Source organism: Hetaerina americana, unplaced genomic scaffold (genome assembly GCF_022747635.1).
Source record: "Hetaerina americana unplaced genomic scaffold, ioHetAmer1.1.p SCAF_82, whole genome shotgun sequence".
NCBI classification, from domain to species: Eukaryota; Metazoa; Arthropoda; class Insecta; order Odonata; family Calopterygidae; genus Hetaerina; species Hetaerina americana.
In genome coordinates this window covers 422112-650885 of record NW_027287450.1, presented here as the reverse complement: position 1 = coordinate 650885, position 228774 = coordinate 422112, and the positions used below count along the sequence as shown (strand labels likewise).

Sequence of the window (228774 nt, the reverse complement as noted above, 5' to 3'; positions counted from 1 at the left end):
TCGCGGAAAGTATTCTTTCATTTATGAGAGTAGAAGTTAATCTACTCAGATCTTCTTTTTCAAATGTTTAAAGTTAAATTATTCCTGCTGATCAAATCTTAATTTAATTATGATACTATGTCATGTGCCGTCCATTCGGGATGAATCGTAGTCCAAATGGTCAAGGGATTGGCTACGTTCAGCAGAGAGTATTCAGGGTTCAACCACCTTGAAACCAACGTATCCATTTTCTGGGCACCAAATATTCCAGGAAAATCGCAGGTGGCTCAGGAATAGTGAAGGAACATGTTCCCCTGCCCTGGTGAGTGAACTTTAAACGCCGCGTGCATTAAGATGAGGTAGGCTCCACATAACCAAAAACCTTTGGATCAATTACTATTTTTATCGTCGACTGAGCACTTCGTCCATTGTAGGCGCTTATTTACTGGATAGATAGGTATCCCATGGTATCTTGGTGTTTTGGTAAAAGATGACACATCCTTTGTCGGTTAAATTTGAAGAGAAGGATGGGAATAATAAAAGGCAAGTGGAAATCCGAGTGGACATTTGCCTTGCATTTTTTTAAATTTAAAGCGTTAAATTTTTCTTGTTGACCAAGAGAATTGGTAATTTTTATCGGTTCGTATCCAAGCTCAGTAGGATTGTTTCATTCATTTCATTTTTCTTTGGGGGCGATTTGTGGTTGATTGGCTGTTGAATGGAATAGTAGTGTCTACTTCTTTTCATAAAAATTTGCGGAAAGTGGATAATAAAATCATATTTATCATTGCATGTCATTTGGGAACCTTGATATTTCCATTTGGTCAAACAAGAGCCTTCGGTCCTTTTCAAGGTTTACAGGGTCATATTAGACCTTCCAATGGGCGAATGGTTCGACTACTAGCGGCAGGGTCTTAAAATCGGATCCCTAGATGCATCTGGATACCGCCAGATGAAATAGTGGAGATGCGCACGGAACGATAACTGAATTCGTTATAAAAGGTGATGATGGGTGAAAGGGGGTGATGGGTAAGGAACTTCTTGCCCAACCCCACCCCTGACGTGTACTTGTGCTTGTGAATTTCAGGGGTGCGCAACTTTAACCTCGTTTTCGAAAATGACTTTCAAGTTAGGACCCGCGACTGTGATGTCTAAAAAGGTTTACTTAGCAGCTAAAATGGGTCAGGGTACTGATCCACATTTATACGCACAAAGGACTATTTTGAAATCTTAAAATAAAAAAATGTATTACCTTCTACTCTTTGCTGGTAGGTAAATGACCTGACGACACTGCCAACTTTTGCTGCTGGTTTTCATGCGGAGAATCAATTATCATTACTGCAATTATAAAATAGTTAGAATATTAAATTCCTGAATTCCAATTTGCCTTTGGCTCTTTTATCACTCTTTTCATATTTTGTAGGCAACTCATGGACGCTTTAATCTTCTCCCACACATCCGATGTAAACTCTTACGAGGACTTTCCCCGAGATCATTGCCGAAGCGGAATGATTCCACATCGACCCGGCGCATGAAAAATAAGCTCGGGACCCTGCCCTCGATGCGAGCAGGCACTGATTGTTTTCGCGGATCATCTGCTTGCCACCCAGGGGCTTTGTAGCCAAGAAAACATGACATTTACTGCAGTGATACTAGTGGCGTTGGTGACTGGATTATTTGTATCCTCTTGTCAAGGACTTCAGTGAATCTTTAACTCGTTCTAGAGCTTTGTTCTCCTTTTCGCTGGGGAATGGTTGTCTTTTTAACACTTTCACAGTAATAATGCCTGCAGTGCATGAGTGACGAGTAGTATTTTACTATTTACCGGGAAATAGATAACAATGTGACGCTTTATGGGAGTGTCGTATGTGAAGACATGTTTTCGTCAATAATTTTCGTGGTTAATGATAACCGAAATGGATAGAAATATTCAATTCACGCGAAGTGGTCGATAGTATTGTTTGTATTGAGATACTGGGTCATCTTACTCTATTAAATCACAGGAACATGTGTCACATGCAGGTCGGATGTCGAATTTATAACATTTTGCGAGAATTCGTCTCGTTTTAAATAAAATCGACGATTTTGAGTGAAGCACGCGCGCGAGATAATTTTAGCCAGCACCCACACACTATTCACACCTTATTTTATAATGAAAAGTGGCGTTCGCATTATTAAAATAACTTTAAACGGCACATTGAGTTGAAAAATATAAGAATGCAACAATAAAATCAAATAAAATTCATTTCAGATGATGGAATTGAAAAATATTAATTTTTAAGCAAAAAAAAGTTACTAAATGCAATTGTGCAGCTCCTTCGGTTGGGTGAGCCTACTGCTTATATTATTTTACCCACATGGCCTGATTTGGCGATGCTTGCGGGGAGAAGGGGGAGGTTGGGGAATCCACAGAGCTTCCATTACTCTGATGCAGACAGATTGACAACCACGGACAAGTCCCTGGGCGAGAGGATTCAATCATTTGCGGTCCTCTAACATGCAAAACCTCTCTGGTTTCGACAAACATAGCCACACCTAACCTCGAAATCACTAAGTCGGAGCGGCGGGTTGGGGGCGGTAATCAAAGGCAGTAATCGAATTAAAAAGCACCCTTTTCACAGCGGAGGCGGGTGTCGTAGAGGCGCATACAGGCGATGCTGATTCAAGGTCCGATCCCAACCGCGCTTACCACAGAAAATGGGACTCCTGCTCCTCGCAATGCCTCGACGTGACATTCTAATGTCAGGATGCTCCCTGAATGCCTTTTCATTGTAAATTGCGAATGGATTTCCTCTCTGAAGGGGAAATGTGTCCACACGAACGCGAGTGCACCGCTCCCGGCAAGCGCACGCAGATTTTGAGTTCTTCGATAGGATTCAGCTACTACGCAGCACCGAAAATTCTCCAGGATTGATTTAAAAGGGCTCTGATTAAAAGTGCTCTTTCATGTACTGCTGTCCCATGGCTACCAAAGCCTCGCTTTATCATATGAAACATCTTTCTTTTGAGATAGCGAGGATAAATGAAAAGCTTTGATGCTTTGGAAACACGATGGTTATCGCATTTGGCCAAACGGTGAGGCACGTGAACGCGCTACGTAGAACAATGTACCAGCATAACTGTCACGATGAATGGAATGGAAGTTCAATGGATGGATGTGGCTGAATTGAGAACGAAGTGGAAACTCCCCTCTTATGGACAAACGTGAATTCACGGGCAGCGGTATCGGATCGGTTGGAGCCAGGGCTATTCAAAGGGTGCTCCCGAAGCACACATGCCGTTTTCCCGCGAACGAGCATTGAGACTGTAGCACTCACTGCCTTGGACTGTGAAGGGAGCCCTAACTCGGGGAGTAGATTGGAATGGGCGATGGAATTTCGACGTGGACGACCGCTATCTATACACATTTCCATCGATTTAATAGATCCGCCCGGATCGGCTGATGTGCACACTTCCTTCCGAATGGTAAAGAGTGAAATGGCATCCATCGACGTAGTATTTCCATCGCAAATACCAATAGAACCGAAATACCGATACCTCGAAGACCGATTGCCCGAGATCGGCCGAGGAGTGCGAAATTTATCTACGAAGGACGCAATTTCACGCGAAACGCGGCGATTGGAAACTCCTGTAGAGGATGGCATGGGATCCTTCGGGCCGGCGAGGGGCATAGAATCCTATCCATCTCCCCGGCAGCATCGATACTCAGCTTACCGTCGCCTGCTTAGGATTTGGTGTCCACATCTCGGAGGACCCGAGAGTCTGGATTTCTAGACTCAGGCGCGGCTGTGTTCACGGCGGAACAAGGAGGTAAATGGGCGCTTCTCGTCCGCTCCGGGACGAGGTTCTTGGCCGGCCCACTCCACACGGTGGACGGGCGACCGAACATTCCGGGATTTCGCGTCCTCAGCACGGCCTTACGTTTGGGACAATTGAATCCGCTCTTCCCTTTCACTCCCTCCGCCACGGCAGCATCTTGCCTTCTTTCCCGCCTGACGGACTGTGCTTCCTTCTCCTTCGTGAAGAGGGTGCCATATGACTCGGGGGGAGATGACGCAAGTGGGGCTCCCTATTTCCCGCTGCGAGCGGCGGCCACTACTCCTCCCGCGGTGGCGGACCAGCCCCTCTCCCTCTGGGCTCCCGGCTGGACTCCTGGTGATGCCCGGGCCGTTTAGGGCGCCTCGAATTTGTTTCGTGCCACGAAGGGCACCCTTTGTGTCCACCCCAACCACCACAGCCGACGAAATATGTTTTGGGGGCATATTGATTCCACTCCAGTTTTCCCATCGAGTTTTCGCAAGAACGAAACAATGGCCGCGGCGATGCGAATAATGAGTTAGATTAAAGTCAAAAAGGCATTCGTTGCTCTAATTTCACTTTGGCATGGAATTCTGACTTAAATATCAATATTCCAGATAGCAAGTTTATCATGATATTATGTATCACCTAAATTATTTAATATTAATCATTTAGCAACATATCTGAGAAACAATACTTTTTACATGTGCACCGAGTCTTATGCAAGGTGATTTCTAGTGTTTGCTTACCCGTAATTGTTGTTAATTTCAGTTTTTCAATTTAGAACGAAATTTAAAAAAGTGTGATTAACAACAACTATAGAGTAATCGTTAATTCTATTTTTGTCGTTGATTGTCAGAGCATGACTCCTGCGCGTAAGGCCCAATTCCATTGATTTTCCCCACACTGTGCGAATTATTCCAACAGAAGGATATATGAATATTACATATTTGGAAATGATTACTCTTACTTGTATCTACAGAACTGTATTTTAATCCTTATTTTACAGTATTCAAGTGCAACCACGCAGTGTGCGTGAACTGGAGCAGGAGAAAGATTTTATTTGTTTTCAAGGTTAATTTTATTGTGGCACGACAAACTTTTTATGGATATAATTCACACAGGTATAGCCCCGCGAAACAGTTTTTTGAACTCCTGAGGATTCGCAAACCTGTCATTGCCATGAGACCACCCGAAGTAGTGGCACAGTAACGAAATCTATGTCGTGTCATCAAGATTTTAACGTGGAATTACTAAGTGTTTTGAGTTATTTAAACATTGAGTATTTCCACGAAGTTACACTAAACAACCATTTTCTACATTCTGAAGAATTACACATGTAATCATTGGAGTGAAACTTAATAGAATATTGCGGTAACGAAATGTTTCCCGATTGGTAAATGGGATTACGTTATTTAGAAATGAGAGTAATTTTTTCGTCTCTCCTATCAACTCCATCCAAAATAAGAACCAATGAAACCCACGAAAATACCCAAAATTACCCCGTGGTGAACCACTGACACGTGGAAACCCTACAGCGTCCCAGAGCCTGTAACGCAAATGGAGTGTTTGGGGTCGAGCGCGGTTTTCTGCTGCGCAATCCATTCATCCAGGATTTCAGCCGTCGCAACTCTCGAATCACCTGGGATAACTTGCCGGTCATTTTGACTAATATAAGAAGGGTTAAAAGCAATGAAATGTAAATGTCGCTGCCTGACGCAAGAGGGACCTGGCTGGACTGCGCGAAGAGAAGGGCCAGGTGATCGACAGTTGTTGGATGTTAATGCAGCTGGGCCGTCATCTTAATTGAACACGACTTTTGCGTGCTTCACAGGTTCCCATGATGCCCTGTGGAAAGCACAAATGCGTATTCGTCCAAACGCGAGAACATTGTACATAGTTCTGCTTTTAAGTATACGTATCCTCAGGGTTTACATCTATCTGGAGGACAGGGAAAATCTTAAATACTAAGGGTTTTATTTTTCTTTGGATGTGAAATACGTAGAAAAGTCAGACTATCAATGAAAAATCATGGGGTTAAAATACTCTGGGTTGTCTTTAATGCCTGCAGTGTCTTTCTCCTTTTCGACAGGGTATAACTCAAATCGTAACCGGAGTTTATAAAGCAAGGCCGATTCGATTATTTTTCAGGAAGAGAAATTTGTTACTTTTTTCCAAAAGCTCTTAGATTTTTGCCGGAATTATTTGATAAAATTTCATAAAATTGACAGTTTGATTTTTTTACAATATTCTACAAAAATATTCTATGCGTGCATGTATGTTTTGCTTGGAAGCAGCAAAATTCATGTTATTAAAATTAAACTTTAATTAAAGTCACGGAAAGGCGTATCTGCTCTGGAAACTGGGGGAGTCAGGGCGTAATGGCATCAGAAATGAGTTGCAACTCTGGTTCACTTCATCTCCCTCATCACGGAAGTACGGGCGTACCCGGATGCATCTAGTATCTGAGATAATCACGCTTGAGTATTGTCATCCTTTTGTTCATTAGTAATCATAAACGTTTATTATTCTCGTTTTTCAAAGTCCATGTGTTTGTGCACTTTTAATGCTTCATTCGTTGCCTTCGTGTCTTACTGAGTATTTACTTACGACCAGTAGTTATAGATATTAAGGAGGAAACCAGCGGCTGAGATGACATGTACCACTAGGGACGAATGTGGGTAATTTGTTGGAAATGAGATAAACAGGGAAAGGAATAGGGTGGAGGAAAAACATGCGTCGACGTTCTCTCAAAGAAAAGCACCTAAGGGTTCACTATTAAACGCCCCGTCCTAAGGGCGGCACTCGAAGGGCCCCCCACATAGCAACCAGATAGGGACCGGTGTAAACCTGTACAATTCTACGACCGCCGTTACTCGAGCCCCCAGGTGGGTCGGGATGCACTCCCACCAAACCGATCCCCCAGTCAAACAAGGGCAGAAAGAAGCCTTCGGACCTCAGGCCCAACTCGTGAATCTGCATAGCCCTCTTAATTTATACCTTATATTCAGATCATATCAAAGTTCAAAACGTTGCCACCCTATGACGATTCCAAATTGACAGAAATTGCATGCATATCTGCTGTCTGCTGAGAAGATTGTGCTTCATTTAAAGGCGATTTTCTCTGAAACTGTGGATCTTTTACTTAAAAATGGGGACATTTTTAAAGAGAGGGAGACAAGGGTAGCATGACTACCAGGTTTCATTGAAATCCGGCATCCGGCGCGCATTGGTCCTCGGCTTCTAAGCTAAGCACTCCTGGGACCCCCTGCCTTCTAAAGTGAGTGTGGCTCTGTGACTCTTCCCTCCTCCCATTTCTCCTCCTCCGTCGCAAGAAACGGACTTTCTTGAAGAAAAAAGGAATCTCCCGTTCGGAACTCACTGCAGGCGGTGATTGCTTTCGAAAAAGCATTAATATTTATCTCGCTGGAGAGCATGACCGAGAGAGCGACGCAGGTCGAAGGAGGAAAGGCAAAAAACGGAGGAAGGTCTGCGAAATGGCATTTTGAGGGTGAGAAGTCGAGTCGGCGGCGGAGCGGAATGTCCCCTGGGATGGCATCCGCCACGGTTGTGGGATTGGAAGGGGTCGAGACGGAAACCGCGAAGCCCCGGGGTCTCCACGAGAGGTGCGGCATTGCTAGAATGCGGGCAGTCCTGGCAGAAATCAGGAGAATAAAATATTAGTGTTTTAATTACGAGAGTTATCGAAGAATCCGTTTCTTATCAAACCTAAGATTAAATTTTAAATTTCTGGCAGAGTTTTTATACAGAATCTTTTGATAGCCACAAATTTGTTCCATTTTTCGTTCATGGTCTTTTGAAAGAGATATAAAATAAGGTCTCTTCCATTTCTCTATCGGAGAAACTGTGTGCGTTGGGGCTCATAAAAATTATGCATTTTCCTCGTAATTTAATCCTCAAAAATCAATTATTTATGTTAATTGACGTTAAATAAAATAGATTTTACAAAATTTATTCAGCATGTGCCCGTACATTTTGCAACATATAATCTTAATTTCCTCAGTATGATCCTAGGGTAAAGATAAAAACTTAATTTACCCCGAAATGAATGATAAAAAGTCCGCAAAGTTTTTATTTAATTCGAAGAGGGGATTTTCTAAAGTTGAGCCGACAACCACTGGACTGGGCTTAATTTACATTTTAAAACCGTACCTAAAATACCAATTGATATGTTGATCTTACTACAAATTCTAGCCTCTAAAATGTAAATTTATTTTGAAAGACTTGTAACAAAACTTAAATACTCTAGTGTACCTATTGTGGATTTGAGTGTAAAATAAGCGAACGTAAAGAAAACAAAATCTCTGAAAGTTGCCCGTGAAATCATTCTAATAAGTTTCACGCTTGCAAAAATCAAATGAAATAAAGTCAGCCAGGCATCATCACGGAATAGATAAAACCCATCACTGATGATTTCCTTGATAGGCGAAGAAAATGAACTGCCGCTCAAATTAAGAAATGGCCGAGGAAAACCGGACACAGAATAGTTCATGGGCGTTTTTATAGCCTAGATTGAGCTGTTCCTCTGATCAAGAAAACCGTTTGGATTGTCATTCGGAAAAGCCGATCGAAGATGAACTTTTTACATTTGTGAGGGTAGAAAATGCAACATTTTCACGGAAAAATTGATTGCAGATGACAGCTAATTACAGGGATGAGGCGGTGAGCTATATTTACAGCCTTTTTCCTCATGAAATCGTTTAATTGGCTAGGAATATACTGAATATTTTACTCGAGAGATATTTCTTTGTCGTTTCATTCATTTAAGCCAAGATAGGCCACATCGCTTTCCGGATTGATTGCAGTTAAGAAATGGTGAGAAACCATCTACATCTACATCTACTCAATACCCCGCAAGCCGCCGCAAGGGCGTGTGGCGGGGGGTGCTAGGACACCACCCGTAATTTAGAAAAGAAAAAGAAAAAAAACCGCATGCAATAACGACAAAATCATATATAAAAAAAAAACATGGCATACATTCATGCATGAACACTTACACCCGTCACACATGCAAACACTCAAACTACCAACTAACATACACATGCACCTGAAAGTATACCTAACATCTCTATAGTGTTTAATTTTGTTCCGACTTGTAAATTCAACGTTTTCAATATTTCTAAAGTGACTTTGGTTTCTTACTATTATGATTTCTGATTGTTCGGGGAAAGAATGAGTATTTGTACCTATCTGTCCTGGAATCTATCTCCCTTAGTTTATCTTTGTGGTCTGATCTACCTAAGTAGTGTGGGGCCGTTATAATTCCTTCAGTGTCATAGTTAAACTCGTTTGTTCTGAACCTTTCTAAAAGTCTAAGCCTCGCTTGTTCTCTCCGCAATTCAAGTGGTTCCCAGCCTAAATCCCCTAGGAGACCTGTCATACTTGTGTTTTTATCATAACAACTTTATCATAACCATTCGCGAACACCTGGATCTTCGCAGCTTTGGCCCATCACTCACCATGGACGAGCGGGGACGAACGAGTGAGACCATGCATCTGTAACCTTGATGAATGTCACACGACCCTGATGACTAATTTGATTGGAAAAACCACGTTGTTCTCTGGTGTCAGAGGGAGAATAATTTAATTTCAGCTATCGTAAGCAAAGGAAGCTTAAAGTCAAGGACAAGATGCATCTCCTGAGGGATGCATCTTTTTAGGCCTGGGATTTTATAAGGAATGACGAGCCGAGAGAGAGGCAGCTCAAATAGCGGTGCTGACAGAGAGCTGCGGGGAGAGCGAGAAATTCCATTAATCCGGGCCCTGAAAGCGAAATAATTGCATCTATAGAATCGGATGACGTGGTAACATCGGGAAGAATTTTGTCTGAATGCCATACCCAGATAATCAAGTCCCAAACTGCATTTATCAATCCGAAAGATGATTGAATCTAGGGTATGTATTTCTTAGGGGGTGAATAAAAAGGACATTTTTGTTGGTGAAACCAATTTTGGGTTAATTTGAAAGCCATCAGGCACACTTGAGACTCGAGAGAAAATTCCGCGCAATAGAGAAATCCCCGTCCTACCCAGGGAAATTATCAATACCAAAATCATTTGCCGAACGGGTGGGAAATAAGTTCATTAATATTAACACTAAATGGTCACCAATTGCGGAGCCGAATCGGCCGGGCAATCTGCGGGATCGGGTCAGCTGGAAAATCCCCTGATCCTGGAAGGCTCCGCTGAAGAGGCGCCGTTGACAGGATCGCGCTCGGGGTGTCAGCGGAAATTGCCACGCCGGCCAACGGCGGCCCGCCGGTGGGTGACTCACCTCGTGAGGGCTCCGAACGGCTCACAATCATCGTGAGGATCGAGCCGATTAATTTTCGATGGACAGGCTCCCGCCTTCTGGTTGGGGAAGGTCCCGCTTCTTATAGCCTCGTCCCGCAGATACGTATGCAGTTCGTCGACAGGGCCTGACCTTCGCCCGCTGACGCACCCACCCCTCCTCGCACGGCCACGGGAGACCCATGGGGCATTGCTCAAGTCCCGCTTTTTTTGTGGCGAGCTTTCATGGGAGGAGGGACGCGGTTGGGAAGGGACACGATGACCGGGAGTGTGTCCCTCGCCGAGTGCTGGGGATGCTCCAGCCAGGCTCTCCCTTCTTGATCGACGGCGAGTTATCAGCGGGTTGAAGGGTGCGTGGCGGGGGGGAGGGGCAAAGCTGCGTTTCTACTTAGGCCGGCGGGTGGATCCAACCGTGGTGGGGGTCCCGCAGTTCCGCCCCCCCCCAATTCCCTCTCTTCCTCCCCCTCCCCCGCGTACCTACCCACCATAGGTTATCCATCGCTCTCGGAAGGGATAGAGTCCACAAAGCGAAGGCAATGTAGCCGAGACTTGATTGGTTCCTGTAATAACTCCCTCCCTCCCGCTCGCCCAAGCCTCTGCTCGTGCTACTTCCCTCATCCGTTGGTCGAGGGAAGCCCAAGGCGGGCGGAGTCGGGGAATGATCGCGGGGACCCGCTCTTCGCTTTACCCCTCGAATTATGATGAAGCACCAAGTGTGTGTGTGTGGGTGGGTCCGCTTTCGCCGGGGCGTAGAGAATGAAGCCGTGCGATTTGACGTGTTCAATGGTCACCGCGCGTTCGATTTTGCAGAGTTTGGCCCCGAGTGCGCGCTTGGGTTTCACTGATGATCGATTGATTTCTATCGAATCAAGTGTGAAATCGACGCTGACTGGAAGGGAAACTACGGGGGCTTTCCTTAGATATGTTCGACGTACAATTACGACGATTCGGACACGACCAAAATTTATTGACGCTTGGCTTTCTAAAAATGAAGGGCCTCGAGGTATTCGACCATATTTTTCCAGAGTGGCTTGAATTATTCATGAAAAATTATGGCGACAGTCGCTGTAAATTAAATAGCCAATGGTGAGCTTGGACTCAAAATAGTTTTATAAGCTGTGATAGCGTCAGAAGAAGCTCGAGACATGTAGATACGATTCTTATTTATTTTATATAGATACACCCGAAACGTTTCATATCTTTATAAGCTACTTAGTGTAGTAAATAAATGTATTTTGAAAGGTAAATACAACAAAATCTCTTGGTAAGCAACAGCAATAAGCTGGTGCCAGAGGGCGTTAAGATATTAACGAATTGATGCACATTTATTGTGACAATTAATTTCGCAATATTCTAAAAGTTAACATGTAGCATAGTCTTCTTATGGCATTGAATCAACACGGAATACCGTTAATGAACACTAAGGAGGCCCCAGTGTTGATTGGCGAGGACATTCCTCGAGTCCTGTGATAGAAATACTAGAATGTGTTAATTTTGCTATCAAAGACATTTCTCAAGCATGACGATGTCTGATTTTGTGAGTTATTTATGATGCTTCCTTGGCAGTGGTGGCTTTTCCCTGAATGTTATTTTTGTCATTCAAAAACGTATGAATCTAGTAGCCGTGATAACTCTCTAAAAATTAATGTGGTCCATTCAAGAGATGTACAATCAATACCGTGAAAGTTTGGCATATTTAGTTTAAGTCCCAGTGAGCATAATCATGATATGGCCATTTCATTATTATGCTAACGCCATGTATTCATGGACATGGCGTATAAAATGCAAGGCGCTTTTTTGTGACGACGATATTTATCGGCTGATGTTGAAATAAATACATGGGATTCATGTTAAATAAGGTGGCTTCTCTTACTTTCCTCTCCACGAGCATCCTTAATCCAAGTAGAGCCATTCCAATAATAAATTTTCACTGCAATATAATCAGAGTTACGGTTTTAAAATGTATTTGCTTTGCCGTATTTGATGCAATTAATGTGTATATATATATACACATATATATATATACATATATATATATATACATATATATATATATACATATATATATATATATACATATATATATATATATATATATATATATATATATATATATATATATAATACACAGTAACACATAATATAGAAACACAAAAAAAGAGAACACTCACACGTATTTTCTTGATATTTCGACGGAAACAATCCGTCTTCCTATGAAGATATAGAAGTAATGCTTCTATATCTTCAGAGGAAGACGGATTGTTTCCGTCGAAATATCAAGAAAATACGTTGAGTTTTCTCTTTTTTTGTGTCTATATTATGTGTTACTGTGTATTGTACTATTCGGCACTTCCGTGTTACGTCTATGAAAGTATATATATATATATATATATATATATATATATATATATATATATATATATATGTGTGTGTGTGTGTGTGAGTGTGTGTGTGTGTGTGTGTGTGTGTGTGTGTGTATGTAAACAGGGTTCGGCACCATAACTTCCTTTTTTTCAAACGCAAAACGCTTTCAAAAAAGGAAGTTATATTTCCGCACCCTGTTGATGGTTTTATGCGTGTATATATATATATATATATATATATATATATATATATATATATATATATATATATATAATTATACATTAATAATTATATATATACATTAATATGATATACATTTATTAAATTGAATTCAAAAGGAAAATATATGATAATTACAAGGTGTGCATTTTGTTTGTGTGCCGTATTGCCAACGAGTGCAGGAAACACCAAAACTAATCGTAACCGAAAGGACGGTGAGAAAAATATCAATAAAAAGTAATGGACTGAGTGCAAAAAAGAAAAAAAAGTATGGAAAGAGCCTTGACAAAATCAGAATTTGTGGCAAAATATTTGCCCACAAATTATTTCACGGTCCGTCAAGATGGGCGAAATATTAGTCTAATTTTTTTGCCAAAGATTGTCGACAAAAGACATCTGGGAAAGGAAGCGTTGACAGCTCGCTGGGTCATCTTTGAAACGACAATATTTCCCCGGCAACCGTCGACGTAAATCTCAGGATTGCATTGCTCCCCCCTCCCCCATTCCGCCAAGTTCGAAACTATCTTCAAATTAGATACAACGGTAGAAACACTCTCTCAACAATTTGATATAGCTCTCAAATTTTAAAAGGATATTCTCGTATATGTGAATGAATAAATTTCACTTTTCAGCATTGCTCGTACCAAGCAATAAATGAAAAGTGCACTGTTTACGTTTTCTAGTTGGGCCGGGACACTATTGACGAGGCAATCGAACTAGTTCCGTTGGCGACTAGTGCGGCAGTCGAGCGTTGAACTCGGCCGTGATCGATAATGAACCACTATCCCAAAGATATTAATGGCCGGAGCTGGTATGGTAAGCCTGACATTCCATATTGAATCGCGCTAGAGTCAAACTCTAAGAATGACACAGTTTCAAGGCTAACAAGATGGAAATCCTTCGTGATGAAAGAAGATACTTCGTTCTTCCTCATAGATGTTCCCCTCGAAGATCTTACCTTGTAACAAAACCTAGGTCGTCTTAAAAAATGCTCTGTGGGAAAGCAAAAAGTCTTCTTTCATCGAACTCAAGTGTTTAATCGCCGCTTTTGAATGAAGAAAGAAGTGAGGATCTACTATTATTTCCCCTAGTCTGTAGTGTCACCGGCCCGCCGGTGACGCCGGTTGACGGCCGACTTAGGGAAATAATAGCACATCGTCTAGGGGCAAAGGGGGGCGATCATTCCTTCGGGCGAGTCAGAGAACCACGCACATGTGGTAGCCGAACCTCTCTGGTTTGTATTTGTCTGACCAACCGGGAATTGTTTCTCACTTAGAGACCACAGTCAACGCCTCGACGATCTCGACTGCTAGCAACTCCATCGTTACTCAAAGATATTCCCGGCATGAATTCATCATCGAAATTGCTCGAAATACGTACTAATTATCACCGGCCGGTGTGACCTCAAAAATTCTATATCCTGTTCTTTATATATGTAAGAAATAGGAGATCGGGATGGTGGGGTAGCAAACGTACACCGAGAGCTTCCCACCGAGAGGGACCGGGTTCAAATCCCAGAGACAAAAAATATTTTTCAGTGGTATCCCGATCCCTACTTGAGGTGCTTTGTGGAGAGAGCTTTGAGTGAGTACGACGTCCGTCGGATGGGCTGTTAAACTGCGGACCCCTTGGCGCCTTTCGACAAGAGAAGGCTAATACCGACGCTGGGTTTCTCTCCACCCTTCCTTTCCCATCCATCCCTAATGGCGCAAATGACCTTAGCTGTCGGTCGCCTCCCATAAAAATTGCTACTACTATCAAAAAATAACGACATTGGGTATTAAATGAACAGCCGGGTTCGGCGCTCAGTCGATGTAAAGGCCAAATACAATGTCTGAATCGTTCGCCCCGCCGTGAGTGCTAATGGCGTACTTTTATTGTTTATCTCGGTGAAGAAATCCCAAATTTTGGACAGGAAGCCGCCTTATGCAGCAGGAGGCTCCGTGGTGCACACACAAAGCAAAAGGCCGGAGGGGGGCTTCGAACCCCGTGTGGTATTGAGGCTCCGTGTAGAGGAATACAAATAAATGGAATGGTAAAACAATGAAACGCAAGTATCGCTGTTTTTGTGCACGGCCCTCCGCCCTCCACAGAACGTCATCCACAAGAAAAACCACGCCACGAAAAATCTTCGCTCACGCGGTCCTCGGAAGACGTGGTATGTCCGGCCATATTAGGCAAATGCCCACGGAGGGAGCTATCCGCCCGTATTTCTTTCTTCCACTATGAAAAGGGAGTGTGAACTCCTCACCCCGTCCACGCTGGGGTCTCGATTCCACGACGGGAGACGACAGTCGGCTGACATCGATGGACCATGCGGGAATGAAGAGCGAGGAGGGTGCGCCTCGGGTGGGGACGTCCCCCTGCCCCCAACACCGCCCTTTCCCGCCCCTCCCCCGTCCTCATTAAACTCGCCCAGGACCACTTATTCCTTCCCCTATCCCTCGCCACTCGCGCCGCCATGCCCACTTAGTCATTCACTTTTTCCTCCCCACCTCGGCCACCCCAGCCTCCCTCGCCCCTCTCTCCCTCGCCCCCGCCGTTCCCCACCCACGCCCCCTCCTCCTCGCGGGCCGCCTCGCTCCAGCGCCTCTCATCGCCCCCTTCCTCCTCCCACGCCCCTCACCTCGCCTCCGCCCTCCTCGGCACGTATCACCTGCCCCCCTCCCCCTCCCTCCTTCCCCGCCCTCCCCGCGGCCGCTTCTCTCCCCCGCCCTCCCCCCCACTTCCGCCCCGGAGATAAGCGTGGCTGCTGCCCCAGAGATCCTTAGTCGCGTGCGGAGTGGCAGACGGGCAAGACCGAAGCGGCGAGAAGGCGCGGCAGATAGAGAGAGCGAGTGTGCGAGAGAGAGAGAGGCAGAGAGGGGTAGAGAGAGAGGCAGAGAGGGGTAGAGAGAGAGGAGGGTATTGGGCCCGTACTCGCCACCTCGGCGTCTCCCGCGACCAAGGGAGGAGAGAGGCGCTCAGGGTGAGGATCGACGCTCCGCCCGCAGCAACAGCAGCCATGGTGGCCGTGGCCATCGGGTGCATCCTCATCCTCCTGGCCGTCTTCATCCTGCTCATCATCTTCGTGGGGCAGTCGATGGGGGACCCTTGAGCTCCGAGAGGGTGAGTACCCCCCCTCCCAACCTTCCGACTCGCTCTCGACCCGCCCCCGCGGGGGTGGCGGGTGAGAGCGAGTCGTCCTCTCTCTCGCAGTCCACTGAGGATGCCTCTTGTCCTTGTGCAACGATTGCGGGGGGATCTCCCGCGGCCGCCTTCACACTTTCTCTATCCCTCTCACACGCGCACATACGCGCGCTTCCTACGGTTGAATGGCTCCGATTTTGGGGTCCTCTTCGACACTTCGATGCATTCCAAAGTTGTCCCTTTAAAATGTCCCCCTTTCATCGATTTTTATATCTTCCACGCCTCGTGGAATTTATCTTCTCTCCTCCCAACTGCACACACATGCGCGAAAGCCCCCTCAGTCCGAAGTTTACATTCGGGAATTCTCTTGAGTGGATTCCATTAATTACTCGAATCTAATTGATTCGGCATTCCACCCACTCCCAAGCGGTCGTTACCATTTTCCAGCATTCAAAATTTTCGTCAGTCCCTCGAGATTCAGGGTTTCGGCCCGTCGAGCTTTTTTTAATGCTTCTTGTTTGCAGCGTTTATATTTCCCACAAATTCCGTCCCTCTCTCCCTCCCTCGCAACCTGTGGGGACGCGGCCCGCGATGCTGCTGCCTTTTCTTTTTTCTGGAAAGCCTAATGGTCGTTTTTAATTCTCCTCGCTCGTATGAAAAGGAGCATCTCGTTTGCCGACGGTGAAGACGTCTCTGTTTTTTTTATTTCCGCGCACAGTTTTCTCTCTTTTCATCCTGGTCATAATTCTTCGATCCCTCCATCCTTTCGTGAATTTCAGTGGACGTCGTAATTGTCGTCCAACGGATGCAACTTGCCTCCCACGTCTGTAACGGGGCTCGGGCAGTTAGCGCGACGGTGCTTGCTCCCGGTGATCTATGCGATTGTTTTATTTTTGAACATAAACAACTTGTTACACATACTCTGCGTTCCCTCCGGTCTCCTTCAACCTCCAACTTAAAACGGATTAGATTTTTATCTTGACTCGAGATCTCCACCAACTCGAGCTCAAATGGTTTATCTCACGTGGTTAATATGGGGCTTGGGTAAAAGCGATCGCGGGGTGGTTCCGGAATTCTCCTCCGCAGCGAAATGATATACTATAATTTCATACTCGGACCGCCAAATGGCGCTCGTCATCTGTCCTTTTTCTCTAAGTTCGCCATTGCTTGTGGATGTGATTTAACGGACGTGAGCCGGGGGTCCGAAAGCCTCCCGTTGCCGCTCGCCTCAGCCCTTAGTCCACCCTGGAAGCAACGCGTGTGTGCTTCCCTGGTCTTTTCGCTTTTCAATGTTCTGCGCGCGGCGAACGCCTGCCTAACCGTCGACGGCTTCGCGGGTGTTTCGAACGGGTTGGAAGCGAGTGTTGTGCTCGGGGGTAAATCACTGCTCCTGTCGGCCAACGGGACAGGGCGTCGAGATGACCGTATGCGTCACCTCATCCGCCTGGTGTCGAGAAAACGCGAAGGCGAAGTACACGCCACCAAACAGGTGGGCAGGAAGACGAGGACTGCTTCGAGTGTTGTGGGGTGGGGCATGGGCTCCGCGGGCGGGGTTGACGGCCGATCGTCCCGTCCACCAGCGGGGAATCAATCCGGGATTTCGGGCCTGTAGCCCGTCGAAGCGCCCCAGACTAGTCCGAGGTCAAATGGGGGTTCGCGATGCCACCTCTCTCGTGAGCTGTGGGCCGAAAAGGACATTGTTGAGGTAAATCAACCCGAAGTTCAGTTGAAATAAATACTATCTGGTGGAGTTAACCTCGAACTGAGCCCTTAGGCGAGTGAAGTTCAAACATTCGGCGTTCAGACATGTGGACAGGAGTTGAGGACAGAATAGCGCCAACTCTCTACCATTCAATTCACTACGAAGGCTCGCTGACCAGTAAATTTAACTGCGTAGACTTAAGATGGGATTGCCTCAAAGGATCAGTCGGGATTTGGACCTGGAGACCTCCTTGTCAATAGGCGAACGCTCTACCCGCTGAGCATGTCAGAATGGAGTAAAATTCTGTTTGAAATGAACATAACCTACTAAAAGAATCCCGGGAGGTTTCATCTGAAAAACCTAGTCTTGTGCTCTTCTCGGAGCGGGCAAGAGTGTATTTAGGATGGGTAATAAATATATGCCTGAGTGCAGCAGTAAATATCGGCATAGAGTACTGCTACCGAAACACCTCAAGAGATCCTCAGTTTATTTCAAATCCCAATAAAAGTTCCGCGCTCGCACTACCGCGGCTGTATTAGTAGTATTTTAGCAGTTAATTGTGGCATAGATTCCAAAGTGAGAATCAAAACAACCAGGGCTAAGTTCACTGCTCTGGGGATTCGAACCCGAGATCTCTGTGCTGGAAAGGCAATGTTTAGGTATCTTACCAACTCCGAATCGGCAAGAGTGTGATGTGGCGGAGTACGGCCGCGTCGGCCGCCCGTTGGTATCGAATGGTCGAGTTCACGAGCGGGAGGTGTGGACGAGAATGGCGGAAAATTGCACGGCGCGGCGTAAAATATTTATAAGAGCTTGGGGCCATTGGAGGTGGGATGGAAGTGGGGGGAGGGTGGTGGTGGGAGGGTGGAAAGTGCTGTGTCTTCGTTTGTATATTTTCGTGTTTCAGCTTCCGATGGGAATCATCAAAATAAACAAGGATCTCCGGACCAGCGCCAGGCGCGGTGCGCAAGATGAAACTCTTAATTGAATGATCGGTTTCTGTGTGTACTTCGTTTCCTCATGACTAAATGCGTCCGACAGCCGATGAATAAATGGTGATAAACCGTTGGCGAGAGAGAGGGCACACATGCGAACGCTTGCGGCGTAGTTTTGAAATTTATGGGGAAAAGTGGCGGCGTTGAAAGGAAACCTCCGAGAGCGAAGGCGTCTGGGGAGGCGGACACACAGATGCACAGAAGCACACAAGTGTGTATGTTTCCAAATATATAGTCATATATTTGGAAACATGCACACCAAATATATATAAAAACCATATAGCCAAATATATATAAATAAACCATAAACACAGTAATCAACCCGAAGGTCGGTTTGGTAGGGGATGGCAGAGTTCACCCAGGACTAAGCCCAACGGCGTGTGAAAGTCACACATCAGGGTAGGGAGGCCAGTTCCTTTCCCTGCGCCGGTTATGGTTTCCCAGGAAGACCTGCTACCCGAAAAATCACATAGCATGGGTGGAGTTGCAGGTGCCCAGAGTGCCCTGCCCGAGAATCGAACCCTGGCCCCTCCGGTCAGTAGTCCAACGCTCTACCCCATGGACTACCGTGACCCGCATATATATATATATATATATATATATATATATATATATATAAATATATATGCGGGTCAGGGTAAATTACGTTTCCTCGATAGCTCAAGTGGTTAAGAGCATCCGCCCGGCAAGTGGAAAGATCCGGTGTTCCAGTCCCGGTCTAGGAAATTTTTTTACTCTTGTGATCCGTTCGATTCCGCCTTCCCCACCTTTATTGTGTTCGTCTTTTATGTGTGTTCGTCTTAATGAGTATTTATTCGCCGTTTGGTGGGATTTCGTGTTTGAATGTATATATATATATATATATATATATATATATATATATATATATATATATACATTCAATATATATATATATATATTTATATATATTGTGATGTGACTTTCACACATTATTTTATGTGAAAGTCCCACGAATGTAAATGATAATGTACAAGTATATCAAGAGAGCACAAGCGAACAAAAACGAAAACACAGAAAAGAAAAGAAACTCACACGTTTCCGAAGTTTAGGTGGTCAAACCACGTTTCTCAAGAGAAAGAAGGAACTCTCACTCTCTCTCATATATACATATATATACATATATATACATATACATACATATACATACATATACATACATATATACATACATATGTATACATACATATAGATATATATATATACATACGAGGGTCATCCGGAAAGTAGTACCCGTTCGTGCCGCATGAAGTGCTGACGACGCGAGTAGCCGCTGGACGAGGTCAGATAGCTTCAGTGGCTTGTCTGCCTTCTCTGAGCCAAGTTGCGTGACGCTAGCATTGCCTGTGTTGTTTCTGTGATTGTTTACAATGTTTAAAAAAATTGAGAACGCCGCCAGTTGTGAAGTGAGGGCAGTGATTAAATTCCTCAATGCAAGAAACGTTCGCCCATGTGATATTCATCGCCAATTAAAGGAGGTGTATGGAGACAATGTAATGGACGAGTCGTCTGTTCGGCGGTGGTGTCGCAACTTCAACATGGGGAGGGGGAACACACACGACGATGAGCGTTCGGAGAGACCGTCTGTCATTACAGACCAACTGGTGAGCTCAGTTGACGAATTCGTGAGGAACGATCGGCGCGTCACAATTGATGACATCTGTGAGCATTTTCCCAATGTTTCTCGAACAATTGTTCATGAAATTGTTAAACACCATCTGCATTATGCAAAAATTTGTGCAAGATGGGTCCCTCGCGTATCTCAATGAGCTGGCGGCGAAGGACTATGCAGCAGGAATACAGAAACTTGTCACACGTTATGACAAATGCCTTAATTTGCTTGGAGATTATGTTGAGAAGTAGTTTAAAGTATCCTCTTTCAAATAAAATTTTTTATGTTTGTTAATATTTACTTTTGTCTTTTTATTTCACGAACGGGTACTACTTTCCGGATGACCCTCGTATATACCTACATATATATTTTATACATGTACATACTTGCGTGTATCTTCTTCCATACCCATAGGCCGTCGGCGCTCTCAAACCCACGCGAGGACACTGCACTCATAGAAACGAGGATAAACAATCTCAGAGTGATTGAAACGACCGTGCGAGTGTGTGAGTTTTTTTGGAGGAACGGTGATTCTTGATACGAATGGAGGGAGTGGTGGGTAATTCACTAATTTAAAAATAGGGAGAAAAGTTTCAAAAAAGACGGGATAAGCGTCAGCGGTCAATTTGGTTTGCTTAGAAGAATAAACTGTGGAGCGGGCAGCATTTGTCCGAGGCGTTTGCAGGGCAAGGAACACGAATGCTGGGGGTGGGTGTGAAGCGGAACGAGGTGAGATTTTAGTATGTCGCGCACGTTAACGGGACGTTTGAAAGTGCTGTGGGGCGTATTGGAAGGAGGAGGGGCGTGAATTCACTCGTTTCTAGCGTGTGGTAATGCTCCCATCGAATGTGACGGATTTGGTGAGTGGCGGGGAAATAGGCGGTGACAAGGTCGAGGCCATCAGGGCTGCGCGTTTCGGTCCGAGGAATGTGTGTCTGGCAGGGAGTGGTGGGATATTTCTTTTGGATAGCCCGGTGTATACTTGGCACATTAATAATCAATAGCGGCCATTCCCTCTCTCGTAACCCTCTCAGTCCCCAACCGACTCCCTCCGTCTCGCCTTCGCCCCGAGAACGTCGCTCCTCCTCCGTCGACGAGGGAGGAATGACCGCCGAAGTGCGAAAGGACCCGAGTGTCTGTTTTATTTATTTCCATGCTTCAATAATGGCTTTAATATATGCCGTGTATTGCCGAATAGCCAAATTAATTGATGAATAAATCTCTGCTAAATCTGTGTCGCCGAAGGATTCCTCAGAGAATGGAATCGTTACGGGTTTCCTCGCTCTCATTTTGCCGTTTCAGCCACGCTACGCAGTATTTTTCTCCACGGACTGGACGGGAAATCAAATTTTATGACCCCGGGACTAGTACCGCGGGGCACAAATCCGCAGTAGGGCCGTGAGCGTTTCGCGGGATCCCTTTCGTAAGTCCCCCTCGAGCAGTGAGCGAGTGGAAACACGGTCCGCGTGATTCACCGGCGTGAGTCTCCTCGCGGGAATTCTTGATCGTGTTTATCAATCGATCTAATCCGTAACTATTTCCAGCGATCGGTATAAAATAAAATAATGTATTCGAACAAATAGTCTTGAATTCAACTCTTCTGGGAAACAGCAGAAGAGTTAATTTTGGTATCGTCGTCATATCTCTCTCGTCATATCTCTCTCGAAACGAGCGGTTAGCCGAGGGATGAAATGGAATCGAGCCCTGGCAGTGGCGTGAGGTGCAAAGGGTGGCGATGCACGACGCGTCGAATGATGTCTTCGGCGAGTATTCGCACACGGGCCTGGTGCGGCTTTCAGGCCGCGAGAGGGGGCTTTCCCGTCGCCGCTCCTCCCCTCCCCGGCCATCTCCGTGCGAGAGGTGCGGGCGGGCGTTCTCGCTCCCTGGCCCCCCCACCCCCCTCCATGCCACCACTCTCAAAACTCGTGCATCCCTCGGGAACTCCCTCACCCCCTCCACTAATACCCTCTTACCTCCTCCACCCCCCGCCCCCCTTCGCGGTCGCCCGTCGATATAAGTAATGGCCTCGGTGGTGGCGCGTCGCAATTGCCGTTCCCGGCGCATGCATAATGTAAGAGGCCGATAATGATGCGTGGAATAATTGTCGGGGGACGGGCGACGGCGGAGGGTGCCCCCTAATGCACGATGCACTCGGGGGAGGCTCGGCGGGAGAAGGGGGGCGTGGGGGAGCGGGCGAGAGTGGTTGTGCCCGGGGGGGGGTAGCCCGCAGTGTCGAGAGGGGCGCAGCGGGGGGAGTGAGTGCGGCGGGGGCGAGGGGGAAGCGCGGGGAGGGCTCGGCTCGGGGTGCGCCTGCTTTGGGTGTTCTACCGTCGACGATCGGGCTACGGCTTCTATTGCTATCGACGATAGGGACGCGAGTGACATCCTCAAGGAAGTGCTCCTTATCAAGGAACCCGAATGAAACGAATCCAAATCGTTGGGTGATGCCAGCAGGAATTCTCGGCTAGTTTTTGTTTGAAAAATTACTCGAATGTTATTATTTTTGCTAACATATTTACCATTGTCGGCGAGGAAATTTTAGGCTGTGGCGGAAAAAAGCGGTATCTCCGGAAAGAGGGAACATGTAGCCGCGGACAAGAATTAGTCAAGTCAGCCGACAAATCTCGGTATAGTATTCATAATAGTAAGTGTCACGGGTGAAAATACACTGGAGTACTACTACTTATTTACCTGAGCATATATTGGCTAAGCATTAACTTCAATTAAAACCAAATAATCTGATTTCTTAGATTCATTTATCGGAGAAATTAATTGTAAACAACAATGGGAAATGACAAACAATTTAATACACAAGTACAATATCTAGTTACTCGAATAATTCACCTCTTGCACTTTTTTTTTTAATTTTTCTGCGATAAGGACGCCTCGGGAGAATCGTACCCTACGGTGGGTTATGATTACCTTTCATCGGTCAGAACACGTTTCCCAGGGTCCGAAACTAACACAACACACATTCCTCAAGTTGAGCTCGGACTAACGATCACGGATTCGCGTGATTGAGTCGTCACCGAACTGACAAAAATCCATCCGTCGGTCATGGGAAACGCACACACACACGCACTCATTATTGTCCCGCGGCTTTTCAATCCTCATCCCGTGAACGTTCCTCTCGCAGCGAACCCATCCTGAGGAATCCAAGATGTGAAGACCAAGCAACCGACTCGGGGGTGGATCTCATACCTTTGTTTCCACCCGGACGTGACCGACTTTTCGCATCGCATTCGGGTGCGTTTAATCTGCCGTGTCCAACGAAGTGATTCAATAAATAAATGAATATCCGTTTTGGAGCGGAGAAAAACCTTTAATGCTTCAGGCACTGTGTGTATACAGCAATTGTAAATATTCCTCGATCTATGTGTATGTATTGGACCTCCTCAAAGACATTGCACCAGTAAGGAATCGAGATAAATAGGTGTACGAAAAGACAAGTTATTTTATTTCCACCGAGTTCATTGAATATACGTAGAAAGTTGTGTTGCTATAAATAAATGTATTTAACTCACGGAAAACAATTCATTTAGAAAATTCTCATCAAACGTATGGGTTGATAGGTGTAATTCTTTGTGGTTTTTGTGCGTCAGGCATTAGCTGAATCAAGTGAAATACCTTCTAAGAATGTTGCTATTTTAGGCATGACAATTGATACGATTTTTCCATAGGATATTTCACCAAATACAAATTGAAGTCTTCTCTCGTGGGTACGGTTTTGTGATTCATAATACTGACTGCCTATTTCGGTCTAAGGTTATCCAATTATTAGTCATTTTGAGGTTGTTTCCTTCTCGATGCATGGGGATTTCCTACTCCAATGTATTTATTTTAGAACATGCTAACCGCTGGGCTACTGAGTATATAATGCTCATAAGAATAATTCTTGTTAAATTTAAGATTACATAAATTATAAAATGATGACAGGTGCCATCGATGATACAGAAATATTGCCATATTACAATGGACATAGGCGTAATTATATAATTTTCAATTTGAATATTCTAATCATTGAACGGATATTTATTGTACAGCAAATCTTGGCACACCTCAAAACCCATACATAACACCTCACTACTAAATATAATTTATTTTTCTTCTGCTTGTACAAAAAATGTTTAGATGCCAACTAAACTTGAATATTTTTACGGTCTTCCAAATGAATCAATGATCGTGAATGCTGGAGTACTAAACGTAACAGGGAAATATTACCAATAAATGTTCTCCACAACCTTCCATGATTTCATGGAAGCATAGAGAGATGATAACAAATATGCTTTTTACAGGGGCCTTAACATACATAGAAAGTTAAAGTATGAATCGTTACACCTATATTTATTCAAAAGTAAGATTAGAAGATACAAGTCATTGTAATGAAGCTCCGTGTGTACTGTACATGTGTGTACCATATATGGCAATGTCAGAACATTACAATGACTTCAAATTCTCGATGAACTTCACGCTTATGATGTCACAGCATTTTATGTGCGCGCCACTATGAAGTTTCACACTGGATGACGCCTCGTGTCCCCACACACTGATATTACCTGATTGGATTTATTGAATTCTCATGAAATGTGCTCCCATCACACAATTACCGAACATAAACCTTCATCCGGCCGTAATTGTCCGTATTTCTCCCTTCTAATCATCATCGAAGGACCACCACAAGGGTTAAGAAGTCGAACGTTGCAAGTTGTCGGCTCGCCCCAGGAGCCTTTGTCGAAGTTCTTCCAGCATGGCTAAATCAGGTGCTAACGACCAAAGTTTTAGCAGGCCCGAGCCTCTCTTCAGCCCGAGAGGGCCGCCGCATCGCGGTCCTTACCCGGGGCCACCGGGCCCGGCCGCCGACCCCTCCCACGGAGCGCGGCCTCACGGGGCGAGCGAGCGGCGGGGAGGAGGCGGAGGCAAGGGGGGGTGGGGGGGCGGGGAGAACAACAGCCGCGGCGGCGCCCCGAACATCCTCGGTGCGTGAGGGGCGGGCAGCACCATCCGATGATGACGTGCGACGGAGAGCGCGTCCCCTCCCCCTGCACACCTTGCCACGTACCCTCCGCCAGGAACCAACCAAACTCCGCCGCCCCCTCCCCCCGCCCGATGAAAGGATCCCTGAGCACTCCCCCCCCCGTCCCCCTCTTGCGCACAATGGGGAGGGGGGTGCGGAGCGGATCAGGAGCAGAGCGGCGGCAGGGGGAAGGGGGGCTCGAGGGAGAGGAAAAGAAGAGTGGCGAAAAGATTCCCGAAAATTGATCCGGTCCCAAATCGCCACTCGCCGCATCGAGCGGAGGCATGAATGGGGAATAAAGTCGTGGAATGCTCTTGGAGAGGTACTCTTGGGTGGGTGGGATGGGGGGGGGAGTAGGGTTTGATGCTCGAAGGGTGGCACAGGAAGGGCAGGAAGCCCCCCCCCCGTCACCTCTCCGCGCTCCCCCGCCGAGCGGCTCGAGTGCGGGTTATGCCTCCGGGGGAAGGTGTGGTGTCGGGGGAGTGGTCTCTGGGAGCGAGGTTGGGGGTTCCGGAGCACGAGGGATTGTACCGTACCTTCGCGATGAATCCCTTCTGCTGCTCTTTGATAGCGTGTCGTGCCTCCATGTTTACTCTGAAGTAAGTTCGTATTTGCTCAACAATGTAGGAAGTAATTACTACGGCATTTAATTTATTTACTCACCTCCCAGGTTGCTGTATAAATGCGTCATCTTTAGATCTGACTATTACCCACTCGGTGTAGGTTGGAGGCTTTTGAAATGTGGTGTGGAGAGGGATGCAAAAGGTGACATGGACCGAAAGGCAAGCAAATTAGGAATTGCTAGGTATGGTGGGCGACGAGAGGGGGTTGTAGGGAGAAATCATAAGGAGGCAGGAAATGTGGATGAAAAGCATATTGATTGACAGTGGGATGTTGAAGACTGTGACAGAGGGGAGAATGTTAGGCGAACGAGGAACGGACAGGAATAGGATAGGGGTGTTGGACGAGATGAAGGGAGGAAGGAAGTACACAGAGATGAAGAGGGACTTGTTTTAGAGTGGGATGTTGGGTTGTGTTTTGTAAGGAGAGACAAGAGAATTATTTGGTAGTAGTGTTCTTCTAAAGCCTACCATAACCGGTAGATTACATAGTAATCATATACATATATATCGATATAAATAAATATGAATATATATATATATAAATATAATTATATATATATTTAAATATTTTCCGGCGTATTTAAATATTCATATATATATATATATATATATATAATTAAGTAATCTACCGGTTAAGGTAGGCTTTTGGATGGAAACGGCTACTAAATAAATATTTTGTGACTCCTAGCAAAACAAAATCCAGCATCCTACTATATCAGGTCCCTCTTCATCTCTGAGTACTTTCTTCCTCCCTTCACATATGGGCTAAAAGGATCCTAAAAGACTTGGCACATTCCCTTAAGTGCGTTGACCCGAGAGCAAGAAAGACTTATTAGGAAATGTTATTTTACTTGAAAAACGGAAAGTAACCACAATAGTAATTATGGAAATATAATTGGTGGGAATACAATAGAGCTTTTTCTTGCTATTATGGGACATTGGTACACGTCACACCTGATACCTGATAACATGACCTATTGTTCGTTCAGACTTAGAGAATTCATCTGTTTCAAAATTTCTCGACCGTCGGTCCGTTTCCAGTTGATCTAGGCGGTGGTTTTTCATATCCATGCCGCGGCATCAGGACATTAATAAACAATTCCTTTTGTCCCACATTGAAAGTCCCCTGATACTTATTTTTCCTTGCTGCAGATCGAAAGTGAAACAAATAATGACTCGACGCTAGTGCTGTTAAAATACCACTTGCAGAGCCGATCAGGTATGACGGAAAAAAGCGCTCTCCGGCCGGCTGGGGTTCTCGGATTTGAATACAACCTCGGGCTTTAACGCCCTCTAGTTAGTTGGATCTTCTCGCATCGAATTCATCAGGTATTTCCAATGGAGGAAGAGGTTTCAGTGGGTAAAATAGTTTTCGGGACCTTCTCACCTTCGTGTTTCCCCACTTTTCCTGGCATTTTTCGTCGGCTATCGTTGCCGCAAGCTTTACTCTTCCAAAGTTTTCCTCTCCCTTGAAGAAGGAAACCGTTCCTCACCATCATATTCTTTCCAGAGAATAAAACTTGTGCCTTGATGCCGATTGGCGGAGTTACTTTCAAAGTTGGAAGTGAATAAACGCGAGCGGTTTAAGACGGAGCGTTACTCCATCTCGACCAGACGATTTGTGATGTCAAGTGTCACCATACTTACTCGTTACAGAAGAAATGGGTTCCATTCTGTAGTTTACTGGCTAGGAAAATTTAGTCTTTCGCTGCGACACTTCGTTGTTCTGATTTGTGTGTGTGATCTGTTCAATTATCGAAATTATAATACGGTGAAAGCATTGAAAATAGAAGTATATTCCCTCAAAGATCTCCAAAGATTTTGAAAAATGAAAAAAAGACATACCTCGATATTTAGTTTATTATCATGTCAAGTAATGCAATATATGTTGAACTAGCTCCCTTCGTATTTTTTGAGGTGAAGGATGTTGCTCAGCCCTTTCTCGTATACTTTTGGTTGGCCTCGTTGTTCCAGCGTCATGAGTACAGGGCAACGCTCTATTTTCGCCGTAAACGGAGAGATATTAGAACTTTACTGTAACTTACCCTCATCGATACATGAACAGTGATAAAAACACTTAGGTCACCGAGTGAATCTTAGGTCAATAGGAGAGGACTGAGCCTGAAATGTGCCCGCGCCTTAATGCCTTATAAGTGAGCCTTGGGAAGCCAATGAGAAATTGACCCATCGCTTCCCTAAAGAGGGATGATTTATTATGGATCGCCCTTTTCCGTGGGCCACTGCGGGATATTTCGGGAGACCTTGCATACGGTAAATGCTTTCAGATGGAATTGAGTGAGAGTCGGTCATTGATTAACAGAAATTAAGAGAACATTGAAGAAGCAAAGCTCTTGGTGCGTAAAGGAACGACATCCTATGAAGCAAAACCTTTGAGAGATAACTGAAGAACAGAATTTCATTTTATTTGGTTTTTACTTTATACTTTTTAGGGTGGAATTTGAATGAGGAATGAAAAGCGGTGAAGATATGTTTGGCCTTTACATAATTACAAGAATGTAATTGCGACTGCATAGGTGCTAATGTAATGCATTTAGTGTTTTCCTGTGTAATGCCACTGGATTATTTTAGATGGTGAATTTTTATACTAATTCAATATTTTGGTTTTATTCATGGAATTTTTAAAACATTTTTCCCTAAACAAATAATTGTGGCGTGTTGTAAGAGCTTCATCATTTTAGTGGTTGCATTTCTCTCTCTCTACATATATATATATATATATATATATATATATATATATATATATATATGTAGAGTGTATATATATATATATATGTCCACAGTTTTGAAACATTTTCGGTTATCCCCGTTATATATATATATATATATATATATATATATATATATATATATATATATATATATATATATATATATATATATAACGGGGATAATCGAAAATATGTTTCAAAACTGTGGACATTTTCAACAAGCTCTGATAGGATTTTTTTATTTTGCATTAACAAATAGAAATTAAGTCCAGAAAGTAAACCTTCCCGCATGAATGTTTAGGATCCGTCTTCAACTTTCTTTTGCGCTGTGCTTCTTCTGGCCTCTGACCTGGTATGGGCTAGATTTCTATGAGAGGTCTCGCACTGTTTCCTTTGTGAAACTCTACTGACCCTTAAATATCGGTGCTGACGGCAAGGGATCCGATCCACCCCTGATTTATATTAACATTTTTCTGTTCAATTTGATGCATTTTACCCTCTCCTTATCCCTCCTGTATTTACCTCCTCGGCAGGCTAAACGTTTGAATCTCATCCATAGCTTCAATGAAAATTGTCACGTGACCACTAAAAGTTTTAACTTAGTCAGACCGTGCACGTGTAATAAATTCAGGAAAAATTGATTGTACTTAACTTCTGCTGTGCAATTTAAATATCGATTCTGTTTTTTGCATCTAAACAAATGGCTCGTGACATAATATGATGTTATCTCAGCTGTTTGTATGAGGGCAGGGAAAAAAGGGATGTCGTGTTTATATTTGTATTATTTACAATTTCATAGCTCAAGGGAATCAAAGTAGTAGAAGATTTATATGAACATGTTTGCCGTGGGAATACAAGCTGAGGTTAATTGCAGATCATTGCAATTGGCTATTAGAGTAAGTCTTTTATAATCACATCTACGCTTGGTTATAGTGGGATTGCGGTGTGGAAACGGTGGCAGTTGCAGAGAAGAGATCACCGAGGTAGTTTGTATACATGCATGTTACCATGCCGATGATGGATACATTAGAAAATGTAAAGCGCGAGAAAGAGAGAGGAAATATAGATCCTGGAGATGCGACGGAGAGATAGCGGGGATTATTCGAGCGATAGTTAGAGAGTAATATAAAATGAAAGGGTAGAAGGCCAGCGATTATTGGCAGTGGCATCGAGCAAAGTTGATAAAGTGTAGCACGCATCGTTCAGGTGAGTTATTGACCCACGAATTAGGTTATTTTCCAAGTCTACATGCCCCCAGGCAATCATAGGGAGGAAGAAGTGGACGGGATGCACAATCAACAAAAGGAAATAGTCGAGGAAGAAAGGGAAGAGAAATTCAATAGCCATGGAAGATTGGAATGCGATGGTGGGCGGATGGAGAGGTGAGAGTGAGGCAGAGAATCACGGTTTCGGTGCAAGAAATGACTGTGAGGAGATAGCAATCGAGTTCTGCACGAGGAATGACTTAGTGGTTTGAACATAACGAAACTTTGGCTTAAACGCTACAATGGACGTGGAAAATCAACTGGAATTGAGAAATATATTACGGTTAGGCACAGATATAATTCAGGCGTGATTAATTCGTTTAATTTCCATGTAGGAGATGAGGATTCATTTCATAATTTAGGACTAATTAAGCGTGATGTCAGTTTCAAGAGGATAGCACAGAGAAGAGTGGGTAGGAAATATTAACTTAATTAATATTAAATGAATAGTGGGCAAATTCATATCAGCATCAACTGGGACGAAAATGAAGGAGTATCAGGAAGCAGTAGGAAAATATTCTGAGTGAGGACAAGGAGGCTGGTAGTGGAAATTAAAATGAAATCTTACCAACAAAGATATATCAAATCCCGCAGTGTAAAGTATGGGAATTGTAAATAGGAAAAGAACAAGCAAACCATAACATATAATTGAGATGATTAACACGATTAGGATAGGAAATGGAAGAATACAAACACAGAATTAGGTAGACGGAAGTAAAATGAGATAAATAATAAGGGGATGCCGGATGCCAGTAGGACGAAGAGAGAATGGTGGAAGACGCGGTGCGAGGAAATGGAGAAAATAGGTTGGCTGTACGGAGAGGTGAGCGATCAATCAGGAGATAAATCCGAACATATTATGAAAGCTGTGGCAGGTAAATTAATAATGGAAATGGGAAACATCTGGGAGGAATGGAGCCAATACGTAGAGGATCTATACGATAAAGATAACGAGACGGTAAATTTAGACCTATAAAGTGAATATGACGTAGTTAGAGATAACATAGGACCAGGTATGCATAATTGCGAGATAGAAAGAGCATTAAGGGAATTGAACTCAAATAATAGCGTAGGGATAAATAGTATTCCCGTGAAATTACCGAAGGGTTCCACAGATTAGGAAAGCGTGGGAGGAAGAGTTTTTATTGGTTTAATTGTAGTGGGTCTCGAGGACAGACACCGGCCGAAAGATTTCATTATATCCGCATTATTTCTCATTACAAAAAAGGGAAGACATTCATATGGGAGAACTATAGAACAATTTTAAGTTTCACTCGCAGCAATAGTAGTTCGTGGAATCATCAATAAGATTATATAGAAGAGGAAACTGATAGGGGATGATCAGTTTGCGTTCAGGAAGGGGAGAGGCATATGTGATGCCGCAACGGTTATGAGACCACCAATAGAGAGGAGCACAGAACACATTCAGGATATATTTTTAATGTTTTTTTATTCCGAGAGGGTGTTTAATACATTGGGCAGACTTAATGAGCGTAGGGAGAAAATAAGAGTAGATTAGAGGGATAGGAGACTAATCCGCAGCCTGTACTTGTCACAGAGTGCTGAGGTGCGAGTGGGGGACGGATGAGCAGGGCTGGGAAGAGGAATAACACACTACCCATTATCATCCACGGGCTTTAGTTCGCGTGGGGCGGGAATGGTGGAAGAGGCACGGGAAGAGTTGGAGATAGGAATTGAGACGGCGGAGAATTCATGAAGTCAATTAGGTTTGAGGATGATGAGCATAAGTGAGCCAGTGGACCAAGGAGTTGCAACGCTATAGAAAATCAGTCTAATAGGTATGAGATAAATACACATCTTAAAAATAACAAAGGTAGCGAGGCTTTCAAAAATAAGGAAAATTTATTAATAATTTTATATAGGAGGGTATATCCTAGAGCAGGTGTAGCTAGGTTTTCTGTCTAGGTCGTGTTTTGGGCTAAAATGTTCAAAGTAGGAGGGACACAAGAAGAATCACGTCAGAGAAAGAACCTTTCACCAGGAGGAGGGAGTTCATTGCAAGGACGTCAAGTTAGGATGTTAAGAAAAGTCTAATGAAAAATTCGACGAAGAGCCCAGGGTTGTATGACACGAGAAAGAGTCTTTGTTTTTAGGCGTAAGATTATACAGGTAGAATTTGCAATGTCAGTGGAGAGAAGGATGGAAAATTAAAATAGACGGCAGGAAAACAGATGAAGAAGTATTAGAAAAGTTGGGAGAGGAAGGAGGATTTTTAGGAGAAATCCAATGGTGACATGAAAAAATGAACCCAGTGCATTTTCGTTGGCTATGAAAGACGATTTAGGATCCAAGGTTTTAGTTCATGGGGTGGTGTCGTGAAGGCAAGATGATTATTTCGAAGAAACTACAGGAATGGAAATTAATGCAATACATCATACCGTAATTAAAATTAAGATAAATATGATTCTTGAGTACCTGTCGAGCGTAGTTATTTACTTGTAATACATGAATCCAATCTTGTTCGTTGGAGCTTCGGTTGAGATTTCAGTTTGAAAATCAATGAATCGAAAAAAAACCCCTCCACACACACACACACACTAGTCCGAAGCTCGATTTGAATTCGGTTTCATCAGAAAATAAGTCATCCATGTCACCTGGATGACACATCTGATGAAACGTGACATCATTTCGACTAAATATGCCGTATTCGATAGGAGGCGTGGCCAACCCCCGCTGACGCCCCTCCCCTTCCCGCCCGCCGTTTGGGGAGAAATGGCGTGGCGCGAAGGTCCGCGGGAGCAAAGGTCGGTGCATTCACGATATCGTCTTTCTCCCTCCCCGGCCGCCCCCTTGTACAAGCGGAGAAGGGGGGCCACCGGTGGGGTCAGGGGGGGGAGGGAGCGAGGAGGGGGGCCGGAGGACGGAGAGAGGACACGGAAGGACTCCTTTAACTATTCAATCGAGGACATACAAGCTTCGCTCTCGCGCCAAACCTCATGGCACGCGAATAAAACCGTGTGTTAAAGAAAGAGCAAATGGAGGTCGTCACGTGATTTATGGGTCCGCCGGGAATGGAGCTCTTTAAACGTGTTTCCCTGGGTCTGATTTTTGACCTCGGCAGTTTCCGCTGTGAATATCAATTTGTCAACGGCAGGAATACATCGCGGGTAATTATTCCATTTTTCGGAGTGTGCCGCCGCAAATTAAAGTAATATTGGCATGGGCAGGAAGGATAGAAGAATTAAAAAAGGACGTACTTACGGTGCGTACAAAACAGGCAGTGTTGGTCAGAGCAGGAAAATATGAGGCAGGTGGGATAGGTATTGCAGGGGGCGTTAGGCAAGGATCCTGCCTGACGCCAAATCTCTTCATTTTTTACGCTGAACAGCTTACTAATAAGGACACAGTAAAGGCAAAAGGAGTTTCGTCAGAGGAGAAAGGATAAGGGCCATCAAATATGCAGATGATAAAGCAGTACCGATGGAATCAAAAGGGTAAATACAGTATATGAGAGGGAGTATTTTAAGAGTGAGGTGAGAATTCGGAATGAACATAAATATAGGGAAGACAGTAGTGTATTGAGTGGGAATGAAGAAATCACTGAAATATCCATGGAAGTAGAAACTGTCGAGCAAGCTAAATAAATTCAGTATTAGGGAAGCTTAGTAACTTGGAATGGCAGCTGTGCCGAGGAGATGAGACAGAGAATATTTTTGGGCAAGAAAGCTCTTGGAAAAGCGAAAAGACTTCTGACAGTAAGTTGATCTCCAAAAGAGCTTGAAAAGAGATTTACTGTCATGTTTGGATTTGATGTGTCATGCAGCAGTAAAACATGGGCGGGTAAATAAAAAGATGAGAAGAACTTAAAAAGTTTTGAAGTATGTTAATGAGAAGATTACTTTTGGTAAAAAGAACTGATAGATTAAGAAATGATGAGGTGCTGCTGATCAGAATATGAAAGAGAACAAAACTGCCGAGAGAAAGAAAAAAGAGAAACCATCGTGGTTGGAGTTTGTAGGCATAGATTATGCCGAAATTGCTTGCTGAGAAGGGTCGTAGTGGGTAAATTGAAAGGAGGACGGGAAAGATTGAGGGAACTTGAAATGGCACGAGTTACAGGCAAATGAAGGAAGGTGCTGAGGAGAGAGTGAGTGGGATGGAGGACATGGAGTTGAAATGTGTCGGTGGGCAGCTCCTCCGGAGGGAGAAGACGCGATTCTGAGGGGAGACTTAAGAAGGGGTGGAGGTGGAAATGCGAAGGAAGAGACCATCGCCAGGCCAACTGAGATAAGTTATATCAGTTCCTGCCGAGTAATTGCTTTGTGTTAAACTGAATTTCTGGGGCAAGATATCCGATAATAAGTTGTGATGCGTGTACTGCATTAATCTGTGCTTTGAAATGAGAGAAGTTGTGGAAAGGAGAAAGGAATTAGGTTGGGGATTGATCTTCACGATCCATCCTCACCCATACGTTTTGGAAATGATAAATCGGGATCTACATAGTGACCTTCAAGCAACCGACAAGGGTTCAGCGTACTGATTCAACTCCAGCCATATGCAATCCATTTTGTTTTTTGCTAAAATTTTAGAAGGAAACTGAAAGCCTTTAATGCATATGAAAAAAGTAACTAGAAATAAAGATAGAATATTCAGTAACGCAATATCGAAAATGAAAAAATATTTTGCCCCAGGTGTGAAATTTTCCATAAGGTAAAACTTTTTATGAGATCAATATTTCGATGTATTACGACAGCATCTAGTCTGGCAATGAGCCCGAAATGGAAAGTTAAATAAGTCATCTTTCAGCGAATTACTCAACTTGGTAAATTGCATCTAATAAAACTAAATCTGAACAATTAACTGAAGGAAACAGTTGAGGGAAATATGTAAAAGTTAAAAAGCACAGAGATTCCTACGATGCCGAGGATGAACTCCGAGGAGCAGAAAATGGAAAATGTCAGTGCCATGAGCCAAGAGGGATTGAAGTGATTGGCAGGGAGCGTGATGGTTTCAGGGGCTGCTACAGTATGATCCTAGAATGATGATAATCATCCACACTGAACTTTGAGAAGAAGTTATTTGGCCAAAAGGAATTAAAAGATCCCATAATTAACGATATCACTGACCTACGCTACTCTGAAAAAGATTTTCTCTTCTCAGCTGTCTTATCCAGTGTCTCAAGCGTGTTCGTAATGACCGCTTCATCGCGAAATTTCAGGTGCTTATCAAACATTCATCCCAATCAATTTATCGGTTTTGACGTACACGACCACTTGGGTAATTCATCGTTTTCCGTGACTTATTTTTCATGGGCCGTATCGTTTCACGTGCTGAAATAGTAAATTCTCGGATTTAGTCATTATAACTCCTCTTCGTCGAGTGCATCTTGTTTGGTTGAACGGATTACGGGTGATCTTAGCGCCGTCATAAAATATTAAAACGCAATCCCATTATTGGGGGCCACTTTTTTCCGCCGCCGCGGATCACTTATCGTCACGTTTTGAGGATCGTACTCCCAACATGACGTGACATCGGCTTCAATCAGTCGCCGCCAAGCCTTCCCGACCACTCGTAAATTACCACTCACTGCCTCTCCACACCCGTGGATCTGGCGTGCAGCTGATTTCCCGATAGAAATGTACACGTGGAGCAAACATCCCTTCCTCCCTCCCCCGCGAACCCCTCCACCCCCGCACCGGACTCTATATCCCCGTCGCTGAGGGCATCCTTCCACGAAGGGGAAATGTCAGAGAGGCCTCCTCCCTTGCTCGGCTGCACACTCGGGCCGTTGACAAATCGGTGTTGATTTCTAGGGCGGTGGGGCGTGTCGAGGGCGAGGCGGGGGCGGGGCGAGAGGCGACCGAGGAGGGCGCGGCGCGGTGGGAGGGGTGGCGCTGCTGACGGCGATAGTGCTAGAGAGGTTGTAATTAACGAAACCGAAAATAATTGCCAAAGGTATCGACATTGGCGGCTCTGAGGCTCCCGGTTTAGGCGAGCGGGGGTCGGGGGTGGGGCGCGGTGCGGTCGTGCGCGGTGCGGTCGTGCGGGGCGCGGTGCGGTGCGGCGGACGCGTTCGACGAAAGGCCTCGACCGGCGAGCGCCGTGCCGGGAGGGCTGAATGGGCTCTGACGCTCGCGTGGGCTGCCTGGAGACGCGGGGCAGGTCGCTGAGATGACCTTTAACGCCCGGCTGGCCTAGTAGCTCTCTCGCGGTCGAGGATTTCCTTGAATTCTCCCAATCGCATAATGATGACTGACTGACGGAGGTGGGGTCACACCCCCGGCTGCTAACCCAGAAGTTATGGCTTCGAGCCATCATTTTTTAGTTCGACCGTGGGCTTGGGTGCTAGCGAATGCCCCTGTTACTCCTTTATGATTTTTTCCCACTCAAACTGCCAAAAACTTGATTGTATTCTGATTAACATTAAGTAGGAAATTAAACAAAAAAAGGGATGCCTGACATACGACCCACCGTGAAATCTACCCAACTGTCTTTAATAGACAGTAATTAATATTACATGCAAATAGAAATTTCAATTACAGCAAATAGAAATTACATGAATTGTGCCAAGCGTAATGCGGTGGGAATTGAGGTAAAATAAATGACCGGCACATATGGTGCTGCCCAACCCCTTTTTCTTCACGATGGCGGCTCCTCAAGATTTAGCTTTCAGTTTTTGGGGGACCTAATGACGTCGCCTTGGAATTGAAACGTGTGGTAATATCCTAATAATAAGTAGGTGAACGGCACTACTCAGGTCTGCCATTAATGTTCAATATAAATGAAAGGCGGAAAGCGCAGTTGTTTCTCAAATTCAGCGTTGAGTATTTTGAGGAGAAGAGAGGTTGGAGACAGCATTAGAAACAAGGATCCCATGGGCCAAAATTTCAGTTTTGGCTCTTTTGTGAAAACTCGGAATCTTTGGAAAAGGGAAGAACAATGACAAACTTTCCCCCTTTCCAATATTACATATGGCGGCAAATTATTAGCATCGGTATAAAATTTAGAGGAATACATTTGTAGAACGAGTATGATTGTTAAAAAAAAGTTCGGAGCAGGAAGGGATGATCGGTCAAAACTGTTAAGCAATATCTATATTCATCAATAGAGGGTGTTTCAAATTCGCCAGAAGGTCCTAAAATAGAGATATTTAGTTGCAAATCTGATATCGGGGGCGTGGATTAGCACGTAGAATATGATATTACCCAAAGTTAAAAAATTATGCCTCAGATTTGAATTGTAAGTGGGACTTGCAGTCTGTTCTGATATAGCCCTGACAAATCCTGCAGGTTGGCCCGCTTTTAGGACTCCGAAATTGTCTGAATGCAAAAGTTTAACGAAAAACTATTACATCCTTCAATGATTGAAACTGCAAGGTAATTTTGGCGTGAAAGTACAGTCATCGGCATGTGTGATGCTTTGCAATTTAATATTCAAATACAATTTATTTCCGTACCCTTCGTTGTGTTGTTAATGTGGCGAAATCGAAAGACACTACGCTCCTAATGACAGACATTTTGAGCTGCCTATGTCTCAGCTACGGGTATTACGACTCAACCTCACGGTATTCCCAATTGCAAGTATTGGTAATCAATGTTGATTAAAACCTAAATAAGAGGCAGTTCCAAACTGTGCTCCACTTATTCCGAACCCGTTCTATAATTTCTCGTTAGAAACCCTCGAACCACTGTTGTTAATGGCGCGTAGTGTATGACTCGCGGGAAGTATTGATAAGCGATATTGGGGTGCGGGGTCATCAAGCGCCGAGCCACGCGAGAGGAAGCGATCCCGACTCCTTATGAGTCGGCTCCATGCCCGAGTTCGAAGTTAGTCCGAGGGGAACCCACTGGGGGGCGCTCGTTTGGCCGGAGGGATGGGGGAGGGGGCCGGAGAGGGGCGGGCAACGAGGCGATGGATCTCGAGTGCCGATAATTTCGTTAATTTCGTGGCCAGACTGACGGAAGTGGGGAAAGGAATGGATTTTAGCTGAAATAGATGAGATGGAATGGCTGCGGTCGACTTGTTATCCTCCCGGGGGAAAGAGGGTGGGATGACATGAGAAAATTGTGCAGTCACGGATGGAGTGAAGTGGCGAGTCAAATGGTGTCAACATTCTATCGTTACTTAGAAACATTACGGAAGAAGAAAAGATCCGCGCATCATTTCGATATGGTGTCATACATAGGGAGACCTTCACTGGACCCTCCTCATGGAACCCAACCCTCTCGTGGTGGAAGGGCATGTGCGTCCTAATGATCCAGAGAGCCTTTGCTGTCAGTAGCAGGACAATTGCTCCTTGCGCATACTGTCTCCCTTGCAATATATGTCAACGGAGAGGAACCAGATGATAATCCTGGCAGCGAAAATTCCTCGGTGCGGCGGTTGCAAAGGCGTCTGACCCCAGTGGAGTGATGGTGCCACGTTTAAAGGCATCATTGAGGAATACAACGAGAAATCATGCCGGTTATTTAGCCCAAGAACTCATGATTGGGCCCGGAAATTATGAACCCTGGAAATCACGTGTCCTGGAAACTAATGGACTGTGCCCAGCTCTTGTCATCCCAAGAAATCCTTCTAGGGAGAAGGGCAGTGAGCGTGGAACAGGTGAATGGCAGGATAGAATCAGGAGAAATGAGAGTAGGCCCAGTCGTTCTATTGGTAATGCAATACATGGTGGCGAGCAGTTATGGGAAGGAAGAAGTAGATAGGTTGTGTTTACGATCGGTTGGACGAAATAGTCAGGTAAGTGCATGAAATGAAACACACAAGGGATGAGGGAATGCGATGGTAGGTAAAATGAGGGACGGCGGTGAGGTAGGGTCGTCAGATTTAGGTGAAAGGAATGACCACCGGGAGAAAATAATAGGATGTTGTTGGAGAAATAGGTTGATTATAACTAATATCTGGTCAAACACAGCATCAGATCGAAGTGAACGTAAAAATGCCGGGAGGTAGAGGAAGAGATCAGGCGGAGGTTATTTATCATGGCTAGCCATATGTTTTTTATTAGTATGACTAATTCACATGGTTTACCGGGAGCACATGCGGCTATGAATCATAATTTACTGCTAATGGCCTTTAGCGTTGAACTGAAGAGAATGAGGACTGGGAGAAATGCAAGAATATGAAGAGATTTTACTAAGATGAAAATAAAAAAGTTGCCAGGCCGCCGTGGATAAAATTTTGAAGGATCAATGACGGGTACGGATACAGTCGAAGAGAGAAGCAAGAGATGCATCACAGAAGAGTTATTAGGTAGAGGGATGGAAGACGGGACTGAAAGAGCGTGAACACGGAGTAAGGGAGCTTTAAGTTCAAAGAGAGATGCTATACTAAACTAAATGTATAGAAAACTATGGAAGAGAAATTAATTGGGCAAAGAACAGGTGGTTTGACGAACAGTGCGGGGATATGGAGAACTTGCAGACGAGGGACGAAATAGGTGTGCCACACATGAAAATTATCCAAAACTGTCATAATGTAAGAAAGGTAATTCAGTGTACACTATTAGAGAAGCAAAGGGTACAATGTTTTTTGAAGGAGAAGAGATTCTGTAAAGATAGAAAAAAATTAATGGAGAACTATATGACAAAGATTAAAGACCAGTGAATATTTCATAGAAAGGGAAAAAATGTTAAGAAAGATAGCCTAGAACTCGAAACAATCGAAGTCCAGATAGAGAACGCATTAAAGGGAATTAAACCAAAAAGAATTCCTTGGGAGTAAAGAATACGTGGTTTGTATGAAAATTGTCGAGAAAGGTTTTGGAAAATAGATTTATTTCAATGATTGCTACAGTGCTTCAAACTTCTTCGAAGTACATCCCTTGAGCGTGGACACACTTTTTCGAGAGGGTTTTCCACGACTCGAAGTCTCCCTGGTTGGCGGATTCCGGAAGGTTCTCAAGGGTGCATGCACCAGCTTCTTTGACGGCACTTAGGACGGAGGTGTCCTTTGAGGGGGATTTAACTTTTGGATATAGGAATAGTCTTCTGGTGCCAAGTCGGGACTGCAAGGGGGTTGGGAAATCGTCGCAATATCGTTTTTTGTCGGGTGGTTGGTTACCCGGGAGCAGGTGTGGCTGGGTGCTTTCGGGACAAGTTTAGTGTAGTTCTTTCGCATCACCCAATTTTCATTGATAAATTGGGAACTAGAGATGGAGTTTCAAAGAGTAAACGAAGCAAATAAATAATTAATATTCTCAGGAGGAGTTTCATGGTAAGATTGATGACTTAGCTCGGATCGCGTGCATGCCTTAAACCACACAGGACGCCGTGGATAAAATCTTGGAGAGTCTTGACGGGTGTTCATTATCAACTGTGCTAAGAAAATATGGGCGGAAGAAATGGAAATGCTGTTTGGAGAAATTGAAATAAGGTAGGAGAGGCGAATGCAGAAAATACCGAGAGGAAATGGGATACTGAGAATGGTCAACGAGGGGAGAGTGCTAGAAAAGTGTTAAAGGCATTTTGGATAGAATTAAGGGAGAGAGAAAGAGTGCAGGGTTAATAAGTGTGCCATTGTAATATACACGTAATATGTGTCTTATTGGGTTTAAAGATATTTCATACCATGAAGATTAGGGCTTAGGAGTGGAGTAGTTAGTAGTTCAAGGGTTCTTGAAAAACTCGACCCAAGGCCGATAGATTTCTTTTAATATGCAGAAGCCATCACTGCCGGCCACTGTTGAGGGTTTGAACCAATTTTCACGATGCGGGAGATAAAGTCTTTGATGTCGCGTCTGAATTTATCGGGAACTATAAATGTGAAATTATGATGCAATGAGCGTCGGTAGGCCGACCGACATTTTATAACGATTTGGGACCTCAAGGTGCTGGAAATTAGGGAAAAAGTACCGATTTCTCAACCTGGCTTGATGATAGAGTAATAGTTCCCCGGTTGGTACTTCCAATGATTCTCGGCGTTGTCAACAGCGGCCGCGCTGAAGTTTGCAAACCATCTTCCTGAATTGCTGAACTTAGTCTCACCCTGACGTTACCGCAGGACTATTTGACATCGTTATCGAGTTAATAGTTTCGGTTCCATTTTAGGTAGTTTAGGAGTACTTATCGGATAGTATTTTAATATAGGAATTACTGATACACGTGTAATTTTATATGCGTTGAGCTCTCGCACTGATAAGAAAATAAGGCACTCGCTTTGAGGAAATTAACTTTTCTATTTCGCTTGTATACATGTTCAAAGTTAGCACGATGCCGTCGAGGGGAGACCGAGAAGGGCGCAGATCCACCAACGAAGTGTCACGGCGCTAAACCCGGCCTAAACCAGGTCGAATTATTGAAGAAGAGACTGACTCTGTCAAGTCCTTAAAAACCCCAGAATGATTTTGATCCAAAGAAGTTCGGTATTTACCATTACAGCTCTGTACCTGAAATCAATCGGAGTGTTAGTAAGGTGTCAATCCTATGGCCAATATTGATTTTTAAGAACCCGACGCCGATATTTCGGTCAGTTAGGTGATGCCATCAACGGGAGTGAGAATTTAACGACGGGGAAGACAACAATAGCGAAGTGCTGCCCGTGGTCAAGTGGAAGGAGGTGGGGGAGGTAGCGGGGAACTGATTTCTTCGGGGGGAGGGGAGGGAGGAAGTGGGGGAGATGCGTTTTATATTCTACTGTGTAGCCTGTGCACTTTTGAACTCGGACATTGGAAGAGTTCAACAGTGAATATTACACTTTTTCTCCGAGTAACATCCAAAACGCTTGAATACATATTACCATCTCGGGTTGGATGGGCTGAACAAAACTCCATCATAGCAGGAAATATGCATAATGGTTTTTATGTAGAAAATATTTTTAATATGATTAGCTTTGATAATTTTACGTCATTAGCAAATGAAAAAATTAGAGGACATTTAAGAAAGGAAAACAATGAATAACATCGAGACTAATTACATTGTAAACAATTAAATGAAAAAATAACTGGTTAAATGTCATGGCATGCTCTTGAATGGGTCATATTGGACCCCGAGGCCCCCGAGGAAATGGGTAATCGATGAAGAAAATTGATTGATACGCCGTACATACACTTGACTCGCTTTCCTTTGCTCTCTCACGCCCTATGGTCGATCGAAATCCGCGGAATAATTGGTGTCGAGACTCTCTCTCTTTCTCTCATCGGAACGGAATTATGGGGTGGTCGTCAAAGGCTTCCCTCTCATTTGGGAGGAGTGTCTAGTTTGTGTTCGCCGTAAAGGATGGAGGTCCTCAGCCCATTGCACTCTTCATCTGGTTCCACTCGGCCGCTGGCGTTACTGTGCGTTTCTAGTACTATGAGTTGGTACCAATGTCGTTAGAAAGATGTTGTTATTAATCAATTAATTATTCCCAGATCCGGAATGGGGACATGGTCCCGAGGCAGGAATGATATCGGCGAATGATGCCGGTGAGCCCCATTTTCGTCCTAGTGTCATAGAGGTACATACACCCTGTAGATTTATTATTAGGGGCTTCTTGGTTCTCTTATAGGAGATTTGGAAATCAGAAAGTTAATATTTTAAAATCTTAAGGACTGGCTGAAGCTTATTATCCTATTTTTACGTCTGCTCCCCTGACAAACCCTGCAGTAAGTCTTATCGTCTTCGTGTCCGCAGTGGCGTTGGGCGCAGCGGTGTTGGGCAGAAGGAGCAGCAGTCAAGGCGCTGCCTCTCCCTTAGTTATTGCAATGGCCTTGACTTTTTCCATTGTTTACATCTAATGTGAGTTGCAAGTTGACGCCAATAATGCCAAGTGTTTCCATGGGAGCGTTACGGTGCCGCTCTAATGAGGGGATGCTAGACAGGCTCCACGGTCCCATGGTCCCTTCTCCCACCTAATCCCTGTACATTACATCGAAGACGATCATAAGTACCCAAGCCCTAGGTGGAGGAGCACTCACCTAGGTGGGAATCGAACCCGCGACCTCTGGGTTGGCAGGCGAGGTCGTTACCCCACGGCCACCGGGGCCGGCAATAGAAATGGATGGGAGTCAAGCGTGATAGGTCGGCTTGGTAAGGGCGTCACATTTTTTGTGACCTGGTAGCGCACACTTTAAAATTCCAGTTCCGCCAAAGGAAGAATGAAAAGCCGATATAGCTGTCTCGGGGAATTGGGAACAAGAGTATTTTGGAACGGCTTTTCGAGAGTGTAAGGTATAATTATAAGGCCAAGGACACCAAAACTAAGAATGATCGGGTGACCACGCCACGGAGAGGAGAGAGTACCATCGAGAATCAAAGGAAACGGCATTAGCGTAAATCACTCCATCCTTGATTTCAAATCAATTCCAATCCATGGATTTGAGATAGTTTATTCTCTAAAATTTAATGCCTACTTTTTATATTTCTGAGAAATCAGGGTCTTGGAAATTAAATTAAATATTTAAGTATTATTCGTGAAACAATTAGGCAAATAATTTTGCGTTTTTCCAAATATCACCGTTGTTTAGGTTTTTTTCCCCGTACTCTTTCAAAGCTGATCCAGTAGTCTAGTCTAAACAGCCATTTCTGGGTATCCTTATTTGGATTACAAACTTAGTCTGCTTCTACATCTTAACAATAATCCGCAAGCCTCCACGAGAGCATGGAGCTGGTCGGGGGTTGTTAGATCACCAAACATACGTATGCTCATGCATAATATATATTCATATACACACACGCACGTACTGTCACTTGCAAAGGTCTTGTGGGAAACGGTGTGGTATCATTTTCACCCTTCATGGATGCATGAATTGAACCAAAAACAACTTTCAAAGTTATGTTCCAGTACAGAGTTTAGGAGGTACGGTTTGGGGTAAATATACTTTCACTCTTTGAAATCCACGACCGACACTATCGTGGCTATATTCAGCTTGGGTCTCATTAAACCGCGCTAGAGAGACTGCTGCGAATTTGTAGACCGTGCATATATGTTATTGATTTGCTGTAACACTTAAATCGACGAATAAAATTTACACTTTGGGGTGTCAAATTCTGGGGAAATATATATGATTAGCGTTCAACAGAATGCCCGTGAGCAAAGTGTCCAACTATATTTTCAATGCAATCAGAATTCAGGTTGATTAAGGTAGCGGTAGAGAGACGAAGATACTGAAAGGAGGCTAGCTCTGTGGCAAAATCCATGGGAACATAGATGGTGGAATCGTCTCCATCGAAATTTTAATTTAAATTGCAAATGCTACACCGGAAGGCACCGAATGCTCGAGGTAGGATTTCTTCATTATCATCCGGCAAAGTCGCTTCACCGCCCGGAGACGAGTTCGCATGAATTTTGCGGAATCTTGCATATAGACATTCAAAACGCAGTCAGGGACTTCTTCATTTTATCCTACAAAAATTATTTAGAAGTATACTACGGAACTTGGAGTTTTGAAGATAAGAAAAGTTGAAATATAGAATTTAATTATTAGTTGGTTTAGTGTTCCATCAGTCAAAATATAATCTAGTATAAGTTATATTTTGCATATTCTTTAAAGCACGAATAGCGCAACATAAAAATAACTCTGGAAATAATAGCATGAGCTTTTAAGAAGTGAAGTCGGCTGCAGTTTCAGAATCTTTTGCAAGGACACCATATACAGGAAATATATATATATATATATATATATATATATATATATATATATATACATACGAGTGTATATATATATATATATAGTATATACACCTGTAGAATGGCTGAAGATTGCATTGGGATTCAAACGGAGAAATGACACGTTTTCTGGGAGAAGAGTGAAGGAAATGGAAGGAAGAGACACAGAAAATGCAAAAAAGTACAGAAAGTGAAGTGATCAACTGAGGTGAGTAACTATTTGTGCAGAAGTATGGCGGAAGGCGCAGGGTGAGGATACGGAGAGTTTACAGAGGTAGAGAGGAATGGCTGCGCCGTATAGAAAGTTGCAAGAACTATTAGGAAGTAAGAAGAGGAAAATCGTACCCACTATTAGAGACACGGCAGGAAGATGATTAATCCAACAAAGATGGGTTCAAAAGAAATGGACAAAATACATAGAGGATCTACATATATAATGATGATATAAAACGAGCAAGTTTAGACACAGAAAGAGAAAACGATGTGAAAGTTGATAGTTTAGTTAATTGCGATATGGGTAATCGAAACGAAATAAGGCAGTGGGGATAAATTACATTCACTAGGAAATGCGTAAGGGTTTAGGAAAACCTGAAAGAAAGAGTTTTTATGGATTAACTTGTAGGATTCATGAGGGTGGAGTATGACTGGAATATTTCGTCAAATTATTGTTACCTCCCTTCTTTAGAAAAAGGAAAAGTGGCCATATTTGAAAACTATATGATAATAATAGACGCAGATAGAATGGTGGTTAGAAGCATCAATAAGAGAATGGAGATGAAAGTATATTATCACTTTGGAGGTGATCAGTATGGGTTCACGGAGGTTGCTAATAACCGCATCACTGCAATGGCGCGCGTGGTGCCATAGCAGGGATGAAGTCACTTTTAGAGAAGAACATGGTAGGAAATCAGAATGTACGGCTCGGAAACATGGTCTTTGAATCAAATTGATCGGTATGAATAAGTTTATCTAGAAATGCGGGATTGGGGAAGAGTAAAACAAGTAAAACAAACGGAAAGGAAAACAAGCGAAGAGTACGCGGTGGGGTGGAGTGAGGAAATATGGTTGAAATTCATAGGAGACGTGAAGGATTGAAGGAGAGACGTTTTATTGACGATGGCATGCTGGAGGCTATAATAGAGGGGATGAAGTTGGCAAAGAGAGACGGGGGAAGAAAGGAAGAGTCATGTTGGATGGGATGAAGGGAGGAGGTACGCGGAATTGAAGGAGCCCTTGTTATTGCGTCTTCTATCAGGTTAAGTTTTCGTAGGAGAGGCAAAGGTCTAGCTTTTCAGTCTGTGCTCAACCAAAACCTAGCATAAACGGTAGATTGCTTGTTGATAATTGGAAACTATGTAATTCAAATTTGAACCATTACATTTCTAGCGTTTAAAAAAATAGGCTCTTTTGCTAACTGCGGCGCTCAACTTTTGGTATTTACGATTTTAAATAGTTTTTGGACGAATTCTAAGGTACTTGGCTCTAATTTATGGAATATGATGATGGGATTGGAAATTAAAACGTCGTAGGTTCCGCTGAATGTTATAAACAAGCGATCGGTTTGATCGGATAGTCGACACCATCAGGTCGGTTTTTAGACTAATACGACGGAGGATTCACGTTTCACATTGCCGGACGGATTAGAATCTCCTACACGCTGACGTTATATATAAAACATTTTAATAATTGTTTGGGGGAGGAGAGATATACGTATAACTCCTCTAGGGAGATCTGTCTCCATTTGAGTTTCAGCATTCGTTCCCCTTTGCTAGTGCTTAGCCATTCCAAGCGAAAGACAGAGTTTACAAGCACTCAGAAATTCGATAAAGAGAAAAAAGCATTGACTCAAAAAGGGGAGAAATACACATTTTTCCCGAGCGCATGCACACGTCAATTAATGTATACATAGCCATACTTACGCCCTCATTGATGACACAAGCAGGGACGAATGAAAAATAAAAGATAAAAAAACAATTTACGAACGATTCAGAGGCTGAATAATTTTGTATTTTGAAAATCAGACGCTGAAAGATTTTGTATTTAGTAATACAAACTGATATTTGCAGATCAGAAGAAAGGAGTTTATTTAGCATTGCGTTTCCTGGAAGGTTCCAGAGTACGCCAGCTGAATCTTCCAGAAAACTTTGCTGGACCTCGACCCCATTACATTACCCGATTCACCTCAAACAATACGAAAGTATTTGCGTATATGTGTTTGGAATAGGGTAAGCGGCGCATGCGATCGGCCAGGGATACGCGCGACGTGAGCAAAGCATGACGGGCCGGGCAAATGGACAGATGGTGGCGGTTTTTGAAAATTGCGACCCACGCGATTCAATAAATCTTTTACAAGGACTAAGTAAAGGGAACACACAAAAAATGTAATGTTAACCTCTTATGTAGGTGGGTATTAATTCAATGCCGGCGATCCCTGAACCAATCCTTCATATCTCTCCTTGCCTATTTCTCTAATTGGCGCCATTTGTCACTTATCGTCCTGGATGGAAATCGGTCTTCAAAACCCAGATTTGAAGGGTTCATAGTGTTTTAGAATTGGATAACCTGCCCTCATCTATCAAACCAACAATCATAATCAACTACTCATAAATCATGAACGTACAGTTTTTTCCAAAATATCTTCATTCAGTTTTTTATGCTCTTTTGGGATTTAGCATAAGATTTATTGCAATTTTCCAATCATTTATACCCTCTCTCCATCAGCTAAAAGTTATTTTAATTGCATTTTATTTCTTCAATATTTGTCTCTACTTTTCGTATATTCCCTTTTCTAGACTGGCATTATCGTCGTATGGAATATCATATATTATGGTACATAGACATAATTTGGTATTGTAATTTTTCCTTAAAATTTAAATATTTTATTTAAAATACTACATTTTTTATTTATTACTTTCCCCTTATTCTGTGACTGTAATAAACTTATCAATAATATATTTACCCATAGTCAGTACATATGTTGTGGTATTTTTAAGAATTGATTATTTTTCTCTGAAATATTCTTTTTAATGCTTCATTATATTTCGTTCTGTGTGTGAAGGAACGTAATCTGTCCTATGCTAGCAACCATCAAATTTCTTTCCAAAAGCCATTGTCAAAAGAAATGTTCGAACTAGGTATTGAATGCAATATTGGCAAAAGTAACATTTTCCATGATTTCTCCAGTTTTTGCTTAACCTTTTCATAAAAAGGAAAACTCTTAATCATGATATAGATGCAATGTATGCCAAGATCAATATAATTTTGAGAAATTATAAAATGTAAGAGGAAGAAATAAACTCGGGGCGTATTAATATTTACCTTTGCCCTGAATCTGCGCATGGAATTACCTTGAGTCCTTTATAGTCATAGATAATAGGGCTTCGATCACCCGCATAGAGGGCCAGCATCTCCAGCTATCGATCGAGGGATACATATCCATTCATGAATCCAAGCTTTTTCCCTGGCATCTTTTTCCTGCCATTATTAATAATCTATGGAATTACTTGAATTTCCAACAGCTATTAAGTATTATTATTGTCATGCCTACACAATAAAATCATTCCCCTTTGAAAGTATGCATTCCTTCCTTTCAGGAATATATCTTTGCGTTCGTAAGGAGCGCCCGATTAAACAAAGTCGATATCCATATTATTTTTTTAAATGTCACGTGACCTACGTTTCCTATGTTTGTCTCAAAACAATAGCGTCATGCTCCGCCTGTTTATATTAAAGCTCACTCTCTGTTCTCACCCGAGGTGACGTATCTAATCGCATGAATAGTCATTTTCAAAAAGAGTGAGTCTGCGAGTATCAAAAAAACTAAGAGGGTGAGGTCGTGGATACTCAGCGCCGTCTCTCGTCTCCCTCCCCCCCAGGGGGAGGGAGACGAGAGACGGCGCCATGTGGGTTCTTTCGTGAAACCGTTCGATCGCAGATACGTTACTAGCCTACTCTTACATTTGCGGAGAAAAATTTAATAGATGATAGGGCTTCGATTGCCCGCCTAAAGGGCCAGTATCTAAAGCTATCGAACCAGAGATACATATCCATTCATGAATCCAAGATTTTTCCCTGAAATCTTTTTCCTCCCGTTACCAATCGATCTTGCTGAGGGAAGTGGAGCGTTGGACGCCGCCAAAGTTTCCGTGTTTGTTTCTAACTTATCGGCAATTTTTTTGAGTCTATGCGCAACACGCAAGGAGTTTGGTATTGTACTCAATTGTATGTTGTGATCCATGCGGCAAATTCTCCTGGTTATATCGGTAAAAACGTATATTAGTGATGTGTTTCAGTGATTGTTACTCTAAGGTTCATTAATAAGAGGTGAGTTATTGATAAATGGAAATCTTAATTATTTATAAAAATCCACATTTGCTACGGGCACAGATAATGTCTTCCATCACCAATCAACTGCAAGGGATTAATTAAGGGATTAATTAGTTTCGCTAATAAACTACGATTGTGTGAAACAATCTTTTGCTGTTTTATGCTGACTGTGCCTTCATATGATAACTGTACAATATTGTTATAGTTGGGCACCCGTATTGCAGGAGAAAAAATATTAAGATGCCCAAGAGATACATATTCTGACAATAAAAAGTGCAACGGTAATGAACTCCATTTGAGTTCTTCAAACTTCACTTTGAAAAGGAGTAACAATGCATTCAGCAACAATCCTTTATGGAGAATGGAAAAGCGTACTTATGAAGACGGTTTGCCCACACGAGTTGCTGCTAGCCTTATGGACTTATGGGAATCCCATTGGATTGCTAGAGATACTTGTAACTGCCGCTAAGCAATTTAATTGAGGGAATACTTTGAAGAAATGTCGTAAAATTTGATTGTAGCGATGAAAACTGGAGTGTCAAAGTTAGTCTTTCCAAAATCGAATGCTCTTTACGGTGAGTGAAAATCCTTCCCCATAGGTGACGATGAATTTTATCCCTCGATCTATGCATTGATTAATTAAAATACCTGAAATATTTATGACAAATAGTACTTGGTTTTAAGATGATTGAAATCCTTGAGCAGACACGCACTTTGGCGCTGAAAACGATTGTCATCGCCTCTCAGTTGTTTATTGAAGCCATTTCCGTAGTGCTACGGTGGATAGCGATGAGTATCCCTTTATTGAGGCGACGGTTCAATCGACGATCGGTTTTACAAAATAGTCCCGAAGGGGCAGGTTGGTTGGGAGGGGGGCTGAGGAGAGTGGCGGAAGGCGGGAGAGGTTAGCAGAGGAGGAGCGAGGAGATTGGGGGCGACCGGGCGGAAGAGCGCTCGTTAATAGAGTTCGACGTATCCTGCAAGCGGCTGCCGAACTCGGAAAACACGGGGAAACATATTTCTCCAATGCGCCGTAAACACGGCGCTCCCTCGGCGCTAATGAAAGGGGTGGTTCGGCTCATTCGATCATCGGTTTCATTTCACCCGGCTGAAGAGCGCTACTTCAAACCGACCCTTCCAACCCTTTAATATGCTCGGAGAATCAAAACGACATAGTTTTTGTTGACATTATAAATTTGAGAAATAAAATGGAGTCGGGGGAGTAATATTTTGAGTGAGCAAAAGGCAGAATATGAGGTCATCAAATGTCGAATTGCCGCCTTGCTGCCGGCAAAGGTGTTTGATGATGATATACTTTTGTAGGTGTTGGTAGACCGCACAAAAAAGTTATAACCACCGCATAGTAAGGTGATAAAACATAGTAACCTACCCGAAGGTCGGTTTGGTAGGTGATGGTGGAGTTCACCCAGTATTAAGCCCGACGGCGTGTGAAATTCACACATCAGGGTATGGCGGGCAGTACCTCCCCGTGCCGTTTATGTTTTCCCAGAAAGATCTGGTACCCGAAAAATTACATAGCTTGGGTGCAGCTGAGAGTGCCCAGAGAGGCTTGACCGAGAATCGAAGCCTGGACTACCGCGACCCTACTTAAGGAGTTTAAGTGTTCAATGTAAACGCACTAACATTGTTTAAAAATTGTTTGAGTAAAAAGGAGAGAGTGCCAGGCCGGAGTAGGAATAGGTGTGAGTAAGGATAAAAAGATAGAGGAACAATAGATGAAAGATGAGAGCGTATCAAAAAAGGGATATCGAAAGGTACAAACGAAATTTCAGGAAGAGTTGATGGAAAAAGGACATGGAAACCATTGATTAGATCGAAGAAAATGGAGAATTGTGGGCGAAGAATTAAGAAAGATATTCCAAGGGGTTAATAATAAAAGAAAGAGAGGAAGGAAAAGGTCGAAAGAGGTGTGGCGGAGGAAGTAGTGCGAGGATCTGGAGAGTTTACAATGGAAGGGTGAAGTGGGTGAGGCGCTTTGAAAAATGAAATACACGTAACTAAAGTAGAAGAAAAAAAACGCAAACACTGTTGAGCATACGGTATGAAAATTAATGACTCAATTAAGAGAGATTCAATAGGGACGAAAAGAATACAAAGAGGATCTATATGGTAAGGATCGAGATCAGCAACTGTAGACTTAGAATAGAAAGAGAATACGAATCAACATCTACTTAATACCCCGCAAGCCGCCGCAAGGGCGTGTGGCGGGGGGTGTTAGGTCACCACCTGTAGATGGGAACAAAACCACATGCAAAATCAACACATTCATGCAAATCTATACCCACAGTGGCGTATACATTCATGAAAAATCCTTTCAACTCACACGCATGCAAATACATATACCATCAACTGACAAACCATTGCACCTTAGGAGACAGTAGGAATGTATCCAATAACGTGCAAGCTAGAATTTGAAAAGTAAGAAGCGGAGTTCCATTACCACATGGACATGCAACATACGAAGGTCTCCTCCCCAAAGGCAAAGGTAGGGAATGTGAGCCAACGCTGTAGGTAGCGGGGGGGGGGGTCCCCACACAGAGAGAAACGAAGGGTGGAAGGGGAAACTTAACAACAGACAAGGTAGAGCAAGCAATCCTGTTAAGAGCACTACATTATTTGATGGCATTCTAATGCGGTTATGCGGGAAGGGTTTTGACAACTAAACACGCGAGGTCAGTGAAAGTGCATGCAATTGAGTAGAAGTAATTATTCCCTTAGACGCTGAGAGTTGCAAGTGAAATTTTTGCTATCTATAACCCCACAGTTGCAATCCCGTATTTTCTGTCGGAAGGAGTCCTTGAGTCTGCTAGTTCTGGCATATTTTTTCCGATTTTTATATGCATGATCCAAGTGAACAATGTATGTTGGAGTGCGAATAATTTGTGAGACCTCGGTGCTGAAACATGCGAATCTGAATTTATTAAGTCAGTTCAACCTAGCATTGAATCGTCTTTCTTCTAGTGATCCCCACCCCAACTCTTACACTCACAAAGTATTTTAATGACGCTTTCCGTTTTATCGTAAGAGTTTTAAACGAAATGTGATCAATTAACAGGATCTCTTTCTTATCCCAAAACACACAGGCCTTTCCGGCAGATGCGATCGACTTCGCTTTCTTTGGCGCTGAACCGCCGGCTTCCACCCACTGCTTCGACTGCTGTTTCGCTTCTGGCATGCAGTGGTGGACTCATGTCTCATCCATGGGGACAAATCGTTCCACAATATCGGTCGGTTCCTTTTTGCATCGGTCCAAATATTGCTGCGAAAATCGATTGCGCATTTGCTTATGATTGGCATTCAGCAAATGCAAATGCGGCGCCCACCTTACGCAGATATTTCGCATCCCTCATTCTTCGTGTAAGATCAGTGTAAGTCTCCATCGCAAAACAGGGAAAGGCAACCGTATGCCTGGACTGTAGATTTATAAGTTTAACTTTTCACGCAGATAAGTTGGTACTTAGGATTATTAATAACAGATGGAGAGGAGGGAAAATGTTTACTCAGGCGATGATCAATCTACAATTAGCAAGGGGAGATGTGGTTGCATAGCAGTAATGAGGGTACTTGAATACTACCGCCACTATGTACAGTATTAGAGAGGAAATCGAGTATAATCAGGATGTATTTGTTTGCTCCATATATTTCGAGCGGTCATTTAATGGAGTAAATTACGCAGAATTAATGAACACATAGTGAAAATATGAGTACATTAGAGAGATAGGCAAATCACCCGAAATCTGTGCACATCGCAGACCACATAGGAGCTTGCGGTGGATGGAATGACGATAGATGTAGGGATAGGAAGGCGAGTAATAGTGTGGGGCCCATTATCACTCGTTCTTTTCAACGTACACATGAAGGAAATGGAATAAAAGAGGCACCGGAAGGAGTGGAGATAGTGATGAAAGCTGGTGGGGATTTCATAAAACCAGTTAGGTTTGCTGATGGCCAAGATAAAGCTAGATAAAGCTTGATAAACATAACAGTTTCAGGTTTAACTCTGTGGAATTCCTTCATTATGAGGGTAAAGAGACACTTAACATTTCCACCATAAAGATTTAATATTTCACGACCATGGTTTCATTGTCACGGTTTTATATTTATTAAAACTTTCACAAATTTGAGCCGGTAACCTTCCAATACAAACCCTCCAGCTCCCCAAGACCACTAATAGGTTGCTGCACCTAAACTGAACTTACTCCCTCTCCCTTACCCCCTCTCCTCTCCCTTACTCCCCTCTTGGAGCCAGACTAATTGAGTTGAAAAAATGTTGATGAATGTTACCTGATGATGATGCACAGCATCGAAACCATGGTCGTGAAATATTAAATCTTTATTGTGGACATGTTATGTTTCACTTTACCCTCATAAGATAAAGCTTGTCAGTCTTCCAAGGGGTTGCAAGCATTTCTGAGTGTATTGATAAGTCAGAGCGATCGGTATGGGATGAGAAAAAATATAAGCGAAACAAATATTTTGTAGTTTACAAGTCGATGGGACCAGGCTAAACATTAAAATAGGAGGGAAAGTTGAAGCAGGTGGAGGAGTTTACCTGTATTGAAAGTGTTTTGAACCAAGGCGGTGAAATTATCAGAGGCATCGGCAGAGACATTACGCAAACAAAGAAGCTATTAAAAATAGGAAAGAGTTAATAACAGGATCGTTGAGTAAGACTGTAATGAAAAGATTAGTGAAAATCAGGATATGGAGCGTGATTTTATATGGTGTGGGAACATAGTCGTTGAAGCAAGACAATAGGCGCAGAATGGAGTCGGTGAGTGTGCGAAAGAATTGGTAGGGCAACATGGACGGATTGGGAAATCAAACGAAGAAGTACTAGGCATGATTGGGGTGGAGAATTGAGTTTTTGGAAGAAATCCGAGGTAGGCACGAAGGATGGATGCAAAGCATTCTGATTGGCGATGGAATGCTGAAGACTTTGATAGAGAAGAGAAAGTGACGTATGGAGAAGATAAGGATAGATATGTTGGACGTTATTATTTCGTTAATTATTCCTAGTACTCCAATTGTCTTCTTTTTCTACTTTCCCGCGTAATAATGTATGAAGTTTTCCCATATGCTATGGGAATGATAACGTAAATCTTTTGGATGCCAGAATAATCGAAATAAATATTGATAGAGAATTGGATCGCCACCACCAGCTGAGTTGAAGTAGTATTGTAATTGCCCCTACCAGTACGAGCAGAGTTCAGAGTAATGATAATGCTGCAGTAATTACTGTACATTCATCAAGATTGTTCAAGTGGAACTCATGAATTTATATTTAAATGGGGTTTCTTTTTCTCAGGTATAAAATGGATGGGTCCATCGCTCATGTGGGGCAAATGCTTCCCTTTACACCTTCACCAATTACTTCTTCCACGCCGGAAAAATGGCCACGAAGCACTTCGATCCGCTGTATCTTCGTACATAGTATAGCCATTGTTTAATAGTTGAAAGGAGACTCCTCGCATCAGGATGGTATTAAATAAGTTTATGCCAGAAGTATTTTGTACAAGTGAAGTATTTTTAAATTTCTCATATCGAACGAGAGTCGCCGTATAATGAAAGGGTTTTCGGAGCTTGCGTGAGACCCGGGGCGATCCCCGCCAGCCGCCGGAGTGCCCAACAGCTCAATTGCCTTCGTGGCCACCGCTGGCATTCGGTCCGCTCTCCTCCCAGCCATTGATCGCCACCACGGTGACCGTGTGCTCGACTTGAGAGCGTTCTCTAATCCACACGTTGGAGGTGTGAGACCGTTGACAGGCCACCTGCGCGTGTCTCTCAGAACACCGAGCTTAACGGCTTAGCGTCGCTGCTGCCCTTGCACCGTAAACACTGATCCACTCCTCGAGTCGAAGTTCGCGAGGGCCCGTGTTTGACACGAGCGACATGTGTGACTACAAAATTGCCCCTTACCTCAAAACCTACGTCTCAAAAGTTACCACTGCGGAAGTTCGGAAAGGTGAGGTGGGCGAGGCTCAGAGGGCATCGTTTCGTTAGGATCGCCGTCAATCTTCTGCCCGGCTTGTCTCTCCGGGTTCGTGTTGTTGTCCGCCTGGCGGGCGAGTGGGGAGACGCAACCGGGCAAAATTTCCTGGAGGACGTCGGCAGACTGGAAGAGCCCGGTGGCGTGTTGCTCGGTCGTTAGCGAGCGACAGGCGCGAAAATAATTAATCGGAGACATTCGCTCGCGGCAGCGATCGTGCTTCGAATACGAGGGCGTGGGAGGAGGATGTATTTCCTCGCGTCAAACATCGGCGATGAGCCAACGGAGCGTGGGCGGTCTTTGTTTTCTCTCCCTCTCGGGCCGAACGTGCGTTCCTTTTGGGCTGGGAACTCCGCTCACGGAGCCCTTTTCACGGGGAATGATTTATGCACCCCGTCCGTGAGGCGCAATCCAGGCGTCCACATTTCCCCGGGGCGATAGGGGTCGGGGTGTGTCCTTGGGGTGGAAGGTCGCGGCGCGGCTGGGGAAGGAAAGAAAGGGTAGGGCGAGGCTTTGGGGGAGAGGGTACTCCGGTAGTTCGAGTGGTGAGACCTTTGTAGGCGTTGGGCTAACGTGGAGGAATTACAAATGTAAACCGCCGGCACGACACAAATGATGTCCGCCGGGATTCGTTTCACGGAAGGCAGCCGGTCATCTGGCAGTCGAATGTCGAGTGTACGAGGTGGAGGAGGGCAGACAACACACCGTGAAAAGGTTCAATGTTAATCTTTTAAATAATTTAATGATTATTGTACAGTTTTGTAAAATTGATAAGCGTGTTTCATTTTGATCATTTTAAGGCGAACGTATCACAAGTACTATTTTTCCCGCTGAGCTATGGGCAACCCCCCACGATTGCTTCATGAGAGCTTTTCATGAGAAAGTCTATTATGTCATCGTATCCAGTGGTTAGTGATGTGATGTTGGTGCTCAGACATAAATGTGTATTGAAATATGTGAAAGAGCGGAAGAATGAGAGGAGCGTTTGGTGCATGGAATGGTGGGGTAAGATTTTAATGGTTCCTATCCTTCGTTCTGCACTATTATACCAATCCTGTGTTCTGTTCAATTGCACCAATCGGCCTCGCAGATTTCGTTGGCTTGGCCGCAACACGCCTGCATAACTCCCTACTCACTCCATCGCAGGACCCCGGGATATCCCGTGGGCCGGGAACTTTCATTCCGTTTGCAAAGTCGTCTTTCGTTCCCGGGGCGACTCCCTCTCATTTATTGCGCTTTTGATTCGTTTTCTATCCTCCCAAAAACCCTCTCATCCCCACGTCGGTAAACATCCCCCAGTTCGGCATCGCGGGGGTTGACTGTGGGGGGTGTGCGGGGTGCTCGCAGGGGAGGCGACGGGTGGGCGCCCCCGGGGACCGGGAGGTGACGCGTCTCTGCTGTCACCCTCGACTTTTCTCTCTTATTTATTCATGGCCCGGATCCTTCCGCGACTTCTTCCTCGACTCCGGCACCCCGCCCCACTCGGAGTCTCGCCCTCTGGCCGTCCGCGGGGCGGCGATAGTGCCATGGGAGCGGTGAAGGGGCGGGCGAGGTCGTTAGGCGCGCCTCCGGGGTCGGGTGAGGGAATCGGAGCATAATGTGGCGGGTTACGGGTTCGAGGGCGCATTCGGCATGAGACTAGTCTCCAAGCCGAAGCCGGGGTCCGCGGTTTTCACGTCCCACCTGGAGAAGGGCATCCATTTGCTTGCCGTGCTGTCCGCGTGGCTACAGCTGGACCGCCCGGATTCGAATCCTTGTCACGGACGTAGGCGTCCAGTAGGTACGTCGGAGATGACCCTCTTTGGTTCATCAACGCTGAACAAATATTTGCGAGCTTGCCGGCCGTTTAATGAAGATTTGAGTAAATACGGATTGATTCCATATATTTGAATGGTTTTGTTCACAGTATTGGGTACTCTCGTTTCCAGAATGCGTGAAATTCCATTTATTTGGTGTCTAATAGCTGGAGGCCCCCTCAGCCGCGATATTTTAAAGTCATGCTCACACGCCTGTCAGTGATAGCAAGCTAATGGGTGCCAATACAACGAACGTTTTCATTTTTCTTTAGTTATTGGCGCGCTGGTGACTGATTTTATGCGCCAATCTACCCGAGGACCCACGAGACCCCGCAAGGGTGTGTGCCGGGGTTGGTAGCGCACCAACCATGCATGCAGAAACATGAGAACATTCACGAGTGTATATTTGCCCATGCGTAAAAACGCACGTGCACATACCGCCCTATTAACACGATACAATAATTGGTACGTTTCTCTAAATCATTTACTTTTGGTTTCTAAAAATATTCCGGCGCTTTAGTTCTATCTTATTATTAGATAATGTATCGCACCAGGGAAGAACAAATATTTGGGTGACGGTGTCTATCTCACTTATTTTGATCCATATGGGTGTCTCTGCGAATAAAATCAGCGGCATTAATAAGTTAAGCAACCTAGAAGATCCTTTGCCTTTCTGAAATTCGTAATCTTTAATTGCCCTTAAAGTGGATCGAGCCTAATATTACTTAATCATTTCAAAATGATTATTAATGATTTCTATACACTGCAGACTTCATGCATTTCGATGGTCTACTGCGGATGACTCAAATAAATTAATTATTGCGGCATCTCCAGTAATTGGTTGACTTTGTCACAAGGGAAATTCCTCTTTGCTTCCAACGAATGGACTCTGAATAAACGTTCGCACTATAACCATCGCTAATGAAATTGTGTGTTCGGTAGTTTGTTAAAATATCTTGATTATTTTAAGCCCCTGTAAATTCATGGCGTAATAGCAGCCTTTGTTAGCTTAACTTGCCAAACCACTCGGATGACAATGGAAGAATATGGGTCTCGGTCAAAGGGAATGATCATTACAGTACCATATTCCTGCATATCCATGTTAGGATTGTTTCAGTAAGAAGGCTATATGCACATGAGCGAGCTACAATTTCTCGGACTTAACGTTTACCTATAAGGAATTCCTGGAGATGGGAGAAAGATTTAGCATATTCTGGGGGCTTTCAGACCACGTCTGGCGTGTGGCTCACTTCAAACAATTTTGGATCAACGTTAAATTTTCCGTTCTCATCGGATAAAAACAACAATTGTGTACTGAAATAACTATTGAGACCGAGGTCTTACCTCACCATGCAGTTGACGTAGAATGACTATCACTGCATATTACAGCATGCTTGTAAACTTTGACCGGAATGAACACTAAGTTACGTACTACGGATGGGCCTTAGGGCATTGGATGGGCTAAATCTCATTTATAGCCAAGTTATTGGTGATTTCCCGTTGAAATTAATTTTAGCCAAATCAAATCAAACTTAAATTTTGAGATGGGTTTACACAAAAGTAGAAATATTCACGTTCAATCATCACGTGGATTAAATTCAAATTTGAATTTAATCCACGAGCTGATTCAGCAAAAATATTTCTACTCCCGCGAAAACTCATGCCAAACCCCTTGCTCATTTCTCAGAGAGAAGACGACTGGCGTGGAACCGGGTGAAAGTTGAAATTCTCTGTTTAGGGTAGAAGTACATAATTGAAGCTGAAGTCTTCTCGCTCTGTTTCTCCTTTCGCCTCGCAATGATGTCGACTTAAAATAATTCTCAGGCGACCTCCCTTTCGTCAGTTGGACTTGTCATGGTTAAGCTCAGTTTACACGTCCATTTAACGTTAATACTTTAGTTTAGACGTTTAACACGTTCAGGCACCCAAATCTTCTCATCGACCGAAATAGGACACGAAAAGCTACTTGAAAGGTCAATGAAAACACTGACACCATAAAAATGTATTAATCGATTCGTCCCTACTATTGGACGCATTTAGATATATCAGTTCTCATCGGGGTGGAGTCATGAAAAAATTGCCATGCACACTATTTATTCAATGGCTACTTTTCCTTTGGTTTTCTGAAATTTCCGATGTGGCCACGAGTGTAGAATATTGCGGCGTTGATGTTAAGTAATTGCGCCCAGAGGGGGGCCGCGTGGGTAGCAATTTATTGGTTCCGTAGTGTCCGTTGAAGGCCCTCTCTTGATTATCTCATGAATGATTCATATTCCCAAGGAGACTTGTAATGCACGCGATAGAGCGAAAGTAAATGTACCCGGCGTAGTCGACCCTGTAAGCAATCAATTGAAATTCGAACTCATAATGCCGAAAGCGTTAGGGCCATGCGCTCGATGAGGCATGAACCACACAAGCCGGAAGCGTGCACGTGTGGTTCGTGACGCATTGACGGTCTCAAGAATAAACTGCTCCGGTTAAATTCGATGATATTCTCGCGACAGAAATAGATACATGATGAATTAGCTGGTTACCTGACACCACCTATCACGGGCGTAGGAGTCGAACTGTTTGCTAAATACCAAAATCGCCACGTGAGACAAATTTTGACGACACTACTTGTCCAGGATGACGCCATTTTCTCCAAGCACATCTAATGCCACGTCGCTAACATTCGTAAATCATGGGAGGGGGAATTGTGTAGACACTACAAATGGGGAGTTAATTAAAGTGGTGAATGATTCTTGCGAAAAATGATAGGATAGGAAAAGAGATGCGTATGAACACCTGCAAATATTTGCTGTGATATTAGGTGTAGGTGTGTCCAAAATTTTGATATCTAAGGACGCAAAATTGTGGTATATCATTATGGAATCTTAATAAAAAATCGAAGTGAATCTAGTTTACGAGGATTAGCTAGAAGGTTTAAATGCGCTGAGTATAAAATATAACTCCTTATGTGTGTTGTTGGAATAGTAGAGCTGGAGTAAGGAATAAGTGGCTCATGAAACAATGTTAATTGGAGATACCTGCAATTATAAAGTATGGAAAACGTATACTTCGCTTTTTTGTCAAGTAGAGAATGGATCAGATAACCAGAGAGATATGTGAGAAGAAACCGAGGACGTCACGAATGGTGAACGGGGTCGAAGGGATTCTCAAGACGAGTAATATTGGATGTCTCAGGGGCAGAAGAGCACGTATGTAGCAGTTTGTGTGAGAGAGAGAGAGGCGGAAGAAATGTGCAAGATAAGGGCATTGTGAAAAAAAATAGGTAAAAGAAAAGAATTCCCTCAAATAAATTGAAGCGAGATTTTTATAGCTTTGTCTCCTACCCGAGACATGAAAGGACTTCTCATTGAAAATCCTAAGAGCTGATGGTTTGCACTATATTTGGAATTTGAACATCGGAAATATTTGTTTTAAGTATGATTGGAAGGATCGCAAGAGTATTCTAGCACTCGGCCATCCCATACTACCAAATCACATTCGCCAACCAGAAGGTGGGTTCGATGGTTTAGGGTAGAGCTCATCTATTACGTGTGCTAAGCCCGACGGCGTGTAAAATTCACACATCAGTGTAGGGGCTCCAGTTCCTCTCCCCGTGCCGCCTATGGCTTCCCGGGAAGTCCTGGTATCCGAAAAATCACAGATCTCGGGTGAATCGGAGAATGTCCGAGGGAGTTCCCGTGAATCCAACCCGGGCTCAATCAATAGCCCAACGATCTGCCCACTGGATTTCCACATCCTCTCCATCCTATAGATTAAGTGACTTTAGGTGGTACAATATTTTTGGAAATTAAATGTATTCATTTGCATGACACGTCTATTCTATTAATCCATAATAAAGTATATTAATTTAATTCTCTTCCACCAAAAATTGAAAATTTTCGGCAAATTTGATTTTCTCGTTCGCATTTTTTAAAAGGTTATGCAAACTATTATGTGAAAACAACTGTATTATCTCGGTCAGGTTGGAGAAAGATGATCTTTTACCAAACAGCAATACAATTTCTGGTCAGTTTATTCCTTTTTTGTTACATTTTGTGCTATTCTCAAAACATAATGTATTATGTAAATATGCATGCATATAAATATAAGTCTGACCTGAATAAGGCCGCAGAGAAGGCGGGAAGCTGAAAGAATCTAAAATGTGAGTGTCCTTTTACGTGTTTTCTATTTTATGTTGTTCTATTGTGCCGTCCAAATGTTATATGTACATAATTATTTTTACAAATGCTTGAATGAAATGAAATTTATTTACCTAGCATTTGTAAGGTTAGTGTGATTCCTTAGTTAATAATTGAAAAAATAGTTTTTTGAGTATTGTGGGCAATAAAATCCTTGGAACCCACTTGCTCAACAATAATGTTATTTCTCACTGTGTGAAAATAATATTTTATCTTATTTTCTAAGTAGATGTGATCGATATTTCACTTGTAATTTTTCATTTCAAGTTGCATTATTTCAAATATCGTTAAATCTCTCTTTAAGAATGGTATTCTGGAAATAAATATGATATTGCTATTTTACCATACCATGCCAGATATTGGTACTTATCTCGGGCGTTTACAAAGCTTTAGTGTACAGAACTGAAATGCATTTCAGTCCAAAATAAATGTGTTGTAGTGCTGGGCGCAGAGCTATTATAACGTGTTTCTATGTAGCACTGTGTGCAGCGTTTTCATCCCTAATAACCAAAGTGAAAATGAGCACTTTCCGATGCCGAAAGCAAATGAATAATTATTTCCCGTGACTGTTTAGTAATTGGTGTCTGGAACGCGGCAAAAATTATGCATCATTGTATGACTGAAATTTCCTGACGAGATTTTGACGTTTAGGATACGGCTGAAATTGACTCATTTAGGGCAGCCGATTTTGATTCAAACTCTTGAGGGCTAATGATTATGATAATGTATTTTTCTTACTATTAAAGTATTAAATGTGTTTTGTCCATTTAGCATAGAAAATGTGATGAGAAATTGATTCTTCGAAAACAGAAAAATGTGGCTCAGTTAGAACGTCACACTTTCACCCCACGTTTGAAAGTCCCTCTCTCTCAGAATTCCTTTCTTTTGCACCTCTACGGTATTCATTGGAAGACAATAGACCTATCAGCGAACCAAATCAGTCGTGGACTTCAACTACACAATCTTTGTTCCCAGAAAATGCCTCTTCCTTCTTGCCTGCCCTTGAATTGCGGGAGGGAATCGAGGGGGGTCGGTATCAGAGGTCATCCCGAGGGTTCCCCTCTGTCTCTTGAATTAAGGCTTCCCTGAAGCCTTGTTATGTTTCAGATGCCAGGGGTCGGGACCCTAATTAGAAAATTAACCTATAAATTGGCCATTATTAATTGGTCATAATCAGAGCAAATGATTCGAACATATTTTGACTTGGGGTTGATAAGCGAGGTTGGGGCGCGCTCAGAAAGAGTGGAACTCGCAAATATTAGAAACGCGGACCAGTTCATTCCTCTGGGCCGGCACTTTTCGGTTTTCGCGAAGTTCATGCCTCCTGAAACTCCAGAGAGGTTGGATTTTAGATGAAGCTGTTCAAAATTGTCACATCTGATTGGATCCACCATTGAGGATGTGACATTTTCTATTTACGTGACGCACCGTGTGATGATTTAATTTCCTTCACCGTTATTATGAGTCATAGAAATGAGACTAGAGTTAGGTTTGATTGGTGCCAATAGAAGTGATATATTGTTGACTCATTTTAGTGTCTGAAATTTAAACATTCAGGGTGGTATGACCCCAGAAGATCACGTACCCGAAAAATTGTATCGCTTGGATGTAGTTGGGGGCGACCAAAATTATCCTCTCAATTTAAACCTGGGACCATGCTGCCAGGGTCATGGCCCTCTGACCACTCTTTAACTCAAGCATCTTTCACCATAGTTACATTTCCATAAAATATAAGAGGGTGTGGAAAAATCTCCTGGGGAAAGAGGGAAGCAGCAAAGCTATTGCTTGTTTGCTATGACCCAAAGGCCAGCACCGAATATATATTTTCCTCCGTGTTCGCACACGCCTGACTTCAGGGTGATCGGCTGGTAAGCGTTCCCACCTTTTACTTGAGTTTGAATCCAACATATCCTTTATTTAACTAAAACATGACGAGAATTTTTTGTCGCACAGAAAATTTCACTACTTGAAGAACGTACACCTGGAATAAAGGTACCTTGAGCGATTTGAACGCGAGACACTTGATCAGGAGCCCGGTTCTTTGAACACTACAATTTACTTCCAGGCACGAGGCCAAATTTTCGTACAGCAAGAAAAATGATTGCATCATTTCAAATGCAACAAAGAAGATATTGTTAAGAATTTCACACAATTAACAAATGTTTGAAATAGCCTTACCCTCATTTGTCTCCCGCAATTAGTCTGAATAATAAGGTCGCAACCAGTAATTTGTCTAGGGTGATTCTAGGTAAAAAGAAATATTTACAGGTGTTTGGTGCAAAAGACATGTTGGCTAGTGATCTGCAGGCTTGCTGCCGATGAGTGTAAAATAGAAAATCCTGGAATACTCGAAAGGATGGAGAATATATCGCAATGGGAAAATTCCTTGGCGTTTTGGGTCACTAATATTACGTTACAGATGATTCCGTCCCATTTCATTCCCAAACTTTACCCCTACCAAAGACTGCGGTCAGAATTAAGTTTTGCTTCTCCTCTGCATTTATTCCTTTGGACTAAAATTCGAGCTTTCGAGGAACGATTACTTTGGTGTCGTCCGACACATCCCATGTCCGAGGGCCGCCAACCTCGCTTCCCTTAACCCGGGGGCGGCCGGGCTGGGAGCTCATCACGTCCGTGATCCCCCGCCCCCTTCCCCCTCCTCGTCCGCTGAAATGGATCGCCTCTCCCACACGGGGAACATTCCTCCCCGCCCTTCGACCCTCCACCCCCACCATCGTTGGCCACCGCTCCGTGCGCGTGGGCCGTCTCCGGTGGACGTTGGTGCGCGTGACTGTGCAAGGAAGTGGACGGAGCGCCATTGGCGACACGGGTGGTGTGTACGGCTCTCCGATCCCCGGGCTTCCACCTCATCGGGGTTGATTGAGACCTGAGAAATGCCTTCTGTCTCGTGTCTCTGTCGAATTAGCAAGCACACCTGGAGTACAGCTTGGATCGGCGGAAGTAATTTCATTCTTTCTTCCAGGCTGCCTGGAAGGTCGTGACCGGATAATTCCGATTCTTTTTCAGGTCTGGTAATTGCCTGGAGGTAATGGTGGGCATGATTCGAAAGCTTTGTGACTCCAGAATGAATTCATTACCTAAATTTTGTATTGGACTCTCGTTTTTAATTTTAAATTCGAATGTGCCATCCCGAGGAACTGAGTTTCCCTTGATTCTCACAAAATTTAAATTTTAGAGTGTTTTGTACATTGATGACGTGGTATTTCAACCAACTCAAATTTTGCGTTTCTACCTTTAGGTGGCATTAGTTTAAGCATTAGTCAAATGATATCGAAGAATATAAATCTAAACTTTTGGTGTAAATGTGAATAAATTCGTAATACATTATATGTGAATGTCATTAATTTTGCAATAGTGTTTCATAATAATCCCCCTGTCCATCCCGAACCATCCTGAGGGGCTGTTACAAGTTTACTTTTTGAAAGCGTAATGCTCACTGTAGGCGTACACTGGTATCATGGTTTTACACAGCTTACCACGGTAACAACGTTTTACTCAAGGAGCCTGAAAATACTCGATACGGTGAATAATTTTATTTTTCCAGTGTCAAGTGACCGGATTGAAGTTGGCCACTTAAATAGCAGCATCATAGACCATTTATTTTTATTAGTATATTCATGCTATAAGAGGTCGATCCTCGAGGTTTAAATTTTGTCCTTTTACTTCGCTTTTTGCTGTCTTTGTCTTGACTTGAAGACTGGTGACTAGAAAAATAGTAGACAAAAGTGCTTTATGCCAATTCTAAGAAATACGGTTATCGTGTGTTGCAAAGGCCTGGTTTTTTTGAATGTTTGCCAAAAAAGCAGTAAACATAGCAGCCGTTGGGACATTTATCACCTGTTGGTAGTAGTTAAGAAAACTGGCAGGCATGCCAGTCAGGATACTGTTGCAATGTTATCAAAGTGGCATACGTAATTTGTAAATGCTGTGTCAAATGCTGTGAATTGAGGAAGTGTTCAATAATAATGAGAAATTTTAGGGAAATATATTGGAGTGTTTAAAACTGTCCTTTTACGCGACTAGGCCTCCCTCCTCCATTCCTGCGTGGGGAAGGTAAGGTCGAAAAGCCAAGATCAACCGCGCTCTGTTGGTGGACACGGGCGGAGCCTGTTTAACTTTCCAACAGCATAAGGGAACCAGCACTACCCAGGTGGGAATTGTCAATACTTAACTTTGCTTGCAGGCAAACAATCTGTAAAAATCCTAATAGCATCTTTGAGTGACAATAATGCCTCCAACGGCGAATTCACTCTCTGAGTGAATCACATGATGCGCGTAATTTATTATTCATCAACATCGTATTATGAGTTCCCTGTTTTCAATTAATCAGCACATGTGGAGTAAAATAAAAGCGGGCTTTGAAAGAGATACAAGATGTTAATAGAGTGTTAATGAGCATGCAGATTTCTCATCATGATTGGATGTTTCATGGAATATCAGTCATATAAGTTTTATTTATTCCAATCCACCTTACTTCCCAATCACATTGGACTTTGTACTGTGTCATAAGTTACATTATTGCAAATTAAGATAATCTCCATGAAATCTTGGTTTTCATTAACAGGGAACACATAATACGATGTTGCCTGGGATTCTCCCGGCAAAATACAGTCCAGCAACCCACTCTACATCAAGTTCCTCTTCATCATTGTGTACTTCCTTCATCCCGTCCAACATATCCATCCTGTTCCTGTCCTTATTTCTAACATTCCTCGTTCCCTAACATTCCTTCCTCTATTACACTCTTCGATATTCCACTGTCGATCAATACCCCCTTCATCCACTTTTCCTGCTTCCATAGGATTTCTCCCAACAAACCCCTCTCTTCGCCCACCATACCAAGTACTTCCTCATTTGTTTTCTTCTCTGGCCATTTCACGTTCTCCATTCTTCTCCACACCCACATTTCAAAAGCCTCCAGTGTACGTCTATCCTCCTGCTTCAACGACCACGTTTCCGCGCCTACGCTCCATATCAAAGTTTTGACGAGTCTTTTCATAACATCCTTACTCAACGTCCCTCTCATCAACTCCCTCCTCCTTGTGAAAGCCTCTTTGCCTAGCGCAATTCTTCTCCTAACGTCCCAACTACTTTGGCCCTGTTGGTCCAAAACACTTCCGAGATACGTAAACTGTTCCACCTGCTCTAGATTTTGCCCTCCTATTTTAATTTTAAGCTTAGCACTTTTATTTCTGGAAAACTACATTACCATTGTTTTATTAGTATTTATTCTTATCCCATATCTATCGCGCTGCATTTCCAATTCACACAGCAATGCTTGCAACCCCTCGGCTGGCCGACAAACTAGAGCTTGGTCATCAGCAAACCTAACTGATTTTACCTTTCCTCGCCAACTTACATTCGTAAGTCAAGTTCTTTCCATGCCTTTTTTAATATTTCCTCTACATACTGGTCGAACAGCACTGGTGAAAATGAAAAATCCTGCTTTACACCTCTTCCTAATACTGCCCATCCGGACTCTCCGTTCCCCCTCGCACCTGAGCAGTCGGAGATATGTACAGGTTGCGGATGAGCCTCCTGTCCCTCCAATCTATTCCTATTTTCCGCAATATACTCATTAGTTTTTCCCAATTTAATCTGTCAAACACCTTTTCAAAATCTACGGCACATGCAATGGGCGTAAGCTATCTTCCTCTACACTATGCTCCTTTTCTATGTCTAACCTTGTTGGCCTAAGTTCTTTACCATACAGTGCTTCTATATATTCCTTCCATCTCCCAAGGATCTTTTCTGTTTCAACTATTATCTTACCCGACTTATCTCTAACTGTTAGCACGAATCTTCCCTTCTTCCTTCCCGATAGTGATTTAACTATGCTGTACAGCTACCAATTTCACCTTCCTCTGCAAATTTCCCATATCCTCGTACTGCGTTTTCCCTCATGCTTCTTTTGCTTTATTTGCTGCTCGTCCAAATTTAAAATTTAACTCTTTGTACTTCATTTGCCCTAAATCTGTGTTTACATTCTTCCATTTTTTCTCTCGTCCATCTTTATAATCATCTCATCCATGATCCGTAGTTTCCTTGTCCTTTTCCCGTTAACGGTTCCTATAGTATCTTTGCGGCTTTCGACATCTCTTTCTTGATATAATCCCATTTTTCTTCAATAGTGCTCAGCTCTTTACCGTCCTCCATGATATTCTTTACAGCTGGCTAGTATCCCTTCCTTGTCAATCCATTTAATGCTTCTACATTCCATTTGCTAACCCACCGTCCCAGCCATATCTTTTTGAAACGGTCGCTATATTTCATAACATCTAAATTGTGTTCAGATTCCGCGTCCGTTCCCAGGAAGCTGTGCGCATTTATCACACTCTCCATAAACCTGTGTCTAACTATAATATAATCTAAATCATACCTTTATGAGTCACCTGTGATTTTCCATGCATACCTGCGCCTTTTGTAGTGTCCAAACCAAGTGTTGGTGATGACTAACCCCTTGTCTACTGCAGAACTCAATTGCTTTCTCCCCGCGGCCATTCCTCCTGCCCAAACCGAAGTCCCCCACCTCATCACCATCTCTTCCTTCGCCTACCGTCGCATATCAATCCCCAATTACTATCAAATGCTTTCCTGCAGGAACACACCCGATTATATCCTCTAACTGATCGTATATCCTATCGACCTCTTCTCGTCGAGGTCGAGTTGATTGCTCGGTGGCATATACGAGTATACCTGAACCAAGTTCGTAGGTTCTGCTTTTATCTCTGCTTGTATTATTCTATCCGTTGCTTGCTTAAGTTGTCCACGCTTCTTGCTACCTTTTCATTCAATATTATGGCCACTCCTCGTTGGCTCTCGTTCCCTTCGATTTATCTTACTCCGTAACTATAACTCCAGTAATCCCCGCGATCCTTTCATCTCAGCTCGAATAAACCTAAAATATCTATCATTCCCCTTTACATCTCTCTCTTAATATTCTCTAATTTTCCTGTCCTTAACATTGTCCAAACACTCCAAGTTTCTTTACTAACTAAATTGGTCTTCTTCTTCTGCGTCTTCTGTCCTGATGCTGTAGGTTTTCCCTTGCAAGGGCTTCCTGTGATGACGACCGCGGAAGCCTTGCCTCCCCCGTTGCCGGGCACGACAAACAGCCGATTAGTCCGAGTTCCGTAGTTGCCAGGACTCATATTCTCTCTATTGTCCATCATTTTAATCATTGGAATGATAATTGAGGTGGTCTCTCGTTGCCTTCCTCAGTAGTGTTTTTAACGTGACACCATCACTTATTGGCCGCCCCACTGGGATCAGACGCCTTTGCAGCCGCCTCACTGAGGAGCAGACGCTGCGTGGACTACCTTTCCTCTGGCTCCTAACCTTTGACCTATCTGGCATGGGTGACCCTAACAGGAGCAGTTATCATTGCCCCCGCTAGCACAGCTCTAAGGGTAATCGGAAAGCACAAGCCCTTTCACCACGACAAGGTTGTAGTCCATGGGAGAGATATACAGTAGTAGTTTTGAGGGGAGGCGACCGACAGCTAAGGTCATTTGCGCCATAGGGGATGGATAGGAAAGGATGAAGGGTGGAGAGAAACCCGGCGTCGGCATTAGCCTACTCTTTACGAAAGGCGCCAAGGGGTCCGCAGTTTAACGTCCCATCCGACGGACGGCGTACTCACTCAAAGTGCCCTCCACAAAGCACCTCAAGTAGGGATCGAGATACCTCTGAAAAATATTCAACACCGCCGGGATTTGAACCCGCGCCCTCATGGTGGGAGGCCAGTACGTTAGCCCCCGCACCATCTCGATCCCCGGGAGAGATATACGTATATATATATATATATATATATATATATATATATATATATATATATATATATATAATTTATATGACGTTAGCTCTAGCGAACAAAGACAAAAGAAAAAAAAAAAAAAATGGTGGACGCTTTAAAGGTGTTAGTTTTGCCGGAAAATGGAGAAAACAAGTTAGAAAAAGATGAAGATATGAAACTCGTGAAGGGGGTTTTTTCAATGGGTTGGTAAACAAATGAAGTTACTGTTGGGGAATCCGAGGAAAGCAGAGGAAGAGGATGGAGGAAATATTGAAAGTTATTGCTGTTGAATGTCATGGTGAGTAGGGAGAATTTTGAGTACTTTGAGTAGAGGATGAGGGAAAATAGGCTTTCTAGATAGTATGACGTCAGAAATGTATGTATGGTGGTCAGAAATTATTAAGAAAATAAATTATTTAGGTCAAAGAAGAAATTGAGACGTAGAAATAAATAAACGTCAGGATCAGTAAAAAAAAAAAAAAAAAAAAAAACCTGCCTTTAAAATCAGCCACTTTAGTGATTCCTTTCAAACTTGCTAATTTTATATTCAGTCATTTATATTCAGACTCGTACATTGCCGTTGAATAGTTTACGATATTTACTTAAACGGCTGCCCGAAGCCTGCATAATATTTCCCCCCCCCCTGGTTAATTTTTATTATTTTCTATGGCTTATTTTATCTTGCTGCACGTACGCTGGGATTAAGTCTATTCAGGAAATTTAACAGTTGCTAGATCTTTGGAAGGAAGTGAGTTACTAGCGTCGCCTTCTGCGTCACTTAAGATGGGAGAGCCTCAATTCACTTTCCGTTAATGGAAACTACATGTGATTGTGATTCGGAAATTCATTGTAATTTTGAAAATATTCTACCTTCCCAAGGAATTTCTTGAAAGGAAATGTCTCTGAAATAAGGAGTAGCTAAAAAGGAGATAGTTGAACAAAAAAGAGAAATCCACTTCTGAAGGTCGCTCACCCCTGTACTATATAGTCTTGAGTGCTCCAATTGGGATTTTAATTGCATTGTTGTTATTTTATTGCGTTTAGAGTGGTTTTATAATGGAAAATAACTGGATAGTGGAAGAGAATGAAGTATGAAATGGAATATGACGTCGCCTGTGCTGGCATAACATTGCAATGAGGCAACATAATGGCGTTTGCAGAGGAGAAGGGAGCACTGAGCTGTTTTGCTCTCCGCACTAGTCCGGGATGGAGCTTGGGTGAAATGTCTAATTCGAACTGCAATCGAACTGTAAGCATCAGTGCCAGAGACTGGAGAGTAGATACCGCGCCAGTTGTAGGGGTCTCCTGCAGCTGTGATTTAATGTAAATATATTCAGTTGCATTTGAACACAACACACTAAACTGAATATTTAATCGAGAGATTAAATAATTGAATTTGTTAACTCACAGAAATTCGATTGACCTGGTAAAAAACATTTTTCAGACACGCTCACTTTAAATATTTTATTGGAGATAAAAACACCAAGGACGCAATTTTTTTTAATTTACGGTAAAATGAAAGGCCTTCAGTTACTTTGGAATTTGTTCATTTTGAATGATTACTACGTAATAAAATACTGATGTGGTAGATTTAAACCCTGCTGTGACATAATAAATAGATGATATTTCCCATTTTTTATTTACGCATATTTGAGATGATTGTTTGAATCAAAATAATGGAAATAAATAACTTGATCCAACCACAATTTTAATTTGGAGATCACTCGCTTCGGCACTTTAAAGTATTTTTTCGAAAAATTGGTTGCACTAATATCGAATGCAGTTGTTGAACTTGACGATGACATAGTAGCACGAAAAATATTAACTCTTAAACAATGGCGGATAATTTTAGTTTCAATTATTATAATAATTAAAATTAAGCCTAAATCGTGCCAAATTTATGCCATTCCTACCATTTTTGACGCACGAAGGATTTTCGTAGCTTGAGGATACTGTTGAGAATTATAGTTGATACATTTCGCATCCCGTTATCGGGCTCCTTGCGGTGGAATGCATAAGGAGCCGACCTTTCAAAAGTCCTCGCGCAAATATTTTGCAAATCCACAAATATAAAATTTAATTTTTCGCTTGGTATTTTACATTTTTATTTTACATTTTTTCATGTAAATTTAATGAAAGAGTAAGTGAAAGCCTTTTTTTTTACTAGCTCTAAATTGACACATTGTTATTGTAAGAAATCCACGTAAAACTTGTTGTGGCAGCATTGTAATAGTTTAATTTTTTTGTTGAGGTATGCATTCAAATTATGAATAAATTGGATTCTCTGGAGTTAAGTTTGAGTCACAAAATGTATTCCACCAAATATCGACTTTGCTTCAGTGTATATTATTCAATAGTCAATCAATGAAATATTACTTTGAAATTAAATAAAGTTGGCTTCAATTGGAAGGATTGCATACTTTACTTTGAAGACACACATATATTTCACTGACTGAACTAAGACTTTAGATTTTGAATTTGAAAAAATAAACTTTCTGTTGGTATTAGTTTACACTCCATTATAAAGGCGTCCCACACATTAATGGACTAGAAAAAACATTTAGCTGCTACTTTAGGCATTCATTTGATAAATACTCTCTACAATTAAGAACGGGGTTTATTTTTAGAAGAAAAGAAATAATTTTCCATATGAAAATTTGTCCCATAGATTGGCCTAAAACTATATAATTGCGATATTGGGGTGCACGGAGGGAGTGCACGGAGGTGAGGCGTAATATTCCGATATTTTGTGATGACCGGTAAAATTAAAATCCGTGGGAGCGACCTCGAGGTCTCAGACTCTTCGTGTTTATCGCTCCTCAAAAATGGTCGCAAGTTCTTCCCATTTTACTGTTTGAAGCTGTGAGCAGCCACGCGTGAAACAGCATGTCCCTTTCAACCGGATGCGCGCACTCCTTGCCTACCCGCCGTCGCCGGGAACCACCTCACGGGACAGCAAAACGCCACGCACCCTTCTCCGGCCGGAAAGGAATCCAGCGGCAACGATACCTTCAAGCTAGTTAAATAAAACCTGTCACACACTTTCTTGCTTATCACCATGGCGTTAATCTGATATATTCACGCCGTTGGCCGCTTCATGTAGATGGAATAATCAGATTCATGGTGAAGAATCTTTCATCGGTGAAAAAAATTGCCAGTTTGGTTGCTTGCTTTTACTCCGATGAGCAAAATTTCAAAGAGAGAAAACCCATACCACTTCTTTTATCATTTTATTAATCTCCAAAAAATGTACTCTTCTGTTCACTGCATCGCTCTTTGTCGGTTATCTCTGTTTTTGTCCAAATATTTGATCGCCTAGACGATTTTTTTCATAATTTGAGCATGTATCCTACTCGTCTTTACATGAAATGAGAATAATTCGTATTGAATTAGTCACATTTCACCAAAAGGTCGATCCAAGTTAATGCTGAGTAGGGTTATTTTACGATTTTTCGTATGTTCAGTAATTTTCTATCTCCACAAATTGTTTTGTCTTACGTTTACTTAATTCATTGTTGCAGTCACTATGCTATTTCATTTACTTAAATTAAACAAAGAAAAATTTTGTGAACACCCTAAACATATTACGCTTTTACGGTTACATCACAAATGGGATGAAAGAAATACCTAGGCGCGTCAATCGCTTTTGTACACATTTTGTTGCAGCAGATCAAGAATTTGGACCACTGAGCATGGATGTGATTTATGAGCACCGCAGGTGGCACGGAAACAAAATGGATCTCCTATATGGATGTATCATTTCTCTGGGCCTTAGGGCTCGGTAGGAGTTTCACTCTATCATTATCCCAATAAACTAATATTGGAGTTGGAAACTGTCGTCTTTCTTCTTAAATTAACATTTGTACTGAATAAGAGATGGATCGGTAATGTGTTTGTCAAGAAATAGAAGCTAATAGTATCATATAGTCCCTCTAAAAAAGGAGACGCAAACGTTTCGCGCATGATAGTGTGATCTCATCTCGAACAATCGGAGGAGGACTGTCTTGCAGTTGAAGGCATGCCCCTTCCTCCCCCTTCCCTCTTTCCCATCCCCTCCTCGGCTATCCACCTCCAGAAATAGGTGTGTCTGGTATATTTCTCGGCCGTGCTGTGATATTATTTCCCTGATGATATTGCCTATGCGTCGAGACCGGTAGTACTGCAATAAATTAATTGTGCAAATACACACAGATATGCAAATCCAGTGTTTTATTAAGAGATAGGAGGAATGGGCAGAGAGAAACGGGATCCGACCAAGTCTCTACCATTGGCCATGCCAGACTGGTCTTATGCCATTATCACCATAACTAATCAATAAGGCCATGAGCGCGTTGCACCCTTCCACGACCCTTCCCTCGCCCGCCGCCTCCTGAGAAGAAAAATCTCTTCCGTGGCCTCTCGCACGCCAACAACCCACCACTTTCCTTCGGAGCTCCGACACTAATGAATGTTTTCATTAAGTCACCACGCCTTGGGAGAGTCTCCAGAGAATGCCACCTTGCATACCCCCGATCGTACTTCCAAACAGTTCTATTGCTGAGCCTTTATTATTTTCCAAAAATCCAATGTCATTTACGGTTCCTGCTTCAACCGTCATGCGCCATGTGATTTGCAGTCCACGATTGCACAGCGACGATTTCCACTAAGAGTTCAACAGGAAAAATAATTCATTTTTTTCGGAAATTCCTTTCATCAGGAAACATTTTTTCCCTGATAAAAATGATGCCAAAAAAATTAATCTCGTTAGCGGTCGCAATATTTCAATGTGAATAAAGAATTGAAATTTTCAATAGATAAACGACTGATGAATGATGATAACTCCAAAGTCGTTTACTGTTTTCATATTGGATACAAAAGTCTGGAAACAGTTTTCTCGCATTAATTTTCTCCACCGTTATCGTGAATGTAAATCGGGCATGGGGAATGGAAAGGGATTTGTGGTTTGGACGGCATGTCAGCACAGCACGGAAGGAATCAAAAGAAGCTCCAACCCCATGGCTAGGCCATCGATTGCTCTGAAATGCGAGATTCCTCGAGGCGAGTTTTGTCGGAACAATGTATACGCATCTCTCCAGAAATGCATATAATCATAAAATCTGACGCTTGATCATTGTATTTAATTCAAAATAAATCACAATAAGGCCATAAGATTCGAGCATCGTAGTGCTCCTAAAGATCACACCGGGCCCAGTCCTCAGTTCCAAACTCATTGGGACGGCAGCGAAAGAGAAATAGATTGCAGTTTTAAAATTTTCCCGAAAAGTTCGTAACGTAATCTCAACTTAAAAATTAATCCGATGATGATGTACCTAACATTCATTTGATATGTAGTTGTAATGCATTTGCAAGTCCTTGTAAGTAACTCATATTGGTAGCAATTTAATACGGCGCTTACATTTTTCTCCGCTCTATCCCAGTAGCTGGGCTTCTTCATCGTAAATAGAAATCTAGTACTAGTGTGTATATATATATATATATATATATATACGTATATATATATATATATATATATATATATATATATATATATATATGTATATATAAGGAATATGAACTAGGAACACATATGAAAGATGGACACAGGAATGGTGGGGAAATGCGAATGTGTTCCTATCCCTTTTCCTTATATCTATTTCCATGTGAATGAATATGTGTTCCCCATTCGGCGGGTTTCCATTTACTATATATCATCACACTACTGCATATATATTTGGATCGACTTTAGCAAAATAATTCCCAACGGATTATCATTTCATAGACTCACGTGTAGCATGCATTCTAATGTTAAAAATAAACATTTAGCAACTAAATAGTTATCATTAATACCGTACGTTTATCCGTAAATCCGTAATAGTTAACAAAAGCATATGTCTAACTACCGACGTCTCCTCTCGTTGCATGAAAGCGCTCGGATCACTCAACTCCTTTTCCACCTTTTATGGCTGGCCAATGGGAGCCAAGGCTTTGGGAGCCCCTACCCTCTCGAGATATTGTTTTTGGTCCCTTCCCCGCAGTTCCCTTCGTTGATGAGACTCCCTTCCACACCGATGTATCACACTCTCTTTGATCACCCTTCCCTCTCCCGCTCTCGGCCTTTTCGGTCCCAAAATTACTTTGAATGAGAAATAATCTATCCATTGACATTGTCCTTCGTCAAGGGGGAGTGATGAGGGGAGGAATATTTTTTGAAGCCATTCGATTTCCCCTGCTTTGAATGCCTACCATGAAATACGATTTTGTCGTATTATTTATGTATATTTTTTTAATTTCCATTTTCCTTCGTCCGATGGTGGTGCTTCCTTTAATTTATTTCGTTCATGGGAGATTGAATTCGTTTGCCTCGTTTGATTCATCGTCTGACGTCACAAACGCGTTTTCCATGCTCTGTGACGTATGTGCGCCCACGAGTCGAACGGCTTTAGTGCGCCTCGTGCGAACGCAAAGGAAGATTTAATTTTATGAAACTTTCGGCGGCATTCAATAGTTGCAATGCATTTTGGAAAATCACTAAGCTATTTTATTAAATCAAGTTAAGTAAAATTCCGTGATTTTCAATGCCTCAATTTGATTTCAATCTTTAATGAGTGTTTCTACTTTTTCTTAACTTAACTCGACAACGTCATTTGTCCAAATAACGTTTTTCCTTGATTTATTATTTTAATAATAACTTCAGAGTTCAAGAGAACGGTTCCTCACATGGAGAAGGCGGGTTTGATTTCAATCATGTATGGAAGAATGCGTCCCCTTAAATGTTCATGTAGCTGAGGTTCAAATTAGAATGTCAACCTGGTTTTCGCAATACCTTGCGTGAGGCCTGGGTAATCTTAAAGATACGGGCGGTCGAACTCATCATCCCTGCTTTGCCCTGCTCTCCCGGATCCGAGTCACTTAAAGGATCTCCAGCGCTAATATTTGCTCTTACGAACTACTCATGCGAGAATAAATTTCCTTTTCCCTATTCCTTGCGGCATGGCTCGAAGCCGTAATTGTTTCACGTCGATGGTGATGAAACAGGATGGAATTATCGATATGGAGGCGAATTTTGTGGTCCCGCGTTTGATCGGCTTAGTGAGTACAGCCGAGCAAGTGGTTTCAATCCTCTCGTGAAAATAACCTAATGACTTTTGTTTTCTGTAAAATTTAAGCTGTGCTTTTCAATTGTATAAATGTTCTCAGCATTTTCGCCTCCGGCTGGGAGATTCGTGAGGGGAAGTGTAAGAGTGAACGGGACGCACCCCGCCCTTCCGGTCCATGAAGCATTGGTGGACGTCGTTGCACTGCCATTTCCTACACACTAATACCATTGATTATTTTGGATGCGTGTTTCTCGCTTTTACTCCTCTAAACTAGCTGTAATTCAAATCATTGAAGCGTCTAGCAGAGGAAAAAAATAGTTATTTGCAACCAAACTGGAAAGCAATGATTGCAATCGATAGGGTACTGACTTGTCTGTACCCTATCTATCTATCTTGTACTAAACGTACCACGTTTCCATTAAGATTTAATTATTAGCATCCGGACCCTATAAAACTATTGACTGCTAATGAGAAACGTCACGAAAAGCTTATATAGCGCCGGTAGAAACTGAAAATTGTTACGCGTCTACCGTCTTCCTTGAAGGGGAATGGCTTGAAGGGAAGTGGTTTTAGGTTTCCATTATTCTGGTACGATTTCTATTCTCGTATATACCATGCTGGAATTCCACAAAATCATCAATACCATGGGAACTATGCGTTTGAATAATATCGTGTCATTTTCAAGGGATCCCGGAGACAATTGATGTAGATTTATTTTGTGTACATAAGGAGTTTTCCCACGAAATGGATCTCACATTCCGTCTCAGCATATCATACCTCCAAATTCTCAGGGAGTACAACAGCCGAGCCGTGACAGTTCGCTTGCTTATGGGGAAATCACAAAGCTTACCGAAGATTTCCGCGGGGATCGATTTGATTACACCATAAGAATGCGGGTAAAAAACGAGGGTTACCGTCACATTGAAAATGCCCTGCCATGAAAAATATTGCGATTACAAAGCATTCATGTTTTTCAGATATGTCGCTGCCAGCGGACTTTCCAGTGGCTGAGGCCTGGCCGCCCTGTTTGACCTCAAATTACCCTGATACAGCGAGTGCATTACTCATTCCGTGATTTGGCAGATCGGGGAAAAATATCGGCTTCTGACCACTGCGTGCTCTCTCGTCCAAAAATCAGCGCTCGTTCGCATGTGCGTGCGTGTTCTTTTGCACCATAAAACGTCTTGAGAAACCCTTGGGTATGCAATATTAGTGCCAATATCTGCATAAACTTTCCTCTCGTGCGGTCCATGCTTTCGAGCTCAAAACATTCGGCCCGCTTTCCGCACCTTTGGACGCTTCCTTTTCCGCCGCTGCTCAAATCCACCAACCCCTTCAACGAACGCTGTGCTGTTTGCTCTCAGTTAGAATCACGCCGCGTGCGTTCTCTATCCGCCATTCCACTGCTCCGAGTGGGTCCAAATGAATCCTTTTATTTTTATCGAATCTAGGTGCTGGCCTATTATTTTTATTGAATCATGGTACCGATTTGGATTCGTCCGCGACCACGCCTACATATAACGATTTTTCACGGAACGGGCAACTTTCCTTTAAAACTTTATCGCTAAATAAATTCTTTCCTTTTGCTTAGTTCCCAAATGCTTGACGCGTATTCAAGGCGAGGTCTTGCCAGCGTCAAACAGCACCGCTTCCTAATGTTTTCATTTGAATATCTCCTCAATATTCATTAAACGAAGTCAAGATTCTTTACTACAGATTCATAGGTGTTCCTCACCACCTTTCTCCATTCAACTCCGAATTCATATGGCTTCAAGATATTTTACTTGATCTACGTGTACTTAGATTAAACCAATCCCTCGGAGTTTATCGATGTTAAGGTGGGCTTATTTTCCTGAAATTGCGACTGCATATATTTTCCGATTCACATGCAAAGCCAACTCTTGGAGTCGAATATTAGTGAGTTCTTTCGGAAGGGATTCAGCCGTTTTGTTTATTATGTCTCAATATTTGATCGCAATATCGACGAATAAAATGATGTTTCCCGATGACAAAGTCATATCTGGATATTCCCTTTTAGAAAGTTTATGGTGCTGCCAAGGCCATTATTTGAAAAAAAATATTCTGTTTGTTAACAACGCATACTTGGCATTTTATGGGGAAAATTATTTGTTTCCATTTTTGCCCTTCGTCTTAGTCAAGGTGGTTATGACTGTATAACAATAACAAATGCGATGGTGAGATTATAATAAACTTAATTGGGATATTAGTGCTAAGTGCCAGATCGTCTTGTCCCTCGTAGTCATAAGTATTTGCGTTTCAAATGAAAATATATGCCTGTAGTACTTCATCGACTGGAGAAAAGTTACTTTAACCTTCGATGGTACATTTCTCTGAGGTACATTTATTACCTTATCTAATTTTTTATTGCCAATCATCATTTCGTCTGGCGTAGACAGATGACACATTTCCTAAGTCCAACATTTACATGCTATCGTGGATATTCCCTGTCTAAAGAACCCCCTTTCAATCTTAATGGACCGTTCTTTTATTGCACAATACACCCTCATCCCAAGAAGTTTCAATATCAACATGTTGTTCGTACATGTAAGATACTACTTCAGAGCCTTCACAGCTAAGGTGATCATATTTTACGGGGAAGATGTCTCGATGAACAACTAGGTATAATAAATCTCAGTTGATCTGCGTTAGACTAGAAAAATTATCAAAATATAGCTTTTCCCTAAAAATTATCACACAAATTATCTTCAGCCAATTGCCAATGAAAATGAATGGTGAAATCTTCGGAGTGATTGGTGATTCAATATTTGGTCATTCCTCAAATTTGTGAGTCTTTTCGTTGAGAGATTGATATTTTATCAATGGCATCTATACTCCTAGGCCCAACTAATTGGCAAGTAGCGGTGAATTTTTCCTTTTGAGCCCACTTGACTTAATTTACAAAAACGATTGTGATTTCTCCCGTGAGAGAAACGAGCACGATAACAGAGTTTACGCGGTCAATAAAAATTGGCATCTTAAAATACGTGAGCTATACATTCAGAGAAAATATACAGTCACTTGCAACGGTCTCGCATAAAACAGAGTGCCATTACTTTCGCCTTTTTCGATATCATGATTCCACTCTACCTTTGGCCGCAACCAACTCGATTCTTGTGGCAGAGAGAGCTACAGCAGATGCATACAAAAATTCCGCCAGTCTGCAGAAAACTCGAACTATATCCGTACAATGAAGTTCAGGTTTTGCTGCTCAAAGACAAGAAAAAAAGCTATTATTGGTTTTTAGCGTCTGCATCTACACCGTACGCATACCCCAAGCTGAGGCAATGGCGTGTGGCGGGGGGTGCTAGGACACCGAGGAAATAACGGCGTCGACTCTCTGAATAACAGGTATATAAAAAGCGCGAAGCAGCCTCAACAACTGCTATCTCTAAACATTTGCATATTCATCTTTACCTGAAAATAATGTGCAGACTTCACTCGAAACTTTACCTACACTTATGTGTATTATCTGTAGTACCGTAGTACAATTAACATGAAGAATAAGATAAGGATAATGAAATGAGGAATTCTTTATAGAAATCGATTGCGGTGAAATCTACATATACTCAACTATTCGAACGAATTGATGCCCCGAGATCTCTAGCCAGTGCATGTAAATAATAATAATGGATACAAACATGTACTTCCACGGAGTGAAATGACTTCTTTATTTTTTCCTACTCCTAGGCTCTAACACTTACCTTCAGGTCGGGATTTCGAAAATAGCTTTTTAAGACTCAGGTCGACGCGCCCGCGCGCCATTGCCTCCAGTGAAGCGAGTGAGTTCACGCCTGCAGAAACTTGTCACCTCGCGACGAATCTGGGAAACTGAGGGAGGCGTCACCCTTCTCCCGGACCCTCCCCCCGGTCCGTCCGAGTGCACGGTCGCGCGCGCCAAGATCATCGTTTTATTGGGCAAGCGAAAGAGAGGCGACATTCTCAACATTCTCCGAACTAACAGCTCTTCCGACTCCAATGTTCATTGAATCGCTTTCGAAGGCCTTTTTACTAGCGTCATCTTCATATTTGGCGCGTCGGTAATACTCCGCGGTTCCTTTGCCGCCTTCCCGTTCCTCCCCGCCCACAGAGGAGGGAACCCGTCGGCCCGTCACGCTTGTCGAGGGCCGCCGCGACCCCACCGCAGTCACCGAATAGCCTTCGCGCCGCTGCCCTTTCGCTCCTCGTGCATTTCGCTCCACTCCCAAACACGAGCGGCGTCTGGAAAGCGGCGTAAACATTCTTACCGTTTGCGTTCCCATAGATTGAGTGTCCGTGTGCAACTTTGTTGGTGTGCTGGGGCTCAGCTTTCTGTTACTCAATACCAATTCAGTTTGTGACTTCAAAAAGACACGCCTGCATCACATATCGTACTGCAAAATCCAAATTCCTTGGCCACTCTAATGGAGTTCACTTACTCTTCTGAAAATGTATTGGATCGTTACTCTTTAAGCAGCTGATGATAGAACATCGCTCTTGCCCACCTGATGATGTGAAAAGGGAGCGAAATCGAACAAAATTTGGGGCACCATAGCTTGTAATTTGAAACTATTAAACGGAGTTAACGCGCTAATTTTATGCGGAGTTGATAGCTGAGTATTGAGGTGGTAACGAGAAAATGAACCGAATGTGATTAAACGCTTCCGCTCACGTGCGCTGCTCTGTTGGGACGGCTATTGAATGTTCTCATGCTCAATCGTACATGTAACCACGAGGAATTATCGGCTACGTTCAAAGATCGTCCTGCTCACTAACCCGTAATTACGACCTACGAGTTAGGAAGCGAACTTTTGCAGTTGCAGAACTCAATGCTGAACTCACCATCTGGATATTTACACAGTGTTGGTCAAAAGCTTCATTAGCCAAGTACACGCACTATATAGCATCAGTGAGCGGTCAGGTTTTCTAAGAGCAAATTTCTCAGCGACGTCGGTCAGTCAGCGATATTTCCGTGGGCTTGGCTCCACTGTTGCGCATTGCGTTCACCTTTAAGTTACGTGGTTGAGATTATATATAATGCGGTGGTTGGCGTGGAGTTAAAGAGCGGTTGAAAAAGCACGCGCGCCTCCCAGAGATCCCCCCTTGGTGGATGGGAGGGTGCGGGCCCGCATGAGAGCTCTTCCTGGATGAGGTTCGGGGCGGGTTGGGAGGGAAGAGGGGTTGAAGGTGGGTGTCCTATGCTGAGACGTGCAAAACAGCCGCCATTGCATTAAAGCAGAAGGTGGAAACATTTTGAGGAGCTCTCGACTCGAGTCAAGACGGTCGCCTTAGAATTTCATTTTAGTCTCGCATCCCCAATCGCCGCACGGGAGTGGGCTTTGACGAGGACTTCGTTCGCGAGACTGTCTAATCGGCACGGTGGGCATTTCACGTAGGTGCCTCTCTCCCTTGTGCTATATTTAAGGTTCTCTTTACTGATTGGCGAACCTAGGGACAGGTAACGTTAATTTGTTAGGGTTTCAGAAAATATGACCGTCTCGACCGGACGTAATTGCTCAGTGATATTTCTAAAGCTTTTGATCCGAAGGTTTTCTCCGCATACACATGCCTAAATATCAGCATTTCGGAATTTAAATTTTTCAGAAAACAAGAATTAACAATTTTCTTGGCATTAGAAGACAGCGGAGCGTTACTGGGAACTTTAGACAGCATTCCTCTTCATTCGAAGAATATTGAAACAATGTCTACTCCATTGAAGTCGCTTAAGGCATGACTATTCAAATTGGTCAATTAATTAGCTGTAAAATTGAGTAATTTCAGGAATAGGATACAACGCTTATGTGTTTGTTGATAAACTCATATGAAAACGAGGTATCTGAGTTTGTATAACTGTGATACAAATACTTCTTCGTTATCATAGTGAAGACAAAGCGTTTGAGGGTGGACAGGCTTTCCAAGGTAGTGGTTCGGACCCCGTCGGTGGGGAGACTATTCACCCTAGTTTTGTTTCCTATTATAGCCACGGTATTACTACACTAATTGGCACATTAAAAGAATCATCAATGAATATTGTATTTATTTTAAAAATTTACTGCGTGTTATATACTTTTATGAATCAAGATATTGTATTCTGTTGAGTTTAAAAGGGTTTCCTACTGAGAAGACTGTTGTGCTTAGCAAAACTTTGACGTGTGGACAAAAAAATCAATATCTATGATTGAGTTAACTATTTAGGTTGGATATTACGTAAAGTTCAAAATTGTAAGTTGCACATTAATTCATTGGTTATTATTAAAGAAATAATACTGTATTTTATTCACTGGTTCGAGTGATTTCGGATACACCTGGCACTTGATACCGGGGACTTTGAATAAACATGAATATAATGACACAGTTTCAGGCTTAACATGATGGAAATCTTTCATGATGAAGAAAGACGCTTGGGGTTTTCACATAACATTCGCCCTATAGCCGTCGGTTTGTCCTCTCCTCCTCTCCTTTTCTTACCGGTATAGTACATATATGTATGCGTTGTCCAAGGATTGTAATTTACGTGAAGATGCTACGCCGTAACGAAACCTAATTCGTAATGAAACTATTTTATGTGGGTAAGCCAAGCCATGTCTTCTTTCATCATGAATATAATAAAAATATATGGACGAATGAGTCATTCATCCCCCGCTCAATCTCATCCTCTAACCTCCGTGACACAAAATATGTATAAATTCTACACTGCATACTAAAATAACTCATTTTTTTTAACTCTGCAGAGTCAATAATATCTCCTTAATTCCGCCCAAAATGCCAATTCTTTTCCTCCTCTTACCTCGTTTATTAATTCTGCCCTCCTTAGCATTATTCAGCTTCCCACTATCCCTTAGTATCACGTGCATCCACTTGTCCCAACTTCTTCCCCAGCACACCACTCTCCGCTCCACTCCCACACCGCTTCCCTCCCAGCAACCCACCAAGCCGAAGAAACATCCCTCTACTCCGCCCCACACACTACTCTTTCGTACCCATCATTCCTCCCAAGTTATTTGCACTCCGAAAAGCACACTTTATCAAATAACATGTAACCACTAAAACTCCACCATTGTCGAATCAACAACCACTCTTCTCGTCCTATGAACAAATACCGTCACTACTACGAATTCCTCTCGTCTATCAACTAACGTATCCAGTGACACAACAACTCCTTTATTTTCAATACCCGACATTTGATTTCATTTTAAATTACTTGAAATCCTCCCCGAATCCACCAGCAACATCTAGATGTGAATTCGAGAGTTGGCTTACACATGGCTAAAGAAATATTCCGGTACTTTAGAGATTAATGTGATTGATTAGGCAAATTCCTCACCTCCAAAACTTCCGATCATACCATTCCACTTCAAACCTTACTCCTCCCCTATCCTAGGGCCTCCTCACTCCCCTTTCACTCCCTCTGTACTTCGCCTCATATCTCGTCGTCAAAGTCCCTTCCGCTCTCTCTCATCCCCCCCCCAACCCTTGATAAGCATCCGGAGGACAGCCCCTTGCGGCCATCTTTCCTCCCTCCGACTGATGCAGGTGACATGATTGCCTAAACGTTGCGTGAGCTCCCGTATGAGTGTCCTTTTTGTACGATATCCGTAAAAGGTTTCTATAGGCATATTACAACATATGTATGTGTAGATATGTTTACATATATATGTAGATATAAATATATATATATGTGTGTGTGTGTATAAATATCCCATACATGTATATATACATACATATGTATATATATATTTATATATCTATATATGTGCAGGGAAAGGAACTGGCCCCCCTACCCTGATTTGTGAATTTCATACGCCGTCGGGATTAGTACTGAGTGATTTCTATTCAACACGTGTGGTGTCCGTTTCAAAAAGATAAGGCAGGGGCGGGCGGTGGGTTAGGTAATGGATTTTCTACATTAAGTAGTATAAGAATTTTTACAGCAATAGTAGAAGCATTATCTGGAATGACAAGGAGGGAGTATCAGCAGGTTTTAGAAGAAATCATGGAGAACAATAGGGAGCTGAGTACTAACGAAGAAAAATGGGAATGTATGATAAATGGTGTATCGAAAAACCACAAAAGAAACTATAGGAACCAGTGATACTGGTTAGAGAAAACTGGAGTAAGATAATAGTGGAACCAGAAAAGATCCAAGAGAGATGGAAGGAATTTATAGAACTGCATGGCAAAGAACAAGAAAAAAGAGGAAGAGGCGAAAAAGGTTAGACAATAAAAGAGAACATGACGAAGAGGAAGATGGCTTAGGTCCAGGTATACTCGATGAAGAGATAGAAAGGGCATTTACGGAGATTAAATCAATTAAGGAGATAAGGGTAGACAAAGCTCCTTCGGAAATACTGAACTATTTAGAAACATTTGAGATGAAGAGTCCATATGGATTGATTGGTAGAATCTATGAGGAAGGAACCTGGCCGGAAGGCTTGGTGAGATCATTTCCTACTCCGAAAAAGGTAAAGGCTACATCATGTGAGGACTACATAACAATAAGTTTGATTTCCCACGCAGCTAAAGTTGTTCTTTGGGTAGTCAACAAAAGGATAGAGCATAGGGTGAATGATTATTAGGGGATGATCAGTTTGGGTTCAGGATAGGGAGAGGTACGCGTGATGCTATTGCAGTAATGCGATCACTAATTGAGAGGAATATAGAATACAATGAGGACGTATTTGACTGTTTCGTAGATTTCAAAAAGGCTTTTGATAGAGTGAATTGGAAAAAACTATGGAGTATATTTCGGAAAATAGATTGGAGGGACAGGAGGTTGATCCGCAACCTGAACATGTCTCTGACTGCTCAGGTGCGAGTGGGGAATGGGAAGCCCGGATGGGCATATGAGGCACAGGTTTAAGGCAGGGTTGGCCATTAACACCGGTGCTGTTAAAGGTATATGTGGATGAAATAATTAAAGAGGAATGGGAAGAACTGGAGATGGGATTGAAATTCGGTAGGGAATTCGTAACATTAGGTTAGTTGATCGCCATGCTCTATTTGGTCAACCAGCCAAGGCATTGCAAGCATTGCTGAGTGAAAAAAAATTAGTATGATAGATGTGGGATAAGAATAAATATAAACGCAGTTTATATTTGTAGTGTAATGCAGTTTTCCAGAAATAAAAGTGCCAAGGTTAACATTAAAATAGGAGGGCAAAAACTAGATCAGATGGAACAGTTTACGTATCTCGGAAGTGTTTTGGACCAACACGTTCGAAGTATTAGGGACGTAAGGAGAAGAATTGCGCTAGGCAAAGAGTCTTTCACTAAGATGAGGGAATTGATGATAGGGACGTTGAGTAACGGTGTTAAGAAAAGGCTCGTCAAAACTTGGAAATGGGGCGTAGTTATGTACGGTGCGGACACATGATCACTGAAGCAGGATGATAACAGTAAATTGGAGGTTTTTAAAATGTGGGTTGGAGAAGACACGTCTATTTGTCATCTTCTCGTTCTTTTCTTCTCGTCTCCCTGGCTTCACTGCCTAGCACTGCCTGCCCCACTAATCCTCCACCAAAAGCGTTGCCATAAGTGACAACAGTGGCCAATGTTCATTGTTGTCCATTTTTCTTTTATCACGATTCACACCCTGTTGTTAATGCTACGCGCTTCTCCCTTGAAAGTATGGGCAGATTTTTGTCTTATATTTGAAATATGCTTTTATGCTTTTTATAGACGAAAGTGGTTCCGTGACGTTCGGTTTCGGTTCGGTGAGTTGGGGTACGGGCCCAAGGGGCCGGTTTTGATTCCAGGGTTACCCTCTTCCCCTATGCTCTGTGATTTTTTGGGTTCTAGATATTTCTGAGAAACCATAGTTGGCACATGGAAAAGAACTACCGCCCCTGCCTTACCCTGATGCGTGTATTTCATATGCAGCTGCGTTTGGTAATAGAATATTTCTGCCGTGATCAATCAACCTTTGAGTCGATGCTGTGGTTTTTACGTAGTGCACGACACCTGCAGGGAAATGTGAGAGACAGAGGGAGTAAACATCCCCCACGGTTGAATAATATTGGCAGATGTGGCGAATGATTCTAGTGAAACTTGATTGAGGGCGGGACGGAATTCCAGTTCACTTACCCACTGCTCTCGGAGGAGTAAGTAGTAAGTGTTGACGATGGACGCTGGGTTATTTTCGCACCGCTCTCGGGGTAATACTTCGCTGTGCGGGGAAGAGGGACGGAGCGTTCAAGGGCTCATTTAACAACGACTACGGATGTAGGCCTACGATGGGAACGTGCCTTAGCTTCAGTATTTACGGGCAACTCGTTGATGCTTCGCGCCTGTGTTTGGTTTCGCGAAAGCTCAGCTGGCTGCTAATGCTCCAGTCATTTGCCACTCCGCGCACTCATTCGTTGAGTTGTACTGTGATTTTTCAAAGTTGGAGTGACGTCATCCTGGATTATCTCTCTCAGCTCCCTCTCTTCCTTATTCTCTCTTTCCATTGCCTTCTACGAAAAACAGATGACTAATTATTGCGAAGCTCCGACTTGCTCTCTTTCGAAGAGCTGTAAATGCAATTTTGTCATCAAATGGTGTATGGGTTACCTCGTTGCTAGCTGAATATTATTTCGTAAATGGAGACATTTCTTCGTTAACTTTTTCATGGCCATATAAATGCATTCATTAGAAATTGTTGAGGAAATTGAGCCGTAAATGGATCCAACTGATCGCTTCGAAAGTTATATTTTAGTAATAGTTTAGGTGTTATTATCCAGTGCTAGTGATTGTTGATACGAAGGCGTGCTCTCGGTTGATCAACCCGAGACTGCAGCCATGAAATTACTCTTGCGTTATTTACCAGTTTCGTTAGTTTCTTCAAATCTGGGATTAGCATTTGACGAGTGATTTAATAAAATTCCAAAAATAAATCTACTTAATGTATCCATGGAGAAATAATATCATTCGTCTGAATTTATCACCTATTAAATCCTGGAAATGTGAAGTATAGGAAGTGTATACTTTTATCATGATTCATTCATGTGAACGGACAAGCAATTCATGTAATCTTGAAGTTGAGACAATATATGTGTACTGTATGTGTTGTGATGTAATGAATGTAATTTAACGTGTGATGTATGCGTACTATACGTGCTGTAATAAACATATGCTTACTATTGCAAGGCAATTTCAAAGTGCTTTTTAAAGTGAAAAACGGTTACATGTATGCGATATGTAAGTCCTTCATGAAGAATCGAAAAAGTAACAATTCGTTCTTCCAGAAAACGCATTGAGAGATAGACGCGAGAAGTAAAACCAACGTATCACAATTATAATTAATGAGTTAGCAGTGGCAAAGTTTTCAATTGTGATTTCTTAATTAAACGTTGGGAGGGTTTAAGGCGTGGGGAGGTGCGGTGGCTATGGTGGGCGGAGTGGGGCTTCGGTAACACACTGAGGGGTATGGCACCACGCCACCCGTATACGCCCACCATCAAGAAGCGCGGAGTGATGTGACGCCACCAACCATTTTCCCCCCAAGTTGCGGATGCTTGACCACTCGAGGGAGGCCGGCCGCGATAAATCCGACTTGTTGCGAAGAGATTCTAAATTTATCCCGGGGCATAAGAGGTGTTTGAGAGGAATGAAAATAGAAGGTGGATACGAATGTAATATGGGCAAGGTTCGCCCTGGAATTGTGTCGGGGAAGGGAGGAAAGTGTAGCGTTTTCACTCAAACGCGTCCTCCCTCACTTCTATTTGCCAAACCTTTTCGCGCTGCAAGTATGCGACGCAGTTGTAAAGGAAATAATGAAAACATTTACAGTTAATTACGCACGGTTGTTGGTTTGCACACCGGTTGCCAATGATTAGCGCTACTCAGTGCAGTGGTTCGTTGCTCAAAGGCTAACTCGGCCATCGGTCTTCACGGCATAGTCGAGGGCTTCAAGTCTGACACTGGGGTGCGCTACCTGAGAACCAAAGACGTATTTGGGGAATTACCCAAATGATTACATTTTAAACCAGACTTGAAACGTGCGTTGTGCAGTACATTTAATACCGTGCCGCTCATGTATTATGCATAAAGTTAAGGATTTTTATTCTGCTTTCATTTTCCCAGTTGAACCTGTTGATGCGAGTATAATAGTTACCCAATAGTTAGAGTATAATAGTTACTTTGATCGAATGAATTCATGAATTAGCCAGGCGAATTTATTCAATGTTCTATCAATTTTTTAGCATGGAAATATATAACAACCATCTAATAATCAATTATATTAGTTTTTACGGAAAAGCATTAATAAATACTGACATAATCCGTACAACTTATGTATATGTTTCCTTAAGCTTCTTCCACGGTGCTCATAGTTATCATTTCCCGATGGCCATGCAAAGCTAAAATATTCCTATTTTTTGCCAGTTTATATGATTTTTAATATCATTATTACCATAGCCAATCAAAATATTAGATCCAGATTCCTTAGGTTACATCTAATTACTCACTATCTCATTTAAGAATTCATTATTGGAGTAATTTTGGGATTATTAATGGTTATAAACTTCAGCTGTATAATAATAGTTACATCGTTTCATGATATATATTCAAATTAATTAGTATTTTTATTTCAATGAGATAAATATTCCTCCTTCAAGTCTCCAGCATGAATCAAGGTTCGCAGCCGTGATGGTCGAGTACTCGAGAGAGGTTTGTGAGTACCCTGTGAACGAAATCCTGCGTATATATCTCCGTAGGATGGGTCGCGGTCACCCTTATTTCATTCTTGCAGGGCAGGTGAATGTTTCTAGAATGCCTAATAGCCTTATGTGCGCATGTCTCTCGCTCAGAGTACGTCCACTGGCACCCTGCTGCCTCCGTCTCACCATTTGATGTCCTTCCTGGCTGAGATTTTGTATTCCAACTAACACTGCTGGAAAAAGGAACTTCGGCTCCACAGGATAGCCGCTTCAGTTCACAGAGGATGTTTTGGCTTTTCGCCCGTTTTTCAATCTTCTCCGCGCCCCTTTTCGTTTCAGGCGAAGCTTTAAACTCGACCGCGAACGTGCACGAAATGGTCGAGGAGGACGACGTCAGGCTTAACTGCTGCCCACTGCCTCGTCGAAAAGAACCAACTGACCATTAAACCTGGCCTTAAACGTATCGTTGCTCACCAAAATCTTCATATTAAGCATAGCGGAGTCCTGGTGCCACGTTGGCGCAGTTATTAGCGGGGGAGGCGACGGTCAGTTATGGTCATTTGTGCCATTAGGTATGCATGTGGGTGATTGGGTTGTCGTAATATTTTCAGGGGATGGGGAAGAATGAAGAGAAGCGTAGCGTCGGCATTAGAATGATTTTAATCGTAAACGACAAAGATCTGCAATTTAGCGTCCCGATAGATAATCATTTTTATTTACTCCGAGTACAATGTTACACGTCGTACTCTATTTAAGGGTATTACCCGAGATTATCCTCTAGGATAATCTCGCGTAATACCCTTAAATAGACCCTTAAATATTCGGTTCCACACTACCTACTGATATTGCAGTATTTTTAGATGGATAGATAGATAGATAGAGGTCTTTATTTGGGCGAAATTGAGACCAAATGGTCCCTTTTTTTTAAGTGCAGATTTGGCAGATATAAAGGTGGAAAAGTAAATATGCAAACTGGCCTTGCTTCATTATTCCAACATGATTAATTTTATACTCCAGGATGTCTCAGAAAAGTCTCAAACCAAAAAACGTGCGAAATACGAGGAGTAGTCGGCCAAATCTAAAATCTACTCTAAATGAAAGCAAAGCAGCGTGCAATTATAAAATATGTGAGGGTTCTCTCCGATAACATGGCGGCTTGATGAAATTTGCGAATTTTGGATTCACGTCTGGTTTCTCGATGCCCCACGATGCATTTTAATCTGAATCTCGGGATTTCCTAGCAAATCGTTTGCTGTCGGTAACCTTCCCTAATAACGACCAGTACAAACAAACCGCCAACCATATGTAGAGAGACTTTAGGTTTAGGCGCTACTTCCGTCCATATCGCATGCGATATTACTTCACGATCTCATTAATTAAGCAAAATAAAATTGCTGGATTCATAATTTTGCTGCCTTTGCGCATATAGTCACGGGGACAACAGTTCCGCACCGTACCTCTCTCGGAAGAGGCTTCAAGTGGGAGCGAAGTCATTGCTCCTCAACCATAAACCCGGAGAAGGAACCTGCTTGTGGAGAACTCGACGCATTTCACCGGCACCATCCATCTAAAAGAGGAAGACTTTAGTGCGAGGTTTGTCGTCGTCCCTCCGTTCATAAAGTCTCAGTTCCCATCGACGACTCTTCCACCTCATCAAAAGACTCGATGGCAAAGCAAGAACTTCCCTTACCAAGCAGAATTCTATCCAAGAATTTTCTCTTCGTTTGGAATATAAAGTTATTCCAAAAGAAAGAAGGCACTGCCATGGGATCACCGTCGTCCCAACTTATTCATGGAGTAGATAAAACAAAAGGCCACGCGGACATACCCAAATAAACCATCCATGCGATTACCTTACACCTTGTATGTATGACACTTTTCTCAAAAGGCAGCAAGGGGAAGATGAGCTTGGAAGACTCCTAAAACATGTCAATCCAGCAATACTGGGCCAACTAACTCCCTTTTGAAATGGAAGCGGCAGACCGATTGCCATTAATGGATCTTCTGGGAAGCAGAGGAGCAGATGAATCTCGTCCACGCTATTCACCGCAGGGGTATGCATCCGGGCCGATATTTGGACACAGGACTCCAACGCCATCCGGCCCAATAGGCCTCATTAATAAACACAGTGACTCATAGACGTCCAGAATTTCAGACATTAAATCAATCCATTCGGAGAAACAGCACCTCGTGTCAACCCTGCAGAAAAAAAACGATATCCGAATTACTTGTCCCTTAAAATAGCCGCAATAAAAGAAATTCGATGGAGGCCTACTCCGACGGGGACGGGCACTGCCACACCAATACCGCTCCCGGTGAAAACACGCTCCGTCACCGCTGCCAACATTGTCGCTTCCATATGTTCACTTACATTTCCCCGAACAGGAATTATTTCCATAAACGAAGATTATGGATTTCTTCGTATTTTATATTCTTAATGCAACCTCCTTCCACTGGTATATTAAACCTGCGGAATAGAAACCTTCAACACTGAAACGGAACAATCCTTCGAGTCACTACGACCGGAAGACGCTTCCAAGACAGAGGGAGGGAGTACGCGGTATTGTTTTCCGCCGGAGCACAACGTACGAGGCGTTATTCCCGGAAGAGGTGTGGATTCAAAAATGAGGCATCTGGGAAACCTAGATCAGCCAAATTAAAATCATTGGTGCATGGGGTGATTGAATTTTTATTTCGAAAAATGGTTGGAAAAAGATGCAATACATCCTTTATACTGCATCCAGGAAACTCAGCATAACGCAAATAATTAAAGACGTTAAAATTCTGTAGGAAAAAATTTAAAATACACGACATCTTTGCGAGTCACGGGACAAGATCATGCCTCCGAAACCCAGTGTATGCTTTTTTCGTTTTACCCACGCGGGTAAAACGAAAAAAGAACGCGTAAGGGATCTCCTCCCACCGGGATGCGGGTGGGAGGAGATCCCTTACGCGAGATCGCATGAACTGCCGGGAGGAGAGATCGAGCGCCGACAGGGGAAGGGAGAAGGCCGTCGGGGGAGGACGCAGGGGGCGGGAGAGGATAGAGATCGGTGCTGAAGAAGACTCGTGGAAGGGTGGAAATTAGTCGGGCGAGGCAGATGGAGGGACACGAGGGGAGTTTGGAAGGAGTTCGGGGGAGGTGGGAAATATGTGGATGGAGAGATTGACTCACTCGGCGTGGAGAATGCGGTGTTTTTCACGCTCCGGGATGTAAATGTCCCTCAGAAGGCCGCGACGTTTCGAGAATGTTTTCGGGGTCAGTATGAATCCACCCCAGGCCGATGGAGTTGAGTGAACAATGAAGCGCGTGTGCGCCGGGGGTGGAGGAGGCAGCCAGCAGGGGGCGGTGTGCCATTGGACAGCGAGGAGGGGAGGATGAGAGCGAGGCCCTTCCGAGGCGGCCATCCGCGGCCACCCTGGAGGGGGAGGTGAGGTGCTCTCCAGCTCCAACAACCGCACGCCTCACGTGAGCAGTGGCGGAGAGGGGGTGTTAGGTCGGGGAGGGGGGTGGAGTTGTAGGGGGGATGCCCTGGGTTCGTGGGGCGGGGGATGAGAGCGGGAGGAGGGCTCTCCGCGCTTGTTTGGACCGCCCGGTGGCCAGATGTTAGACTCGCGGACTGCCGCTCCTCACCCGCCGGAGCCGACGAAAGAGCTCGCTCCTGGCCTCGCCACCAAAGCTCGACCCACGCGGCCTCGGGACTTAAGTCTGAGCTGGGCAGGGTCTGTGAGGGCTGGTGCTGGTGCTCATCCGGGGAGGCCTCGAGGAGAAACTTTGATGGCTCTCCTCTCGGTCGATTTTGTGTGGATATCAAGTGACACTTTGATGAACGCTACTTTTCTGCGGAGGTGATGTTCATCCCGCGCCAAAGGCGTTCAATCCACTCCCCAGAAACGGGAAATTCAAAGGAGTGGGAGAAGTGTTCCACCGAGATGAAAAAACTGCATTGAAATAAACGAAATAAATACATACTCGTATACATTACGGTGGTGGAACTCATCCGGAATAACAGGAAACACTCTGGCAGCTTTCCTCGAACAAGGTTTTTTTACCCGCTTTTCCGATGTATTGTATATCATTTTTAAATGAAAAATTCACTTGGCTACAAACTTGCTGCAATGAAACATCATTAATTGAAAATTAGCGGTCAGCGTTTGGCATCGTTACGCGCATGTGTATATAGGAATTTGCTTGAACATTCGGAACTATGTTTATTTAGATAAAAACGTACCCAGGAGCACGCAAGTCCCTTTGATGACCTTTTATCTATCAAGGGGTCACACAAAATATGTTTCCCGGGTCACACAAGGAATATTGTGGTAAATATAGAAACATTGCGCTCGCCACTCAAATATTTTTGTAGTGCTCGTACTTTCTATTCATTGAGGGATTGACCATATCGTACGATAAAGATCAAGCCGAAAAAGGGGATCAAAATATACCGTTAATAATCTAATGCACAGTGTGATGGTGTAAACATTCATTTTATTGAAATTGGCCTTTTTAGTTATTTATCAAATTGTGTTTAAATAATATCATAGGGATGTTTCAAAAACTTCAGTAGCGTAAGCCTCTAGGCGGCAAAAAATTGTAGTAGGCTACAAGATTCGCAGCATTCTTGTACAATCTTTTTCGACGGCGATTTAGAAGCGGGAGGGGGCTATTATTATATATTATATATATTTCCTGTATTATCCCCATGCCGAAAGATATTTGGCATAGAGCTTCCGAGAGAGCGACATTACATAATTGGTCAGGAGAAATACAGGTAACAAAACCTGTAAATTGGCATCACTCTTTTGGGTCGAATTTGGGCTGCATTGGCGCAATCCTTAACTGTTTCATAACGCGATTCGAGGGTGAATCCAACGCCAACTCCGAAATTGAGTTGGCAGCATCGTCGGAAAACGTTAAAGAGAGCTGTGAGACTCCAGTTACCGTGAGCTGAAATGGCTGAAATAAAACTGTTTAAGTTTCCAATGGAAGTAAGAAAGGATGTTGTGTGCCAGCAGTGACGTCAATCTCTTTATACGTTAAATTTCACGTTTAGTCATTTACCATTTGCTTCTAGCCGGGGTTGGACAAGATCCAAATTGTAATTTATCCATGAAGTACCATCGATGGAAATCAAATTTAAGTTAGGAATGATCTAACATATTCATTAAGTTGGTTATTAATGCTATGTGTATGCATCCACTCACACTATGCAATTAATATAAGTAAAACACGGAGGTGGAAGTCCTCGAAAGTCTGTGATGGTAAAATTGAAAGATATCGAGAATGATAAATTGAAATTTGCAACAAAAGCATTTTCATATGAAAGGGAATTATTTCCTCAGCACGTATTCAAAAGAGTGGTTTGGAATATTGATTTTGGAGAAAGCATATTCAAGGTGGCCCATGGAGGGAATGGAATAAGAAGGGGCCGCACGGGTACTCACTATGGCGTGCTTTCCCTGGGAGAAAAACTTAGAGTTGAAGCCATGTGTTGTTTCATACACACTCGGCCAGACGGATGAGAAAGTCGTTAGAGGGAGCGTGGGTTGTGAGGCGTCGAGGGCGGTGGTGAGATTCTGGGCCTTCTCCGAGGGGAATGGACGTTCTGCGGGAAGTGACATCGATGACGGCCAGAAGTTAATTTGTATTTTAAGATATTCGGACGGAGTTCAATAGGCTGATGACGTTGTCGGAATCTTAGGTGGAGAAGGGGAGCGACGTAATTGCAGTTGCAGGTGGTGATCATTTAATGCGGAGATGCGTTCGGTTGGAGACTTGATGCTAGAGACAACAAGGGGTCCGGGGTTGTTACACTTGCATAGCATATTTTTGGGAGCATGGGGATCTTAGGCTGGGCGTATATTGTCCTCGACTATATCACCTCACTGTGGTTTTTTCCAATCTCGTTTATATATATATATATATATATATATATATATATATATATATATATATATATATATATATATAATGGGCTGACACAATACAACACAAATAGAATAGAATAGCAACATTTAAAAGGACACTCACACGGTAAATTGTTCGAGCTTTCGGCCCTCTCAGAGGCCTTCTTCAAGAGAGACTGAGTGAGTGAGTGAGTCTCTCTTGAAGAAGGCCTCTGAGAGGGCCGAAAGCTCGAACAATTTACCGTGTGAGTGTCCTTTTAAATGTTGCTATTCTATTCTATTTGTGTTGTATTGTGTCAGCCCATTATTGTGCCGCTCTTGTGAGTTTTTCCGTACAATCGTTATATATATATATATATATATATATATATATATATATATATATATATATATATATATATATATATGCACACACATATACAAGGTGTGATCAACAAAAGAGAGGACTGATTTTATAACTTGTTTATTTCAACGGATACAGCTTAATCGAACTTGTCGCCCTCAAAGTGTATGCCTTGGCTGGCGACACACCTTTGTCAACGTTTCTTCCAGCTCTCGAACCCTGCCTTGAAAGCCGGCTTAGGGATCCTCTTCAGGTCCGCCGTAAAATTAGTTTGAATATTCGCAATAGAGTTCATTCAATCAAAAAAAATATACAGGTGTCCTTTTTAATGTGTCTATGTTTGATAGCCTTAAATTAAAATCTATGATACTGTGCCAAAAATAACTCCTAGTGTAATTTAACCGTAAATTTCAGTTTGTATTTAAAATCTAGTACCGGATTTGCCACTAGCGTGGCGTTGAACATTTTAGTTATCTATGTGGAAGTATATTACCAAATCCTGATTTTGGCCGAAATTTATACAAGTCTATACATTTTATGTGTATATCTTCTTATGGTTCACAAAACATCACCGTTATAGGCACGCTCGTGAAGATGACATAAGGTATGTTTTATGGTAGTTGGCGTTTGGCAAAGCATTTCTTCATTTCGATGCAGATGTGAGACCGTGCCGAGAGGCAGTGCTAGCGAGCGGTAAGCGCCCCCTCCTCTCCCGATGGCCGCTCGTCTCTCTCTTGAAATCTTCCTTCCACTCTTCGTTTGAACTCCCAATACCGTCGTTAAAACTCGAGAAAAAATGCTTCGATTGACGCGAACGTGAGTCGCTTTTTGGGAGCAATCACGTGATGGTGTCCGCAGTGAAAGGTATTCATCACGCCTCGAGAAAGATTTGAAGAACTTCCACCCAGCCATCCAATGCTCAAGTCAGCGCAAATACGCCTCTTCCTCACTCTCCCGCCCACGACAACGCCCCTGCAACCCCCCCCCCCCCACACTCTCCGCCTATTCCCCCCCTGGGGGGCACTCTTCCTCCCCCTCGCTCTCCTCAACACACTTCAAGTGCGCCTCAACGCCTTGCGCTCCCTCGCCATCCTCACCCCTCACCCCTACCGCTCCCCCCGACTCTCTCCAACCCCCCCCTCCCGGTCGGGGACCACTCAATGGCTCGAGGAGACGCCGGGTAATCTGATCGAGAGCACGGAGGCGGCGGCGCCCACGAGAGCCCAAAAAACTCTATCAAGCCAAGTCATCCAATTCCAAACTCCAGGCCGCCTCGCCCGCACCCTCCCTCTCCTTGCCAGCTCTACCCCCCCCCACCCCCCCCATGGTGCCACCCCACCCTCCCTTCCCGTTCGCCCCTCCTCTCCCGGAGCCCTCGCGGAATTTTTCCGCCCCACGACCGCCCATCCTTCTCCGGTGTGCCTGCCACTCACCCCTCCCGATCCCTGCTTCGCCCTCTTTTCACACACCCCCTCCCCCCCACCATCCCCACCAACACCACCACCATCACCACCACCACCCATGCCCACACTGAGCCTCGTGGTGTTCAGCCGTTGCTTCTTCCCGCGGGGGCACGCTCAGCCACGCCACTCCACCCGCTTCCGTCCCCCGCCCCCGCACGCCGCCCCGTCCTTCCCCAGAAATGCGTCGGCCTCCTCCTCCGATCCCCGCCCTCGCCCTACCCCTGGGAACCTTACGCTGGAGTCGGAATGCTACTGAGCATATCTATGTTAGCAAAGTAATTACATTTCTCGAGAGTAGGATCATGTTCTGCCGTAATCGACACTGTTTCAGGGAAAGCAGATCATGCAAAACAATTGGTTCTTTTTGGTCATGCTATTTCGAAACCGGGGCAAGGGAATAAACAAGTTTATAGAGATTTCAATAAGTTTTTAGCGAGGTCCCTCAAGACTAGTTGATGCATAAACGAAGATGTCGTGGTATCAACGAGAAAGTGAAAAACTGGAAGCGGGACTTCTAATACAACTGTATTAAACAAAATGTCGTCATCGATGGGGTGAAGTCATTAGAGGCGGACGTGACTACAGGAATGCCACAGGGAAGTGCCCCAGGACCCCTATTCTAATTCATATTCATTTATAAAAACTAAGTTCCCTCATTAGGAGCAAGTTTATTTTATTTGCAAACGATAAGGTCATTTACAGATAAATTATCATTTCTGCAGTTTGCGTGATACTCTGTAGCAATTTGGATCAGGTTCAAGAATGGTGTATTAAAAGGGGGTTGTAATAATGTTCCGTAATTGTTAAATGGAATTAAAGAATAAAAATGTATAAATTATTAAATAGATTGGGATTAAGCAACAAGAAAGAGGAGAAACACTTGAGAGTTACTCTGAAATCAAACATGTTTCATGGGGCGCACGCATTAAAAGCGTATGCGGAATATACATCAAGAAGCTATGCTTTATTTGACGAGTTTTCGGAAACTATTTTGAAAGTTAAAGCGGATGAGTTACTTTGCTTTGGTCAGGTCATATTTAAAAAAACATGGCAAGTATTGGATACCTTGAGAGATCACTTAATTTAAGTAATTCGAGGAGGCTCCGAAACAATGTCTACGTTTGTAGAATATTGTTACGCGAAGGGTATAAAATAATGCGTATATGTTGAAGGAACTAGTTTAGCAGCATCTTGATTTGCAAACAACAGAAAAGACTTAGACTTTTGGACTGGTACGAGACACCTGAGTTTACTTGCGATTTTTTGACTTAAAAACATCTTATATCTTTACTGTAGGCAAGAACAGACTGCGTACGTCTCCCTTAATATTAAGTCGGAATAAGCGAAAAATATTTCAGGTGAATGTAAATTTTCAATGCAGCTTGTTAGTCGCCGCGCGATAACTCCTTCGTTGCCGTTGGAAAGCGGAACATGTTTCGATTAGTAATGGCTGCCGATGAGGAATATTGGGGTAAAATAATTGAAACTTGAATTAAATTCGTGTTACAAATTAATATACCAATAAAAGAATATCTAAACTTTCCACATCATATTTTACGAAAAAAATATAAAGCATCTTTATTTTACTGCCCTTGTGACTAACGGTCGTGGCATATACTATATTAATCAATGGCATTATATAAATTGCTTTTTCATTGTTCGGTACCAATATTACATTTTTTTGAGTAATTAGAGGAAAACGCAATGACGTTGGTGGTGGAGTAAGATCCTCGCCTGCTAATCCAGAGGTGGCCGTGTTTGTGTTGTTGATTGTCTTTGCTGTTTATATCCAATGTCTTTGAGAGCGATCAATTTTAAGACAGAACCCCTGAGTTTAATTTCGTCGTTTAAATTAACAAATGTTTTATATTTGTAGTGAATAATTATTAATATTATACTTAAATGTAACGAATTTACGGCCTCAGCAGTAATTCCCTCTGCTTGGTCGGCACTTCTACCTAGCAATTCAGTTATTTTCTTTTTTCATTACTCGTTCTAGCGCTCTCTATTGCCAATTGCAATTAATGTCAGAAAGGCACATTTACGTCCATAAAAAATGGCGGATTCCAATCACCCAAAATTGTGTACTTCACCCACTTGCAATAAGTATTACGCTTTAATGGACATACCACCGCATGAGGTGTCCCGCGACTCAGTAGCGTAGTCGATCTGTGTCACAGGGGTGAAATCGTGGGCGTAATATAACTGCGAATTGAGGGCCGCTGTCACTTCGGTCCGACATTGCCTACTTTGACTAGAAAGCAAGCACTTCGCGATCCGAGCTTAATATTCCCACTCCCCCAAGGTGCCCCCCCTTGCCGTCGCCCATTCTCCCGTGTCCCCAATCACAGCGCCCCTTACTCTGCCCCCCGCTTTCGCCCGGCCCCGCCGCCTCCCACCCCCCTCCTGTCTCTCGTCTTCGCCTCGAGTACGGAGGGGGCTGGCCGGAGCACCGGCTCCCAATTTGCACTCCACTCCACCCCGCTGCACCCCGCTCCCGGTGCCCGAACTCGAGGCCAGGATTTACTTTCCGAAGAGGCCACCAACGACGCGACCGATCAAATGTGTGGTTTGTGTGCACGTGAAACGGAGTAACTTCACGTGAACTAGTATACTTTCCCACCAATGATTGCTATTATTATTGCACCGGAGGTGGAGGAGCAACGCTCTCGCCTGCCAACACAGAGGTTGCGGGTTCGATTCCCGCCTAGTTAGTTTTTCCTACACCAAGGACTTTGGTAGTATGTCATTGCCTTTAGTGCATGTGTGATGTTTATTGTTTAGATGGAAGAAGGGACTGTGAAGTCTCAATTTTGCCATAGTGAAGTTGTTAAATATAATAAAATAAATTATGTCATGAGAGACTATTGGAGGGGTGGAAGCGATGTTTTTCCGAATCCGACAGTATTCTATTCAGTTTGAGTCCAAAGCAAAAGGTTCCAGTCAAAAATGCGCTCTCGCGTATTTCATCCAGTCTTTTGTTCCTAAGCTCGTCTACTGTTGCTGCTACTGCATATCTTCCTCTCTTTTGCGAGGCTCTTCATATGTGCAGATCAACATGCAGGATGCATATCATCTCACTAGTAATAGGCAGACTCACTTCAGGCAGACCATTTGTAGTCGTCTCCCTCCGTTCCGGACATTTCCCTCTCGGGTGGAACTCTTTTGAAGAAAACTGTCGAGTCTTGAAACGAGGACTACATTTTCCTTTTCACTCACGCCTTGGATAGTTCAGTATTCTCTTCATTTACTTCTTGATTTCTCTTGCCAATCGAACGAGTCCGTGTCATATTTTTTGAATAAATATGTCTGTGATTTCTTTTATTTGTTTTGTGTTCAAAATATCCAAGGCTCGCGCCCATTAGTTAGGGTACTCAAAGTCAAGGTCTCTACATAGTTTTTCCTTGTTTCAATACTGATATGATAATTTAACAATAGGCCAATCATATTATGTAAAGCTTGCTTTGCCAACATTGCTATTTAACTTGATTTTTAAGAACATCTATGTCTTTTGCATTAATAACACTATGGAAATAGCGGATATCTTTGACTTTTCCGACACTAATTGAACACAGTTATATTTCATTCGGTTGTATTTGCATTAATAAAAAACACCAAGGCAAAAAAACAATGCGCTGTAGATACACAGTGAGCTGAAATTTTGCGAGCAGTACTTTAAGGTCCAATGTATATCGTTCACGAAGAACAGGGATTTGATGACAGGAACCCTTATTGGTGTGAAAAATATGCGTATATTTGCTAATATACGCCTTTATAGGCTTACATACGCTTGAGTAGCATGTAGCTTTTGGGTTCAGTTATGGTCCATTCACATGCGTTGAAAATTTTTTTCAAAGTAGACTCCATATTTACCTGACTCTTGATAAAATTAATCCATATAAATGTGGATATTAGTAGTATATATGAATTGCAAAAATAAAAAACCAACTGGTTTTTTCAGTTTTTTAATTGTAATTATGAAGAATTCCCTTTGTGAAAGATGATTTTCCCCTGAATCCATTCCTGTACACATCAGCACGTGAGAACTCTGAAGTTTCTTTCACGCTATTTCCCTTAATTTAATTAATAGAACTGATTAATTTTCTTGCATCTGCAATATAACACATTTTCCTTGCTACATATGATCGATTGAATTTTTCTGTCGTATTTTTCAACTGCCCATTTTTCCTTTCGTGCGTGAATGTAGCCAAAAGTGACCCCAAGTACATATTTCATCAAACTTTGATCGAATGAATAAAAGGGAAAGGGACAGAAGAAAAGAGGAATCGTGACCAGCATGAAACCTCAAAGGAGAGTTGATAGTACAATAGATAATACATTTTTGTACGTATAACAAGGTACACTCATATGGTGTTTTTTATGACACATAAAAAGTTGATTATTTTGCTATCTTCAGTATGTACACGGATCAACCCAACAAGAGTGGACGAAATGAATATAAAAATGAGTACAAATATATGATAAATTACCCCAGAGCCATCTATAAAGTCTCGCTTTTTTATGCTAAAAATGTTTTTGTGGTTTGCTTGACTTCACAAGTCCTCACCACGGTGATCGTGGGGATCTTGTTTTTGCACACTTTCACAAGTCTCGAAAAGGTGAGTTGGAAATAAATGAATGTGGAATGCCTGGAAATGGCGAGTCCTCGAAGGCGTACGACAGAAGGAACTCGTACAGTTGAGCAAACGAGGCCGTACCACAGAGGGAACTCGACCAGTTGAGCTAACGAGGCCGCTGAAAAAGTGAGGATATTTCCGAGCGATTGTCGTTCAAAACCAAAAAAACAAAAGAAATTAATTTCTTATGTAATTATAATCAACTGATGAGTATGTGGAACTATTTTCAGAAATCCAGTCACATAACGGTTATTTAATGGAATTATTGAAGTACCTGGTTAGAAATTTGTTGATGCCCTGGGTATACGATTCCACACACGAGTAACTAATGTACTTTGATGACTCTATAAAACCTTTAGGGCGTTGAATGAAATGGCGTCCACTGTTGATGTGATGCGATAATGTGTTTGTCCCTCGATCCACGGGCTAAGAGGAGCTGAGAGCTTGCAAAGGGCCGTTTTCCGCGCGAGAAATAATAGTTTCGCAATGAACTTGGCACTCACCGCGTCCCTTTGAATGTCGCCTCCCACCCTGACACCCGGTCGCATTGGCTAGGGGGGGGGGCACCGTCACCCTGCGAATTCCATCTCCTGCTTTCCCTCACGATCATCGTGACTAGAGTTGAACTTGGTCACCGCATTCGTTCAGATCTTGAAGTACTTGGAAACGCATCTTTGAGGAGTTCTTTTTTACTATTTTTCTTGCAATGTTTCGAAATTAATGTTCAACTCTCCGCTGGTATTTATCAAATGATCGCCTAGGAATATTTCATGCATTTTTGCACCACGAGGAGCAAGCCCACAGCCGCCCAACACACTACACTCCATTTTTCTTTCCGATACCAATATATATTCCGATGAACATATTGCCAATGCTCCCGCACTCCTCGGGCGAATGCTAGAATGTGCTAAGCCTCCTCAAATGACGTTTGGGTAGTATTTTTCATTTTACGCAAAGCAGATTGCATTTTTTCTTAAATTTGAAGTAAAATTTACTCAGCCCGATTGAGCTAAGGACTGTAATGGGTGTTCCTTGTTGAAAATTTAATCCATGCACGAAAGCATTTGAAAAAGAGACCGTTTGCTAGTCAACCCAAGCCACTGAAATGAAATGAAAATATGTGAATTATTTTTTAGAAATAGAATTATGAAAAGCGCTTAGGCAAGATCCTATCGACTCCTGAACAAATTAACGCTCGCTTGATCATTGAAATATGAAGATACTCTTCGAGGGGGACGTGGGAGTCCAACGTAAGGCTCTCTGGGCACCATAACCCGCACAGGGAAAGGAACTGGCCCCCTGCTGGCTCCCTGGCTACCCTGAAGTGTCAATTTCACACGCCGTATAGGGATTAGTACTGGGTGAACTCTACCATCACCTACTAAACCGACATTAGGGGTGTTTACTGTATTTATGGTCCTTAACAGTCTTCGAGGGGGATTAAAATACAGTTGCTCAAAAAAAGGAATTTATTTTGCTTCGACCTCCATAGCAAATATTATAATTTATTGTTTAAATCATTGGCAAATTGTGTGAATAATAATTCTGAACTCATTTTTGCGTGAGACAACTTTGTTGGCAGGGCCTAGGTTAGGTGCATGTACATATTTTATGATAACGCTCCAATATAATTTTTTAAAGCCTGTTTCGCTTTTTTTAATGTAAGAAAATGATTTCCCTTCGGGTCAAACGTTTCCTTCGGTCGATGAAGAGTCTCTTAAGAGGAACAACTTTGTATTCACATTTCCTCGCACTTAAATGCCGGAGTCAAAAAACATTAAACGAGATTTGACATTGAGTCATTTAACCGTCCCAGCAGTCAACCTATTGGCATGGGCTTCTTTTCGGCACTATTCGCGATAAGTTGTGGATATTGGAGTGGTCGAAGGAACGCGTCTGGGTGTGACGCTCCGCCAGTTTTCCACTCCTGCGAGTGCGTTATTCTGCTTCCCTCTCCCCCCGCGCACCCCTCCACATCCCCTCCGGTCGAACCCCGCACCCCCCTCCCCCTTTGGGCCCTAACGCCGCCCAACGCGCAGCGTTATTCTTCGAGCGGATGTGTGAAACTCGTTGCACGCGTAATATTTCACCTCAATCTGAACACCAGTCAGCGGTGACGACTGTAAAATTTTCCACGCTGGTCGGGCGCGCTCATGTCTAATTTAGATCAGTAAATCTCGTAAATGCAAGCACAAGAATGAGTAAACAGTCGAGGTAAAGGTTCAGTGGGTTCTTGTTTTTATTACTCACTTCCGGTGGCTAAGAAACGGTTGGACGTCAGCGCACTGACGAGTTGGGGGATCTTATTCGCATCCTGATTGCGCTTTTTCACTGGGGAGGAAATACTATTCGGTCCGTGATTACCAGGGGGATACCATGCGGGGTTGACCTTTTCCCGAGCTATACTTACTACAAGTACTGTGGCGTCTGCCTCCACACCCTCGGGCCCATCGCTAAGGTGTATGATGATGTATATTGGTACACGAATATTTATTGCTTAATATTGCACACACATGCCTAATTTTTCCATGAGCAGTGTCTTATTCTGCTTCCGTACGACTCTGATAATCGAAAACAAGAAGCGTATTTAGCATTGTGCTTGGCTAAATTGCAATAAAATGGCAATATATTTTCTGGAAAGGGAATTGCGGTCACAAGCATGAAGAATTATGCGTCTGAGATAGAAAAAAAAGTTTCTTATCAAAAATACATGTATTATTTCGAAGCTTGAACGTGATTCCATATTTTGTATAGTTATTGTTTTGATTGATACAGTTTTTTCGTCAATGGAGCCGAAAGAACTGTATCAATCAAAGCAATACAGCTCGCCAACAAATATTTTCTCATCCTAGCAACTTGCGCCGCCATGTCGTTGAGAAATCCTTCCTCAACGATATGGCGGCGCAAGCTTCTGGAATGAGAAGATATTTGGTATTTTAGCCTCCTTGAAATGAGAATCATGTGTTCAGAACTGTGATCGCTGGTGTAAGCACATTTAATCTTGCCAATGCTCCAATTGAGAACCATGTGAGAGAAATGAAAAACTTAAGCCTAAAAATATTCCATAAATAGTCACTAAGCTTTTATTATGCTGCCGGATGTCCCAATGTGCTGATAGAGCATGATGATTTGATAGTTGGCTTCATGAGTAAGTTTATATTTTTTGTGTGCATAATATTTTGCTCGAGGATGCAAAGACCTCCGTAGTAGTTTTCTTAAAAAAAATTCGGAAACACTGACATTTAAGTCATGTGATAAACTGATTTGAAATGATATACTACCTCTTTCAAGCTTAATCACGTGAAAAAAACAATTAAAGTCGGAATAAAATGAGAAGGGATTCGGAGGATATTTGAGTGGATTTTCTTCGCCAACAGACATCATCGGCATTTTTAAAAGCAGGAGGCAAAACAGGACATGAAGAAAATAAGAAAAGCAGAAGGGACGGTGATGCCAATTTTTTCTCTGTAATGCGCGTGATTAGAGCAGTTTTGAATGTCATGTGTCTGTATCGTTCATATGTTCCATAAAGGGCATCGTAAGCTTCTATTTCCCGGACCGCTTTGAGAGCGGAATCAAATACAACCGCTTTTGCCCTAGTTGGCACAAATATAGCCGGCATAGAGCATGCAGTGCAATAACAGTAGTCCCTCTTTTGACAAGAAACGTCCATTTCATATTTAAAGACGCATAGACTATGCACAGTGGTAATCAGCTGTGAAAATGAAATGAAAAGATTAACTTTTCGCATGGATGGTCTCGAACCGAATTAGCTGCAGATGGGTGGTTAAATAGGACGGAATCGGAGGGAAAAATGAGATAAGTTAATTAAATTAATATGTTTACAAGGTTTTAAGTAGATTTTCAAGTAAATTTCCATTGACTTGGGTACGTATCTATACGCAAAATGTATATAAATAAACTTAATTATAATAATGTGTATACTTTAACCGCCATAAATTGTGATCGAACAAGAGAAAAAGGACACGATACAAATAAATCTCAGTTCTCATAAAATTTTCTGTTACCCCAACCACATTAATTGGTGAATAAATGCATCGCGTGAATTATAATTGCGTACTCATACATACAGTTGTACACATTTGCATAGAAAGAAATACGTAATATAGAAAAACCTGTTCACTTGACAGCAGGTGCCGTCCAAAAAAGAATTAAATATATCAGAGGATTTTGCAAGTTGTATAATTACCTTTTATGTCAAATAAATATTATTTACCATATTTATTCTTCCCATCTCTTACTCATCACACTTTTACTTTTCCTTTTGACTTCGCTATAAAACTTACTTCCCTTAATTCTTTTAATTAATCATTAACTTGTTGAGGCATCGTCACGTCCAACTTCCTTTTGTAGTTATTTCTGTAGTATTATTAATTTTAAACTTTATATTTTACCTAAGTTCTAATTGTGTATCTTCCATTTTAAATTTATCGTTGAAAGTTTATCCTACTATCATAATTTAGTTGCATAATTTGTCAAATGGCAACATTCCCATCTGTTGAAAATTATCTCTCCCAACTGAAATGTACAAAGCTTTTAATTTTGTATCTAACCTTCCCTGCGGGATATTTCTGTTTGTTCTGTTAAGTTATTTTTTGTTGAGTGGGGGATCGGGATGTTGCGGCTGTTAACGTAATGGCTTCCCACCGAGAAGGCCCAGGTTGGAATTCTGGAGACGGAAGGCATTTTTCCGTGGTATCTTAATCCCTACTTGACGTGCTTGGTGGAGAGCACTTTGAGTGAGTACGCCGTCCGTCGGATGGGACGTTGAACTGCGGACCCCTTGGCGCCTTTCGTTTAGAGTAGGCTAATGCCGGTTTCTCTCCACCCTTCCTTTCCCATCCATCCCTCATGGCGCAAATGATCTTCGCTCTCGGTCGCCTCCCATATAAACTACTAGTACTACTTTTTTGTTGGGTTAGTGGATTCCCATGCTGTCATTTCATTGAATAAAACACTTAGAAAACAATTTATTGATCACATTCAAAATTGCATACTAGTAATATAGCTTAATACGCAAAAGGTAGTCTTAGTTTTATTTTAATGATATGATCCCCGAAATAATTACTTTGATCAGTGATTACCCTCAGGTAATTCTATACAATACCTTGTTACAGTATATGGCAGGGAAATGGTAGGGAAAACCAGTGCGGAACACTTTTGGGTAATGTACTCTATTATGACAATATATCTTAAATTTGATGATTTCAATATCAGAGGTTTAAGAAGTATTTCCTTTTTTTGTTTTTATACCTAGATTATTGTCTCAAGTCCACTCGCTACATGTGTGCTCCATTTATGTATTATTATACATGGTTTGTATAAAAAGTATCGGAAAATTTTTCGGAAAAATAGATTTATTTCAGGTATTGCTACAATGTCTCAAAATCCTTCAAAGTACATCCCTTGAGCGTCGACAGACTTTAACCAGCGATTTTTATACAGACTCGAAGACTCCCTGGTGAGATGATTCCGGACAGTCCTTAAAGGTACACGTTCAATCTTCTTTGACGGAATTTAGAGTCCCATGGTAGTGTCCTTTGATGGAGGATTTCCACTTCGAATAGGTAACAGTCAGCTGGTGCCAAGTCGGGACTGTAAGGGGGTTGGCGAATCGTCGCGATGCCGCTTTTCGTCAGGTATCCGGCTACCTCGGAGCAAGTGTGGCTGGGTGCCTTCGGAACGAGTTTAGCGCAGATCTTTCGCATAGCCAACCTTTCAGTGATAGTGGTATGAACTGTTATCTTATAAATGCCAATACTATCTACGATCATGCGCACACTTAAACGACGGTCTGAATTAAGCACTTGAGGCACGCGTTATACAGGGTTCGTCCGGAAAATAAGTGTACTGACTCCTGGGCTGGGCGCGCCGCTCCAGGCGCGCCCAGCACCGCTCTGACGGGCTGCGATTGGAGGGGGGTATGTTGGCAAGCGACGCTGAAAAAGGCAGTCGGCTCTGAGCTGTGGTGTAGTGAGGAGCTCTGTTAACGCGAACCTCCACGCTCGACCAACGTCACGGAACGCGATGCCGAAGCAGCGTTATTCCATCAAATTTGCGGTAAAGCTTGGGAAATCGTCTACCGAAACTGTCGGTATGATTAACCAGGCTTACGGGGAGTCAGCCATGTCCAGAAACATGATCTTTCGGTGGCACAAGATGTTCGTGGAGGGCAGAGAAGAGGTCGACGACGAGTCTTCGAGAGGTTCCCGATGATGCCTTCGCGGGAGCGTTCCAGGGATGGGAACGCCGCTGGAACAAGTGTATCGACTCACAAGGGTCCTATTTTGAGGAATATTAGCTTAAGATATGTAAAAGTGTAATAAATTTTTTTTCCTGAGCTCAGTACACTTATTTTTCCGGACGAACCCTGTACATTGTCGTCAGTTTTTGACATCGACGGCTCTCGAGCGCGGGGCTCGTCCTCCACACTCTCTCGGCCATCTATGTTGAACTTGTTTCACTTAAAAACTACAGTTTGTGATCTTGTTTTATCCTTATACACTTGGCGAATAGTGCCAAAATTCTCTGAAACCGATTTCTTCACTCTGATACAAAATTCGATGGCGTACGCTGTTCATTCGTTCGCTGCATTATGCGCTTGCCGAGTCACTCGACAGTGGTCCACTGAAACACGTTCATACATATTCCCTAGGAAACCCAAATAAAAACTAAAGAAAGTATGTGTGTATAAATAAATAAAAAAAATATATATATATATATCTATATAGGGTACAGGGAATGGAACTGGCCCCCCTACCCTGATGTGCGACTTTCATGGGCCGTCGGGATTAGTACTGGGTGAACTCAATCATCACCTACCAAACCGACCTTCGGGTTGATTACTGTTTTTATGGTTTATATATAAATATATATATAAATATATATATATATATATATATATATATATATATATATATATATATATATATATATATATATATATACACACAAACAAACACCAACACCCGGCAAGTCGGGGATGGTAGACAAGATAATACAATCAAATAAGGCTATATGGGTGGACAAAATTTCGGCGAAAGTACTTGAAGATTTGGGAAAATATGGGATGAAGAGTCTATATGAACTAATTAGTAGCATCTATGATCGGGCCGGAAGTCATTGTGAGATCGGTTTTAGTTTCTATTTTTTAAAAAAATGTAAAGGCCACATCATGTGAGCACTGCAGAGCAATAATTTGAATATCCCAGACAGCTAAATTTGTTCTCAGGATCATAAACAAAAGTATAGAGATTAAGGCATATGATTACTTAGGGGATGATCAGTTTGGTTTCAGGAAGGGGAGAGGTACGCGGGATGCCATTGCAAAAACTAGAGCAGGTAGAACTGTTTACGTATCTCAGAAGTGTTTTGGACCAACAAGGCCAAAGTAGTATGGATGTGAGGAGAAGAACCATAGGTGAGGAAAATGACCATAGTGGTGACTTCAAGTTTGAAATTTTGCATGTGGAAGGGAAGGAACCTAGACGGGATGCTTTGGAGCAGCTCGAAATTTTAAAAAGTGTACGCTCAAAAGAGAACATTGTTAACGACCTTTTGTACACCTCCCACTCGCCTCTCTTAAACCTACGTCTGCTCGATACCTGGGCTAATGAGGGTAAAAAACCCCTTCATTTCCCCCCAACACTCTCCCTTGACCTCAAAGATATGTAAAAGGCGTTGCATTTTGTTATGAACCGTTTAAAACTCACCCACATTCCTCCGCCATTAAGAGGAGTGCTCCCCATAGGGGGTCTCCTCCCGCTTCCTAACCTTCCCTCCACCATCATTCCCCACTTCCCTCCCCCACCTTTTCACCTCCCCGCCCCCCACCGAAATGTTGTATATATAGATGGATGTTTGTAGAGTTGTTACCTGAAGATGACGTTGGACGTCGAAACCCGGGTCGTATCACAATAAAAATTCTGTGGAATCACAAAGTTATTATTTTTCATTTCCAAGATGAATCGATTCCATTAAGTCACGCCGGAAACCATTAACTATGTGAGGAGAAGAATTATCTAAGGCATAGAGACTTTCAAAACGAGGGGGGAGTTGATGAAATAGACGTTTAGTAAGGATGCTATGAAAAGGCTCGCCAAAACTTTGATATGGAGCTTATTTATGTGTGGCGCGGATATATGGTAACTAAAGCAGGAGGATAGACGTAGATTGGAGTCTTTTAAAATGTGGGTTTGGAGAAGGATGGAGAAGGTGAAATGAACCGAAAGGAAACCAAACGAGGCAGTGCTAGGTATGGAGGGCGAGGAGAGGAGATTACTTGGAGAAATCATAAAGGAGTTAGGAAAAATGGATGTAATGCATATTGATCGGCAGTGGGATATTGAAGACTGTAATAGAGCGGAGAATGTTAAACAAACGAGGAAGGAGCAGGAATAGCGTAGGGATTATAGGTATTTTGCACGGGATATATATATATATATATATATATATATATATATATATATATATATATATATATATATATATATGTATGTATATATATGCATATATATATAAACTATGTGAAAGTCTTACGGATATGAATAAGAAAGTATACCAAGATAGCACTAGCAAACAAAAACACAGGAACACGCGCAAAAGAGACTCACACCTAAATATATTATTTAATAATATTTATATTTATGTACTTAATATGCATATATATATATATATATTAATATATATATATATATATATATATATATATATATATATATATATTAATATATATATATATATTAATAATCACAAGGTACTCATTCGAGTAATTTCTTCATCCACCTGTCGATATAAGAGAATTGCTATGAATATCTACTAACTTCAATCGCTGCGAGGGGAGTTGACTTCAAACTAGCTAAGTCACATTTAGGTGACAGACATTTAAGAATTCACTCGTTTTATTTAAAAAAAAACATAAAAAGGAGAAAATATACATTTGACATTTTTGGCATGAGCCGCGACTTTACAAATACATTATGTTTTGCTCTTCATACTTTTATGATCGCGAGAATTTTATTAAAAATTCCGCAGCTTATCCCAAAAATTTTGTTAATCACATAAAGCTTCGGAGGCCTTCATTATTAAGATTAAATATAAAGAACTTTGACCAAGTTTGCCACACGTTCCTGCAGGGAGAATTATATTGTTGGAGGTTGTTAGAGAAACCAGGATTGGATCCTTTCAGTCGGGAAGAGAGCACATTTGCCTTTTTAATAATGTATACGGGGCACAGAGACGAGACGGGTTGACGTCATACTTGAAAAAGGAGATTGATTTTCAAGCTTACCATTTGAACCACCCGGACAAAGTGTTTAAAATGCAGTCACTGATGGTGATCCTCTTGTTTCAATCGTTATCATGCTCAACTAATATTGAAAATCTCAACGCTTGTGATCAGGAGGGCCTTGAATTCGTCTATCAGTTCTCTTGCGGAAAATTTCCTCAACGTTCCTTATTCCCTGGCGCGTAAATTTTAAGGCCTGTCATCCCAGTACCACCTGCCGTATGCCAGCATACCAGTGCGCTGAGAATGATTTAGATTTGAATTCGGCGCGTCATGTATGCGAATTAATAGTCCAAAGCAATTTAGTTTTCCGCAGTGGTAAATTGTCCATTCATAAATATTACAGTCTACTTCATATTTTGTCAGCAGCAATGTGTCATGCTGATTCTTTTGAAACACAAAAGCTCGCCCGTATTTAATTTCCCTTCATTTGGCCTACCTATCTGTCTCTTGGCTTTCCCCTTGGACCTTTGCTTCTCTCGTTACCACACATGCTCCTAAACAAATCCTTTTGTCTCAAGGCGTTACTCAACCATGACTGAGTACTCACCTTTGGTCATGACTGAGTACACCATTAGTACTGAGTACTCATGAGTTTCATGATCATGGCCCGGTCATTCTGGTTTTTCGCTAATATCCTGTTCCATATATCCTATTCCTCGCTTATTCCGTTGAGTATCCTTTGCTATTCATATTATTCCTCCATTTAATTATTAGAATCCATTTCCAGCCATATATTTCGAAATTTCGGGGTTATGATATCCAAATTTGAAATGTGCCCCGCGAGCCCTAAGCGAACGTGTGGCAGGGGGTGTTCGGATCCAGGCTTTCATTACTACGCTAATTGTGATGACCAGTTTTAGAAAGGAGGAATTATGTATTTAAATCCGTCCATATTGGAGTATAATCCTCATATTTCATACAGTTGATCTGATCAGTCGATGTAGCATGGGTATCTAATAACTGACCCTCGATGAGGTAGGTACTCCATTAACTGAGTGTAAAACCTCAGAGTCATTTGTTTCGTGCGATCTCTTTGAGCTCCAAATGTGGACTCACCAGTGAAAGATAACATCTTTATATCCTCATAAAAATTACCCCACCACTTGTCTAATTAAACTAATTTTATTTAAGATAAACCTGCATATTCTGTTATACGTTCAAATACATGCATTCACGCATATATAATCACTTGACGATAAATTTAAGGTAAGAGGGGCAACCAAGAACGCGACTACGCGACGAATAACGTATTTTTATCCAACTATTTTATGCATACTTTCGCTTTTACTTCTCATCTTTTAATTCCTCAAAACTACGTCACCCTAAATTAGTTCTTATTTTGCTATAATCCCAATCGATTATCATGTGTTTCTGCTAAACTTGCCACGATGTGTGTATTAGAACGAGGCGAGGTCTACATCTACATAATACCCCGCAAGCCGCCGCAAGGGCGTGTGGCGGGGGGTGTTTGGTCACCAACCGTAAAAAGGAAAAATACCACATGCAAAAAAACAACACGGAAAATTACACCCACAGCAGCGCACACACTCATGCAAAAATCCCTTCATCCAATACTCATGCAAACACATATAAATAAAATGTCTACCCTCCTTAACCTATTATAACCAACCCATGCGTTGTTCACTTTGGTGTGGTTGTGGTTAACTCGACGATGTGAATTATCGTCGAAATCACGAGAGGGAAACCAATCAGCCTGCCTTAATATCTCCCAACCCCCCTCCCTCGATCTGCATTGCCAGTTGGTACGTCCTGCATAACTATGTATGTAGGTGTGCCATTTAATGCTCTTTGCACGAACACCGAAGTGAGGTCTCGAGAAATAAATGGTGGGTGCATCCATCCCGCGGCGTATCCCTGCCACCAAGCGTTTTTTGTTCCATTTCGAGGCGAGTTCCTTTTGAGTGCCGTCCAGTTCTGTCTATTTTTGATTTGATATCCGATTTTAAGGCATACTTAAACATGCGCGCCACTTAAAACTGTCGAGAGTGTTCGGCAGACCACAAATATTCTCAGTATAACGATGCTCGTAGAGGTAAAACAGTAAATGTTTTACGAGGCTGGTAATAACAATTCTTAAACAACTCCTTTGATAGGAAGGAATTGATGGGTGCGAGGCAAGAAGCATTTTTCCCGTTCCAGTGCGGTGGAGATTAAAACTAAGTTACTAATGTTTCCAAGGATTAATCCTTGGCAGTGCCCTTAGCGTCACTGCTTGGCTTTTGGCAAAGCTCTAGAAGTAAAAAGTGCGATTGAATTTCGCCGGAGTACCCAGTTGCCTAACATAGAAAAACCCTGACCAAAATCTCAAGTTCAACACTTATCGTAGTTGTAAAGCATTATACACATAAATCGTACCAGAATTGACAAACGTAATAAAAAACATCTTTCCGATCTTTCTAAAAATACTCAAATTCAAACCATTGTTGATCCTGTTGGAAGAACTTATTGGGATAAAACCTATTATAATCTAATAAAATAATTTGGTCATTTCACTCGCGCATTTTCCAATACTTATTTTCAATTGTTATATTAAAAAACGCATCATCATTTGAAAATAAAATCTTGGAAAAAACGCAAATTGAATGATAGGGAAAAAAATAACGTGGGAAACTGGTTTGGCGTCGAAACGGCTTTATACAAAATTAATCTTATCGCATAATTTGCTGAGTCTTTCAGGAAATGATTCTGAAGAGAACAATGTCGACTTTTCGGAAGCCGTAAACACAATGACTCTTCGACCTCGCGGCGGAGTCTCGCGCCGGCAACAGTGCATGGCGGGGCGCGGGAAGGAAGGGTAGGGATGTGCTATGGACCCGAAGACTCCGCAGTGGCAATGTTAGATATTAGATATTTTAGTACCCTGCGGGTCACCACACCGTGTGTGGCACGGGGTGAATGCAATAGAAAACCAAAATAATTTTGACCCGAGTATGACCCCCACCGCGGACAGTCATTGTTATTCTGATCCTTTGCCGTTCGTGGAAAAAATGACATCTTAAATCTATCTGTACTATCCTTAATCTCTCTAATTTTAACAAATTCCAAAGAAACTGCGGGAGATGCCGCAACAGTAACTTTTAACGGAGTCATCCGCTAATGTGCATTTCAATGCAACAATTTCAGAGTGTAAAAATCATTCGCCTTGACTGGGATCCCAGTCAAGGCGAATGATTTTTACACTCTGAAATTGTTGCATCTCTAATTTTATTGACATGATCTCTCCTACCGTAGTGTGATAGGGTAATGATAAATGTTCGACATCACAACTAAAGAGACTCTCTTCCACTTAATACAAGAGAATTAGTCTGTAATTTAACCTTCACTCTGTAAATGATTCCCAGCCCAGCTCCTCTAATAATATGGATACCCTACTAAGTTTATTATAGCTACGCTTTGTATATCTAGCTCCGATGCACTGCACGCGATCCAATTCGGCAATCAATCCAACCTCGTGAGGATCCCATATACATGCAGCATCTAATTGAGGCCTAACCAGCGATAGATAACTTTTCTCTTTGACTTTTCCATCACATTTACTCAGTAGTCTTCTAATAAAATTCCAATTTTTTGTTAGCTTGTTCACATATTCCTCGTGCGTGTTTCGCTCAGGAGAGGTCGTGAGATGGATTTACGCCAGAGGGATCGAGTTTAGACTTTGCATTTCGGTGTTCCCGATGTAGTCTTTCCAGATATTTGTTCAAGGTGAAATGACCTCCACAGGCATTATAAGGCAGACAGTATGGGCACTTTGAGAAGCTAGGAAGTTAATCGGCTAGCAGTAAACGCAGGTTGAAATGAAAGAGAGTCGTTTTTATTGCATGCACCAACAGTTATACTTCATGCCTTGCTTTTGCTCTTGGAATGCGAGTCGCAGCTTTCGTATACATTTGATTACAAAGCACACGTGGATCGTCAGAGAAAAGTGCCTTGCCGCAGACACACCATGTCTAAGGAAGGATGCTAAAAGCGACGTTATTATGAGCCCGTAGGGTCCTTCGACCGGCGTTTGATGATTATTTCTGAAATCTTTTTACATTCTGGTTTTTTAATCTTCATGTTATGAAAAACGGAATTATCTCGCTTAAACAAATTGACAGAGAATGATCTTTGATGAATTATAGAAAATACACATTTGTGAGAAATTTTAATTTGTTAAAGTGAAAAGCTCAGATGCTCAATTTCGTGCGAATTTTAGTCAAAGCAAACGTTGCAATATACTGAGAATTTAGTATTAAATACTACCGCACAATTTTTTAATCATGTAAATAAACCTCATATATAAAAATGGAGTTATCTTTCATCATGAAATAATATTATCATACTTGGCATAGATGTCCAAATCAGCGAATTTGGGTAAAATATTTGCATATGTATTTGCAATAATATGCTTTTTTAAAGTTTGGTCAATTTTGTGATGTTTTTATTTTTGATGATACGTTTAACTAGGATCAATGATATGCATTATCAAATGTGGTGGCATTGATTGGTGAGTGATCATGCGTATGTTTGACTTTCAGGTCAAAGGAGCCCTAATGATATTTTGGTCAGTTGTTTTCGATGTCAGCCAACGGAGGAGAGTCGGACACAAAACGCTCCTTTGCCGGCATCTCCTTTCTCCTCGCCAACTGGAGCTTTCTGGGCTCATTTCATACCGGGAATATGCAAATTACTGTTGTGTATGAGTGCATGTATTGTTATGATAATTTAAAGGGGCATAATTTGATTCATGTTTTTTCTTCTCTCCCCTTGCATTGTGCGTGTCTCGAGCAGCCGAGGTGGTTGAGAGCGTAGAAGCGGCAGCCGCAGGTGGTGTTTCGAGGCCCCCCCACCAGAGGACAACCCCAACAAAAGCCCCAAGTATGTGCATATCGACTCTGATGTCTCTTGGTTTCTGTTTCGCAAGAGCGGCTCTCTTGAGGTTCCGCGAGAGATGGGCATTTTGTGTGTGACTTATGACCAGTTAAATATACATGAAGGAGGTTCTTCCATTTCAGTCATCTACCATCAGCTACCGTTATTTGCTAATATATTATTTTAATCTCTTCTCTGAGTGAAGATCCAAAATTTAAATGATTCAGCCGGTCAATTCAGAATCGGCGTTTAGAGTGAGGAGGAATGATATCTTTTTTTCACAAATTTATTTTCTCATAGAATTCGCGAGGCCCGAATAATGGTTAGAAAATACGTATTTAAAATTTAAAGAAATTTAAAACACTTTAGAATTATCATAAAATGAATGATCATGCCTTGATTACAGAAAGACGATTCATTTCGAAGAGGAGGAACGTTTGAAGAGCCAATACTGTGGGCTATATTTATTCACTATTGTATGGAAATATTTTCAACTTTAAAATGCAAATAAAATCTGGAGGAAAGTATTTTATTGGCACAATGGTGAATGTGGACATAAATTTGGTGTAGAACACGCAAGAACATGAAATATTGTCAAGAATTTTGAATGATTCTTGATTGAAATGAAATTGTAAAACATGACGGGGTTCGCTATGCGTCTAATTTCATGTAACGGTGTCGTAAAATTAGTTGCATAAGTAATATGTAAGTTTGACTTTTAATTTGTATCTTTCGGAGTGACACTGTCCTACAATAGGTAACAGCTGGGCATCGGTCTCGACTACTCCCTGCCCCATGCATCCATCACCATATGGTGGTCCTTCTACCCCTTGCCAAATTCCTCAATATTTCATTTTTCTCATTATAATAAAGGATAACTAGTCGGTTTTTACCCGTACTCTAATGCGCCAAAGATCATTCAACTCAGCGCATCTTTGAGTGAGCCATTGTCCAAAGCAATAAATTACGTTGAAACTATGGTCATTGTATTAAAATTACCGTGAACAATGATGTTTCGCTGCCTCCAGCTCTAACCTTGGGCTAAAGCATTGACATATTGGAAGGGTGAATTCTAATGAGTCCTAGTGTTGTACTAGCGAGAGCAATGATAATTACTCCTTGCCCCATGAAAGAGCATCCGTTCCTCGGTGAGGTGGCTGCAAAAGCGACTGACTCTACGGGGGCGTCCACTTCAGTAATTGCGTCAAGTTGAAAATAATATTCACCATCACCACATGATGAGACCACCACAATTATTTGTCGCAAGAGAGTTAAATAATGCCAATGAACTCTGGCAACTTTGGGACTCAGACAAATCGGCCGCGTGTCGTGCCTGACAGCGAAAGAGACAAGGCTTCCGCGGTCTTCATCACATGAAATCCTTGCAAAGCAAAATCGAAAGCAGTAGCACAGAAGACAAAGAATAGGACACAACCTGATATTATAGGGACTTGGAATGTTAGGATGATACCAAAGACTGGAAAATTACAAAATATGAAGTGGGAATGATAGATATAGGATATTAGATATTTTTCGGCATTGCAAGGGGAAATTAAACTATAGCTGGGATTATTGGTGCAATATTTATGCATTAATATGCAGCGAAAGGGAATAGAGCGAGCGAGAGGTAGCTTTATTATTGAACAAAAACGTAGGAAGAAATATAGCAAACATAGAGCGCGCCATGACTAATGGGATGTCGTTAGTAGGAATAAAAACCAAACCTGGTCGTTGTTCCCGTCCACATACAAATAAGTAATCATTGGGAGGATGAAGTCGACAGATTGTATAATTAACTATAGGAAATAATTGCGGGCACTCCTGGAAGGAAACACATGAAATGATGAGGACTGGAATGCGGCGATTGGCGAAGGGATTGGTGATAGTGGGTAGGGTACTACAGTTTGGGAACAAAGAATGACTGCGGGGAGAAATCAGGGCATTTCTGCAGGAAACAGAGTTTAATTATAACAAACATTTGGTTTAAGCACCTCAAAAGGCATTGGTGTCGATTAAAAATGACTAGAAAGTCATTAAGATTTATGTTTGTAAGACTATATTAGGGTTAGACCAAGCTTAAGTAGCAAAGTGAATGCTTCTCACAGGCACCCGAAAGCGAATGGAAATTTGAATGACAATTTTGTACTAACAAGACTAGATGAAACATCACATCAAAGGGATAATACAGGGAAGTCGGTTGAGGGCATCCAATTTGGAAGCTCTAACTAGGATAAAATAAGGATTCCCAGGAGGTAGCTGAGGAAATAATAAGTGAGGGAACAGGGAAATGTAAAAGGAAAAAATGGAACTATACAGGAAAATGGAAAGACACCGAGAAAACTATAGGGACAGCAAATAAAAAAATCAAGCTAACCATGGCATATAATGAGATGATTAGGAAGAGAGATGGAAATGGAAGAATTGAGACCCCCTAATTAAATAAAAGAAAGTACGAGAAGATCAATAATAAACTGAGCCTGGAAACTATTCAGGCTAAAGAAGCGTGGTGAAATACTCGAGGACAGGAAAATTTACAAAGGGAGGGTGTAATTGGAACACTTTGCAGAAAAATGAAAGTATTATGAAGAAATAAAAAGCAGTTATAGTTATCTAAGAAAATGATGAAGTTAGGTCATAAAAACTATTAATTGAGCCAGGAAAGACAAAAGAGATCATAGGAATGCATAGAGGATCTATATGGAGCGGCATTAAGCCAGCAAGCTTAAACATAGAAAGAGAACATGGCGTTGATGGAGATATCTTAGGTACACCCATACGTGATTGCCAAATAGAAAGGGGAAAAACGAATCGGCAATCGGCACTATATATATGTATATATATATATATATATATATATATATATATATATATATATATAATTTATTTATTATTGACGATCCTCCACACCCACCCGGGGAACACATGAGCGATCTTACACTGACCAAGCAGGGAATAGTACATCTGCTCCGTAGTATCAAAGCACACAAGGCACCTGGTCCGGAAGAAATACCTGCTAGAATATTAAAGGAATTAGCTGACGACATTGCCCCATTTTTACATATTGTTTTTCTAAAATCGATAGAAGAAGGCTCAGTGCCTCGCGACTGGAAGCTAGCCCATATAACTCCCATCTATAAAGGCGGCGATAGGGATAAACCAACCAATTACCGACCCATTTCTTTAACATCGATCTCTTGTAAAATATTGGAACACGTTATTGTCACTAACATTATGAAATTTCTTGATAGTAGGAAAATACTAATCCACAACCAGCACGGATTTAGGAAAAGCAGATCTTGCGAAACACAACTTGGTCTCTTCATTCACGATATACTTAGATCGGGAGAAAACAACACCCAAGTTGATGCAGTATTCCTGGATTTCAAAAAAGCCTTCGACAAAGTCCCACACAATAAATTGTTACACAAACTTAAATACTATGGGATCAATGAGAAAATAATTAATTGGATTAGGGACTTCTTGTCAAACCGCAAACAAATAGTAGTCATAGATGGGTTGTGCTCAACGGAGAGAGATGTTACTTCGGGCGTCCCCCAGGGAAGTGTAATAGGGCCTCTTCTGTTCTTAATATACATAAATGACTTAAGCACACACGTTAGTAGCAATCTAAGGTTATTTGCTGACGACACGGTGATATACAGGGAAATAAGGAGCCAACTAGATCGCGAGCTACTCTCTAGAGACTTAGACAATATCTCGGGATGGTGCAATAAATGGGGATTAACACTTAATATAGATAAATGTGCAGTTTTGAAATTTTGGAATAAAGGAAGCGAGGAACAGGATATAAACTACAAAATAGAGGGTTCAGTATTGACTACGGCAAATCAAGTTAAATATTTGGGGGTTGTTCTAACACCACGCCTTTCATGGGGAGCACATATCAGGACAATATGCGGATCAGCTTTAAAGAAACTTGGCTCCATAAAACGGGTGGTGGGGAAATGTAATGAAAAAGTTAAAGAGAGGTGTTATTTTGCTCTAGTTAGACCTCATTTGGAATATGCCGCAAGTATTTGGGATCCGTGGGAGAAAATTTGGCAAAAAGAATTAGATAAAGTCCAGAGAAAATCCGCTAGATTTGTTAAAAATTGTTATGATAAAAACACAAGTGTGACAGGTCTCTTAGGGGATTTAGGCTGGGAACCACTTGAAGTGCGGAGAGAACAAGCGAGGCTTAGACTTTTAGAAAGGTTCAGAACAAACGAGTTTAAATATGACACTGAAGGAATTATAATGGCCCCACACTACTTAGGTAGATCAGACCACAAAGATAAACTAAGGGAGATAGATTCCAAGACAGATAGGTACAAATACTCATTCTTTCCCCGAACAATCAGTAATCATAATAGCAAGAAACCGAAGTCACTTTAGAAATATTAAAAACTTTGAATTTACAAGTCGGAACAAAATTAAACACTATAGAGATGTTAGGTATACTTTCAGGTGCATGTGTATGTTAGTTGGTAGTTTGAGTGTTTGCATGTGTGTGGGGTGTAAGTGTTCATGCATGAATGTATGCCATGTTTTTTTTTTATATATGATTTTGTCGTTATTGCATGCGATTTTTTTTTTTTATTATTTTTCTTTTCTAAATTATGGGTGGTGTCCTAGCACCCCCCGCCACACGCCCTTGCGGCGGCTTGCGGGGTATTGAGTAGATGTAGATGTAGATAATATCTTCGAAATGGAACGCTCTTCGGCGACACACAAATATATAAAAACACAGATGTAGATTTATATATATATATATATATATATATATATATATATATATATATATATATATAATGTATATATATCCTCTGTAGCGTATATATACTACCTTGATCAAAAATTTCCCGGAATAACCACCGTGTGGCGCTCCCATCGTTCCGATTTGAGTTCTGTTGTTTTTGTTAAATTGGTACATCTGTTGTTGATATTCCCTTTAAATCTTAGTGTCATAACTTGACATTTGCAAAAGTTACGTAGCCAAGAGTACATCTATCTCTGTGTGTGTTGGCGATTTTTTACAATTTCAGAAATGGATTTAAATTTGCAACAACGAACTTGTATTAAATTTTGCGTAAAAAACGGATTTAGTGGCGCACGGACGTTGGAAATGTTGGAAAAGTGTTTCGGCAACGATTCTCTAAAAAAAACGGTCGTTTACCAGTGGCACGAGCGGTTCAGAAGTGGTCGTGAGTCAATCGAAGATGATGAACGCAGTGGCAGACCATCGACATCGAAAGTCGGTGAAAAAATTGATAAAGTAAAAGAAATGTTGGTCAATAACCGCAAATTAACCATCAGAGAAATAGCGGAGGACTTGAACATTGCCTATGGATCCGCCCAAGACATTGTGGTTAATGATTTGGGTTTCCGTCGTGTAGCAGCAAAGTTGGTTCCAAAAGACCTCAATTTCATGCAAAAAAGAGACCGTGTTGACCTCGCAAAAGACATGATTTGCGAGGCTGAATCCGATCCCACATTCATCAAAAGGATCATTACTGGAGACGAGACGTGGGTTTATGAGTGCGACACGCAATCCAGACATCAGGCAAGTGAATGGCGTTCACCAAATGAGCCGAGACCAAAAAAACCACGTCGTTTTCAGTCAAAAAAGAAGGCAATGCTGACGGTTTTCATGGATTACAACGGTGTAGTGCATCATGAATTTTTGCCAGAAGGCCAGACAGTAAACAAAGAGTATTATTTGGGCGTTATGAGACGTTTGCGTGAAGCAATTCGCCGAAAGAGACCAGAAATGTGGGCAGAAAACTCGTGGATTTTGCACCATGATAACGCACCGTCGCACAGTGCTATCATTATTCGTAATTTTTCCTTATATCTGTTTCTGTATATATGAGTATTTATTCGCCGTTTGGTGGGATTTCGTGTTTGAATGTATATATATATATATATATATATATATATATATATATATATATATATATATATATAATGTGTGTATATATATATATATATATATATATATAATGTGTATATATATATATATATATATATATATATATATATGTAATATGTGGACAGCGCAATAGAACACAAATAAAATAGTAACACTTAAAAGGACATTCATATTGTAGATTGTTTGAGTTTTCGGCCTTCTACGAGGCCTTCTTCAAGTAAGACTGAAAATTGGAGAGCGGTTAGGGGGCTTGGGGGGTGGAGGGGAGGTGCCGGGAATGCTGGGAGGGAAATTAAAGATGGCGGTTTAGGGTGGGAATTTTAAAAGATCGGAAAGCTAGTATATACGCGGATTCACGAGTTCTCACCTCTATATTGGTGGCTGAATAGGGTAGGGATCCTAAGATGGTTAGAGCAAAACGCTGGTCGAATGAAAGGTTGTGGGAGTTTGCGTGTGAAGGGATAGGAAGAGAAGAGAGTGAGGCAGAATGGCAGGAGTACCGGTGATTGTTCATTCGAATGGATAAGGGGGTAATGCATTCGCCTATGTAAAAGGAAGCGCAATGTTAGCATGACAAAAGATAAATAGTGTTTTTTGAGAGGCAATGAGGGGATGTGGGGAGAGGGGAGCAGATATAATAAGTAGACATGTTTTAAATCGGGGGCGGTTGCAAGCAGGGGAAATATGAGATAATTTGTCGGGGGGGGGGGGCGCCAAAAGGTTGGTGGATCTCAGAAGGTTTTTGAGATTGGCGGGTCGTCTGTATGTGAGAGACGGGCATTGGAGTAGTACTAGGCTCAAATAATCTACAATGTGAGTGTCCTTTTAAGTATTACTATTTTATTTGTGTTCTATTGTGCCGTCCAAATATTATACTGCTCGTGTCGTGTAAGTGTTTCTATATCATCGACATATATATATATATATATATATATATATATATATATATATATATGTGTGTGTGTGTGTGTATTTATGTATTTATGAACATATATATGAATGTGTGTGTTCACGGGATTAATGTGGTCACATAGACGCCTGCATTGACGCTGAATTTTAATTTGCGTGTGTGGTGTTGTCCAGACAAATTTTCTTGCCATCCCCCCGACCTTAGCCTAATACTCTTTCTGTATTGGAACCATCACTTTGCCTAGATATTTCACATATTGTGAACACATCTCGTAGGTTCTCATTTACCAAATGGACAGTATAGTTGTGGAGGTAGAGTGATAAGAATTTGTAGAGAAAGCGCATGGAGGGTTCTCTCGTGTTCCAGAAAAAATCTTCATCTTCTTCGGGAAAGTTCTTTTTCTCATTACCCTAGCTCGTGCCTGTATTATGTATCTTCGTACGTTTGATGGTTTTACCACGCTAGAATCCAATTGGAAAATTTATCGCTTTTTCAAGAGTATGTCGCGCGCTTTTCTATTTGTCCGTGCTGACTTTGCCTGAAATGGGAGGAGAGGTGACACCCCCCGAACACAATGTCACGCCCCCCTCCGGTACGACGACCCCTTCCGGTCGTCCGTCGACGGCGACTTGTATTTCTATGGGGCGCCCGAGGGCCTCTCACTCTCATTCCCCACCACTCCGCTTTGCTTGCCCCCTGCCGGCGCTAAATGTGAGTCTGTCCGTCCACATGTCGTGGCTCAGGTGCATCCGCCGCAGTCGCCGATTAATGTGAACTCCACGCGCGAACGGAGTCTGCGGGAGATTTCTTTTATTCGGCGCCAGGTCTAATTTAGCACGGCTGCGCCACTGAAGTGGAACACGTGAACTCGGGATGAGAAACCTATTCCGTCCTTTTGGTCACATACAGGAGAAGAAGCACGCGAGCCATACCAGAAGCGGTGTGTTTTCACGCGACCTTCACCTCCGTCAATTTCCAGAAATAATGGGATCGTCGAATTGCTTAAGGGTTTTCCCGTGCTCAGACTAAGCATCTAGCGGTATGGATGATAGAGAGATTAAAAGTCGACTAAAAATGCGGTATATGCCGAATTGTATCATTATGCTTTCCATGAATTGGCAATTTAATAAAAATGTCTTTACTTAGAGATTTTTAGCCCGACCTTGGTCTAATAACTTAGTACGTATCAGTGAGCACTGGAGTACTTAAAACGATCCATGGCCGCCAGAGGTCCTCCCTGTTCCGCTCCTCATTAGGTAAGGTGGACATCAGAGTCGTACAGTGACTGATGATTCACGTGGACGCTGTTAGCAGAAACGAGCGGATCCTTTATAACATTCCAATATTATAAATTAACTACCACTATCCAGCGTGGACCTTTCAATAATTAACTTTGCTTTCAGTCAAGCAAGCTGACGAATCCTTCCACTTTCTTTCACTAACATAATATTTACTAATACCCCTTACTTTCACTAACATATGACTACTAATGATACTCCCTCAAACTGCGGAATAATTGCTTGAGATCCAGCTCATTTATTCAGAGTCCTGGCCCGCATCGTATTATGAGTTCCCTGTTTTATATTAAATAACAAATCTGAAGAAAATAACAGGGGTTTTAAAAGAGGTAATAGATATGAGCATAGCGTTCAAATGCAAGCAGATTACTCATCATGATTGGATGTATCATGTGTTTCATAGAGTTCCATCTGTCGTATGTTATCATCATGATTGCTACGGATTGGTAGTTAAATGTGGTTTTTACGTTTAGTCGTTTTTATGAGACCTTAACAGTTGATATTTTAGTTGGTATGTGTAAACGCGTAGGCGCTTATACGTAGTTTTCCATGTCTACTAGCAGTCCTCCCACTCCAAAACGATGGAAAACACACTTCCGGTGGACAAAATCAGAACTCGTTAATTTCCCACGAGATACCTTTATAACGAATTACCAAGTTTGTTTAAAATAGTATCCATAGTAAAACGGCGTTTGTTCATCTTTGGTGTACGAAACTTTCTGATATATATATATATGGCCACAAGTAGTCTTCCCTATTCCAAGTAGATCTCAAATTCCTAGGTGGAGCTCTTTTAAACTTACTTTTGCTAACTGCCAAACAAGCCGAGCAAGTCCTAAGAGAGCACCTGGAAAACAATACATACGAGTATACCTTCATCTCGCGAAGTCACTGTATAAAAACTTGACGCTTCATGCAAATAATGTATTTAAAATATATTCCGAAACATGTAAACAGCTCTTAATCTACTATTAATTAAAAATTGTGCCACATTTTTTCCTCTAAGTTTTTTTCAAGATCTGGCTACGTATTTAGAAGTTTGTGTAATATAGGAAACACATCAGACTATGAAAGCGGATTCTGTGGAAATATATTATGATTGTAAACACGGACTTTCAGTTTTAAATTTATGATTTTACTTGGTTTATTGAAAAAACCTAATAGGATCTTAGCTATCTATAACTCAGTGGATATATGTGAAGAGTGCTTAAAATGTTCTTTGGCCGCGAGTAGTCCTCCCTTTTCTATTCCTGGTTAGGGAGGGTGGACTCCAAAGGCCTAAAGTAACTTGGAAGTCAGATGAGGCTCGGTTAGCAGAGGGGAACTGAGCTTGTATAACTTTCCAACAAGATAAATCAACTCCCAATGCCCTGGGGGGAATCTTTAATACTTACCTTTGGTAAGTAGGTAATATTATGGACTCTGAAAGCGGCATCTGTCTCATTTTACTACTTCACGAAGCATAGATTGGTAGTTGCACGTATATCTTTTCACTTGGAACTTGGTTGTCATTAACTTAAAAGTATTGATGAGTGAACTATTAAATGCTTAAATGTTTCTATGACAACAGAAAGTAGTCCTCCCTAGTCCATTAATGATTAGGAAAGGTAGAATACAGATGCCAAAGAATTTGGGAAATCAGGTGGCCTCTGTTATCAGACACGAGCGGAGCCTGTATCACTTTCCGACAACCCAAGTACACCAACTCCATCCAGTAACTAGTCAACAAGCCGACCAAATCATAAAAGTCTCCTTCAGGAAATTAATATTTGTTCGCTCTGGTAGATCACAGCATTAGCACTAATCATTTTTTATCGGTCCTGCATATACGAGTATATATATTTATGTATGTAAAACCGGTCAACATCATATTAAGAATGCTTCGCTTTCTATTTAATTTATCATGTGGAGCAAAGTCATGCCGCATTTAAAGAGTTTCTAGAAATAAATATTTAAATTTGATATAAGCAATTTTCTCATCATACTCGTATATGCTGTATGATCCATATATTAGTTTAGATCCATACATCAGTCGTCTGATTTAATTCAGAACTACGGTGCTTAGGTTAAAATGTCATGGGACGACGATACAGAGTCATATAAATAGTTAATAATAACCGGAACACACTGGAAAAAAATAAAAGGAATTAAGTCCTTTCCTGTCGGGTAATTACTTTTTGAAAAAAATTAAATTAACCATTTTTTCAGATTGAAAACTCTTGATTTTGATTTTGCTCTCTGTATCGGCAAAACAGCGTTACTTCTACTTGCGAGTATTATTTTCTAGTATAATGTTTCAATTATGGACCGAGAATGATATGTTGTAATGTATTATTGCGATGTTTACAATGATTAGTGTAGGTAGAGTTTGAGTAATACAATAAGCGTAATTCATACATTTGACTATGAAATCAGCCTCTACCACATTAAACTGCGATTTGAACAGCATTTGGCACCTGAATGTAAATATCCTCACATGGTGTTTGACAACGAAAACTTAACTATCAATAACAGAGGATGGATCAATAGACACTGGAGTGTTTAACGCTTTCCTTCGTCGCGAGTATTCCTCCCTACTCCATCCCCGCGTGGGGAAGGTGAGCTAGAAAGACCTAGAGTACTGGGAAGTGAGCGGGTCTCTATTAGCAGACACGAGCCGAGCCTGCATAGCTTTCCAACAACACAAGCTAACCACAAATACCCAGGTGGAAATTTTCAATACTTACCTTCGGTAAGCAGATAATTATTATCGGCTGTGAAAGTGGCATGTCTTTTGATGTGATGAGGTACTACGATCTGAACCAAAGAATACTAGTTACGTGTTTACGTCTTTACTATTCGACTTTATATTGTTCCATGGCTATTAATAACGTATTCAGTGCCTGTGAAGCATCAAGTGCTTAAAATGTGTTATGGCCGCGAGTATTCTGCGTATTATATTCCCACTTAAGGAAGGAACCGAATCTGATGAGCCAAATTAGGCGTATAAGGCGGGTGTGGCAACAATTTGTATCTTGGTTCACGTATTTTCTCCTTGGCAACAACGGTTGTGAGTGGGCGTGCATTTTCTTGATGAAAGATAACTTTCTTACTTACCAAAATTGAGCTTTTTCGTATATATTATGCTGTAGTGGGTCCAGGAGGTTAGCGTAGTATTCTCCAGTAATTTTTTGACCTGTGGGAATATTATCTATCCGCAGAATCCCTTTCGCATCCCAGAAAACTGGAGACATCGCTTTTCCGGCCGACCGTATTTTGCCTTTGCTTTCTTTGGTGGTGGTGAATCAACATATTTCTTCTGCTTTGTCTCTGGGGTGTAGTAATGGACCCAACTTTCATCTGTGGTCACAAATTGGCGCAGAAATTCTTGTTGGTTGCTCTTAAAACGGATCGAAAATTGTTTGGAAATATCCATTCTGATTCAAGTGTGATCCTGCGTCAAGGGTCGCGGCATCCATCTAGCAGATAATTTTCTCATATACAACCCCAATGTTAAAATGTGATATGCCCATTCAGATGGCATCATTACAGCTTTTGGCAATTTCTCGCCTTTTCAGTCGGCGATCCTCCGTGACCATTTTATGCGCTTTTGCAATAATTTCTGGTGTAATGACACATTTTGGACGGCCTCTGCATGGATCATTATATAAGCTGTCTCCACCAAACTTCAACTCGTTTGTCTACTGGGCAACCGTTGAATATTAAGGAGCGGAGTTGCCCAGAGTGCTCTGAAAGTCGGAATGGACTTAATCAGCTTCCATGTGTTTCTTTACGAAGTATTTATCCACTGCTCGAACCTCTATTTTTTCCATAACACTCCTCCACACTGTAAAATTGCAGATTGAGAGCTAATTGAATTATGCGCATCATTTATTCAGAATCTTGGCCAACATCATGTTGGCCATGTCTTCTGTTTTTCATCAATTGATATATGCGGTGCAAAATATACGCGATTTTTTAAAGAGCAATTTAAAATTAATAAAGTGTTATAATTTATGTAGTTTTCTTATCAAAATCGGATGTCTCAGTATAGTAGATCATTTGGCTGTCACTAAAATATATATAAAATACTATCGTGGAACTCATATCCGTTAGTTTCTGTGAATTTATGTTTTCTCTCCATAACTTCACTAGTAATTAAAAAATGGAAAAACATTGAAACCAGGATACCTGTTAAATTTATTGCTATTCTCCTAAAATCTGTGAATTTATTGACACATGTAAATTTGGGGATTCACGGAATTGTACATGCACACGGGGTTTGCTAGATGGTGACGATTGAGGCTCTTAAAACTCTACTTCAACATTGGACAAAACGAATTACCTTGTGAATACAGATTTTTGTTTGGTGAATGCAGATTTTTCGCTCCAAGGTAGTGGCAGTAGTTTTAGGGGAGGCGACAGACAGCTGAGGTCATTTGCGCCAATCGGGATGGACAGGATAGGATGAAGGGTGGAGAGAAACCCGGCGTCGGCATTAGCCTACTCTTTACGAAAGGCGCCAAGGGGTCAACAGATGAACGTCTCATCCGACGGACGGCGTACTCACTCAAATTGTCCTCCACAAAGCACCTCAAGTAGGGATCGAGATACCTCTGAAAAATATTCAACACCGCCGGGATTCGAACCCGGGCCCTATGGGTGGGAACGATAGCCACCGCATCATCTCGATCCCCTTTTCTGACGATTTTTTCATAACCAAACTGCTGAGATTGGACAATTTTACATCCGTGTAGAATAGGTAGTTGTTCATTTTACGCATACACTAGGTTATTTGTCTCTGCCAACAAATGATGAGCGCCTTAATTATACTCATTATGTTATGACTAACGTCCCTTGTAAATATTTTTATAGTTTTGCCCTTAATCACAATAAATGAAGATTACTCCTAATGAGATGGTTTCTAAACCAACACATAATGAACGGAGATAACAAAACGAACACAATTAGTGAATTTGCATGATCATGCAAATGAATAGTGGTACATACGATTACCTTATGATATATATTTCAAATAATAGCTCTCAAGTTTTGGAAATGTTCCTAAAAACGTTCACGTACGAATAAAGTATGCTTACAACGTATGTATTTAAATGGTACCAAAGTCAAATATTTACGGCATAGCTCGTGAAACTCATTCGAATGAGATGCTTTTTCAATGAACAGTGCTCATTTTCTAGTTAACCACCTGCTCTTACCATCTTAAATTCAAGCACTGGATATTTTGCATGTCATTTCCATTTGAGTTGTGTTTTCATGTGTTATTACTGAATCTATAATTGTCTACCATTATCTGACGTGAAGCAAGAGGCACAGGATTTGTAGTGCCTGGCGACAAAAATTCAATTTTAAACGAAATTTCATCTGACGACCAGTCGTACCATCTTCTTATTGATGGATTTTCCAAATGCCGCTTAAATAAGTAGTTTCAGATAACCTCCTGCTAATGCACTCCACAAGATATCGGGTGGTATCGTTTTACGCAACTCCGTTGGATGTATGTGGGATGTATGCATGATGGTGTGTGTAGAGAGCCACAGCAAGGACAAGCAAATGTTGAAGCAACCCCCCCTCTGAATTGCATGCAAAATAATAAGAATCACTAATTATTGGAAGTATTCTATTGTTACGACGTCGCCGCCATTGATGATGCTCGTTCGATCACGATTCGACATGGTCTATCTTCGAAGTCGAGAGCGCATATGAGCCGTTTGCATCACTCTTGGCACTATCTCACGTCGTTTATTTTCCATACCTCGTCGATCTGATTCATCTTCACGCATGCGGTTAGTTTTTTCTTTCGAAACTAACATTTTTCAACCGATCTACAGGAAATATTTTCATCGCCCACTTAGTGCTTGAGTCTTGATGGTAACTTCCATGAAACTGCGGGAGATGCCGCAACAGTAACATTTAACGGAGTCATCCGCTAATATGCATTTTAATGCAACAATTTCAGAGTGTAAAAATCATTCGCCTTGACCGGGATCCCAGTCAAGGCGAATGATTTTTACACTCTGAAATTGTTGACTTGATGGCATTAAATTTACTTGATCGTAATCGACGTAAAAGCTATATAAAAATAGATGACATTAATTTTTGCGTAGCTTTCATCATGACAGATTCTTTCTCTCGTTAATATTTCCCCCAATTAAAATATTCCTCGGTCCACGACTTGAAGGAAATCAGTATTTTCTCTGAAACAAAGGTAGAAAGGATTTTAAAATTTAATGGATTAATATTCTCTAGAAAGTTTTGAAAAATTTATATTAGTTCAACCATGTATACTGGTCGTCCATTGACGTATCTCTGAATTTGTGGGAAGTTAGAAGTTGTATTTATTTAGGGGAGGGGAACGACAGCTGAGGTCAATTGCGTCGTGGGAAGGTTTTCACCTCATTCGTTATCCTTATCCAAGTGTGTGAACTTACCACATTGTAACTGAATAAATAAACTTGGTAGTTTTTCACAAAAAAAACTCGATTGCACTACTACCGGTTTCGACGCATTGGTGACATCATCAGGTATACAACCTCATCCATGGCCAGGAAATATATGTATGTCCTCGTGTACGAGGGCTATGGCGGCGGAAAAGGGAGGAAGTATCGGGAAGGCCGCGAGGGGGAGGGGTTGGTACGATGAGGTGTCTGACGGGGGAAGGGGAGAGGCAATGTGTAGGGAGGAGAGGATTATGGACGGGGGTGAGACAAGCAGTTAAAGAGTGCACTATGTTGATATACAATGAAACTTCCAAAAGATTTGGGTATCTTGCAAAGATATTTGCGTTCACCAAATGTCCAATAATACACTCTCTTTTTATTCTAACCGTTTTAGCGTGTCCATTTTTTGTCCCGTTTCCTCGAGGTGAAGGATGCACGGAACAAAATCTCTGCTATGGTCCATCTCCTGTGAGTCCTTGGCGGAATGGGATTTGGTGACATTCCCAATCCAGAGATTCCGCTTGTGTTCCTCTGCGCGTAGATTGAATGATCCACCCGTTTGCCCCATATGGACTGAGCTGCAATCTTTGCACTTAAGTTTGTAAATGCCACTTTTTCCCATATTTTTTCACTTTGTCCTCGGTCCTATTCACTAAGGTTCGCTGGTTGCTTCCGCTGCTGTATGCCATCCTAAATTTGTCTTTCGGGAATAGATTGGCTATGATTCCAGAGATGCTTCCGTAATATGGAAGTGTACACCATCGACGTTTGTCTTCCTCATTATATTGAGATGAATATATTAGATTTCTTGCTGAGGGGCAATATGGTCACGATGAGGAACGAAGTGGGCGACCTTCCGTCATTACTAATGATTTGGAGCAGAAAGTTGGCGAAAAAGTGAAAGTCAGCCGACACTACGATTTCGTCGTTATCTGATGAGTTTCTTCAAGGGCCAAGAAATTTTCTCTATAATATTGCAACCGATCGATTCAATTATCGAAAGTTGTGCTTACGTGGGTACAGAAAACGGTGACCGATGTGCACAAAAGCAAACGTTTAGCCTGTGCGTTGAGGTTCCTTGCGCGAAGCAGTAGGGAAGGTGATGATTTTCTTAGCCAAATTGTAACAGGTGGCAAAACATGGGTGACAAACGTGACACCGGAATCTAATGAGCAATCCACGGAATGGTGACATTCAACATCACCCAAGAAAGTGAAGTTCAAGAAAATAATTTCTTCACGGTAAATCATGTGTGCTGTGTTTTGGGACGAGAAGCGGGTGTTACTAGTGGTTTTCTTGCCTCGTGCTGTCACAAAAAATCCTACAAGACATTAAAAAAAACACTTACATGCAGTCCAAAAGAAAAGGCGTGTCCTGCTGAGCAAAGGTATTGCTTTGCTGTGTGACAACGTTCGTCCACACATGGCTAATCAAACTCAAGATCTCATCGGATGATTTGGCTGGGTGTAACTTGATCACCCTCCGCACAGTCCCGATCTAGTAATTACAATTTGTTTTTGCATTTGAAGATGCATCTGGGTGGTCAATGCCCAGACGACGATGATGTGGTCCAAATGGCTATGCTTCAGTGGTTGTCAAATCAGGCGGTAGGCTTCTATGAGGATGGGATTCAAAAGTTGGTTCTACGGTGCGATAAGTGCCTTAATATTTAGGTTACGTTGAAAAGTAGATTAAGGTACAGAGTTTCATGTAAAAATAATTGTTGAGACTTGTTCATTTAAAAGCGATAGTTACTGAAATAACACGCCTTGTGAGGAAAATGTGACACTTACTTTATTAGGTTGTCTCCTAACTTTTTCAATTAGTATCTTAGCCTTCCTATCTCTGAAGAAACTCAAAATTTGTATAAAGTGCTGAAAAGTAGTTTAATTCCAACACTGTGAATAAATTTGAGCTTTTGGATTCAGTTGCTTTTTGTTTTGCGGAATTTTAGTTTCACTTCTACCATGCCATTCTAACACGTCTTTCTTAATCTTCTTGTTTCAAGGTTTCTTGGAAAAGTGCTATAATTTGTTCATTATTAGGGACTTAGTCTGTTTATGTATTTAATTTTGGATACTCCAAGGGACTTTGCACTACGGACTATGAGCACGCCTTACCAGCAACCACACCCAAACGACGCCAAAACTTTGCATATGACGACATGTCCACCATCCATGAAGCTCACATGGATGACTAGCCACGAAGCATTTACTCCAGTGACCAAGGCGGCATTAAGGTAATACTTTCCGTGGTGCATAATGCAGTAATGAAGTTAAAGGATGAGGAGAGCATTTCATTAAGAACACTTAGGGTGAAGACTCAAGAGGGAATGTTCTTAAATGGATCCAATAATTTGTCTCTCTCGCTTCTCAATAAAACTTCATGAAGGCTAGGAGGCAATTATTGTAGGCTTAACCCGCCGTTTCCGACCGGAGAATTTTCCTATGCAAGCATAAAAAGACAAGAGAATTTAGGGCACTACCCAGGCCCGAACCTCATTGCTTTTCGGAGGGTTTTAATAACTTATCTAACGCACCTTGTCACGACACGGCTGACAAGATCTTCCTTTCTGCCTACGAAACGATGTCTCCACGTCCCCAAGCCTTGAAAAATTTGCACATCAATTTGTACCAATTGGAATGATTAGGATATAAAATCGAGAGATAATTTCCGCGGTGGGGCTCTTTTGCACAACTACAATTCATGATTGAGGCAGCTTAATTACTCTCATAGAACATAGCAGAGCATCAAGAGTCATTTAAGTGCAACATATATGGACTTGTAATTAAATTTTTAAAAGTGCAAATTAGCCAATTAACTTTACAGAGCTGGGCATAAGCCCACTAAAATGCCAAAATTTTAAATAAGGCAGCGAATTAAGCGATGGCCACTTTTCGAGAGGACATTTACGAATAAATTTAGGTGTATAATATTTTGAGGGTCTTTACAAACATTAATAATTTTTTGTAACATATTGCGAATTTTATATTAATATATTTTCATCTGAGAAATAATGAAATGACTGATTTTCCGCACCATTGGGCGATTTCTCAATTACAGTCGATGTAACCAACATGGGTTTCTGTGGGGTTGCCAAATTTAAGTGTCAAAGAAGGTACTGTAATTGAGAAGCTAAATTTGAATATATGTAATGGTATTGTAATTGAGTATCTAAATTTCATCATGTTTTTTTAAGCTTTTATATTATGCTAAATTAATTCATGGCTATTTATACAGTCAATATTCGTACTCTAGACAAATTCTTCCAAAGTTTTCAACGATCAGTTTCATTTTCTCAGAGCCCTGTGGCATGACAAGTTTCGTATGTTGTTGATTGTTTGAGAATAACATTCTGGGGCTAGTTAGATTTGAAAGTTACGAGTTTGCACTGGAAAACAGAAAAGGGGGCAATCCGTAAAAGAAGGGAAGATTAGCAACCCAAAGTAAATACAAGATGGCAGTTCATGATACAAATAATATGAATAATTCAAATGTCATCTACGTTTTGGAAAGAGAGCTTGGAGGATATGTTGATTGCATATATTTACATTGTTTTCCACTCTATCCTTTTGTTCATGCATTCAAAGGTAATGTTGCACGAAATATTTTTGAATCCTACAGAAGCTACGGACAAATTAGTGTGGGGTAGGACGGGTTGAATTGAAAATAAAATTCACTTTAGAACGCCTCGCGCACGCCTTGGAGAGCACAATCCAACGCACACGCTTAGCGGAGAGCCACTGTTTCAGTGCAATAAGCCGTTTTCGCGATGCATTTCGCTCACATAAAATAAATTGAACCTAATTTAAGAGAAACATAAAAAAGGGCCTCCGTTCCAACCCAACAGCGTCGTCCTTCATCAGCGTCAGTCAATCAGCGTCGTCATTCACGTTAACATGCGCTGCCAATTACAAAAAACGCAGTGCCTGTGATGGTTTCATGTAATGATTGGCCGCTTCAGTGGAAATCCGTAATAAACCCATCCTTGGATTAGTAAGCTTTGATGACGATGATGAATCCACGCAATTTTTTTTAAATCGAAGCTATGTAAAGTTAATTGGCAAAGTTTATTTGATTGCGAATTTACGGGAATATTTTTCATTTATTTTATTTCGGATCAACTGACCACCGTGCAGCCGTGCGGGAAAAAGTAAAAGAACAGGGAGCCATGGAGAGTGGGTATTAGAAAAGGGCAGGGCTCAGCTGGGGCTCTGGCCGAGTCACCGTTTAGAGGGTTTAGAGTCGCCGTTCTCCCCCCCCCCCCGCACCCCTCCGCCCTTTCGGATATTGTCGCCGTTGGATACGGATCCGGGTGACGAGGACAGGGGCTGCGAAGCGGGGATGATTGACTCCTCATTGGCACCTACTCCGAATGGGAAATGATTTATTACCCCGCCGTCAGAGTAGAGCAAGGACTGCCGGCTTTCACCACCCGTTATGCTTGGACTGAACATCGATCCCCCGGCGTGTGGGAGGGCGGGGCACCCGGCTCGCGAGGTCGCGGCTTGGGGTGCAACACGCCCCGCACTCGTGCCTTCTCTTGCCCGGCAGTGAATTCACCACCGCTGCGGCACGCCTTGAACCACTGGAGGCATCCTATCAGCTATGACGTCTTCTTTTTTGCCGCGGCGGAATTAGGACCCTTAGGATTTTTAAGTGAGGCAAACATGCTATTACACCAAATGTTTTCTATTTTCTTTAAACGCCCAGCAGGCGCAAATACTAAAACCCTTAAAATCAAATAGGGAGCACTTTTCTATTCAAGCGGACTAAACATCATATTAAAAAAACTGTAGCACAACATCCGAATATTTGATTAATTACTGGGATCGAGATGGTGCGGGTGCTAACGTACTGGCTTCCCACCCTGAGGGCGCGGGTTCGAATCCCGGCGGTGTTGGATATTTTTCAGAGGTATATCGATCCCTACTTGAGGTGCTTTGTGGAGGGCACTTTGAATGAGTACGCCGTCCGTCGGATGGGACGTTAAACTGCGGACCCCTTGGCGCCTTTCGTAAAGAGTAGGCTAATGCCGACGCCGGGTTTCTCTCCACCCTTCATCCTTTCCCGTCCATCCCCTATGGCGCAAATGACCTTAGCTGTCAGTCGCCTCCCCTAAAAACTACTACTATTAATTATTTATGGCTTGTGGTCTATAATAAGTAAGTTTTTATAACGTTTATGATGCGATATGGCCCAAAGTACACCAAATACCAATAAGCACCAGACCATCACTCCCTGAGCGATGCGTCTGTCATTTTTGCAGGATGCCTTTGTGGTCCATGGCAAGAGCATCGAGCGACTCCCTCCTCTTGTCGCACCCGGTTGTTCGTCACTTTTTTGGCCTTTTTTTTGCGGGGTGTGAAAAACCAAAAACTACCCCGAAATAAAATAGTTCGAGCACAGTCTTGCACCTGCTGATTGAATAATTTAAAAAAATGTTCTTAAAAATATGAATATATTGGTTTTCCCTTTGAGAAGAGTGACAAGAACAAATATACCGAGAGTTGTGGCATAGATGTTGCGACCGCATCCATATCTCTTGAATCAATCGATATTAATTCATCATTGATGAAAGGATAGTAACTCTCTAGTGTCATACTTGAATGTTTACAGTGAAATTTTTGTGGTCCGGAATAGAACAGTTTTGCATTTTTGTCCACCAAAATTTGACCGAATGTGGATTCGGCCTTGTTTTTCGACTCCCTGCAACCGTAAGACATGCCCTCTCGCCCGCTCCTTCCCACCCTCACATGTCCATCACTTCCTCGTGCTACCTGTTCGCTCTCTTCCCACACTGACTGTCCCTCATAGAAGGGGGTCCCCATTTACGGCGTTTTTCCCTTTGCTATATTGCAGAATATACACTAAACCTTTGCTTCCTATATTCTGTAGAATGGGCAGTTAAACGGAGAGAAGGTGGGTGGGAGTGGTGCTCTCACATCTCAGTTGCCGGATACACTAGGGGAGGAGTTACTAGTCAGGCGAAAGCTGAGATCATTTGCACCAGGAGGTTATAGGTCGGTAACTCAGTAGGGGTTAGACTTTGAGACACTCTAAGGGATACATTCTTCAACAATGGCATCAGTTTCTAAAGGGAACGTTTATCAAATAACGCTAGATTTCAGAAAATTTTATAATATTTTGTTTGATTTCTCCCAATGCAGAGTGAAAATCAAAATTCGATGAAACAATAAGAACTTAATTTCAATTTTCTTTCTTCTATCACTTCTATCGAGTTCCTGTGACCATTATTATTTTATCATGTTCATTTAAACATAAAGCCTACAAGCAATAAAAATGACCTCTACATGTATTTCTGAAGGAAGTAGATGTGAATGATCTGAATTCAAATTTGTGAACATAATTGTGCAAATAGTAGCCTATTGCCTGCGGATCGACGACATTTAACAATGTGCAAAATTTGAATGTTGCCAAATGCCTGGTTCTTAAGGAAGAATGAGAGTTGCAGAAAAAAACTTAACAGGTTTAGGCTTAACTACCTTCCCCCTAGCCTTGTTGTGGTCATTTGCAAGGTATTTGCATGTACGTATATGAGATTCTATCATTTTACTCTCCACATATCCGTATGAGAGAGAGTGAGCATCGTTCGCCGTGAAGTAATTTATAATTAGGTATCCAAATCCGACGCAGGGAAGTGTAAAATGCTTCCAACTTGTCGTAAGGGAAAAAAGGAATGGGAAACGTAAGGGGAAAAGTTTCAACTTTCGCATTGAAACAAGGTAAGCGTGGGGTTCTGCGGTGTGGGCCGAGGGGATACGGCGAAGGAGTTAACAGTCTGTGCAGCCTCAAGAGAGAATTCTATCGGGGAGCCGTCCTCGTCCGTGTCGGGCGGTTTCCTCACTGGATAGAGTGGTTTTTCTCAAACTCTGTTTTCAATGGGAACACTTCCGGTGAAATAGCCTAAACCAGTAGAAACTGTCCATGTGCGCAACTGAGGCAAGGAACGATAAGAGAGAGAGAAAGAATCTCTCGTTCAAAGGTGAATACTGGCAGATAGTTGGGCTTTGGTAGTGATTCGAGAGTTCAAGAGTAATCGTCCCAAACGCGGATTCCCACGCGGTGAATTTTTCGGTGAGCTAGCAGCACCACAGCAATCTATTGGGAACTGTGCTTCACTCCTTTCTTCCAACTTGAAAACCACTGAAATGAGGACCCTCCCTCTACTCGGGGACTTAGAGTCGCACTCCGCGCAGGCCGACGACTCCACCGCGCATCGTTACCAAAGCGGTCTGCAGGGGCTCATTAGCGTCGCCCCGCATCGATTTCCTATCGTCTCTTGCTTATTTTACTCCTCGAAAAGCGCAATAATGGTATCGGGTGGAGTGCCCGCGAAGTTAATCCTTCGGATGATGACGCGGTCGCGGCAAGGCCCTGCCGTCGAGTGTCGCCCTTGGTCGTTCACTGCGGTGTCGCGCCCAAGACCAGGAGTCGTCGCCCTGCGCCCCTCTTTGCTCCCCCTGAAAGCGACGCGAGAGATCCCCCCTCTGGTGCCCTGACCATTCTTTGACTGTAACTACATTCATGCCATGTATACACTACATCAGTTGTTTAATGAACCTAAGCCTTAAATGAGGAAACCAAACTGATGAGTATACAGTTAAACATCCCGCCAATGCTTTAATGGGCAGTCAGATGGATAATATTCAAGTAAATTAATGATGAGTGAGAGGGTAATATGAACAGTAAATATCACAATTTCAAGGATAACTCAATGTCATTAGCACATTTCACAAATACATGTCTATGAAATGCAGCAAAAAGTTAATCAAGTGGGGGCAGTCCATTCATTATCGCTGTCTTATATTCTGAAATGCCATACAGCATAAAAACATTAAACCCAGTGATCAACCCGAAGGTCAGTTTGGTAGGTGATGGTTAGAGTTCACCCGGTACTAAGCCCGACGGCGTGTGAAGTTCACACATCATGGAAGAGGGCAGTTCCTTTCCCTAAGATACCATATATGATGCCAATATTAACAATATTCAATTAAATAAATTTCTACGAGATTCCTTTCCTCATAAAAGACTGGATCACGCTGCTAATGCACAAATATTTCCATTTCTGTGCGGAACGAAAGCTCAGCACGACAGCGAAGTTGAATCTCTACAGGGGATAAACAACTTACTCAAACCGTCCGTCAGCAATGATCCAAATAACATTCACCTAGACTCGCTAATAATCAGGAGAGCAAAGCACGTACGTCACTATTTCAGATTCAGTGGACAGAACCTCAATGAATTTCATTGCGCAGCATTTAGCAGGACAATTATACAAACCACCATGATCGTTAAACAAATGCTTATCGTTCTATTTAAAAATTCTAATTAGCAAAAAAAGTCCATCATAAAAGATGTGAAGTGCGTCTAAGTAGATAGTTAGGAATAATCTTAATGATACAGGGTTCGTCCGGAAAATAAGTGTACTGATTTTTTGATTTTTTTTTGACAAAAAGGGAGTCGTCCACTACGAATTTGTACCTGAACGACAAACTGTAAATGCTGCATTTTACGTCCAAGTGCTCGACAGGCTTCGAAAACGAGTCGCCCGCGTCCGGCCAGCGATCAAAAACATCTGGCGGCTGCATCACGACAATGCGCCGTCTCACACCGCGCTTGTCGTGTCGGACTTCTTGGCCAAGCACGGCGTGGCAACGCTGCTGCACCCGCCCTACAGCCCGGACTTGGCACCACCGGACTTCTTTCTGTTCCCGAAGATAAAGAGGAGTTTGAAAGGAACGCGATACGGGACTTTGGACGCCGTCAAAGAGGCCGTGACGACGTGTCTTCGAGAGGTTCCCGATGATGCCTTCGCGGGAGCGTTCCAGGAATGGGAACGCCGCTGGAACAAGTGTATCGACTCACAAGGGTCCTATTTTGAGGAATATTAGCTTAAGATATGTAAAAGTGTAATAATTTTTTTTTCCTGAGCTCAGTACACTTATTTTCCGGACGAACCCTGTATGTGCATTTGCACTCTCCTAGGGAACTTGATTTGCTTATAAAGTAGTAAACTCCTTTCCTATTTTAATTACGGGTGGGTTTTGAAAATGAGTTTTCCATGATTAAATGCATCTTTGTGGGTGTGAATAGGTATTTACGCGTATTTGCTAGTTTAATATGTGGTTTTATTCTGCTCTGCGGGGGGGCGGGTGTGACCTAACACCCCCCGCCATACGCCCTTGCGGGGCTGCGGGGAATCGTGTCCATGCAGATGCATAATCACGTTTGAATTAAATCTAAACATTCTGTTTATGTTTAATATCGAATAACATTACATGGTTGCTATTAAGAATTCTGTTCTATTTTAATGTGCCGAATATTTGAAAAACCCATTCCACACATCATAGCAGTTTCCGTGTAAGTATAGATGTAGTCATTATTATCATCACGGGTTATCAATACGAAGACTGGTTTGAAGCAGCTCTCCTAACGATCCTATCCGCTAAATTTTCATGCCCTCATAGCTGTTTGAACGTACTATTTCCATTACCTACTTCTCATAATTCATTTATGGGTTAAATGGAAGAAGGGACCATTTGGTCTCAATTTCGCCCAAATAAATACCACTATCTATCTATCTATCTATCTATCTATCTATCTAGGCCTCCACCTCCAATTCTTCCCGCCCACGTTTCCTTCAGCTATGGTCTCTATTAAGCTATCGTGCCTCGGCATATATCCAATTAATTTTCCTCTTCTTCTTGTGCCTTTCATGCACTTTTCTCTTCGTCCACTCTTCGTAGGAGTTCTTCATTTGCTTCTCTGTGTATCCATTTTATTTTAACCATTCTTCCGCTGCGCTTCCTTCCCAACGCCTCCAATCTCATTTTCCACCATTAGATGGACACTCTATAGAACGGTCCGGCGATGCAGTTTCTAGTCTCTCCAACAAAATACAACCTGGCATCAGACACTGCAGTAAAACCTCCTTCGATTCGTCATACTCCCTTCTTCCCTTCGTAACGTCCAGCGTGCCGATTCTTTGCCTACCCCTTCCCCGATTGCCTATCGCTCTCCCCTCTTCATCCAGTCTCCAACATAACTGTCATCAATCAAATCGCTCTGCAGCCATCTTTCCATCTTCCTTCCGGATATCTTCCAAAAATCCCCTTCCCGCCCCTATCGTAACTAGTTCTTCCTTGTCTATTTTCCTGTCTGCCCATTTCATTTTATCTATTCTTCGCCGCATCCATATTTCAAAATCGTCTTGCTTAAACGACCATGTTTCCTCGCCGTCCAAAACCTCGCTCCGTACCAAAATGTTAACAAGTCCTTCCCTAACACATCCATTTCTCTTCTCATGAAAGCTTCTTTGCCTGACGCTATTATCTTTCTTATATCCGTACCACTTTCACTCTTTTGGTCCAAATCACAGCCGAGATGAGCCAAAAGTTCAGCCTGTTCCAATGTATGAGGTTCCATTTTAGCGTTTGAAATAGCTGTTCTCTTCCTGGAACATCGCATAACCTTTTTTTATTTTTATTTATACTCATCCATATCTATCGCACTGACTATCTAATGCAGTCAAAAATGCTTGCACCCCTTGGCTGCTTGACAAACCAAAGCTTAGTCAACAGCAAACCTAACCGATTTAATGAATTTTCCACTGGCTATCATTCCTATCTCCTGTTCTTCTCATGCATTTTTATTCATTTCTTCCGCATGTATGTTGGGTCAGTGGACAACCCTGCTTTACCCCTCTTCCTAACACTGCCCATCCGAACTCACCAACCGCCAATCGTATCTGAGCAATCTGAGACATGCTTACAGATTGCGGATATGTCTCATATCCCTCCAATTTACTCCTATTTTCTTTAATACAATCATTAATTCAACCCAAGTCATTCTACCGAAAGACTTCTCGGAGTCTACGAAGCAAGCAAGTAAATCCTGACTGCATTCTCTGTACCTCCCTGTTAGTGACCTCATTAATGATGTGGCATCGCACGTGCCTCTCCCCATTCTCGCCCGAAACTGATCATCCCCTTAATAATCAGTCGCCCCCCTCTTCATCCTCTCATTAATAATCCTAAGTACCCATTCAGCTATGTGAGAAATCAAATTTATTGCTCTATAGCCCACATACATGTTTGTCTTTCCCTTTTGTTGCAATGGGAACTAACGCTGGCCTTTCAAAATCTCCCTGCCTATATCCTCCTTCGTAATTTCCACGAATAAGTCCATAAAAACTCTCCTCTCTTAATTTTCCCAAACCCTTACTTAGTTCCGTAGGAATATTATCAACCCCTACGGTCATATTTTATTTCGATTGCCTTGATGCCCTTTGTGTCTCACCAACAAGTACGTATGTCTGGACGCACGCTATTTTCATCCACGTCATATTCTCTTTCTATGTCTTAACTTGCTGGCCTAATGTCATTACCATACAGTTCCTCTATATATCCCTATCCTATATATCCCGCATATATATAGACCTTCGGCGTAGATGGTGTGCCTCGGGTCGTCAAGCAGTTACTCCCGCCGTTTACCATATGTGGGTCGCGGTGGTCGAGGAGCAGAGCCTTGGACTGCTGACTGGAGGGCCCAGGTTCAATTCTCGGGCAAGCCTCTGGGCTCCGGTAGCTCCACAAGATATGTGATTTTTCGGATACCAGATCTTCCTGGGCAACCATAGTCGGCACAGGGATCTGGCCCCCTTACTCTCTTGAGTGAATTTCACTCCCCGTTGAGGTTAGTACCCCCCTCCCCCCTCAACGCGCATGCGCAGGTTTGAGGTCGTCTCATTCATCCAGTGTATTTTGAGAAGCGGAACTACGGAGACGTGTTCTAGTGTTATATCAACGCAAGTTAAACAGAGTACTGTTGTCGAATTTTTAACTACTGAAAAAGTGACTCCTACTGAGATTCATCGTCGTTTAAAGGCGATGGTGAAGACGCTGTTGAAAGGTCTACTGTAAATCGATGGGTAGTATGATTTCCCGGTTGCGAGCCTGGAAAAGCCAAAATTGTTGATGAAACACGCAGTGGACGTCCGATCACTGCCACAGACGATTAACAACGCAAACTGGTCGACGATTTGATGCAAAATGACCGGTGAATAACTAAAAAGCGTATCGCTAACCATAATGGTAGAGTTTGTCGTGTTAAAGGCAGCCTGGCGCAATAATCTTGCAACATAACCACGCTCGTCCACACACCTCGCACGCAACTGGAGAGCCTCTGCGAAACCTGAAATTTGAACCAATGCCACACCCTCCTTATTCCCTCGATTTTTTCCTCAACTCAAGAGACACCTCAAGGGCAATCATTACACCTCGGACGATGAGGTGAAGGCAGCTGTCAAGTCCTGGATTCGAGAAAAGTCGGAATAGTTTTTCAGTGACGGAATGAAAAAACTCGTTATATGTTGGGAGAAATATGTTAGCCTTAACGTTGACTATGTTGAAAAATAAATAAATGATTTTGAAACTTAAGAATTGTACTTAAATGTACTTGTTGCCCGATCTTGCTATTTGATTATGTTTTAGTCGACATGGTCATTTCAGCCTGGAGGTTATAGACGGCACTCACGACTTTCAAACTTTCTATCCCCAACTGTTCGCCAAATGTTGACTGGTATTTGTTTTGAAAAGAGTAGTTAATAAAAATTTCAAAATTTTCAACTTGTTTGAAAATATTTGGATTTCCGTCAAAGTCTTTATTCATTTTAATCGCATAATTAGGTTTTATATTAATAATAAGTTATCGGTTTTATTTCCATTGCATGGCCGAAGACAATTTCATGAAAACTACGCCGTATTTTCTTAAAGGCGGGAACTGTGAAACCTGATGAAGTAATAGATATTATTGGGAGCGCTTGCTTTTCATGAAAACTATAATAATATGAAAACTAAGATTCCATCTGTGCTTATCAACCCAGGTAACTCACTCCATGCTCTCTACATCTGAAGATATTTAATTTAGTATATTATTATAACTTAATAATTAGGCTAAATAAATTGTTTGAGTTCTGGATTCTTCACTCACTGTCGGTACACCAAATATAAAATTTTTGGTTACTCTGAAACATTTTTATTTAATCCCCTTTAAATTTATTTTGAAGCTGCATCTACCTCGTTTGCCTAACCAGTGAGCACATCCTGAAGCGAAGGCCTTGGATGTGGTAAATGAAGTTATTGGTAGAAATCTTATCCATGTTTCTCATCTTCAGCCAAAAAACTGCGGCGTCATTAGACGTTTGCCTTATGCCCTAATATTTCATAATGCCATGCCTTTTGGGGCGATAAGTTATCCAAATATTAATTTTAAATTGACCCAGAAAATAATCGTACTCCAGTCAGGTTCCTCCCGAGAAGAGGAAAATGGTTCAAAGGAAAGGGGAAGTGGAATCATCGAAGCTAAGTCACTCTCGTGTACGTCATATGACTTTGTTGACACCGAAGGGCAATCCTTATTATCTCCTTATGCTTGAAAAGGTTGGACGGGTATGATGATCTAGCATTACTTTCGAACAAATGTGAGCCAGTCCATAGTAAAAATAACTCAGTCCTCCAATTTCACGTATAATTTTTTGGAAAGAAACCCATACCTGATGTCCGTTCACCATTCCAAACTTATGGGATTGTTGAATGCCTTAAGGTTCGAAGATGACCTGAAATGTTTGGGTTCACATACGGCATTATATGTACCTCACCATATACCTATTATCCCATTGGCTATGTACTGTAAAGCGTTTTAATTAATTATAAGCCAAATGCAGCCTCTTAAAAGCCATTGCCCAGATATTTGAGACACAAAGCGTAATACCCATCAAGCTAGAGCAATAGCGTGTGGAATGGAGTTTTAAGATATCCTCATTGAATTTTGTAATCCTGGGATGTTGTAGAGTTTTTGAACAGGTAATGGCATGGTACGGCATCTTTCCGTTAGTATATTCAACATACTCGGCGTTGTTTTTGAGAGGTGGAGGAACGAGGATTTAACTCTCTCAACCCTAGAGCCTTTTTCTCATATTTTACCCAGATGGTTTATTAATTCGACGTTTCCAGGGTTTACCAATGCTCTAGAAGTTTATCTCAAGTAGTGGACTTGAGATTGTTGAACCTTGGAATCCACCTAGTCTCACCTGCTTCCTCCGCGCGTTTCGACTTCGGACTCCCATCGCAGTTCTTCTAATCACTACAACACAATTTCTACTCCGCATTTTTGGACTCTTTATTTGATTAACAATTTTTCCGAAGGATCCCAACCACATGTTAGATGTTTTTTTAAGCGTGGTCTAATCTAGACAAAGTAATCCTTCTCGTTAGTTCTCTCCTGCCAACCGTCTCATGGAAGGAAGTTTCATCAGGGAGGGCCCGCGTACTCTTCCAATGTGTGGTATTTTTCATTTATGCTCTTCAAAAAGTTCACTCCTCTATATTGTTACTATTTAATTCCAATATCTGTTCTATTAGCTATTCTGAAACTACTGCCATGTTTTTGAATGCCAGATCTCTCTCAGGAACCACGGTAGACACGGGAGAAGGAACCCCTTTACGCCGATTTTTCTCTCTCCGGACAGAGACCAAAGAAAAATACCATAGAGGTAAATGTGGGAGTGTATAGCTAAGTTTGATATACTAACCTCGTTTAACCTCACCTATTAAACCAACCTTCGGGATGATTACTGCGTTTTTTAATGGAAAGATGGACTCTGAAAATAATGAGTTCTCCGTTCGGTAGGAGTAGTAATAGTATTGAGGGGAGGCGACTGACAGCTGAGGTCATTTGCGCCATTAGGGATGGACAGGATAGGATGAAGGGTGGAGAGGAACCCGGCGTTGGCTTAAGCCTACTCTTAACGAAAGGCGCCAAGGTGTCCGCAGCTCAACGTCCCATCCGACGGACGGTGTACTCACATATATTGCTCTTCATAAAGCACTTCAAGTAGGGATCGGGATACCACTGAAAAATATCTGCCACCGCAAGGATTCGAACCTGGGTCCTTTGGGTGGGAAGCCAGTACATAAGCTACCGCGTCATATTCCAATCCCCTCCGTTCGCTAATAGCTAATATAGTAGCCCAAGATATTCCGCCAATTGTTGCTTGACGAATTTGGATACTTTCTTGCGTGTTCTCCCTTCAAATGAGATACAAGCTTGCTGAATCATTCCAAATGTCTCCGTAGTACTTTTGTCAAGTTTGGGACAAAATTTCACGCACACACGCTGTTCCTCTAGCTTATTCATTACTGTCGTTGCACGCGGCGACGAACAGGTTGAGGCACGTACCGCTGCTACTGCGTAACGACTCGACGTAAGCAAACGGAACACCTGTCGTTTTAGTCGCCAGGTGTGGTGCTAGATGGCGCACTGTGTTTCGTTGTGATCCGTTGAACGGTTTGCGCAGAATAAAATCAGTCCGGTCTTTTTGATCACACCTTGTGTGTGTGCAGGGAATTTGATCCGCGCCTGTCTAACATTTACCCGGCTGCAAGGGCTGGGGTTGACGCGAGCAAAGACATCCGTTGATTTAGACCATATTTTGTTCGTGCTGCTCTCTCTTACCAATGTTGGATAACGGTTTCGGTTTGAAACGAGGGCAGTTTCTACAATTTTTTGGAATGCTGCTTCCGTGGTGACGTGGCGGTATCATCATCCACACGCAGCAAATGGAAACGCTGGTGAATGCAGAAAAATATAAAGAAGGCGACCATCCTGCCTGTTTCATTGGTTCCTCGTTTACCCTGGGCGACGCCCTCCTCACTCCCTCTCCCCGCATAGACTGGTGGTCTGCGTCAAGTACCTTCTGTGAAGGGATCATCCATGCATTTATCAGCGGATTAGGAACAAAGCAAAAAATAAAACACCCTCTCTTCCCTAACGCGGTTTTAGGTTCCCGTGAGAGCTGAAGCGTCTTCTATTTGCTCACTAATCTAACCTCATTCGTATTTCTCTTCCATGGTACGGCAGAGTGTGACCAGACCTTTCTGAGTCGAGAGATCGGGCCTCCGAACGGGACGTTCTCCGCGCCCGTGTTCTTCAACCCCGAGGGGCACTCCCGTCAGTGCATCTACCTGTTCGTCGCCGGCCCCAAACAGCGGGTCGAACTTGTGTTCACTTCGTTCGCTCTCCGTGGAACGCCGCCCGAGTGAGTACACTTGATCGATAATCCATTTGCAGTGCATTGATCCTCGTTGGGTGATCGGGATGTGTGACTCGATTGGCCACGAGTTTAAAAGATCAATGGGAAGCCTGCCCCACCCTCGTTGTCTCGGCCCTGGTGCACTTATCAGGGGGTGGTTCATGGTGTCGGCGTTCCTCGGGGGATCCTTTGGCGTTCGCGTGAGGACCGGGGTGGGATGTCGGCAGGAAAGTTTTGAAACGCTCCGTTTATGCTAGGGATGCGATCGGCGGGTGCGTAGTCGGGGGCGAAGTGTCGAATGCTGAGGGAGAAGGCGAGGTTCTCTAAGTCTCCGATTCATCAAATGAAATATTGAAAATGAGTGGTTTCGGACTGTGTTCTCCTCGTTGGAGGAATCAGGTGCATTATTTTTTCAGCATTTTGATTTTGCGACCTCAAGGGGAATGTGCTCTGGAGTTCACGACTATTTGCCCCCAGGAAGTTTGGCGCATTTGCGAACCGGTTTTCCCCCTTTAGAAGCATCATAGCTCCGCATTCATTTTGGCGAGCAGAATCAGGGGAATGTGAGGCATTTTGTGAGCCTTGGTTTAATTCATACTCTCTAATACCAGCGAATGAAGCTGAGTATCTTCGGGTGATAACAATTTCCCCGCAATTAGACGTTTTGCAGGAGCACACAAATAGTTTCTTTTAGTTGTGGCCTTTTCCGAGTTTTGACTCGCGTATACCCTTGCTATTTTCTGCTGACATTTTAGATTTGTGAATCCTAAGAACCGGAATTAGTGGAACTAAGCTCCTTTCATTTAGGAGCAAGGTGTATTTTCTTTGCCATTGGGACAAAATTTTGCAACCGTAGTCGAAAAATGAGGATAGCACGAATTTATTAGTAATTTCGCTTTTACAGAAACTGCTTTCCAATGGTTTACTTAGTTTACCCACTCCATGAAAGCAAAATCGCGCCAATCACGCAAACGCCAACGTTTCTTAATATGATGATCTTATTACGTTTAACAATGAACTTCGGTGATTTTATAAATAAGGTTATCATGTATTTCAAAAGCAAAGTGTTGAAAGCAGAAAAATAGTGACGTTCTTGTTCAAAATTAAATGTCCCTATGCCGTGACGGTTTAGTTTCAAAATAAAATATGGCTACAATGACTATCGTTTCTCTTCCATCAATATTGTTCTATTTACTGTGCTGCACGTGTCAATCGAGCTTATTTAATGTCACAGATAACTTATCGCATCATTGAACCGTCCAGTTTGGAAGCAAACTATTCTTTTAATATCTATCCGGAAAGGTGTTCAATCAAATTGTTTCCCGACTGCTGGGAGTTATTGCTTCAAAACTTTCCTTCGCTCCTAATTTTCAACTGATATTTTGAATTCATTCTTTCGCCCTCTTTTCTTTACTTAATGAAGCTGTTTTCTAGAATCATATTACCTTAACGCAAGAGATGAAAAAAGAGCAATATTTATTATATTTAAGATTTTTTCATTTACTTTATAGTATTCTCAACGTTTGAACGGATGTAATTGTTTGAGAAGATTTTCTACCGAACGTTGTAGAGGTGTATATAAGTGACAACGTATTATATTTGTAATCTACAGTATTTTTGCTGAATTTATCAGCGAACAAGAGTGTTTCATTTATGTTTATGTGCTATTGGCAATATTACATAAAACCACATAAGGAAACTAATTATAGCATTAATTAATCACGGAACTAAATCAATAATAATTATATTAATATTTAAATCTAAAACATAATATATGAGGGGATTAAAATACGACTATATTTTACCTTGAATTACATTACTTAGGTGAACGTACAATCAATAAATTTAACTATTTCGTAAAATTTTGATAAATTAAGTCGTTCAGGAAGCTAATAACTCTCTCTCATACATCGATCTAAACTATAACAACTGCCAAGACAGAAACAAAACATGTTTTTTATCTATGAGACGCTGGCAAAAGAAAAGATGAATAATTAATTTCAATTTTTCCTTCAGCAATAAAATTTTATGTGCATAAGTGTTAACCATTTTGTGAGCCTATTTATATTGTACTATGTTTAAATGTTTTTAGTTTGGAATATAATTTTTGTGCATCATTCGCGACACAAACTTTAATCGTCCTGAAAACCATTTGTCATCATTTAATTGCATTCTTCCTCAGACAGTGGAACTCATTACATTTGCATCTGATCCCCATATTAATTAAAATGAAACCAATACAGACTTACACACACCAATTCAAGGTCTTATTTTCATTGAAATTATCATACCACTCCACGAACATACCCCACTCAGCCGAATTCGGATGAATGTCTAATCAAAACCTGCTCATCTGGGTGTATGATGCCAGTGTTGACATGTTCTATTTAAGTTATCGCTTATACGTAGCATCCATCGCATTAAATTTACTTATCAATAAGTTAAATTTAGGGAAGGATCGTGACTTTCGGCCACGAAAGATGTCTCAAGCTCATTTATATGCTTATGTTTCTCCACCAATGGTCATGAGACTGAAATTTTCCTTTGTAATATGAAGAAAGGCCATCTTCCCTTATGGCATTGTGAGCTGTCCATGTAAGTATCCGTTACCATGCCTCAAATATTAATGTCTATCTTGGGTGGAATTGCTTGCTTGCTTTCTTGGTTTGCTTTTATCCTTTGTAACAAAAACAATCTTAAACTATATGTTTAATTTTAACCTACGAATTAGCAAAAGAGAAAGGTGCTCACAGCAGGGAGAAATCGCCGATGCATCTCTGGATTCAAAAATGATGTATATGCATCGAGATGTTAAGCTGGTGCTATTATATTTCATTGAAATATGCATGATTTGATTTTAGGGGCCCCAAACATCTTTAAGGTTCAAGTCCTGCTTCGAGCAGGGTTGGAAAATTCCCAGGTTTTCATTGCACGGTTGTGTTTGTCGAGGTTACGACGAGCGTTTTAGAAGTAGTCCCCCCGTCACGTGAAAGAATGGTCTCACTTAGTGCTGCAAATAAAATTTAAACAACACCATCAATCACGACACCGGATGCTGTAATTTTTGTTAGTTGTAGTAGTTATTAGGGGAGGCGACCTACAGCAGATATCATTTGCGCCAAAATATTTTTTTAGGTTGCTTGAAGCGACACGATCATGGTTATTATGGTCCCACACCTCGTCCGGCAGGATTGGCAGATGCATGCGAATAGCGTATTTTTGCCACACTCGTCATCGACATGCGTGAAGAGGGTGATATATGGTATTGGGATCGAGGAATGAATACTTTCCCTTGTGTGAGGATTCGAAAAGGGCAAAACACATCACGGACGGGTTTGCATTCATTTCTCAATGAAAAACGCATCCCAAATTAAAGAATGGCTGTGGTCGTAATGATGAGTTTCTTCGGGCCGTTGACTCTCGGGGCCGAGGAGGGTGTAAACACCAAGTCCGGGTTGTTACAAGACGGCGAAACTCGGATAAGTCTGCGCTAATGAATTTGTAGAGAGGGGAAAGTTTATTCCTGTTACAATGAAGCTCTAACTAACTAACTAAGAAGGTTTAAATCATCAAAAAAAACAGAGGATGGTAGAGTGAAAATTAGCCTACAAAAGAGCAGAGAATCATGTATGTGGTAGTTGCTTCGCTCGAAGCGTTCAGTGTGCTTGGTAGGTAACCGTGGCCATAACAAACGCTGTTGCATATGTGGATTCGTGTGAGGGTGAAGGAGTAATTTTCTTCCTACTTATAATTTTTAAGCACTTCCAAAATATGTCATTACATTAATTCCTGTCAGGATTTATATTTTTTAATATAAAATATGTAGTGAATCGAGTACACGATATACTTACTAAGGGGAATGATTACTTAGGGAGATAAGAACCTTCAAATTTAAAACAGGAATGGCACGTGTGAAGCCAAAGAAATCATTAGTTCACCCACAGAAAGGAATATTTAATGTAAGCAAAACACCTTTGTTCGTTTCTTGGATTTGGGAAAGGAATTTGACCGAGTTAATAAGGTAAAAGAAATTAACATATTGCAGAAAATAGGAGTAGCTTACATATGCCTCAAACTCGATAGGTGCCGGTAGAGAATGATGAAACAGGATGGTTTAGGAGGTTCTGGCAGGAATGTCCACTATCACTCGTGATCTTCAACGTATGCGCGGAGAAATTGGCAGATTTATGAGAGGCATTTGATTGAAACAGAACTGAAATGTGGGCCTCAACAAGTCAGTTAAATGTTCGGATAATCAAGCTTTTGTTAGCCAGCTAGTCAAGGAATTACAGTAGTTGTAGATCGTAACGAATAAACAGTGCGATAGGAATGGAATGAGAATAAGGAGAAAAGTTCGAATGTAAAGAAGTTCACACAAAACAGGAAGGCTTAGATAAAGATTGAAGTTGGATGGAAAGTGGAACCAGAGATTAAACTAGAGCATGTAAATCAAGTCATTGAATTAGGTAATGTTGTTAAAGGAAGGGTGCAGGAGACAGTAAAAGAAGAAGTGCGTGAGGTGAAGGATTTTCATCAAGATCAGGAAGTTGATGTCAGGGGCCAGTAAAAAATTAAACAACGGGCTGGTGAAAAATTTAATGTGAATCGTGTCAGTATTGTTCCCAATGTCAGTATTGTATGGCGCGGAAACTTAATCGTTGAGGCAAAAGGATAAGCGTAGTCTAGAGACTTTTGCGTGTCCCCGGATGGAGGATGGAAAAAGGAAATGACCGGAAATCGAAACAAACGAGGTAGTGCTAGCCGTGATGGTGGATGAAGGAGGGTCGATTGCTGCGGGACGTTCAAAGAAGGTAGGAAAACCGGATGCAGGTTACATTTCGCGGCAATAGAATGCCAAAAACCTGAACGTTGGGGAGGAAGGGGTTGGTAAGCCAAGGTAGAGGGGGAAAAAGATAGGCTTGCTGGACAGAATGAAGGGAGGCTGGAAATACTACCTTGATCAAAAAGTTCCCGGAATAACCACCGTGTGGCGCTCCCATCGTTCCGATTTGAGTTCTGTTTTTTTTTGTTAAATTGGTACATCTGTTGTTGATATTCCCTTTAAATCTTAGTGTCATAACTTGACATTTGCAAAAGTTACGTAGCCAAGAGTACATCTATCTCTGTGTGTGTTGGCGATTTTTTACAATTTCAGAAATGGATTTAAATTTGCAACAACGAACTTGTATTAAATTTTGCGTAAAAAACGGATTTAGTGGCGCACGGACGTTGGAAATGTTGGAAAAGTGTTTCGGCAACGATTCTCTAAAAAAAACGGTCGTTTACCAGTGGCACGAGCGGTTCAGAAGTGGTCGTGAGTCAATCGAAGATGATGAACGCAGTGGCAGACCATCGACATCGAAAGTCGGTGAAAAAATTAATAAAGTAAAAGAAATGTTGGTCAATAACCGCAAATTAACCATCAGAGAAATAGCGGAGGACTTGAACATTGCCTATGGATCCGCCCAAGACATTGTGGTTAATGATTTGGGTTTCCGTCGTGTAGCAGCAAAGTTGGTGCCAAAAGACCTCAATTTCATGCAAAAAAGAGACCGTGTTGACGTCGGAAAAGACATGATTTGCGAGGCTGAATCCGATCCCACATTCATCAAAAGGATCATTACTGGAGACGAGACGTGGGTTTATGAGTACGACACGCAATCCAGGCATCAGGCAAGTGAATGGCGTTCACCAAATGAGCCGAGACCAAAAAAACCACGTCGTTTTCAGTCAAAAATGCAATGCTGACGGTTTTCATGGATTACAACGGTGTAGTGCATCATGAATTTTTGCCAGAAGGCCAGACAGTAAACAAAGAGTATTATTTGGGCGTTATGAGACGTTTGCGTGAAGCAATTCGCCGAAAGAGACCAGAAATGTGGGCAGAAAACTCGTGGATTTTGCACCATGATAACGCACCGTCGCACAGTGCTATCATTATTCGTAATTTTTTGACGAAAAATGCAACAAATACCATCCAACAGCCACCGAATTCACCTGATTTGGCTCCCTGTGACTTCTTTCTGTTCAATCGAGTTAAAAAACCATTACGGGGAACGCGTTTTAGCAGCCGAGAGGAAGTAATGGAAAAATCGCAGGAAGCACTGATGGACATACCGAAAACCGACCGTAACTTTTGCAAATGTCAAGTTATGACACTAAGATTTAAAGGGAATATCAACAACAGATGTACCAATTTAACAAAAAAAACAGAACTCAAATCGGAACGATGGGAGCGCCACACGGTGGTTATTCCGGGAACTTTTTGATCAAGGGTATGTGAATTAGAAGAATGGCTAATGTAATACAGGTTGTAGAGAATTTATTTAGTGCTCTGATAAGTGAGGCTTAGAAATGTTGCAGAGTTCAGATGTTGGATTTATCAACAATCTGCCTTGACCGAGTTTTTCTGTAAATAATAATGTACACACATTAATATGCAGTTTTTGCAAATATAACCGCTTTTGCCAATTTTGGATGACTGCTTGGTTAAAAATCTTTCTAGGCTGCCAGTTTGTCCTTTGAAATCCATTGCATAGCCATTCTCGCCACTTGGTGTCATCATACCCCTTAGCAATTTAGCGAGCCATTCTATATATGTCATTGAAAAATGCAGTAAATGGCATAGTATTTTGAAATGTTACTAGCTGATGAGGTTGTTTGCTCCTCTTAGTTCGTGTTATATACCATGCTCAAAAAGGAAATCCAACACCAACACCCATAAGTTTCCAATTCTCAGTGGTATAAAGGGTGTGTGTATGTGCGTGTATATATATATATATATATATATATATATATATATATATATATATATCACTTCTCAGATTGGAAGCTAGAAGATAATAAATGACATTTATGCCATTAACTCATAACAAACAATGATTTGTGAAAACTTAGCATCCTCTTAAACCTGACCTGAAAACTGGCAAGATCCCTCTTTTGTAGGTCTGCCAAAGACTGAAACACACCAAACAGATAGAGATGCAAACTCGGCCCTGACACCAATCAGTAGCATGAAGGGGACAAACTCTTAATGACACTAAAGCATATAATGTTGGTAAGTAGCTGGAGGGAAGAGGTAGAGGCCTATGTTCCTTAGACTTCCAAAATTTTCACAGATTTGCATGGAACTTAGCTGCCAATTCCAGTGACTTGAGTCTGCGTCCCCATTTGTCCTATCAACCCCTGATATTTATAGTTAACCACATATCTGGTATTTTAGACGCATTAATAAACACTATATGACACCCTGATGCACTCTGTATTTAACATTTGGTAACTTGCCATTAGGGCTGGTATTAGGGGCAATGTGTCTGAAGCTCTGAACTCTTTGAGTATCTAACCAATTGCAAAGAAATATTTTAAACCTCTGCTGAAGTAGTTGTAGCGATTCAATTTTTTTGCATGATTATCCAACATATCTTATACACTACATAAGCCTCAATTAAGAATCAAATAAGGTATCACAACAGCAGGACTTGAACCTTATATTATTTGCGGAGCATAGGACTTGATGAATGCATTTCTTAATTGAACTTATACCTACTCTCCAACCTTTAGCTGCTCAAAAGCTTCATAGGGATTAGTGAAGATGTATTACAATGCTTTTCAAAAAGGATGGAGGGGATGTTGTGGAAAATATGATTTACATAGTACCCCATATTGGGAACTTAATGATAATTGTGAAAGTTCAGTTCTTGAAATTATGAGGGTAGATAAATATCTCAGTAATCCAGTTAAAATGTTTGCTAATTATTTAGACCAATTTCTTAATTGTAATGGGTTCATTAAAGGCTATTCTCTTAAGTGCACATGAGTTATCTGTAAAAGGAAGCCTGTAGTTATCATTGGGTTAATAATTGTCCACTGGTAACTCTGTATGATCAGGATACCTTGGTTATGAAAACTGAGTATCTTAAGTTATTGGAGAGGAAATCGTTGAGTCATCATGGTTCACGGTCATCTATGCCATCATGGCTCAAGACTAGATGCCAAATTAATTCATTTTTCCATTTGACTCATACCATTCCACTGAACTCTTCATATTTCAAATATATACTTGAATTCAAGGTAGTGACATGAATATGATTTTAGAACATTAATATTTGGTTCTTAATAATTAACATTTACACTATCTTTCATTCCTTCCATCAAATTCTGTTTTGCCATGTCCACAAATCATTCAAATATTCCAGGAGGTAGTTCATCGAATTCCGGCATATTTCATGAACAATTTATGTGATAGTATGAGGTTTGTGTGTCATGCATATAATTTGAAAATATTGTATAATTTAATCTATAGTTGTATTCAAATAATGCATATATTCATTCCTCCTTTCATTGCTACATGGATTTCATGAACTCTACAGCAGTAAGGTTAAGATATCAGTCAGAATAATTATGACTATTTTATCCATAGAAAAAAATATTTATTATGATACATGTTATCTAATATTTAAGTAATTTTATTTAACAATAGTTTTGTGAGGGTGTGTGTAACTTTAATTTATATAATAATAATAAGTCCTCTTATACCCACTTTTGAATATTTTTGTTTTTTGATATTGTAGAATTTTATAAATATGTAGGTTGTCCTTATATTCTCCACCTTCATTGCATTCAAATTTTAAAGCTGATTTCTCCATTTTAAATATGTATAGTATGTTGCAAGGATTTTTTAATATACAAATTTGGGCCGAGAGGACCTATTGTAGTAATTAGAACTTTTATGCATAATTTTACCATATTTTACTATCATATTGAATGGATTTGGAAACAATTAGCCCAAACCTTTTAAGTTGCATGGTAACAAAATAATCATACATTACTGAATAGAAATTACACTTTAGATGAATCCCCTCCATAAGTAGCTGTTAATGAAAAAAATGTGATTTCTTGAAAATTCAATGATGTTCTAGGATAAATAGATGGTATTGCTTGTTTTCCCAATGAGTTCACAATTTGCCTGATTTCCATGGAAAGCTTATTAATGTATATATTCTCTTGGGTAGATGTACAGGTCTTCATCCCGCCTTAGGCCCTCAACCAAAGTGGATATTATCCCCCGTAAATCCTTTGCAAGTGATAATGAGTGCACCCCACTGGCACTCAATTGGGAGTCTATCTTGGATTATTCCATTGCCATAGCACATCATGGATGAATATTCACAACACATAACTAGCCTTATTTCGTTTTTAAGCCAAAAAATACAAACAAAATTTCAACCCTTACTTTCAAGGTTGATTCCAGGTGGAAATGAGCTCTAATGCCTTTTCTTTAACATTTTTCAATGTTAAGATTTGTAATATATTACTGTGTATATATATATATATATATATATATATAAATATATATATATATATATATATATATATATATATATATATATATATATATATATATATATATATATATATATATATATATATATAAGAGTGCTCCTGTCTATTTTTGGAGGAGAATGAATTTTCTTTTTGCATTTTGATATGCTCCATAAAGATAGCTAACTCTCAGGTACCATTTTCACGAGGAAATATTTTTTTTAAATATATATTTTTTTGCATAGCTATTTTTATTTTCTTCCTTGAATGGATTTTGAACTAAGCCAATTTTGTTGAGCTTTAATGTGGATTTAGGTACAGGACTGAAGTTCCCAGTTTCCATAGTTTTGTGTTGTGGATGAGAGATCCTCCCTCCCCCTTCCATCAATACCTCCCTTCTGTAATCTAGAACATCAGCCCCACCCCTTTAAATGTATTGTGTATTTTAGCAAACATTGCCCATGTTACCACTATTCATGTCTAACTATTGTGTAACCTTCGTATTGCACGCCAAATAATTCCATTCCCTAATTCATTGCTTGTTTCAGTGGAGCATCTATTGGACATTTACCCGCGTGAGTATGACGTCTCAGTTGTATTTTTCTTACCACCCAATCTCCTATTGTTTCATTTCTTTGATCGGCCCATATCCCATCATCCTTGACCCAATTTCCAACCTACCCGCAAGATCCCACTTTGTCAGCGCCCTTGTCCATGTGCATGAACAACAGCTGCATAAGGAAAATACATTTCTTGGTTGGGTACTTAGGCTTTCACTTATTTTCCTCGTGTCTGAGACTGGTAGCTCATTTGCCTCTGCACGGCTACCGAATCTTGCATACTCCTCCCTTGTTTGGAGAGTTTTTGTGGGTAGGCAGTAACCTATGATCTTCCCACAACCAATGCATGTTCTTCCAATAAACTAGGATAATGGCAATGGTGGGTGTCAAAAGGGTGTTTTAATTGTGACTCCCGTAGTTTTATTTGTCCTTTGTAATTGTTGCATAATATAGATTGTAATGCGTACAACCTTGAATCAATCTTGTTCTTCTGTTCTATCGGAATCATTTCTACTTACTTAGCACTACACTCTTATGTCTTGACTCAATACTAAGGATTACCAGAGGAATGAACCTTAGTACTTTCATTAAATGAATAACATAAGTCCTAACATCATTTTAATATACATTCTAGTCATGGGATAGGTAATGAGCAAGTACATTCCATTCCAGTTTGGGCTGTTCACTCCAAGGTAAAAAAGGTCCTAAGCATCTAAGTCGCATAACAAGGATTGTGAGATGTTAGAATTCTATGAATAAGGTATTACTTACACACCAGGGCAACATATGTGTCGGTTTTTACCCTGTTCCCGCTGATGTGGATAATGTTTTATTCTAGAGATATGAGCATTGATGGAATTAGTTTTTATTTTTCCAAATGATATTACAAATGTATCTGGAACATATTTTTTCTCAACTTGAGTCAAATTAAGTTTCCTGAATCTGCACCTGATGATTGTTTTTAGTATTTCTAAGATGAGTAAAACAAAGGAAAAACTAGGAGTAACCCTTAAATTCTTCAGTTAATTTAATCTGTTGAAATCAAGATCTGAAAATAAGGCGGCATTTCCTGAACTTCACTGAGTTACCACTGAGCGTTTCAATATCTCACACATAATAGCTATCATATGAAGCAATTGAACCCTTTCCTCTTCATATTTTTCGCAAAATAATGCTTGTATTAGAAAGTTTTAACCACATTTTCAAATTTAAGAAATCTATATAATCAACTATGATGAATATCCATATGGACATTAATTCCTCTTTGGTTATTTCAAGTAATATTCTTAGTTTACTAATTATGTATAGATCTGAAATGATAATATTATGGGAATGAATATTGGGATACAAATTATAATTAACATTATCTTTCTCTTCAGAGTAATGAATAGGTAGCATCCTACTCATATTAAAAAAAGAAAAATTATCTTTAAGGTCATCAAGAAGGCTCTGTAGTTTTCTTATTATTGTTACTTCCAAATTACATGAATATGTACCACTATTTTAAGTCGTTTCCTTTGAATATTTATCCATAGAATTTTCCCATGTTCCATGATAGTGTACAATATGGTTGCATGATGGAAATTAGTGAGTTATATGAATTATCATGTGGTTTGTGGGGAAAGAATTGGCTCCATAAATTTACCCTTCAAAGTATATAACTTATTTTTAAGGTGATCCCATATACCTTCTTGTTAATATTTAACTATTTAGAAACAGCAAAAACATTATATGAATAACATGTTATAAGCAATTTAACAAGAGAAACCTGGATATATGTTTCTATTTAAAAATTTCAAAATATGGTGTCAACTATTACAAAGAAATATGCTCATGTAAGATGAGAAGGTTTCATGTAATAGATACTAAGGCAAAGAAAACCAGAGCAATGATACTTATATACCCACATATGTAAGTATGGATACCTATGCAGCTGCGTGATTGATAGTTTGTTCCTATTTTGCTACATTTAAGTGAACTTCTGAAACATGAAACTTTAGAATTTAATACAGTAGAGGAATATAATAAATAAGAGGAATAAATCTAGTATGTCTCTTTTAAGGAACTTGGCAGAAACTTAATTGCCTACATATTTCTTCCTTCCTCTCTTTCTTCCCCATTCTTTGATATACTATTCTCTCATGTTACATGAATCAGTGATTTCTAATTAGTTCTTCTAAATGCACCACTTTATCTACAGATTCTGGAAAACTATGAAAATGTTCAATCATCACCATCTTAGCCTTGAGTTAGATACATTGCAATTTTCTTTGTCGTAATGTTCTAGCATATTATTTAATTTCTGAATTATTGGTTTGAATAGGTTGCTAAAGTATATGCATGTTATTGTTAGCAATAGAATCACTAATCAGCTCTAGTCTATGATGAAACTATCATTATTCTGAATACAGTGCCTTTAATTTTTTCATCATTCTGCATTAACCCTTCTATTCAATTTTGAATGAAAGTTATCAAATCTTTTTTAATGTGCACAGCATAGGTATGAAATAGTTTCAAGTTCCTCTGCATATTTGGAGTACCATTGGAGTGGTCCCATTCAACTATAGCACGACTTTATTTATTTATTTATCAACTTAATTGGGCAAGGTTGAGACCAATAGTCCCTTTTTCCACCTAACCCTTATTTATAAGAGACTTGTGCATGTATCAAGCAGGGCATAGCACCGCGGAAGGGAATGAAATGACCAAGTATCATTTGTTAGTCTCTTTTATTGCCACAATTCATAAATGAATGAGTGGCACCCATTTGTAATGATATTCTGTGAAAGGTTTTTCAATTGAAATGTATATGTTTTCCTACCTTAGTTAGTCAAAATATGAGTCATAGTTAGTACATGATCTATTTTGCTCAAAGTTAAGGAAGGGCATTTATCTTTGGATTCATTGTTCTGTACATACATATGCAGGTTTATTTTTTAGATAAGAGTAATACACCAGGAGATTTTTTGTCTGTTAGTTAATTCCGAGTTTTCAAAATGATTACTTTGTGCAAGCACATGAGTGTAAGCAACTGGAATATCTACGCTAATCTAGAATGAGTGTACATTCCCTACTACATTCAGACCATATGGCTGAATAGGCTGAACCTCTCAGCATCGACAACTATATTAAGGCTATTTGCAATTTATATTCAAGGTACGCCTCTGTTCTAGAGACTCAAGTGAGGAGATCAATTGATCATGAAAATATTGTCCTGGTATAATGTTGGAAAATGCACAAATCCCCTAATACCACAAAATCAGCTAGTGTACTAGCTGATTTTGTGGTATTAGGGGATTAGAGTGTGTACCAACAGTATACCATGTTTCATGGTTTTTTTACCTGTATTTTGTCTGTTATTAACCTCTGGCAAGAGTATCCTAAAATAATATGCAAATTAAAGTAAGGCATTGTGTAAGTACGGGCCATATTTAGTTAGGTCATCAAAGGCTCTTTTTTAAGAGTAAAATATTATTATATTGTTTGGAAAATATTTAATAGACCAAAAAAATTAAAACCCATTGGGGAATATTCAACAAGTCATTCACTGTTGCAATGGATCTTTTATCTACAATATTATTTGTATCTTGATACAACTTTCATGCCTATCTGAAGTTTTTCCCTTGTGATTGAATTCTATGCTGAATCAATTTTCTGGCTTTTGAAGCTGATAATAATGGTAGCAAAATTTTGTAATTTTGTAGATGGTGAATTTTCAGTTACTACTCTTTCTAAGTAATTTCTCCCAATTATAAAATATTTGTCTTTCATGTCATACCTACCTGCTAGTTATTTTCATCATTGCCTTGCATTCAATACTTTTCTGTCAATTATCTTGTATGCCCCTCAAATACAAAGAATTACATACCTACATGCTGCTTAGTATTCTAATTCTCCTCCTTTACTGGGATTTTTTAATGAATGCTTACTGCAGGAATTTTCTGTTTGCGCTTAAATATGGTTTACAGCCTCATAAATCCTTGGAATAGCAACTTGGGATGTCATTGTCGAGAAATCATGTCTGTAATTTTCTAAAGTGAATGACTTTGAAAATGTATCCTCTCATATATCCCATTATTTAATAAAACTGACACATCACTATATGAATCTATATTTCCCAAGATAATAACTAATTTTTGAGCTAAAATTAGCAGAAAATATTAAATTAAAATCTTATGTGCCTAATTGAACTCAAACAAAGATTGAAATTGTGGTGGCCTTCATTTCAAGAAATTATGAAAGCTTGATCCTCTCTTGCAATATGCTCATTTTTGTGGAAACCTTTCATTTAGTGGTTGAAAGTTATAAATTAATACATTATAGAAAATGCAATACTATCAGAGGTACCTTATGTACAATCATAACTACATCAGGAATTTTATATATGAATGGTTTATAGAATTTTCAACTTTAACTATAATGGTTCCATGAGTCATAGAACTTAACTTAATTGGGGTGGGGGAGAAGGTGGGATGAGTGAGCAGGATTACTGATTTCTTAAAATGTATTTCTTAATATTGAAGAAATTTCAGTCCCTTGGGGCATTGAATTTAGGAAATTCCATTCCTCATCCTCTAACAGCCTCAGTAGGTAGAGACTTCAATAGCTCCCTAGATGGGGGATCATTAGCACTAGAATCTCACTAGAAAGTAAAGTCTTTAGTTATTGTAATAAAATATGCAATTGTGTTACCTGATTTTAAATTGATCTTCTAGAAATGTGTTCCCATATGCTTATGCACTTTAGGCTAAACAGTAGAATCATTGCATCTAATTGGTTTAAATATGAATTGGAGAAATCAATAAATGAAACATTCAGAATAATGTGGCTGTCTGTGAATTGGAATGGCAAGCAAAGTGGTCTCTGTTTGATTTATTATTCAGATGCACTGTTTTAGATCACATTAATTCTTGGAAGACCATTTTACAATGATTCCCTAGGACCCATTTTTATGCCAGTTGCAAAAAGCCTGCCACACAGCCATAAAAACATACTGCTGTTTTCAAAAATTAATAATGGAGGCACAATAATTCAAACATTAATCTTGAACCTAGTATTCATTTAAAATTTTTAATATTTAAGGACTTTCACCGTCAATCCCTGTCTTGGTCATGTGACCAATCCTGTAACTCCTGGAATAACCTTGTTACTCCATATTTGTGCTTTCTTTGGTGTTCAACATAAGATGACCAGAAAAATATTTGAACCAGCAAAATAAGTATTACAGGAGTGAGAGACTATGTTCTATTTTATGTCAGGTTTCCTATATTACTACTATCCCACCCTCTTATCAAATCATATTTCATTTCTTTTCTTATGAATATAATGTTATTCTTGTCCAAATGATTCGATTTAGAAAGTAGGTGAATACATTGTTCGTATACTAAATAATTTCAAGAGATTGTTAATCTTTTCTTTATAATTTTTATGTAACATGACTGGTTCTCATTTCACTGAAAATTGTACTGTCATCTTAATTTTCTTATATGCTAATAAAATATCTACCTATGTATTATTTTAGGCTTACTTTCCAAGTACTCTCTACATTAAGTTCTCATTTTTATTACTTCAATCAAAAGAGTCCAAACAAGAATGATTGCACAATATACCTACTATTTAGACATGATTACCACACCAGATTTATGTAATGATGTTACTAATTTGGTTTTTCATCATATTTCACTATTATATTATATATGTATATTCATAATAACCTTTTCTTTTGCATAATGATATGTTTAATGTTTTATGATCAGCTATCTCATGGAAAAATATTCAAGAAATAATATGAAACTGAGGCAAAGAACAATTTTTGTAACTATTTAATTTTTTCCAATAACAGATTCAATTGATTACTGGCCAGAAATGGAAAGGCAACTGTAAATGGCCATACGTTATTAAAATATTAAATAATAATCTTTAAAAATGACAAAAAATAAATATATCAGGTTGGTTCTTCATCACATAATGTTCAAATATATCATGATAACATTAATATATTAATTAAATACTCTTAGTGCATTTTACAGATTTCAGAGATATAAATCATCATTTGTCATTAAAAATTAAACTAATATCATACACTCTCTAAAGGAAATATGCATTCCTTTGAATTTGAGGAATAGTCATAGGTTGAGAAAATGGAAGTCAGTTCTCTTGTACAGAAATACAATGACAAGTCATCATGATGATGGCAGTCATCCTTACCAAAAATCTGTGCACAAAGGCTTTTTGGTATCTAATATGTAATTGTTTAATGCGTACATAAAAATCACATTTTAAATATACAGGGTACAGAATTTACAACATTAATATATTTTGCATGATATTTAAAATCTATAGCTTTTTAAACCCAGTGATACCTTTTTCTTTCTTAAAATTACACGAATCCCTGCCTTCCATGTATGTTATGCATGGCTGCTAATTATTGACTATCTAATATTGTAATCATAAGTTAATAATGGAATTTTCGGATTAAATTTAACAAGCTAATGTCAACATTATTTACTAGCCTGGAATTGCCATGACGTTTTAGTTAAATAAAGAATGAAATCACAAAGCACATTTAATAGTTTTAAGATTGTCTCTGTGCTCTAATTGCAAATTAGCTAAAAAGTGCTTCTAGTGCTGGATTAGGTGTGATATTTCTGGAGGGATATTTCTTTATGCTGACCATTCAATTAAAATACATGACCAAAGAGTGCCCATGGTTGCTGTGCCATTTCAGGAAAAATCGAGAATGATACATGTGATATCGATTCATCAGTAAATTCAATAATAATGAATATTCTTTAAGAAAATCTGTACAGGTACTTTGTTTGGTAGCAATACAAGTAAAATCGATTATTCAAGGCCTGTTATCAATTGGGGAACAATTATCAATTTGAAATTTCTTCATTCTAAATTTATAAAAATATAAGAATTAATTAAAACTTCTATGCCATATTGATTTTCAAGCATTGTGAAAAGAGTAGCAAGTGATGCCAAATTCCTGTCACATTCTTGTTCAGTCTTACCTACAGTTTTCACATAATAAACTACAGTTTAGCTGTAGTTTATTATGTGAAAGTGTTAGTTAATAATAACATAATTTTATTACTCCATTAATGTTATAATGCAAAAATTTTTGCAATAATAGAGCTTTCCTATGTGGTATGGCCTAATAAATTTCAAGTTATAATCAGTAATAGTGCATGCATTTTTTCTTTCTCAATAAAAACTCATATTAATGATTGGTTAAGGGAATGCCGAATGTTTTTCAATAGATGGCAGAGATTGATAAAAAGTGAATGTTACTTGACAAGACATGCATTCATATCTCTTCAATTTACACCAAATTCACATTATAATAATATAGAGATTTAATGATTGCATTTAGTAAACTACTGTAAGGTAAATTGTAAATGAAGCAACAATTGCGAAGACATTGGCATTCGGTAATGAGTGATCTCATGAGTAACATATTCCATTTTACAAAAATTGGATTGAACCAGCAACAGTTAAATGTTAACAATATAATCGAAAAAATAAATTTGCAATAATCTGGCATTTATTATCGGTCCCATTGACATTAGGTACTTATGGCATAGATGTGAGGGATAAAGTGATTGGATGAAAAGTTATTATTCAAACTGACTATGAATAACGGTTTCTTTATATTTGACTTTGATTTTTCATGATCAAAATGTTTTACTTTTCCCTTTCAATGAGATTTTGTTCCAATTATGAGGAATTGTAAAAGTAGGTAGAGTTTTTTTTATTACCAGAGCTGTGTTCTTTTGTCTCAGGATTTTGCTGAAAAAAAAATTAAAATGGCAGTAAAATGTATCTGAATCTCATAGTTCCTGAAATGGTGGGGCTATCATTTCCATAAAGTCTTGAAAATTTGGAGAGATCCTGTTTTTCAATGTCAACAAATATATTATTTCATATTTTGACATATGTTTGTTTACCAAAGGAATCCTTTTCACCAGTATTTTAGTTTTGATTGTGAATTATTCATGAAGCACCCAGTAACAAATTCATTTACTTATTTCAATAATATTTCTATTAAATTGAATATTTTAACTTATCAATGTCATATTATTTTAAAATAAATTGAATACTCCATAGAATAAATGAAAGGCATTTTTGCAATTTCAATTACATCAAATACAAATGCCATCAATCTCATTTTTAGCATTTTTGCAATTCTTAATGGAAATTTATCATAATTTGATTTCACATGGGGTGTTTGTGAATAACCACCATAATAGAACCTAAATGAAAATCTAATGGCAATTTTATTTGACTAAAGGTGCATTCACGAATACTTGGATGTGTATGCTGAAGTGGAGGATACAGAAGCGACCGAGCTGATTAATTCCCCTTTCGGTGGCCGGTACTGTGGTCCCATCCCTCCTCGTCGTAGAATCTCTTTACATAGAACACTTGCTCTTGGGTTCTATACTGATAAAAATTACACCACTGCTGATCTCTTTCGAGGACGCTACCTCTTCATCAATGACTGTGAGTAGTAAATGACTAGGTAGCCTAATAGGTAAAACTAGCATTAAATATAGCTGGTCCTCTGCCCTGAATTCGAATAACAGAAGGTACAAGGTAACTCTATCTTTGCCCATTAAAAATAAGTTTGGCTTGAGTACTGCGATGGGACTCCATTATATTAGCTGTCAGCCTGAGTTTACTCCAGGATTTGCAGATATTTCAAGCCCCTACTGCAAAAAATTAGCTAAATAAAAATCATATACTCTCAAACCTGAAAAATCAAGAGAATATAAGAAAAGCTGTAGCAACACAAATAGAAATGAACACAGTAATCCTCATCGCTATTAGATATAATCTTCAAGGTATTTTTTTATGATTTTGATCTATAAATTGATTTAATCTATTCTTAATTCTTTCAAAAACTTTGTTTTACTCTCATTTCACCCAAAACATGGAAATTTTTGCTTTTTCTTTGAATGAAAGATTACCCATTACACACAGTTCACTTAAATTTAAAAACACATTCATTTTATGAAAAATGCTGATGTTATAAGTTAAAATTTGGAAAGAATTCATAAATGTAATATAAATTACTTTATTTGTAATCACTCCTCAGGTCAATTGTCAAAATTTTTTCCCAACCAAATTTGCCTTGATTTAACCACCAAGATTAGATGTTTTCAGATACCCTGAAAGTAGCAATTTTAACAATAAAAATATTCCAAAATAATATAAATTGACAGCTATTGGAAACATAAATTTGATGGTTTCAGGTTTTTCCTTGCAAAAATGTATGATCACTGAAAAGTAAACTTTGTGTTTTTTCGCAAAAAGCTTTATTAAGCTATTATCAGTTTCATAGGTGACATTGTGATGATGGTGACATCATCTATGAATTGAAACCTTTAGTAGGGTAATAAAGTTTTTTTGTAAAAAATACAAAGTTTACTTATTCAGTGAAATTGGAAATACCTATGAAAGATAAAGATTCATATGATTATATCATGAATTCAGGGTCTAAATACTAGAATCACCTGATTTTACAGAGATCCCATCCCATACTGGCTTTCTCTGTTTTTTCTAATGCCCAAAGATTTCTCTTTATTTAGAAATGGTGAATATTTTTGCATTGATAAAGTCATTACGTCCATTGAATAGCTTAGATTTCATTTATGCTGAATCACATTAAGAATAATATCTTGGAGTAAAAAAACTTTTGAATTCAGAAGGCCACTTTTGATTTTGATTGCAATATTGATACATATATTATAGTGATAATAAATAAGTAGATTAATATATTTTAGGTGAAAAAAGTAGAACTGAATAAGATGATCATGACTATGACATTTTTCTAACTGTTGAGAAATATCTCATAAGTAGCAGCTCATAAGACCTTAAAATGTTTTTGAATTGGCCTTATTTTGTTATTTCATCAGATGGAGGCATTCTGCATACTCTCAATCCTGATGGAAAAACCTAGATTGGAATGCATTTTACAATTTTTCCATTATATTGGCTCTTCAGCAGGAATAGAGAATGGATATGGCACAGAATTCAGTAGTAAAATGGTGAAGGTTGAACATCACAATGAGGAGTCATTATTTATTCAGTGGATAAGGATTAAAATGAAGCCAGAAATAGACTCATCTTTTGAATTTTATGAATGCTTTCAGTCTGAATACTAGTTCTCATATGATTGCAAATGTTTTTATAAACTATTCTCTATTTTTTTATGCATTGTACTCATTAACATATTGCATTTAAAAAGTTGCATCTCCTACTATTCAATGATGTAATAAGAACTTCTGTAATTTCAATTCCAGTTTTATAAAGGAGTTTGCCATGGGAATATTTTTATACTCTTTTATGTGACATGTATATGCTTCATGGATACATAAACATAGATATTGGAGATATATGTGTACGAGTAGCTCATAGAAGGCATATAGAGCAAAATAATGCAAGGGCAAAAGAATTTTTAAATTGAAGGGCAGAAAAGAGAATGAGAACAAAGGAATAGCACAGAAAATGGACAATATAAATAAAACCATAAAACATAAAAACATACCCAGGTGATTGCCATGAGGACCTTCCCTATTCATACAGGTTCAATGGGTAAAGAGAGATATTGGAGTAGTCACTAGTAATTTAATTCTCCACCTTAACATGGAAAGAAGTAAATAGAAAAGAGGTAAGGCTCTTTTTTTTTGTTTGTCAAGGAATTTTTCATTCATTTCCTTCCAAATCAGAAAAGCTATGAGTATATGTTTTGCACCTCCCCAAGTATTACTGAAAACTGGTGACTACTATCTCTATCAATCAACAATACACCCTTAAATAATTATTATCATAGTGACTATTTAGTGAAGTGTTTAAAAAAATCTGTTTGAGAATAGTATATTGTAGAAACAATTGACTTCTGTTGATATTTCACTCTCAGCTCAGTTTGAAGTGGGTACACCAGCACCAAGTACTGTCTGCTCCTTCACTGTGGATGTCCGAAATAAGCGCCAAGGTGTGATTCTCTCCCCAACATATCCAGGTGTCTATCCTAAGGACCTGTCCTGTTCATACAGGTTCAATGGGCTCCCAGGACAACGTGTCCGGCTTGAGTTCAGAGATTTCGACTTGTTTTTTGGTGGACCTCAGTAAGTAATAATTATGTATGTAATAAATAGTTTCCAAGAGATAGAGTGTGTGGGGATCAGTTTTAAAAGTTTCTGATTGCTTCCTACCTTCTTCTAAAGGCTTCTCTAAGGATCCAAACATTTTCAGGAGTGATGATATGATTGCATATTTGGTTTTAAAGAAGCTATTGTTCAATGATGAAAAATATGAATTAAAAATGTTCCACTGAGGTACCATATCAGTTATTATCTCTAATTATACATATTAATGAATTATTTTATTCTTACAGCTGCCCCTTTGACTATGTTAAAGTACACGATGGTCCTGACAATACCTCTGCAGTAATTGGCACATACTGTGGTCAACAGCGGAATCTTGTCCTGTATTCCAGTGAATCGGCATTGTTGGTAACTTTTGTAACTCTTCAGAGAACAGCCAACACCCAGAATAGAGGTTTCAAAGGCATCTTTGAGTTCAGTGAGAGTTTTGTCAAATTGGGTAAGTGGCTATCTGTTTTCACAAATCCTTATTTACTGTAGTTCCTAATCTCAAAAGAAATAACTGTTTTATAAAAAGAGGGCATGTTGTCACAGACATGTGTGAGAAGTATTTTCATTAGAGCCAATCTAAAGACTCATCTTCAGCAATATGGAACTACATATTGCATTCTTATGTGTGGTAATCCACATAATGTATGTCCTCATATTTGTTAAAGTTTTAAGAAGCCTCTTCAAATATATCATTTAAACTATACATTTGATTATTCCATCAACTATACACAACTAGGGGAGTCACTAGATCAGCAAGTAAGGTCATGACTTATAATTTCTTTGCAAATGTTCAGGATGTATTTTCAATAGTCAGCAGGGTTATTCTAAAATCTGAGGCCATATATGACATCTGCCAAATTTAAGGCTTGTCTTACAGCAATGTTATGTCATAATGCACTTCTAGGTAGAAAATATATATATATACATATATAATATATTTATATATATATATATGTATATATATATATATATATATATATATATATATATATATATATATATATATATATATATTTATTTATTATTCACTCGAAAGAAAGCCTCTTGCTAGAGGCTTTCTCTCCCAGGCTCATATACCATATTTGGTTTTGCAAAGATATTGATACTATTGATATACTAACTCACTAGCATAACTAGGGGGTCAGGGATTTTTGTTGGAAACAAATGTTAAATAAAGTCAGAGCAGAAGCAGAGTTAGGTGCTATGAATGAAATACACCACTTTTTCTAGAAAAAAGGTTTGTTATTAATTAAGTTGTAATAGTAATTGATTCTTCAAAAAATAGTCAGGAATTTTTTAACTTAAATAGGACTGGGCATAGCCCATTACTTGTGTAATGGAATGGATTTTTTGTTCCAAGATTTGAAGAATTTTTATGACTCTCAATAAATTTTTATAGAAAGCACAACTTTTCTTTTTTACTTGGAACTATCAAACCCGGTTGGAATATAAATAATTGTTCTTTTAGCTACTTAATTCAGAAAGCAGTATCTAAATCAAGATGGTCAATGTCCATACCACGTTGAATAGAAAGAGTAACTGAATACCTCAAGGCTAAACCTCTTACCACTGGTGAAAACTTGTCTCAACAAACAACCCTCCATTCTAAACTATCCTACCACCACCCAGACTTGTATCAGGCCGCATCAAATTTGCAGCTTTTTCAACTTTAAACCCCACTTGCATGGAATTATTGTTGAATGATTTGGAGGATCAACAGGAACCCTTGTATTTTTATTGATAAGAGAAAGATACCTATTCTTGCTGGCTGCTGAGCCAACCCACAGCGCCTTCATCCAATCGCCTCAAAATCAGATGAATCTGAGTCAACCAGTTTCTTCCTGAAGTGAGCCAGTCCATCCCTTGTTTTTATGCGTTCCTGCAGAAGCTTATCAAATAAAGTTCTGAGCTGTTGATCACTAAGAGTTGATTAATTTTTGTAAAAAATCTCTTCTAAGAATGCAAAATCTACAGCAAAAATAAAATTAACTTCTTTGTCTCAATTGAGTCTCTTTTATTTGTGCCCTTTGAAAGTTTCTGAGTATCCCACAAAAATTCATTTTTGTCTTCTTAAACCAAACGTCTTTCTGTTTTGGTGTGCAAAGTGTCAATATCCATATCATGTTGAACAGAAAGAGCAATTAAAGACCTCAAGACTAAACTTCTTACCACTGGTGAAAACTTGTCTCAGTGATTGCCATCGATAAACCTTCAAGTGACTCAAGTTAAGCTAATTACGTGATTATATCTCTTCTGGGGTGATATCTTCTTCTTTTCTGACCTATGTGGAGACCTTGTTTTGAATAAACTGCTCCCCTGAATTCATCCATCCAACAAGCCTTTGATAAACCATAATGTTACAGTGTACACACTATACTGTTTCTCTGAGGGACAATGCATCATTCAATGGACTAAAAATGTTATACTTTAAATTAATTTCCTCTCAGTCTTCTTGTTCTGGGTTGGCAGTTTTGCTAAGGGAGTGCTTGTTTTTCAGAAGGGAGCAAGCAGTTTAAGCTGCCATGAGTGAGTTAAATTATTCAATTAAAAAACTCAATGTTATGTTAACAATTTCATCAATTTATATATTTGAATATAGTACAAATGTGCATAACAGTAATGTTTTCATCAAATATGGGGACATGATTACATACCAATTTAAAGAATGTGGCCAGGCTGAGGATGAAAGAGTATGTAAAAAATTTGTATGGAAAAACCCTGAGCATATAGTCATAGGTATTTAATTAACTTACTGATGTACTGAAACATGTGATATCAGAAATCTTATTCATGAATGAACTGAGTTTATTATTTAACACTCTTACAAAATATTATGATGATAATTTAGTGCTGTTTTGTATGTCCTCTCCATATATTCATTGCATTTAAGTATGTCAGAGTAATATGTAAATATAGTCACATAATGATAAGTTCCCTAAAAATAAAACCTCATGTGAATGAGGCCCTCATGGCCATCTCACTAACTTTACCTTCACTAACATTAAGGCATAAATTGTTGTCATGAATGCAAAAGTAGGATCATCAAGTATCCAGAACAAGTGGTGTGCTTCTATTACTAACGAACATTTTTATTGTAATAATCAATTGATATATTTTCCAATTTAAATAAGTCTGGCAGCTATTTGCTGGTTCTATAACTTCTAGTACTGTAAATAATGGTGATTTAATATGATTAATTAACATCTAATTAGGGGTGCATTTAAGTAAGAATGGAACTACAAAGTACTTGCTACAAAACATTTCAATAATGGTTTATTCAAATGGTGATGGCTATTTTTGATAGCTCAAGATTTTCATATGCTAGATATGTGAGCTCATTTTCTTGTTCCAAAGGAAATACTTGAGTACTAATGGATTTGATTGCCATTTTTAATGCTTCTTTTGCTTTGGTAGACTTCATCGGGAAAAATGATGGAGAGCATATTCGGGGTTCAGAGTGTGATCAGAAGATACTCAGCAAGAAAGAATCTCGTGGCACTGTTTACTCACCCAACTATCCTTTTCCTTATATCCCAAAAATTGTTTGCCGATATTTTATTTATGGAATGCAAGACATGCAGCACTTGGAGCGTGTGCGTTTGGAGTTCGAAAAGTTTGCCATTCCTAAAGGGGACAGTGGAGAGTAAGTTTTGGGAATGAACCTAATGATTAAATAGTAATTTAATGGTTTCCCATCCATAAAAATCCATTCTGAGAGTAGCCACAGTGGTTTTCTGTATTGTTTGATATGCCATAGTAAATGACAAGAAATAAATAGTTGAAAGTAATTTGCATGATTCCCACCTCAAATTTGGAGCTTAAGATAAAATTCTTCATGTATTTAATTGAGAAGTGTAAGCACTCTGGGTGCAGACAAGTACCAGTCCTTCATTTGAGTATTTACATAAACAAATGATTTGACATCAAATTCTTTCTAAGCTAATTGCTGCAGATTGCAAGGTTCAACATATGAATCCATTTGGTTCTTATTTGTCAGAATAAAAATCTCTTTTGCAGAAAATGTATTGATTGATGTACATGTAAAAATAAATATCATTGCTTCAGCATGATTATATGGGGTTAACATGAAATATTCTTCAATAGACATAAATACAGATGGAAAACTCAATTTTAGTAGTGTTAAATTGCAAAGTAGTGACCTATTACCTTTTTCGTGTTACCTAATATGATTCCTCACAAAATACTCAATTAATTAATTTGGAAGGGAAAGTGTATGTAATCACATTGCATTACCTTCACAGCAAATGTTAGACTGTGCAGTTTTATCATAGTAGAGGTAGAGTAGTATAATAGGGAGTAGAGCTATCAGCTGCTGATTTTAAGGTTCATCATATTAATCCATTTGGTTCCTGTAAACACCTTGACTGAACATGTCTCATGGGTCATTAAATGGGGTCCTTTTCCCTTCTTTTGGAGTCACATTGGGTGGCACTATGGAGGTGCCTGCTTTATTTGGAATCCACATGTGACACAAGGAAGCTCTCCTATCCTTGATCTGTAGGGCATTGGATATACTTAACATTTCAAGTAAAATACTTTAGTTTTGAACTGTTTTTGACTGATTTATTTCATTATTTTTTTTAAATATCCAATGGATCCAATTTAATTGCTTAATGACTCAACTTTGAATTTGAGCAAGTATTTTGAGCTATTTATCTTATTTTAGCACCAAAAAGAATGAAATCATTGAAAGTACCTTGGTAAATGAAACTATTGCTAATGGTGATGAACATTGTCAGAGTAGTACTTTTTCTGGGATCACTGTCTTGGACATTGTTTCAAGTGACAACAATTTCACTCCCTCTCCCCTTGGATTGCCACTTCAACTGCAAGTTGCTTCCAGGAGAGGGAGCAAGACTGTTGTAATCTGGACACAGCCTACAAGACAGCAATACCAAAAGAAATATGAACCCAATGAGAGACATCTTGGAAGCCTGTAGATAAAATATTTCCTTAATTAATTTCTTGTTTCCTGTCTTAATTTTACCAAGCAAACAATTATGTATTATTTAGAGAAGCATAACTATTTTTCACACCTTACCTTAAATTTTTGTTGAAGAAACAGATGAAAATATTTTGACTTTATTTTAATGAAATCAATAATATTTTCTAAAGCAATTTAAAGCCAAGTTCAAAGGTAAATTTTGCTTAAACTTGACTTAAGTCAATGTTAAGTTGGTGCAGTTCAAACTTTATTCAACTTACCAATTTAACTATTACAATTATCATTTTCAAGGCCGACATTACCCTCAACTTTCATTCCAACTTTGTAGAGTGAAATTGTTTTAGGCTAATGTAGTGAAAACCATGCAATGTCTTACCATCAGTATCAGATTCAGCTGACATTACTTACCCTAAATCTTATAAGTGTGGCAAAAATTGAAAGGTTTATTTGGTTTAGCTGAGGTAGGTGACAGGCATGAATAGCCATTTATGGCTACTGTTTAACACATTTGCACTAAGGGCCTTCAGGAATGAAGATACTCTCTGTAAGAAGAAAGAAATTTTTAAGTAAAAAAGGCTTTATATGCAGCAAATATTAATGCAGTGCCAGCAATGCTAGTCTAAGTGAGCTACCAAGAATGTGTATATCAATGAATTTGGTTTTGATTAATAGCAAAATAGTACATTCAGATTGTATGCAATAATGAATGAATGCCACAACTTGAATGCCCTAATCTTGACTCCAACTATGCATTTAACTTTTGGATCATTTGTCTATAAGAAAATTTTGAGGGAATTTGTATAATTAATAGCCATGGTTGAAAATATTTCACATCTGCATATTAAACCTACTTATTTCATGGTTGAATTAATTTTAAAATAGTGTTTGATACCTTGAGTGTTTATTTGCACTATAGTATTTACCTGGTGCTTTAATTCTTATTATTTGTTGTTACACTCTGTTTTCTTTCCAGGTGCACTGATGGATACCTCAAGTTATACCTCAAGGGACAAGAGGCAACTGATTCATATGATAAATTTGATCATGAACTTTGTGGAGAGACACTGCCAGCGGAAGTGGTTTCTGATGGACCACGTCTTGTAATGGTTTTTAGTAGTGGGGAGCTTCAGGGGGGAGGATTTAAAGCTAGATATACATTTGAAACAGGTATGATATGACTTCTAGCTTGATAATTTCTTCAAAACTAATTATTTTAACTATGTTTGGCATTGTGCATTTCATAGAATCATGTAATTATGAATTTTACTAAATTATTGACACTTATAAAATTTCATAGGAATAAATTTTTGCTCCATAAAAAAATCTTGTTTAGCCATTATTTGGCTAATGCAAAAATGTACGGATATGTTTCTGTATGACTTCTATTGTGTTAAGCTGGATTAAAAATATTCCTTAAGGACAAAGCAAACAACTCGTTTGTTGCTGTGATATATGAGGGTAGAGCTCATCTAATCCTAAGCATAATATCATTTAAAATTCACACATCATAGTAAGTGAGCAAATTTATTTCTCTCTACCACCTGTGGAATAAAAAATACATGCAAATACATAATAATGAGCCTGGGATCATGGGGGGTTATTTCTTAACAATGGCATTCGATGCTATTTACTTAAGGCTGCTGGTATGACATCGGCTATGTGAAAGGGCATCTGAAGTTATTTCCTAGAAGGTGCCAAAGCTATTTCTTGATGCTATTTCATTGTTGGACTACCAAGTCCGAGGCATAATGGCATCGCTGAAATAATATTGACAGATGCATTGCTTTTTGGTGGTCATTTGTTAAAATTGTCATGCAAAACACAATGTAAAAATAAGAATTGAATAGAATTCAGTGAGTTAATGCAGTGATTTTTATTCACTTGCTAGACTGTGAAAATATGAGTTTTGATAATTCTAAAGATAAGCCTATGGGATCAATCAAACCATTTTGTAGTGTGAGATAAAGATTTTGTCCATTGTTTTTGAGTTCTGTACAAATAATAAAGACTGTGATGCGGGGAAAAAGTTATGTGAGCGAGGAAAGGGAAAGAGAAGGATTGAGATATTGAACAAAATGAAAGAAGTATAAACTATAGAATAGGGGCATCTTGTAGTGTTTTATTTCAGGTTGTTTTATTAGAAGAGACAAGAAAATGCAATATTTTACTGTTATCAATGCTGTAGCCATCAAAATCCCTACCTTTACCATTGAATTATCATTAACAATAACAATCTTAACACTGTATGACTATAAACCTATGTCAGCAATGTGAGGCATACCTTAGATTTCACCAATCCGCAACTTTAAACTCGTAAATGGACCTTATGAAGAAATTCCATAGGATATGCCAAATTGCAACATTATTGCTATATAAGATTATTTGACAAACCCTAATTGAACAAAATTAGTAGAATTATTGGACAAAATAAAGCTACATAAGGTAATCTTTAGATATTTTGCGGAATCAATTTTGAATTCAATTATTGTTTGATAAATTTAACAAAATGGCATTTTGTTCAAAAGCTACGGTTGCTTGAACTATGATTTATGGCTGAGGATAGGGTACCTTCGTGTTGTGGGACATAAATTCCATGCCAGGAAGCTAATCATTAACTTTTAAAAGGGTACTAATAATTTTTTTATTCTTCACTGATTATGCATATCATGTAGGTGCGGTAGTGGTCAAATACTAATTACAGGTACATTTCAACACAATGAACATGCTTTAAAAAGAACATATACCTAGAGTATTTTATGAAAACGCAATGTGCTAAAACTGTTTGTCATATAAAAATCAATTTCACAAGTAAGAAAACTTCATGGAAAGTTTCTTGAGTTTCAACTTGAGAGAAAATCTTTACTTTTTAACGCAATAATGTAATCAAATCTTATTTATTTAATCACTTGTAACATGAGAGATGTTTACAGAGGCAAATGGATATGCTAGGTCAATGATGATGCTTTACAAAATAGCACCAAAGATTCCTTGGGTCACAATTTCATATCAGACTGTAACCTACCACAAGCAATCTATGACATGAGAATTACAATGATAAAATACGATGTAAATATGAGTTATACGGTTTAAAAAATTTAATTGATGCATATATAAATAAAACTATCCAGGGAGCATAAATAATCCACGCCTGCTGTTTTTCAATTGCTGGAACTATCATTTCAACTAATGGTATTGATTGAAATGGCATTGAAAGAATATGGTTTTCTTTTGCCAATCTCCCATCAACTTCATGCAAAAGGCATTAACAGGCCTTCCCTAATTTTTCCGTGGCATCAGAATGACATAGGTTATAACCAATGTATTTTTGTCCTGTTACTCTCCCATAATATATGTCATAGGTTGCAACATCTGTAAGTTTGTATCGTTGGAGGTGGTCACTGAAAATTGGTGCTAAAAATGTGTTTTACTTGATATAGTTTCATCTACTTCATGATATGCCTTGCAAATTTACTTAACTCAAATCTTTAGGTGTATGTGGGACATTATGTACGCTCTTAATAGGGATTAAGAGTCGATTTCCGATTTGAAAAGAGCCAAAGGTTAATTTCTGTAAACCACAATTTCAAACACTAGCATATTAATTATTAGTTATAGCAAGACTTAGTATCCTGCAGTGTATGCAATTTCAAGTTAGTAATGCAATGCGTAACGCATATGTTTCGCGGGTGGAGAGTGAAGTAGCGCTGGAATTATCGCTAGCCAGGATGATTATTTCCCTTTCATCCTGTTAATCGAGTCAATCGTACCTTTGTCTCATTGTATCATAATATATAATGTCATGGAAATACGTGGACCACAACTCTTCATGCTTAATCAGAGCCAAGAGAGTTCAAGTTTTATTATATTTTTAAATAGATGATTGAAATAGGGGATCGAGATGGTGCGTTGGCTATCGTTCCCACCCAGAGATCCCGGGTTCAAATCCCGGCGGTGTTGAAGATTTTTCAGCGGTATCTCGATCCCTACTTGAGGTGCTTTGTGGAGGGCACTTTGAGTGAGTAAGCCGTTCGTCAGATGGGACGTTAAGCTGGACCCCTTGGCGCCTTTCGTAAGGAGTAAGCTAATGCCGACGCCGGGTTTCTCTCCACCCTTCCTTTCCCATCCATCCCTAATGGCGCAAATAACCTCAGCTGTCCATCGCCTCCCCTAAATACTTCTACATAAGTGAAATAATACTACTTGCTTATGGTGTATTTATGTAAGTTGCTTCTCATGAATTGAAGAATAGTCATGGAAAAGCTATTGGCTACATTTGAATGGGTATGGTGCTTGTAATGGCAGGTAAATCCATAAGTTTTGAACTTACTTTATATTCAAATATGATATTGAATGGTATCCGCATTCAGTCAAATACCTTCAATTCTATTGTCAAAGTTGAAACACTGACAAACAGGGTTTCTAAGGTAAAAAGGACATATTGGAAATTACTTTTCCTCCATTAACTTGTCTTCACAAGCACAATTAAAACATAGGAAACTAACCACTTCATAACACTAGTCATAGAAGATGTATCAAAAAATATTTTTTGCAGCAATCAATTTTGTGCAATCATATTTCGGTTTTGAAACTTAAAAAGTGTTAAATTCTCTCTGATATTTTGCAATCAAATGATACTTTTATTAACCAAGCATATGGCTTCTAAGATAATGATTTCTTCGAAAGCAAGTCAGCTTTTGTTTACTAATGCAACTGTGAATATCTTCACACCTATCCATTGATCAGAACTAGCAAAACTGACAATTGAAACTGAGAACTAAAACCAAGAACCAAAGCTTTGAAGTGAAATGTCAATGGAGCCAATCCATCAATTGTTTCTAAGAATATACTTTTTACAGTGAGGTGGGTGGAGTGCCTCAGTCAAATCTGTGTAAAAAGATTTAATCATGCTAAATTAGTGAGCATTTATGTAATGCAATGTGGGGGGTGAAAAAGTATTCAATACTCGAGATAGCCTCACTACACTCATATTGATATTATACATGTATATCTGTTCTTTCTATGTGTATATATATATATTTTTTGTTCTTTTCTTTTGTTTGCAGAATACCGAATCCCAGGGACTGCTGCCCCTGATGGTAGTTGTGCTTTCACTTACCGTAGTACAAGTCGTAAACGTGGTGAATTTAATTCTCCTCGCTATCCTTCCAATTACCCTTCTACAACAAATTGTACATACCTATTCTTAGCAACGCCAAATGAGCAAGTCAACATTGTTTTTGATCACTTCAAAGTTAGGGCAGATGGTGCAAATGCTACTTTTGGATCTTATGGGTATGTACCAAATAAATTGTTGCATTGTTTAAGGTTAGTTGGGCTGTATACCAATTGATTGGTAGTTTCATGGTTAGGTGTTTGTTCTTATGTTTAAATCTTTGTAAGAAATTCCTTATATGTTTGTGTGTGTGTATGTATATTTATAACTGAGTCTACAATCTACTACACAAATGTCAGTTTGGTAGGTGATGGTAGAGTTCACCCAGTACTAAGCCAGACAGCATGTGAAATTCACACTTCAGGGTAGGGGGGCCAGTACCCTGTGCCAGTTATGGTTTCCCAGAAAAATCTGGCACCCATCAAAATACATGTTTAAAAACTTTAATATAAACACTTATGCACAGAAACACAGAGAAAGGACACTCAAAGTATCTAGTTGCAGTTTTGGTGGCACTGCCTCATCTACAGAATGTCATTTTTGGGGGAAGAGTGTAGGGGGGCGAGGGGGAAGAGGTAAGACAAATAGGAAATGGAGAAGGGGTAAGAGGGGACATGTAGGAGGCTATTGAATACTTTCAATGGGCTCAGTTCAGCCAAGGAGGTTCAAACGACTGAAGTACTGAGATATAGGACTGTGGGTAGGGATGGGATAATCAAGGAAGGTGAGAGATTTAGTGGATTAGCAATGGCTATTCATGCGGGGGGAAAGGGCTTTTTCTGATTCAAATATTGATTCCCTCGATTATGAGGGTAAAAAGAAACTTAGCATTTTCACAATAAAGATTTAATATTTCAGGACCATGGTTTCATTGCTGTGCATCATCATCAGGTGACCTACATCATTTTTTCAACTTATATGGTCTGGCTCCAAGAGCGTCTACACAAGTTAAACTCTACTAAAAAATTTATGAAAAATCCTATCCAGAGTATCTTAAATTATAAATGTTTTCTGGGATTTACTGAAACCTTTCCAGGACTTTCCTCTGAAATTATTCCTACTGTTATTCTTGTTTGGTTTTCCCTTATTGTTTGGTGCTGAATCTGTAGGATTGAGATTCTATGGAGACACTCCAATTTCATTTTTAACATTGGCCAGTTCTTCACTCTCCACATGATGATGATGACTCCTTTGCAGCCTAAGATAGATCCTTTATATTACAGGGCCAAATATTTCCACCTCTTTCGTTGGGACAGTTTTGCCCAGGGTGTTCAACTGCTCTCTTTTGAGTTTCCTCTCTTTCCACTCGGTTTAACCTAATTCAGCTTAGAGTTGAGGTTTTTCAACATGCATTATTTCAAGTATTTCTTAGTTTTTGTCTCGATCATGAATGATTGTCTCCACCATGACAGAAGGGTGTAGAGCTAAAACTGAAAAAGTAGCTTAATGGTCTTATTGAAGATGTTGCTTCAACAAAAGCACTGAAGAACCCAAGTAAATAATTATAAGGGATATCTTTGGACTGGACAATGGATGGTTGGAGCAATGATACCACTGTAAAAAAACCCAATATGTAGTTTGTTTGAAAAGTGATGGAAGAGCTCTTCCAATACTAATCCCAAAAAAATGTGAAATTCACACATCAGGATAGGGGGGCAGTACCTTTCCCTGTGCCACCTGTGGTTTCCCATGAAGATCTGTTACCTGAAAAATCACACAGCATAGTGAAGCAGAGGGTGTCCAAAGACATCAACCAGAATTGAACCCCTACCCTCTGGTCAGTAGTCCATCACTCTACCAGCTGGATTGCCATGTCTCATTTGGAGCAATGTTACTGTCTTCCAAAATACTTTGGCATCATCACTGCCACTCCAAGTACCTTGGCAATCTTATATAAATCTTCTATGAGCACTTGCAGCACTGATTTTTTCTCCCTCTCTACGATGGGTTGTTGATATGAATATTGAAGTTGGCCAGGGCTTTTTGATCATAACATTTATCAAAGACACACATAAGGCAGCATGTAGATGGAATATCTGGTTCCAACTGTTGCTGACATCATGCTTGTAATAATCTATCCAACCATCAAATGTTGCACAGAGATCACCTTTTAAAAAATGCAATAAATTTGTGATTTTCATTATACCCCACAGAGGAGGGAATTCTTAGGACATCCAAGGTAGTTTGATTAGGTTGGAGCCATGACACCAATTTGTCACCCAAGTAGGTTGAACCATGCCATTGACTGAGACCTGAAGGGTATTCTAAAATATAAATGTGGAACATCCAATAATTTCTAGAAAACCCTGCAGGTGCATGGTCAAAGAAAAACATTATGAACACAATGAGAGGCTTCCCATCCTGGGAGAGCATAAATGAGATTGGTCAGTTTGTAGGAGCAATGGTTATCATTTAGTTTTTATACTAGAATGTGCCACTGTATCCATTCACATGACTTTGCGGAGCATTTCAATCAAAAATACTATGACTAACAGGCCAGAATTCATTGTAAGTGACTGACTTGGCACAATTATACCATCTAGCTCCTCCAATAATTTAAAGTAACTTATATTCATTATTAATTCAAATGATTTAAAAAGACCTAGGGATTGTTTCACATTATAAATAAACCTTATTTTTTTATTTTGATTTTTTACACACTTAAATAATGCATTGAACATTCTGATTGAGTTTAATGGTTGATAAACTAAGGATTAAGAGATAAGTGTAATAATGGCCAACTAATATGGTATTCACTGCCATATTTAAGGTGTTCCAAAACCAGTAATAGCAAAATATAACTTCCCTATATAGCCTTTCATTTCTACTTTTAGTTGAGTATTTTTATTTGTTGCTTTGAAGGGTTTCACTGGCTTGTGATTGTAAATTTTCCAATTAATGGGATTTCTAACATGTTTTCCTATTTTGTGGGCCAGAGTTTTACACAATTGGACTCAATGAAACCAACAAGATGACTGGCGAAATTTTTCTCAACATGGAATTGAATGGAAAATTCCCTTAATTTTTATTTGTTTACTTCATTTAGAGGGGTCAACTCTGACCTCCTGGCTACTCTCATGTTAAGTAGCCATCATAATTCAGTAAAGACTTTTTATGCATTTTCATCATTAGTTCCTATCAAATTAAATTCATAGATATTTCTAATTAATTATCTATTATAATAGCCAAGGAAGCCTTGGTATTGAGTTACTTTAAAATGTACTCTTATTGCGTGCATTCATTTTAAATTTGAACTATTTTTTATCAAGGCTATAATTTAGACTGTGGGCATGAATTGTATCTACTTTACCATTCAGAGCATTGAAAATGCACTACTCAAATTGCTATCCATTGCAACCAATTGGATATCTTGCCACTAAACATTATTCATTCCTTTCAAAAATGGGCCATTTTAAGTCAATGATTTTCAGATAAGGGATAAGTTACTCTACTTCATTGATTTTTGTGATATTTATTAACTGTCTCATGTGCTTTGTCCATTCATAGATGTAGTAGCTTCTAGGTGCACAAAAGTTGTTCAGGGTAGGCATGTGGAACAGCATTTTAATATTAACCATTTAATAGGAAAATATCATGACAATCCTTTCATATTTTTTATGGAATCTTTTTTTTTAATCTAAAGAAAGAAATGCATTTGGTTGAGTAGTGATTAATTTATAAATAAATGAGAAAATCTATTAAAGCTAATTAGCTATAATTTACAATACAATTTTTAAATGGGATACATAAAACTCTAGCATTGCTAATTAAAATATTATAAATAAAGCTATGTATTTATTATTGAAAATTAATGAATATAAATACTGGTTATAGTTTTCTTAGTCAAAGTTCTACACATATTAAATACAATGAAAGATTTACTATAATTGCAGATTGATTTTGGTGGGGTCAACATTTTCCATGTAAACTCATTAATAATCTTTTGACTGTGGTATAACTATTTCATAGACTTATATTTAATAACTATTTTCATAGACTTGAAAGAAGTCAATATTTTCTATGGATATTTTCTCCAATTAAAGCAATGCATGCTCTGTGTGAAGGAGTCCCTTGGTATGACATAATGTAATGTCTTCCCATTTCTGAGAGTTATGCCAACTGAAGTGAACATGATGAAGAAAATAATGATCCAGAAAGCTTGAAATATGATTAGCTACTGTCATGGGCACACTTAAACCTACATTGTTGGCGTGATACTTTATAGCAAAATTTAAAATTCACATTTGAGGAATGTACTAAACTTGGTGGGTTCTCATATTTAATTGAAATGTAATGGTGTAATTGAAGGTCGTACTGTCAGGAAGATTGGCTGGAAGTATATAACGTTTATAAAGATGGAACAGAAAGACAAGTGGGACGTTATTGTGGAGTTACTGCACCAGGTCCAGTAGAATCCAATCGTGGAGCCATTGGGTTGAAAGTTCTCCTTCATTCAGATGGTGAAGGTGTGTTTAGTGGATTTAAAGCTCGCTACACTTTTGAAGTGGCCAAATCCATTTTTGGAGGTAAGTGTATTAAAAATGAAAGGTTTAAAACAAAAAGAATCTATTCTGTGTAAATGGCAATGTCACTACATGCTTGTTAGTTTCCTGGATATGTGCATTTAAAAACCTACATCATTTCTAAAAAAGCTGAACATTTCTGGTTTAAGTTACATCAGCATGTCATGCTAATGAAACAATACATTTTATTTTCTGCTTGATTCCAGTGATAAGATTTGTAAAACAAACAGTAACAGTCTTACATTTACTTATGCTAATATGCTATATAAAATTCGTATAAAATATTTAGATGTTTAAGTCAGTTAATATAAGTATCAATTACATCTAGCAGTATGTTATTGATACTCCATATGGGCACCATACTAATTTCATATATACCCTATGCATAAACTTTTTATATTTCAAGCATATTGAATGAATACATATATTTTTTGGATTAAGTTAAAAAATATTTAAATTTGTACCTACGTGTATTTGTTATTATTATTGTATTAATGGATTTGCTGCAATATATGATAAATTATCATGTATGTACTACTAGTATTTATTTTCAAAGTCTACTATTTTTTCTCTCACGTATTTTTCATGTTAATAAAGCTGCCATTCAATTAAATTGCCATAAATTCAAAGAAACTGTGGGATATGCCATGTCAGTAACTTTTCATGGAGTCATCCACTAATATAAATTGTGATGAAACAATTCTAATGAGCAAAAATCATAGGTATTGACTGAGATTGCCTTAAATTTTATGGATTGCTATTATTTTTACAAATATTCCATTCAAAATTTAAAGATATTATTCAGTACCCAAACTTTTTTTCTCTTGTGTATTTCTTTGTTCACTCTATGCATTTCAGATTGTGGGAGTAATTTAAGTAGCCAAGAGTCAGGGGTGATAAGCAGTCCCAACTGGCCTGGTAATTATGATGGTCCTCAAAGGGGTCTTGCAAGCAAAACCTGCAACTGGTTTGTTGGAGTTCGCCCTCGTCATAAAATTTTGTTAAATTTTGAATACTTTGCTGTGGAGGGTGAACCATTAGGTAAGGAGATTCACCTTTTAAATAATTTTATAAATGATCAGATTTGACTTTTTTGGTACATTCATATCGCTTATAACTACCATATTTCCTGATCTGTTAGATGAATGGGTGCATAAGAAGATACACCATGTTTTTCAAGATAAAATTTACAAAATATGCATTGAACTTGGTTCAGACGGAAAATATCTAAGTTTTTGATCATGGCACTAGTTACAAAGAAAATTGAACTGATGCATTAAAAATTAGCAGATACTGATATATGTCAACATATATTCATAGTAAAATCCGAGAAATTCATCATAATTGGGTCAAAATGTCTATAAGCTACCTTGTTTCTGTATTTTGGAGCATAATTCATGAAGAGGCAATCTTCTCTCCTAAGATCCCATGAAATTGTTATCATTTTTAACTTTTCATGTGATGCTTAGTTTCTGTTACTATTTTTATTTTTATCAAAATTTGTATTAAGAGCATCCATTTTCTATGTCTTTACGATACTCCTGTACTAACTAATCAGGAAAGATACAATATATGTACTTGTAGGTACAATCCCAGTTAGATCAGTACGTGTTAAGTTTTGCTGCCGCACCATATGTGAGATGAAAATAAACCCACCATGTAATACATATATTTACAATTTATTGGGGAATTTTCAGGAAGTACTTTTAACCAAATATGAAAACTTTGTTGCTCATTATTGACTTAATTTAGTTGTATTATCAAAATTCTTAAAAAGGTAATCATTTTCTATACCTGGTATAGAAAAAAATACTTAATAACATGTATTTTTTTGGTGAACCAACTAGCGCTAATAGGTTAACGTTATACCAATGTGCCATTGCCCAATTAAGTTGCAGGCTGATTTTGGAGCACATTTGGAGTAGAAAAGTGTACCTTATGGGGTGGGAAATATGGTATACCTTGTTTATAAAGTGCACCTTAGGGGTAGGGAAATATGGTAAACAGTAGTGATTAAGCATTTAAATGCACTTATTTACGATTAGATAATAATTTAATAATATGGTTAGTTCACTCAAGTAGAGACATTTACATTTGTGCAAAATTATTTTAACTTGTTTATAATGACATGCATGATTTTTAATCAATTTTAATGTAAAATCTAACCATTTATGCCCAGTGCCCTTTTTCAAAATGATTTGGGAACAATTTTTCAAATATGGCTTGAGTACTATTGTGTCAGTTGTCTTTGCTGCCAGGGTAAGTTTCCTAATTCAATGCATAACCTGTAGCTGCATTGCAGCATTCATAATTTCATACCATTATTACATTGCTTATTTTTCATATGCGCCCTCCTGAATTCTACCCAGCCTCAAAAGAGACATGCAATCTTATCAATTGTTCAGTTTATTTAGGGTTGGAAGCCATTTTTACTTTTACCATAAAATTATTATTCAATGAACTTACCTTGTGAATGGATTCATGGACCCCATTTCCTTCTAGGAATACAAGGAATTGTCAGAGATATAGGTATTATACATAGGCAAAATACAAACATATAAAGCTAGCTTAAGTCATAAGCCTACTGGCAAAAGAAAACTTAAGAAATTGGTCAATACACCAGATTTGTTCAATTTTGGGTGCTTCATGGCATATATTTGTCATAAAGTTGCAAAAGATTCATTGTAAGTCAATAATAATTACGGTATCCCATTTATTTGGAATGAAATTTACGAAAAATTAACCCTCTAGCTTCATTTCAGCTACTCAAGTAACAGCATAATGATTTATTTCATTCTTTCTTTTCTTCATTACATCCTGATCAAAAATACAATGAAACTCTCAAACATATCTAAGTCATCGTCCAAAAGATTATTCATGGTAGAAAATGCTTTGAACACTGGTGATTTACATTGAACATCAACCTCAAAATTGGTAGCAATATTTGGCCATGCATTTGGGATGTGTACTACTTGTGACCCATCTTGCATTTCATCTGACCATGTTATTAAATAATTAAATAATAACTAAGAAATGCATTCAATAATTTTCTTGAGTGCACGTAAATAAACTATTTATTGCTTAAAATAAAGTTAATACAAAAAAAGCTTTTATGACCTACAATATCTTACCTCAATTGGCAAAAAATGTGTTCTAATGTTCATATATCATACTATATATGGGCCAGAGTCATCCATTTCAAATCCAGGAATCTCGGATGATGAATTCAATTTATCTGCCTGAGAGTGAAAAACTCATTAAGGTCTTTGACCACCTCTGATACCCTTCATTCTGTCCATGTTTTGAACTCTTGTCTCAACAGTTTCATTCTACAAGCACTCAAAACTTATGATGTTTGAGTGTATACTCTGCTAAAGGAAAGAATCACTGAAGCACTGCATAAAAGAACTTGACCAAAATCATCAATGGTATAAAAATTTTATTTTAGACATCAATTGATGCCTGCACCTTTGGGGTCAATGAAGATGAAAATTCACACTATTGTGGCTAGGGTGACTGCGTATTAGGCAATGACAATTGGTAACACAGACATACACTGGTATACAGACTACAGGGACACAAGTTCTGAGTTTTTAAAGTTCCCATTTCACATATAAGCATAATTTTAAAAATGTTGTCAATTTTTCCTTCCCTTGAAAATTTAATTTCACAATCGTAATATTTACATTTTTAAATTTCATGATACTGTACTTCAAATATATTTTGAATGAAGTTAATGGTATTCCTATTCCATTTTAATAGAATTAGTCTCTTTGATTTAAGTGATCATTTCAATGCCTACCCATACTTTCATGCTGATCGTAGCACGAGGATGTCCTGCAGCTGTGGTTCGAATTTGGTACACATCTGATGGCCCACCATTGGAACTTTGTGGAGAAAAGCTTCCTTTAGATCGCTCCCAGTTTACCTCAGATGGAAATACAATGAGAATCAGGTAAATAATATAGGGTATAATGTATTGAAGCACATTGTTTCTTGGGCATACTCATCTGTCTCTCATGTGATTAAAGAATTGTAAACATTCAGTCAAGATACTTATTATTTTTATTATAATACAATCTACAATATTTTCTGATGTTTTTGTCAAATGATGAGATGATGAGATAAAGGCGTCTCACAATCCTGGAGTGATAGTTAATGAACTTACTCAGAGCTAAGGAAGTCAAATGTCACTTACTTATTGAATTTATAATCATGGGAGGTACGTTTGTTACTAGCATCCAATGACTACAGAATTTGTTGCATGCCCTGAATTTGTCAGGACATTCATGTTTTATGGAATGGGCAAAAATCATGGGATTAATCTGTCAGTGTTATGGTTCACTGTTGTTCAAATTTTGCTAAATATCAGTAATGTAGGGAAGTGAAAAAAATAGTTTTCAAGCCAAAGAAGGAAGAGGGAATACTCGCTCATACCTGATTTGGTATACCTGTATATATGATGGTAAGAGGATCCATCTTACATTTCTTTTTCAGCTTCATATCAGCAGATAAATCAGTGGGAGCTCAAGGCTTTAGAGCTGTGTGGACAGAGATAAAGGATTCAATCGAAGTTCCAGTAGGTGCAGTAGAAAAACCATGTGATGGAGGATTTGTATGCCTTAGGAGTGGGTTTTGCATTTCTGAAAGACTCACTTGCAATAAAGTGCCCAATTGTGGGTATGATGATCGCTCTGATGAAGCTAACTGTAAGTATCCGCACCAAAATTTCCATTATGCCTCAACCCTTTTTTACCAAAGTATTTCTTTTAGTATTACTTGCTTCTTAAAAATTGATAGTCATAAAATTTTGAATTTGCCTAAACAGCATAGATTATAATTTTTTTAAACATTTTTCTAAATTTTATTTCCCCAAAGTTTTTGTTTCACTCTTGATATAAAATTTATTCTAACTTTTGTATAGTTTTCAGAGTGTTTGTTGATTTTAGCATTTAAATTAGCAGTATTATGATTAGCGTATCAGTCTGGTGTGTTTTTATCCATAGACTAGTTATTAAGTCATACTAGTACATGAATGCTCCAGCATACTCATAGAAAACCTGCAATTGTACCCTTAAAACTTGGCAGAATTGAATTTGCAAAGCTTAATCGCACATCATTGCTGTTGCAAGATTAATTATGCATATTTTCCAATCTTGCAGCAAGAATTTTTAAATCAATTTTCGATTTTTCATTAAATTTTCATCCAATTTTAGGAAGCGATATTTACTGTATATATTCATTATAAAGCTACAATCCTAGAGTCAAGTTCATGAGACAAATTCAGAAGAAAAATATGTAAAACAGAGAAGTAACATGGGCAAGGATATTAACACTGAATGGAGAAAATTGGTTAAATGTCATAAATCAATCTTAGGATTGAAATGCTGATAATGGTAATAACAGCCACATTGCCTATCCTGCACACCCCCTCTATCTTTATACAGTGATATTTTGAGCATTTGCATAATGTATATGGATATGGATATTGGTGTGCCATGTGTTCTCATAAAATCACAGTGTGCCCTTTGCAGTGATGAATTTTAGTTTGTTTTTGAACAGGTTTTCTGTGTATTCTTCTGTGCAGCTATATTTCACTCAGATTGAAATGATTAGAATGACCTAAACATAAAAATGAATAATCTTTGAATCCCCTTTTAATTAATGTTTTGGATGAACACAGTGATCTATGTCTTATTTCATTTTAATTTGATATATCTGCTTTTTATCTTTTGTAGGTGGTGCATATGCCTCCCCTGTGTCCTTAAGAGCACGTCAAACAAGTGTGCTTTTGTTGCTTGGTCTTTCAATCCTTCGAATGCTCTCTTGAATTGGACATAAGGTTCATTTTGTTGACCACTATCTGTGACATCTCTCCAAATGTCCAGTAATGACTTTCCTTGGGCTCAATCGTTTGCTCATGCAGAAATATGTATGAATATATGGGTGTGCAGTTACAATGCCTGAACCACTGCACGAAACTCATTTTTGAACCCCTAGGAAAGGTTGTTTATTCTTCAGGATAATAAGAAAAGATCATGAAATAAAAATAGATTTGCATTTTAAATTTTGAATACCTTGAGGAAAAATTCATAAGTTTTTTCTATGTGTAGCCTAGGGTAATGGAAAGATTTAGTATTTTTTATGTTCTTAAAACAATCAGAGTTGATATGTTCTGACTAATCACAATATTGTTGAGGGGTATCTGCCCATGAAGCCATATATTTCCATATGGTTGGGGTAAAATCATGCTTTTGATTCAATCTTTCGACATGAGGTGTGCATGCTCATTAAATATGGAAAGGTAATATGAAGTACTAATTCCATTGAAAACGGCCATTGAAGTAGATTTCTGCAAATTTTATGGTAGGTTATTTCTTTTAAATCTTTCAAGATTGATTTATGAAAACTATATGATTGGATATTGGCCAAAGTGTTGTATGTAGTTTGATCATTATTGTTATGCATTATTGGATTTAATGAAAATATGTGATATAGGAGGGATTGGGTTTAATGAGTGGTGCCATGTTAAATAAAAATCTAAGGTGCTTGTATGAGCATTCATTATTGGAGTATCATTTGAATATTTGCTATTAAATTACTTGAATATTTTAAAGCATCTTAGGTGATTAATTGATTAAAATATTTTCAGTATTATTTGGTATAAATGGGTGTCAACTTTTAGCTGCTCATGAGAAAGTTGTTTACCATGAGATTGTCATAGGTGGTGGTGGAAATGATAGATTTGTGTTAATTGTTAACTATAAAAATGCCTACAGAAAGAAACATTTTTTCAAATGCATATACCAGTGCACAAGGGTGAGAATGTGAGTTATAAGTGTGGAGTGCTTTAATAATTGTTGAAGAATTGGATTAATGAACAAAAGAAAATAAAAATAGAGTGATTGGTGTAAGAAATTGTTTCCTGTCTGATCAATATATAACACAGCTACTACTTATCCTTGAAGCATATGTTATGGCACGTAAGTAAATTGAAGCATTATAAAATATAACTAAAAAAATGAAATTTGAAAACCCTGAGATTTTAAATAAAAACTTATTTGATATTTTTAAGGTAAACCTTAGAATGTGATATTTGACTATGGTATATTGTTGATAAAAACATCTTCTATTTTGCCAGGCCTAATACATTTCAAGTGTGTGGTGCTGAGGCATATTTCAACGGAAAAGAATATGGAAACACCTGAATTGCATGAGTTCATGAAATTTTTTGTCAGCAGCAGCCATTCTTGTTGTATGAAATTTGAGATTGAGTGTAATTCTCAAGATGGCAGTGACATTTAGGAGCAGACAGTATTTGAAACACTATTTACCTTCTGCAGGGAAAGCAACTAAATCCCTCAACAATAATTTTTTTCCTGTGTAAATTGAAGACTGACTAGTGCAAAGTGAATATACTGAAAATGTTTATGGTTAAATGATGTACATTCAAGTGGTGTATTGCGGCTGATACCTTATCAGTTTTTTATTTTAAATGAAAGTGCATTTTCAATGACTTTTAATGTTCCTGATTCAAAATTCTGTATATTGCATTACTATTTTAAAATGGTATATTTGTTTAAGGATTCTGAAAACTTATATTAATTTTTAATATAAGGGCAATGTTCCTTCATTTACAGTTAACATAATCTAAAAAATTTAATTGATATGTGAATATCTAAATGTTCTTTCAGTATTAATCAAATTTCCAAAGAATACTATGCTGGTATCATCCTCCTGAAAATTATTGTTGACATTGGGTTAAAGTCTTTTATTGATTTAAAAAAAATCATGCTTCTTTCTTGTTAACTGTTGACACATGCCTGCATTTAAGAACACAAAAAGTAGATAAAAATGGCATATGTGAACATTTTTAAGTGAGAGTTATATTAGCTGTTATGAGAACATTTTCACATTTGTAAAATATGACACTTTGCTACTGGTTTTACAATCCAATAGTGTGTGGTCATCTGTTACTTTGAAAAAAATAATGGTTACTGCTGAAAGCTTATGAGTAACACCTATACTTCCAGAATACGAATATCATACAACGAAAGACCAGGCTGGAGTAGGAGTGTTTCAGCTTATATTTTTTACCTATCAGTGCATATGTGAATTATCATTGGGATATGTTTCAATGTGGCAAGTGGAAATGATGACTTCTTTACCAAATCAAAAGGAGTTCATGGGAAAACAGAAATTTTTGACTGGGGAGAATAATGTGTAACAGATTCTGATGACGAAGATACAATATTCACAGAAGCATAGTGTTTGAAGTTTTCTTAATTATAACAAAAAAGGGAAGAATTATGTTCATGACTCATCACCAGAATTGAGGTGTGCTGCAGTGCTAGATTGCTAGAAAAAATCAGGAGGATGAAAATTTTTGCTAGAGATAATTTTGTCTAATCTGGGAGTACACTTAAAAAATGTGTTGATTTTAGCTAAATACAATACATTATTCAGGCTTTGTTATGCCTGTAGCTGTTAACCAATAGTTGATTCCCAATGATCGAAAGGGAAAATTCACAGCTGAAATTTCCGAGAAGGGCCATGCAGCATTAGAGATAGAGAGGAAGCAATGGAAGCTGTTCTTATTATAGTTAGCAATATGTGTTGTAGCATATGTTTCAAGTCATATATTTTGTGTAAACCTGGTAAAAATATGGCCAAAAAGAATTGTGACATGAAAATAATAATTGAATATTATGTAAATATTTAATATGTGTTCCAGGCAATGAAATTATGATGTAAATGGGCTACATTTTAATTTATATGTATTTATTGTTTGCTAATGATCTCAACTCATATGTTTTGCTCTGGTACAATAGTTTTTTGTATGAGGAAAGCACAAGCCATGTCTTTGCACGGGTTTGTTATAATACAATGTTAATGAATACTTCCTGCTCAAACACATATACATGAGTTACTGATGATCCTCAGCATTTAGGGGCAAAGTGACTGTATGATATGAGATGTATAGCTCTCTTTATTTGAGAATACATAGTCTTGAAATGAATTGAAAATACTGGTAAAGTTTATTTTTTAACTGCACCCAGTTAAATTCTTTTGGGGGTAAAGTTAGTCAATGTCAAGAATGCAGCAATGCTCCATGATAGATGTCCCTGTTAGCCATTGAGGCATAAAGTAATGGCACCTTAGAGTAAAAGGAACCCAATGTGACTTGATTTGGACATTAACAGGTGGTTAAGCATCTTAAACTGCCATAAGAATGCCTAAAAAGTTTTTAATCACTATGCTACTGTCCACAGCCTGGTAGATAGCATTGTTTTGAGACAAGAGTGATGGAATTTCATAAAGTTAGCAAATTGAAAATACTTTTTGATAGCTTGATATGTAATTTACCTAGTTTTGTTAAAATAAGAGATACCTTTAATCATTTTCATTAATTTGCAATCCAATGACATTCAATTTTTTAAACTTCACTCTGATCCTGAAATTATGCATTGTTAAAGAAAGAAAATTTCATTTATAATAAATCAGTGAATATTTTGTAAAGCTTTCAATGTTTTGTTCTTAAAAAATAAGACACTTCCGGGAGGAGAAATGGTACTTTTATTCAGCCGATAATGGATAACAGACATAAGCAACATCTGCAAGTAGTTAAAATGTCACTTAATGTATGTGATAGATAACCATTTTCGGTGAGACTTAAGTGTATGGTCAAAATAAATGCTACCAGCTATCTGGTATTCATTATTTGGATTTTTACTTAGTATCTTGAAATTCATCCATATCAGGGGCCCACAGGAAGGTTCCATGACAAACTTCCATCATGAAAATTTGAGGCATTTCCCTCTTTATATCAGTATCATAATAATTTATATTGTTATGTCATCTTCAAATACAATGGTAATTCTTGCATAAAATTGCTAGCTATAATTATCATTTATTGAAGCATTCATTCGTTAATACATCAAAAATATTGGATGGAGTGGATTAATCATTTTAAAGATCTTAGAGGTCTTGTGGTTTATTGCCCATTTTTTGTTAAAAATGTTAAGAGTTAATTGAAAGGTAGCTTATATTAGAAATTGACGTGGCTGACAAAATAAACTAATTTTTTATATAATTCAAGGGCTTAAATCTGTAACTCGTCTCTCCCACAAAAGGGCATCACAAATCTGATAAGACTGCAGATTTTCCCAACCCGAAAAGCCTTGTCTCACGTTTCAGCGGAAGGGCTTTAGCTGCTTCTTAAGTTTTTAGTTTAAGAATTCCGAGTTCTCGCAGTACCAGTCCCAATATTACAATTTTCTGGAGTCGCACCTATCTTCAGCCCATTAGCTCATTGACAAAGGTTGAATATAGTATTTAAATTTCTAGGAGACACTCATTATTAATGTAAAAGCTGAGCAGGCATTGGGGAGATAGCTATTCTAATTATTGCAAACAAACAACAATACAATACAAAATAGGCAAATGAGAAAGACTGCAGTCAATTTATGCAAGTTAAGCTCTTTTATCATTAAACTTGTTGCTCTTCTTTGTAACCCACGTTCAAAAGTGGGCGTCTCTTTGCTAACAAACGGATAGCTTTGTGCATGCATTTAGAATAAACTATTGGACGTTAAAATTGATATAGGTTTGGTTTTCCGTTTAGGGGCTTAAATAGGCATCAGGTGTATTCCTTCCTACATTCACCATGCATTCAGAACATTCCTAAGAAACTTGAATGAATTGATGATCTGTTGTGTTGGCATTCATAATTATATTATATTGAGCAAGGTGGTTATTAGTTCTTTCCGGTTCTTCTATTCTTCTAAATATCATGATAGGGCTAGATAGGGCTAAAGTTAGTTGAATTTGATTGATTTTACTTGGTCCCACAACAGTAGTTGATTTGCACGCATCATTAAGCATCGTTAATTCTTGGAAAATGAGTTTCAAATGTCGATGTAATTGTACTGTACATGCATATTTCACTAATATGTCACATGCATATTTCACTAATATGTCACATGCATATTTCACTAATACTCACTTCTCATAATGCATTTACAATGGATATTTTCTTTAATACGGTATTCACGTGGTACAAATGGTATCTCTATGAAAGTATTGACTACGCGGAGAGAATACATCATTTAGACTACGAGTTTTTTTGTTGATACTTTAGCTCTATTCTTCAATCATCACGTACAATGGAATATTTTAGTAAAAAAATTCATTTGCAAACAGCGTTCATCATGTGCAATAGTAGTATAAATTGAGAGAGGTACAAATGGAATTCTCCTTCTGGTCTTGCTAAGCCAGGCAGTTCTGGCTTGACAGAAGGTGTCACATAAACAATGGGGATACATATAAAATGTTGCTGTAATAAAACTACACGTATTACATGTCAAGTTTTGTTCAAAGCCCAAGTCCCATCCATCTAACAACCAGCCTGTTATTTTCCTTTTCAGAGCATTTACTGACTATAATATTTTTAAATCCTTAGGTATTTCATTAAATGTTAGAAAGACAGTTAACTCCTATTTTCTTCTACCTTGATTTGTATAATATTTTTTGAGATACGACTCAGTAATTTTACAAAAGGCCAGGTTAATGAATTTTCTTCATTAATGAAGTTTTTTTCATCAATGAAGTGAAAGCGGTGTAAGTAGGTTAACTAAGCTTAAATAGCTAAATAGGATGGTGCGAGTGGGTTTACAAGAGAATGGAATATAATATTACCTGTACACTTTGTGCAGGGATATTTGCAGCCTGATATCTACGGTTTTGAATTCATTTGTTTATTTTTCATGGAATAAGTTGCACATTTCCTCTACAAACTTTCTCCTGTCGAAAGGACTTTATAGTTTATGCTTCGACTTTTAATAAATATAGGCCACCATGACGTGACGATATGAATATTGAGGGCTTTTACCTTTCAACGTTGAATACATTAATGCACAAGCAATATCAAAAGAACGAAGTCTCATTTTCAATGTTAAAAGGCTGCGATCACCTAGTTCAATCATATAAAGTACATGCATACCTGTATGTACACAGACCTCCTACCACAGTGTTTGAATTAAATCTCACGGTTATATGCAAACATTTTTTAAAAATTATGAATAGGCATTTGAATATGTGTACGTTTGATTTTTTTAATTGTACGTAGACATGAAATTACTTAAATATCGAATATTTTATTGACGACTGGGCATTGTGGCTCCAAATCACGCAATCAGTTGTTTGACTGCCAAAGTTCTCTAATTGTGGTATTCAACCCCGGCCTGCCTACCGAGTCACACACAAACGCAACTGCGATCGGGTACGGTAGAATCTTGGTTGAAAAATATGATGGGCAAAGCAAAGTGGCGCCATGTGACAGCAAGCAAACGACCGAAGCGAGGTACGAAGTCTGTTGAAAAAGTATCGCGAATTTTGAATATTCGCGGGTTAAGCATATTTAATTTTCGATTTTTTTGTAGTGTTATGTTGGTACTTATGCCTCTCACTTATGCCGAAAAGTTCGGTCATTTTGAATGTTCAGTCAAATGTTGAGAGCTGTTTTGCTTGGATATGCTTTGGCTTGTCTTCTATTTTTGCCTGTTCCAAAAAGTGGATCAAAGAATCTGTATCAAATTTTGGGTGAAAAACGAAATTAAGTGCGAACGTATTACGAATATTGACTGTGGCAAATGGAGAAGCTACCTTGGACCAAAGCAACGTTTATCGGTGGCATAAATGTTCTCGGAGGGCCAAGAAGATGTGAACGACGAAGAGCGTGCCGGACGCCCGAGCACGTCAACAACAGACGAACGCATTGATGAAGGGAAGAAAATAGTATTGGCCAATCGTCGAATCACTGTTAGAGAAGTTGCTGAGGACGTAAAAATATCGATTGGCTCATGGTATTACAAATGATTTGGGCATGACACAGGTCGCCGCGAAATTCGTACCAAAATTGCTCAATTTCGACTAAAAACAGTAGCGCATTAACATTGCTAATGAGGTGTTGGACTCAGTCCGCGACGACCCAAATTTGCTCCGGAGGGTCATAACTGGGGACCAATCATGAATTTATGGTTATGACGTGGAAACTCCCAATCTTAGACGTGGAAACTCCCAAACTTAGACGTGGAAACTCCCAAGTATCCCAATGGAAGCAGCAGCACGAGCCAAGACCGAAAAAAGCGCGCCGAGTTCTATGGAATGCGAAATTTTTACTCACAGTTTTCTTCGATTGCAGGGGAGTGGTGCATCACATCGTAAGTTCTTGTCACAGGGTAGAACGGTAAATAAGGAATATTACCTGCAAGTAATGCGCAATTTGCGCGAAGCGATCCGCCACAAACGCCCGGATCTACGGAAGAACAAAAATTGCCTTATGCACCATGACAACGCCCCTGCTCACAATTCGTTACTTGTGCACGAATTTATGGACAAAAACAACACACTAATGATGCCGCAGCCACCCCAGTGGCTTTTTCTTCTTCCCGAAACTGAAGAGGCCCATGAAAGTACCACGCTACGCTACGATTGACGAGATAAAGACTGCATCGAAAGAGGAGCTGAGCAAGATCCCAAAAAAAGATTTTTTGAAGTGCTTCGAGGAATGGAAAAAATGTTGGCACAAGTGTATAATATCTATGGGGATTAGTTTGAATGGGACAAAATAGATATTTACGAATATATAAATAATTTTTGAAAAAACACTAAGGTCGCGATACTTTTTGAACAGACCTCGTAACATTCGCATGAGTTGGAGGCCTTGGCCATAATTGATGCCCTTAAGCATTCCCGAATGTATCTGATTGGTATTAAATATATTATAGTCACTGACTGTAACGCTGTTAAAGCAACTGTGAACAAGCGGGCTATTTTTCCTCGAATTTCCCGGCGGTGGACATAGATAATTTACAGCAAGGGTAAAGGTAAGTTGACTACATTAGCCGTATTCCTGTCTCGGTGTTGCGAGTCTATGGGCTGGATTAATGATTACATGTTAAACAAAAGGGAAAAGCCAAAGTATAAATGTTCCTTTCGAGTTGCGTGAGGGGGAATTAGACTCAAGTCAATGCGTCGAGAAAGAAGGATTGCTTTGCCTCCAACAGGTTGTGAAAGATAAGTGAGAAACATTACGCTGCCACTTTCCCCAACAGAGTAGGCCAGGCTTTATTTCATGCCTACGCTTATTTACTGATGAGCAGTACCACGTTGGAAGCGAGAAAACAATTAATTCGATTCTACTGCATGTCTGGTTACCAAGGATGAGACAGTTTGCCTCCAATTATACAAACACTGTCTCGTTTGCGCTGTGAAAAAAATGCGCACTGAACATTTAAAGGGATATTTCCAATTAAATTAGAAACTCTCTGCCCCAATGCACACAGTTCTTGTCGATTTATTCGCCGGCGTCTACTGATGGCTAATAGATATGGCCTTGTACTGTTTGATTCGTTTAAAAAATATTGCAACTTGGCTCCCCAAAAATCCATCGAGGCAAATGAAACTCAGTGGGGGGTAGCAGTAGTGTTTAGGGGAGGCGACCGACAGCTGAGGTCATTTGCGCCATAGAGGATGACAGGAAAGGATGAAGGGTGGAGAGAAACCCGGCGTCGGCATAAGCCGAAAGCTTATCGAAAGGCGCCAATGGGTCCGAAGCTTAACGTCCCATCCGACGGACGGCGTACTCACTCAAAGTGCCCTCCACAAAGCACCTCAATTAGGGATCGAGATACCTCTGAAAAGTATTCAACACCGCCGGGATTCGAACCCGGGCCCTCTGGGTGGAAACTCAGTGGGCCTTGCCATTTTGTATCTCTTTTGTCCCCCATGGACAGGGGTACCAATCGCCATTATTTGCCAGTAACTAAGTGCCACAACGAATGGCATGTCCGATATCCATTTTATAACAGCCGTTATTCAAAGAGCGAATGGCCAGGTTCAGCGATCCATGCGCACACGTACGACTTTAATAGGGATTAAAATGAAGCTGAAGTCGGAGTGTTTTGTGGGGGATCCATTTAGTTCTGAACACCACTTTCCAAAAAGCGACAGGTGTCGGTCCGCTTCACGTGCTGAATGGCATTGAAGCCACCACCACGCTCAAATCGCTCAAACTGAGTTTTTACATGATGTTACATCTACCAGAGATATGGATGTTGGCAGGAGGCGTGTGAAAGAACGACTTCTGACAGATGAAGCTTCCAGTGTAGGAATCAACTCAAGGAGGCGTGACTCCTTGCAATGCAGCGTTGTTGACTTCGCGCTACTTCATCGAATGAATAAGGTCCACTCAGGCATGGCGGACTTCGAACTCCTCGGACCTTACGAGTTCCGGGAAGTCGCACGCGAGGGCCGCTACGGTCTGAAGCTTGCTGGTGCAAGCTTCCAGTACAAGACAGTGCCCAGTACAAGATCATCAAGGCAGCCAAGGAGAAGTTACGACCGCGGCAAAAAGATTTGACGGCTGCGACTGACGTGAATGATCTTATCACTATCCTTAATGATAAAGCGTGACGACTGATTACGAGTTGTTTTACAGCACCAGCAGTACAATTGTGATTGCGAAGCGAAAATTGAAATTTAACAGAATATCCTAGTCCTTAGAGATATGATTTCAGCTAACATTAGCAAAAACAAGGCACTAAGACGATAAGACCGTATAAAGCTTGTGTTTTAAAACGTTTTAAAGGGAGGAAAGACCAACCATTGCATTGCATTAGATAATTGACTAAAAGAGCTTGACCTATTTAAATACAATAAACGAGCAGACTGATAATGTTCACAATAAATATTTATTTTTTTAGATTTCCATTTTAAAAGCTGTACTGACGGAAGAAATGATTATTGCTCCTGGTAGGGTCATCCATGCGAGATAGGTCACAGGCTAGGTGCCATACGAAAGGGGGTTTGCGAAGCGTCTGTTTCTCATTAAGGCGTCTGACCTCACTGGGGTCAGACGCCTTAATGAGAAACAGACGCTTTGAGTAATGGCGTCACGTTAAAAACATTACAGAGGAAGGCAACGGGGAACCATCTCAATTATCATTCCCAAGAAATGATGGAAACTATAGAGAATATGAGTCCTGGAAACTACGGGACTCGGCCCAATCGGCCGTGTGTCATGCCCGGCAGCGGGGGAGGAAAGGCTTCCGCGGTCGTCATCTCACGAAAACCTCGAAAAGCAAAACCGACAGGAGAAGGACAGAAGACGCAAAATAAGAAGATCAATTTAGTTATAATAGCAACTTGGGATGTTAGGACAATGATGAGGACAAAAAAATTAGATTATATATAGCGAGAGATGGGAAGAGGAAATAGATATTTTAGGCCAGTGCGAGGTGAGATGGAAGTACAGTAGGGATTGCTGGAATGATAGTTATAGAATAATATACAGCGGCGGGGACGAGATCCGACGAGGGGTTGCCATAATATTGAATCAAAAGGTAGGAAGAAGCGTAGTCAACATACCTGTAGACCAAGCAACGGATAGAATATCACTAAGAGAGATAAAATAGAACTGATGAACTTGGTCATTTCTCAGGTATACATGCCACCAAGCAGTCATGAGGAGGAAGAAGTCCATAGGATATACGATCAGTTAGAGGACATAATCGTGCGTGTTCCTGCAGGGAAACATTTGATAAAAATGGGAGATTTAAATGCGTTGATAGTCGAAGGAAGAGATGGTGATGAGGTGTGGGACTACGGTTTAGGCACGAGGAATGACCGAGGGAAGAAAACAAAGTAGTTTTGCAGAAGATAGGGGTTAATTATCACACACTCATGATTTGCATACCAAAAAAGGCGTAGGTATACATGGAAAATACCTGGTAATTCAGAAAGGTATCAGTTAGATTATATTGTGATTCTGCACAGAGATTGCACAGATTCCCGAGTGTGGACACAGAATCGGATCTGAATTTAGTAATTATGATGTGCAAGTCCAATTCAATAATTTAAGGCTGGAGAGAAGGTTTAGGAAAAAGTAAAGCATCAACTTAATTGACAAGGAAGGATTATTAGAAGGCTGTAGAGATACTCATGAGCGAGGAAAAGGAGCTGAGAACTATCGATAAAAAATAAGAATATATCAAAAAAGGGATATCGGAAGCCGCAAAAAGAAAAACGGAAGCTGTAAATAGAAAAGAACAAGGATCCCATGGATTACAGACGAGATGGACTGGAAATATAGACGAGAAAATGGTGAAGAAATAGAAGAATGTAAACACGGAGTTAGATAGAAGGAATTATAAAGAGCTACAAATAAACTAAGGTGGAGGCCAAATAGAACAAACAAAGCGTGGTGAAATAAGCAGTGCGAGGATATGGAAAGTTTACGGAGGACGGGTGACATTGATGTGCTATACAGGAAGGTTGGGCGGAGCATTCTTGTCAGTAAGTAAGATGGGAAAATCGTTGCAAACAATTAATGATAAGCCAGGAAAAATACAGGTTGAACCAGAAAAGATCCAAGAGAAATGGATAGAATATAAAGAAGAATTGTATGGTAAAGAACTTAGACCAGCAAGGCTAGATATAGAAAGAGAATATGGCGCAGATGAAAATAGCTTAGGCCCAGGCTTATTCGACCATAAGATAAGACGGACATTAAGGGTAATGTAATCAAATAAGGCTGTGGCGGTAGGCAATATTCCTGCGGAACTACTTTAAGAATAGGAAAATGTGGGAGAAAGAGTCTATATGGTCTAGAATTGATGAGGGAGGAATTTGACGGAAGACTTTATGAGATCAGTGTTAGTTCCTAATTCAAAAGAGGTAAATGCTACATCATGTGAGGGATAATTGCAAAAAGTATTATTTCACACTCGACTAAAGTGGTTATCAGGATCTTTAACAAGAGGGTGGAGCACAGAGGTTTTGATTATTTAGGGGATGATCAGTTTGGGTTTAGGAAGGGGTGAGGTACGCGCGATTAAGTCACTAACTGCAATAATAAAGTCACTGATAGAGAGGAGTGTGGAATACAATCAGAATGTATTTGCCTGTTTCTTTAACAGGGTTTGTGTAGAAAGTATCGTCAAAAGTTTTTGGAAAAATAGATATATTTCAGATATTGTAACAATGCCTCAAAGGTCTTCAAAGTACATTTTTTGAGCGTCGACACACATTAGCTAGTGGATTCTTCACGACTCGAAGGCTCCCGGGTAGGCAGATTCCGGAAGGTCCTTAAGGGTACGCGTGCAAGCATCTATGACGGCACATTGGATCTCATGGTGTTCTTTGAGGGAGGATGTCAATTTTGGGAATAGTAAATAGTCTGCTAGTGCTAAGTCGAGACCGTAAGTGGGTTGGGGAATCGTCGCGATGCCTTCTTAGTAGTCTTCGCAAGCAGACCGTAGACTCTGATTTTGGTCGTCCGTCAAGGCCTTTGGAACGAGTTTACCGCAGATATTTCGTGTCGCCAAATTTTCACGGATAATGGTGTGCACTTTCATGGTATCAATGTCATTATAATCTGCAATTATGCGCACACTTAACTGGCAGACTGAATTTAGCGCTTCACCACACGTCGCACGTTTCCGTCGGCTCTTGTAGTCGATGGCCGATCAGTGCAGGGTTCGTCCTCCACACTCTCTCGGCCATCTTTGAAGAGCCAGTTTGTGATATTATTTTGTCCTTATACCCTTGGAAAATCATGCCCAGCGCCTCGGTACCAGATTTTCCCAGTTCAACAAAATATTTGATGGAGTATCGTCGTTCATCCATTCGCTTGCTCCGAGTCACTCGACAGGGTTCACTAGAGACACAATCTAGCCTCAACGAACTCGTACGCAATTGGCGCTTGATATGTGTTCAAGGTCAGACCCTTCAGCACCGAGCCTGCGTGGTGCGAGCACGCTGCAACATACATTCACGTCAGTGTTTCGGATAATTTTTATACACACCTTGTGTTTTGAAAAGACGCTTAATAGAGTGATTTGGGAAAACTGATGAATATACGTATATTTTAGAAAATAGGATCAGATTCGGTGGATAAAAAATCAATCCAACCCCTGTATATTGCATAGTCTGCTTAGGTGCGAGTGGGGGACGAATAGTCCGGATGTGCATTGTGAGGGAGGGGAGTTAGGCAAGGATGTCCATTATTGCCCGTACTACTCAACGAACATGGAGAGGGAGTGGTTAAGGAGGCAAAGGAAGAACAGGAGGTAGGAATGAAAGTCGCCGGGGAATGATGGCCAAGCTCTAGTTTGTCAGTCAGGCAAGCATTGCTGAGTGAATTGGAAATTCAGTGCGACAAATATGGGCTGAGAATTAATGGAAATTAAATAAAGATGTTGTGTTTTTTCGGAAAGAGAAAGGTTGAGTTTAACATTAAAATTGGATGGCAAAAACTAGAGCTGATAGAACAGTTTGCATACCTCGGAAGTATTTTGGACCTTATTGGTCCAAGTAGCAGGGACCTAAGGAGAAGAATTTCACTAGACAAGGAGGCTTTCACAAGGAGGAAGGAATTAATGGCAGGGAATTTATTTAATCAAGCATGTTTAGAATAGGCTCGTCAAAACTTTGATGTGTATCGTAGTTGTGTGCGACGCCGAGATATTGCCATTGAAGCTGGATGATAGGCGTAGGCTGGAGGCTTTTGAAATGTAGGCGTGGAGAAGGCGACATGGACCGAAAGGAAAACAAATGAGGAAGGGCCAAAATCCAAAACTTACCTTTATCGATACATGATTACCTATGATAATAATAATACTAATAATAACGATAATGATAAAAATAGTTAATTTAATAATAATACTCCAACCGATGGCTTCTCTTCAATATTTTAGCAATTTGTAATTATGGAAATATCTCTATCGCCAACTTTTTAGGCGCACTTGCCTATTTTATTTCTTCTCATGGCGGAGCATTAGAGATATGGGAGATATTCCATCGATTTTCCCCTTAAACATTTCAAAATAGGATAAGTAAATGAAGCTACAAATGTTGGTAATGAATTAAGAGAGCATGCATTCATGAAAAGAGAGTTTATTTACACGAGTACAGTTGCTGGGTATTTTCATCTAGTATCTTAGAAGATAAAATTTCAGTATTTTCATCATCCAGTTAGATCTATAAAAATAAACCATTCATTTTTCGATAACCCATACAAAATTAGCAACATATAGGCATATTGAAATGTAATGAAATAATTGAGACAACAAACATATAGGCAGTTTTTTTCTCTTATTGGTGTTGTATTTATAATGGGTATAAATTTGATCAGCTGAAATTTCGTGAAATGTAAGAAATACCTCTTTTCTCCGATATTCAATTGAAATTGATTAATCGGCGGTGAATTCCTCGACATGTCAAATTCTTATTTCAGGCGACTATGCATTACCCTGGAGATTGCTATGGCAACAAACACTCCCAATGACGCTGAGCCTTGATTTATTGATCCAACGAGCTAAACGCCCCAGGAGTCTGGGCGCAATTTCCATTTGAGACACTTAAAGTGGATCTACCACTTATTGGACAAGGAATGGTTCTAAGAGTGAAACACGTCACTTAAAACTTCTTTTAGAGAACTTTATAGTTGTAATTTATTCACTGGCTTGTTTTTATCACGTAGTAGTGCGATTTGGCAGACATCATTAATCCTTTTTTTAAATGATAAATTAAGCTCTTTAGTTTGTTCTACTGATTATGTTGCGATAAGCAATTCTATGCAAAGTTTTTGGTAATTTTTGTGATAAAAAGTATCTTCTTTTAAATGAATTCATTTATGCCCAAAGATTTGTAACCGATGCTCTTTCTTGCGAGTCGCCTTGTGACCTGTAGAGCATGAATTTGTGTCCCAGACGCGACGGGATTTAAGGCCTCACACTTCAGTCCCTCCGTCGGGATCGTCCGCGGAAATTTAAGGCGACGTGCGTCAATATGCACGACCGTGAACACCCCGGCATTTATTGGCATGGGTAGAAAAATGAAAACTCCGCTTTTTTCGCTTTCTATTGTCTCAAATGTGTCATCTGATTCCTGATCTAGAAGCATCGCATAATCTCACCAGTCATTATCACGACCTCACCCACTTTCATGGTTGCAATAGCCATCCCGCCACAAAGTCGTACCTCAGGTCAGATGAAGGAAAATGAAAATGGAGCGACCGATGGCAGAAGAAACCACTCCACTGGTTTGAACTGAGAATAACTTCCAGAAAAAGTTTGCAAAAACTGGCACTGGAAACATCTTTAGGAAACTTAGAGCGTGAAAAAATGGAAAATTCTAAAGGCATTTTTCTGGAAATCTAAAATATACCATTTTGTATCACTGAAGCGTATTTCAATTGATACATAATATTGATCGTTATATGGTTTCTTTTTAAAAAGATTACTTACGTTTGCCTGTGTCACTGCATTTTGAGAAAACTTCGATATACCGATACTGAATCATCAATGAATCCTAATAATGTTCATGATTATGAAGTGAAGAATTCATTAGCGCTCTCGAAGGCTCTTACACCTGAAATTGTATCTCAACATTATTATTTTGTGTTTTTTCATGTAGTTCATTTATGCACGTGTACCAAATATAACCACCAAAATGTTCCTAGTGAAAGCCAGAGCACTTCCCTCTTAGATTGCGTAACTGTGTCACGTATTGAACCTATGTGTTAATCAGACTATTTCAAATTTTGAAAAATACTATGTGAAAAATATGAAGGCATTGCAATGGAATTCCCGGTGTCACTCTCCGATAGATTTGTAAGTGGACAAGTGTGAAGTGTGATTTTTTTTACATTTTTATTTAAAGAGACGGCCGTCAGGGGAACATGTCTTCTGATGGTATTAATACGTTGATTGCATTTTCCATATACGAACAGGCTCCCTAATAACAATGAAAAACTTGATACAATTACTTAACTCTACGGACGGAAACGTGACATTTATAATGGATGTTGAAGATGCCTCAAATTATTTAGATTCAACCACTAGGAAAAAGGAAACATGTGTCTTAAAATTGTAGTAAATTTTGCTATATTGATCTCATGATAAGCCAAAATCCACGAGACCATATCTCTCAAAATCTATCCGTGATTTACTGCACCATGCACCGGTTATGAATGATCTCCATATCAGATTACCACATGCTGAGAGAGTTTCGCGCAACTAAATATACCGCACCCGGAATGGGTACTTAGAAGATCTAATCACAAAGTTTTGCCGTAAAAAAATAAGGCAAATCTCAGTCAGCCTAATCCATAACTAAAAAGGGAAAGATGTCAAAAGAAAATGATGCAGAATTTCATATCGTGGCCGAATACCTTCCAGTACGGAAAGCTCTTGCCAAAAGACAAATTGAAAGTTACATTTCATGGCATGAATACCCTAGGTAGCGAAAAAGACAAAATCACTATGGAAAACCAAGGCGTGATACCACATACTTCAATAGAGTCACTGCAATCTGAGAAATTTCGGAAAACTGGGGAGGAATTGTGATATTAAAACCAAAGAACGCCATTAACTTTTCGCAAACTACAAATCTACCTCGCACTATGCTAAGAACCTCCTGGTTACAACTACATTGGCGATTTCAAACCCCTTTTTACTGTTTAAGGAAAAGAATAGTACATGACTTGACGATCTTGGGCAGTGGCAACTCAATTAGGCCAAACCTTATGAAAATATATTACACGAGCGATTCTCTTTTTTCCTATCACTCTATCTTAGGATGCTTTCTTTGAAATTGAGCCCAGATGAAAAATACAGACCTTTGTATGGCTCATTCAGTGACAACCCATGAGTTCCGTCATATCACAAGGAATGGTGAAAGGGGTACGCCGAGGTCTCACCCTATCCCTCCCTCCTTACCTACAGTCCTATATAACCATGTAAAATCTGTGAAATTTCAAATAATGATACTCTCCATGGAAATCGTTGGGAAATAAAATTATTTTTGTGGAATAGGAAAGTATTTGATTTCCTAATTACCCTTAGCGTCTGTTCTATGATAACACACTTAAACCTACATATTCCACAGTTAATATACCCGTAGTGATCGGTTATCTGTTATTCGTAAAAAAGGATACTCGAGTTATGTTAGGAAATAATCGAGGAAAGCAAGTAAAGAAATTATTTCTGATCCGTTAAATAAATTAAGATATGCCACCGAATAAGAAACGCAGATGCACTCGAAAACACTTCAATATAAAATATAACGGAGAAGTCCTCACCCATAAAACTAAACTACACAGAATGCTATATTTTCTTGAGGAAAAAGGAAATAAAATACCGATTCAAAACGAACAGAAGTTGAGCCTACGAAGTTAGAAGAAACAACTTCTTGAATACTCTAAGCAAAAGATAACTTCAAAGAAATACGATTGCAAAGTGTCGTAGTTTTACAAGGTAATAAGTATAACTACTCTTTTAAAAAAGTTTAAAATTATAGCAAACCGTTTTACAATTATTTTGCCATAAACAATTTCTTAGTTTTACATCATCTCTTCATCCATTTATGGAGACCGAAATCATCCATATTCCATTTCCCTCCACATTTTCTATCATTTTTATCATAATCCATAGGTATTACGTACAGTTTCTTGATCCATCAACCCCATTCCGAGCAGTTTCGGGCATTTTCGAAGGCAACGGAAAGGGAATCTCTTTAATGATAGAGTTCCTGAATCTATCTTTACACCTCCAATGATATTTTTTCTTTTGAATATTTGTTGTCATTCATAAAGCATATCCCAAACACCACACGCACTTTGATTACGTTTCCCTTGACTGCCTAGCACGTTGCTATTGAGCTAAAGCCTAGAACAATTATCCTAGCGATTATGCAATTTTTGAAGCATCACTGTCGTGCGGATCTTCTAGTTTGCAGGATCATTCTAAAATTCCCTAAAATCATTTTTCTACGGGCGCTTAAGTTAACGGCTAAGTGAATTTCTTAGGAATGCATGCGTTGCGAGGACTACTTACTCGTATGCCAAGATCACAGCTTGAATCAGGGAACCTCCCACACTTTTGGGGATAAGATCAATTGAGAAGCTCAAATTGATGGTGGTTGCAACCTGAAGGCATTAATTATCTACATATGTATATTAAAACCATAAACACAGTAATCAACCCGAAGGTCGGTTTGGTAGGCGATGGTAGAGTTCACCCAGTACTAAGCCCGACGGCGTGTGAAATTCACACATCAGGGTAGGGAGGCCAAATCCTTTTCCTGTGCCGGTTATGGTTTCCCAGGAAGATCTGGTACCCGAAAAATCACATAGCTTGGGTGGAGCTGCAGGTGCCTAGAGACTTACCCGGGATCCCCCAGTCATTAGTTCAACGCTCTACCCCCTGGACTACCGCGACCCATATATATATATATATATATATATATATATATATATATATATATATATATATATATATATATATATATATGTATATATATATGTATATATATGCTGACCGGAGGGTCCCGGGTTCGATTCCCGGGCAAGGCACTCTAGGCACCTGGGAAACCATAACCGGCACAGGGAAAGGAACTGCCCCCCTACCCTGGTGAGTGAATTTCACACGCCGCATAGGGCTTAGTACTGGGTGAACTCTACCATCACCTACCAAACCGAACTTCGGGTTGATTACTGTGTGTATGGTTTATGTACGTATGTATGTACATATACAAATTCAAATACGAAAACCCGCCACATGACAAACGCATATTCATATGCATGGAAATAGAGATAAGGTAATGGGACAGAAACACATAAAAGACGAAAATAGGGAAATCGGGGAAGTGAGAGTCCAGTAAATTTCAAGCGTAAATAAGTTTCCTTATCGGAACTCGAGCTACGAATCTTCGACCTGTGTTTCGAATCTGTATTTTCGCCTTCCCTGCCAATTTTGTGTTGTTTTTGTATGTGTTCCTATCCCATTTCCTCATAAATATTTCTTTAATAATGTACTCGTAGATACTCCGGATGAAATGACGATGGTATTAACTCAATGGAAACGTGAATTGATCCAAAATAAAAGAACATGATAAGCAATTTCGATAAAAATAATAAATAACACATTTTTAAGAAATATTTTATAAAATGCATTAACTTTAGCGCCTTCGAAAACATCGCTTCAAGGGCGAAATAAGTTGATGCAGAGTACTTACAAGGCGATCGATATAAGACATGTATGTATGTACGTATATACGAGGGTCATCCGGAAAGTAGTAACCGTTCGTGCCGCATGAAGTGCTGACGACGCGAGTAGCCGCTGGACGAGGTCAGATAGCTTCAGTGGCTTGTCTGCCTTCTCTGAGCCAAGTTGCGTGACGCTAGCATTGCCTGTGTTGTTTCTGTGATTGTTTACAATGTTTAAAAAAATTGAGAACGCCGCCAGTTGTGAAGTGAGGGCAGTGATTAAATTCCTCAATGCAAGAAACGTTCGCCCATGTGATATTCATCGCCAATTAAAGGAGGTGTATGGAGACAATGTAATGGACGAGTCGTCTGTTCGGCGGTGGTGTCGCAACTTCAACATGGGGAGGGGGAACACACACGACGATGAGCGTTCGGGGAGACCGTCTGTCATTACAGACCAACTGGTGAGCTCAGTTGACGAATTCGTGAGGAACGATCGGCGCGTCACAATTGATGACATCTGTGAGCATTTTCCCAATGTTTCTCGAACAATTGTTCATGAAATTGTTAAACACCATCTGCATTATGCAAAAATTTGTGCAAGATGGGTCCCTCGCGTATCTCAATGAGCTGGCGGCGAAGGACTATGCAGCAGGAATACAGAAACTTGTCACACGTTATGACAAATGCCTTAATTTGCTTGGAGATTATGTTGAGAAGTAGTTTAAAGTATCCTCTTTCAAATAAAATTTTTTATGTTTGTTAATATTTACTTTTGTCTTTTTATTTCACGAACGGGTACTACTTTCCGGATGACCCTCGTATAAAACACACACATGCAAAGTACGAGGGTCATCCGGAAATTAGTACCCGTTCGTGAAATAAAGACACAAAAGTAAATATTAACAAACATAAAAAATTTTATTTGAAAGAGGATACTTTAAACTACTTCTCAACATAATCTCCAAGCAAATTAAGGCATTTGTCATAACGTGTGACAAGTTTCTGTATTCCTGCTGCATAGTCCTTCGCCGCCAGCTCATTGAGATACAGGGTCACTCCTTCTTTAAGTTCTTCATCGCTGTCAAATCTTTTTCCTGCCAAAAAGTCTTTAAGCTTTGTAAAGAGATGAAAATCTGAAGGGGCCAAGTCCGGGCTATACGGTGGATGGTCGAAAGTTTCCCATTTGAATTGCTGCAAAAGTTTTTGTGTTATCCCAGCTGCATGAGGCCTGGCATTGTCATGAACGAGAATGACACCAGTAGACAATAGACCTCGCCGCCGATTTTGTATTGCCCGCCGTAATTTCTTTAATGTTTCACAATACGCATTGGCATTAATAGTGTCTCCACGGGCCATAAAATCAATAAGCAATACACCTCGTCGATCCCAGAAAATGGTTGCCATGAGTTTCCTGGTGGACAGAACTGTCTTGAATTTTTTTGGTTTGTTTGGTGAATGAGCATGATGCCACTCCATTGACTGTCGTTTACTCTCAGGTGATGCATAACAAACCCATGTTTCGTCACCAGTAATTATGCGAGTCAAGAAAGAGTCTCCTTCATCAGAATAACGTCCCAAAAACGTCAGTGCTGCAGCCATACGCTTGGTTTTGTGCTCATCTGTAAGCTTGCGAGGGACCCATCTTGCACAAATTTTTGCATAATGCAGATGGTGTTTAACAATTTCATGAACAATTGTTCGAGAAACATTGGGAAAATGCTCACAGATGTCATCAATTGTGACGCGCCGATCGTTCCTCACGAATTCGTCAACTGAGCTCACCAGTTGGTCTGTAATGACAGACGGTCTCCCCGAACGCTCATCGTCGTGTGTGTTCCCCCTCCCCATGTTGAAGTTGCGACACCACCGCCGAACAGACGACTCGTCCATTACATTGTCTCCATACACCTCCTTTAATTGGCGATGAATATCACATGGGCGAACGTTTCTTGCATTGAGGAATTTAATCACTGCCCTCACTTCACAACTGGCGGCGTTCTCAATTTTTTTAAACATTGTAAACAATCACAGAAACAACACAGGCAATGCTAGCGTCACGCAACTTGGCTCAGAGAAGGCAGACAAGCCACTGAAGCTATCTGACCTCGTCCAGCGGCTACTCGCGTCGTCAGCACTTCATGCGGCACGAACGGGTACTACTTTCCGGATGACCCTCGTATATAGCTATTTAGGACGCTTGGGCGATGGATGTCCTAAAAGCTTGACTGAGGTGTGATTCATACATTGATGCTGCTATAAAATTTATTTTGTAAAAGGTGAGATTGTTATATATATTTGCAATACAAAACGGAGACAGAAAATTAATTACATATTCCCCTGAATCGCTGCCTTAATTAATGTAGTTTATTAAGGAAACAAATTAGCATACTTTTTCAAAATTATTCATAGATTTTATTAATATAAATGACACATTGAAAATACTTCTCCTAGACTACTTTCATCATTAATTTTGTTTTTAGTGAACTTATATCCAGTAATGCAATGGGTTGTTCTTCTTTTTAAAATATCCGCCAGATATTTTACCTTGCAGAAATATGGACACTGACTTTAATTAACAATAAATTGCTTGAATACTCGAAAATAAAACGCAGGGTATGATGTATTAAATATAAAATATAATTACTTCAGGGAGCGTAGTGGAGGTAAATTGGAAGCTTAAGTGGGTTACTATTAAAAACTATTGAGCCACTGTCATTGCTGATAATCATCGTACTAGATCAGTTGAAAGTTTATTTTCACAACTAGATTGAACTTAAGGGCTAAAGGGAAAAGGTTCTTAAATGTATTGAAATAGTGCTCCTGTCTACGAAGGCAGAATGACTCTGTGATTCAGCCGTAGATGAAGCTAACACGAATCACTTCTTATGAAATCTCCTTATTCCGTTTCAAAAAGGTTTTGCTAGGATATTTTTGTAAGTTGAGGGGCAAAGAAGGGACGTTTGAGGTAGGGCATGGACATTGCTCATGTATTTGCTGCAAGCCCCAACATTGGTGGACAGGTTGCTTGCAAACGCAGAGATCAATAAATGTCCCCTCAACAGGTGATTTGACCCACTTTGCCTCAATCGCAGATTTTCTATTTTTCAGACCACAGGGCATAGCGATGGTTTGAGCATATTCTCCAGTTGATCAGCATATTAATGAGCAATTGATAGCAGTAATCTTTGCACTCTTTATCAATATCCTAGTTTCAGTGCGATTTCAATTCTATCGCCAAAATGTTTTAATATACTTTTAAATCAAATGTCTTTCATGATAGCAAATCATTCCGTTAGTCTAACATATTTATATAAATTAATTTGATTACTTAAAAAGTCTCATGAATTATGTTTTGTTGAAAGAACCGTTGGGCCATTCCCGCGTGATTCTTGCAAAGAGTGTTATCAATTGGGCGGGACGCCGTTATGCCTTCAGTTGCCATGCAAGGTAATACTCGTGAAGCATGGAACCGGCCCACCTGACGTGTATTGCTTTGAAGGACGTGGTCCAGATCAATCGAGCTAGGCTACTCCCGTTAATTTGGTTCTAATATTTCCCTTTGGAATCAACTCGACGTCCGGCGCATGCGCTTTCGCTGACAAGACGTCTGTTATCCCAGACGGCTCTTCTCATTTGCTGTTATCGCCGCGTAAGTGTTTAGACGTAGACGCGCACCCATCAGAAGGGAGCTCAATCGTTTTACGATGTACGGTTATTTTTACGACTTAACCATTGAGAGTTGTGACTGCAGCAAGGAGATTCAGGCCGAGATGGAGAAGAAAGCTATCAAAAGAGCTTATAGTGATAAAGATCTTTTCAGTGAAAGCAGTGATGGTGAGAGTGATGAAGAAGCAGCCGTCGCGCGCAAGAAGAAACAAAGTGTTCCCATCAGGAAATACAGCGAAACGTTCCTGGCATTTGCTTTCTCTGAAAGCGAGGATTACAAAACCCCTCGTCCTCTTTGCTTGATCTGCGGGATTATACTTCCGAATTCTTTTATGAAGGCGAGCAAGTTACGGCGTCACTTCATGAACAAACACGCCGATCTTTCCGGCAAGCCTCTGTCCTACTTTGAAAAGCGACTGGAAGCTCACAGATTGAGACAGAAGAGCAAATCAGAGTAATTGGCGCGGATTGATTTTGATTCACAGGACCAAATTCCAACAAGCACCTTGATAATGATTAATCTTAGCAAGTGTGATGGTCCACCCTTGTGTATTTCAACGATATATTTTTAGATTGATGTTCATTCTCGTGTTTGTACGAGAATGTAGTGAAAGATGTACCTATGTATCCAAGTGGTGGTGTCCAAATACTGTGTACTTCGTGTTACGTGTTAAAAAAAATGTCAAATTGCATGTAAATCTATGAAGATTCATGTCAAAAACGAATGTTTTATGCGGGTCACTATTATTTTTGCTTAGTAGTGGACATTGTGACATTTATATTCTGTTAGTAATGTTTATTGGCGAAGTAATCGACGGTTATTTTAAAATTAAAATAAATTAAAAGTTTCGAACTGTATTAATTAGGCAAGAAAAATATTTTTTGAATCTTGTAATTTGGATGAAATTAGTTGATTTAATACAGTGTTTTACCTCTTTAATACTATACTCTTTGGCTGAATGTGATGTTCGATAAATATGTATCATTCAAAGTACCTCGGTGTTCCCTACCCATGATCATTTATTTTATTGGCATTTATGGTGAAATAAATCCTATTACCAAAAATGTTGTGGAGATATTTCAGCCCTATTCATTCAATATATTGCATTATTTACTGACAACAATACATTTCTGCCACTGCGAAGGAGCCACTCAAAAGCCTTCACTTTCTTTTTGGACCATGGCATCATAGGATGGTATCATATTTTATCTCTGATGGCAGAGAAGTACAAAGTTTAGCTATTAGCCATCAAAACAATAAATGAGACTATTGCAATTATTTGATAAAAATGCATGCCATCACTAAATGTCTGCTTAATTGAAAAATTTGTAGATTTATGCCTTGTAATGTTCCATTTAGCTCATTTCTTATCATAATTAGAAATTGGATACTCAATTCATTTCTGGGTAAATTAACTGATCAGAAAGAGTGATAATGGTACAACTCCATTATCACAGAAAATGGTTTGTAAAAATGGACAGATTTCCCATTGGAGATCAGTTAAATTCTTGATTAGTTACTAATTATTGCCTCAATTATTGAGAATCTCATTTTATAACATTATACGTACAACAAGGGACCATTAAATTTTCTAAATGCGAAATTTGAATGTATTTTTTTAGGACTTGACCCATCCACAAAGGCTTCATCCCTCATCCTTCTCGAAGGCTACTACTCACACCTGCTTTATTGTTTTCAAGTGTTAGATAATCTGCTGAGCTGGAGGTGGTTTGGCGATGTTCAGAAGAGGTCCTTGGTTTTTCTAAGCTGACTAATCCACCAATTTGAGTACTACCTCGTCACTTTCACTTAAATTATTTTTTTTATTTTGGTAATGGGAAGTTCTCAAATAATGCAATATGATGAATTAGCAGCATTACTCGTTTGCACACAAATGTTCAATGGCAATATATTGGATAAACCAATCTTTACGTAGACAAGGAAGTAACCAATGGGTGAGTGAGCTTTTTGCATAACATACTGTAGAAGAGAGAAATAGTTTTCTTAATGCTTTTCCTTAATTTTCCCCCGAAGTTATTATAAAATTGTGCTAATCAGTAATTGTAATGGTGCAGACATTCCAATTGTCCTTAGCAGGAAATTATAATGCAATTCATTTTGTCCTTACCAGATGAAACCATGTAAGCTGTTGATTGCATGTTAAAATGTTATAGAGCAGAGTTTAATTCATACTCGAGTTTTAGATGCTCTGTTACCCAAGGTTATTCTGCAACTTAAATATAATTCAGTGAAGGCCATTGCCATCATGATTGATCCATCTTCTCTTGTGCCTGGATGCAAATCTCTGATATATTTCACTACCACAGGGTTAACTGGAACCAAGGGAAGCTATGCTGAGTTCAATCAACATAGTAATAGTTTTTCACATCACACTCAGAATCCATTCAGCTGTACCCAGACTTGGCAGAAGGTGTCGTTTTGACAGTGTCAAAGTGTTTGGCTAGAGATATATTTGTATACATTCGGGCTGTTATGGGCATTTTAATGGGGAATTCCATTTTAATAAAAGAGCAGTGTACAGTGTTTCCAACTAAGCCATTGATTTTCTTCATGAACGACAGCCTCCAGCTGATATCACTGGCTCTATTAAATAATGCTAAGTGTTTGAGGATGATGCATCACATAAATGGATAAATTTATCTCTCTCACTCCCATAAAATAATCCAAAAATGGTTACAAGTTCCCTGACAAAATATTACTTAAAAACATTATCATTCAAGTTTGTCAGCCATATATACAATAAATTTGCATGTCTTAAAGGCTCTAATACTTTGGTTTGTATTTTGTTGACATGTTCCAGTTCTTGATTATATGTTCTGAAGACTATTATTCATATATTGAGAGGGCATGCATTTTACATTTTTCAAACTATTTCCCTTGGACTGATAAATAGGATGAATATTTATGAAAGTGCCATTCACTTTTATACGTTGTTATGCCTACATGTTGGTAATTCAATAGAAATAAAGTTTTTATAAGAATTAGTTTGTCTATATTCAAATTTGGTATGGGGTAGAGTCAGATGGAGGGCCAAGGATGATAGAGAACTTAGGAACTTTCATGATTGGCCATAATTTTTATTAAGTTGAGAGTATTGCCAAAGCCACATGTTTTAGGCTATTGAATAAATTTTTGACTATTACAGTTAAATTACACTTAATGCTATATGTGTTATTGCAATTAATCAACATGGTTTCACAATTTCCAAGTCACAAATAATATTTTTGAATTTCCAGAAATTTACAATGGATTCCTATGAATGTTAGTTGGGACCCAATTGTTGGCAATTATATAAAGGACTAGGCTGTAGGAAGACTTTTTATGGGGTTATTCATAATCTTTATTACAAGTAGTTTGCCTGCCAAAGCATGGAGCTATCAACTTCTGCCTTCAACCCTACTACACTTCTAAGGCCCACTGAACATGATATTAAATATCTTCCACTATAAAATTACCTTCCATTCTAAAAATAACATCATTACAGCAAAGTTTTTTCAACTCCTTATACTCTCTGACTTCATTCCATCCAATAAGTCTATTATTTGCCAATCTCAACCTAATTTACCCACTATTCTCCCATTTAACACAACTTTTCAAGAGTGCATTATCACTCGAAAGTATTTGGGTATTGGTGATGACTGATGATTGATGATGCATCCCATTTATTGAAGGAAAAATATGTGCTAAAAATATATTGTAGCTAAAGTGCCACGTAAAGTGAAAAATACATAAAGTCAATTATGGAAATGGGTCCAACTCTCGTCCAAGTTGCTTGCTTGAGCAAGTGGCCATAGATGGAGGCTGTAAGTACTGCATAAACTAAAATAACTGATCACCTTAAAGGGTAATATATCCTATTATCAAGTAAGTACCTGATGGTGACGCCTAAGCATTGAAACTAGTAGTACCCAAATAAAGAACAGTGGAAAAACACATTATGTTTTTCATTCCATAAATATGTCATCATTTACTCACAAATGATCTTAGGACATAGGTTTTGTCAAATAAATGTATATGCAACAATGGTAACACGAGGATAAAACTCAAGATACATATAGGCATTTATTGACCTTTGATAGGTAATAATCCAAATTTTAAAATATTATGATTAATAAAGAATATCTTAATTTATTCTTAAAGCTTAATAAACATATATTAATCTTTAGAAAAGAAGGAAGTCTATTGTACAAAATAAATCGACCAGGCTTGGACCTTTGGCAGGTACATCTTGTCTGTATAAAAGTAATATGTAGGTTGTTCTAATTACCAGTGTTATGAACTTCTGACTTTGCAGAAAAAGTTTTTAGATTCATTCTTCATTATACTGCAGTGGTAAAACATGAATACATGGAATAGTTAACAGGTTGTTTTGCCTAAATAATGGAAGATATGGAGAATCATATCTAACATTAAATTACAATTTCACAACTGTTTTTGTAATTTAATGATAGATATGGCTATGGGAGGGGGGACAAACCTAAAAAAATTACACTTGAAATAATATGACTACAATAGGTAACATAACAGAGAGATACAGGAACATCATTAGAAATAGTAAATTGGATTGTCTGGATTAGAATGTGCAGTGGATTTAGTTTATTTACGGGCATATCAATATGAGAATCCCAATGAAGATGGCAATTTAAAAGTGTGCCATGAAATTTGACTGACTAAATCTGTGGCAGAAATGTACCTTCAATGTTCAGCTCTGTGAGTGGTTTGTTCTTATAAGCAAATGTTATTCCTCATGATTTATCATTATTAACTTAGAGGACACTGCTTTGAGACCACAGATGAATTTCCTGGGTTACATGAATACTGTCGAGAAGAAGTTTCTGAGGGGCAGCTGAAGAACTAAGACTGCAGTGTCATCCGTATTTAAAGGGAGAAGATGGCTGCTAGGTATGCTGTTTATTATACTGCCTAAGTTATACCTTAAAATTAGTAATAACAATATCCAAATTGACTCCAGGACAAATTTTCAATGGGATAAAGGTGGATCCTTGCAACCTACAAGTTTTTGGGTATCCTGATTTTTCCCATGAACAAAAAGAAAAATGAACTGGATGGCAGCCAGAGCCCAGCAAAGGAGCAGAATTGCACCACTGGCATCCATAAATGGCAGATCTGCCATTGGATGATATTTGAGGAAGTATTGATGGCACAGTACAAGAGGAGAAGAACCCCATCACTGAGACCGAGGTAGTTGAACCCATCATATCAACCTCAGATGAGAGCATTATAAAAGATAATGTGCTATCAGGATGTTAGAGTTGGCAGAAGGGAGTGAGAAGTATATGCCCAAAAAAATTCAAGTAAACCTTTTTTGCCATGTAGTTGGTGAACGTGGTATGCTATAAAATGTAACTGAAGCATTAAAATGCAGGGAGAGTGGTAAGTTTTAGAAGACGAGAACTTATCTTTAGAGCTGAATAATGCTTGGTCTTTAGCTGATCCTCCATCTAATAAAATGACAACTAATTGACAATGCCTTTACAAAAAGGAGAAATATTAATGAAATTTTTGATAGGTTCAGGAGAAGGTCTGTAGTTGGCACATCAATAAAAATTATGTTGTGGATAATGATGAAACTTTTTCCTGAGTAGTTAGTCATTCTGTATTTCAGTTATATTGTTCCATAGCTGTTATATTTCAGGAGGAAATGAATCATTGGTATGCTGCAACTCATATTTTCAATTTTATTATTCATGAGGAAATATACAGTACATGGCCTTGCCTGAATGAAATGTTGTTCAAGATTTAGAGGAAAAGGCTTATAAACTTAAAAGCCTTGTATGGTCTCAAATAGGCCTAAAGGGTCTAATATAGGGAGACAATTATTTCTTAAAATTGAAATGGGCTTTTTGTATTCACAAAGTTTACGGTTTGTGCTCTTTAAGGAAAGGGAGTCCTTTGTGACTATTCTAGCATTACTTGTTGTTGATATGCTTTAGCTTTCCAATGATGAATAATTTGAGAAATACATGAAAAAAGGATAATTTTTAGGCTAAGATCATTGTGAAGGATCTTGGAGAAATATTAAGTGCCTTATGATATCCAAAATATTATATATATATATATATATATATATATATATATATATATATATATATATATATACATAAACATATTGTGGATCGTGGTAGTCCAGGGGGTAGAGCTGACTGGTGGGGCGTGTGTTCGATTCCCGGGCAAGGCACTCAGGGCACCTGCAGCTCCTTCCATGCTACCTGATTTTTCGGGTACCAGATCTTCCTGGGAAACCATAACCGGCACAAGGAAAGGAACTGGCCCCCTTACCCCTCGGGCTTAGTACTGGGTGAACTCTACAATCACCAACCAAACGAACCTTCGGGTTGATTACTGTGGCAATTGTTTTTTTATTATGTATATTTGTGTTTAGTGTTTGAAAGTAATAATGAAGGTTTATTTAGCTATGTTAATGATGATTGGGGAATAATGCTATAAACAAAAAGTGATACACAGGTTTTGTGATTAATTTTGTTACTGTGTAGTAACTTTGGAGAGTTGTAATCAGAAAGTATTGCATGGTCTATTATAGAAGCTGAGTTTATATAAATTACCCAAGTGGCTGAGAAAAGTATGTACTTATGGGATTTAGTGTGCGTATTATCCCATTGACCAGTAACTTCCTTCAATTTCAAGTATTTGTCATTACACTCTTACAAAGGTCAGCTTGGTGATATCCTTGAAATATTTTTAAGTAAATAGTTCTATTTCTTTTCTAGTCATTTGAAATACAATCAGAGTTTTTGTTCAGAATCTAATTAGCTAATTTAAAATTCAATTTATTTACTATTATTCTAAAAGTGTTCTTTAAAAATTTAAAATTCTCTAGATTGCCACTTTTTTATTTGAATTTCTGCCCATGGATAATTAATATTTGTGATTTTGCTAACCTTCGATTTAATGACACATAATGTGACTTAGCCAATTACCATTTTCCATTTGAAGAATTTTGGCTATCCCTCGTATTAGAATAAAGAATTTTTTTCATGTCTTTTTAACCTTAAGTTTTTTCATTTGAATGTCATATCAATCGCTCAGTTTCAAAGAATTTCATTCATTTTAGCTATGCCTAAGTGCCTCGCCATGACTAATACTCGAGTCAAAACATGATGACTCCAAGAAATTACTTTATCATATAATATTGATTTCTATCATAAAATAGTTAAAATGAATGTGACTTTATTTGAAAGTTGAAAATTTAATAACTGACACAAGTATTGCCAGGGTCAAAAATGCTCCTGATTGCTAATGTTAGCCATAGATCTTTGAGCATGCAAGAGCTGGAAAAAACAGCAGTTAGTCCAACTTCAGTGATATATAAACCAATGCACATTGACTAACTTAAGAAATACACGAGGGATTATATCCTACTGCTATTTACTTAAGGATACCATTGAGGTATCGGTTACGTGAAATGGCGACAGTAGCTAATTCGTAAAAGTCGCCGATGCCGTTTCCGGACGTTATCTGATGGTTGGGCTGCCGAGGCCTTGGCATAATGGCATCGCTGAAATAGCATCGACAAGTGCTTTAGATGTGAAAAAGTGCAATAATTAAGGGAGTTGGTGAAGCTGATTTTTCTCCATTTAATACATGCTGTAAAGAAGGCTACAAGATCAATTAAGTCATTTTGTGGTGTGGCACGAAGACTTTGTATACTATTTTGGAGTTCCCTACGAACATTACGCTGTATAAGTGTACATATGTATACTTAGGTCAACAATTTTAAGCATGCCTTCAATTTCACCGATCCGCAACCTTCTACACATCAATGCCCCAAGTTTATAAATGTATATCATAACACTTGGTCCGCAAGGTATCTCTGCATAAGATTACTATATGACAAATGAAGGGAAATAAGTTCATAACATTCGACAGGAATGGAGGCAGCAAGTCAGGTATCATTTAAAAAAAATGCAATTAAATTTACTATGCAAGGATATATCGTAAAATTTTCACTATCCCTTAAAAATAATAGGGATAGAAACTTAATTTTCATTTTCTATTATTTTTATTTCATATATTTCATTACTATTATTACATAGTCACTATCCAGAGTGATTCATTTCTCCCAGCGTTTCTTAACCTTTTCGAAGACCGTCATTGTAGAACTCAGCAGATTGCACCGAAAACCATTGTTGTGCCTCTTGAATCACGCCATATGTGTTGTCCCGACCCCACAATCCCCGAATGATATGAGGCAACATCGACACATCTTTTTCCACCTTACTACATTTTCGCAAGGCGGTCTATCGTATCCACAAACAACCATCAGTTCATCGCGGATTTGCCGGAAACTAAATTTTCAAGTGAAGGAACGTAATCACTTTGCGAGCCGCTCTTCTCCATACTGCGAGTTACTTGAATCTGCGGCTTCCTGAAACAAACCAAATCAACATTAGTCGCTGTAATTAAAACAATACGTATGAAGCACAATGTAGACTAAATTTTATTCAGATATCTCGGTTGTTTTTTAGTATTAATTACTCAAAAACGATACTCATACGCCCTTTAAGTTCGTCTATTACTTTTTGATGCTCTTTCGTTTAAAAGTCTTGATTATTTTAATCCATGGCGACAGAAAGAGTGTTTGTGGACTCAACTTGAATTGAATGGACAGTGGTAATACTTTACAAAAGAGTATCGCGGAAGAAATTAAGGTAATATTTATCATTTCTGTGTTCATTTATCTTCCGATTTTACAATTAAAAAAAACGAGTGGCTAAATAATTATTAAGTATGTATAAACAAAATTAAAATACGAAAAACCTACGGTAATCATGCCTATTGAGTTTCATCTTTGTCCGAATAAAGTAAATATCTGGTCATATATGTAACTAGCAGCGCTTCTACAGTTAAAAATATCGAAAACAGCCGATGTAAAAGAACGGAGAGAAGCCATCCTGCAACTTTTAACAGCATCTTTGTGGGCAGTGCCTCTGTATGCCACCGCAAGCGTGCATTTCATATGAGGCGGTAAAGCACATAAATAACGTATCCAAGCATTAATTTTGAAGCAATAGAGTATTACTGAAGACACGCTGTTGTGCAATCCTTACCTCCCTTCTTCAAATCTTCGTGTCAACAGAACGGTACTTTGTCTGATTTTATCATCACAGGCTCATGGGATAGACATTAAAGCAGAAGTTCTCACACTGGAAATGGAGAGAGAGAGAGAGAATGGGTAAATTACATCATAACAGAGGGATAACCGTAGGCCTTTTTCCTACATTCTCTTGGCCAGGGCGAACATAACACTGCGATATTATCCGTTTGACGTAATTATAATGATGGGATATATTCTCCAAATTCTCCAAATGGCTAAGCATTAAAATTACCATTGTTCGCTGTCTATAGTGGAGAGCCACATATCTTATGGAGGGAATGGTTTCGGACCTTGACTTGTAATCTTACGTTGCTCAGGCAAAGGTCCTCAGACGTGGAAGTTTAGGAAGTGATGAAAGGTTCTATGATTTATGGGATGGAAGTAATATTTTAATTATATCCTTGAAGCCCTTCACAAGATGTGGCGCCGTTAGTGTTCGGACGATGAGATGGCGAATGTGCATCAGTTGTGTCGCTCCCTTTGATAAAATTCCTCAAATGATGCAATAGTAAAATGGCCATCATAATCCGCTGGAGTTCGCTCAGGTCACCCAAAAAACTCTCAAGTGAAGAACTATATAATCAATTCATTTCTCAACTCTTTTCCCTTAACCCATTTACTTCAACCGTTCACATCACCTAGGAATGCTTGATTCAAGAACGTGTTAGGTGTGTCCATGCACATTCTAAAACAAGACTTTCCGGCCTACTGCTGTATTTTAAGGAAGCCTTTCTAGGCAAGGGATCATAAATGTAGCATGCAATACAGTAGTTGACAACATTTACAATCTCTTGAAACAAGGCATGCCACTACACTGTGGTTTGAAGGATGCGGGGTTACTTTCTTCAGTTCAGTAGCCATATACATGAGGTTTTATGAGATTTTTTCGGTTGTGGGAGGGAAATTCAGTGCAAATATTTCGTTGTACACTTGCTTTCACGATAAAAGCAACCTGGGTCCCCAGTTTGACTCTAACATTTGGATCAATTCTGAATCTGAATGCTTAACAATAGTGGGAAAGAATGGCTATGATATAACCACCAGAACTCCATAACATTTCACGACAATGCATGATTGTTGAAATATTATGTTTATTTAGAATGTTTTGGATTTATTCATATTCCCATTAGTGTTCTACCTTATGATGTCTTATAATGAACTAAGTGTACTTAATTTGTATTATAGTAAAAAGAACTAGCTGTACTCGGTCACGCGTTGCTGTGGCTCATCTAGTTAAACTGAAAAGAAAGAGAAGAGAAAGTGCACGTTTATAATGCGTATAATTTCACAATATCTGTGAGGGTACAATAATTTTGTTGTTTCATTGTCCGTGAAGATGAAGAAATTGCCTGGTTTGCCGCCTCTAAATCACACAACATATTATTGCCCATGTAAGAAGCAATCTGTGTCTACACCTTAACCGCACCCTACTAAGATTGGCCCTGATTGGCCATGGTGACAGAAACATCATCAACAAGGGGAATTTCAATCTGTTAAACTGAAATGGCATATCTTTTGGAATAAGGATATATTCACTTTTAAAAGGACCTATCAAGATTGTTGCTTCTATGGTGTAGCTCATGAATTTTTTCCTCCATAGCGCGTGCCCTTACAAACCTTTATTATTATTATTAGGTAATCTACCGGTTAAGGTAGGTTTTTGTATGGACATAATTACTAATTAAATAATTTGTGACCTCTAACAAAGCACAACATCCTACTTTACATTAGGTACCTCTTCAGCTCTGAGTACTTTCTTCCTGCCTTCATCACGTCCAACATCCCTATTCTGTTCTTTCCCTTTCCTCTTTTGCCCAACATTCTCCCCTCTATCACAGTCTTCAACATCCCACTGCCGGTCAACACCCCCTTCATCCACTTTTCCTGCCTCCAGAGGATTTCTCCCAACAAACACCTCTCTTCGCCCACCACACCAAGTACTTCCTCGTTTGTTTTCTTCTCTGTCCATTTCACCTTCTCCATTCTCCTCCACACCCACATTTCAAAAGCCTCCAATCTACGTCTATCCTCCTGGTTCAATGACCACGTTTCTGCACCGTACATAGCTACGCTCCATATCAAAGTTTTTACGAGTCTTTTCTTAATATCCTTACTCAAGGTCCCTGTCATCAACTCCCTCCTCCTTGTGAAAACCTCTTTGCCTAGCGCAATCCTTCTCCTTACGTCCCTACTACTTTGACCGTGTTGGTCCAAAACACTTCCGAGATACGTAAACTGTTCTACCTGCTCTAGTTTTTGCCTGCTATTTTAATGTTTAGCTTAGCCTTTTTCTTTCTAGAAAATCGCATAACCTTTGTTTTATTAATATTGATTCTCATCCCATACCTGTCGCACTGAATTTCCAATTCACTCAGCAATGCTTGCAAACCCTTAGCTGACTGACAAACTAAAACTTGGTCATCAGCAAACCTAACTGATTTTACGAATTCCCCGCCCACTTTCATTCCTACCTCCAGTTCTTCCCACGCCTCTTTGATCACTTCCTCTGCATACAGGTTGAACAGCAACGGTGAAAATGGGCAACCCTGCCTTACACCCCTTCCTAACACTGCCCATCCTGACTCCCCGTTTCCCACCCGCACCTGAGCAGTCTGAGACGTGTACAGGTTGCAGATTAGCCTCCTTTCTCTCCAATCTATTCCTATTTTCTTCAATATACCCATTAGTTTTTCCCAGTTCACTCTATGAAAAGCTTTTTCGAAATCTAAGAAACAGGCAAATACCTCCTGGTTGTGTTCTATATTCCTCTCGATTAATAATCTCATTACTGCAATGGCATATCGCGTACCTCTTCCCTTCCTAAACCCAAACTGATCATCCCCTAAGTAGTCATTTGCCCTACTCTCTATCCTTTTGTTTATGATCCTGAGAACAACTTTAGCTGCGTGTGATATCAAACTTATCGTCCTGTAGTCCTCAAATGATGTACCCTTTACCTTTTTCGGAATAGGAACTAAAACTAATCTCACAAAGTCTCTTGGCCAAATTCCTTCCTCATAAATACTACGAATCAGCCCATATAGCCTCTTCCTCCTACATTTTCCTAAACATTTCAATAGTTCCGCGAGAATGTTATCCACCCCCACGGCCTTATTTAGTTCCATCTCCCTTAATGCCATCTCCATCTCATTGTCTAGTATGCCTGGACCTAAGCTGTCTTCCTCTACGTCATATTCTTTTTCAATGTTTAACTTTGTTGGCCTAAGTTCTTTACTATACAGTTCTTCTATATACTCCTTCCATCTCTCTTGGATCTTTCCTGCGTCAACTATTACCTTGCCCGCCTTATCTCTAACTGCTATGGTTGATCTCCCTTTCTTACTTCCCGATAACGATTTAACTTTGCTGTACAGCGCACCGATTTCACCCTTCCTCTGCAGACTTTCCATATCCTCGCACTGCGTTTTCCACAATGCTTCTTTTGCTTTATTTATTGCCCGCCTCAATTTATTGTTCAATTCTTTGTACTTCATTTTGCCTAACTCTGTTTTTACATTCTTCCATTTCCGCCGCCCATCCATCTTTGTAATCATCTCATCCGTGATCCATGGTTTCCTAGTCCTTTTAGCGTTAACAGTTTCAATAGTGTCTTTTGCGGCTTTAGAAAACCCTTTCTTGAAACTTTCCCATTTTTCTTCGATGGTACTTAGCTCTTTACCCTCCTCCATGATTTCCTCTACCGCCTGTCTGTATTCCTTCCTTTTCAAACCATTTAATGCTTCTACATTCCATTTTCTAACTCGCCGCCCCTACCTTATCTTTTTGAAACGGATGCTACATTTCATAACAACTAAATTGTGGTCAGAGTCCGCATCCGCTCCCGGGAAGCTGTGCGAATTTTTCACACTGTTCCTAAACCTGTGTCTAACCAGGATATAATCTAGCTGATACCATCCTGAGTCACCTGGAATTTTCCATGTATACCTGCGTCTTTTATGGAGTCTAAACTAAGTGTTGGTGATGACTAACCCCTGTCTCCTGCAGAACTCAACTGCTTTCTCCTCACGGTCATTCCTCGTGCCTAAACCGTAGTCCCCCACCTCATCACCATCTCTTCCTTCGCCTACCGTCGCATTCGAATCCCCCATCACTATCAAATGTTTCCCTGCAGGAACATATGCGATTATATCATCTAACTGATCGTACATCCTATCGACCTCTTCTTCCTTATGGTTGCTCGGTTGCATGTATACCTGAATAATAGCCAAGTTCGTCGGTTCTGCTTTTATTTCTATAAGTAATAATCTATCCGTTACCTGTTCTATGCTGACTACGCTTCTTCCTACCTCTTCATTTAATACTATGGCAACCCCTCGTTGACTCTCGTCCCCACCGCTGTATATTATTCTATAATTATCACTCCAGTAATCCCCGCTATCCTTCCATCTTACCTCGCATAGACCTAAATTATCTATTTTTCCCCTTTCCATCTCACGCTTAACATTCTCCAATTTCCCTCGTCTCATCATAGTCCTAATATTCCACGTTCCTATTCTAACTAATTTGGTCTTCTTTTCCTGCGTATTCTGTCCTGCTGCTGATGGTTTTCCCTTGCAAGGGTTTCGTGGGATGACGACCGCGGAAGCCTTGCCTCCCCCGCTGCCGGGCACGACACACGGCCGATTGGGCCGAGCCCCGTAGTTGCCACGACTCAAAATCTCTGTATAGTCCGTCATGTAAATCTTGGGAATGATAATTGAGGTGGTTTCCCGTTGCCTTCCTCAATAGTGTTTTTAACGTGACACCATCACTTACTGGCCGCCCCACTTGGGTCAGACGCCATTGCAACCGCCTCACTGAGGAACAGACGCTGCGTGGACTACCTTTCGTCTGGCTCCTAACCTTCGATCTATCTGGCCTGGGTGACCCTACCAGGAGCAATTATTATTACTCCCGCCAGCACAGCTCTAGGGGTCATCGGAACGCACAAGCCCTTCCACCACGTCAAGGTTGTAGTCCGGGGAGGGGACTCAAACAACAAACCTTGAACAGGTTGATATTTCACACCATGATAGTTGGCACATCAATTTTCAAATGCAGTACGTGCAATGGCATCCCTGCCAGATGAAATGGTTTCCAGCCGATCTGCTGTTTCTCGTTGACGTCTGTCAGTCACACTCTGCCTCTTGCGTTCATTCCGTTAAGAACGAAGCAGATGTGAAGCTGCAGAAGGCGATCGCCCGGCTTGCAACCGCGGATTCTCAAGTCCGGCTGCAAATCGCTCTGCTGCTTCCTCGGCACTTATTTGAGCCATTCTCTGTCTCTTTCGCTCGTTCTCCGATGCCCGGTCTTCCTCAGCTCGATTTGCAACTGCTGCTCGCAATGATTCCGCTCCGCGAGTGCGACGACCTAAGTTTCATCTTCTGCGAGGCATTATTTTGAAGAACTAAAGTAATAAAAGAAGAAAGAAATTTATAGCAGAAGCATATAAAATATCAAAAGAGGATACAAAGAAAAAACACGATCTTAGAAACAATTAAAAAACAAAAACTATGTAAAACACTAACCAAATATTTCAACTCAAGCGCAGATCAATCGACGCAGCATAATTCCACCACCAATTGCACTGAAAACTAAGAAGAACAGTCAAAAAAACCTAATATAGCATTGACTTTTTTACGCCTTAGCCTCTTACTCTTGCATAACATCCTCCGCTATCAACAGTAACTTTACGTTACCACGCTATCTCTTCCTAAAATTAGTGTCGCGTGCTGCTTTTCCGTCCAACTGATAGAGCTGCCTGTTCCAGATGTGACATCTATATAATGTATAGTAGGTATCTAAAAATAGCGCTTATTCAAATGCGACGTTTTTTCATAAATTTCAAAGCAATCGGTGTAGAAATTTTGGATATTTAAGATTTGAGCAAACGAACATTTACATTTTTATTTGTATATATATTGTCTAATATTTAGAAGGATTCTGGCATTAAATATGTCTGATCAACATGGTCATTTGTTGAATAGAAGTCATTGGGCTCACCCTCTAATAAAGTTGGAACTCATGAGTTCCAGTTTTGTTTTGAAAGTGTAACAGTTAAAGCAAAACCTGGAAATTGGGGAAAACTGAATCCAGAGGGTATTTCCCACCTAATAATTAGCTTTTCCCATAAAATAATTTTATGATATTAGATTGTGATTTGTCTTAAAATATATATTTCACCATCTTAGGTTACCATCAATTGCAACAATGTACTCTCATTACGTATTGTGCCCAAAAATTTCAATTTTTTGTGTTTGTTAATTGTCTGGCTTCTAATACCATGTGATATTTTCATGCTGAATATGACTGACAATGTGATTGATTTTGATCCATTTATTCAAATCTTGTTGGAGAAAAAGAGTTGATATTTTTATCTAATTTAAATTTGTTTGCACTTTAATTAGCCAGAATTTCAATTGAAAAATTAATCATGAAATTTAAAGGAACTGTGAAAAATGTTACAACAATAAATTTAGTGGAGTAATATGCTGCATGTACACATTAATTGTGAAATTTCAATAAATTGGGAGTGAATTGAAGCTTCTCACTGTTTATTTGAATTCATCTAAAGTAAATGAATTTGTGTTGGAACATTAGCATTAACATTCAAACTTGCAGTGCAGCATGCACAACTAAGACAACCTGGTAAAGTTCTATGCGCAGTAATTCAAGAGATCATTTTTTAAATGAAATTTCCTTAAGAAATTTTCATAGCATGAGATCTCCTTGATAATTGAACAGACAAAACAGTTTTCAAGAAATTAAGTTATCTGGGTTTAAATCCTGGTCTAGGCGAATGATTTTTATGCCATGAAGTTCTCTTGTTTCACTCATTCCTTTCTTCTAAGCTACAACATGGTAGTTCAGTGATTATGAGTGAACAAAATAATTACCATGATTATCATTAAAGGATAATGAGTGATTTTTAGTCACTCATCAGTAAGTAATGAAAAATTAATGTGCCCATACCTACATGGTAGGTATACCTTTTATGTTTCATGTTGGCATTATAGCTAAACAGCCATAACTAGTCACCATGTGAATGCATTATTTAAATAATACCAGCCAATTTTTAAGAGTGAAACTAATACCAAAAATTACTGCAGAGAAATGTCACAATAGACTTTTCCCTTATCAAGACAATTTTGTATCCCCTTCACGAAACACATTTTAATGAAAACATATCAAGAAATAAAAAAATGCAAACAGTGAGCTCTCATTGTTTGTCAAATAAAAAAACCCCAAAAGTCATAAATTACTTCACCATTCATGTTTAAGCAAGGGGGAAAATCCTATGCTAGAGTTAAACTCAATGCTAGGTAAAAAATTACCCTCAGGTATTCACTAATGGTAACTAAGTACTCACAGTTATTTTCAGAAAATTCAATTATTAATTGAGGCATGTTATTTGCTCCCTTAAAGGGTTGCTCAGCTCTTCAGCAGAGATCCACTGGTAGGTAGAATGTACGTAGCATGCGGGAGCGTACGGTGGATGCAGTTTTAGTTGAAAGAAGAGAAAGAGTTTGGTAAAAGAGTATGGTTTAGGAGAAACAAATGGCAGTGGGAAGAAAACTACATGGTTTTGTTATAAAAATAGCTAAATAATTGTTGATTCGTGATTTAAATAACACAGTAGATGATGGTAAACTTTGGAATTATGATGAATAAAGGGAGGCAACAGTTTTACTGTTTGAGTGTCAGGCATATTTTTAGGAATATTTTTGATAAATTTGCCTTAGAATATGTAGATGAGGATTCAGATCACAATTCACTGCTAAGAAAGGCTAACGTTACATTTAAGATTATAAGGAAGGAAAGGAAGATAAAGAATTGGATTGGAGAAGGCTAAACATTGGAAAAATGGAGGAATAACAAGAAGCAGTAAGTTTTATATTATAATTAACAGAGAATCAGGGAGAAGACGGCACAAAGTGCACAAGGCTAAACCGATGTGAGAAACTTAATGGGTAGAGGAAATACATGAAAGCAATAAAATACAAAAGGGACTGAAATATATTATATGACAGAAAGAACAGGGTGAGGATGTGAACAAATTGATAGAATGAAATGGGTACCCTATGGAGAGAGATGAAGTAATTGTCAGAAATTGATGCAGGCAATTCCATTTACCTAATCAGAGATGCAAGAGATCGAAAAGGAAGGCTTAGAGGAAAAAAGGTGCTGAAAAGATGAAGAGAATATGTAGGATGAAAATAATAAAACTGGTAGTTTGGATATATTAATAGGATTTGATATGAGCGAGAAATGGAAAGTGGAAATATAGATATTTTAGGTCTATGTGAGGTGAGATGGAAGGATAGCCGGGATTACTGGTGTGATAATTATAGAATTATATACTGCAGTGGGGACGAGAGCCAACGATGTAGGAAGATGTGCAGTCAACATAGAACAAGCAATGGATAGAATATTACCAGTAGAATAAAAGCAAAACTGACAAACTAGGTCATTGTTCAGGTATACATACCACCTAGCAACCATAAGAAGAAAGAAGTCGATAGGATATACGATCAGTTAGAGGACTTAATCGTGTGTGTTCCTGCAGGGAAACATTTGATAGTGATGGGGGATTGGAATGCGACGGTAGGCGAGGGAAGAGATGGAGATGAGGTGAGGGACTACGGTTTAGGCACGAGGAATGACCGTGGGGAGAAAGCAGTTGAGTTCTGCAGGAGACAGGGGTTAGTCATCACCAACACTTGGTTTAGACACCACAAAAGACGCAGGTATACATGGAAAATTCCAGGTGACTCAGGATGGTATCAGCTAGATTATATCCTGGTTAGACACAGGTTTAGGAACAGTGTGAAAAATTCGCACAGCTTCCCGGGAGCGGATGCGGACTCTGACCACAATTTAGTTGTTATGAAATGTAGCATCCGTTTCAAAAAGATAAGGTAGGGGCGGCGAGTTAGAAAATGGAATGTAGAAGCATTAAATGGTTTGAAAAGGAAGGAATACAGACAGGCGGTAGAGGAAATCATGGAGGAGGGTAAAGAGCTAAGTACCATCGAAGAAAAATGGGAAAGTTTCAAGAAAGGGTTTTCTAAAGCCGCAAAAGACACTATTGAAACTGTTAACGCTAAAAGGACTAGGAAACCATGGATCACGGATGAGATGATTACAAAGATGGATGGGCGGCGGAAATGGAAGAATGTAAAAACAGAGTTAGGCAAAATGAAGTACAAAGAATTGAACAATAAATTGAGGCGGGCAATAAATAAAGCAAAAGAAGCATGGTGGAAAACGCAGTGCGAGGATATGGAAAGTCTGCAGAGGAAGGGTGAAATCGGTGCGCTGTACAGCAAAGTTAAATCGTTATCGGGAAGTAAGAAAGGGAGTAGTAGTAGTTTTGAGGGGAGGCGACCGACAGCTAAGGTCATTTGCGCCATAGGGGATGGACAGGAAAGGATGAAGGGTGGAGAGAAACTCGGCGTCGGCATTAGCCTACTCTTTACGAAAGGCGCCAAGGGGTCCGCCGTTTAACGTCCCATCCGACGGACGGCGTACTCACTCAAAGTGCCCTCCACAAAGCACCTCAAGTAGGGATCGAGATACCTCTGAAAAATATTCAACACCGCCGGGATTTGAACCCGCGCCCTCACGGTGGGAAGCCAGTACGTTAGCCCCCGCACCATCTCGATCCCCGTAAGAAAGGGAGATCAACCATAGCAGTTAGAGATAAGGCGGGCAAGGTAATAGTTGACGCAGGAAAGATCCAAGAGAGATGGAAGGAGTATATAGAAGAACTGTATAGTAAAGAACTTAGGCCAACAAGGTTAGGCATAGAA

General features: G+C 39.9%; 2 protein-coding genes across 2 annotated transcripts; both read left to right on the top strand.

Moving 5' to 3' along the window:
- Positions 1-13444: 13444 nt before the first annotated feature.
- LOC139698332 (cubilin-like) lies at positions 13445-190106 on the top strand. The gene is made up of 17 exons (XM_071597237.1): positions 13445-13487; positions 15645-15779; positions 114605-114691; positions 145208-145385; positions 155249-155275; positions 163557-163768; positions 166188-166395; positions 166665-166873; positions 169840-170068; positions 172365-172558; positions 176455-176683; positions 180873-181090; positions 181946-182128; positions 184913-185042; positions 185585-185796; positions 186826-188070; positions 188229-190106. Exons 1-16 carry the CDS (start codon positions 13445-13447, stop codon positions 186915-186917), a joined length of 2586 nt encoding a protein of 861 aa, XP_071453338.1. The 3' UTR covers positions 186918-188070; positions 188229-190106.
- A 19736-nt stretch (positions 190107-209842) lies between these two features.
- On the top strand, positions 209843-210262 carry LOC139698331 (protein FAM200B-like). Its single transcript, XM_071597236.1, has one exon. It carries the CDS (start codon positions 209843-209845, stop codon positions 210260-210262), a length of 420 nt encoding a protein of 139 aa, XP_071453337.1.
- The last annotated feature ends 18512 nt before the right edge of the window (positions 210263-228774 follow it).

Excerpts from the sequence above, each read along its gene's own strand:
- LOC139698332 (XM_071597237.1), top strand. The coding sequence starts at position 13,445 with ATGAACCACTATCCCAAAGATATTAATGGCCGGAGCTGGTATG. Across the intron at positions 13,488-15,644 it reads TAATGGCCGGAGCTGGTATG|GATCGACGCTCCGCCCGCAG; the intron begins GTAAGCCTGACA and ends GCTCAGGGTGAG. Across the intron at positions 145,386-155,248 it reads CTCCGTGGAACGCCGCCCGA|TGGAGCATCTATTGGACATT; the intron begins GTGAGTACACTT and ends TGCTTGTTTCAG.
- LOC139698331 (XM_071597236.1), top strand. The coding sequence starts at position 209,843 with ATGTACGGTTATTTTTACGACTTAACCATTGAGAGTTGTGACTGCAGC.